At 39.3% G+C, this 252,488-nt stretch overlaps 6 protein-coding genes and 2 long non-coding RNA genes across 10 annotated transcripts; 3 read left to right on the forward strand and 5 right to left on the reverse strand.

Annotated features, from left to right (window-relative positions):
* Nucleotides 1–21,575: 21,575 nt before the first annotated feature.
* On the reverse strand, nt 21,576–24,262 carry LOC119144942. Its single transcript, XR_005103255.1, has 2 exons — nt 24,148–24,262; nt 21,576–22,733 (listed from the first exon to the last, which is right to left on the reverse strand). It is a non-coding gene; the product is annotated as an uncharacterized LOC119144942 (long non-coding RNA).
* Nucleotides 24,258–61,900, forward strand: B4GALT6 (beta-1,4-galactosyltransferase 6). Its single transcript, XM_037380906.1, has 9 exons — nt 24,258–24,372; nt 43,461–43,577; nt 43,943–44,056; nt 50,565–50,689; nt 51,207–51,323; nt 52,931–53,118; nt 55,424–55,546; nt 56,420–56,521; nt 57,699–61,900. The coding sequence occupies exons 1-9, from the start codon at nt 24,258–24,260 to the stop codon at nt 57,844–57,846; spliced, it is 1,149 nt and encodes a 382-aa protein (XP_037236803.1). The 3' UTR covers nt 57,847–61,900.
* A 480-nt stretch (nt 61,901–62,380) lies between these two features.
* On the reverse strand, nt 62,381–69,188 carry LOC119144940 (transthyretin-like). The gene is made up of 4 exons (XM_037380908.1): nt 69,056–69,188; nt 67,186–67,316; nt 64,475–64,610; nt 62,381–62,697 (listed from the first exon to the last, which is right to left on the reverse strand). Exons 1-4 carry the CDS (start codon nt 69,122–69,124, stop codon nt 62,590–62,592), a joined length of 444 nt encoding a protein of 147 aa, XP_037236805.1. The 5' UTR covers nt 69,125–69,188; the 3' UTR covers nt 62,381–62,589.
* A 1,915-nt stretch (nt 69,189–71,103) lies between these two features.
* On the reverse strand, nt 71,104–79,513 carry LOC119144939 (transthyretin). Its single transcript, XM_037380907.1, has 4 exons — nt 79,339–79,513; nt 78,404–78,543; nt 73,281–73,416; nt 71,104–71,384 (listed from the first exon to the last, which is right to left on the reverse strand). Exons 1-4 carry the CDS (start codon nt 79,405–79,407, stop codon nt 71,277–71,279), a joined length of 453 nt encoding a protein of 150 aa, XP_037236804.1. The 5' UTR covers nt 79,408–79,513; the 3' UTR covers nt 71,104–71,276.
* Nucleotides 79,514–88,820: 9,307 nt separating this feature from the next.
* On the forward strand, nt 88,821–100,979 carry LOC119144333. The gene is made up of 3 exons (XM_037379565.1): nt 88,821–89,060; nt 89,146–89,253; nt 98,609–100,979. Exons 1-3 carry the CDS (start codon nt 89,049–89,051, stop codon nt 99,242–99,244), a joined length of 756 nt encoding a protein of 251 aa, XP_037235462.1. The 5' UTR covers nt 88,821–89,048; the 3' UTR covers nt 99,245–100,979.
* Nucleotides 100,847–124,885, reverse strand: LOC119144331 (desmoglein-2-like). 2 transcript variants are annotated; one of them, XM_037379562.1, is made up of 15 exons: nt 124,716–124,885; nt 118,466–118,501; nt 117,446–117,580; nt 116,066–116,224; nt 115,682–115,826; nt 114,296–114,456; nt 113,296–113,430; nt 112,964–113,149; nt 111,723–111,982; nt 110,711–110,853; nt 109,815–110,042; nt 108,306–108,536; nt 107,167–107,291; nt 105,741–106,073; nt 100,847–103,688 (listed from the first exon to the last, which is right to left on the reverse strand). In XM_037379562.1, exons 1-15 carry the CDS (start codon nt 124,758–124,760, stop codon nt 102,666–102,668), a joined length of 3,345 nt encoding a protein of 1,114 aa, XP_037235459.1. In that variant the 5' UTR covers nt 124,761–124,885; the 3' UTR covers nt 100,847–102,665. The 2 variants fall into 2 exon arrangements, with proteins under 2 accessions (XP_037235459.1, XP_037235460.1); XM_037379563.1 differs by lacking the exons at nt 118,466–118,501; nt 124,716–124,885 and adding an exon at nt 118,303–118,343.
* A 65-nt stretch (nt 124,886–124,950) lies between these two features.
* On the forward strand, nt 124,951–139,529 carry LOC119144334. 2 transcript variants are annotated; one of them, XR_005103065.1, is made up of 3 exons: nt 124,951–125,114; nt 134,750–134,800; nt 139,423–139,529. It is a non-coding gene; the product is annotated as an uncharacterized LOC119144334 (long non-coding RNA). The 2 variants fall into 2 exon arrangements; XR_005103064.1 differs by lacking the exons at nt 134,750–134,800; nt 139,423–139,529 and adding an exon at nt 126,677–127,080.
* Nucleotides 139,530–139,541: 12 nt separating this feature from the next.
* On the reverse strand, nt 139,542–160,947 carry LOC119144332 (desmoglein-1-like). The gene is made up of 16 exons (XM_037379564.1): nt 160,900–160,947; nt 154,114–154,149; nt 153,610–153,738; nt 152,767–152,922; nt 152,484–152,631; nt 151,412–151,575; nt 151,007–151,141; nt 150,258–150,443; nt 149,817–150,076; nt 148,749–148,891; nt 148,384–148,602; nt 147,540–148,091; nt 145,543–145,691; nt 144,992–145,052; nt 142,112–142,323; nt 139,542–140,631 (listed from the first exon to the last, which is right to left on the reverse strand). The coding sequence occupies exons 1-16, from the start codon at nt 160,945–160,947 to the stop codon at nt 139,660–139,662; spliced, it is 3,570 nt and encodes a 1,189-aa protein (XP_037235461.1). The 3' UTR covers nt 139,542–139,659.
* Between the last annotated feature and the right edge of the window lie 91,541 nt (nt 160,948–252,488).

Consider the following 252,488-nt stretch of genomic DNA (forward strand, 5'->3'; position numbering starts at 1 on the left):
CATAGTCAGTGCACACAAAACTTTTTTCACCCTTATTCATTTCCTAAGTGACAGCAATGAACACTGCAATGTATGAGAGACAAAGAATTTACAAATGAATAGCCAAGAACAGAGAAAATGAGATGTGAACTGGAAGCCTGGAAGGAATATATTGGGATTGTCTGTATTTCAGTGTTTGGTTTGATTCACTCTGTGTGGGCATTGCTTACAAGAGAACCAGTCACAGAAAAGGTCAGAAAATGTCAGTATCAAATAGTATGGGTCTGATCTGACAGGGTTTCAGGGGGGAAATGGTGTTCTGTGTTAAGGATGTGGGCAGAAAACCCTTTAAATATTCAGTAAAAAAACCCCTAGGGTAAGTGTCTGTTCTGCAGACCTAAAGCTGAACTTTGTTGGAGCAACTCTGGAAACTGTTTCCTACAGAATATTAAAAGCTGAATAAGAAAACAGGGAATCTTGAAGCTCTTTTTAATGCTTACTGCACACTGATTACCAAAGGTTTTGTTCTAAGAAGCCCAATTTGTCTACACAAATTCTAAAATGCATGTTCAGCTGGGTATTTACATGCACTGGCTGGCTTCTGTAGGGGTTTCATTTGGATAATAAAACACAAAGAAAAGATGTAGAGTGAGACTGTGAAAACAGGCAAAAATGACACCGTGCTGAAACTGAGGATGCCATTTTGCTCATTTACCTACCTAATTGCTGGATAGGCTGGTCCTTCAGCTCACTGCAGTCCTCAGCGTTGTACTGATAACCAATCTGACATTATATCACACTCTATTTTACAGTAAGAAATGTTTTAAATAAAAGTTAAATTTGGAAATACATGCAATTGGTATAATGTCTTTGGAGGAATTAATCTCTGGCTAATCACCATCTCTGGTAACTGCAGTGACAAAACACGTCCTATGTTGTTACCATTTCTGGAACAATTCCATGAGGTTTTATGGTTCCTTACCTAACCCTTTTCTGACATACAAGCAAGAGCATATGAAGAAACACTCACAAACACATAAAATTTACTTGAAGCCACCTGATACTTCCAGATTTCTTAACAAATTTTTCTCCCAAAGTGTAAGCCTCATCACGCTGCCTCATGTTGGTAAAACATGTTTTTTTACCCAATTTGAATCACGTGATAAGGTCATCAAAATGAGATGAAGGAACACCTGTGACACAGGTCACAGTAGGGAGCGTGCCAAGGCCCCTTTGAGTGCAAAGCTTTCCTGCAATACATTGGCTGCGTATATCCCTCACTAGCTACAGAGCAATGACCTCTCCCCTCTGAGAGGCAGGACTGTCCAGGGCGATTGCGGCTCTGCTGCACCTTGCTATGGGCTGCAACCCTGCACCATGCTGCGGCGCAAAGGGGTAAGGTGCAGGCGTGGCAGGGGCGTGTGGAAAAACGTAGGAATACAGGCAGACCAGCGAATCTCTCTTTAAGCTTGTGAAGCCTGACAAGTCTTTGGAAGCCAAAGAGAACTGACTCTTTATTTCAGTCGCAATCCTTTCTTTAGGAAAGAATGATGCAGTTAATACAATAAAAAAAGATTTTGATACTAGTTACAAGCACACATGGAAATGTGACTTCTATTAGAGGAAAGAGTCTCACAGACTATTTTCCTTAATTATTCTAAATTTACCAGTTTTGTTTTTATGTTTATTTGTTTGCTTGGTTTTCTCAGTCAGACACAAATCACTGAGTTACTGAGACCTGGGGAGAATAGCGTATATCCAGAAGGTTCATGTTGATAAATACTGAGTTGACAGTCTAGTGCTGTCATAATGGGTGGGTCTCTGCTCTCTGCAGTGCCCTGCTGAAATCAGCTAGACTCTGTATGGGTGTATAAAGTTAAAATTAGGGTGGGGGTGGGGGAGTGAGGGCTGACTGCCACAAAGAACAAATGAGTGAGTGGGTTTGTCCAAGTTACCCCACAGAGTTCATCATGCATATTAATTTCCTTTATCCAGAATCTGAGGTAAATCTGGTATCTTATTTGAAAACTTTCTGGCAGTTCAAGTCAAGCATTGTTTTATTGTATATTTTGATCTTGCATTGCATTTTTTTCTTTTAATATGCTGAAAGGAAATTAATGGCCTGAACCATTTTTATTCACTGACCATGGAAAATACCTATTGCAAGAACACTACATTAAAGTAAAAGATTGCTAATATCCTGGGCTTATCATATGTATTAAAGACATTTACATATTTTTCATCTTTTTAAAAGGAGAACAAGATCAATTCCATACCACTGCAGCACTGCAAAGCTATTCTGCTTGGCAGGCAGGCAAGCTGCCTAGCTGCAGTTGTCTTAAATCACGACTTTCCATTTTCTTAACTCAGGTGGGAACCATTTAAAAACTTTCACAGAACTCAGCAATAGCCAATCCTGTAATAAGCATCACACACTAAGCTGTAGAGGATGTTCAGCATTTTGAACAGTTTGAAGCAATTAATATGTGACTTTCTAATTCCCATGTCAGGTAAAAATACCATAATTGAATCTTCTCAGAAAAGATCTGTCTTTATTAAGTTCAGCCAGTACATGCAGATTTGCCAATTAGCTTTAGGTATACTCTAATCAGACCCTACACTGAGCTAGTCTCCAAGCTTCCTCTTGTTTTCGGCCTTTGAGCCATGCCAAAGCATGGTTTTGGGCGGGTTTTCTGTGACTGCAATTCAGGATTTCTCAGTGTATTTATGCGTGGGTGCACAACAAATGCATAAGAGGAAGTTTAATTTCTGTCCTCTTTTTTGTCCTTCGATCGGCCCAGGTATAATGCTGTGGCATTTCTTAACTGAAATATAGATGGAGAACATGTCACTCTCTGTGAATAACATTCATCTCTCCATATCGGATTTTTAAGTCTGATTTGTTTTATTGAAAAATAGCGGGGTCCAAAATGACTGGGAAGTGAACATGTTGTATTCCAGTGTAATGACTAAGAGCAATCTTTGTGCAAGATTGCAGCATTTAGATGTAATCAAGATCCGTGAGCCAGCTACTTGAAGACAATCATGGGAACTGGCAGCTTCCCTTAAATTTGATAATGGAATTAGCTCTTGTTCTGCCTTTGACTGATGATGGGGACCAAATGAGAAAAATTCAGCTGAGAAGTATTGATTGTTATGTACTATAGAAGTAACGGAGATAAAGCTAGGTCCCTCTGCTTTGTTAAGTGGGATGAACTGTTCTGAATGCGATGTTCCTGCTTTCCCTGGCAAAGAGGAGTGTACAATTACTAAAACAAGCGACACCTTGCACAGCTGTCTGTTTTTAATAGTTTCCTAATTCGTATTTAAACTGAGTAACATTATTGTTGGTATCTTATATCTACCTCACTAAGTCAGGCAGAATTAGATGTTTCCCTGCAGAGCATAAGCAGGAGCACAGCTGCTGCTCACTCTCTGCTCTAATGGAGAGGGAATGAAGGGAAGATGCACTCTTCTTTCATTTGAAATTGGGAGTAATTCCACAGAAATTAATGAAGCTCCCCAGCAGAAGATGAATGCGAAAGAAGAGCCTGGCCCAGAGGTTATAAATTAAGTGTAAGTGAAATTCAGAGAGAAAGATTTGTGCAGTAAGAAGCTATATAAAACCAAAATGTATTCTACTTGACTGGCTGAGAACAAAAATGAATAAAAATATTAATGAATACTGCAGACTAAGAAATAACTTCTGCTTCAGTACCTCTTTCTGTCTCTGCTTCTGCTAGTTTCACCTGGTTAAGGTTATTGACAAAGCCAATGATACGATCTCCTCCTTTATGCAAGTGATTGAGAGCCCCTTCAGACATAAATGAAGCTGGAAGGAAAGAATGTACTAAGTACTTATTTAAAATAAACTCTGAATTATGAATCTAACTCATTAAAAAGAAACCACAACATTCTAGTTAAAAGTGTGGGGGGTTTTGTTTTAGCAAAGTCTTAAGGTAATTTCAGATGATGCTGTAGCTGTATTGTTGAGGTGTACACCAGATATCGTAGTCCAATAATAACCAGCACTCATCTGAGTCTGATGGGAATAGGGACACATAAAAGACTGAATCAGTGCTTCTAAAAATAGCCCTGGCCACCCCCTTCTTCCTCAACAAAATAATATAACAGTTGAAAAGGATGAGGCTGATGAGGACAAAGAAGTAGCTGAGTGGAGAAAAGGGGCATCTGCAAAAATATGTCACTTTTTCTAGAAAGTGGTTCTTTCTTGCTTGCATTAAAAGAAGTGCCCTGTGCTGATTTAATTGCTGGAGTGTTGTTGAGATGGTAAAAGAAGTCATATAAACCTAGAAAGGTGCAGAAAAATACAGAAAATCAGAAAGCTGCTTTATCTGGAATTTATTTTTATTGAATTTTTTTTCTGCAGTGAACTGCTGCTATCCTTTAAAAGAAAAAAATGAGGAATGGCTCATGTTACAGTTGGGTGTTTGCAGCTGAAGTTCGTCTTTTGTCCTGTACACTACTATTGTGGGTTGCTTCCTTTAGGCTATACTGTATACATGTATACTGTTCCTGAGTGACTGTTCATATGAATGGTATACTCAGGAGATACTGAAGTTTTAAGTTCCCTGTAAACAGATGGACATATATAATTACCTTTAAGAGCTGTACTTTGCGACTGTCTTAAAATATCTGCTATACCCTTGGCCAGGCAAAAAAAGTTCATTATTCCCTGTTTTATTTCAAAGTTACAGCTGATTAGTCTTTGATGTGCATTAATTTTCTTCTTCATAATACATGAGCATATGCTTATTCATATAGCAGTCAACTTGTACAATACTTCCACTTTGCTGTGTCTGTGACTTAATTCGATCAAAGCCAGGTGCAGGATTGCACAAGCAGGGTAACAGAACCGAGTTCCCTTTCCAAAGTCAGCTGAAAGGGACTTTGCTGCAGAGGGTGCTTCACTTGGAGGGTGTTTTCATTACTTCTCTGTAGTTCCTCTTGCTGATTTACACTTGGAAATGAGAAAAGATTAGGAATATATCATTCTGAAGGACCTAATTTTATGCCTATTTCAGCAATTTTGAAAATATGCTTAAGCAAGCATACTAAACAGAACCTAATTTTCCTAATGTCCCAGTTGTGTAACCAATGTGGCAATCTTTTATTATGTGCAATACCTTCATGAAAATGTTTTGAAGTCATAGCTAACAAGGCCCTTTATAAGTAATGTTTAATCTTCTTAGCAGGCAGAATGATTTCTTGTTCTGCCTGAATCTACAGAAAGGGTAAGCAAATTAAACACGATTGAGGAATGGTATTGCTGGTCTTCTCAGAGTTTTATTGAATGGTTAGAGAAAAGTTATCTGATCCCTTTCATATTTGGGAAATGCTAGAAATGCTAGTGTTATATTTTCATCCAGAGTCAATCTAGTTAACTGATTTAACTGAGTGAGAAAGAGGTTTACAACCTCAATGATCTTCTGAACTATCCACAAATTTACCCATCCTCTTGTTTGGGGCAATACTGGGAAACCTGAGCCTGAAGGAGTTGACTGGATTGCTTTGGAAGACTGTTGGCTCCACACAAACTCTCCACCTTCAAAACAACCAACACACAAAACTATAAATCTGGGGAATCCAGGTAGTCTAAATCAGAAGTTTTGCAGTGGCCAGTAGCCAAGTTATGGACAACACAAAGCAACATCCCAGATTCACTTTCTAGAAAGATATTAGTACATTTGTCACTATGTCTTAAAATCAGAGAAGGATTTCCTTAATTACTATAATTGGTCTGTGCCACTGCAACATTAATTGCATCTAACCAGTGTTTCTGCTGTCATTAACCTGACCATCAATGTTTATGTGTCAATTTGCTGTCTTCTCTATTATATGCATTTGGTTATTTTATATACATAAAATATATATATTTGGTGTTTCATATATATCTATGTTCAGAAGTGCTGGAGCTTAGGTTAAGCATTGTGCCCTAACCACCTTCACCAACTTAATTTAACAACAGAAGTCCACAAAAAAATGCTGCAACTGCTTGAACCAGTGCTTTGCTCCATTAGTCCCAGTGCCACACTTAAAATATTTTCCTGGAATTCACCTGCCAACAACCATGTCCAGAGCTTTTCACCTTGCTTTCCACGTTTGACCACACAGCTTATTCTCTTCTAATTTAATAATTACCTGTGTCCTCTTTGCAGCTAAAATAAACTCATTCTTGTCAAACCCAAGCACGCAACAATTTTTCCAGAAAAAATGGTCTCGTCTTTCAGAGGAATATAATAAATATGTGGAAAGTAAGGGATTAATTTGTAATACTACTGATTCTACATTTAAATAACTCAGACACAACATGGAACAATCAAGTCCAGAAATAAATTAACAGATAACAAAATTATCTGTATTTTGGGAATTTCCTCCAATTTATTTGGGGGGTTGGGGGTGGGTGGGGGATAGCAGAACCCATTTATTTGAGAAAAGGATTGTACATAAGCATTGAGAACAACCTACTTTGTCAGCAAATAGTACCTTTTTAAAACTTCAGAAAAGAAGAATGAACTTATGGTTGGTCTATTTTTTGAATATTTGTATATACTTTTTAGTTCTGCTTTGATTCTTCTACCTATAAAATAGGAATAATATTCCTTTGTCTAGTTTTCAGCTGTTGACAATTGTGTTTTCTTCATGACATGACTGATGAAAAAAAGTCGGCAGATTTTCCACCCCCCCTGAATGGTGCAGAAAGTTTTTAAAAAATCAAAGGATAGACATGAGTAAACACAGTACAGTATTTTATATTTTTTTTAAAGGGGAAAAGGGAAGTGTAGAATATCTAGGATTTAATTAACTTTTTTTTTTTTACATTTGAAGGCAACAATAAGGTACTTCTTATTAAACAAAAAATTCTTCAAGGTAAATTTTATTTTCTGCAGTGTGTATGAAAATTACTATTGGGATGGGATTTCAATTTCTGTTTGATAATGTAATAAATATGATAAGTGAGAAATCTGTCATTTAAATCTTTAATGCTCTGAAGTAGGAAAGAAACAGGCTTGTAGATTTGGGGCTAACTAATGAATTTAACCACTTCTCAGTGTAGACAGTATCTCCAGTTATTTACTTGATCTTTACAAAAAGCAAATATACATGTGGGTGGATGTATAAGCATATTTTAATGAAATGTTATCTAATTGACAAATAAACTAAGCATTCAAAAAGTCCCATAAAGATCCATGGAGTAGGACTGGCAACATGAAACACTAACAAATACTAATAAGAGACAATTTTTTTGATCAGCTTACAAGGCAACCTACATCATTGCTTTGTAATTCAATTCAGATGGCTTCCTTTCCTACTGTCTTAATATATTACAATATTTCAAAGGACTCTAATCTTTCAAACCATGTATGTGAGATTTTTAAAGAAAAAATCAGGCATATGTCTTATTAAAAAATAAATAATTTTCAAATCATGCAATTTTTATGATGATGTATCCATTATCTGTTAGTAATTTTCATTTTGTTTTGATGGAAAGATAAGTAGAATAAGACGAGAAAATAGAAGGATATTTGACATACCACTAAAGTAGGTGCTTCAAATTTTCAGGTCGGTTGTATGTTATTGGAGTTTATAGTTACTTTTTAGGCTTATTAGTAAGATCACCACCTTTCTGGTTCATTTTAAAGACTTGGCATTTCCGTTCTTGCAAATGTAATTAAAATAAGTTACCTAGGTTACAAGGGATCATTAATATGTGGAATCTCGGCAACATTTTGTGTTGGGTCATTAACAATTGGCACATGCTGCAAATAACTCCCATAAAGTGCTTTTAGAATGTCTTTTATGCTTTAGCCACCTTGTAGTCTATTAAAGAGTGTCTTGAGGTTATGAAGTGTGACCTGTGACGACAAATTCAATGTTCTTTCACAGGATCTCTGCAACACAAATTTGAAATGCAACAAAATAAACATGGCAAATAAAACACACTTTTAGAAATGGTACTGCAGTATGCTAATGAAAGGTGAGAAAGGCCAACTGAAAGCAATCAATGGAGATGATGGGATCAGAAGAAGACACTGTGCAAGAATGTAATTCTGTTGATAGGACTGGCCCTAGAATGAACTTCAGTCAACATACAGCCATTTACAACTATTACACGTACAATTTATTTTGGCCAATTTTAATTTTCTTTCATTCTTGCCTCAGTCTTTCCAAAGAGTCTGATGTTGCCTGGCCGTCTATTAGAAAAGTGTAAAAATGACATATATAAAAATCATAAACTCTGAAGACAAGATTAAACTGCAATGCTTAAATCAGTTGCCTAGGCCTTACAGTGAGTAGAAAAACAGAGAGAGAAAAAAACCACAAACATTTACTGAAGGCTATTTATCTCATTCTAAGTTAGACAATTAAAATATTTCAGAATTCTAAAGCCAGAAATGTGAAACTTCATTGCCCTGTTCAAGGAAGAGGCAAATAACATAGGTATGACTTTCATTTATGCAAGCTGAGTGAAAATTATCTTTTATTTAAATACTTGTCTCTGTCTTTCCTGTTGATCTACATGGCATAAGGTAATGGAGTCAGGCTGGTGGTGGTTTCAAATTGATTATTCACCACTAAATAATTTCTAGCTTTTAGCATCCTGGAGGAATGGGGTGCCTTTCTCTCCTTCAGCTCTCTTTTCAGCTCTCCAGTAACCAAGGGCTTTTTTTCTATATTTTTGCTGCTTATGTACTATTCATACAATATTTTAATCTAAGAACTCAGTCTGTTTCCATAGATTGAAGGATGGATATCATATCTATCCAGTTGCTTTGCAGGAAAAAATGTTCTATTTATCTCTGCTGGAAACTACAGCACTATATGCACAATAATGCTATTTAAGAATTCACCCTCCTTTTGCCATAGAACACCTTTGTTTTTCCCTTTTTTCTTCCTAATATGCGTACTGTCTCTATCACAGGGTTGGGTTTGTTGTTTTTTTTTCTTTCTCACTGGGAAGCATTCTGTAATAAAGATTATCAACTTTGCTCCTTCCCTCTTCTTATTTGTAAAGGCTATTCCCTTCTGTACAGACACTATGACATTTTACATTTATAAACTGAGGCAACTGCAAATATTGACCCTTGCTAAAAAGTGGATTTCTGTTCGTGTTCCATAATCTGCTGAACAGGCTGGTTGATCTTTGGCTTACTGGAACTGTGACGCTTACTGCTGTCACAGCAGCTGAGTCTCAAGTCTGATTTCTGGTTTCCTCTCTGAAAAGCTAGTGCTGTGTGTCTAGCAAATGTCCCAAAATGCAGTGTTTGCAGAAAACAATTCAACGCTTACTATATAATGTAGGAAATGACAGCTAAACATTACCAATAAAAGATTTAGAAGTATAAGCTGATACCATGCCTTTCCATTTGAAGATCTCCATGTGCATTATAGCAATGCCATGATGTCCATTTTGCAGGCCAGAAGTTGGTGGCCTGCAAAAGGAGCCAGTGAAGGCTGAACTATCTACCTTAAGACTAACAAATCACCCTATAATTAGTGTCTGAGGAACAGATTTAAATCTTTGTTGGATTATGAAGATGTGAGAGTTGTAACTCAGAGTTTGATGTGCCCTGCCACTGCATTTCACATTTGTTTATGATGATCAGAAGTCCAGATTTTGTTTTGCTTTTTGGGGGTGGGATGGTAGTGGGAAAACCCTTAAGCTCTTACTAGTTTTTCAAATTTTTATGAATAAGAATTTGGGAATAATTTAGAATTGCTAACCTTGCAAAGTTCACTGCCGCAGGTAAGACTGCATTCCTGGCAGGAACAAGTTGATTGGGTAGCAGGATTTAAAAAGAAAAAAAAATAATTGGAGATAAATTATTTTATTTCTTCCTCTCTCACATATGCCTTTTTAATGACTAGAATATAACCTTACCACAGAACAAAAAAAAAAAAAAAAAAAAAATCTGAGAGACTGTGATTGTTATAGACATTTCAACCACTATCTGAGGCCTGAAGTCTGCCCGCTATAAGGGCAATGGACTAAATGAACACTCACTGTCTCACAGCAACAAAGATTGTTTCCAGAAAAAAGACAATTGGGGAAACAAAGCACGTATAGGAGAATATATGCTCTCTTGCTAGCTTCTACCATCAAAACATCCAAAGCTATCTGTCCTTCTCTTGCCTGGACAGGCCGTCTGGAACAGAATAGATGAGACTTGAATCACCAGCAAGGCTGACGTGCTCAGCTCGTACCCTGATAAGAAAACTCAAGAAACTCAAGAGCTGACAGTTCCAAAACTGATAAAAAAGCCTTTGTTGTCAGTTTATTGCAGTGACAAACATCTCCGTTTTTCATTTGCCCATTAGCATAGTGCAAGTCTGTTTTTATAGATACATATATAGCAGTATATAGCAGTTTTTATAGCAACAGATACCTGAATAAAGGTTTGGAAGCATGTTCATGGCTAATGAACAAGCAGCAGGTGGAGAGAAGGGGTAAAGGGAAGGAAGGTGCTAATGTGCCAGTGGCCCTTTCTTGTCTGTGGCAATTGATGATCAGTTTGTTTGCTGTGCTGGTGTGGCATACCACCTTACAGCACGCTAACAAACAACAACATACTATCAAATGAGTCAGCAGATCCTCCTGAAATAAAAAGTAGGCATTTAAAAGATATTAATCTATATTGTGTAGCTAGCATTTCTGTATTCAGGTATGGGAAGTTCCTATGTTATTTTATGGAAGTTTGGAAAATGAATGGCAATTATGCCTGAAAAGTTATTGCGCTTCCTCAGCCTAAGCCAAAAGATGATTGCGACTTCAGCAGCTTAGCTAAGTAAGGGTGGAACAGAATGGATGCCTAGATGCTATGGATACTTGCATCCTATTTCTGGGTGTGGCCTTCAGCAAGGTGGTGGGGCACTCCAAGCCTAGAGGAAAGAGCCAGAGTGTGGACAAACTGCATTAAGTTAATGGAAGAGGCAGGTCTAATAATTTTTCATGAGGGACAAAAGGAGAAAATTGAAAGTGGAGAGGGACAGACTCTTTTGTGACAGGAACTTGGAAGGTTTTCTTCTTCTAATGCCCATTCTTTAGGAAAAAGAGATGCCACCTTTCTTTCTCCACTGCATCATCCTGACTTAGACATGCAGATTCACGAATACCAATAGACTTGGAAGAAGGAGGAGTCTTTAGACACAAAGGTGACTCAAGAGTAAATGGGAGATCATGAATCTGAGCTTTGGCACCCAAGATTATTTCTCAACAATAAAACACACTGACTGACCTTGCTGATTTTTCCTCAGCTGCACAGAACATAGAGCAGGACCAGACAACAGCAAACATATGCCTTGACACAGACTCTCTATGCAATCCCACTTAGCATTTTTCATTTGATGGGCTTAAGAATGCATATGTATTCAGTTACTGTAAGCCCTCCTAATGTCCAGCCAGTTACAAAATCATGTAGGTTCTAAGTGTGAGCCTTTGACATAGCTCCTCTTTCGAAGCTGTTCTTTTACAAGTAATCTCATCATTTGAAGTGATTACTTTTTGTATTGTCTCGTTGTGTGTGCCAAACATAATAGTTCGATCTGATCTGTAATCTTTAATCTCTATTCTATTCAATAAAGTTATAATAATTATAGCTTTGAGTAATACAGATTCTTAGCTGCTGATATGTTCAAATAAAATTATTTAAAAATGAACATGGGACTGATCTAATCACAGAAGTCACAGCATGGCTCATGGACTCCAAGAACATAAATAACGCTGGGTAATATATTTGCAATTTATTTCATCCTGCTTCAAAATGTAATGCTTCATCCTTACTGTCCCAGTCCAGGGGCAAGTTGTCTGACAACTTCCATTGAAACTTTGGCTTTCCATATTCTAGATCTGTGTGGTGCAACAGCTTTGTAACAAGGCTCCTGTATGTGTGAAAGAACTTGATTATGCCAAAAGCAGTAAAAAGTTCACCAATTTAGGTTCCAAACTAAAATGTTACTGTGTTCCATTAACAGAGTGTTTATTTTATTTTATTGATTAACCTGCTGTGATTGCAAGATGTTTAAATGTTCATAGAGGTTAGGATTCATTTAGCTCACCGTGCTGTCTGAGACAGAGAGGCTATGTCAAGAAAGAGGGTGGATCTGTTTGCTTCTCCATGACACAGAAACTCCTCAGCTTCTGTGGTCAGCAGGTTGGGGGTTACTGGAACCAGAAATTCAGAGCAAATCATTGAGTCCATCGGTAATTATTAAATGTATCTCCTGTGACTTTGACTAATTTTTCTCAAAACACATTAACTTTTGCCCCCTGTAACTTCCTGTGGCAGCAAGCTCTGCAGTTTAATTTTGCATTGTATGAAAATATACTTCTTCTTGTATGCTTTAAACTTGCAGCCTTACCATTTATTTGGAGGATTCCTGGTTTCTGTGTTTGAAGAAAGAAAAAAAAAAGAGTAATCACTTTGTTTTAGCTGTCAGATTCCAAACTGAAGCGTCCTGACCCATTTAGTTTCCTTTGTACAAAAGCCACCCACAGATCTGCCTTTTTCACTTCTCCTTGTACCCTTTTAAGTTATATATACTCTTTGGAGGTGGAATGGTCAGCACTGCAACCCTGAATTTATCCATTGAAAAAGAGAAGCTTTTTATATACCGCTTAAAAAAAATACATTTTCTATTTAATTTCTGATCCATCAATGAAATCTGGTAGACACAAACATCATAAAGTTCACTGCAGGACTGCAACAGCATATTTTCTGGATATTTTCATCTCCACCTTTCCGCAGATCCCCTATGTATCTGGGATAGTGAGAACAGCCCTGGAAATTTGATAGTTTAGTATTGCCTTTTAAAGCATTTGTGTCATTTAAACTCTTTCTAGATTTAGCTGAACATAAGTAGCTCTAAAATGATCAGCTAAGGATTTTGAACTAAGCCACACTGAACACAAAATAAATAAACGTGATTTTCAGGAAATGAAAACTAGAAATTATTTTCTGTTGATCCACAAACAATATAAATTACAGATTTTATTCTGTGTTACAGGACTATTTATTTTCAAATGCTTCTTTTGTTCACATGTTTATTCGCAAACTTCTGTATTTACTAAAAAAGATGGTACAGGAAAAAGAAATAGGAAACAAAGAAAGAAAAGATCATGGAAGAAAATAAGACAATTAAAAAACAATCAGTGAAAGCACAAATACTGCAGCATATATAAATAAATACTGAAAAACACCTAAGTAGCAAAACTAGAAGGAAAAAAAAATATAAGGAAATGAAATAATTAGAAACTCAAACTAACAGAGCACATAGATGCTGGGTAACTGTGTCAGTATTGGTTGGTTGCTCTGTGCGTAGTTTCTGTAGTGTAAAGCTTTTCCTGTGACTTTTTGTTTGCTTTCCACACAAGTCACTTTGTTTTTCCCTTAGGAGAATTGCATCGGAACCTTTTATTTAGGCAATCAGCTGGAAACTAAGGGGAGGGTACCCAGTGAGATGAAAAGGGTAGCTGTAGAAAACCTCATGACAAACAAAGCAAATTCTAACTCCAAAGTAAATAAAATGCCCAAGTTATCCTCAGAATAATAGAAAAAAAAGCAGAAAAGAAGGATGGTAGTCTTTCAATTTAGTACACAGTAACTTAGGTAATCTCATCCTCCTATGCTGTCAAGTCCTGCCATCACTAAAACTCAGAATTCTCTTCAGAGGTGTGTTAGCCATGGAAAACAGATGCTAAATAAGCTAGAGAGAATATTTACATTCGTATGTAGAAGGTATTATGAATTAAAAGACCTTCTCTCCCTATCACAAAACATATTTTCCAGACTGCCTGTATCTGACTTCATGTGCATTTGGTACCATGTCACTAATCTTCAATTTAAATATAATTTCATATCCATTCTTTGGTCTGTCTGATTGTCTCCAAAAGTGTTATGAAATACAGAAACTATTTCCCTTGTATCTTTTCATTGTCTATTCATTCCAGTTTGTATTTAAACACTTACACGATCATTCTATCAAAAGATCTTGGGGAAAAAAGTAGACGCATGGTCAGAAAATGTTCAGACTCAAGAATTTCTCAGAGATGCTGGTCTTGCTTTAGTGGTTTTTAAAAATCTTTATTCCTAAATAAATTTTAATATTTTTAAGACCTTCCTGGTTTTGGTTATATTTGAGAATACCAAAAATAATTTCACAACCACAGCTCACAAAAAATCAATATTTATTACTGCTTTTACTGCAGGGACTTGGAAAAATTAATTTAAAATTTTAAAGTTCTTTTTTCAGTTGTGAAAAACTCTCTGAGCAACAATACACAATTAGAGCCTCCAATCAGTTTTTGGCAGACTGATTTCCACAGCGGTTTTCAGTTGTTCTTAAAATGCATATGGATCTCCACAAACTTCATTTTTTTCATTGTGTTTCAGATCCAAATAAATCACCGTTTTTGAGAAGTAGCTGAAAAGACTTGTATTTTTGCAAGTCGTAGATGTGCGTGTGTATAAATACCTACAACAGAAGCACCAGATGCTGAATGTAGAACAGACATACAATCCTGAGGTATGGTGTATTTTCCTTTTTTTGTTAATACAGACCATAGAACAATTCTAGGGTTCTCTTCTGTGACTGCGACTTTTAGGCACCATCACAATACCAATAATAAATAATGGGAACAGATGGCTATTCTAAGACTGCCTTAGAGTTATGTAGGATACTTGTTCTTTACTGTCTGTGGGATAGGAAGCATACCACTAACAAAAAGCAAACACCTGTAGCGAGCCATGGAGGCTCTCAGCTAGTAGTACAGTCCTAGATCGGGTCTCATGTGGCTGTAGGTTATGCCAAAGGCTATTTTAGCCTTTTTTAGCTTTATTTCTTGTGATTGATGCTATGGCCTGGAGACAAAAGGTCTTGTGGCATGATGCAGCAGATCACCACTCATCTATAAGCAGGCAGACATACTTGGAAACGTACTGCATGGAAAGTTCCCACAGAAGTAAGTAGTTTAGCTAACTCTAAGGCAAGCTAGAATTGTGAACCAAAATCTATTTTAAATGTAGACCTAAATATGATTTTAAAAATACTCATCCAGTTTGGTATTCTTCATATTGTGGCTGGAACATTCACAGAATTCACTATTTCTAGAATTCCAAGGACTGGCTGTTTGTTACATGAGGTACAATACGTATAGTATCCTTTCCTCCCAGACTGCCTCACTTCCCCAAGGAGTAACTGCAATGCTGTTATAATCTATTCTTTTTGTCAAACATAATTTTATTGTCAGTTCTTCAAGCTCTGAGAGGTTGGCATATGCTCAGTGGGGGCAGAATCTTTAGAATTTCACTTGTTCTAAGAAATGAACTGCATTTTTTCAAATGCTTACTATTTGGCAACATTTAGGAAAATGTTCATGTCCATGACTGAGCAAACACATGGTGTAAAAGGCTACTCTTTCTCTTTCAAAATATAGATAATTTAAATTATGATGATGTATCTTGCTGTCTTTTGTTTTTCTCTTGGGTAGCAAGAAAGGTGAAGAATTCAGTGAATTTTTGCTTCCTGTTTTTTCTACAGAGATTTTCTTCCTAAGTTTGGGAAAAGTTCAACCTAGGAAAGACACTTTACGCAGGATTTTTTAAAATTAACAAATCGTCACTTAAATTATAATCAAATAAACAGAGATTTTGTAGTGGAAGGAAAAGCAACAATTATGGTCACAATCACCATCTCTACACAACTGCAGTACATGACCCTCAATGTAAATGAGATTGTTTTCATAAGAATACATTATGCATTTTTAGCGTTTCATTTTCAGATAGCATAATTAGAAAAGTAGCAAGATGACACTTTAGAAAAACTTTAGACTTTATTATTCAGGTGTGCAGTACACCAAGAGCTTTTTCTGAGGACAGTAGCATTGCTCTAGTTCTTAAGAAGATTCAAACTATTTAAATGCTGTCTCACACAGTAAAAAAAGCTGGTATTGAGAACGGAACAAAGTAGTGGAATTGCACTAACTGTAACCTTTGCTAAAGTTATCTGTGACTTGTGCAATTTCTAAATGAGACTGTGATAGAAAGTTTAATCAGAAAACATCTGTCTTCTGAGACATAAGACTCTACTCTCACTGAAGTCTGTTTAACACACTCTGATTGCTTTTTTCCTAATTGCAGTATAGAGTGGGACGAGATTGTTTCTATTTATATATGCAAAGAAATTGCGTCTCTGAGATAAGATTTTAGCCATGAAAAACAAAGCAAAGGAAAAGTCATCAAGCCTTCCGCAAAATCTTCTAGTAATTTATTTCATCACTGAAGCGATTACCAGCCAAACTGCATGATTTAGTTTTGTACTCTGATTCTTAAGGCTTGAATGACATCTTTAAAAGTGAGGTTAGGGAAGCAGTCCAAGAATGTAAGTTTCGCCTGCAGTCTGCTGTTAGAATTTCTTAGTCATATTCCTTTTTCAAAAATGTTTTAAGGAACAGCTATTACCTGAAATGTAGCAAATAGAGGTTTCACACTAATTCCAATGTCAGTAATTTGGGCCATTTAAATTCTGATTTCTGTAACAATAGTATTTGATGTTAGTTAGTGGTTATTATGTCTCCTTTTACATTTATTTTTCACCTGTACGTGTTACAGTGGAATAACTCCCATGATACCCAAATACTAAACCTACTATTTTTATCAAACTCTTTTCATACTACCCCTTAACAGCAAGAAAAATATTTTTTACTGGCACATCATCCTGGCTATGCAGATTTCAAACTATGCAGACAGCATTAAAAGGAATCTGTACATGCAAGATACTGTCTTTTCCACATAAGATGCTTACAATATTATGGCATAGCAAATATTTATACCCATGACACAGAAAAATTTATAAATCACCTAATCTCAAAACGATAATCATTATTAGATTCACTCTTTTTAAGATACATGACAACACTGGTTAAGACAATGAATGGTTTCCCACAACAATGATTGAATATTTGTGATTCTGGATATCTCATGTACCTCTGATAACATGGTGAATAATCAGCCACACAGCCTAGTTAACTGAGGCTCCTTATTGTAACAATAGAGCCTGTAAAATGTATATTAGGTGCTTCTTTCTCTCAGCTGATTATGTGAGAATTCCTCAGGTTATGTGATAGGATTATCTTCTCTATCTAATTGCACAGTCCTCTCTTTACTCTTATTAACTAATATCAATATAGGACTGCACAATGTTCTGTGGCTCTGATCTGTACTATGGGGGAAAAACGAGAGGCATACTCAGCCATAGAGTTTGCTGATGTGTACTGTTATGATAATGGTTTATTTGATCATATGATACCCTGAAATATCAATCCCCTGCTCCGACTGATTTTGGAAAAAAGACATCTGTAAATCCAAAGTTGACAATTAATTATTTACTGTGTCCCTTTATTTGCCCCTTTCGGTACTACAGAAGTTTGTTAGTAACAGCTCTGAACTAACTCTGAGAAACTGATCAAACACAAGTGCTCTATCATTGCAAAGATGAAAGTTAAGACTTCCTTATCATGATAGATTCCATCAAAGTATAAAAATGGCAAAAGTTACAGCGCACCAAACTCCAATCCTGCATAGGCAACGGTCTGTAAACATTCTTGTGTAGTAGAGTGGATACACATGCAGACAGACATAAGCCTCTTCCTGAAATTCTGCAATTGCCGAATTGCTGCCTAGTGTCCGTTTGATACTGACTTGAAATTAGGGATATAAGGATTGAAATCCTCTGAAATGGCATTCTGAATTTCAGATACATTTTCCAAGAAAAGTTTTACCTAAGCTGGTACGTTCCTCTATTTTGGGTTTGATGAACTAGCCTTCTGCTGGCAGAAAATTCTTGACAAATTCTTATAAAAAAGGAATATTTAACTTCATTTGTTGAGTTTAAAACTTAAAAATACCCTAACTACATGCTCTATTTTCTTTCATAAAACTTTAATATGACATGTCATAGTTTATTATATATTCCTGGCTCTTGACTTTATGAAAGTGTTACAGCTTCTGAGGAGTTTTGCATCTTTTATAGTTATTGGTAGATGGATATATAACAGTTAGTAAATTCATTTAATGGAAGTAGTTTCTAACATTTAACATTAAAATATCAAAAGCAACCTTTCCCTCCAAAAAAACCCTCCAGATTTTTTAACTGTTACTGAGAGAAATTACTTTACTTTGGGTTATCTGCAGTGTTAAAACAATATGAGATCCTAGGGTGAGTGTCTTCATGAAAACTAACAACTTGCCTCCCTCTTCAATATGTTGCATAGATTAGCTCTAGAACGGACACTGCTTGTGATCTATAGATTCATGAAGAGAGTTAAAAAAACTGCCTTTCTTTCCCTGGAGGTAATCTTCCCTAAAGTAGTAACCAAGGCTTTTTATAAGAAACGACATCTGGATCTACTTCAAACCAAAACCAGCAGTATCAGCTAGAGAAGTTAATTATGAGTGAAACGTGAATCTAGTTGTTACCTATTAACTTAATGAAAGACAAAAGGGCATGATTTTGCAAAATATCACAGCCTGGGAAACATGGGAGGAATGCTGGAAGCAAAGAATACAAGGCCTTGCCTAACGTTTCATTTTTTTCATTCTATCTGTGAATGAAAATAGATTCACAACCCTTCTTGTTGGATAATACTCTACTGTAGTAGCAACTACAACACACTTACAAACTTACTTCTGAATGTAGAACTCAAAGTTATTAAAAGTTATAAAGTTATTAAAAATAAGTTTTAAGTCCAAAGTTGTACTACCAGAAAAATCCAAAACATTCTTAATATACTTCCACTTTGACATCTGATTTAATTATAGGATTAGAACTGATGTAAAGAGGTTAGGTCTCATGACCTAAAACTTAAGTACATTACTCTAGTTCTCAGCACTTATTGGTGTGAGTTTTATGTGTTTGTGTGCCACACTGAGGGACACTAACTTTACTTGCTAAATTACAATCTAGATCACCCTGACACAACTTGATTTAAACTTTAATCATAATTAATCTTTAAAAAATTTAATCCTTAAAAATCTTACACAGACTGTGCATTTTCTTGGAATTGTCTGGCCTGTTCTTGTGCTTCTTGCTCTGTGCTTTTTAACTTAAATAATTTTAACTCCTTGTTGACCTTGCAAGAAGGATTACATATGAATTATTGTACGGGATCTTGAAATGCTACTGCCCTGTATAACAAAGCATTATCAATAAAAATCAAGCTGCTGGATCAAAGTAAATGAAAAACCAACAAAGTAACTGCTACGATTAGTAATGAAGTCACGTTATGCTCATTTATCCATTTTTATTTACTACTATTTAGGAAAACAGAAAAGGCAAGGAAGAAAACTAATGCACTGATGGGCAAAGATTTAGGAAAGCAAGCCACAGGGAAGATTTCATGGAATTCCCTGTAGTGAGGAAAAAGCTGACCATGTACTTTTGCCTGTGGCTCAGGGGGTTGCTTGGAACTAATGGAGGTTTGTGTCTTGGCTGCAGCTCACCAGCCTTGTTTGGGGTATAGGTGGTGTGAGTAGGAAAGAGTTCTTGCAAAAAGAGTGTGCAAGCATCATTCTGCTTGCTGGGCTATTAACTACAGCCTAAATAAGGCATTTGGGCTGGCTTAGCTGGAAGTGAAGACAAAGCAACAGCCAGCAACCAGAAAGCAAACAAACATGACTGTACTGGAATTTAAAGGCAGATAGATTGGAAGAAAGGCACAATGATACTGGTGTTAATGATTAAACTTGCTGAAACAAAGGAAACAATACAAAAGCTGCAAGATCTATGTGGTACTTTAGTACATCATTGTTGATAAAAAGTGTTTTAAAAAGATAAATGACATGAAAAGTTGTGATGGAATCACACAATCTTTCTGCCTGAACAATATCGAATATGGAGGCATCCAAGTAAAACCTGGCAATGTGTAGTAGAGGATTATTAATTGCAGAAAAGACACACTCAAGATAGATCGTTACATAGAAGAGAAAAACCAGCTAGTTAAACAATAGTTTACTATATCTGATTCAAAGACTGGGTATGAGCAATAAGAAATAACATAAACATGCAGCAGTAAATGACCTGGAGAACAAAATGTGAGATTTTAAATTAGTATTGCAGACTGTAAAACTGGACATTATATGGGCAGCACATTCATACGTGTATTGTTTTACCCCCAGGTCCAACAAATGATTTAAGCAGAACACCACTTTCTACTTCCTTAGATAGTGGAACCTGTGACACAGCTTCAGTGACGCTTTTGTCGGGCTCAGGTTCTACACTTGGTGATTACAGTAGTTTGAGATACTTTTGCTTTCCTCAAGGTCTTCTGGCATTCCTTCCTGCCCATTGTCTCACAGCACCCTATATCCACAATTATAAAGCCACAATGGTTTAGGGTATCACTCTCAAATGGATTCCAGAAGTGAAGCAGATGAAAAAGCATCAAACCTCTCTCTTTTCCTGTAACCAAAAAAGTGCTGTTACTTTTCTCCAACAGAGCAGTGCCCTGATTTTGTTAAGAGAACGTCGCCACGCACAACTGTGCCCATGCAACATGAGAAGCATGTTAGTTTAGTTTCATGCATGTACTTCCTATGGCAGCATTTGCTGGACTTGATGAAATGTACACCCTTTTGGAAGGACTGACAGATTGTGTTTATTATTGTAGCTTTGGAGACATTCATGAGTTTTGCAGTTGTTGCTCTGGTGAGATTTTGTCTGATTTTTTGCTTGTTGATCCATACAAAATTCACTTTTGGATGGTTAGAATGAAAACAGGAATGAGAAGGGAGCTTTTTTGAACTATGACCTTCTTCCAGAGTAAGCTACAAGTGTTTAAGAACTTCTCTGCATAAATTCCATTGCAGGATGAAATAGAGCAGAGCACAATGCATATTTGATGGAATTTCCTTTTCTGACAATATTAAGTACATTGCAATATTGTGACATTCAAAGAGTGATCCACTTATTGTGTGGTAACATTTTTACTGTAGAAAGTAATATTTAAAGAAGACGGAGGACATTTCAAGTATTCTTTTCAGAGCAGATACCTGGGCCTAGTCATCTACCACAACTGTGTGTGAGGCATGCTGCTGCTCCTGCAGTGTCTTGCTGCTGAAGATTTATTTAAACATGACACCTCTATCTTCTGAAATTCCATTTTTATATTCTTCCACAAATGTCTCTATATATTTAATTTATTATTCCACAGGTTTTCTCAGGCTCGTCACAGTAGCATTTAAAGTCTTACAAAAGTGCAGCTAACAGTCTAAGCAGTTAAAACAAAATTAATACTGTTGAGCTGAAGACATGGCACTTGCTTTTATTTATGCAGAGACAGTGATGTGTATGGCACCATTTAATGTTTCCCCCCAAAAAAAGTTAGGGCCCGTCTTAAGATTTCATGTACCATGGATCTCACTCTTGTCTCCAACATGGTTCTGCAAGTTGTCACTGCATTGGTCTTCTACTGCCCTTCTCTATGTTTGCAGCATAGAAACAAAACTTCCAAGACAACATCAAAAACACAAATAAAAATGGAATACCAGAGAAGCACATGTCAATTAACACTCAGTTTTTAGAGCAAATCAATAGCTTTAATACATAAAAATAAACTAGTAACAGCATTGCATCACACAAATTTTAATTTAACGTGAGATAGTAGCAAGACATAAAGATACAGTTTTTCTTCATATCCCAAGTTTATGTCTATAGGACCCTCTGTATTAGTCAGATGAAGCTTCAAATTTGAGCCATCTATGTATATAGTAATTCAATGTTGTATTTTTATAGCTAGTTTTACACTCTGCTCAATAAAATAAATGTCATATATCAAGTTACATAGCCGCTGCTGGCAATTCAGAAACAATTTTGTGACAAAATGCATTGCTCAGTCTATCTATCTTTTACCCATCGCAATAACATCCATCAAAATATTACTGACAAATCTGTGTTTCAGAGCTGAAGGAAGCAGAATTTCTCTCTCCCATGGAAACCCTTACTGGGAAATTCGTATGTCTATGCTCTGAAGCAGTGACAATAAGGAAATTCCGTGATGTGGCTATAGATTGTTACTGTGCGTACTGTATTCTACTGTACATAGAAATGTTCCTGTTCAACATCTCGTAAGACTGGAGGACAAAGTAACCTACCGCTTTTTGACTGTTTAAGTAAAAAGGTCTTTTAAGTAAACAGGCAGGTTTGTTATTATTATCACTTACTTGCATCACTACTTCACTGATTAACCTGTAATTCTGTATTTCTAGCTCCAACATTTACATGTCAACTGACTTTAGGCTTTTAAATTTATGTTAGAAAAATATTGATATGGAAACGTGCAGGGTGTTTGGAAGCTCTTTGCCTGTGACTGAAGTGAAAGAAGCGATCAGGTCATCCCCTCAGCCTAAAGGATAAACTCTACTTGCCCATAAGCTGTGCTGGGTGAACAAAACCAACTTGTCTCAGTCATTGCTGAAACAAAATGTAGTTGTCACTAATGCCCATTGCATAAAAATCATAGTGCACGTATAACGTCTGAGACGAAATTGTATTTTGGGGAAGAGGGGGGAAGCAATTCTGCATCTCTGTTCTCTTCATTCTCTGAATAAAGTCCAGGCACGTTAACAGCACAGCTCTGGATTCTTACACAACTGGACTCCGCTGCCATCTCAGGTGCACTCAAGCACATCCTGGCCCGCCGCCAAGCCCTTGGCACACCTCTTCCCGTCAGTGACAGCGTGCTGCAGAGGAATGGAGAGATTACCGACTCGACCCCATCGCCTAGCAACTTGTGGTAGCCACGGTTAGTTGCTAAAGCAAGAAATAGCTACTTGATGTGAAGCTTATGTTACCGACTTTTAAAACGCCTTTTTCGTGCAACGGGCTTGAGGGCAGACTGCTAACGCAGCGCGTAGGCTATCACATCCGAATACAGCACATGTGAACGCGCAAGTGTGGCCAAACCTTCAGGAAACGCTTTACTCATCTGCCCTGCGGCGACCCCCATCCCCAACTGCTCTGCACTAGACGCAGCTCAAGTGCCACGCGACCCGCCTGCGGCCGCACTCGGCCGAGGGGCAGCACCGGCCGCGAGGGGAAGCGGCGGGCAGGGCAGCACCGCCGCCGCGGGCCGAGGCCCCGAGGGGTCCGGCGGCCCTCCCCGCCGCGTCCCGCCAGAGGCCGAGGCGGCGGGGCGCGGGAATGGCACCCCCGCCGGGCGGCCGGGCACAACGGGGGCGCCTGGGGAGCGGGAAGGGGAGCAGGCACGGCGCGGCGCGGCGCGGGGCGCCCCCCTTCTGCCCAACGGCTCTTCCCGCCCGCACCGCCGGCCCGCGGGCACCCGCCGGACCCCCGCCACGCCGGGCCTGGCCGCCTCGCGCCCCTCCCCCCGCCCCGGTGATACAAACGCCCGTCCACGCGCCAGCCAATCGCGGGGGGCGGGCTCGCTTCTCCCCGGGCTCCCATTGGCCGGGGGCGCAGGGCAGCACGCGCGCCGCCGCCGCAGTGTAGCGGCGGCACCTCCGGCCCCCCCGGCCCCCTCCGCCGGAGCGCGGGACGGGCGCGCGCCCGCCGCAGTTCTGCAGTCCGCCGCCGCGCCGGGGCTCGCGCACGCTCCAACCGCCGCAGTAGCCGGGTCTGGGCGGGGCGGGGCCGGGCCGCGTCGCGCGGCTGCAGCGCGCTCCCCGCCGGTGCGGGAGGAGGTGGGAGCGGCGGGGCCGGGCCGGGCGCGGAGGTGACTGCCCGCCGGTGGCGGGGATGCTGCCGCCGCCGCCGCCGCTGGTGAGGGGGCAGCAGGTGGGAGAGCGGGCGGCCGCGGCGCCCGGCGGCATGAGCAGCGTCGGGAGCGGCCCCCGAGCCCCGCGGCGGCGCTAGGGGCCCCTCCCCGCTCCGGCCGCCACCTGCGAGCCGCGGCGGCGCTTCAGCCCGCCCGGAGGCGCAGCGCGAAGCAGGGCAGGCCCCCTCCGCTCGCCCGCCCGCCAGGGGGGCAGCCGGGCCGGCCGCAGCGCGCCGCCGCCCTCCCTCCTCCTCCAGCCGCGGCGCTGCCCCTGCCGGCCCCCGCCGGCCCGCCCGCTCCCGGGAAGGCGGCGGGAGGGAGGGAGGGAGGGAGGGAGGGAGGGAGGGAGGGGGGGGCGACGAGCGGAGACCCCTCGTCACCTTCTCGCTGCCCGATCCATGGGAGGAGCGGGCCGCGTCTTCCCGCTGGGAAGCGCCGCCGCGGCTCGCCGGGATTGAGCGGGGCGGCCGGCCGCCGGCGCGGAGGGAGGATGCCACTGCTCCGGAAGGTGTTGCGGGTCTCCAATCGCTCCATGCTCGCCTTCATCTTCTTCTTCTCCTTCTCCTCCTCCTGCCTCTACTTCATCTATGTGGCCCCCGGGATCGGTGAGTTGGGAGCCGCCCCCTCGGCGGCGGGGGGTGCGGGCGGGGGGGGTGCCGCGGGCGGGGGGCGGCGGGCGCTGCGGGGCGGCCTCTGGCGCCGGGCACGGCGGCGGGGGGGCGCGAGCGGCGGCGGGCGAGGGGCGGCTCGGGTGCCGAAACGCCGAGCCCCCCGCCGAGGGAGGGTCGGGGCGGCGGCGGTAGCCCGTGTTAATCTCGCATCTTTGTTCTGTTGATTTCAAATGCTCTAGAAGATTCAGCTGCCATCCCGAGGTAGGTAAATGGTGTTCTTGCCTCCCAGGCCGGAAAAGTGAGGCAAAAAAGCAGCTCACCGTTTCGTCGTGTTACAAATTCATGGTAGAGACCAGGGAAGGACTGCGGAACCGCCTGTTGGAGTTACTCGAATGCATTCGTCTTTTAAATCGTTAGTAACTGCGTTAATAATAAAGCACGTGTGAACAGAAATTGAGAAGTAATTTGAAATTTGTTGTTTACTTATGTCAGTGGGATCTATCTGAAGAAGTTTTATAGTTTGTTCACTTATGCTCCTGAAAGAACCACTTCAGAGGGCAGACAAACAGTTTCTTTAAGAAAAGCCACGTAAAATAACTGTGCAAGTATGTGTCGGACAGAAAAAAAAAACACCCCTGTTTTCCTTAGTTCGCTCTTCTGCTGTTTCTGGGAAGACCGTCAGGTTTTTTCTCACTGGATGATCCTTTCGGAGCTGGTTGCATATCCTGTAGGGTGTTTCACTGTGTTAGGTGTCTGTTGGCTAGGCAATGCTTTCCCTCTTTTCCAGGGAACATTGACACTTTCTCCTGCACTTATTGCTTATCAGGTGCTACCTAAATACCTGTAAAACTGTCTTGCTCTTTGTCCTCAGTGCTTGAAGCTCCTCTCTGCAGTCATCACTACAAAATGCCCACATTGATTTGACCACTGAATTTGCAGGAATTGTTTCCTGTTGACTGGTGTCTTTATGCTGTTTGGCTTCCTCTTGTTCACAATCTTCCATTTAGCTTGTAAAATCCTTTCAAGGTACAATTACTTCTCCCACACTTACAGCACGTCATACAATATTGGCATGCCTGTCAATTACTACTACAGTTCAAATAAATATAAAAAAAATATTAGGGTATATATCATGGATTTGGATTGGAGTTCTTGAGTTTCTTGTCTGTCAGTGTTTCCCCACTGAAAGGGATGTAATTTAGTCTTGTGAGAATGATGCTGCTAGGGTCCATTTAGACATATTCTACGAGACACGAGTGCAGTATCAAGAGCAGACTTTAATTGTAAGCAGTTGGTGTATGATTTAGAAAGCAAAGTGCAGTTTCCACATCTTTATAAGTGAAACTATTAACATCTTGCATAGTGTATGCAGCTGGAGTTTTACTTCATTATTTAAATGTTTCTTCTTCGATGGGTGTCTTTTCTTACTAAACAAGGCTTATGCAGTATCTTGTTCAGAACCAGAGCCTCCAGTGTTTTTTCTTTCCCGACCTCATCTTGCTGCTCAGGTCTTGGGGTTTACGTGTCTGTTCAGTTTCCTTTGTACCAGGAGTGAAACAAAATCAACAGTATACACCAAAAGTATTCTTGGAATGGGTTATTAGGTCTGATCAACCTTAAGGAAAAAAGCATACTGAAACTGATTTCTCTTGCCATCTCAGATGTCTACTGCAGTTAGCCCTTGCAAGCTGTGGTTTAGTGTCTTCAGTGGGTGAGATTACGGCTCTTTCTGGCCTACTGATCAGTAGTGTGCTGCCCTAATTCTGTATGCAGCTGTGTTGTGAACTCATCCAGTTTAAACAAACCAAAACCTTACGATATTGAAGTTACTTGTTGTCTGTGGCACTTCTTGGATCCAGTTTGACATGCTGCCATGCTATGCTGGTCTTACTGGGGGAGGGAATATAGAAAATGGTAAAGTACAGTAGGAGAGTTTTACACTGATAATCTCAGCCTGTCATCTTGCAGATGTGGTGAGTTCCCAGGAATTTGCTCCTGGAAACGTTGCTGTGTAGAATGGAGAGAACAAAGGTCAAATATTATTTTAAAACCAACAGGCATCCTGGCAGTATTCTTGAGGAAAATGTAAGTTATAAGAATAGAAGATTTTCAAAAAACTCAGTGACACCCTACCCCCCAAGTTTATAGGCAGATGATTCATCTAATAATACTATGCTGTATGCTCATGCCGTTTGCATGCTGTGCTTGCTCCTTTCCCCTGAGTGTGATGAAATAGTTGCATCTAAGTCAAAGCAGTGGAGAGAAGGAAGGCTTAAGGCTGCTTATGGAGGTTTAGCCACCTTACCTGTTCGTAGTTGGGATCTGTCATAATTTATGTGTATGGATACATTTTAGTGAAGATACTTTGGGTCATAAGAACACCTTCTTCCTAAAAAAGCTACAAGTCACAGTGGCAGAGAGGAGGAGAGTTCTAATTGTGTTGTAGGGAACTGGAGCTGCTTGCTGCCTGGTTTCTCTTCCTGATGGTCAGAGGAACTGAAAAGAGAAGGAGAAGTTGGATTCCCAAATGTTTTATGGAGCAGCAGTGTACTGAAAAGTGGAAGGGGAAAAATAAGTGTGTTATATAGCAGAATTGCTTCCTGAGATGACAAAGCTGAGTGAAAATTTGAATTCTTATGGGCTAATAGAGTGGGATTCCCTCCTAGCAAGCTTGGCTTATCAAAGGGAGGAGATGTCTGCACAAGTAAACCATGAGTACTGGGGAAATTCTCAAAGAGGTCATTATCACATTCCTTCTGTCCTTCACACTAATTAGAAAGTAGAATTACTGCAGTTTGTAGTGAAATTGCAGGTTTTATGACAAATGCAGTTCAGGTTGATTTGGAATACTGACAGTTTTGTTTAGAGGGAAGAATCTTAATTACTTATTTTAAGGTCTTTAATAATTTCTGTCAAATATTTAAATGTTTTTATTTGCACAATAATTACTTGTGCATCACTGATTTCTTTCCCCTTTTTTTTGAGGTCTCGCAGAATGTAAGTTCTTTGGGAAATAGAAACTTATGCCATGCCATGTATTTCAGAATACGAGGAGAGGAAAAGCATTTAAATTTCAGGTTTTCAGGCGCTGTTCTGTTTTGAGACTTACAATGTATAATCACATAATTTAAAAATATAGGGTTTATATATTTATATATATTATATTTATATAAGAATTCATACAACATGTTGGGGTGGTTCACGTGCCTGTTTTCCTCTCTTCTGTAAGAATAGAAGATGGGATGAGGTAGAGATGACTGCGACCCTGCCTCAGCACCCAGGTGGTCTTTTGATAGTCAGAGGAGCTCAAACATGGAAGCAGATTAGTTTCTAATTAGTGATTATAGAAGACAACTATTTTTCTGGTTTTCATTTTGCCCGGTTAATTTAGTGGATGTTTTGAAGCAAAGCCTAGAGGAATAGGATGGCAAAGTAAAATGATAGAAAACATTTCTCATGTGTTTAATGGAAGCAGATAACGGGGTGCTACTTCTCCAGAAAGGCCACTTTTCTGACAGTACTTTACCTGGTGTTCCTTCTCTGTTACATGAAATGAAAAGATACAAACTGAACTTGCTGGTTTTTAATTGGTCAGTGAAGATGGCTTGTAACTTCACTGGAAGTTACAAATACCCATATATATTGTAGTTAAGAGACTGAAGAAGCTAGCTGAGAGCAGGAATCTTTGGCAGCAATATGTTCTTTTTCTCGTGTGGTAGGTAACAGTACTAATAAACAGGACTCAAATAGTTGATGTCTGGTGCCGAGAACTATTCAGAACACATAATTAGGTTCAAGTTTATGTCATGGAAAGAATCCAAAGGTGAGGAAAATAAGACAAAGTAGTAAGGGAGTGGTGACTGGGAGAAGATTTGCTGGTCTTATTTCACTGTCAAGCTGATCTGAGTATTGCCAGAGATTTTTTTTTTTCTTTGCTTTTCCCATTTTCTATCAGCTTCACAACTGAAATCACATTAGACAGCATAACTGATCTCAGAAAGTGATCTCTTACTCATCTCTGGGTTATTTCTTTCTGTCTAATTCTAGCAGAGAACCTTTACCGGATTGGGTAGAAGAGCTCTAAATATTGTAGTAAATTGCAGCCTAACTAGGCCAGCTTGGACATGATGCCCTTTGTAGTTCTCATAAAAACTAGTTATGGAACAGTGCAGCCATCAGGGAAGATGCAGTCCGTCTTTGACATCAGTAACTAGAAATACTGAATGTTGGAGTGGTGTCGAAGAGTTAAAAACAGCTACTGTTTGTTTTCTCTCTTCTGGTCTTCTGCTTCTCTTATTAAAACTTTACTACTTTTCTGGCAGTTGTAATCAAAGGGCAGCTGCACAGGCTAGCTGGAATTTGGAAGTGTCTCCATTGGTTTTACTCACAATTTGATACCAACTTGTTTACTATTCTGTTATTAGGAAATAATTTTCCTAATAGGAAAGGGTGATATCACTCCTTTTTGAATGTGTGCAGAAATGGAGGAAAGAGCTGAAAATGCTGTCAGCAAGATAAATGGTTGCCAGTGCTTCCAGGTGCTGAGCCCATGGATACGGGCACAGCCTTTGTGCTAATATCCTTTGTTCCTGGCATCTGTGGAAGTTCTGGCATTTCTAAAGACTTACTATTTGATCACAGAATAATTTAGATTGGCAGGAACCTCTGGAAGTCATCTGATCCAACCTCCTGCTGAAAGCAGATCCTACTAGATCAGATTGCTCAGGGCCATGTCCAGTTGAGTTTTGGGTAACTTGGGGATGGAGATTCTGCAGTTTCTCTAGGAAACCTGTTCCAGTGTTTGACAACTGTGAGAAAATTGTAACATGTAATCATAATTTCCCATCTTGCACCTTGTGTTCATTGCCTTGTGTCTTTTCCCTGTGTACCTCCAAGCATTCAATTTCATCATCTCTATACACTTCTACATAGCTGAAGACAGCAAAAAAAAAAAAATCATCCCTCCCTTAGCCATTTCTACCTAAGACTGAAAAAACTTGTTTATTTCAGTTTCTACTCATATATCATATGCTCCATCTTGGAAGCTTTCATCTGGGCTTGCTGTGGTATGTTAATCTCTATTGCTTACTGGCATTCCCAAACTGGACACAGTACCCCAAATACGGTTTCACAAGTTGCTGAATAGAAAATAGTTGCTTCTGTTAATCTGCTGGTTATGCCGTTGCTAATACGGGGCAACATACGGTTGATTGTTTGCCACAATGATACACGGATGGTAATACTTTGTCTAAGGGTTTTGTGATAGAGCCTGTGTCTTCAAGGCAATAAGTTTAATGCAGCTCAAGGGCTGCACTGAAATAGAAATAATACAGCTAGCCTGTTTAAAACAAAACAAATCCTTTGTTACTCTCCTCCTCTAATGCTGTGTGGAAATATCTGATAAAAGGCTGATGGGTTTTGATGGGTTTTGCAGGATGTGGAAGATGTTCACGGGGCTTTTTTTGCTGCTAGCGCCACCTTTTACTCCTTTCTAGGGGATTGTTCTCATGGGTTTCTTGTGAGTTTCTTGAGTGAATGAAACTTGTCTGTCACTTTGTTTCATAATTCCTGCAGGGAATGTTTGTACTACAAACCTGGTTGGTGTTCGGGAGCTATTTTCAGCTATATTCCTTTATTAAGGTGCACCTGTTGTTAAAGGCTTAATTTGGAGTCAGGAGTACTTTCATAAGCTGCAGTGGTCTTTCTTGTTGGCATTGCAGTTTTTCCCTTCAGTTCCGTAAATTATAACCAAACCCTTTAACAGAGAGACTTTAGTAATAGGGTCTTCCCTTTTTTTTTCTTGTGTAAGTCTTATACCCCTCTGCACATTTTTCTGCTTGATCACTGATTTCCAGTGATCAAAAGTTCCTTGGCATTCTGACTAAAGGGTTCAGATCATTATGAACGTGGGCAGTTTCATGGGTAAGTTTTCTGACTTATTCTGCAAAGATTTTTCCATTATGTTGGCCCAGCACAGTCATTCCTAGCACCTGATGCTGAATAAGTTATTGCAGTTCAGTCATTCATTTTTACCAAGAGATAAGCTTTGACTAAACATGCATATTTCTTTCTGAATCAGTTGTTTTGCATGTGTATCTGATAGTTTTTCTAAAGCCCTTAGGTATACCTAGTTATTAGTCAAGGAACTTGCCTGCATAAGAATTCATGGAGTGTTCATCTTGTGGTGTTACTTTCAGTCAGAAAAGCGGAAAAAAAATAATGCAAGCACTTGTGGTGTGCAGCTGACTTCAGAAGGACAAATTATGAGACCTCATGGGAAATGAGTTTTCACTTAAGCCAGACAATTATTTGGATGTGTTCTTCTTGTCCATTGAGGAGGAGAAATTGTATGCCCTGGAAATATTTATTTGAGCTATTGTGCTTTACTGATACGGCCAAAGCTTTAACCATTTCTACATCTGTCTGTTGTAAAAGATAGCTTATCTACTGCCTTTGCATTAATAAGACTGTTTCTATAAGTAACTGTCTCTGCTTACTTTTGTACAGCTTAGTCTGTTTTGGGTAATCTTTTGTGTTCAAATTATGTAATGATATTATGGAGAGTATCATGCAATAATTGTGCATCTTGTGAGATCCAGTGCTAGATTCTTCTGAATACAGTGCAGAGGTTGGTTTTGGGACTTTCAAGTAAAAAATGTTTTTTTGCAAGGTATCCCCAATGGTGAGTTCACTTTCTTAAATTTGCAGTTGTCCTTCTTTACCTTCATTTCATTGTGCCTGTATTCTTTTTTAATTTAATTTATGATGATACTTGGAATATTCAGTTTACAGATACTAGTTTTCTACTTTTCTCAGTAACTGAACTCATTAAAACAAAGTTACGGAAGAATTGGCAAGGCTTAGGCTTAAAATATCACCATTTAAATGTTGATGTCCAAAGGTGACCTGCCTAGAACAGTCTTCATTGAAAAAATGTGTTATTTAAATTTAACTATGTGTTTTAAAATTGGAGTTGAAATTTTGCTATAGTAGAAATTAAAGGAAAAATATTTACCTGTTTGAATCTGACTCAAGCGAAGGAAAAACCCAAATATTTAAGTTGTAGTGTTGGTGGTTACAGCGATGCTGATTTTTAAATTTCTGTAGGATATGCTCTCAGAAATTATTTTTGCCTTGCTATATAATCAGCTAATAGCTTGAGATTGGAGGATAGAATAGTATCAAATCTGTTAGAAGTTATATTAAACTTCGTATCATTTATCATGCTTAAAAATACTGCTAGAGAAAGTGGTGTGGTTTAAACCCGAGCACCACACAGCTGCTTGCTTCCGCTCGCCCAGAGGGATGGGGAGGAGAATCAGAAAGGAATGTAAAACTCAAGGGTTGAGATAAGAACAATTTAATAGGTAAAGCAAAAGCTGTGCATGCAAGCAAAGCAAGGAATTAATTCACTGCATCCATTGGCAGGCAGGTGTTTAGCCGTCTCCAGGAAAGCCGGGCTCCAAGCAGAGCTCTAGCACATGCAACGGTTACTCAGGAAGACAAATGCCATAATGCCAGATGGTCCCCCTCTTCCTTCTTCTTCTTCCAGTTTATATGCTCACCATGATGTCCCATGGTATGGAATACGTCTTTGGCTAGCTTGAGTCACCTGTCCTGGCTGTGTCCCCTCCCAGTTTCCTCTGCCTCTCCAGCCCTCTCACTGGCAGGGCCCAAGAAATCAAGAAGTCCTTGATTTAGCATAAACATTACCCTGCAACAACTAAAACCATCAGTGTGTTATCAGCATTGTTCTCACACCAGTCCAAAACACATCACTGTACTAACTACTAAGAAGAAAATTTACTGTATCCCAGCTGAAACCAGGATAGAAAGAAATTTTGATTTAATTTTTTTTCTTCATCTATAAATGGAGACTGATCAATGAGATTTCCTCTTTTACTGGCTCCAATAAATAGTGAACTGACATGTATTCCATTTCTCAGACTTGCAGTCAGAGGACTCATCCATTTGACGTGTCCTTTGTGGCAGTGAGTATACAGAGATTATCTGGAGTATTGAAAAAACACCACCAATAAAAACAATTTTGAAGCCTGTCTGTTGTAGCTCTTAGAGATTCATACATCTGCATCATATGAATGATCCTTATTGGGCTCCGAAAACATGGGTAGTTGCTGTTATTTTCAGCAGATTGAAGTGATCTGTATCTTTCTAATATATTTTGCTTACAAGGAGGTATACCTGTACAGACTCAAATGCAGTCTCGCCATCCCTATGAAATAAGTTGGGGTTTATTGTTAAATTAAAAATAGTGAAAAACTGGTGTTAAATATTCAACAGCAAATCAAGTAAAAATGTTTGAAGGCATACAGGTTTTTTGCTGCTTTTTTCTCTGATTGTTCTGTGTGCTTTAAAACCACTTCTGGCTAACAGTAAATGTGTAAAAACCAAACAAACAAAACTGGAAGTTGAACACTTACTATAGGATTTGTTGATGTTTGCTATGTATTTCAGTCTGTGATTAGGATCCAGTTTACAGCAGTTTTACAGTACTTTGGGTATTGTTCTTCACTGCAAAATTGTTTAATGACTGTTTAACAAACTAAAGTCCCTATCCTGTAGTTGTGAAAAATATTCCTAGCTCCTAGAATCACAACTGTAATGTTTTGGAAGCAATCTTCAGTTGAGCTCTACTTATTGTATGTTCAGAGTAGTTTGTAGAATTTAATCTTTAACACTTTTGTGTTAATTTGCCACACATGAACTCTGCCAGTAGTGTATTTATAACTCTAGTATTGCTGAGAATAATATCATATAACCTTGAGACGAGAAGAGATCCACGTGGGACTTGTTCCAGAAACGTCCCCATGAGATGATTCCCCATTTACAATTACTAGTGGAGAATTTTGTTAACCTAGTTGAATCCATATCAATTTTTATGCATTGTGTTGAATGTGCTTTTCAAAAGTCCTGTGAAAACAGGTGTTAACTAGCAGATGAGTTTTGGGGGCACCTGTTTTCTGTAAAGATACATTTATTGGATTTGAATTTTGCAGCATCCCTGGATTCTCTGTGAAGTAACTCTTATCTGAGCTTTTCAGGTTGTTTTGGTGTTGGTTTTTTTTTTTTCCTTCTGGAAGATCAGTGTATAATGTTGCTATAGCTGCACTGATGATCATCTAATTTTTGAAAGGTGTGTAGTGGTAACTTTTTTCAGTAATTGCTTTGAAAGCATTCTTGAGATAAAGCTTCTTTCTTGTGTGTTTTAGGGTTTTGGGTTTTCTTTGTATGATAAAAGCTGCATTTTGAAATGAAACTTATGATCTCCAAGTCTGTTCATCTTTTCCTTGGCATTTAAGATATCATAGTTGGTAATTTAGTTAATGCTTTTCTGACTGTCTTGTTAAAATAATCACAGCTCTAACTTCCTACTGTTCTTCAGAATGTTAGTCATTGATCGGGTTTTAACTTCAGTTGTTCTGTTGTATGATTTACTACATTGATTGCTTCTAAATGCATGGTACATTGTTTTGGCTTTGCTTTAGTGTACCTATACAGCATGATAAATTACTAATTTTTTATATAAAACTGAGTGTTGTGCTATTTCTGTGAAGGTAAGGGCTGATAAACTATGCAGTGTTGTGAGAATTGCTTTAATTTTAAGTGTACTGCTTGGAAGGAGCTTGATTCCCTAATGGAGAGTGATCTGTGAAGAGACTTTTTTTCTTTAAAAAAGTTGTAAGTAGTCCTTGGGTGAATATTTAAATAACAGGAAGCTACCTGACATAAAAACATTGAGCTGTTTTAACAGATATTTTTATATTTTAAGAATTAATTCATCCCTCCCCCCAATGGTAATGTTTTCGGTCTAACACATAAAACTATTAATAACTAATGAGCTCTAAAATCTGGAGACAAAAAGATGATCCATCTGATATTTTTAACATCTCCTCTGAAATACAGGATGATCCCTTTAATGCCCTAACATGCTTTATCAGAATGAGTGTTAAATAATGCCCTAAACCCAGGACTTTTGATGACTGTTGTGTGGCTGTGTTCATGATTGATGATACAGATCTGGATCAATTACTAGTGAAAGTTTCATCTGAATTAGGTATGAGTTCATGCTCACGCTGCAGTTGCTTTAGGTGGAACATTGAGTATGGTATTTATTCCAATGTGTCCTATGTAGGTGCATTGTTTTATATCCTGCACTACACTTAACATTTGCTTACCTTGTAAACTGTGACAGTCTGGATTCGGTGTGTTTCTTGCATCAGAAGTGCTGTTTCTTACTTACCGTGGACGATGTGCAATGAAATAGGAAGAGTATGAATGAAACTAGTTCTAGGTGGTTACACTGTTAGAAGTTTTCTTTGGTTAAGTGTGGAATTTTGCCTTCCTGGCTTGTGCATTGTCTTGCACTGTGACAGGAGTGATGGTTGGTACAGATGCAGAAAGACTACAGTGGGAGCAGATCACAGAATCACAGAATAGTTGAGGCTGGACGAGGCTGCTGGAGGTCATCTGGTCCAACCCCCCTGCTCGGGCAGGACCACCTGGAGCTAGTTGTCTAGGACCATGTCCAGATGGCTTTAGAGCATCTGAGGATAGAGACTCCACAACCTCCGTGTGCAATGTGTGCCAGTGCTCGGTCACCCTCCCAGTAAATAAAAGTTTCCTGATGTTCAGGTGGAACCTCCCGTGTTTTAGTTTGTGCCCACTGCTGCTGCTCCCGTCGCTGAGCACCACTGAAAAGAGCCTGACTCTGTCCTCTGCACCTTCCCTTCATATGTATTATATACCTATGTCATGTAAAGAAGCAGGGGGGTTTCCTCAAACCCTTTATATTTGATCAGCCTGTCAGTTTCTGAAGGAAGATGAGACCCCTGTGTCTGACCAGCCTGTCCGCTACCTGTGTTTTGACAGCCCACTGTATTGGAGGGTGATTCGACCAATCTATTCAGGGATCTCCGCTGACAGCGTCACTGAGTCCAATCCCTTATCACAACTACTCAGATCTCTGGAGACTTATAAAAAATGAACTTCAGCTGAAGATCTTTATTTTACAAAATACAAGTTTGTGACAGTGTAAGGTTTGAAGATTGCTGGTGGTAATATGCTGACTGTAAAACAAGCTTAAAACTACACACTTAACAGCTAGCATGAGCTAGTTATAGAATAAAGTTCTTATCCAGCAGGCATCCCTATGGGGGAGAAGACAGGTTTGGCCCATCAGCTGATCCCAGAAGTTACGACGCAGTGTTTCCTAGTTTCTCCCCGCATTTGTCCACTTTTTATACTTCATAGTACATTGCATATTCATCACAGGATAGGTTAAAAGTTTCTTGCTTCTAATATAAATTAGTATGCATACTCAGGTAACACTGCTGAAGTTTTTCACTAACTATGTGTGCTCTCCAGTCAGGGATTTGCCCTCTTTTGGGGGGGCTGTTTGAGTTGGAGCTCACGATCTCCTGCTACCACATTACCTGTGTTCTACTGTCAACCAGATTTCTTTGATTGCAACACTTGTATCAACTTACCTCTTCCTGCAGCCAGAACTTCCTCACTTGGAGGTTTCCATGGGCATAACTTTTAACAGTGTTCTTTTCATCATCCATTCTTTGTTTCCCATTGTTCCCAAGGCTGACTGCCTTGGTTAGAAGTCCCCTCATTTGTGACAACTGTAAAAAAACACTGAACCAGTGTGTGGTAGTTTGGGAGTTTTGACAACAATTTCCTGACCCTCCTTTGGACTTACTCCAGTCCAGGACTAGTCCATTTTCTTTAAATTCAGGTGCAGCTTGAGTGACTCTAGTCATACTTTTTTTTTTTTTTTACCAATTGATATCATGTTCCCAGTAAGGAGTAGTAGTACCTTGGAGGCAGGTCACTTTTTGGTGGAGGTGTGTGTTAGTGTTACAATGAGATTATTTCATCCGAGAAGAGTAATTTTGCCACAGTGGTTGGCTCAGCAGTGGACATCTCGTATACTGTTCACGTGACAACTGCTGTGCAGCTTATCAGCTGTGTGGTGCCATCAAGTTTCCATTCCTGCAGGGAGCACAGCAGAGCCTGGCCGTGGGGTCTCCACTCTGTTCCACCTGCCGTTACTCCTATCAGCAGGTGTGTTGCTCAGGCAGCTGCAGTAAAGTAGATTCTGTGCATGCCAACCACCCTGAAAGTGATAGCTATATTTTACTCTAAAAAACTTTCTATAATCCTATGCTTCTGTTAGGTCCTAGTTTTCTCTAATTCCCCCCCCAAGTAATTTTCCCACAACCTATACACCTACCCTTTATATACATTAATATGATCCCTCTAAGCCCTCTCTTCTCCAGACTGAACAGTCCCAGCTCTCTCAGCCTTTCCTCATAGGAGACATGCTCAGATTCATTTGTCTTCTTCATGGCCCCTTTGTTGGACTTTTTCTAGTATGTCCATGTCTTTATTCTACAGTGGAGTGCAGAACTAGACACAGTACTCCAGGTGTGGCTTCACCAGTGCTGAGTGAGGGCTGGGAAGAATCACCTTGATCTGCTGGCAACATTCTTCCTAATGCAGTCCAGGGTGCCACTGAGCTTTGCAACAGTGGCACATTGCTGGCTCATGTTCAACTTGGTGTCCACCAGGTCCTTTTCTGCCAAGCTGCTTTCCAGCTGCATGCACCAGGTGCACGGGGTTGTTCTTCCTCAGGTGCAGAACTTTGCACACCATATTGAATTTCATAAGGTTCCTGTTGGCCCATTTCTTCAGCCTATTGAGGTCCCTCTAGAGGGCAGCATGGCTTATCACCTCGGTGTCATCAGCAAACTTTTTGAGTGTACACTCTGCCCCATCATCCAGATCACTAATGAAGATGTTAAGCAGGACTGGACCTGGTGTTGACCCTTGGGGTACATCATTAGTCACTGGCCTCCAACAACATGCTCCTGATCCTCACCTTTTGGGCCTGGTCAGTCAGTTTTTGATCCACCGCTGTTTGCTCATCCAGCCTGTACATCAACAGCTTGTCCATGAGGATCTTATGGGAGACAATGTCAGAGGTCTTACTGATGTCCAGGCAGACAATGTCTGCTGCTCTCTCCTCGCTTGAGGCCAGTCATTTCATCATAGAAGTATATCAGATTGGTCGAGCATGACTTCCCCTTGGTGGAGACATGCTGTATACTCTTGATGATTTTCCTACTGTTCATGTACCTGAGAAATGGTTTCCAGGTTTAGTTGCTCCATCACCTTTCCAGGGATTAAGTTGAAGCTTGTCAGCTTGTAGTTCCCTGAGTTCTCCTTCTTGCCTTTCTGGAAGATAGGAGTGAGATTTGTTTTCCTCCAGTCCTTGGGCACTTCTCTCAGTTGTCATGATCAATCAAAGATTGTTGAGAGTGGCCTTGCAATGACATCTGCCAGCTCCCTTGGTGCTCATGGGTTCATCCCATTGGGGCCCGTGGACTTATGTCCAGTTTGCTTAAGATTCCCTGACCTGCTCATCTTCCACCAAGACTACATCTTCCTTACTCCAGCCTTTCCCTCTGGTCTCTGGGACCTGGGATTCCTGAAGGCTGGTCTTGCTGGTAAAGACAGATGCGATGATGGCATTCAGTACTGCAGCCTTTTCCATGTCCTGTGCACCTAGGTCCTCTGTCTCATCGAGCAATGGGTCTGCATTTTCCCTAGTCTTCATTTTGTCACCTGTGCACTTATAGAAACCCTTCTGGTTGTTTTTGAAATCCCTGGTTAGATGCAATTCCATTTGGGCTTTAGATTTCCAAACTGCACTGCTGGATACCCAGACAGTGTTTTTCTATTCCTTCCACATTATTTGTACTTGTTTCCACTTTTGGTATGCTTTTTGTGTTTGATTTTTTTTTTCCAGAAGGTCCTTGTTCATCCATGCAGGCCTCTTGGCATTTTTGCCTGACTTCGTATTCATTGGGATGGAGTTCTCTTGAGCTTGGAGGAGTTGATCCTTGAATATTATCCACCTTTCTTGCCCCCCTCTTCCTTTGAGGGCTTTATCCCATAGGATTCTTCCAAGCAGATATTAGAAGAAGCCAAAGTCTGCTCTTATGAAGTCCAGCATTGTGAGCTTGCGTTTCCTTCTTCCTGCCCCTAGGATCCTGTACTCTACCATCTCATGGTCACTGCAGCCCAGGCTGCATTTGATCTTCGCATGCTCAATGAGCACCACCTTCTTGGTGAGTGTGAGGTCCAGCAGAGCACCTCCCCTTGGCTTCTCTGTCACTTGTGTCAGGAAGTTTACCACCAGTGCACTCCAGGAACCTACTGGACTGCTTTGATCTGGCTGTGTTGTCCCTTCAGCAGATACTGGCGTGGTTGAAGTCCCCTATAGAATTACAGAATCATTCTGGTTGGAAGAGACCTTTGAGATCAAGTCCAGCTGTTAATCCAGGACTGCCAAATCCATCACTAAACCATGTTGCTAAGCACCACATCTACGTGTTTTTCAAACACCTCCAGGGATGGTGACTCCACCACCTCCCTGGGCAGCCTGTTCCAATGCTTGAGCACCCTTACAGTGAAGAATTTTTTCCTAATATCCAATTTAAACCACCCATGGCATAACTTGAGGCCATTTCCTCTTGTTCTGTCACTAGTTATCTGGGAGAAGATATCAGCCCCCATCTGTGTAAAACCTCCTGAGAGCTGAGGAGAGCTGTAAGATCCCCCTTGAGTCTCATCTGCTCCAGACTAAACCATCCCAGTTCCCTTAGCTGTTCCTTGTAAGACTTGTTCTCTAAATCCTAGACCTATAGGAGTCATGGTCCTATGAGGACTTGGGCATGTGAATGTAAGGCAGTTTTCATATCTGTCTGTAGAGGGCACGATCCACTTGTTTTTCCTGGTCAGATGGACTGTAGCAGACACCCATTTATGGGTTAGGATTAAAGGTAATTTTAATTGTAATCCGTAAGTTCCCAGTCGGCTCCTCTTCTGTCCTGAGGCGGAGCTCCATGCACTGCAGCTGCTCTCTCACAGAAAGGGTGACTCCCCCTCCTTGTCTTACCCTTCTGTCGTCCCTGAACAGCCTGTACCTGTCCGTTGCAACGCTCCCGTCATGGGAACTATCTCACCATGTCTCTGTGATCCCAATAAGATTGTAGCTGTGGAACTGCACACAGATCTCTAAGTCATGATGTTTATTCCCTGTAGTGCATGCATTAGTGTACAGGCACTTGAGGGGGCACCCCAGCATGTTAAGGGTCATACTTATGATGGTATAGGTAAGGTTTGTGGAAACCTGTGACAAGCTCAGGAAGATGGCTGGTATTAAAGTACCAACGACAGCTGAAAAGAGGATTGTTGTGGAAGTCATCCTTGGTATTCTGCTGTCAGTCTTTTCCCTCACCATGCTAGCAGAAAAAGAGATGCTTCTCTGTTATGCTTCTGGCCTTCGTGGATTCTCTTGAACGCTAGTTGCTGTCACTGCTGGTTGATGTGACATGTGAACTGTGCTCTTTTCCACAGGTCTTTGCCAACAAACCTGTGACAGTAGATGAGACTTAATTTTAGGACTAAATTAGTATCTTTTATTTTTGCCTGATGCTTTTAGCTTCTGAAGTAATTAATTGGCTACTTGAGCATGTGCTGCTACCTAAGCAGCTGTAGAATGCCAGTGGAATAAACTGGTCAGGTCTATATTCCTTGTAACCATGATTGTGCTGGAGACCCAGGTAGCCGGGGCAAAGAGTGCACAGAAAGGAAGATGTTTCATTGTGTTTCTATATTAGTGTATAGCTGGATTGTGAGGTGACAAGGAGATCAGCCAGGAAGAGGAGGTGTTGGATTGGGGTAGACTGCAAGAACAGCTTGATGAAAAACATGGCAAGGCTAGATCTTCCTGTTAGCAAGAGGCAGCTCTTGAATACTTAGGCCAAGGTGGCAGCAGACTTTGCCTGGTTGTTTTTGTAATTCTGTCTTTTCATGATGCCTGCTTTTGAGAGAAATCTTTTCTAGCTTTGTTTCTCACAAAGGTGTGTGTTCTACTTTTTCTCCTCTTTGTCAGAAGCAAGTTGTCCTTCAACAAAGGGGAGGTGGATGCTTTTGTGGAAAATCTGTTTTATCAATGTTTATGTCTGCATTATCTGGACTGCAGTAAAGTTTCCCATAGGAACTTGGAACAGTTATGTGGCCCTCTTGACTTTCTTGTGGACTTGTTTGAAGGTCTTAGTCTCAGTTCTGTACTGTATCATGTTCATAAGACTGCAACAGTAATATGCTTGAGTAGATTTTTCTAATATTCCTTACAATGACTTCTGGAGCAGGTCTTTCATCTCAACCATGTCTGGAGAGTATACTTACTGTCTGCACAGTGTCCATAATTTCTGTCACTGTGTGTGTAGTGACATCTACCTCTCTTAACAACTGAAGTGTTTGCAATCAGTGTGATTTGGTAGCAGCCAGAAAAATTCACAAGGGTGGTGAACACCTAAGCAGAAGAAAGAGCTATGATCTGCTCATTAAGGAAGATGGTATTCTTAGCAAGTTTGTAGACAGGGACTTGTAGTGTTGATGAAAAAGGAACAAGAAGCAGCTAATGAAATGATTTATGGGCTATCAGAAAGAGGTCTCTGAAGACACATGCTTTGGACTTGTGACCAAAAAAAGTGTTGATAAACACAGTGTTTTAGCTGTTGCTTAACTGCATTTGCTTTTTATGTTTCCCACTTTGTCCCCCACAGCAAGTAGGCTGGGGGTGGGCAAGAGTTTGGGAGGGGACAAAGCTGGCACAGCTGATGTGTAGTGACCAAAGAGGTATTCCATACCAAGTACCGGCATCTCAGCAATAGAACTGGTGGGCTTTTTTCTCCTAAAGTTATCTGTTGCTTGGGGACTGGCCTCCTGGTTGTGAGTTCTGCAGTGTGAAAAACTCAAAATAAGTGGCTTTTGGTATTACGTTAAAAGGGAGAACATAGCACAATCTTCTGGACGTTATCTCTGAAGTCAGTATTTACTAACTGATTTGTACTGAAAAAGAACATTATTTTAGTGTTGGAAGAGGAAGATATTGAAGAGAAGATCTGTACAGTAATACATGGAGAAAAAAGAAGGGTGGATACCAATTGAAAATATGTTGAAAGTTTGAATAAAGTAATTCTTTGTTATATGGGAAATTTTTTTCCTATTTGAAAGGCAAAAATCGACTTAGTTTTACTTTCAGGGTAGTCTTGAATTTTGAAATGGAAGGTAAATGATTGTTTTGGGGGGAACAGATCAAATTGCTTTTATATTGATTCCTAAAGAAGGAGGTTTCTTGAGTAGGTAACTTGCTGTGAACTCAAGAATTGTACAGATTAATGGAAATGTTTAATACAGACAGATGTCATCATTTTAATCCTAAAAAATCAGAGTTTGAGTGGAAAACTACAAATATAGGAAAATTATTAGAACCCCAAAGTACTACTTTACAGTGAATTGGGTTGAAAATTCAAGAAGTTTTTGTGCAGGTTTTCTGTAAGGAAATATGAATGTTATCTGTTGTCTTGGATCCAGTTGCCTTAGATCCCAGTAGGAATCATTCTTGTTAGGTTTCCTTCCTGTGTTATCAGGCCAAGGTTTTTTTTTGGGTTTTTTTTTTTTCTGTTTTAGTGGCATGAGGATGTTGAGACAACTTCAGGATCCAAGTAGCTGAGTAACTTTTACACATGTGTAAACTCTTGTTAATCAAAGTAGCTAGTCATGCTGGCTAAGAGTTTGAGAACTACATACCACGCATAGCACCTGACATGTTCAGAGCCTGTCTTATTAGTGATAATATTCTTCATTCTAATAAGGAGTTCTTTGAAGGCCATGAGAGCCCCTCCATTCATTCTTTTAAAAACAAAAATATTATTGTAGAATTTGCAAATAATACTCCTTAAAAGATTTTGTTGGTATTTGTATCTCTGTGAGTGTCAGTAGTATTGTTTGCTAATGTGGTGGAATTAGTCCCTGTATTTTCCTCTGGAAATGCCCAGTCCTTTATAAACAGTTCTCCGTAGCTCTAGTCTCTTTGTGTTGGGCTGTAAGAAGATATTAACTGATCTGGAGTTAGTGTCATGCCACTGGTGCTGGGTCACCTGATGGAGTTCCTGAGATAATTTTGTAATTTTCTTTAATCTTTTCAGGCCAGATTAAGATTAATTTGTTGTTTTTCTTTTCTGTTTGGTTCTTTCCTCCAAAGTCTCACAGCCCTTTTTGGTTAGGGTGGTTACTAGTTACAGTGAGCCAAATATCTGCCAGACAAGTGGGTGCTTAGCACAGGTGAAGTGACAGATGATCCTTTTGATTCTTTTTGCTAATCAGCATAAAAACTGTTCTGCCAAGAATTTGCCCTTCCCTGTACATTATTTTTTGAGCTCTGTGAGTCCTGGATAGACGTTTGCTTACTCAGATATACATGCAGCTTCTTTTCTAACATACTCTGTTCAGGCAAAGGATTGTCTTGACATCAGAGTTGGGGCTTTGAGTGCAAGGCTGAGACAGGGAATTACTTCATGCAGTTGTTGTTAGTGAGTTGCTTAATTATTCAGAATGATGATTTACTCACCGTTGATGCCTGTAATAAATACTCCACATATAATTATCAAACATTAATACTTGGAGATTGGTAGTGATTTGTAGCAGTTGTATAATGAAACAGCTGTTGGGGGTGAATGAGTAGCAGTACATTTTGACTGAAAGTTGTGTCAACTAATGAGTAAAAAGAGGGACTGTTCTGTGGGACTGAAATACTTTCTAGACGCTTTTTGTCCTATATTCTATGATGTATATGAGAGATGTATCTACGTATGACAACCTTTTTATAGATAAATTTGATTGTTTCTTGGCACTGTCAGTTGCTTTTTGTAAGTTAAAGAGAAATGACAGTCATATAATGTGTATTGACATTTTGTAATTTTGGGTTTTCATATAGGCCTGTCGTTATGAACCCATTTTATTCTTTTGTTTTGTTGCTGTTAAGTTTTACTCTCTGTGGTTCCTCATCTTGAAGGATTAATGTTCACCAGTCATGGATTCAGACACAGCAACAAATATTGAACACGTTATAAATGGATGTTAAAATAATTTGGAAGTACCTTATTGTAATTCAAATTCAAAATTGTTTTTTGTTTTACCAGCAAACACGTATCTCTTCATGGTACAAGCTCGTGGTATAATGTTGAGAGAAAATGTAAAAACAATAGGACACATGATCAGATTGTACACTAACAAAAATACCACACTGAATGGCACAGGTAAGAATATTTATTTAATTTCATTTTTATAAGAGTTTTATTAGGGAAAAAAATAAAAATGGCCAAACCTTAATGACTCGTCTTGGTACTGAAAGCCTAGACCCAAGTGCTACTTCTCTGTAACTGGTGTGAAGGCCAGACAGTTACTGTTTATCAGTTCACTTTAGTAGGAAATATTTGTCATAGCTGTAACAAAGTTTTCTTAATTTAATTATTGTTCCTTTAGTGTGGTAATAGTAATATTTTTTTTTAACATGTGGCTAGGAATTTGTTACTTACAAAGTTAATGCTCTCACCTGCATGATGGTGTGTTACAAATTCAGTGTATAACATAGGTTTTTCAAAAATCAATTCCTCTTTTTAAGATTATCCTGAAGGAAACAATTCTAGTGACTGTGTTGCTCAAACAACAATGTATCTTCCAGAAAACTTCACTTACTCTCCTTACCAGGCTTGTCCAGAGAAGCTGCCTTACATGAGTAAGTTTTAAGCTGACCCCTTAATGTTTATCTCGTAAATTGGATTGTACTTAAAAGGAAATGCAATTATTTTACTGCAAAGTGTAACTGTAAGGAGTTGAAATATATAGCAGAAAATAATGAATAAAATACATCTAAGAATGGACAATAATACTTAGCGGAATTTTGCCTGCAGTTATTGTTACTAATCACCTAATGTGTTTTAAATTTTATTTACAAATAATTTTACTTTCTATAAATTACATACTAAATATTTTTATTAATATGTAGGAATACTCTAACTTTATATAAAATACGCATTCGGAGTTGCATATTTTGATAAATAGTTAAAAATTTGCTTTTTGGAAATGGTATTCCTAATACAAAGATTCATGAGTCAGAAACTAGTTCTCAAATCTTCATCAGCTAGTCACAGTTACCTCAATATATAGGAAACTGAATAAGATGGTGAAGTGAGAATTAATGGAGGTAAAAAGGAGCTAAAGCCCTGTCATAATGAGTACTTATATAGCAATTGAAAAGTTGTGATTATCAGGAAATTTTAAAAATAACCTGTGAAATCCAGATGTTTAAGATCCCAAGCTATTGAATAGAACTTGATTAGGTAACCTAACTTAATTCATCTTTAAGCCTAGAATCTAAACGTCTAATTATTTTGTTTGAAAGTGTTTAGTTGCAGAGGAATCATGCAGAAATAAGAAACTGAGTACTTGAGTAGCATTGCTGTTTGGGTTTGCTGGGTTTTTATAAAACTTGTAATATCACAGCTGTCCTGAGTAGCAGTATACCAGTGTATGTAGAAGGTGTTATAAGCAGGTATTGCACAACTAAAGCAGTTACACAAACTGCTTTACACAAAACTGGAAGAGTTCCTTGATGATGAAGAAATTCTTCACTGTGGTGGTGAGAGACTGGAACAAGTTTCCCAGAGAAGCTGTGGATGCCCCATCCCTGGAAGTGTTCAAGGCCAGGCTGGACGGGGCTTTGAGCAGCCTGGCCTAGTGGAAGGTGTCCCTGCCTGTGGCAGGGGGGCTGGAACTGTATGATCTTTAAGGTCCCTTCCAACCCAAACCACTCTATGATTGTATGTAATTCAGTGTCCTTAAGCTGACTGAATAATGTGGCCAAAAGGCTGTCGGCATGACTTTTTTATTTTCTTTGTGTAGACAAAGTAGAGCTTTATTTGGGAATATTCTTAAAAATTCTTGTTAAGAATTGTATATTTTCGTGTGAATTCCCCTTTCCCGCAGACTTGCCATTCTTCAGACTCAGACAAAATTCTGGGCGGTTTGCTCTCCTGGCTTGTAGAGAAACCTATCCTTAAAGATCAAGAAGTGTTAGGTAGGAGATCAGTTTTGAATATTAAAAAGAAAGAGGCAAATCACTGCTGGTGGTGACTGCTTTACCATTTGACCTTCACCACTGATTTTTGCTGTTAGAGATATTTCTTATATTTAACCTATATAAAATTGCAGTCCCTTGGCTAAAACAGAATTCCTTCTTAGAAACTGCTATTGAGTTTTCAGCTTTTTTTCTCTTAATGTTAGGAATTGTTGTTGTATTATCAGAGTTGTTGTAGGAAGCAAGGGATGATTAAGTATAAATGGTTTTTTTGTGCTTTACATTTGGAAGAAATCATAACTTGAGTCAGTAATCCACAGAATTTCTTCAGTTCTAGAAAATGTTTTGTAGAGAGACAATATTTTTGAGTGAAGAACCAATAGTGGCATAAGTATAGATCTCAAAACTAATCAGTTAAATTGGAAAGTCTCATTTGGTGTCAGAAGGTACCAATTAGAGAAGAATCAACAACTCTCTGTAAATAAGTGTAAATATGTTACTAGAAGTGACACATCATTAGTATCTGGCAGTATCTGTTATGCTAGCATGTTTATTTTACTTGCTGTATTTAAAATCAAACAAGTAAACTACTGATTTGTAAGAGGGAAAATTTGAAAGTTTCTGGAGATACTTGTGATGCCTTCCAGAATTCTAACCTCTTGTTTTTTGAACTAACATCTGACTTAAGCTGTGTGCTGTCACTCAGCAATGAGCAAGTAATTAAATATTTGTTATAGCAGTTGAGCTCCATATCATACCAGTGTTGCCAGCCAAACTAAATGGCTGATCTTTTTTTCTTCAAAGAAAACTAGTGGATTTTATTAGGCTAATCTAGGTTCTATTATAACTTCTTTTTTAATCCCAACAGAGAAGTTTCTCCAGTGAAGAGTACAGTAACAGTGCTTGTTATCTGTCTTTTCAGCACCTCCAGATTCTAAACTTTGTCTCTTACATCATAAATATACAGACATAGAGCCAAGAGCATAAATCAGTTGCTGTTGCTTATAAACTTAATCATGTAGAAAACTGTCTTAAGCCAAGTTACAGTTAGCCACAGTGTGATTACTTCCTTATTTCAGTCTCTTCCCCTCCAGAAACAGGGTTCGACTTTAAAAATCATGTGGATGTTCATTTCTATAATATTGCACATGTAAACAAATAAAACTAAATTATTCCAATAGTAAATATTTTAGCTACTTTGGGAGACAGATAAAAAGTTTGAAAAATGCCTACTCTGGATAACCAGAGAAACAAGAATGATGATTATGCTCGTTGAAAAATGCATATAATAGTATCTGGCAGTTGAATTCTGCCAGGTTAGTTAGTTCAAAGCTGTATGGACTTCTGCTGCCAGTTCCACTTGTGTATTAGTTTGCTGTCCCGGAGTGGAGGGATGAGACAAGTTAGAAGGTACTTAATAGGTCAGCCTTCTTATAGAATGTTATCTTAAATCATTGATGCAGATTTGTTTGCAGTGACAAGTATTTAAAATTGCTATAGTAGGAGTGCATTCTACTCTGCCATCTTTGCTATCAGCCTTATTGGCTATATGTAACTTTACTAGAATTTGTCTATAGGTTCCCTTATTACTGTTCTCTTTTTATGTTTTTTTTTTTTTTCCCCATCTCTTTGTACTTATTCTGTCCTGCTTAATTTGATAGAGAAATCATAATTTTAATAGGAAATATCTAACTGGATAACTGGATAAGTTACTATTTAGCAAAGAGAGGTATGCCTCACGGTTTGTTTTTCGTGTATACCTTTTTAATCATCATTTTATGTATTTAATTAAATCTATTTTATTAGATTATAGTTTCTGAAAATTATTTAATGCAGTGAAATGTTGTAGGTGGTCCTGAGATAGCCAGGGAAGAAAGCTTCTTGACTGACATCTATTTTGACCTGCTTAATAGTCCAAGGTTATTACAGAAGTCAACTACTCTTCTTTACATCAACTTTCCAGATTTGTATCGTGAAAGGAGTATGGTATAATCATGTCTTGTCCCAAGTACATGTGTTCTTACAATAGGACTAACCAGGGTATTTTGTGTGTGACTCAGTCTTTCAGGTTATAACCCACTGGTTGAGCACTGCTGTGCTAATTCATAAGCAAGACACCTCTAGTTCAAGACAGTAGTAGTACAAACGTGTCTTTGATTAGCATAATTTTAACACTGACTTGAGAGGTAGACGGAAAGCAGATCAGTTTTTTCAGTTATATGAAATAAACCCCTCATGTTAAGAATTTTTAAGCAGTCACTTCATGGTTTTCTTAAGAACTGGCTCTTAATGAGCTATAAGAAATACCCAGATCTTCCAGTGTGATCATCTCAGTACACTGTGATTGAATGTACCTAAACCATTTAAAATAGATGTTAGAAAAATCTATTCTGTATTAAACACACACAAAAAAAGTCATCAGTGGAGGAAGTTCTACTGTCCCCACAAGTAATATATTGTATTAGTCCTTCAAATGAATAGTTAAGCTTTTCCTAATACTCAACCTGCTTTCAGCCCACTGCAAGTTAGTTGGATTTCTGCTTGCCTGCCTTGATGCTTGGAAGAAAGTTGGTTACCATCTATGTACCAAATTATTATGTCTTCAAAAGACTTACTTTTTCGTCAGTCTCTTCCTTTGTAGCTGAACCAGTACTTTCAGCCTTTCTAGACTACATAGATTCTAAAGCTCTTGTTCTTGATTTTTGTACTGTAATTTGAAATCATTTTGAAGCATCATAACCAGCTAAAACCCTGGTTACAAACCAAACTAGTAATTACCTTCTCTGTCTTTCATATAACAGCCATTAATGTACTCAAGAAAGAAATTTGTGATTTCTATGCAATTACATTTCACTTTATTGTCCCATATTAATAAGAGATCCATTATAAACCATCAAAATATCTTTCTGTATACTGCAGTATAGCGTGGTATTTCCTGTTTAGTGCATGTATGCTTCATTTCTCCTTCAGTAACAATCCATACTTTTTTAAATTAATTTCACTCTGTTGATTTCAGTATGTATCTGATTTGTTGACATTACTGTGTTTTCTGATTCCGTTCTTCAAAATTCTTTCTGCTTCCTCAGCTTTCTTTTTTTGTGGATTGTATAAATGTTTTGTGCAGCATGCTAGCCAGTAATGGAAGTAGTGAATACTAAGGCCAGACATTTACTGAGATGCCTTCTGCCTCCCACCAGTGACAGGAGAATACTGCTGATTTCTGTTTATCCATCTCTTGTGTACTTTTGATAGTACCAGTATGTCATGGTTTACTGTAGCAACTTTTTAAACAGTCTGGATGGATTTTCATCATGTCCCATCAAGTTAGAAGTACCTGCCTTATATGAATGCTGTTTCACCATTCCTTTTTTTTTTTTTCCTTGGTTTCTGTGGGTTGGGGTTTTTTTTGTTGTTGTTTTTTTTTTTTTGTGGGTTTTTTTTCTAAACTCTCTAAAAGTCTGATCAAATCTAAACTTTTCTCTGGAGTCTAAGGCAGCGCAGTCCTTTGCACCATGTGTTGCTTGCTTTCTTTTCATACTAATTGACCTTTATTTATTTTCCTATTAGATTCTATAAATAAACAAAGTCTCTTGTTGCTTCTCTGTCTCTTGATAGTTGAAATTGATTTAATGGTTTATTTTTTTTAAATTTAATTTGTACATGTTTATACTCTATATACTGGTCCTTTGTTGATTGCTTTTGTTTCTGCTTTTTGTAAGATTTCATTTTCAGGTTATTGAAGAGTTTCAGATACAACCATAATGATAATCTAAGTTTTGTTGTTGGTTTTTTTTCTGTTTGTTTTTTTTTTTAATTGAAAGCTCTGTATAATTCCTTTTTCTTTTAAAATAATCAAAGTTGGTTTGTTTAAATCTGTTAAAAAATCTCTTTATTGTGCTGGTTTTGATCCTTTTTTTCCTATAATTTTCCTTTTTTTTAAAGTTACCTTCTACGTTTACAAGTAGTTTGACATTTAATCATCTCCAAAACTAAAATAGCTCTTGCAGTATCTTCTGCCTTCTGAAAGCAATACTTATTCCTAGTATGCTCCAAAAGTTTCAGTCTTTCCAAAAGATGTAGATAGCTAATCAGTACAATGTTACATCGTGAGGCAATCATTTGGACGCAAATCGGGTCTTGTGGGTATGGACACAGGGGAGAAAATGGGAGTGATTTCTTTCATCGACTTTAAAATTCCAACCCTTACCAAAAGACTTAACCTTTTAGACAATAATAAGTAGCATATTTTATGTTGTCTATCAGATAGTTATTGCAAGAGTTTTATTTGACGATCTAGCATTGTAATTGCTGAAGAACAACTTGAGCTTATGTTTATTAAGTATTACACTACTCTTCTCCCTAGATTTTCATGATTCCTTCTATTTCTGCTTTTGAGGGTATTTACTGTGAAACATTATTTCCAATTTTGAAATTATATACATGCATAAGCTAATGGCTGACAACTTTTAGCTATCAACTAAGTGTAAATATTTTCTCATAGTAAGTACTAACATGATTTTTTTGGTAACATATTGTGGTATTTATTCAATATCTTAGTGAATTCCACTCTCATCAGTGGTCATTTATGAATGCTTTTCCCGTTGGAGTAATTAGTTCTATCAGTGGTAATTCTCAAATCTAACCACTTACTATAAATTGGTTTGATGTGGACAGTGGTGAATTAGTGGATGAAGGCTGTATGTGAAATGTGCATTATTACCTAGAATTTAAATGGAGGAAGTTTGTTGCATGTAGTGATGCATTATTTTTTTTTTTTTGTGGAGGTGCAGGTAGGAAGAAACTCAGAATTTAAGTATCAGTTCAGTAGTGCAGATGATGTGAAATTGTTAAAAACGTACTTGAAACTAATTTTTGTTATGTGGCTAATTTTCTGGAATAGTTACAGAATTCAAATGACTTGGCTTGTTTTGTGTCCTCTGAAGTTATTATTTTGCTTATAGGATTTATTGAAGGATGTTTATATTGGGAAATACTGAAATTTGGTCTGTAAAAACTGAATATTAAGAGTGCAGTATAAGTTGTTTATTTTTTATCTGTAGGTAGTGTAACTACAATTTTCTGATGCTGTTTGTCTATGCTATACCTTGTAACATTAGATCTGATGTCCTAATTGAAATTAGTAACTAATTTTTTTTCCTCTCTGTAGGAGGCCTTATTGATGTCAATATGAGTGAAATTAGTTTTGATGAGATTCAGCAACTGTTTTCAAAAGATTTAGACATTAAACCAGGAGGACACTGGAAACCAAAAGACTGTAAGCCACGATGGAAGGTGAGATGCTACTTTTCTGTTGGGTTTTTTTTCCTGTTGGTGTGTAAGAATAGTTTACCATTGCAAGCACTCAGTCTTTTACTGCTATATATTTTATGTAATATGTAGTATGTTGTAAGATATGTATCTGTGCTCAAGAAGAGACTAAAGCTTGAAAAAAACTTGAAATGGATTGTTAAGAGAACTTACAGAGGTTCATTAACTGTTGTTACTAAACATCTTTATCATGTGGATGCCAACTTGTCCTATGTGTGTGTTGCTTGAAGTATAATTAGAAGCAAGTGAACAAAAAAGGAAAATATTACTTATATTTTACTCAGATTTTTTTTTTCTTTTTTTAATTGTTTGAGCAAAATTCTAATTCTTTCTTAGCTGGAACAAAAGTGTAAAACACAGAGCCAATTTAAATGTAAAAGTTGAAAAACCTGTGAAAGCCATGGGAAACTTGATCTGTATTGAAAGATTAGAAATTAAAATGCTAATATAGTAGCTTAAAATCTATTTGATTTTTTTGAAGGTGGCGATCCTTATTCCTTTTCGAAATCGCCATGAGCATCTTCCAATTTTTTTCCGTCATCTGATACCTATGTTGCAGAAGCAGCGGCTGGAATTTGCCTTCTATGTTGTTGAACAGGTAACAGCATTTACTTGAAAGGTGACTCTTTAAGATTCCTTACTAAAAAGAGATTTGATATTCTTACCAAGATTTGAATGAATTCAGAATTTAAAAATTTACTCCACTGTTCTAATACTTAAAATGAAAAAGGAAAGTTCAGCTCCATTCTCCAGTTTAGTGGCCGGATACATGGTTGCTTTGCTTCGAATACAGGCTGGTATTTCATATGTGATATCACAGTCTCTTTGAATCTGTTGTCTTTTTAAGTCTTCAAGGATAAAAACATGGGGCTACGTTTGGCTGGTAACCAGGCACCAGTGCTGTTCCTTAGGGCTCAATTCTAGGGCCAGTTCTGTTCAGTACATTTATCAAAAATCTGGATGCAGGAGTTGAGCGCATTGTTAGCAAATTTGCTGATGATACCAAACTGGGAGGTGCTATTAACTCTCACGAGGGACAGGATGCCTTCAAGAAGCATTTAGATAGAGGAGCATTGTGCTTTGATTAATGGGATGAAATTTAACAAGTCGAAATGCTGGATTCTGCACCTAGGAGAGTAAAGCCAGGCACAAGTACAAACTGGGAGAGGAGTGGCTGTAGAGGGGCCCTGTAGAAAGGCATCTGGGGGTGTTGGTTGGCAGCAAGCTCAGTGTGAGTCAGCAGAGTGCCCTGGCAGCCAAGAAGGCAAACCGCATCCTGGGGGGCATCAAACACAGCACAACCAGCTGGTCAAAAGAGGTGATTATCCTGCTGCGTTCAGTGTTGGTGTGGCCTCGCCTCGAGTACGGTGTGCAGTTCTGGGCCCACAACTCAAGAAAGGTGTATCCAGAGGAGGAGGGCAACAAAGCTGGTGAAAGGGCTGGAAGGCACGTCCTGTGGGGAGTGGTTGAGGACTCTGGGTTTGTTTAGTGTGGAGAAAAGGATGTTGAGGGGTGACCTCATTGCTCTCTAGAGCTTCCTGAGGAGAGGACGTGGGGAGGGAGGTGCTGAGCTCTTCTCCCTGGTACCCAGTGATAAGATGTGTGGGAATGGTCTAAAGCTGCATCAGGGAAGGTTTAGACTGGAAGTTAGGAAGTATTTCTTTACCAAGCAGGTGGTCAAACATTGGAACAGGCTTCCTAGAGCAGTGGTTGATGCCCCACTGTTTAAGAAGCATTTGGCCAAGGCCCTTAATAATACTACTTTTGGTCTGGCCCTGAATTGGTGAGGCAGCTGGACTAGATGGTCATTGTTGGTTCCTTCCAACTGAAATAGTCTATTCTATTCTAGTTGATTGTTTTAACAAGAAACAGAACAGAATGTTTCTTTCTTAGTTTATGTCAGTATTTTTTTAACTCATAATGTCAAGCTGTATTAATCCAAACCACCCATATCTCTATACTTCAGTGTTGCTAGTGCCGTTAAGTTTTGTGTAAGAGGGGAGAACATTTGGACTTCCTAAATCACAAAATACGGTTGATGTAGCTGATACTAACCAGAGCTACTGCTCTGCTTAGCCAGTGGAATAACAGTCATCTTTGTCAATGACTTTTTTTTTTGTTGTGGAGGATGTGTTTCTCATAGTATTGAAATTTTCTCTTTTTCTTCTTGATCCTTACAATGTCTTCTTTGTTTTTTGTTTGAAGACAGGTACACAACCTTTTAATCGAGCAATGCTCTTTAATGTTGGCTTCAAAGAGGCTATGAAAGATGCCGTCTGGGACTGCATAATATTTCATGATGTGGATCACTTACCTGAAAATGACCGAAATTATTATGGATGTGGAGAAATGCCACGCCATTTTGCAGCAAAGCTGGACAAATATATGTACATGTAAGTAATTAGCTTTATTCACATTGTTTCTTAAAGACCCAGAAACATTCTTTAAACTGTGTATGAATTTTTGTGACAGTATATGAAGTAGGTGAAACCAATAAAACAGCCTCCTACCATGTCTTTTACATAAATGAATATCTAGTTATTAAAAGGAATATTTAAGTTTAGTGTCTACATTTGATATATTGCTAGTGTGAAGATTTTGTTTATAATTTTCAGTGTTGAACTTGTTGCAGTGAGGTTGATCTTAAAAAAAAAAAAAAAAGTTACGTGTGTCAAGGGGGAAAAACAACTTGCTTGTTAGAAATATTCTTTTGCTACATAAGACTTTGCAGTGGCTGTTTACAAGGTTAAGCAGATAATCTGCACCAAATTACCACAAGAAAAATTTTTCTTTATTTCTGCTTTGTACTGATTTTTAAACAGAAGATTTTTCTTACTGCTAGACCATTTCGTGTCTTGTATTCAGTCACTATTGATATTTGATGGATGTAGTGAGTCCTGCAGTTTTGTCTTTTCCTTCTGCCATTTTACATTAATGATGTTTCACTTGCTTTTTAACACTCTGCTGTCTCATGACACTCTTCCAATGACTTCATGTAAACCTGTAGCTTATTGCATCCTACATGTGTGTATTTGCCATCCTGAAACCTTATTTGTGAAGTTGATCAGCTTGACAGCCTGGTCAGTTGTGACAGATCAAAAGCAATGCGTTGAAAACATGACTCTGTGTGGTCTTCAGGTTGTCAGCCAATCAGCAGTCAAACCTTTAAAGATTTTATATGTGTTTAAAAATATATAAATAAACACACCTGATTATATAAGAGGTTTCATCTGTTTATATATGTATTTATAAAATACTTTGTGTATTTATATGTACACCTAAAAATTTATAAAATGTCTAAATACAGATAAATATTTACATAATATGTATTTACAAAATAGATGTATATATAAGTACACATTTATAAAATATAATATTAAATATATATTTTTGTATATATACAAAAAAGTGCACATGTACCACACTTACATACGTATGAATAAACACCCCAAACAGTTCCATGAACTGTCATACCCCAGTTGTTTTTAATTTTGGTTGGTGGGTTCATTTTTGGGTTGTTGGTGAGTTTTGGTTGGTTGGTTGGGGGGACAGGGGCAGGGGTTGGAGTTCTTTTGGGTTTTTAGAACACCTGTTATTTCAGTTAAGTGTTGAAAGGGATATATGGTAACAACGTTCCCCAAAAGCTGTTAAGGTTTGGTTGAATCCTGTGTTTCCACAGAGATCAGAAATTACATGACTGTGTATTTCTTTTTCTTTCCCCTTGCATTCTGGAGTTATTTGTCCTTCAGTGTGGCAATTGTGTCCTAAGCAATGGTAAATCTTTTTGTAGATAGTCCTAACTCCTTGAAGGTCCCAGATTTGGAAGCATCTCCTGAGAAATATATTCGGTTACTTTTATTTGATGAAATTGTGTGCTGTTTCTGAAATAGGAACACGCTTCACTCCAGCAGCTTCTGGCTTAAGGGTACAAGTCAATATTGATGGAAATAAATGTAGATACTTAAATATTTTTTTTTATTATTATATTTAGATTGACAGAGTGTTTGGAGAACTGGAAATCACATTGCCTGGGCCTTAGTATGTTATGTGATATAGCTATAGTGGCTGTTCTTGTTGGCCAACTGCTTAGTACTTAATAATAAGTGTTAGTAATTACTGTATGCTTACTGACAAAAAAGCCTATAGATCCTTCTGATTCAAAAGTGTAACTTCTAAAAACTGGAAAACTGTTTCTTAAATAAGTGTGTGTTTCACTGTGGTTTAATATGTACTGTTAAACTGTTCCTCTCAACAGTTCTGTAGAATATAGTTATGAATTAAAATTACTGAATTGATGCATTACTGATTTGCAATATTTCAGTTGTTTAAAGAGCTGTTCTTTCAGCTGAACAGGGTCAAAATACAGTCGTTTGAGGGCTTCACTTAACACAACAGCTATGGGTCTAAATCAGCCATCTGAAATACGTGATAGACTTCTGTTTCATGCGGTGACACTAATGTGAGCTACAGTTTAAGAGTACCTTTTATGCAAATCAGACTACTGCAAACATTTTATTGAACTTCTACATATGTTACTTAATGCCAGTGATCTGTGAACCAGTCTCCCTTAGTGAATACATACAGCATCTGTTTGTGTCCTTAGTTTGGGGTTCTTGTTTTCTGGAAAGGTGTTGTTCAAAGGGAGGGCTACCTATCGTAAGTTCAGCTAATAATGCAGAATTTGTCTTTTGTTTTCAGTCTCCCATACAATGAGTTCTTCGGTGGTGTAAGTGGCCTGACAGTGGAACAATTCAAGAAGATCAATGGATTTCCAAATGCATTTTGGGGATGGGGTGGAGAAGATGATGATCTTTGGAACAGGTGCGTGTTCAGTGCCTATGTCTTTCTCCTTGATCTGTGGTGTATACCCTTTGAGAACAATCAGGTGTTTTTTCTGTCAGTTGTTAATTTGTTTTAAATGAACAAATCCTAAAATTTCTGAAGAGATCACTTTAGAAATATCAGAACATACCATTTGAAGGGATAAGCATTACGATTGTTTTTCTTGGCCTGGGGACAGTTAACAGGCTCTTAAGAGAGAGGTCTTGTAACAAATAATGGATATAACAACAGATAACAGTATTAAGCGTATTTAGTCTCATTCCTTCTAGTCTTCTATGTGTTGCTTTTTGATTTTAAGTTACATCTCTCTTGCTGCTAGCATAATGGAATAGCATCCCACAGACATGTAGAGTAAGAATGAGTTTAAGTACCTTTGCTGTCTAGGAGCAGTGTTTGAGAGAGGGGTTAGGTTGTGACTATATTGACAGTCACAAATTGGACAGTGGACAACAATGCTCACTATTACTAACTGCTCATAGTAAACGAGTGTAAAATGTTCCAGTTAAGCTGTTGAAACAGTGTCTGCATGAATTTATATATGAAGAGACATATTTTAAAGGAAGAGCTTGTATGCTTTTATTCTTTTTCCTTAGGATTTTCATATTTTTATGCTGTTATGCTTTAAGAACAAAGCAGGAAATACTAATTATGAAACTATTATTTCACATTTCACTGGTTTTGCCAGATCGTTTAGTTGTAGGGTTAGGAGTGTGGGACTTTTTAGGGGGAGAATGTCAGTGAATGGGAATACTTAACTTTGAAAGATTTGATGCATATTTTTAACTTTTGCTGTAACTTGTAAAAACATCTTTTTAATACTTTTCATACAAATATTTATGTATTATACTGCAGGGTTCACTATGCTGGATACAATGTAACGAGACCAGAGGGAGATTTAGGGAAGTACAAATCCATTCCTCATCATCACAGAGGTGAAGTCCAGTTTTTAGGACGGTAAGAAAAACAAAGAACTGTTCAAATATTAGACTTAAAGATGTAGAATTTTTTCTTACACACATACAAATCTTCTGCACACAAATAAGAAGTCAGTGCTTATCAGTGTTATTCCCTCTTTAGTGCTAAACTTTGTATTTTCTTAAACACATTATGCTTGCTGTTCAGATACTGTTTATTTAACCGTGAGAGAGACCAAGTTGGTGTGTCAGAAGATATTATTGTCATAATCTTTGATGCAGAATGTTGTTCCTTAATAGTTTGCGCATTAGTACTGGCAGGGCTCCATTAGCTAGTTAATTTGGATATTCTGCAAAAGGAAGTAGTACAGCTGGGGAAAATGACTCCTGCATGAAAACAGACTCTAAAACTCCTCAAGGATTGCTTTCTTCCATCATATTTTATTATTTTCTGAGATACAGGTCTTCTAATTTCCTGCTTACATTGACATGAACTTCTTTTGGGGTTCCTTTCTGTTGCTGCAAAGATGCAGAATACTTTAACTGGCCAGTAGGTTCTGGCTGCCCTAGATTGGAATAGCAACCAGAAAGCAGCTGATGAGCTAGACCTAAAAATTAGAATGTGAAATGTAAAATAAAGGGTTTATGATATGTGTTTTCACATAATTGGAAATACTGCTCAATTCTGTTATCAATGGTGGTCTCTTTCTGGGAACATCTTTATATTTTGCTTTATTCACAATTTTTAAATACATATGTACAATAGACGTGAGTAAATACATCATATGAAACTAAAATGTATGCATCAGTAATCTGGAGGAGAGGAAGGAACTTTTTTCTAATCACCTCAAATTGAAATGTTTGCAAGTGCAGGAGTCTCAAGAATTAAATGAAAAACAATTCAGGCATTTAAATGTACAATGAACATTGAAGGTTCTTAAATCTTCTCTAAGCTCCATAGTTGAGTTTTATAGCAAAATTAAAATTATTTAGTCTTAATGTTAACTTGTATATGTGAACAGAAATCTTAAGTGTATTAAAAACAGAAAGTGGCTTGCTTTTAAGGCTTAGTTAGGTAATTCGGTAATACCAGAGGGCTGAGAGGTTTCAGAATGTGAAGCATATTTCAAAATGAAATGACAGTGTCATGCCTAACATCAATTGAATTGCTTCTTGCAAATCTTTCTCATGTTTTCTTCTTCTAAATCCTTCTGCAGATATAAACTTCTGAGGTATTCCAGAGAACGTCAGTATATTGATGGGTTGAACAATTTAATATATACTCCTAAAATACTTGTCAGTAGATTGTATAAAAATATAACTGTTAATCTCATACCAGAACTTGCTCCTGTTAGAGACTATTGATGGAAGTGGAATGACAAGCTACCCTACCAGAATGAACTTTTAACACTGGAAGCTACTAATAGACACTGTAAAACAAAACAAAACCAACAAACAGCAGCTTACAAATAGAGATTTTTGACCATTTGATGATGCATATTTGGGATGAGAAGTGTTTGTCTGTACCATGCATTTTGTTTTGAAAGAAAAGCCAGCAGCCACCACTCAGATGTTTACAGCATGAGACTACTGTTGAAGCCTTCATTCTTCATATTCTCTATCTTAACCACTCAACTAGATAAAACTGCAGAAAACAGACTTGTAGCTTCTCTGGAAGTAGGGACAGAGGCCTCTTCTTCCAGGAATTTTTTTATACTGAACTGCACACACCCCCCCTATTTAAATGAATGCTTTTGTTTCTTTTTAAAATGTGTTTTGTAAATATGTGATGTAAATTAATGTGTGTACATTGCTTTTAAATTGCTCAATATTTTATGCTTCAGTATGTATTTGAGTGTGTTCTTGTTTGAATTCTATAGGAATGTTTTTATTAGCATGAAAGAACAAGTGTAAAATGTAAGTATGCTTAAAAAAAAGGTTATACCTTATGTGAAATGAAGGAAATATTAATTGTTGGCCAGCTATGACTGTAAACTGTTATACTAGTTTTGAGCTCTAGGCCTCCTGCATATCAGTATAGAAAAAAAAAATCAATTTCATATATGAACTTGCTAGAAAGAAAGCTTTTAATTTTATTTATTGCCAGCAAAATTGTATGATACCCTGCCTGCCATCTAAAACCTATTTATATGCATATTGCATGTGTATTACGAAAAATCTTGCGATTGTTGCGTATTATGATCTACAGGAACTCTTTAACTGTTTCCAAGTGTGCCACTTGTGTCAATGTCAGGGATTTTAATGCCTAAAACAATGTGTCTGGGTGCATACAGTATTTTGGTATTGTTCTTTTTTAAAAAAAATCCTAGTAGACAGCACTTTTATTCCTCCAAAATCAGAAGAGCCAAAAATGTGTCTTCATTGGAAGAATATTAAAGTTAGATTTTTAAGAAAATAATAAAACTTAGTTCTAATAGTTCTAATGCTTGCAGTGTGGGGTTTTCAGAACCACGGTGTTGGTCAAACTGTTCCGCTGATGATGATGATGATGACATAAGCGGACCTGAAAGCAGGCCAATCCCAAGTGCTTTTTAAAATTCCACTCATAATATATTAATCAGTATAGCTACTTAAGGGCCTATTCTGGTAGAGTGCTGAGTGCTTCTATGATGCACTAAGTATCCTCAAGTCGATGACTTTCAATGAGATTGAGGTTGCACAGTCCCACTAAGGATTGGTCCTGTCTGTTTCTCTATTTTTGTGGTGTTATATGTATGAGTAATTAGCCTCTTTCCTTGGCTTATAATGAAAAACATATCTTATTTTCTGTTTGCTTGTAATGCTATGCTACCTAAAAGTATCCCACTGCTAAGCATTATTATCTTTTCCTAATATTTTTTTACATCCCTTGTTAATACTGAGGAAAAGGACTGGACCATTTATTTTCTATGTTAATGCAAAGATATTGACCAAGATCTACTAAACTTTTGTTTGTCACAGTTACTTAACTCTTTAGGAACCAAAGACTGACTTCTGCTCCCATGAAGAATGGAAAGCGGCATATAATAAGGATTGTTTATCCATAAAGTGTTCTGTAAGAGTGTTGACAAAGAATACTAACTTTAACTCATTACTGTGTGTTGTTTTCCTGAACTGCTGCCACAGATGGTGTGGTGCTTTGTATATTTGAGTTTGTTTGCCATGAACACCATTTATTTCTTTGACATCCCAGCAGCAAATTTTTCCCTTAGCCGTTCTTCAGGAAAGTTATGAGCTTAGTTGTAGGCATCCCAGATATTTAGTAGAAATGTAATGATTTAATTTAAGTAGTTGAGAACAATTGTAAGGGTTATTTTAAACTGCATTGGAATTACCTTAAAATTTACCAGTTAATCTAATATGCTTTGGGAATGATGTAATGCAATGAAAATAACAAAAAGCACGCATAAAGTGAACAAAACATCCTTCAAAAGCATGCTTAAGTGGTTTGATCACCTCCTGATATATTTTTCTATAACTGAGTGTATAGGATATTCTGAACCATATGGATGAAGGGGAAATAGTACATTGTATGAACAATTATATCTTCAAAATAAAATTAGTCTTATTTCATAATAGGCTAATACAATTCTTTAAGAACTGTTGAATAAGTCTTTAAGTCCCTGATGTAATTTTGAAGTGATTCCTGGTTTTCAGTACAAGTTCACCTACAATTTAACACCTATGATTATGAAACATCCTTTCGTACTGTAGGTCTATACTGTTTTCTGAAGCATGCTTTTGTGCCCATTTGTTAGGCATTTTGTGCAATTAATGTGCAATTTTAAAAAATTCTAATGCATATATATGTATAGATACATACATATATACACACTATATAACATATGCTGTGGCTGAACTAATATAATTTTACAGCTCTAAGTGATTAATCATGTATGGTCTTAGAAAAATGTGATTTAAACCAATATGTGAATGGATTATGTCATATAGCTGAGTTCTTAAAAAGTTTACATTTTGGTGCCCCAAAGTGATGGATGTTAAATCACAAATTGCTAACCAAAACTTTTCTCTAAATACCTTTTATCACTTTGTTGGGAAGTTTTAAAAATTGCCATCTTAAATTATATCAAAATAGTGTTTGTATACCACCTGCTTGAACTCAGTACTATTCTGTAGTAAATTTTAACATAGACAGTGCCTTCAAACAAAATAAATGCGATGCAGAGCTTAAGAGTTGTGCACATTCCTTTTGATATTTTCATGATTCTTGTAAAACGCAGAGAGAAACCAATCACATTGGCTTTTGCATTGCTGACAAGGTAAATGAAGGACAACTCTTCAAGGAGTGAGCATGGAGGGAGAAGGAAGAGAGAGAGGTAGTATTTTACAAGATTCTGAAGGTCTTGCAAATTAACAAGTAAAAACATTACAGAAATATTAACAGTGGAATCTGATTGATATGCTAAGATACTTTTAAGCCCATTTGCTGTATTTCAAATTTAAGGAGTAGAATATAAAATATAATAAAATCCATTTTGCAATAGACAGTATATTGAAAAGCAAGTGCAAACTGTACTTTTTTCTTGGATCTTGCCAATCTATTTTTCTATCATTATGTTTACTAATGACTGCATTGTAGTGGGTTACTAACAAGCCAGTTATTTAAAAACATTAAAAGGATCCATTGCGTATCAACAAGAGGAAGTGTACTTAAGATTATTTTATTTGTAGAGGTATGTAAGAGAGGCTTAATGAAAAATGCACTGAAACAAATGCTGGGAATTTCCTGTGTACTATCATAGTTTCGGCTTTTTGTTGTTCATGAAAATGTTTGTACTTTTTTATCATTGTCTTTTATGAAATATAATGTTCTAAAGATGGTGTTGGTTTGTTTATTCCAAGGTTCTGTGGAGAACATACCTTCTTGTATTTTTTTTATAGACAAAGTGCTCAGTTCTTTAGTGCTGGGTTCCTCAAAGTAACAACAAAAGGAGGGGATACCTGGCCAGTAAATATGTCAAGTTAGGCTGAGATGGGATCAGGCCTTGGACTAAAAAATTTGTTTTCCCTTTATTGGTATTCATATGCTTTCAGGTTTTGTTTTTATTAGGCTAAATTACTCAATGTTTTTGCATGCTTTTCCAAGATAGGGTTGCTCTTCTGTTGAATCTCCTAATGGCTCTTCTATATACTTCTGTTTAGAAGTAATCTTCCTCATATATGGATTACAAGAATGGGAAATAGTATTCATCTATATTTCTCCTGGCATTAAATAGGGAGCTGGTTTTCCCAGGAATCATCAACTATCTGTCTTTTCTGTGTATTTTACAGCTATTACGAAAGCGTCCAATTGTGTTAGAGCTATGCAAGTAATTTTTGGGAGTGCTTCAACTGGGGACAAATGTATTTGCAGGATTTTATGAAAATATATGAATAAACTTCTTCAAGTATGTTTGCATATACTTTTCTGCAACGCTGAGTATGTACTCTCCTTGAAAGTGTCACCAGTTACAGTATCTTGGAATGCAGGAAAGAAGGCCTTTTAAGTACATCTAGCATCCTTAAGTGTCTTCTACCTTGCTGTCATTTTTAAGCTGCTTTTGCTTCTGTATCTTAAAAATCAGAACTGGGATGTGAGTTTACCTGATGATTGCATGGGGCCCTGGGTGGTAGTCCTACGTGATTTCATCTATTGTGGATGTCAGTAGTAAGGTACAGATGACAGTAGGTGGTGGATTGTATTTACTGTGTGCTTACTTTTCATAAGACACCTTTTAGGTATGTTTTGTTTGTTTCCTTTGCAAGTATAGGAATGCAGTTCATTAACTTCATGGAAGACTTTGGTTTATTCTCAGAATCCCAGTAGTGGAATTTCAGTGCATTTTTTAAAAGTGTAATGTGGCTTTTTGGAACCCTAAACTTTTATTCAGAAGAGCAATACTTACAGAATACTTTTATTCAGAAGAGTATTTGAAAAGAAAGCCAATACACGTTCTTCCTAAAGTTAATAAAGTGAATAAACAACTTGACTGTTATTTAGTGACTTACTATGAAATCCTAAGCTGTTTATACAGTCGGAAACTAAGTTCTTATCATTTATAGAAGTTTTAATTTACACATCTAAATTTTCATGCTTAATGTCAGCTTCTATTCCATTGGCTCACTGACTACTGCTGTAGTTGAGTAAGAAAAGGGACTGAGGACAAAAGCAATGGTGTAATGTCGATAACCAGCGTCATTAGCTGTAAACACCACCTGGAAAAAAGAAAGAACAAGAGAAATGAGAAGTGATCTCTAGATATGAGCCTAGATGGAAACATTGTGATCATTTTATCTAACTTCCCACAAAACTTTGGAAATAACTTCTCTTGTGGTGATTTGATCACTGTGATCTGTGACTGCCTGTCACACAGAGGTTTTCCGCTGGTTAAATGTCCTTTGTTAAATGCATTCATGTCACTTATTTAAAGTTTTATAAAATGGTATTTATTATCCATATTGGGGTTTCCTTGTTCATACCAGTAAATAGCAACATGGCAACAAGATGGGGTTTTTTTAATTGAAGATCTACACGGAACCCCATTGATTGTCTTTATTAGAAAAAAAAAAACCCAACATCTTTCAAGTATTGTATTTATTGCTGCTTTTATGAAATTCTGAACTTTGAGAAACAGAATAAAACATAGTGCTACAGTAACTATCATTAGGCCAATGTTTCTTTAACCTTACTTTTACATATCTAGTAGAGAATGACTGCATTAGTCCTTTTGGCTACAGTGTGGTAATAACCTTATGTATGAATGATTTACCGCAGCCCTTTTGCTACCTCTCCCATCGGTTCATCTCCTGTCCTTTGATTCCTCCCTCTACATAGTAGATTATTTTGTGTTGTGAGACGATGGATGTCAACTTTTACAACATACACAGTTTAATAACCTTCTGTGATGCATAGTTTGTGCTCATTTCAACATTAATAAAAAAGATGCCTATGAAGCAACCAGTGAACTGAGCAAAATGTCCCTCCTGAAGCTTATTTTTAAGAAAGGAGGCTCTTGCACTCTGGTTTAAATTAATTTCTAGTCTGGAATATAGAGTTAAACATTATCTTGATGTATAATCAATTTACTTGCATGCTGTAATCTTTCATCTTGCCTCTTTTATTTCAGTTACCATAGAAGGCAAGACTATTCAGTATTAACCTTCATTATTGTCTAGAATAAGAATGTCATCTCTCATCCATTTCGGGGAGGCAGAAAGAAAATTTAACCCAGGTGTTGGCCACCTTTTCTCCAAGGAGATGAGGAATGGCTATCGGAGCAGCAGTTGCAAACCGTACAGTTGGTGGTGCTCACTGATCTGTCATGACCCAGCAAACAGCTTGTACAGCACTGCTGCCACTACTGAAAGGCCATGTGAAAGGGCTGATTCTGTTGATGGGAAGGGGACAATCTTCCCTCTTTCCCTTGCTTCCCAAAAGCAAGGAGTTCCAAATGCTGCAGCTGGCCTCCGTTGGTACCTGGTTTGGACCACATTCATCTGACCAGTTTATCTGTCCCAAGGCCTGTTACACTTTTTTCTGTTGTAAATTGAGGATCCAAGCATCCAGAACACAGTTTATACTTCCATTATCTTTACAAATCTAAATTGTAAGTTTTGTCTGCAGCCATAGAAAAACTGGATCCAAAAGGCAAAAAAATCCTTTTCCCACAAGGCTTAACAGAGTACTCCACCTTTTGTTCTTCCTCAGGTGTCTAGATAGTCACAGAAGGAATCAGAGGCTTAAGTGGAGGTAGAAGGATGGAAAACCTCATTAGTTATGCTTCTAAGAGCTTATTGAAGAGTTATGGGGAAGCTAGTAACTAGGCTCTCTCATGAGCATATTGCTACAAAGCTTTGAGACTGGATTTAAAGTGTTAATGTGAAAATATTTTAAAGTAAAAAGAAAGTTCAACACATGTGATTAGTAATTGAAGCCTAGACATACAAAGTATCTTTATTTGCAACTAAAGTACAGGAGAAAATGGATACTCACATCAGCATGGTGGTGGAAGGGATTCAAGCCCAGTCTCTTCCAATAAGAGGCTGTGTCAAGCTCAATCTTGTATATTCCTGTTACAAATTGTTCTTTAGTTGTGAGCTCATGGAGTTCTCCGTTGTCATTGGTTTGTCTGTGTGACGGCAGAAAAATGTGTGTCTATAATTTCATTAAAAGCCTGAGAAAAATGCAGTTCTTGGCAACGAACTTCAGTGATGTTGTGTAGCCTGAGTAATGTGATGAATACTTCTATTGATCTGGAATGGCTTACGTCTATCTGTATTATGGATGCTTCAGAGCTTATCTTGGCATTTGCTACTTCCACGATCACCACAACAGATGGCTGCCTGCCCGTGTCACTACTCTGAATAGTTTGGGGGTGAGCCAAAAGCTGGCGTTATTGTTCAGACTCCTGGCAGAGTATTGTGGTTAATTAAATGAATCCACTCAGAGGTAAGACTTCACCACTACTGCAAGGAATGTGGAAACTCCATGATGCAATTACTGTGCAAGTACGTAGGGTCAATTCTCTTGATTTTTCCATAATCTTCTTATTTAAATGTATTGTTTCATAAGTATGAATATTTTTTACAGTTGGCTATTTGAAATTTGAGATCTGCTATTTGAAATGAGTGTAGGTCAACCAGCAGTGTCAGCCTTATGGAATTCCCTATTGTCTGTATTGATCAGTTGGTTTTCCAGTCTCAACAAACAGATGGTTTTGTTTGATTTGAAGATGGTATCAGTGCTATCCAAGGACATAGTACTGCCTTGAAACTATACACCTTTGAACACCAACCAGTTTAGGGCTCCAGAACCAATATTGAATGCTGTCTCTCAAACATGTCTCATGGTTGAAACCTGTTTCTGTGAAATAAGTTAGATAATACCATGGGTTTGATTGGGTGGGTTGTCTGCAAGTAACAGTGCCACTTAGTGCCTGATTTTAGTAGTCACAAACCAATGTTTTGTGTTCTAGCTGGCAAATCTGTACGTATTTTGTTCAAACTGCATGCAGAGAAAAATAATTGAATGTTTTTGTGTCATTATCCAATGCATTACTTAGGATTTGTCCTTTAATATAGCTTATAACTATGAAGTCATAGAGCACCATTTGTATCTTACAAGTTGCTCTGTAGTAAGTTACCAGATTTTTTTTCATGTATTCAAATTCTCTGTTCTTTGTCATAGATTGGTCATTGTTAGATAACTGTTCATTTCTCTAATAAGCTTTCTTGACTAAAACCAAATCGGTTTTTTTAACTGAGAACAGTTATTTCAGAATCTTGCTACAATTCAGTTACTTACAAATTAAGAAGCTGGAGAGGTTGCTTTAATATTAAAATGACTTTCGTGTACCTCATCTTAAGGTTACTTTGTTCCTTGTTTCAAACGTTAAGTATGTTTTTAAGGCTTCAGTCAACATCCAGCTGCTCAGCTAAGTATAATAAAGACTCTAAGCTCAGATTTGAAGATAAGTAAACTGAACACCCTCTTAATGGAAAATGTAATGTGTTTCCAGTGGCAGAATACGTGTAAAGCTATCTTACTTGATGGGTGGGAGGCAATTTAAGTAGGACAATATGGAAAGATTTTTTTTCCTCCACCTTGTACAAATATGTGCGGCCTTCACTGTAGCTCTGTTTTTCAAGGACACATATGAGAGCACTCTTGCTTCTGCCAGCCCACTGCTCTATGACACCAAAGAGCCACTTCCATATAGTTTCTCATGAACTTTGTAGAAATGCATCTGAGTCTGGGATCCTGCTATTGAAATTCCTACACAATGTCAGTTTTAGCTCTTATGAGCCTTCTCTCACATTTTTAGGTAGAACAGACTGTTAACACACCTGGATAGGTCTCAGGTGAGACTTTGCAACTGTGTTGAGGAGATAAGTGTGAAAGTAGAATGTTGAATAGGTAGTGTTCACTCTGTGTATCCTGTAAGAAGTTTTTTGATTTCCGATTAACTCAAAATTGCTTTTAAGTTTTTAAAGTGTTAATATATACTAAAATTGAGGGCAATTTCAAAAAGTCATCTACATTTGAAATTCTACAATTATTTTCTTTTTTTTAGAGTCATGACAATGTTTAAATATCTGGGAGATCCTTTTTCTATTTTAGGTGTAATTGCTTCTCTGTGGAGGAGGAGGTGAGAAAGCTTTATTCTCATTTTCTCCTTTTTACTGATTCCTTTTTCTTGAAGTAAAGAAGGCTATCAAATATGATGTGGTATATGTTCAAAACAGTTCTGTTTTCTTTTTAAAGCTGTGGTGGTGTACAAAATGAAAATCCCTTTAGAAAGAAGGAAAATAGCCAATAAAGGTAGGATTCTCAACCAGAACATTAAGTTTCAAACAAACTAAGAGTCTGCCTGATTCTTCTAGTAACAATGCTAAAAACTGAAAAGTGATACAATCCTTTGTAATGAAATTGAAGAGAAGCAATAGTTGAATTAAAAGATAGTTTAAAATACTTTCTTGTGCTCACAGTAATTACAAAGCATTATAAAACTATTTGGGTTGTTGAAAGTATAGCACAGTTAAAAGACAATTTGCAACAAATTCATTCCATCTTATGTTACTTGAGTAAAAAAGACATTACCTTAGTGAATGTGAAACTTTCACTAAGTGAAATGGGAATGTGAAATGAATGTGAATGGGAAATTGCCTTTCCCTTCTTTCACTCATTATTTCGGTATGACTTACTTTGAACTTAATAGTTCCTGAGATCCATCTGCAGCTTCTTTATATAACTTAACTGGAACATTTGGAGCTGGACTTCCTCGGACTGAATCCAGAATTTTTATAAAAAGAGGATGCTTGGAGTCAGCAGAGTCCTTCAGATAGGAAGAGAGAATTTTTATGTTTTAAGAAAGGTATCCGATGGTGCGTAATAAAGCAGTAAGAATTATTACTCTTTAGATCTACAGAACATACCATATTTTCTCAACAAGATCACTGTGTACTGCAGAAACGTAGCCTGAAGCTTTCTGTGGGCTGGGTACAGTGGAAGCAGGGAGGGAGATGGCAGGAGCACTGGGGAGGCCCTGCGGCTGTATGTGTGAGCACATTTCTGTTTCTCTTTGGCATGGCTTAGCTACACATCATCTCCAGCGTGAAGTTGTAACTAAGCTGTGACCTCATCAGGAAATAGTTAAATCATCAAAGGCAGTAGGAATGTTTAAAAACTGGCAACTCATTTTCTGTATTTTGGAGTGGCAATCTGAGCACAGCTTTCTGGATTTGAGAGCCTCTGATAGCTTTTTGCCATGGACTTAATTCTGCTGTAAACTTGATGAGCAGCGCATACAGACTGCCTCCTAGCAGCATGCTGGATCAGATTTGTCAGCCCCTGGCAGCTATGTGGGGATAGGAGAGGAAAACCTTTCTTCAAAGATGGGTCGGCTGTAGTTTCACTCCCAACATGTTCATCAAAAGCAGTGCTTATTCCCTGATGTTTTACCTAGTGCTGAGTTGAATCAGGGCTTTGACCTTCCATTACCTAATTTTGTAGCTGAAAAGTGAGGAAATAGAGCTTTGTGGAAGGTGCTAATCAGGGAGGATCTCAAAATAGCAAGCACTGGTCTCTATTTAATAATTTTAAAATGAATCATGATGTCGGTGATAAAATCTTAGAGGCCTCTGGGATGTACTGAGCTGTGATGTTGGGCAGGAATCCTGCCCTATATCGGACCGATGTATTGTTGTCACAGTTATCTGTACCGCCAGCGTGCCCCGACTCCCCGGGTTCCCTTTCTGGAATGCAGAGGCTCCTTGCTAGTGTTTCTTTTGAGGCACTGGCAAGGGGGCTGTAGTGCCACCACCTGTTTTCCTGGCTTTTACACTCTGGGAGCTCAATGACACTTTACTTCCTTGCAACGGTAGGTCAGGTATTCATTTTTGCAAAGATCAGAGCTTGAAAGGAAGAAGCAAGGGGGGAAGACAAGTCTTCCCTGTTCCCAAGTTCCCTCAACAGGCCCTGTTCTAGGAGAATTTTGGGCAGAAGCATGTCTGTAGCTTGCTTTGCTGTAATAAATGAGCCCTGTGGAAGTGGGATCCTGGCTTTGACTCTCTCCTTTGCTAGCAACAATGCGTGCTGAGATTCCTCCCTGCTTGCATGGGATAGAGCTGTAGTGGGTAGAAGAGTAAGGGAGAGGACTAGAGAAGGGCTTTCTCCAGCATGGATCTCAATGATAGCAGATGAAATCCCTCACACCAGGAGCTTGTTCATTGTGTTTTAAGGGCTGTTAGTTACTTCTCAACAGGCCCAAGGCTTTTGCGTAGTGAGTATATTTTTTTCCTTTCTTGTCTTACATTGTTTTTCACACAGTCACTGAGTCTAATGACAAGTGCTGCATCTGTAACCATAAAGCCCTCTCACTAATCACTAGGGAAGGAGAAAGAAGGACCAGAGATAGAGCAGTAGGAGAGAACTACAGTCAATACATACTGGAAAACTAAAATAATTGCAATAACATGAAATATTCTTTTTTTTTCACTTATACTAATTAAATATAAAAGAAAAAAAAAGCTGGGACTACATCAGTATGAAGGACCTCGATCCTGAGACACTTACCGGTGGTGCAGCTTCGGAGAAAAATGCCAGGCCAGCTAAGAAAACAAGAAATACAGAATGAAGCGCCATTTTGCCTACCACTAGGAAGCCTCAGTGTCAGTGAGTAGAAACTGATGAGATTTGTGATTTTTATATCAAGGCCTCTAAACTGAGGCTACTTACCAGAGAACCCATATGACTTTCAACATGCCAATTCATACTATTTACTTAGTAAACAATGAGAAAATAAGTAACCCATATAAACATGAACCTTGTCTGCAAAAATAAGTCTCTTCTATCACTGCCTGTGGAAATACTGTGAATGTTGCCTAGCTCAACTGCAGCGATCTATTTTCTTGGGAACAACATCTATTCTGTTTCCTTTTTCTCTTTTTGTTGAGGAATACTGTTGTATAGATCTCATATAGTTGAGAGAAATACAAATTTCTTGTCTACCTGTCAATTTCAGTGAGAATTTCTCTGTGGTTATGGCTTGTCTTAATTGACTCACCCATGTTTAGCTATTAAGAGATTTCTCTGGTTTTCTCCCCACCACTGGTAAAAGGTAGGTGGATAACGTGTGGGCTATCTAGTTATCTTACACGTTCCCCCCAGAGGAAAAATATGTTACTTTTTATTTCCAGCATGATAACCAGGTACCTACAAACCCATTTCTGAAACACAGTTAAACTGTTTTAAATTCTATCACTTTACTTGATCCTTAGATTCTGAACTTAGAAAGTTCAGAATGTTCCCTGTACAACTGCAAATCGGCTCCCACCAGAAGCATGTGCTTCATTTTAGGGAAATGTTACTTTTTGAAATTTAATTTGTCTTTCTGATCTTTGGTTAGACACTTGTACATAGACTTTCTTGCTAGTTTTATCCTGTCATCAGATGGATGACTGTGCAGAGTAGTTTGTTAGTTTTTAATGAGTACACCTGCATGAACATATTTATGTCCTATTTCGAGGGCTGGGCACAGCTCACTGCAAATCAAACCTACTGGTTTTGAAGTTCCATGAAATCTGTATGCTTTAGGAAGGGCACTGTTTTGAAATTATTTGCACTGCTTACAAGAGTTGTGTAACTATGATAGTGTCCAGAAATCAAGGAAAAAAGGAACCAAATAGTGAAATGTTAAAGGCAAGCTTTTGTAACTTGGAATTCACCTGGTATGCAGTCATCCCAGAAGGCTCTGGGTGTAGAGATAAGCTCCCAAGGTCAGTGGCAGATGAGTGCTGATGGTCTCTGAATGGCATGATTTCGGTGACTATCTCTGTAGTGTCTGTAATCCCATTAAAAAACAATTTCTCTGCTTCAAGATGTTTTAAATGCAATAGGCCATCAGTCTACAGAAATCACTGCTAAAGCCCTCCAGATTCTTTGGTCAGTTTATCAACAACGTCATTTGTATCGCAGCTTACCTTTTCCTGTTTCTAAAAATATGAAGAGAATATTAAGATGTTGCTTCTGTTTTAGGGCTGTTTTATTAATGATGGCTATAGGTTTGACTTACTACAGATTTAATTGGAATGCACTTGAATACAGTAGCCAGCTGGGTTAAAGATCAAAGTTGTTAAAAATGGTGCTAATTAAAATTGCTTCAGAACTTCCTAGATTGAGCAGAAAACTTGCCTCTTGAAATGACAGTGTTGAGCTTTGCCTGAAGTTAAGTAAAAGTACATAGATCTTAACTCTTTCAGTTCTCTGCTTATATATATTTCAACAGTCTTTCTGCTTTGTTTGTTCTGCTGCTAGGTATTCAGAATTTCTCCTATATACACTGTGACCTAGTCGATGGTGGGACTCTCTCTTCTGTGTGTAAAGTACAAGTAGCATGGATGACTTTTTTATTTTGAGTACATGTGTTTGGTCAAATTTTTTAAGGTAGCACAACTCTATTATTTTGATCTAATGCATTTGATGAGACTTTTTTAAGGTAGTGGAAGAAGATAACAAAACCAAAGCAAGTGCCATGCCACGCATGTTTTCCAGATGTCCATCGCACTTGAATGCAAATCATGACAGCTTAGAATACAATAAAACTTCACCAATAGAATCAAAACTGTTTTAAAGAAGTAACATTTTATTGACTTGTCTGAAGTTTGCCAGGTTACAAAATGGAAAAAAAACCCCTAATGTAGCAAAAAGTTACGCATTAGCAGTAGGAAAAACCTTTCTCCTAAAAGCCTACAATAGTTCTAGCAGAGGAAGGTGTTTGTGTAACGACAGTACATGTTTATTCCTGGGGATCACTGACAACAGCGGTGGTTGAATAAGAGAAAGGACTGAGGAGAGCAGCAATGGTATAGTGGCGGTGACCGGAATCATTAGCAGTGAACACCACCTGGAAAAGAGAAAACTTGTGATCACAATGAACAATGTATGTTTGAAACTACCATATTAAGAATTAGGATGCACACACTATTTCCTCTGCAGAATGCTCTAGCAGTTCTGTCCAGTCCGTAATTTTACTGTTCTGAAGCCAAATGCTCAGTGTTACTTTCTGATGTTTGCTGAAGACTGAGAAATCTGAAATTTGGACCAAGGTCCACAAAGAACCTCAGCTGCAGTGAAGCTAGGTGGAGATGCATATACCTGAGTCAGGCAAACTAGTCTGTGATGTGGAATGGGAGGATGACGGAAAGGTCTCTCAGACAACTAGTAAGAAAGATCGAGAGGTGAAATCTCATCTAGTGAACTTAAATACAACCTCTGTGTGAGGTGGCCAAGGGAAGTAGGGAGCTGAAGCCCAAAGCTGCTTTCTGTACTTCAGTGCCTCACTCCTGTTTTTAACACAGCTGGTGGTGGGTCAGTTCTTGCGTTAAGAACTGAGTAGCTAGACTTGCCAGAACAAGGAGCGACCCTTGTCTAAGACAATTCAAATTTGCTGCTTTCCAGATCGGTCCCTGGAACTTTGGACCTTCAGTTCCCTGGAAAGTGTCACCACCTGGGTTGAGCTCCCTCATTCTTTGGCTCTATTTTGCCCAATATTTAATGTATTTTCTGAACTATGACGTACTTTCTGCAAGAGGACTGGAGAGTTCCATCCTACTTCCTGGTCCTGCCAAAGTCTAAGCTGCTGGGATGTGAGAGCTACAGCCTTCAGTTACCTTGTGCACAGGCAGTCATTGAACCCTGCCCACTTCCCAGGATGATTTGTTGACCTGTGGGCTATTACGTCAAAGGAAATCTTCTCTAACAGCCTAGCTGGAACGGTCTCAATCAGGTGCTTTTAAGCACCTTTTGAGGTGAAGCCCCTTCTCTAGGCCCCAGCAACTTTCAGGCATCCAAATGGTTTGGGAATATTTTTGAGGCTTGTTTATTAGACATAAATGACCCAAGCTGCTCCTCAGACTTTTGTGGACCTGGGCCTCAGTCATTTGTTTTAGTCATCCACAGAGCTTCATAAAATTGCGATTTAAAATGTTCTACAACACAACCTGTAGCAATTCCAGACTACTTAATTTCGGGAAACTTAAATTTAATGGCAGATTGGGCCTGAAGAATTTAAACTTTTTTTGAAATGCTAAGTAAATGTAATAGAATAGAGCATACAATAAATAAATCAATGTACAGCTGAAATCAAAGGGAAGCACAAGACACAATTATATTGCTAGCCTGCTTATGAAATTTGACTATTGATGAAACAGACGGCTTTTTCTTAACTACTATAGTTATTTCTTTATATTTTTATGCCTTTTTTTTCTATTGCATATTTCAGTACTGAGCATCTTCTTGTTGTTAAAAGCCACATCAGAAAGAATTCGTTTTCCCTGTAATTACAGGTCATACTAGAATTCAGGGATTTTCAGGTGACCGATACAGGGAAATACCTCTGATTAAAGAATAGCTTATTTCCTATAAAATTAAGGTTTCCAAATCCTTCAACAACAACAGTATTCCCCCCCCCCCCTTTTTTTTTCCCTTGTTTTTTTAAACACCGTGTACTTTTGAATAATGTAACTCTTTCTGAACAAAGGTGTCTGATGGTCTGGATGGGTGAATGGGCACAGTTCCACTTTAGAAGAGCCACATCAGTATTTGCAGAGAAGTTGGCTACTTCCTTTGCCTTAGCTGGCTATATGCTGCCTTTATTTGCCCAATGTTAAGTGGCAGTGAACCATTTCACGGAACGATGCTGCTCCTTTTATTTGTACAATACTGAAGAACTGTATTTGTTCTTTCCAGCTCATGTCACTACACAGTATATAGATTATTAGGTATGTGTGCAAATACTTACATCAGCATATTCATGGAATGGAGAAAGCCCAAGTCCCTTCCAGTAAGAGCTGGTGTCAAACTCAACCCTGTATATTCCTTCTACAAACTGTTCTTCTGTTGTGAGCTCATGGATCTCCCCATACTCTGTGGTTTTCCTGTAATAGTAACGCGTCTACATCAATATTTTATATTGTCATTTAGATGCTAAACAGAAACGGCTCATGTAGAATATCAAATAGCAGAGGTGTTGCACAGCCACATTCTACACTGAATGGTTTCTAATCATCGGAAATAATTCCCTCCTCCTATGTAGTGTATGTTTCCGTATTGCAAAGTCTGTCCTTGCTACCAACTCATCCATATACATCGCAAATCAAAGCTGGCTGGCTGTTTTGGTCATTTCTGTTGCTATGGCAGGGATTATAGTTAAGGTCCTTCTTTTTAATATTGTGTTTAAGTGCCCTCTGGAACCAAATGTTAGTAGCTTAGTTGTCATGATGAAAGGCAAGATGCCAAATTGCAAATTATAATTAAAGAGAGAAGAGAGATTTTAGTGGAAAATTATTTTGTTCTCTAGTTATTAGCACTGAGGCTGTAGGTTTTACCCCTATACACTGATGCAGTTTTATGTAACCCTAAGTGTTAGTGTCTTGGAAAAGCAATTTAATCATCACAAGATTTTATTCATTTGAATTACAACGCCTTGGTCAAAAAGCAGGGGCCTCTGCCACTGGGTGCCATATAAATTAGCAATAGGAATTCCCAGCTCAAAGAGATTATGCACTCTGCTCATAACAAAAAAATGTGGGTGAATGAAATCCAGAAGACGGAAATACAGCTGGCATTACACCCTATCTGTTTGAAAAGGAGCAAGCTTTGTAGGACAGCTGTTGAAATATTTATATACTTAGCTCCTAAACCCCATTTATCTATTTTCCCACCTTTTATTTTATTTCTGGTCTTTTTACCAGGTGTGGTTTTTTTCCTGCTGAAAATATTTATTTGATATTTATAGCACTTCATAACCACATGATATAGTTGAAGGGAAAATGAAGAAAGCTTGAAGAACTTGATGAATTAGTGGAAATTTTCCATCTTACAGCAAGGAGTAGCTGTCTGGGCAGAAAACAGAAAAATCTAAGGAGGAAGAGAGGGAGGGGAGAAAGCAGTGACATGCTGCTTATCAGAGACAGAATCAGGTGTGCTATTGCAGCTTTTCTTTTGCAGCTGCTGCCTCCTCCTTCATCTTATTTGTCATCTTTATTTTGGTTTGAAACATGGTTCAAAGGCAATTTGTGAAGTGTACACATCTGTTTTCTTTTGGTTTAATTAGCACTTCCTGGCTTAAACTATATTGCCTTAATAAAAGGCAATAGGTAAAAGGAAGAATTAAATTGTGAGTGTCCTTGAACCCATGAAACAGAATTGCTGAGATCCTGCAAAAGTGTTCAGTTAACAATAATTAACAATATAAGTTAACAATTCATGCATCTCTTACAAGTTCGATAGTCTAGACAAAAAACCAATTAAAAGAAAAAATGGTGTCTGCCTCAAAATCTTTTTTCAGGTAAACAAGTTTTAGTTTGAGAAAACTGTGGATGCAGCTTGAATGGTTTCCCTGATGGGTGCTGACCCAGAGTTGCAGATGTTAAAGATCCAGAACAGTTGGGAAACTGGAAGCAAGAGTTCACTTGGAGACTCTTGCCCACTACCAGGAGTTAATGGCACTTTCCTCCAATAACTTTTAGTTATTGAGTAGTAGCCATGCAGTGCGAGCTGTCTCACAAGCAAACCCTTCAGCATTACTGCTGCATTGACAGCCAACAGGACAGTGTGCAATTCAGAGTTTGGATGGGGCTAGCACAAGGCAGAGGTGGCCCTGCATTCGGCCGTGGTAGCAAAGTGCTACAAGTGATTCCTTCTGAATAGCATTTGTATTTCTGTCTGAGTGGGGGAATAATTATAGTGTGGTTTTTTTATTCTTAATAGGACGTGAACTACCGGCATCTGCTGTAAGATGGACAATTAGCTTGAAAAAGCTGTGCTTTCCCAGCAAAAAATTTGCAAACCACTGGTTAAGTTGCTATGGCTCCAGCCTTACCTGCAGTCCTGATCCTCTTTTTCACTGTCTGGACCTTAGTTTTATATTGTATCAAGGTTAAATCTATACCACACGTGCCACGACATTTATGAACTCTTGGGGGACATATTGCACTGAGCTAAGCTCTGCCTTTAAATGCAGACTGCTGAAGAAATATCTCAGGATCATGAGTTATTATTTTGGAGTTTAAAAAAAAAAGGGGTGGGGGGAGAACCACTTCACATAGACAGATTTTTTTCTTCTTTTTTTCTTTTTTTCTTTTTTCTTTTTTCTTTTTTCTTTTTTTTTTCTTTTTTCTTTTTTCTTTTTTCTTTTTCTTTTTTCTTTTTTCTTTTTTCTTTTTTCTTTTTTCTTTTTTTTTTCTTTTTTCTTTTTTCTTTTTCCTTTTTCTTCTTTTCCTTTTTTCTTTTTTCTTTTTTCTTTTTTTCTTTTTTTCTTTTTTATTTTTTATTTTTTCTTTTTTCTTTTTTCTTTTTTATTTTTTCTTTTTTATTTTTTCTTTTTTATTTTTTATTTCTTCTTTTTTCTTTTTCTTCTTTTTTCTTTTTCTTCTTTTTTTTCTTTTTCTTCTTTTTTCTTTTTCTTTTTTCTTCTTCTTTTTTCTTTTTCTTCTTCTTTTTTCTTTTTCTTCTTTTTTCTTTTTCTTCTTTTTTTCTTTTTCTTCTTTTTTCTTCTTTTTTCTTTTTTCTTTTTTCTTTTTTTCTTTTTTTCTTTTTTTCTTTTTTTCTTTTTTTCTTTTTTTCTTTTTTTCTTTTTTTCTTTTTTTCTTTTTTTCTTTTTTTCTTTTTTATGACCTACAAGCGTTTGGTGAATACAACTCTTGAACTACATGGTAAGACCTAGACTTCCAAAAATGTGAAGTAGTAAGAAGGTCAAAACTAGTCATAGGAGGAGCTCATATAGAACCCAGATCACATGCTTCCCAGGTCTCTGTGCCCTAAAGCCTTCCTCAGAGTGTGTTGCAGCTCGAGTTACCTCTTACAAATTTTTGGCTCTTTAATATTGATAATATTGAAATAAGCCTCTTAATAAAGTCAGCGGTTGCTATGCTGACTTCCTCCCTGCCTTTTAAATACTATTACTCCAAATTCACCAGTTGCTAGGTGCACTTGTTTAATTCCCTAAAGTGCATTAGTAAAGTAAAAACAAACAAACAAAAAGGTAAAAAAATAACATTTGTAGAAAAGGCAGCTTTTCCATATGCATCTGCTAGGTACCGTAACTTCAATATATTATTAACTTGACAGGAGTAGTTAGAGATTGTGTTCCTTAATTGCAGTCAGATTTTTATCTGGTTTAACACAGAGAAACTCTGGTTTTCCAAAAAGAAAAAAACGTCAATCACATGCGAAAACCCAGTTCAAACAAGTGTCATCAGCTAAAGTCAGGGGTATCGCTGAAGCAGCCTTGGTTAAAATGCAAGTCAAAGGAAAGGTCAAAATCTTTACCTGCAATAAAATTAGTAATTTAATGTTCCTCCGCTATCTTCCCCCAGAAAAATGGTCCTCACTTGCCTAAGGTGAATCTTCTCAATTTATATTTAAGAAGTGATTTGATTTTCTCCGGGGTGTGTACTGACATGAAGTGTCAACAAAGGTTGGCTAAGAATAACTGCAGGGTTTGTCTCCTTGGGCTTCTTGAGAGCAGCATTGTAAACACAACAAGAAAACAGGCCCAAAAAGTGAGGGCATTTAACACCGGTGTTGCATTTATCTTATTCCTCTGTAAATTGTATTTTGTTACATGTTCAAGAACACTTGATGAAACATTTGAAATAATCTGAGTTTCCTAATAATGGCAAATACTTGCTAAGGACAAGACACTGTCCTTGTCTCTGCTTTCCTTGAAAACAATGTGTCATTTTTTCATGGGGTTTCTCTTTTTATTAAAGTACATAAATACATTCTGAGAATCCTTTGTTCCTAGGTTAACACTCAGCATTTGTAAGTGGAGGTGTTTTATTTCTCCTTCAATCTAACCTTTCTTGTTCCTTTTCAATGGGGAAAAGTTTTATAAAAATCAACCCTTCAGATGGAGAAAAAGTCCTTTGTAGAGAAAGTCCTTCTTGTAGTCTTCTCCTCTCTTATGGTTTTGTTTGTTTCTTGGTTTTTTTTTCCCCCTGCAGCTTTTATGTAAATCATGCTATAAAAATCCTAGTAAGACAGTTGGATGCTCTGGTGGCTGCTGTCCATGTTTCTGCTTGGCATTCTGTGCTTGACTATTCTGCTGTTACTGGAGGTTTCTCTTGACTTCTTTAAAAAGGTGATTCAATGAGTTATCACAATGAAACTTAAATGCCTCACCTATTTGAATGTTAGTGAGCTGTATTCCTTTGTTACCCTTACTTTTCCCACAGACTGAAGATAATGCTATTATTGCCTGCCCCTCAGTGGTGTTCTGATGATGCTTTGCAAGCATTAAGCTGTCATTCTAGCAAAAGCCATGCAAAGCTATGGAAATGACCACAAACAAATGCTGAGATTGTGTTTTTATATTGTATTACGATGGGATTCTTTAAAACTCTCTGGTCAAGGAGTTTCTTCCAACCAGCTTGTTTGTTATGCAGGAGAAGATGACGAATGTGCTCATTATTTGTATGTGCTCGCAGAGAGGATTTTGTTTGTGACTGCTGCAAATAAAGCTCTATATCCATTGCGTATGAAGACAGTAGGTTAGTCCAGATTGCCTACAAAATTCTGGTAAATAGGGGTTTTTTTGTTTGTTTGGGTTTTTTTGGGTTTGTTGGGTTTTTTTGTAGAAAAGAAATATAGTACTGAAGCTAGGAGAAAAATAATGACTAAACCTACTCCCTTACAAAGATAAGATGAGCATCTCAACATATTTTTGTGATTAGCATGTATTTCAGTTGTGAGTAATTTCTTCTTGAATTGAATCTGATGGATTTTAGACCAGCATTCACGTGCTGTTAACAGTGATAGTGTGAAATGTGCTCAAAAACATACTGCTTTTTTAATCAGAGCTCCATTCAATTGCTTGCCTGAGGCACTTTGGAAATGGCTCCATAAGACCGTATAACTTACCCAGTAGCAAAGTCCTGCCAGCTTCCATCTCCAGCCTTTTTAAAGACTTTAACAGCTACGTTAGCTGCAGGACTTCCTCTGACTGCATCCAGCACTTTCACCATGAGAGGGCATTTGGAATCAACAGAGCCATGGGAGACCTTGGGGAAAGCAGGAGAGGTTGTATAGGAGCTGTTCACCAGCCCTGCAAAAACCTTCTTCCAAAGATGAGTTCTTATTGCAGAATTAACGTTGACTTAAAAGCAAGCTCTTTGCCAAATGGTATTCAAAGTTAGTTCACAAACATCTGTTTCTTATAGTGGAGTGTCTTAGAGCTTGATGCTAATAACTTTACTACATGCACACACACATGCATACACAAACAGATTGCTTGATAAATATTTAGAGCTGCGTATGGCCCTGGGAAAATGTTGTAAAGTATACCTTTTTAATGAGGTCACAAATTAAACAGTAGTTAGTTATTATAACTGCAGGCAGAGTGTGTTAGCCTAGGAAACTAAACGAGAAATACCTATGAGATCCATAGGGCTGAAAGAATATTTGTTTCTTAAGCTTCATTATACTTTAAGAAATCCTTAGTCATTCTTCAAAAAATATTTTTTTAGTGCTTTAAAGAAGCATTTTTTTGGTGAAGAAGGTAAAGTTACATCTATATTGAAGTTATGGGATGTGAGTCACAAAATGACAGAAACAGACAGAAATAAAAGGTCACACCTCCTAGACCCCTGACCCTTTCATAATAACCTAAAATAGATGGGTAAATGGCAAAATAAAGTTTTAAGAATTCTGAAGAAGCCACTTAAAAATGGTAGTAAAATAACACTCCAGCAAAGCCTAATGGTTACAGAATTTCATGGATGAGGAGGATGCTAGTCATCTAGAAACTCTAGATTATCATTCTTGTAATGATTGAGTTTGAATAAAAGAAGACTCACCAGTGGTGCAGCTTCGGAGAAAAATACCAGTCCAGCTAAGAAAACAAGGAGCACAGAGTGGAAGGTCATTCTGTCTGCTGTTAGTGAGCCTTGGTGCCAGCAGCTAGGAGCTGAGGGGATTTGGGATTTTATAGCCAATCTGACAACAAAACAGGCTGCTTATTGGGTGCCCATATGACTCCAAATCTGCTGATTCTGATTATTTTCTTAGTAAACAGTCCAATCCTAGAGTCAGTCCATGAATAGCACTGCCATTGCAGTCAATGGAAAGACTACAGGATCACCAAAGCAAAGAGAATAAGTAACGGACACAAACATGACCCTTGCCTGGAGAGATTAGACTCATAGAAAGCCCTCCAGAAAATAATGCAAATGACCTTTGTTAGCTCAGAATCCAACCAGTTCTAGGAGATTTTCTTTACCTTGCCCTCAGGTTGTGCACAATAATGCCCCAATGCTTTCTCTGTGCCTGCTCCGTGTTTCTTCTCAATGTTCAGTGCTTTCTGGAGACCAGTTCCCACATATAGATGCAGACTCAGTATATGGGTAATGGAGGTTTGTTCATTGTCTGGCTCAAGCAGTGCTAATGGTCCATACTGGGAGACAGATTCCCAGGCAGTTCCCCTGCTTGTTGAAAAGGAGCAATGTTTCTTTTTGAAACCTAGTTTAGATAGAATCTGACAATATCTGCCTCTCAACAGAAGCTCCTAAGGATTCATCTTGCCTAATCTTCAGGTAGACGTAAAGACTTTCTCTTAGTCACTGGGAAGACAACTGGAGAGATCTGTTCCCTTGGGAAAGATAAAAGTCTCAGAAAAATAAAATGAGTCCTCTCTTGCTCCATGTACCCCAGAAGAAGCAGCAACTAGCATAGATGGGTAGCTTACATTAACATCTAGCTAACATTCTATTTGCCAAACTCTTATTATGCTGGAAATGTTATTGTTATGCTCTGAAATGTACATTTAGGTAAAAGGTTTTTCAGGGGTGAGCTCAGCCCCAACCTAAGTTGGGAAGAGATGTCAGCTGGGAGAGCAGGCATGGTGTAGCTGCGTTTCTCCAGCTGCATCACAAAAAATTTGTCCATAGTGTACCTGGTGCTAGTTGAGAGACAAAGAAACAGCCCTGATTGGCATTTCCTTCTCCCCATGTCCTAAACGTCCTAAACAACCCTGAGCCTACACTTCTGTTCTCAGGATACAGCACATTCAGATTTTGCTGATTTCACAGTATTCTAATAAAAAGGAATTTTGCCTCTTAACTTGAATAGGATTATGATAAAGGTCTTAGAGAGAAGTCATGGACGGTATTCTCCAGTGGCTTGCATGCCTTCAGGCTGCTTTATACAGTTGTTCTCTTTAGGCAAAGTTGGTTTTTGAAAAAAAATCTATATTACAGTCATCTCCTAAACTGGGATCAAAGTGCGCTTTGCACTTACAGCAAAGCAGGCTGATAGGTAGTAGGTAGCAATCTACACTCACTTTGCATGCACATAAAAGTCAATGCAAGTGCCCAGCATTACAAATCACACTGCAATCTCGTGTTTGTGGCTTGTATTCAGGTCTTGGAAAGGTAAATACTGCTCTTAGATTTGTGCATCAACACTTGACTTCATTGTTTTGCTCTCTGTGTTTGTAAATATTTCTCTGAAGCTGCAAAGCTTTGTATGTCAGGAAGAGAATTATCTGTATTGAAGTGCAAGTAGGCTGTCCTGTCACTTGCTGTCAGCTGTTTTTCAAGGAAACAATACCAAGGAGGTGATGATATTGGCACCTGCCTGCATGTGAAGTTGCTCTCCTGTGGCAGAATGACTTAAAAAAAAAATTATTTTTCATAGGTTTTCCTGCAAGGTAACGGTTTCTGAAAAATCAGGTCTACAGGGATAGTACCTTTCAGCTGTCCATATTATCTGTTTTACTTTCCTCTTTTATAACATTTGACAGCTGTTTTTTAAAGTGAATAAGGCGCATGGAAAATTCTAACCCCAAACATGATTTTTTTCCCCGTCCTGCATTTGCTGCTTTTTTTCAACTCTCACCCATCCCATACATAGCCTAGATAGGGATCGTTTGACTATCGGCAGCAGCACCCTTCTAAAGGGAAATTAGACTTTGTGTGTTCGTGAATCCCCATTCACACATTTTGCAGATAACTAGATTATTTCTGTAAGTTCTAAGGTACAAGTGGATTCAGAAACAAGGTAAAAAAAAAATAGTAGTCTTTGTTATATCTCTGATCTAGAAGGCCATGGAGTATCTAGAATTTACACAAATTCCGTCCCATGTGAACCTAATTTAAAATTACTATAGCCTAGTCAAACAAATGCTGGCTAGATCTTTCTCCTTCTGGTATCAGCCTCAACCTGTTAGCACAATATGCTAGTGTTTTCCATAAAATGTACAGGAGGGCTCAGGAATTTGAAACAGCTGCCTAAGAAGAATGATTTCCCCCTTGGTGGAGAATCAAAACATGCGACTGTGAGACGGAAAAGGAGAAAGGTGATGGGTAACTGCTGAGCAACCAGTAAGTGCTGACTGACTGTTGTCTGTCTATTGTTGTTAAACTATTTTTGTGCAATGGGAGTCTGAAGCTTACCAACTGAGTAACTTATCCCAGATTAAAAAAATATGGAAACGTGAGGTGACAAGGAGCTGAGCACTGAGGAGTAAGTGTGGCTGGGAAAACCCTAGAACTTCTGTAGGAGTAGGGAGCCTGCCATGAAGAGCAGGAAACAGGGAAGCTCCCAGAGACTCCTGGCAGGATGCCTGCCACAAGGAAGGCAATGCAACACAGAGCCTTAGCACAGAGCAATAGCATAAAAGCCTGACTGTAAGAAAAGAGTAAACAGAGTCACTGAAAACTCCTCAGAAAGAGATATTTAGGAATCCTGGTGTGGAAGAAACAGAAGGGTTACATAGCTAATGCAGTGATAACATAAAGCTGTTTAGGGGCTAGGGGACACAAAACCGAGAAGAGAGGGTGATCGCCCAGCGTTACAGGGTGGTTAGGGGGTGGGAGAAGAGGATGGCAAAGTCCCTGGTGTGCAAAGTCGTCTCAGCCTTATGGAAGCCAAGAAGTATGAGACCCCCAGTTATGGAAAAAATTAGATAATCCTCAAATATGAAAATTCTTTAAGGCTTATCTGAATTCCAAATCAGTTGAAGTTCATCTCCAAGGAATTAGAATTAATGCCTATTTTTAATGAAAGCATGTTCCCTGCTTGGAAGCATTACAGTGTTCAGGTCAAGAACAAACATGTCCTGCTAATACTCTTGTTTGTGTCAAGGATTTTTCCAACTGCACTACAGTATTTTTCCCTCTCTTCCACGTAGTCTCACACACTTACACTTGTTTTACATAGATAAGCTCCTTATTCTCTGCTCTATTTCCCTCTATTTGATTTTGTTTAGAAAGCCAACTGCTTCTACATGACAAAATGCTCAGACAAGCTGGAATATCTGACTTTGACCATAAAAACCTGTAAGCTTCTTCTGTGACGCTGGAGTGAAAGGGGCTGATAGATGAGTAAAGTGTTCAGTAATCTGAATAGATTTCCCTAGTACTTTCCAAAGAATTAATGAATTCCTGAGCTCTGAAAAAAATCCTTTCTGTAGTACAGAGACCTGAATGTGACACCCTCTCTCACTTTTCTGGAGTAACATTCCATAGGGATTTACAGAAAAAGACCTGAGATTTACCTCTTGAAGAAGTTTGCTTGAATTTTCTGAACTGGAGTCAAGAACTCTCTGAGTTTTACTCCCGGTGCCTGCCAGCTGAGTTGCTGTGGCAGAGCTCTGGCACATCAACGAGTGCTCAGGGAAGTACTGCTGAAGCCAGGGAGAGATTTTCTGTTGATTTCACTATTTGCTAATTATGTAACATTTTCCCTCTCTGCAGAACCAGGGATAATACTTTTCTAATTAAAAAATGTGCTCAGCGAGGTTCATGTTTGAGCTTGAATTTCAATTTGTAAAGAATTGCATTTAGGAATAGCGTCATTTCAGGTGTGCGGTATGCATGTGTTTGTCAGCCTGCTGCCCCTTTTGATTTTCAATGACGAGTATGTCTGTGTTTAGTTTTAATAGTCATTCTCAAATTTCTTTGTTCATAGGACTAACACTGGCTATTTTAATGGGCAGTAACACCACTGATATTAAACAGAAAAATAAGAAAATCATCCTTATCTTGTAATCTGTATCAAATCCTGTTAATCTGAAAATTAGGAAGTGTGCACTGTTAACAAAAAATTTAGAAGACAGATGGAATGGGTTGGCCTTCAGGTGTAAAATCTCAGAGTTTGGCCATTTCAAGGTTATGTCCAGAAGCATTCTGGGACATAGCCCAAAAAGAAGAAACATCTAAATAGGTGATTGTTGCTTTGGGGCATTTGTAATGTATGAATTCACCTGGCACCTGCTCATCGCAGCAGGCTTTTGGTCTGAAGTGCTTAAACTCCAAGGTCACTGGGCACTGATCACTACGAGGTACTACTTAAGTAGCTGCCCCCATAGTCCCTGTAATCCCTGTAAAACAAACTTCTGTTCTTCATCTTTAATACATATTCATGCCTACATACTAATCCATCAGTCTAGACAAGTGACCCCAAATCAATCTATACACAAAGCTAACTGAATAACCTTGTGCCAGCCCTGATGTCTTAACCTTTCCTATTGCTGAAAGATGCTTGGAACTTGCCATAAGATCAATGTCTTTAAAGGTCAATTTCTTTGTTAACAAAACAATTAGATAGTTTGGGTTTTAAATTTATTTCTCATCCCCTTCTTACAGTAAAAGGTACACAGTAAATCTACATGATGCAAATGTTTCTGATAGCAAAAAGCATTTAACAGAGGCTGCGATTTTCTTAGGGTCTTGACTCGGGTCTTTTGGCAGTGTATGATGTTTTATAAGGGAATATCCATAAATTCTCAGTTTATTCTCAGTGGACTGCAGATGTCAAATGAATAATTATAGTAGACATGACAATGAAAATCTTCCCCTAGCTTTTGTGACCATTAAAAAGATTCTGTAGGGTTAAATTATAATCTTGTCTTAGGTTATATATGTATTTGCTAAAGTTATTGCAGCTGTGTACTTTGCTCAGCATCTTGCTGTTCAAGATTGTAAAATGCTGAGTGTAAGGCACTTCATTCTGGTACCTGAATGCAAATAGGTGTGTGGAAATGCCTGTTTTTCCATCATGCAGGGCCAGCTGAGTAGTCTCTTCAAAAGCTTCTTCAAATTTGCACAAGGCCAAATTAGCCATTGGTTAATGGCTAACTACCTTATAATGTCATTTAAATTACTCAATTCTTTCTTTAGTGGAGATCAGTATATGTAGATCACCATATGGACTCATCTGGATGCAGCCTGTATGTGAACTGTCATTAGAGTGCCCGTGTGTGAGTGCCTTTACACGCTGTCATGTTCCCTGGGCTCCCAGTCCCTCTGTCCCTCCTGCCCGTCTGCCCCACCTCGGGATGAGATCCCCATCTGCCCTGGAATAAAATCCACAGGGCACGCTGTTGAGCGGGAGGTTCGCCAGCTGCAGTGACAGTCACACATCTATGCCTTTCTTTTTATGAACTGAACCGGCGCCTGCTTCCTGCCAAAAGCTCTGAGGAAATGCTGCACTAATCATTTTATCTCATAAACAGCGTTCCTGTATCTACCGAGGGCTTCACCGAACTTTTGCATCAGCTTCCAAGCACATTTACCAGTGTCACTGGTCTGGCAAAAACAAACGTGTAAGGCATGAAAATGGATCTGGAAGGAAACAGCCTTGTATCTTTTGAGGGATAGAAAGAAAAAGGTGTCTGGAAAGGGCAGGGCCAGGGCAGATTATGATTTTTATGTACAGTAACATCCAGATTTCCTTTTTTTTTAGTCTTTTTGCTCTTCCTCAACTTTTAAGAACACGAATGAAGCCCACTACAACATTTCAAGGACAAAAACTGATGAAGAAGGGCTGGACACTTCTATGTTGCGGAAGCAGCAGCGTGATGCATAAGCAGAAGAAAAGAGATAACAGCTATTGTAGACCAGCCATTGCTCTTAGACTGGTGTAGCTGAGCCAAAAGCTGCTGCTGATTATACCCGTAGTAGATGTGAAGCTAACTCCATGGGCAAGGTGGGAAATAGATGGTGGAGACATGCTATATAACGTATGAGTAGTTCTGAGATTCCTAGTGCTTCTCACCAGATTGCCAGTAAATTGAGCTAGTTTTCTACTTCATGGGATGAAAATAACTTGTACACTTTGAAATGCTGTGGGCTACATGAGTCAACAGGGGATTAACTAGCAGTCATGTCCTGATATATTGTAAGGGAAAATCTAGCTTGTGTATGTTTTCACATATGTAAATACACAAACTCTCCAGTATGCATTCTGTATGAAGTGCTGTCTGCCTTACATTAATTGCAAACGCAAATTGCTGCTTTAGATGGATGAACAAAGGCAACATGTATACTTTTCCCTGATTAAGCCTTTGTGGTTATAACCCCCTTTACCTACTGCTAGCCAAGCTGAGAGACTAAATTCTGATCATTTCACAGGAACATGCTCAGGTTTATAGAGTGCAGGCTTGTGAATATTTAGTGCAACATTTGCTGTGGATAAAAATAGCAGTTTCTTTGCTCACTGTCTCTGAACATAGGATCAGAGCAACTCTTGTAGCACAAAAATAGAATATATATCAGCTGAGACTTCAACTTAACTGTATGTATGGCCGTTGTGCCGCTGCTCTGTATCTACAGTCACAGCTATTATGAAATCTGCTTTTTGCAGTTGGGGTGTGTGTTCTATTCCTGCCCTGTGTCTGTGTATGTTCTTCCTGGGGAACATACAGTTTCTCTTTTTCGGTCTGCATAGTATACAGACCCAACATACCATTGCTGAGAAACTGTTCAGTCATAGGACTGTTCAGGACTTGCTCTGCATTCAAGGATGCTTTTTTAATAACAATAACAAAGCAGAGGCCTGCTGTGTGTTTAGGATGAGATCAAGCAGAAAAACAGCCACCCTATCCAGCAGATCCTCTATGTGTTCATGCAGTATGTAGTGTCCAGGGGGTGAAACAGTAGCTGGCTTACAGCAGCCAGTCAGATCTCTGCTATAGATAGGAGAAAAGATGTATACCTGTATGCATGTCAGAGAGGTAGGAAGTTTTGAGTTCCTCAGTCCAACAGCTTGTTTATAAACCTAGAGTCCACACAGTGATTTTAAATATTGTGCAAAAAAACAGTGTGCAAAGTGGAGTGATCCACAGTGCTGGATGAGCATGGAGGTCTTGCGGGATTATTCCCACTGCCCGCTGTCATGGGCTATGGAGGTCTCAAGCAACTTTCTATGATGGCTCATTTTCCTTGCTCGCAGCAATTCAAGCTAATAGCAGAACTGTCCAGAGGATCCCTTGATGCTAGATGTTTGTCCACTGAATGCTATACACCAATGACCTAACTTCAGTATAAGCCCACAGGTCCTTCATATTCAGGCAATTAATCTAAACTCTTCTCCTTGCTTGGCTCTAAAATCTATAAATTCTATAATGCAGGTTATGCTGTAGAATGTAGCAGTAAAACATGTCTAGGTTGTGTTTTAATTTTTGGGACATTTTTTTTCCTCCTGAGGCTGTTCGGGTTTTTCAAATCTCTGAGGAATTCAGTGTTACTTGACTAAAGTAATCCAAGAAAATCTGGAATCCTTATGGTATGAACTGTGATTGTTGCACCGACCCTTCTAACAGCAGTTCTCAGACCAGAGCTCATGGACCGCTCCTGCTCCTCATCACCCCAGCATTCATGCAGAGCTAATCTGGGTGGCTGCATGAGGTCTCCTGCCCAAAGGCATCTGCCTGGTAGTGCCTTCCCTGTTTATAGGGCAGCACTACAGTCCCTTCAGTACTACATGATGCAACGCACAGCATCCCACATCCTCCTGAAACTGCACCACAGCCCATAATACTGGAGCCACTGGAAACCAGCTTAGGGAAATATGTACTGGTAGACTAAATTAATTTAATCCTCTTCAACTTTGTGATTTTCCCATCAAAGCATGTTTCAAAGGAATTTTAATCCCCTTTCATATAGGTTAGAGAAGGCGTTGAGGGTAGCAGCTTGTCCCATACCTAGCAGAATAGTTACCACTCTGTATGTTCACATACTACCGTTAACTCTCAAGTGTGGCCAAATAAAGAAGTCCTTAGGATCAGTTGGATACCTCAAATTGCTTTGGAATGTCAGATCAAAATCCTTATCCACTCTTGCTAATTAGCATTCTCCCCCAGCAGAGCACAAAAGGCTTGTGTGCTCTGGATGATTTTCTTTGTTCTGCTTTCCTTCATGCAATTTAGAAGGTTTCCTCTGTCCTCAGTATTAGACTTCTCTACACTATTGGGTTCTACTTTGTACTGATGATTTCCCACAAGCTTGACATCGTTTGCTGTTGAGCTCCTGGTGACAGGGAAAATGTAAATTTTAGCTTTTCCTTTAAAGATGTTACTCAGCAAGTAGGAGCTTTAGTCTTTGAGAAATGATGAAAGAAGCATAGCCTGAGATGGGCAAAACCAGCAAATAACTTCAGCCCATGACTGTTATCTGGGGAATATTTGACTATAGACAAGATTGTAGCTGTGTTATTAGTATCAGCTTGATGAGTCTATTGAAGTTCCTCTGCAAATATGAAAAGTCACATAAAAAGAGGGACACATACTAATTTTGGTCCTTCTTTGTACTGTTACATGAAGAGGGCTGTAACTAGCAGGCAAAGTGTGTACTTGCTAGTCACACTCCGTCAGGCAGTTTTGGTTTTTTTTAAATACAGGGCTGGCATGCAGGAGAAACTCAGTGCGTGAAAACACTGAGCTATACGTGACTTATGAGACTTTCCCCCCCGGCTTTGCCTGAAGTGGGATGCACAACTGCATGCTGCATACACACACCTGGCTTGTGGATGGTGGGTTTACCTTCCACAGAGGTCCATAAGTACTCTAGTAGCATCTACCAACACAGGTGTAATTGCTTTGAGAAACCACCCCCTGGACTCTTTTGAAAGCCAGAACTCCTCTGGCTGTTCCTTTCACTCAACCACCCAAAAAAGTACAGGAGAGGTAGCAGAATGCCCTGTTCTGTATTTCCCCTTCGCCTGCCTATCAGCTCCTTCCCGAGGGGACCTTGTCCTGTGGCCCATGGCAGGGCACCCAGTGGTGGTGGAGCTCTGCAGCCCCCTTGGCCAGAGCCATGCCACCACAGTTGGTTTGGCCTAGGAATGAATGGCTCCAGCAACTTGGAGCAGAGTCATGTCGTGGTACAAAGTGACTCTGTTAAACGGGGTTCATGGGTCTGGCATAGACAGGTCTTAACTGCTCAGTGTCAGAGCAAAACCTTACTGTAAAAATCAGAAAACCCCGTGTCCTTGGCTGAAGATAACCAAACACAGCAAAGCAAGGTTAATCCTTTTAAAATGTAAATATTAAATTAAACACTGGTTTTAACAGCACCCTTGGGTCTGTTGCCCTTTGGCTGGAATTCCTCCCCTCTCTCCCCTGCAGCTGGGCAGCACTGCTGGGATGGGAGTCCATTCCTTCCACAGCCTAGGGAACAAATTGCTTAAGGTGGGAGGAAGCTGTTGCTGCTGGAGTCTTGTCTCTGAAGATCGTGACACCTGCAAATAAAAAGGCATCCAAGCTGGACTGTGGGGGAGAATCTGCTGCATGGCAAGAAGGGTGTGCAGTCCTACCACCGAGATGTGGCTGAGCCTAGCTGTCAAGCAACATATAGCATGTCTTTTAACTGCCTCTCTGCCCCCAGATTCATAGCAACATTACAAAAGATGATGGTTTGGCTGCTCCAGACGCTTTAGTTAAAAAGCACAGGAAAAGGAAAAAAGGGAAGAAGAAGAAGAAGAAAGAAAAAAAGGTAAGAAGGAGATGGAAAAAAGAGGCTGAGATGTAAAGAGCATGGTGGTAGGCATCTAAATCTGACACTTTCTGTGATCATGAAAATAGCTGAACCTAGGACAGGGCTGAGGTAGGCTGGCACTCTGTCAGGTGCAGTGTCCCTCAGAGACAGGATGGTGAAGGCCAGTGGCTCTGGGCTGGGATCATTGCAGTAGGGTAACACCCTCCTGCACTATTCTCTGAGCATCTCTGTGGCACTATGGATGCCCAAAATGGTGTAATGACTGTTGTTCTTACCCACCAGTTAAGAGTAATTTCCAGTGCAGCAGTTTTGGCCCACTGGTCCCTTCTTCCACATTCCTCCTGCTTATGGCATATGATCTTAATGCAGTCCGTGGACCTATTTGTTTGGATTAATCCTGTGTTTCTGTGAGTAAAGTTTGCTAATGCTTCTAAACAATTTTATTTGCCCAGCTGAGCTGGACTTTGGGCCATTCACTTGAAATTCAGACTTCTGCATAATAGTGCTGAACGACACAATCGAGCCAGTACCTGGAAAAACTGTTGTGCCTGCCCAGAGAGGGACCTTTTCTTCTCTCTGCTTAGCAAAGAGAGGAATTTTAAGTCACCCTGGCTTCCCATCCTGGGTTTGTAATTCTGTTGCTAAGTGGCAACAAAAGAAGATTATCGGATCACAGATTAACAGAAACCTCTATTCAGTGTGCTTGTGTAATTACACATTTCAGTTACTTATTTAAGAGCTGATTTTTAGCTGCCGTGCTCCTACCCCACCCTCACCCCTCCACAGATCTGTTGCCCTCAGGGTCCTGAAGAACTAGCCTTTCCTTTCCATGCTCAGCCTCTGCACCCGGGGTGGCTCTGCCAACTAGGGTACCCCGGGGGTCTCCGCTCTTAGGGGGATCTCAGAAATTCAAGTCCCTACCCTAGTCCTTCTGAATGGTTTACTTTGGGACAAAGCAGGAAAGAGTGTATAAAGCGGTTTAGATAGTTCAGGTGTTTCAGAGGTCACCCATTTGCCTCCTTCATTGAGAAATTCCCTGTTGCTTTTTCACTTTTCCCAGCCAGCACAGTTCCAGTCTCTCAAGCAAAAGTAGTCAAGCAGCTTTAGAAAGTAGAAGAAGAAAAAAATGTGAGTGTTCAAGATAATTATTAAATGATAAGGGTGAACCTCTGGCAGAAATTGCTTAGAGTGAGGTTTGAGAGGGAACCAGTGAAAAAGGCAAGGAAAAATCAGGAAACATCCTAGCTGGCCAGTGTCAGGGATGCAGACAGAAAGGGAGTCTGGGAAGGAGATGTAGTCTGTCAGCTGGGAGGAGGGGATGTGCAGCATGTGCATTCACAGAAGCACGAGGAGCAAAGACCTCTTCATGTGGGAAACCAGTTCACATTATTTTAAGCAGAAAAGCTGCACCAAGTTGAACCATGCAAGGAAGAGGAGGCAGAAAGAAGGGCAGAGCTGTGCCGGGACACATCCCTGGGGCCAAGGGGGAGGAAGGAATGTGAGCTGAGAATTTAATAAGGGTAGGGAAGGGGAGGAGAAGAATTCCCTGGCTAAAAAGGAAGTAAAAGTTAGGATTGGCATGGAGGGATGGTAAGAAACTGGAGCTGCAAAAAGAACAGAAGGGAAGAATGTGTGGAGAGAGGTAAACAAAAGGATACACTTTCAGGAGGTGACAGACACAGACTGTCATGCAAATACAATACAGAAACAGAAAGCAGTAATATATAGAGAAGCAATTCTGTGGGCAGTTCAATATACCTGCTTTTTCAGGGGACTGGTATTTTCTATGTCTTTTATGCTTGAGTCTCCCAGGGAAGCAGTAACTCAAGAAAAAACAGGGCTGAAATAATATTTTCTGGGGCAGTCTCTGTGTTTTAAACTGTAGCTGACACTAAACGTGCTGCCCATGTGCTTGCTCAAGGCCCTGTGTTTGATGAACATCGTGCTTTACAGAGCCCCTTGAGAAGAAGACACTGGGTTTGGGGGTTTTTTTGTTTCAAATTTTAGAAGGAATGAATACTCATTGTCCTTTTTTCTGAAGAGCTTGTGTTATTCCCCTGTCACCCCACTCTGCCTTAGCCTTGCATGTAAGTTCTCTTTGGAGGTAATGGTGCAATTTTCAGATGGAACACTGTTTGCTAAGATCGGTTTTAGTTCAGTGGCCACAGCAGTGTAGCCGGTGCCTAGAGCAGTGAGTCCAAAAATGGAACTCCTCTTGCTGGGATGTGTTAATTCAGCTGATCAAACACAAGGCAAACATTCACTTTGCAATTCCTACCCCAGAAGAGATTTTTGCCTTGTATGTTATGGGTCTCTTTCAGACTCAAACAATCAGTTTTGATTTCTCTTCATCCTTAGCAGCAAGCTGCTGGAGGTGTTTTCTGCTCTTGTGGCTCTTGTGTTTTGGCACAGCAACCTGGATGACGACAGGAGGTCACTCCCTTTCTTTCCTTCCCATCTGAGTCCATTTGGATCTTCAGCTCGGAGACACAGGTTTTTTGGATTTCAATCTGAACAGGTGGCACTGACTTCATGACGGCAGTGCCCAGGGACTCCTCCAGAAGTAAGGGCCTGGGAGAGCTCACCATGTGGAGATGGTGGAAAGCAGGGGACCGGCATGTACTTCTGAGTGGTGATACGCCCAGCCTCTGCTTTTGAATGTTGCCCCCATGAGCAGTCTGCTTTTTTGGGGAAAAAAAGGTTTTGCCTAAGATCAGGTAGGACACTTTACCTGAAATCATTTTGTAAGGAAGAAAAATACCCTTCAAAAATAGAGAGCATTCTCTTTTCACTCTTACAGACATCCTACTGTTTTTGTGACTAGTCATCTGTGATCTAAACTCCATCTTTGACCAGAGTTACCAAACCTGAATTCTTTGCACCCATGAAAACTAAACTGCTAGGACTATGGCAGCCTTGCTATTTGTCAGAATATCCAGTTATGACACAGTGACTAATTTGTCTCTGACCTCGTGATTACATACATTTCCCTATATGACTGCTGTGATTAACATAGCAATTCCCATTAGAATTACACTTGCCTCTCATCCCAGGCTGAGCTCTGCTCAGAAGAAAAAGGAATTCCTGGACCCTCTGGTGGTGCCTTTGCCTAGATGCTGAGGAAACTACCAAGTGGAACCTGATGAAGCAAACATAATAGCGCCTTCATGGCAAATAGGCTCTAGTCTTGACCCTAGGTCGTCTAGTCTCCTCTTATGACTCTTCCAGCATAGTGGGATGGAAAGGGTGGACCACAAAAGAAAGAAGCACTGATAGAAGAAAAACAGCTTTCTGCAGAAAACCTACAAAGCAAGGAGAGAGAAAAGGGGTGGAAAATATACTGTGTTGCATAGCACATAACAAGACCGTTAGCTTTCTGAGGGAGGGGACATCTTCTGCTGTTCTGTGTAATTTTTTTTTTTCTGGATCCCTTCTTAATTTTTGCTGTTAAAACTGTTATATCCATACCGGGTCTCTTTTCTAAAGGTGTCACTGCTCAGTTGTTCCTTTTGACTTAGGGTGACCATCATACAGAAACCACCGCACAGTGAACTGGGATGCTGGGACATCTTTTCCTCTCTGCCCCTGTAGCTTGAGTCACCGCCTGTAGAAGCCCAGCACGCCGGCGGAGTTCCCTGAGGTTAAACTCCTGCCAAGTTGAGAGGAGGAAGAGTGAAGGCAAGGGGGGCGGGGGGGTCGCTCCCTGCTGGAGGCTCTGCTCTGGCATTACTGGGTGATAAGACCAGTAAGGGAAGGCAGTGCTCCCCCGGGATGACTCTCGGTGGCTGCAGAGCTGTAACCAGGCTGAGCAGCGTATTCCTTTTCATTGCAAAGTGTGTCAAAGCTTCTGACAGAAAAATGCCGTCAAGTGTTGGCATGTTGCCAGAGAGCATCTTCTTTAAGAGATCGGTGACAAAGCTAGAAAAATCATTATTCCTTGGATTTGTTACCTACACGAAAGGAAACATAAGAGAGAGGCTGTTTTGGAGCCCAGGATCTGGCTCTTTCTTCCCACGGGCCTCATGGAGCACAGCCGCTGACACTAACGCCCGAGAGGGCGCCTCGCTAACCGGACCGAAAACCTGACAGATGCAACGGCGCCGGGGCGGCCTGCCGGCGGCGCGGCACTGCGGGGGTGCGTGCGGCCGCCTGCTGCCTGCCCGCTGCCCGCTGCCCGCCCATTGCCCGCTGCCCGCTGCCCGCTGCCCGCTGCCCGCTGCCCGCCCATTGCCCACTGCCCGCTGCCCGCTGCCCGCTGCCCGCTGCCCGCCCATTGCCCGCTGCCCGCTGCCCGCCCATTGCCCACTGCCCACTGCCCGCTGCCCGCTGCCCGCTGCCCGCCCATTGCCCGCTGCCCGCTGCCCACTGCCCGCTGCCCGCCCATTGCCCGCTGCCCGCTGCCCGCCCATTGCCCACTGCCCGCTGCCCGCTGCCCGCCCATTGCCCGCTGCCCGCTGCCCGCTGCCCGCTGCCCGCGCCGTTGGGGTGCGGCGGCACCGCCCCAGCCCGCAGCCCCGGCCCGGCCGAGCCTCCCGCGGCGCCCCCGGTGTCCCCGGGCGGGAGCGCGCGGCGCGATCGCGGGCTGCCACCTGGCGGCCTCCGCTACCCGCCGCGGGGCCGGCCACCGGCGCCGGGAAAATCCCTCTTTTCCCAGGGAGGGGCGGGCGGGGGAGCGGCCGCCCCGCTTTGCTCTGCGGAGGGGAAGGTTTAGTTTGGTGGTTCGGCGTCCAGAGAGGTGCCACCGCCCTGGTGCCCCCGGGGAGGCGGCTGGGCAGCGGCCGGCGATGGAGGTGATAAACCAGTTCCCAGTGGCACCAGGGCAAACGCCTGTCCATTCCCCGGCGCTGTGGTTCAGAGCCTTATCTGTTCTGGCAGGCGGAGCCAGCCGTAAAGAACTAAAAGTAATTCTGTCACTAAAACAAACGAATTAAAAAAAAAAAAAAAAAGCAAAAAAAAAAAAAGCAAAAAAAAAAAGCTTAAGGCAAATTTCCCTTCCCTTTGGAAGCCTGGATTTCTTTCCTAATGCTCCACAAACGCAATGCACCCGGATGGGTCAGATCCTGTCAGACTCCAGCTCCCCTAAACAGCAAAAGCGCCAGGTCTGCCGGATGAGTAGGCGGCACAGGGGAGTATTTCGATCCCTGTTGATCCTTTAATCTGGCTACAGAGCGCAGCAGGAAAAGGTGGATGTGGGAGAGAAACAAAGCGGGGTTATCTGAGGGGCAGGGCTTTTCAAAGGAGGCTCTCCCTGAAAAGAATCCTGGGGGTACTAACTGCTAATTTATTTGTGGTACAAATTCCATCCATTGCAGCAAACACTCCTCACAGATTATTTCTCTCTAACACACAGCAGATAACTTGGTAAGCTCGGGCAGAGAGGTATGTTCAGCACATTCTCTTCCAGAAGCAGTTTTTAAAATAACAGCTTCTTTCCTTCTTCCATGCCATCACGTATTGTGTCACACTGTCCTTTTCTGCTAATCCCAAACTTCAGTTGATCCAATATATCAGCTTTCAGGAGCCTGAGATCGTTTCTGCAGCAGAACTTCAGTGCTCTGGAGCTTTCTACCTCAAATTATTTTCTTGCTCCTCACACCAAATCACATCAGGAATGTTCCTGTTCCATCCATCTGTGGCAAAAGCAGTATTCTTCTTGTTTTGTCATAGGACAGAATACTATACTCATCAGTGAAAAACCTGAATAGTATATCTGAAAAGTAAATACAGACACTTTGGGACAGCACCGCGTTCTGCCCTTCCTCTTGGATTTCCCACCGTGGCTGTAGAATTCCAGCTGTCCCCCCTCCCAGCGCCTTGCCTAGCCCCAGCCTGCTCGCTGGCAGGGCAACGTGCGAAGCAGACAAGGCCTTAATGCTTGTGCAAGCACTGTTCAGCAATAACTGACACGTCCCTGTGTTATCAACACTGGTTTGGTCACAAAGCCAAAATGGAGCACCTTAGGAGCTACTATGAAGAAAATTAACTCTATCCCAGCCAAAACCACTAGTGGGATGCCAGACTGCACTACAGGTTACCAGTGGGATTTGTAGGGAGGGGAACACAATAAAATGGCGAGATCTTTCGTAAATAATACACTGAAATCTCTCTTATAAGTGGGTTAATGGGGGCCTTGAACATTCAGGATTTTTTAGCAGAAAGCTTCATTAAATATCTCCTTTAACAGACTCCCTTAATCCTTGAATAGCTAACTATACTTCTCTACTGAACTGGATTAATTTAGGAGTCCAATTTTACTGTGGGTGTTTTCCTAGATCCTAATATTGTGTTATGCTCAGCAGGTGCAAAGTGTTTATGTCTTCTTTTAATTTTAAACCAGTTTGCAGGAGTTTTCTTGGATATGAAAGGAGGAGAACAACAACAGGAAGGGTTGAGGATTTAAAGGTAGCTGAGATTATTTTTTTTCTAGCTGTATGTTTCAAAAAAATGTGATTCAGAATGTCTCACAAGTATTTTGAGCTAATCTTATGAAGTAACATCAGCAGAATGAGGCACAGTTTGTAATGGTGGTTGCCTCTTTTCAAGTTGTAAGGGAAATTTTCATTAAGACCTGCATTCAGCTCTATCTCATCTTCCCTTTCTTTGAGAAGAGCATCCAAACTAGCAGCTTCAAGGGTGCTGTAAGGTCACTCTGCTTGGACTTGTTTCACATGGTATTAAATATTTAAATACTCATCAATTTGAAGAATAGGGATGTGAGAATGATCCTCCACCCCTTCTTCAGGACACATCCTTGAGATCCGCTCCAGCTGTTTACCTGCTGTTGTCTTCTGGGCTGCAGCTGCCCCAGTTGACAGCCATTTGTCCAAAGTGCAGTAAGATCAGCTACTAACTAATTCCACTAGCACCACCCATTAAGGTGGTATTTAACCTGGAAAAGGGTGTTTGGGGCATTTAGGGAGCCAGCAGACTTTTCGTCATTTTATACTAAGTCTAATTTGCTTGTTTGCTTTAAGAGATGCCTGAAAATCCTCCCACAGAACTCTGGATACGGTTTGGTTTGCTTGTGTTAGGGAAAAATACTTTATTCTAGTGAGGCAGAGTGTAGGGAGGAAGAATAGCCCATCTACAAGTTACCAGGACTGTGGAAATTTTTATGGATCTGTATTTCAGTTCTCCCAGATCTTGCTTGCAGGAACAAAACAAAGGTAGGATGGATGATAAGGAAGCTTTTCTTAAACAGGCTTATTATTTTGACAGTACCTCGCTGGGTTCCCAATTCAAAAGGAGTGTGAGAGGCTTTCCTTCTTCCCTGCTGTTGCAGAAGTCAGGCTTGCTGGCTACAGGACAAAAGTGTTAAGTCTACCACAGGATGATAAATCGCAAAACACGAGGGCCCTTGCACACAGAGCACATCTCCCGCTGCCAGCACTAGCTGTGTTCTCAGATGGGAGTTACAGCAGGTGTAATGCATCAGCCGGGAGACGTGATTTGGCTCCATCTAAGAGCTGATGCATAAATACATAATTCCTTCTACTTGGAAGCTCTGCTTTTAGTTTTCTTTTCTAGAAAGGATGAAAGGAGTAACTGGTAATGCTTGCAGACTAAAAATAAAAGAGAAAAAATATCTGCCTTACATCAGAGAGGCGATGCTGGGAGTTTTTCACAAGAGGAAGAAATCAAAGGAAGAAAGGAGGCCACCAGCTTGACCAGCGTGGGCGGCAAGAGGTGAGGAAGGCAACCAGCCAGGCTGGAGGTCACCCAGGGAGGCTATCACAGCCCAGCCCAGGGCCCTGCTGAAGCCTGTGCCCTCCTTCTGCCGAGTGCCATGTCACTACCACCAAGCTGCTCCCAGCAGCTCAGTGTCTATCACCATCCTGTGTCCCATACCTGCTCCCAGATACCCCATCCCCAGCAGGAGAAGGGTAGTTGGCTGCTTTGGGAGGCTGGTTTCAAGGCCTGAGGGAGACCTGTCAGTTGGTACCAGCCCTGTCCTCTCAAATCCTGCACTCCCCCAGGGTTTAAACTTTAGCCACGCTGCAAAGATCTTGGATAATCATTAGCCAGTGAATCAATGCAGTTTGTTGCTTAATCATTGGGAGGTAATACATCATCTCTGAGTTTTATTTGCTAGAGATAACAGATCTAAGAGAAATATTATGATGAAACATTTGAATCTTAGGTCAGAAACCAGCTTGAGGCTGAGGCGGGAGGGCTATAAACCCTCCCACCCCCAGCGCCCCGCAGAACAAACTGTTTGCCGTGAGGTTTTCCCCCCAGTGCATCCACAGCACCTTCTGGAGGCATTCTCACCATCCAACTGAAGACACTTTCTGTTCTATATTTCAAAGAAATGAGTTTCAGGGCAATTTTAAAACCAGTGCTAACACTTTGTACACGTATCTCAGTAACTGTAAGAAAATAATGAAGTAACTAGAAAGAACATCTGCACAGTGTGAATCTTCCTCTCTCCGGACTTCCCCAGCTAATACAGGGTAATGACAGAAGTTTCCCTCAACATATGACACATAAAAAAAATTACTTAGTATTAAATAAAAATGCAATTTTTAGCTGTGGCCCCCTACCCTTGTGCCCTTTTCATTACAGCCTCAGTGGCTCCATGAATGGGGAGCTGTAAAAATGAGGATAACCTCCCCATATACCACGCCCATGCAACAGGGGAACAGGTACCCGGTCCTGCTCTGCCTCAAAATTACGTCTGCAACTTTGTCTACTTTGGTGTTTTTTTCCAGCTGTTGAAATAAAGACGTGGTGCAGTGAGAGAATGACATAGCCACTGGTGCCAGTTCTTGGTACACCTTATTTTGTCCGTATCCTCTGGGACTGCAAAACCCAAGATGCTCCAGCAGTTGGTACTGCCCAGAGTTAGCTGTCTTTGTGGCAGGCAGGCTGCCGAGAGCTGCGGACATGGTGATGCTCTGTGCGGCAGCCCCTGAAGTTAGATAAAAAAGCCCATTTTGGGAGCAGCTTTCAGGATCTATTCTGCATAACTTGCATTGCCCTCTATCCCCCTCTTGGGGTGGTGGTCCTGAGTTTGATTTTCAGCTGCCAGGGTGCTGAGCAATAGGATGTGCTGGGGAGACCTGATCACCTGCAATGCTGTATCCTGAGGCGAGGCCACCCAGAGAAACTGGGAGCTGGTGACTGCAAGGGCTTTGTGTGGTTCAAGGGTCACAACGGCTACGTTTGTGCAGTTGTTTCTTGGCAGAGACTCTCACTAGAGGGTTGGGGCACTGGACATGGCTTATCTGGCAGTCAGGGCCCTATCCTGCATCCGTTTTTTATTCAGGGATTGCTCTCTCTGCAAAGAAAGCAAAACACCCTGTCTCTCCTCCTCCAGTTATCTCCCTAATCTACTGTCCCTTTGCCTCAGGTGACTGCTGTGCTGCTCTCTCTTGACATCGAGCCTCTCCTGGATCATGCCAAGAGTTCTTCTTGTTCTGTATCCCGCCATCATCATAAGGGGATGCCTATGGAAGAAGGCCTTCACACCAGGAGTCTCAGCTATCAGCTTTTCCCAGAGTGGGGACCCCCCCGATGGCTTGCTTTTCTGTGCACTTGTGCCCTGAATCCATGCGAACTCTTTTTGTCATTTGCAGCAGCTTTTGTAACGGAGCGTGTGCTTCAGCTACAGGTGTGCACAGCAGGGCAGCAGACGTTGCCTGTTCTCACATGGAGCATCCCAGTCTGGGAGAGCAGTGGGTTCAAATCCCTCAAGGAAAGGCCAAAAACTCCTGGGCCCTCGGCCACGCTCTGCCCACACCCTCCCCAGCTACGACAGGGCAGAGTGCCGCCCCCACCAGTGGGCTGCAGCCCAGGCTGGCATCCGCAGGGCTGGGCTGTGTGCCAGCTGCGGTCCCTCAGCTCCCTCCATGCACAGCCCCTGGGCCAAAGCCTACATAGGCTCCGGTGGGCAGGGGCCACTTTGCCCGTCCCACCAAGAACAGGTCCCACAGGGGCCCTGCCCTGCAGCTTGGACTTTGCCAGCAAATTTTGCATGACGCGCTGAGCCCCTGCAGGACCTCAGGCACATAGGGGCTGGGCTTCCTAGCTTGTGTCCTACAAGACAGGCTCAAAAACTACTCCCAGCTGGCACTCTGACCCCTCGGGGACCCTGTTCAGCCCAGCCTTGTGTCCTCAGATGCAAAAGCCGTTTGATACCCCCAGCTCACCTCCTGATTTTCACCCAAGTTGGTTCAGCTGGAGGAATGCGTTTGAAAGCCTCCACTGGTACCAGGCAGAGGCCAACTTTCCTGCCCACGAGGTGGGAAGGGCAGATGGTTGTCACTGTTTCGAGCTCATGGGGAGCTCAAAGGCCACCAGGGGAGAAGGGGCCAGTAAGGGAGACAGCCAGAGCCACTTGCTCTGCTACTGCAGCTCAAGAGGGAGTGATGCATTTTTGGAACACCTCAAGGCCATAAACGCTTATCATCGTTCTCCTGGGGAGAGCAGCTGATTTATTTAACTATTACAACCCTGATTTACAGCTGATAACCCTGACAAGCTTTAAGCCTTTGATGGTGGTTGATGGTCACATTCCCAGGAAAGAACAGAGCTTGGAAAAGACTGTCCTGTCTTGCAAAGCCTAACTTGGCTCCAAGCACACACCGAGGTCTGACAAAGGAAATCCTTTCTCGTGGGTGCTTGGGACAGGGACTCCCCTCACCCTCCTACTGGGGATGACTGCGCTGTCTTGCAGCAGCCTGGCTCATACTCGTGGAGTCTGCTGTACCTGGTGAGGATTCAGAGGAAACATAAATCATGGAAAAGCAGCATGGATACAGTCCCTGTCATGCTGGTATTTCAGCATAACTGCACTCTGTTATTTTTAGATAAGAAAATTACAGACTTCATTTTTACTTCTGAAAAGTCAGAATGAGGCATCTCTTGAAAAGATAAGTTTCTAGGGCTAGTCCTGGTCTCAGGGTTATCTGGTGGTCAGATGCTAACCAGGCATTTCCATTAGTTTGGGTTTGTACATTCCTTCCACCAGCCACCATCATTTACAAAACACAGTTCCATTAGAAGTGACTTTGTTAATCTGATTGATGTTCTGCCAGCATTAGCACATGCTGATAGCATCTGAAGTCTTGGTATAAGACCAAGCCAAATAATGGGGATTCACTCTTAATGGATCTATTCAAATAGACTCTTTACAGCACTAGCCAATCTGTGATAAAAGTTTTTATATAAACAATACGCAGGGAAGTCAGGATTTCTGTGACACGGTCCTGACTCTTACATAATCTTCTGGATGTTTTAACAACTATAAAACTGAGACAGTATTTTAAGCCATGTTGTTTTGATGTATAAACTCATTAGAAGACTGGACTCAAAGCCCAGTAAATCTGTGGACGGGATGCTGTTTTGCATCCATTCTTACAGAATTTAGTGTGCTACACCAGCAGGCAGAATTTACATTTTTTTCGGAATCTGTAAGTTAGCAGGACACTAACTTTTATTACATCTGCATCTTTCAGGTATTCCTTCAGGCTCTTTGGGAAATCCCAATCCTCATTCTATGTTTAAATTTATTTGCAGTAGGAAAGTTGGTGTTTTCACCGGGGTGGCCATGTTAAAACCGAATGAAGTACATATTAAAAAAAAAAAATACAGTAAGAGTTCTTTATTTCAAGATTGCATAAAACCACAGAAATACTCCATTAAAAAGTTAGAAATAAGTTCACTCCCTCTAAACTGCACGAAAAAGTGGTAACCACTTAAAACTGTGTGCTTGCTTAAAAGTAAATACATGTACTTAAATAACCAACAGGTCCAAGCAAGGGGGTAATTTGATTTGCTTGGAAGTACTCCACTTAATGTAACAGCCTGTCTGTCAAGTTGCCTCCTGTTAAGCATAGCCACGGTTCCTACTTTTTATATTTATATTTTTGAATCAACTTTTACATCCTTATCAGTAAAATCAAATACACTGAAAGCATTTCTAGCCAAAGGCAAAACATACTACTGGAAAACATAACTGCAGCTGCATGCAGGAAAACTCCAGGAGAGATGGAGACAACCAGAAAGTTCCACGGGTACACTGGTTTTGCAGCACCGTATGACCAGCTTGCTGATTTTACTGGTATGAGAGAAACGTGGCACCAATACCTAATCTAAAATACTGCTTCCTACTCTGAGAAAACATGAGGAGTGTATGACAGTTTTTCCTTTATAAAATTAACTTTAAAGTGTTTCAAACTGCATACAAATATTTACATATGCATATGTACATAGTGCCAAACAGTGCAGTACTGGCTTCTGCTTTTACCACATAAAAATGGTCTTATTTGTTGGAGAATTAAAGGCAGCTTTCTCTTGTCTTGTCAGAGCCAAGAGACATTGCTGTTATACGGCACTACACAGGCCTACACAGCTCTGGTACTGGAGCCAGCAGAACCTCACACACAAGCACACGTATCAGGCTGCATTTCTGTGCTTGTACCTGTGACAATTCATAGACAAAATTAAAATCACTTAGTTAACTGCACTTGTAAATCATATCCTACAGATGTCTAAGGGCCATAAACTTTGCTAGCAAAGTTACTGATTGAATCTCTAGCTTTAAAGCTAAGGTTAAGTCCTGGCTGTTTCTCATATATTATTAAAGGACCAGTTAGGAGCCAATGAAAAAATCTATACGATGCAAATGCTTACTTGTCCATGTCAGCCTAGACCCATGGCAAGTAATGGAATTTTTACACTGAAGTACCAAAAAAATTGCAGTTCTCAGCTTTTTTGCTACTTACTCTCTTTAACCCCTGTGCTAATGCTAATATGCAAGTATTGATTGCTTAAGGTACAAATGCTGATAACCCGAAGTTGTGACATCCCTCCAGAAGATCAACACACCACTGCCCTGAGGATGTACTGGCTTTGGTGGCCTTGGCTTCTCAGGAAGGGGAGATTTCTCAGACATCCACCAAGGTGCAGAGATCTGCAGCTGCAGTTTAGGAGGAGCTACCCTGGCCCACAAGGTAATAGATGGCAAACAGGCAATGAGAAACTGATGCCCCTGAAGGGGGACGTCAGCAGACACACTAAACAGCAGTTCAGAAACCTAACCAGCTTTGCACACCACTATCCATCACTAGATTTTAGACTTCTTTTTTCTGCTTTCCCATAATTATGCAGCTGTGGTTATGTGGTATTATTACACTAACTGAATAATAACAGAAATTACAAAAACAGTAAAGAAGAAATTACGTTTTTCCCACACACTTCCACTTCAAAAGGATCGCTGCCAATGTTATGTAAGAGCAGATTTCTTTGCTAGCTTCCTGGTCATAATCCTTATTTATACAAACTACTGCAAGCAAGTCCATGTCATTCTGAGAGCTCCAGCAAATTCAGGTCTTAAGAAAAAGCCCAAGGCAAGACACACGTGGACACCAGAGTGCTGGACACCACCACCCCTGCAAGGGGCCAGGCTACGAGCGAGTGTACTGCACTGTGCTGTATTTGGTGACCCTGGAAGACTTGCTCAGCGTGGCACTAGCAGGAGGTGGCCCTTCTAAGTTGGAGCCCGCCTGGTTAAGCAGAGAGTCTGTGATCAACACATGCCCTTGCCTTCCCAGGCTGGCACCTGCTGCCTGTTCGGCTCTGCTTTGCATCCCCGAGGCTGTTGCCACCCTTTCATTTACCACCACACTGCACCCCTCTGCCAAAGTGGGGAAGCTGAGTGAGCCCTGCTCTGCAGTGGGCACAAGCACCCTCTCCCGCTCCCTCACCACGACGTACTGGGAGTCAGGGAGATCCTGAACCGTCAGGGCTCCCGGTCCGGCACTCTCCGACTTCACCATCCTCTCTGTAACCACCATGTTATTTCCGTGTGGCAAACTGGGGATTTCCACCAGACCCTGCAAGCTTGATGCAGGTGCCAGCACTCTCTCTGTCACCACTATGTTCTCCTTAAACTGGGGGTCTAGACAGACACTGGCAGAGTAGGCAGGAGCCCCCGCAGAATAGCATGTTTCCACCGTGGTGAAATTGGTCTCCGTGTGGGCTGTGGGAAGGGGCCGGGTATTATGCTGCCCAGAGCAGGATGCAAAGGTTGTTTCCGTGACCACCTTCTTGGACATGGTGTCTTGTCCTGCACCACTGCCCACGTGCACTGGTGGGGTGGGCTGGAAGCAGCTGCCTGGGGCAAAGGCTTGTTTGGAGCTGGAAGCATTCTGTGGATCTAAGAACTGCGACTTTGCATCATTAAGACCAAAACCCGATTCATTCCTGGAGCTACCATCTTTCATGTTGATGTGTCTGCCTATGCATATTTCTGCTAGAGTCTTAAATTTGTCTCCTAAATCATCAAGGAAATGGTCATCAAGATCACCATCAATAAAGCTGCAGCAGCCGATGGAACCGTGGGGGGAGCCTGACTCTCCCTGGGAATAAACCAGGAGACAGTCATTTGCAGCTTGGGCTTCATCTTCATCCGCAAAAGAGACAGCTTTCTACAGACAAAAAACAAAAGCAAGCAAAAATTCATTGATGTCAGCTCTAGACATAATCAATCTGAAAATAAGGAATGCTTGGTCAGAAAGGTTGAAGTAAGAAAATTTAACTGAACCCACAGAAATCATCAACCAAAAAAGGGTAGTACATAAAAGTGTTTTGGTTTTTTGAAGTTAGTCTGAACTTGACAGTACACTTGATGAGAAGAAAAATCTGAGGTTAAACTGAAAATCTTGGGTACTATAACCACCTGCTGCTACTCCTACCAGGAACTGTACCACTTGTGATAACGCTCCATCTTCACAAAACGCTTGCTTTTATTTTGGTTCACTGAATGAACTTCACCTCCAACTAGGTGTTTGTGGGACAGTGCCAACACCATGCCTGAGAGTACCCTAATATTTAAACACACATTTAATGAGTACATGCTGACATGTTATCACCTGCCATGGCTCTTTTCACTACCACAAGCCTGCTGTATCACACCCAAGGAGCCCAACAGCAAACAAATCATGAAGTTAAATGGCTTGATGAGTATGGGAACACAGTCCAGCACATAAAGTTTTAGGCTCTATGCAGGCTGCTTTGCAACAAGGCATGCTCACGGGTTCTCATTATAGTGCTTCCAGGGCCAGCTCTGTCTGAAAACAGCATCTGCAATGGAGCTGCTGCCAGTGCTAGCACGAATATCTGTGTACGTGCTTGCACCAGCTCCAGTTCCAGGAGTGAAGACAGCCAAATCCTCTGGGCCTGCTGAACCAGCTTTACTTAATATGGTTGCTGGCCTGTGCTCAGAACCACTTTTCTGCCACATTTGACATTCCAGGGCGTATATTAGGCTTAGGCATCTGTATAATGTGGTATATATCCAGACCCAAATTGAGTGGATGATTATTTGTGTTTGATCCTGGAAGTAGGCACACTACCCGAGATGCTTTGACAAAAATCAGCACACATCTGAAACTATTCAATGTGGTCATTTGTCTGGTTTGGCGTTTTTTCCCCCCTATAATCCAAGAAATTTTAGCCTCCCAGAAGCTGTAGAGTACTGTAGCGTGACCTTTACTAAGCCCTCCTGCAGGACTTCAGCAAGCAGCTCTGTTTAAACTATGTCTTAATATTAGGAAGCGTAAAAAGCGGAAGGAAAGTAGAGGTGCTACTGTTGCATCTGTTCACCCAGAAGATCAATAGCTACAGCACTCAGGAGACATGCAAGTATCTTAAGCTCAAATCCTTCCCTAGCCTGGGGTGTTGATTCAAATCCGCGCTGCTGCTCCCCTGCAAAACCCCATCATCAGCCAGCTGCAGGGTCTGAAGATGTTTTGTTCGTATAGGTGATGAACAATCCACACACTCCCTGGCATATGGAAGTGAAACTTTCAGCGTAAGGAGCTCAGCAGCCTAAGAACTAATGATGTGCAAAGAGGAATAGCCACAGTGAGTATGAACAGCTTATTGGTCCATGGTTAGGTCACCAATAAAATAGTCAGAAAGGGGATTGCAACATGTGCCTCATATGCTTCTGAAGAATGGCCCTTTCAGGCTGCTGGGCAAAGAGACAAGTCCAGCACCACCTACTTCATCAGCTACTTTGAAAATGCAGACCCACCCTCTACCGTATAACATCTATTGCTTATCTTTCAAAAACCTGCTCCACAGTAAAGTTTGTAGCAGTGACTCACAATGAGTCATAGGTGCCTCCCTACAGGCCAGTTTAATGTGCCTAAGTCCCTGAGATTTAGATCGCAGTCTTTCTCACGGCTTCTTCCTGGGCAAGGGGCTCCTTGGTCACTGCTGAATATTCTGGATCCCATTCCCAAGTACCTCCCTCAGAAGAAGGGTCTCATCATGGGAGACTTTGTAAGCACCCAGTGCTACAAGACTGAGCATTGCCATGCTCTAAGTCCCACATGTGAGTCTAACCCAAAAATCCTTAATGCCCCCAACTCCACAGGCACACAACATTGACCACTGTATCAGGACCGTTTGTATATACACTCAACACTAAGTGTAAATATCAAACTACTGTTATTTTCAGGTCATATGCTTACGTCATTGAAGTAGTCTCTTAAAAATTCTTCATTCGTGGCTCCTGCTGCTCCCACTGCGACTCCTCCTCCAGCCACCACTGTCTTGCCTTCTAGACCTGCCATGCCTTCAGCCCTTCCAGCTGCCATGGCTCCATACTCCCCACCAGAAAGGAGATGTCTTTGCTCTTCCCATCTGTCCTTAGTAATAGTGGTGTGATGCTCTCTTATGTGAGAGGCAGAGCTGCTTCCTCCTGCTGCAGTTTCCTCTCCACTCATTCCTGCTGCTGCTGTCACTTCACTGGTTGCTCCTTTCGAGTTCCCTGATGCAGTGGGTGGGATGAAGCTTTGCACTGGCTACATAAACAACACAAATTAGGATGTGACATGAAAGCTGTGCTGTCTAGCACACGGAACTCACCAAACCAGCAGTGGGGCTGGGTGGGACCTGGGAGGGTGCTGTCTTACAACTTGCTTGAATTCGCACCTATACATGTTGCTGCAAAAAGGCCTCCTGAAAGAGGGTGCAGCTTCCACAACTGCATTCCCAAGAAGGATCATGGAAATGTTTCCATAGATCACTGCTTTCTTTAAACTCAAAGGCTTGGGAGCGAAAGCTGGGAAAAAAAAAACAAACCAAAAACCCACACCAAAAAAGGGCTTGCAAAACTCCAGGGAGCTCAGCTGTTCCAAGAAAGACTCTGCCCAGCTTTTCTCAGACACAAAGCAAGGGAGTGTGCACTGCCTCTATGGTGCTGCCTGGCTCTTTCTTCTTTTCTAGAAGTTTGGCTTCCCTGTTAATTGTCTTTTAACAAGAATTTGGTGTGATCATTAGCCCTAAATCAGTCTTTTACCTTACTTCTGTTTCTTTGTTATTGTGCAGAAGCATGTCAGTGTCATGCCCTTATTTTTCAAAAATGGGTTTTTCTGCAGTTTTGCACTTTCTGCCCTTTTTTTTTTTTCTTTTCAGTTAACAATTTCCTCTGTTTAAGAAGGCAAATACACAGGGAAGTAATATAAAATGCAGCCTGAAACTCTGAACTAATGAAGAGAAGCTAAGCTGTATAACCCATGCCTTCCCTGCTTCACCATACTCCCAAAGGGGTGCAGAACATTCCAGGCTTGCAAATGCAAATGCTTCAGTCTTTACAGTAAGGATGCTTTCCCCACATTCCTATCTTCTGCTCAGATACCATCAATATTTGCTTGATTGCCTTCCCTTTACTTTGGGATTTAAACATTATGGTTGTTTTTTCTAGAGCTGCTGATGGAATTCATTGTCCATGCATCCTTCGCTGAGCCTCACAGGGTTAATTTTAATTAATATTCATGTGCGGTTAAAATCTGCTGTACAAGTTTGAAACATCAGCCTGTAATGTGGAAGAGGTGCCAAGTGCCAAACCGAACACTTGGATAGAAATCAAAGCGAAATGCTCTTAGGGATACATGCCTTCTCCTCGGGAGCTGCTCCTTCACTGTTCCACTGATGCAATGTTGCTTCACTGTAGTCCGGTATTGCAGCAAATCCCTTTGCTCCTGATCCGCAGGGACACAGCAGCAGTAACAGTGGGACAACTACAAGGAAACAGAAGTTTACTATTAACTATGTGATTATTAGGGTCAAAGCACGCTAATAGCCAATACCAAAGTTTGGCCAGTGCCCACACCAAAATTTATCTTTAATGAGCTAATGATCAGTATGAGAGCTAATAAAGACTGAAGACAGGCTCCCAAATATTCAAGGTATTTCTTAAAAACATATGCCAGGTTGGTTTCCTAGAGAGTAAACTGACAATTAACCCATCAGAGCCTCAGCCCTGCAGATGATCATGCATGTAATGTAGCTATACTTCTACCGAAGATCTCATATACCAAACCCAAGCCCTAAATTTCACTGTACAACCTCAGCATTTCTAACTCCTCCTGCTAATGACATGGTGTCATGTAAATTTCACCTCACTACTCCTATGACATGCCTAGGGCACTGCCTGGGGAACTTAAAAACATCCAGTTTCAGGAGCACAGCATATTTATGGGGCATGAACTTTGTTTTGCCACAACTAGATTGCTACCAGTACAAGCAATAAACTACTGCAGTTCTAAATGCGCTGCTGGTGCATGACTGTACCCTAACTCCAAGCATTCTTCTCTTCTTTTCGAACTTCTGTTCTGTCTCACTAAAGAGCAATGTCATACATTGCTCAGAGCAAGGCACCAGACCTGGGTCTGCAGTGAGGGAGAAAGAAGTGGAGAAAATGCCGTGGTTTGAGTGGGAAGAGTTAGGTTCACATGACAAGATGTGAGAACACAGAAAGGGTTCCTCACTGCTTCCCCACGTGTTATTTAGAGCACCATAAACAAATATTAAAGTTGTACATATTGACTTTAAAATGCACTGCTTGAAATCCTTTGAGGGTGAAGCGCTGATGTGACTAAAATTAGTTGGGGATTTGCCGTGACTTCACACAGACTAGGAGTTTACACAGAATATATCAAGATGATAAAACCTGAAAGCCAGACTGTTTCATTCCTGATGCCTTACAGATCATATTTACAGTGCTTCCAAGATAATATGAAACAATTACTTACGCAGTAGAAGTAAAAAAGCCAAGATGATTAGCGCAACTGCTCCTGGTCCCAGACCCACCGACTTATTGCCAATATATTTCTCTTTGCATACACCATCATCTGCACACTTGCAAACTGTCAGTTGCAGAGACTGTGCCTGAGCACAGCTGAACCCTTGGAAATCCTTTATTAAGATGCGAACTTCAGTTCTTCCCAGCTTCAGGTTTTGTGGTACCAACTGTATGCTGGTGCCTGAGGCAGAGGAGGCGGTTAAAGAAAAACAAAAGACAAGAAATGAGTGGAGAGAAAGTTGACTCCTGTAAACTAAGGGAAATAAAACCACAGCCTCCCAAGACCCCTCCAGTTAAATGCAGCCAGTGCAATGGAGTGAAGTTTAATCAGCTGCTGCTACAGTGTACGTGCTCTTATTTTTATCATGTAATTCATGCTGGTAACAAAGCAGCTGTGCTCACTTGCGGTCTCAGATAATTGTGAAGAGTTTCACATCACCAGAGACATCATGGAAGACAGCCCAACCGCCTATGTAGTGTTAACCTACACATCATCCAGGTAGGTAAAGGCTGAATCCACAATAAAACAGCTTCAGTCCTTAGGAGATTAATCTGTCGTAGGCCACAGGCAGAGACTGGGGAGCCAGCGTATCACCTGCTCCTGTGGCCGTGTCACATCAAGGACACAACTAGGCAAGAGATGCCCAGATGATGTTCCCAGCTGGGGAACACCACCCTGTTTGGAAGAGTTGTGACTTCTACAATTGCTACTAGTCCGGCTGCAAATGGGGTGAGGAAAGCTAAGAAGATTCCTTCTTGGTCCTAAACCTGGCCATTATGATGACTGCCGATCGCTTTGCAGTGTTTGCTGTAGTATTACGGAGGACAGAATAATGAGTCTGAAGTGCTTTCTGGTACCTTCGGTCTACCTGAAGCATTTCCTTCAAGCATTTCCCAGGCTTACAGGAACAGAAATGTAAGAAGAAAATGCTGATCTCATTTTGAAATACTCATTAAAATTATTTATGATTTCTGAATTATTTCTGTTCCTACTGTGCTGGACAGTCTTGGAAAGTTTACACTGTTTCCCCTTTTCAAGGCCCACTGTGCAGACAGATTTATTTATTTATAAGTTGGTTATGTTACTGGCTACAGTTACTCTAAATCTGCAAGCTCAGTTTTAACAAAAACATCCTCCATCACTGCATTCTTTTTCTGGAAAGATGGGAATGGCTTGATCACAGCATTACCCATGAAATCATCATCACCACATACGCATCATCAAACTGCACAAATATGGTCCAACTGAGCGAAGGCAACAAGGCCCAGAAGACACGACTGTGCTTTTATAGCATTAGAGAGAAGAGAGCAGAACACAAGTGATGTGTCTTCATGCCTAACTCCATATATACAGGTTGTTTTGGTCTGTATCAGCCAAACGGTCAGTTTGACTGGAATTAACAAATCACAACACTAGGACTCCGAAGAACTGAAAGTAATTAAAAATACATTTTCTTACCATTTCTGGATGCAATAACCCAATTTTTTGCCGTCCCTTCTGGCTCATCAATGACAGCAAAGCTGAAGGGATCACTGTTTGGGTAACTGTCCAAATCATTAGCTGTAACATCAACTAATTTTGCATCTGAACACACAGTCTGCACAGGGTTCACAAGAACTGGGCAGTTATCATTCTCATCTTTAACTTGAATAATGACTGTGCCGGTGACCGTTTTCTTCGGAACATCTAAGATTTTAAATATGAAAAGTTAAATTTATTTGTGCAAAACAATCATCTTAAAATAAAGAATTGAATATTTTCCAATCCACAAACATTGCTGAAATAAGTTGAAAGAGCTCTCTCTGGAGCTTGTGGGAGCACTATTTAATTCCTAATGTTGATAAACATATTGAAAAAGTTCTTCTGAAGGTAAGCTGTTTTACTATTTTACTTTTTTTTTCTTTAAAAAAAAAAGTATTTCCTATGTGTGGTTACACAGTAACGTGCAGATTATAAAAGAAGAATTCTAATTAGTTACACAAAAAGTTCAGGGAGTCTTTCCGGGTTATCATTCAAGAAAACTCAGTACTCTGAAGGCTGCCAATTAGCATGCTGAGATACTGGCAATTTCTATCTTGACAAGGGATGTTCTTATCAGACTTGGTCTTCGCAAAACTTTTATAGAAGTTCACTTCCATCTAGTCAAAGAAACGAAACAGGCACCTTGGGAACTCTTTCCAAGGTTCATCCTATTTCAGTGTAAGCCTGGGTCTCTCCTCTAAATACAGAGCCTATGGGAAACTGCACTAGGTAACTAACTTTTAGGCAGTTAAAGATAGGGAGGTTAAACCTAGAAAGGCAGCGTAAACCCTACATAAACCAATTAGCGTGAAAACAAAACCCTTGCAACTTACCAGTAGTTATACCCAACATGGTGATAGTGTAGGTACCATTTACTACATAAGACGATTCATAATCAAGTTTATTGGCAAGTTGGATTTCCCCCGTGACTGAGTTGATTGTGATCCAGTTTGCTGTATCTCTTCCTTTCATGTATCTGATTAAAATCACATACAAAGATGTACACATTTATAATGAAGAAAGCAATCATCAGCGGAAAAAGCAGCTTCACAGTTTACTCTTCGTTTAATAGAACAGACAAAATCCCTAGATCTGAGGTCTGACACTCCTGCCACTGGAATTGGTTTCAGCTATAAACCTAAGATTATAAACCTACCCTGAACGCTGAAACCTGACTTTCCCTCTAGAGCCAGGATTTATGTGCGGAGGCATTATAAAAAGTCGACTCGGAGTGAGACTGGAGCAGGAAAGGGAGCTGTGCTCTTGGTCATCGTCCTCTTCCTCTCCATCCCTGTTCACCGCAAAAGCTCAGCAGCAGCCACCCAGGAGAGACTGTATTACAGGTGTGGGGGAGAGGGGTCCACCAGTGGGTACACACCTCAGCTGGTCTGCACCATTTGCAAAAGCTACAGTGGTGGTTCGACGCCATTTTATCTGAAGAGCTACGATTTGAAAGCTAAACACACACACACAGATTTATGTGCTTCACAACCTTTCTGTCCGATCACTACATGTTTCTGAATATTTCTTCCTAAAGTTTCTGCAGATGATGAAATCAGATGAGTAAATTACTGTCAAAATTAAACATGCATGACACAAGCATGGACAACTTCAGCCCAAACACTCATGTCTCACCACATACAACAAAACAAGTAGGATTTTCACCTCAGCTATTTTCTGCATAATAGAATATTGAAGATGATGATCATTATGTTGTTTTAGGTGTAAAATATGCACAGTAGAAAATTACTGCCTTTGAAATTATTTCAGTTCAATATACACACTTTTACAATAAGATGTGATTTCTGACATACTCAGTTATGATGGTTATAATAAGATTCTTACGTAATGTTCTGTGCTATTTTTCCAGTGTCTTCATCATAGGCTTGGTACTGTCCAATAACCTGGTTTATCTGCAGTTTCTCACTTGCTTCAATAATTTTTGTGCCACCAGGGAACACAGGGCCTTCCCGCACATTAACCACATTAACTCTGACTGGAATTGTTTGTACTTTGTAACTGTGTTTAATTGACTTGTGGAACTCTGCTTTGTTTGTAACAACAATGCCCAAGTCCAGGCTTTGCATTTTTTCATAATCCAGCTCCTGCAGCAATAAAAAAACCCAACAAAAACACTCAGAATTTGACAGAATCTGATATCTACACAATATTCATGCATTTAATATTTAAATAATCCTATTTAAATAATACTGTAGCATCCCTATTTAAATATTTAGGATGCCACAGTGCAAAGAACTGTCAGTTAACATGTTACCAGAGTATATAATACTTGAAACTCTTTAGAAGTACATAAGGAAGACTTCTCATTTTTAATGGATGGCACCATAGGGATGTCTTTATAATACTGAATTTAAACTAATTTAAGGTAGGTACAATGAGTCCTACCCATCTATTCTGTCCCTACCTTCAGTGAACTGGTGCTCAATATTACTTGCCTCTTCCATTTGTATGGTTTTTTTAAAACCAATTAATTTACTTAATAACGCTTATCAATCTTTTACAGTTATCAGTTTTCTGATACCAAAACCAGAGGGGAAAAAAAAGAAAAAAAATACTCAGGACACTCCGCATTTTCAGTTCTTGTGGACCGAAGGGGAGTGAAATTCATAAAATAAAGAATTCCATTTATGGAAAATATTTTCATAATTTCAATTTATGGAAATTAATAAAAGTCTGTTGCCCATGGCTCACGGAGTAGGTGTTGTCTGCAATGTTATCTGTGGCCATGGCAAATAAATTTAAACTGAGATCAGTAAGGAGAGCAAAAATATGGGAAACTTTACAGCATTTTATTAGCACTGTTGCTCAAACAACAGGGAAACTCGGGGCTTCTGCCCCACTAGATATATTTGAGATCACACAGAAAGTAAATGGTAAAGCTGGAAAAAAATAATGATTTTGCACAGAATTACTGAATACACCAACAAAGAGTATGCCAAAGGAGGAGCGTCCACCATGTAAATTTATAGTTTACATACTGACTGAATATAAATAGCTTGTATGGCAGCTTAAAGGGAATAAATTACTCTAATATTTAAAGATGAGTCTCTAAAGGATATACTAACCTTCACAAGAGTCAAAATTCCTTCATTTGTTTGGGTATCCGTTACTATACGAAAAAAGCCACCTTCATTGCCAGAAACAAATGAAAAGTTTGCCAGCCAGTTATCAGAAAACTCTTCATCTTTGTCAAATACTTTTATTCGCAGAATTTCCACGTTTGCTCTGTTTTCTTCAATGCTTCCTTCAAACTGCAATCAAAAAACATTCTTCTTCATAAAGATGTAATGATTTACTTCATTCCACCCGTGCAAGAAAGTTTGCAGAACCTCGTTATTAAGCAATGGGATACCAACAGGTGTAATAACATGCCAAATACTGTGATAAATGTACTTACTGCACGATTTTCAACAACAGGCAGATTGTCATTGACATCCAAAATCTTGATTTCTAAAGAACATGTTGCAGCATTCCCACCTAATCCACCACCACGGTCTTTTGCTTCCACCACCAAAGAATAGCTACTTTGTGTCTGCCATGATAAGAAAACAAACGTGTTTAAACCAGCCTAGTTTTTCTTCACTGTGTTATCTTTACTACATTTCGCTGATCCCTCTCATGGTCAATTTTAACTCCTCTCTGGCTAGAAGCAGTTCTCACACACAACTACCTTGACAGGCTCTGCTGGAGTAGAGCCAAGGCTTTGAAAAGGATTTGAGACTTTCACAAAGAAGTTAACCTGTACTTACATGGCAAATGAAAAAATTTCAGTGTCCATAAACGGGGACAGGACCAGTGCTACCTGCGTGTCAGGACAGGGCTAAAGGCAGAAGACGTTCCCCACAGCTAACATCCAGATCACCATCTGCTGGCCAGTGAAAATTCAAAGCAAGCACAGGCAAAGCTGCTGGCAATATGTGGCTTTCAACGCTGTTTCACAGTGGCACCCATCCTAACTCTTTGCACCTCGATTTGCATAGCAGGCCACAGAAATCTAGATGCAATCAGCAGCTTTGCAGACGGTGATCTGCGTTGTCTTTGCCATATGCTCTCCAGCAAAAAGAAATAACCCCTCGCTTCACGCAACTGCTGCCCTGGCTGCATGGAAGGGACTGAAAGCAACGACATCAGGCTGGCGCTGTGCTAGGGGCTGGCTGGTGCTGTACTAGGCTGCTGTTGTGACAGGGGGAATACAACCCTGATCCCATCACATTCTCCCTCCTCGGCCCTCCCCTCCAACTCCTGAAAAACATGCATCAGCCAGACAAGGTTTTAAACCCAAGGGAGGCGAAGGAAACAGAGGGCCAGCTCTTCACTCTGGCAGGTAAGGCTGAAGGTGACACAACAGGCATCAGAAGACCACTGTTAACAGATTAGAAGTGGCAGGGTGTTTTTACCTCTCTGTCAAGGTTTATTTTTGCTACTTGAACCTCGCCAGTATCCTTATTCACACTGAATGCAGCGCTAGGGCTTTGGGAAATGATCTTGAAAGCAATTTTGGAATTTAGGTTATTTGGTTCATCTGCATCTGTTGCATTTATCCTCATTACAATTGTACCTGCAAAAAGCAAAAAAACCCACCAGTATTTGTTTACACTGCCATCCTCTGGTAAGTGTTTTTACTGTAACGTCAAAGGTAAGGGCATGTTGTCAGATGCACTGCACAGTTTTCTGACGCTCTTGCCTTTATTTATTTAATTAATAAACTTGAAGAAGCATTCCTGGAATCCAAACAGTACGTGTAAAAACCAATTGTATCCACATATCTGTAACTCAGAATTCAATGCACCAGAATTAAAAAACAGGTTGAATTCTTTCAAAAATTCTGACAGAAAACTGTAGACATCATTCAGAGAAGAAAGAAAAAGTTTTTGAACAAGCTGCATTTCCCTCACACATTATTATTCTAAAGAGAGCACTACTAACTCTTCCACCTGAACAGTATTAAAACAACTGCTTTGTATTGACGCCCTCTAACAGCTTCACTCAAAATACACAGCGGACTCCAATGTGCAATCCTGTCATAATTCATGGCACAGGTTTTGTTCTTTGGGAAATGGTCTAGCTCAGTGCCCAGTGCTAGAGTTAGAATATTAGGTGGAATTCAGGCAAAGCGCAATGACCATACGGTGGCCACTGACCTGAAAGAGAGCTGAGGGAACTCAATACCTCACCCAAGTGCACGGTCAAGAATTTGTTTCCTCAGTTTATTGTGATATGGAAACGGACACAATGTCAGGTATTTATAAGATTGTTTTATTACAGCTTTTACCTTCTGGAAAACAATCTGTTGCTCTTTTGTCTATTGACATCAATAGGAAAACGGCCACTAACTTGTCGAGGGTTAGGTCATGGCCATATGTGCTTGACAGTGAAGTACCTCTCCGGCCCATACATAAAGCAGGGCTTTTCATGAGCATGGCAGAGTGGAGTCCCTCCCAGACAGCTGGGATTGCTAGCCCAGAAGGTAGACTGCATTTCCCATGCAATTCCTGCTGAAGGGCTCTGGTTCCTGGATTTGTGGTCGCTTTGACAGCAAACCAAAGGTGCCATAAGAGGAAGTGTTGTCCCCTGCTGCATTTATGTAGATGCTTTCCCTTAATGACACCGCACGGCTTAAGCCTGAATAAGAACATACATTCACATGTGGATAACCTGACCTATGCAAACAAGAGATCACATCCTTGTTAATGCAGATATGCTGCTGGAAAGATTATATTCACTTGTGCCCTTGCATGTGTGGGAAAAACTAAATAAAAAAACCAATTTAAAAGCAGCATTACCTGTTTCACTTAATTCTTCAACTGAACCAACAAAAACTTCCTGTGCAAACACCGGAGCATTGTCATTTATATCCACAATTTTAATTGGGAGGTCTATTGGCTCTTCCAGTTTTGCTCCAGTCTTATCTAGTGCATGACCTCTGAGCTGAAATAATACAGACAGAAACAATAAGCAAATCCAATGAGTGACTGTAATATATATAAATACATATGCAAAATAGAAATATATAGAAACATGTATGTAACAAACACTAAGCATATATAATATGCTTACAAATACAAGCATGCATACACACACAAATATCCAGAAGCATTATTTGAACAAAATAAATAAAAAATGGATAGAAGAGCACCTATAAGGAAAAAAGTTACTATTCAACTCACAAACAGCATTGGAGTCTTTTCTCTGTCAACCCTTCCCGTGATGTTCAAGTCTCCAGTCTTTCCATTGATAACAAATAATCCGTAAGGGGGTTCTGTTACTCCTTGACCAGATATAGTATAAGTTACCACTATCCCTTTATCTTCAAGATCAGAATGTATCTAGCAGAAATATAACAGATAAAATAGCATTTGGTAAATAAAACCACATTTTAAAATGCAACACAAATATTTTTGCAATTTTTGTAATAAACAAAGAAAAAATAAATAGTAAGCACATTTCCCTGCACTCTTTTGAGTGTGGTGATGTTGAGATGAATGCGGAATGAGCTGCATGTTCTGTTTGAGGATCTATTGCAGGGAGACAAGGAACATGATGGACAGCACAACAGTTGGGAACCATGGAGTGGAGAGATCTGTGGCAGAAGAAAATTGGGACTCCTTGGACAAAGAGAGTGGGATAGGGCACAAGTATGAGGAAAGGTTGGACGACCACTGTGATAAGGTGAAAAGCTCGAGTGAGGGAAGCAGGAGGAAAATGATGGGGGCAAACAAAATGTGGAGAAAGATCAAGAGAGAAAAATAATCTGAAACAATAAATTGAGCAGGGGAGACTGAAGTTACTTGAGCAAAGCCTAGAAATAAAGTATGACAAATTTTTAAGGGAGATTAGCCCTAAGCTAGCGAACGTGACCAGGACTGAGGAAGTGATAGGGTGGAGGAAAAAAGGTCAGACCTGGAGAGGAACAGATAGAAGAGGCTACATAGACTACAGACTATACTCTTCCTCTGCTGTCAGCAAATACCTGAAGCATCTGGAAAAGCACATGTGCGTTGTGCCAGTATCACCACCAAGGGCCAGCCCAGGCAGAGGGTAACAGCCTGCTCCATCTGCAGTTACTTTATATGCTGACGTGACAGGTGTGGTGAATTCTGGTTTCAGCACTGGTTCTGAACTAAATGAGTATTGTTCTTGCACAAAGGGTGATACCTTGGTTATTTTTAGCTGTTTCCTAAGAAGTGAGGCATATGTAAATGTGCTCCATGTACACCCTTCTGCCCAGTCACCACCAGCAGTTCTGGTACCCACTTCCTAAGTTCAACCACAGCCAAGTAGGGGTGGTGGAGTGAGAAAAGTATCTTTGTATTGCATTTCCAAAAGTTTTATGAAAACTGGTGGCTGGGAAACGATGAGACACTGAGCCAAATCAGGCTGCAGGAGTAACCCATCTGCTGAAGGAAGGAAACAGAAGGAAATGTGTCAATCTTCAACTGACATTCAATAGTCCTTTAAAATTAAAGAAATATCTGTGCGTGTGTTTAGGGCAGCCATAACCTCATTCTACATTTTCATCTTTATTTTTATCTCTTTTCTGGGCTTACTCTAGCGATTGGATTCATATAGGAATTGTCCTCCTCTTCCCGTATGAAAGCTGGAGGGACTGTCCATTCTCGCTTCTGTCTGATTAGGCTGTTGGGATGAGACAATATGCCACTCATGCCATTTTGATTATAAACCTGTGAAAAAACAAAGTTGCATGTCAGCGTTACATTTAGCCATTTCAGATGAATGCTTTAGTGCTGCTGTAGCCCAGATGTCTGAATAGCTTTTGCTCTTTCAATAGCCAGTAGCTTCAAAATCATGGAGCAGCATTAGCCTTCCGAGCCACAATCTAAGAACTATATGCTCCTCAAGCTGATTGAGGAGGAAAACTACACTAGTCTTTTCATTGAGACAGAATTAGGTAAGACAGGCTTCAAATACCTGAGCAAGTTCCCATGACCGGGGTGGGTGAAATTACACCTGTTCTGGAAGATTTGAGTGCTTGTCATCAGATGCGGGAAGAAGTTTTGCACTAAGGCTGTTTTGAACCACCATCACTGCCTGTTTACCAACCCACCAATACTGCCTTGTACTCAATCTTCTCTCTCAAACACAATACATGAAACAGCCGGCCTCCATTCAACACATCCACTGCCTCTGCTACCCTTGCTCAATTAGCTCTCATTATCACTGGGCGTGACAGCCTTCACTTTTCTGTCCAGCTTCGTCCCTAATGTGTCTGTTGATTTCCAGATTCACATTTGGAAATGTTTTCGATTAACATATTCCATAAAACAGTAGTCGATTTCATTTATAGAGTTAAAAAAAAGAGATATCTGCAAACTTAATATTTTAGAGGAAGTTTCTCAAGTTGAATGCCACTCAGTTTGATGGATGTAAGAATCTATTCACTTACATTTCAGCTTTTAGTTCATTATTCATTACACATCTTCAATGCTTCAGAAAATGGTAAAACTCAAGATATTTATCAACTGAAGTATGCCACGCCTTTGACACTTTGCTCAGAGAACCCTTCTTCAGGCACTGATAAAGACAAGCAGTTTTTCATTATTTCCTACCTTCACATAGAATCCATTTCCATAATTCAAACAGATCTGCAATGGAAGTTATATAAACATTATTAATTCTATGCCACTTCAGCAGTACTAAAACTTAACTGACATGACCTCCCTCATAAAAACAGCAAACCCATCAGGAAGAGGGCATCTGAACGTCTATCATTTAATATTTACTATTTACCCGTAATAACTTCTGAAAAATTCATCCATAGCCATCCACATTAAAAACATACACTACAATTATAAAATTACTAAGTTTTGCACTCTCCTGGCAGGAAAAGGATAATAAGCAATTGACACCTCCCTCCCCCAATAATTGCAGGCTTTATAGTAATTTTTAATCAACCATTTTTCAGTGCTGAATAATGCTTCACTATTCCAAAACAATGGGAATTTGCCATCAATTGAAGTAAGTGCTGGTTGCCAGCAGCGCTCTGAAGAATCCCCTTCTTCTGGGCAAATCACAGATTATACAGGCTGTGGTGGGTTACCGACCGCATCAGCAAACAAAACAAGTTAAATAACGTTTAAAAGCAAGAACTAATCAAAACATCTGCTGAAGTTTACATGACAGAAGCAGCGTTCTACTTGGCACCTTGCTGGGAGGACAAATGGCACACATACATCCCTTACTTAAGGCAGAGGCCCATGCATGCTAGCAGGCAGCTCATGCTTGCTCTGACAAAACCTTACACGCCAGCATTCAGTATTGGGACTGCACATCTCTCCATGCACCAGGACAGCCCAGGACAGCTCTGCATGCCTTTAGACACCTCAGTTAGGTGCCTCATCCTAGCTGGAAGGAACTGGAACCTCTGCCAAACCACCAGAGACCCTGTGTTTACACCCACTCTTCAGGCACCACAGACTCTGCAAGCGACACCCCACCCCCCCCCAACAATGCAAAAATGTAGGCACTGGGATGCAACAACAACATGTAGGTTATTACATATGAAACCAACAAATAGAGCTTTTGAGCTTTGTACAGGTAGAGAATACTGTTATGTTCTCGAAACTATTACATCTACCTACATTTCGCAACTTAGGGAATTCTAATTTTTTTTTAATACTAATGCCTAAGGCAAAGCAGGCTCATAAAAGGTAATTTCCTACTGAATTACATCAGGGAGTATTTCTTTATGTTCTCTCTGACTGATTTCTAGACTATTGACTGGCCTCTCCCTAATTCATCCCTCTGACTCAGCCTTGATTGCTGCATTGATGACAGCTTTTTTTTTTTTTTTAAAAAAAGATGTTTATCTTTTCCCCATACAATGCAGTGGAAGGTGTTGGAAGAATGTAGCAGAAATTGAGCAATGTAGCAGACGGCTGCTGAAACTTGCCCAACAAAACTGTTCTTCAAATGGGAATTTTCCCCATGTAAATATTCTGAAGGCAAAAATCAGCAAGCACTGAGTTCCCTAATGGTTATGTGCTGTGAGGGATACAATCTTATTACTTGTACGGATTTTTAAAATTTATTTTTATGATTAATGACATTGTACCAGCAAGAGTGACAGGAAAATTTTGGTTTACAGTCAAGGTTTTACAACAGAACCTGCAACTCTTGCAAGGTGAATAGTTGTCCTGATGTCTTCATGAACATCCTTATTTGTTCTTACTGGTAAACTGAAGGGAAAAGTGTTTCTGTCTCAATACTGAACAAGGACAAGAGGCACAAGGTGAGAAGTTTCTTTGTATTGGAAATAGGAGAACCACAGTATAAACAGAAGTGCCTAAAATTCAAGAATAAGGAGGTCTTCCACTGAGTGAAAGTGGAGAAAATCCTATTAGTCATTGTAAACAGAAAGTCTTTCATTAAGACAGTTAAAAGTAAGTATTGCTCTGTTTGCTTAGCAGCAAAGCAGCCTTAAAACTCTTACTGCTAAAACAGTAAAAATACTTTTGCTCTTACACTTTTTAATCTATAGTCCACAGGTAATCTCATAAGGGATTTCTAAGACATCTACAAACAGCGCCTAAAAATGGTGAGTTTATTTACAAGGTGCATACATGTGTAACAAATACATAAAAGGATCCTGCATTTTTACAGACAATTTGTAAAGGTTCCAAAAATGTGGAAAAGCACTTTTCAATGACATTTTCTTCAAGGAAAAGTCACATATCCAACAGCTGTTGCATTCTGAATCCACCTCCTCCCCCTCCCCCCCCCCCCCCCTTTTTTTTAATTTCCTAGAGCTGCCTTCTGTTAAATGGCTTGGTAAGAGTAGGAAAGCCCTGTTCATCATTTCATGTGGATCATAGCCTTGGCACAAAAAATACATCTGTTGATAACACAGAGCTGAGAAAGCATTGTCAGAAGAAAACTGGATGGTTACAGAAAATGAGGTAGAAAACCTGAGGCCTGAAGTAATAAAAATGGAATGAAATACTACAGGAAAGCAGCAGGAATAGGCAAGAGGGCAAGGGAAAGCAAGGAGTGACTACAAGGCTGCTCTTGCCCAAATCCATGTTCATGTGTAGTCAGGAAGTGACTAAGGAAGAGATTTTGAACACCCATCTTAGCTTTGTACTGTGAAGATGAAGACTGAGTAAGCAAGAAGGTATGTGTCTGTATTTGCTACACAACAAAACAGTAAGTCCTAGTAACCTTGTCTTTCACATATGCTGTGTGTCAGGAGATTTGGATCCTGCACCTCATGTGAGTCAGTTTGGTGTTGACGACAGTGGGCAAGCGAAGATCTTCCACACTTAAGAGAAGCAGGCTGAAGGGACCATCCAAGATCATCTACTAGTCCATCTCCCCAGGGCCAGGGCAAACTACATCTTCCTGATGACCTGTTCTTAAAAACAAGGGATGGAAGTTCCACAGCCTCACTAGCTAACTTGAGGCAGTGCCTAGACAGTGTTACAGATGGGAAGTCTTTGTTAATTTTTATCCTAATTTTATTATGCTAATTTTTAGCTCTTTGCAAGTTGATCATATTGCTGTTTGGATGAGATTCAGTTTCAGATGAAGGCACACAAAATCACTTATCTAAATGAACGCTAAAAGCTTAAACTTCCATGATAATCAACAGAAATACAGACAATACCAACAAAGAAATTGTAGAGCAGTTCAACTTGCCCCAGAGCCAGCCCACATCTATTTCTCTCTGAGCCCCTGACTGTAGCCATGTCTAGTTTGTAAGCCCAACATGAGAGGATTTGTAGAGCAAAGCAGTTGCTGCTGAGAGCCCAACACTACACAACCTGTGTTTTGTGGCTTTTGCTTCAGACTAGAATTAGCCTGGTCCCACAGACCAAATACCCACGAGCAGATGGATGCATCTCCCAGGGCAGTTTCACCCAGGAGGGATCAGATCCAGACACTGCAGATTTGCTTCGAAAGCACAATGTGATCCAACCAGACAGGTGCACTCTGCATCCACTGCATCCCCACTTACCAAAACAGAAACTCAAACACCTTTATTGAGATGTCTTAACCTTTCCCTCTTTGCCATATTGATAACGCTCTTACTGAACAGTGTTAATTCAGGTTTTGTCACAATTAACCCTTTATGTATCTGAAAACTCATCATGGGTCTTTCTCACTCGCGCCCCCGCCCTGCTTCTCAGTTCTTTAATCTCACTTCAAGAATCAGAAAACAGGATTTCCTGAATTTAGACTGTATTTTTGGCTTTCCTCTAGACTCTCCTGGGCAGAACAACTTTTTCTAAAGTCCAGTGTCCAAACTAATACAACACTTTAGTTCAATAGGATGGATAAAATACTAGATCTCACGTATCTCCCACCATATCTCACTGTAGCACAGTCCCTGTCCTGTCATCCCCCACTCCCCCACCCCCCTTTTTTTGGAACAATATTAATTTGTTGAATCAATGTACAGATACTTGTAAATATTTTTACCATGTTTCAACATGTTACTGGTGATAGAAGCTAGGCTGCTTTGAATTATCTCACCTTTGCTCTTTATAAAATTAAACATGTTTTTGTGGTTTGGTTTTTTTTTTTTTTTAATTTAGCATGTTTCTGTTAATTTTGAAAAGTAATTGCTACTGCCTCTGACATTACAATAGTGATCCAATGTATTGTGGACTGAATTTCATCATACCTAGCCAAAGTCTAACATCCCAAACATCAAGGAAATACAATCTGAGAATATGTTCAGAGAATAAAATCAGTTTTGCTACTTGGGTAGTAAGATTCATACATCTCTGTCAACTCCTCTTTCACTCAAATGTAAGAAGCATTCTAGGATTTCACCTCTTGAAGACGTGATGTCCACCCCCTTCAGAAATGACGGAGAAACCTCCCAGTCTAATAATCCTCGATAGCTGTGCCTGCCCGGCAGGCCCATGGCTCTGGGTGTGTGCCCTGAACACATGCCAAGTCAAGCCCGAGCCCAGCCCTGCAGGAGCACTGCCATCCGGCACACCCGGACATCCCTGGAAAAGGGTCAGAGGCAGGGACCTGGGGAAAGCTGCCACAACCTCTGCGAGGTACCTGGGGACAACAATACAGGGATGCAGGCTGAAGGCAGGGAGGGAGCACAGATGATGAAGACACACTTCCAGGAAAAACAAGGAAAGGAAGAAAAAGTTCTCGATGCTTCTAAGGTAGAAGATGTTTGGGAAGACACTACTTCTAGACTGATTTTGTTTTTCAAGAGTTTCTTAAGGTTTTGACTTTATCAGTACCATCCTTGCATGTCATAAAATAGAAATGACCCCAATCTGATGCTCTCAAACAAGCAACTAGATTTTCTGTCACATGAATGGCTTTGTCCAGATCAGGGAGATGAAAAACCAAACCAACCAAACAAAAAAGGCAAAACCCAGCACTGCCTCTCCTGACATCACTCAGCTAATATTCTGTGTGACAATGAGGCATTCAGGCACCAAACTGAGCTCACTCTTAGTATACTGTACCCTGCCACAGCTTTAGCTGAGACTGAGGATGATCAGGTTTGAGAAAAATAATTTTCCTCTTTTCTTCAGGCAAAACCAACAGCACCCTGTGCCCGTGCAAGCCCACCAAAATGGATGATGTTGTGGCTTCAGGTATTACAGAAAAAATCAGTGAAAACTTTTGTACAAGTAGCATTCCGCATGTTCCCCATGGCTCTTTTGGGCAAAACCTTTCCAACCAAACTCTAACGCCCAGCTTGCTGCAAAGAAGCGGGTGGCCTGTCGCTGGCCGACCCGCGGCCAACCAGAAGTCTACATCAAAGTTATCAGGCAACAGGTCTCCAGCTGACAAATCTGATGTAGCTGGATTCCGAGCCCAGGGAGCAAGTTTCCAACCTACAGCACCCGGCCGCTTGACCACGCAAGCGAGCCGCCGGCCGCCCGGCTCCCCGGCGGCTCCCCGGCGGCTCCCCGGCGGCTCCCCGGCGGCTCCCCGGCGGCTCCCCGGCGGCTCCCCGGCGGCTCCCCGGCGGCTCCCCGGCGGCTCCCCGGCGGCTCCCCGGCGGCTCCCCGGCGGCCTGGCCTCCAGCCCTGCCTTTGGCTGCGCCGCAGCCGCCCGGCTCCTGCAGGCGTTCCGCCAGCGTGGAACGGGGAAGGGCTAACGAACAGTGCGGCGGGTATGAAGGTAAAACGCCTAGAAACAGCCTGGAAACACCCTCCCGGATCAAATAAACCGGGCGCTGCGGTTGTGAAACTCTCCTTGCTTTTAGCCTGAGAAGGCGTTTCAGAGGATGGAAGGTCTAAAGGCTGTGGGCTAAAAAACGAGTGAGGGCAGGGAAGGAGAAAGCCTGAAGCGTCTTGGATTGTTAAGAATTTGGTATCATTTCTCTAAGGCGATAAAAACTTCCATTAAATCATACTTCATGATCCATTCTCCCTCCTGGCACTACTCCTTCAAAAAGGCAACGCGATTTCTTAACACAGATAACACGCTGAACACGAAGACGGCAGCAGCCCGAACGCTTCACCGCGTTCCTGTTCCCCCTGGCGTCTCCCGAAGCCCCACCCATCCCGGGTACCGCTCCAGCCGCCTCTTCCTCCCTTCACCCGCCCTCGGACAGCGAGCGGCGATGGCTTCGATGGCTTTCGCCCGCTCGCAAAGCGAGGGAGAAACCCCGTCCCCAGCACCGGCGGCGGAGGGCAGCCAAGGCCCGACGGGACGGGCCCCCCCGCGCTCGCACTCCAGCCCCCCGCGGCGCCGGGGCCGGGCGGTGCCGCCGCTCCCTCCCGCACCGTTCGCGCCGCACGGCGGCGCTTCCCCCCGCCCGCTCGGGGGGACCCCCGCGGCCAGGCGCGCCCCGTCCGGGCCCCGACTCACCAGCAGCACCAGCAGCCGCCCCGCCGCGGCGGCGCCCCGCGACATGGCCACCGCCTTCTCCGCGCCTTGCCCGGCACGGGGTCCCCTGCTCGGGCCGCCCACGAGGGGAAATGGCGGCGGCACGTCGAGGGGCGCACAAGTAGCCGCGGGTGGGTGGAGTGTGCCGGGCGGAGGCAGGTGGCGCTCGGCCCGCCCCGGCCCCGGCCCTGGCCCCGGCCCCGGCCCCGGCCCCGCCCGGCCCGGCCCGGCCCGGCCCGCCGCCCTGCGCCTGGGAGCCCGCAGAGGCAGCCCGGGGCCGCCGGTCGCAGTTTCCCCGGGGGTGGCAAGGTTCGATCTCCCCCTCGCCAGGAACAGCGAGCTGGAGCTGCAGGAGGCATGCAAAGCGGCTGCGACAACAAAGTAATCAATTAAGGAGGAATTGGGGGGGGGGGGGGGGAGGGAATGGAGTCTCGTGGGAAAATAAAACCGTGAGTTTTTTTATCATAACCTTCCCCGTAATCTTCTTTTTAACACTCCCTGGGCCATGTTCTTCCTGCCTTTATCTGGCAGAGATCTTTCCTGGATACACCTAATTAATTGATGCTTAGGAAGGCTTACCTGATTCTTTGTGATGGCGAAACAATTAAATACACTTCCCGTACATCCTATCTTCTTTGGGGCAGGCACGTAATTAATCTTTCTAAGGTTACGCTCAATTGTAAGTAATTCCTGAGGTGGCTGGTTATGATACTACATGTCATACTGTTAGGACTTGGCGAACCAGCCTTATGGGGGGGGTCTTTTCAAATACATTATGTCCCCTTACTACATGTTGTAACAGTGTACGATAAATAATTTCACATTGCATGTGATAGCAGTTGCAACGGTTATAGTTTACATGGGGATTACAAGGGAAACAGCTTTACCTCACAATTTATTCTGAAGTTATGTACGTCTATTTGTATTATTTGATTAGAATATCACAGTTTACGGAGTATGCTGATACCCCTGCATAAATATCATTTCCTTAGTTTAAAGACAACAAAGGGCAGAATCAAAGAAACCAATATACACAAAATGCACAGTGTTAAAGGTTTCCATGTTCTTTCTTGGTTCCGTCACTGAGTTGCTGCGTTGGACTGATCACTTTGGAACCCAACAGAAATGTATACGTTTGTGCAAGAATACACCCTGAGATCCTCTGAGGATCTTCTTCAGGGCAGAGGTGTAGTTTGGTACAGGTTTAAGAGCCAGTGTAGCTAGTGCAACTAATGTTAGTAGAAGTACTGTGTAATTCTCTTTTAGAAATTCCTGTTTGAGGCAAATGGGGCAAAGCACGTCTCAGAGAGTCCTCATATTACACTGCTTTTAATTCAGTGATTTAGAAGTAGATTTTCGTTCTAGCTGTGTATTACATTTTCTAGCCCGATGGTTAAGTGTAACTTGAAAGTATTTCTTTGCATGAAAATGCTGTAACAGAAGATCCTTGATTTGTGACTTTCATCTTAATCTGTGAGTTGCTCTGAGTTCTGAAACAGTTTTTGTTTGCCTGTCCAACACACTGTTAATGAGGTGTTAGTAAATACGTATATTTACAGCTTTTGCCAATTTTTTAATGCTGAGATGATGAAGTAAATATCTAATTTAATTTCCTTTCAAAAATCCTTAGCACTGATTTCCTTTTGAAGTTACCGATGTGTTTATGGGAGGAGTGAGTAGAGTAACTCCTTCACAGAGCTCAATAGCCACAGAGAGACAGAAGCTCTTCTGTAAATTATTCTGTTTTATGTTGCTTGTAACTTTAAACGTGGGTCAGCTACATGTCCTGTGCATCTTACAAGACCCTCAGTCACCATGAAAAAGTTTGGGGCTTTTTTTTTACCTAGTTCTCTTGTATGAAAAATGTCTATTACTCATACTTTACAGAAATAATTTGCCTGACACTATGAAATAAATGTCAAACAGTATCATTTTTTTTCTAGCACAGCTAGCTAACTGTGTCACCGACCACTGAAGTCAAATTTCTTTGTGCCTTTCCTGGACTTTAACCTGGCAGCTGCTAAACAGTCCTCCCCCCACAACCAAGCCGCAGCTCTGCCCATACAATCAGTTCGCACGGGAGGATCCGTGGAACTTTAGATTTCTGTTTTCCCTCTGGAGACATCAGCAGTTCAGAGTTCACCAACACTGCAGAACCAAGAGGAAGTTCATCTTTGCTTTTCAAGCCATAAAAGCAGATGAGCCCTTCTTCACGCCTGGCGAGGATAGGGGCTTTCCAAGGTGTGGGGCATGCACCAGGTTGATCCTTTCTCAAAGCACAAACATCTGTCTAAATTCTCTTGATAAGCTTTTAACAGCAAATAAATTGTCATCTAAAACAACCTAACTATTCTCGTGAGGGAGAGTGTTTGCTTTCAGGGATAACTGTTGTCAGCACAAGTATTCTAGCAAGTGTCCTCGGAGCAAGGGACAGTGGCTGGCCCTTGGTGGCTCCCCTGAAACCTTGCCTTGTCCTTAGCTCTGCCTGTCACTTCCTCCTTATGCTGCGTAATGCTTCAAAGCAGTGCCAGTCAGCTACCGGCTTCCCTGGGGTGGAGGTGATACTGAAAAATCGGAGACAAAACTCTCTAATACCTGGCTTGGAGTATTAGAAAGCAGGCGTTCTTTATTTTCGGTGCTGGATGCGCAGGGAATAAGTCCCGCCCAACATGCATGCCGACTTTTTTCTCTGTTCATCTTTATATGGCCTTTCTATACATATTGATGACATTTCTGAGAAACTGTTAGCATGTGCATTACAGTTCCATGAACTACTTACCATATCTACACTCCTACGACGCATGTGGCCTAATGGTCAGGGCTCCTCTGGTGGTCATTTGGGACATCTTCATCCTTTCCTCATCCTCTTCCTTGTCGTCTTCCTCATCTTCTTCTCATCTTTTTCATCACCTTCTCTTCCTCTGGCCCTGTTTCAGCACTCTCAGCTCATGTCTTGGTTTTGGACTGGTTCTTATCTACTTAGCAGCTAAACTATACAATGCAGCTTTCTACTAGTAGCTAAACTACATAATACGACGGCATTGTGCAGCTCGGCCATGCCATGGGTACATAGTTGCAACATTTACAGTTAAGCACACTGGTAAAATTCCTCCAAGTATCAGAAGACAAGGATGTGCTTTACATCAGACCAGCAGAGTCCAGCTCTGCTTCCTACAAAAGCAAAGGTGACTTTACTGCAGCTGTGGATTTTTGTTGGGGTTTTTTGTTTGGTTTTTTTTCCTAGAAAAGTACAGTTTCTTTTAGACAAATGATTCAATCAAGAGAGACAAATGCAGTATCTAGCAAACGGTGTTAACTGGAAAACCCAGAGTGAGTCCTTAGGAATGAAATGTTGAAATTAATTTATTATTCATATGAACCTATCAAGCAAACATCTCACATTGTTTGAAATTATGTCATTAATCTTTTCTGCATTGTTTAAAGATTCTTTACTGCACCATGGCCCCAGCTGCCACTCAGTTTTTGGGAAAAGATCCCAGTAGAAAGCAGTGTATCAAGTCTGTGCATGAATATATCAAAATTGCATTTAGTTATTCAAAATATGTAATGAATAATGCATATTCTGTGAAAAAATATGCACATCACAGAGAGCGTTCCTAACCCGCAGACAGCTATTGGGACCGCAGTGGTTGCACTGCGTGCAGTTACCGGCTTCAAAGTGTTTTGCAGGACCAGGGCCCTTGAGGGGGAAAAATGAGTGGACTGAGGAGAGAAGTATATTAGCAACAGGGTTTGATACTTTAAGTAAACACTTGACACTCTCAGAACAGAGTAATTGTTTTTCCCCTGTGCATTAACTGTGTTTTTGATTCTCCATGCCTCCTGTCACTCTCCTTAAACAAATACAAGCTGTTTATTTCCTTATAACCACAGGAATAATTCCCCTGCTTTCTTTTGCTTTACCTGCTCTCTCTTACTCGGCTGCTTTCTCCTTATCTTTCTCTCTTCAGCTCTTTCCCCTATATCCACTCTGCTGTTTGCTGCCTGCCTGGTTTTTCTTTGCCGGTGTGGCCGGGTTGTTTGACTTTCCAGGTGCCAGCTGCAGCTGTAGGCATGAATAAGGCTGCCAAACGGCGAGCTGCGGGATTGGCGGGGCTGTAAAAAAGCCAGACCAGATCCTTGCCCTGAACACAGGTGTTTTGTTACTGTCTGACAGCATGAAATACTGTCTTTTATGCGTACAAAACAAGGAGTGGCAGAGCAACTCTTTTGTTGTTTTCCTCTGCATAGCAACTGAGGCCACTCACTCAGAAATTGTCTCCAGTCTGTATTTTCAGAGTAGTGTGATTTTCTGGGAAAACTTACATGACAGAGAGCATATAGGTAAATAGAAACGGTTGCTTTGCTGTGCAGCTACTTCAATGGAACAGAACAGAACGGAACAGACCAGACTTTCAGTTGGAAGGCACGTACAATGATCATCCAGTGCAACTGCCTGACCATTTCAGGGCCGACAAAAAGGTAAAGGATGTTATTAAGGGTATTGTCCAAATGCCTCTTAAACACTGGCAGGCTTGAGCCATCAACCACCGCTCTAGGAAGCCTGTTCCAATGTTTGACCACCTGCTTGGTAAAGAAATACTTCCTAACGTCCAGTCTAAACCTTCCCTGATGCAGCTTTGGACCATTCCCACACATCTTATCCCTGGGTACCAGGGAGAAGAGCTCAGCACCTCCCTCCCCACGTCCTCTCCTCAGGAAGCTGTAGAGAGCAATGAGGTCACCCCTCAACATCCTTTTCTCCACACTAAACAAACCCAGAGTCCTCAGCTGCTCCCCACAGGACGTGCCTTCCAGCCCTTTCACCAGCTTTGTTGCCCTCCTCCTCTGGACACTTTCAAGGACCTTTACATCTTTCTTGAGTTGTGGGCCCAGAACTGCACACCGTACTCGAGGCGAGGCCACACCAACACTGAACGCAGCAGGATAATCACCTCTTTTGACCAGCTGGTTGTGCTGTGTTTGATGCCCCCCACGATGCAGTTTGCCCTCTCGGCTGCAGGGCACACTGCTGACTTTTACTTGTGTTTGGCATAAGCAGAAATATTAGCCTTTTTTTGGTCCATGAATCTTCATCAATGCTGGACAACTGAACTGTATTGAACAGGAAGATTATTTTGAAAAGTTGCAGCTTGGGCTATGGAAGCAACTTCTGCAGTTCTCACTGTAATTTGTCAAGTCCAGTATCAGCTGCCATGGTGCAGTGCAGTGAAAGTTTTCAGGGACTGTAGATACAGCAATGTGGCATTCCCTCATTCGCTGTCTCAGGATAAAAAGAATATTATTCCATGATTTCTTCTGTCACAATTGAAGTACATGGGCTAATATACTCCAAATTCTTGTGTATGCCTCTACGCTAAGTTAGCAGGTAACCTTAATAGGGGTTGACTCAGCTGAAAAAAAAAAAAAAAAAAAAAAGAGAAGAGTTCTTCATTTTAAAAGTGAAAGAACAACACCAGCACAAAACCAGGTATCAACTGGTCTGAATTTTAGGCTGGAGATTAGAACAGCGAACTCTCAGATTGGTGGGATTTTGAGTGACTTTCAGTTGGAAATGCAGGGACAAGAACTGATTTCAGTCAGTTTATAAAAGAGATTCTGTAATGTGGTTGCCAGTTATCAGTGGACTGGATGTGTTAACAGGGAAAGTTCCTTCAAATTTTCATAGAATCATAACATCACAGAATCATGGAATGGTTTGAGTTGGAAGAGACTCTGCAAGTCACCTAGTTTACCTCCCTTGTAATGAGCAGGGACACTTTCAACTAGATCAGGTTGCTGTAAGTCTCGTCCAGCCTGACCCTGAACATTTCCAGTGATGGGGCATCTACCACCTCTCTGGGCAACCTGTTTCAGTGTTTCACCACCCTCACTGTAAAAAAATTTCTTCCTTATATCTAGACTGAATCTACCTTAGTTTAATTTGAAACCATTACCCCTTGTCCTATTGCTACAGGCCCTATTAAAAGGGGCTTTACTTCTTAAAAAAACAATTTGAAAGTTACATTGGTGTGTGACATATACATCTGAATGCTAACTAAAACCTCACCCTTGGTTGTTTCACCACAGAGTACCTCATCGAAAACCATGCTGTTTCCAAGTGTTGGCTAGCTTGTTGGAGGGTACACGTCTGTCATATCAATAAACAGAGGAGCTGGCTGATGTGTTAGGGTATGTTTTCACTACATTTAGCTCATGTTCTTAGTTGAGAGTCACCACAATACCATCCGTGTGCCAAACCCTCTCATTAAATTATGTTAATGATGGCATAGTGGAAAGGATACTTTGACCTCTGGTTCTGCTTCTAATTGTCCTGGTAATTTGCCTGCACTGCAGTGAGGTTACAGACTAAACCGTTGGAGGCGATACTCTTCTAACGCCTACCCTGAATTCATTATATGAGTCCACAAGTCAACTCACAGCCCCCCAGGAAGAAACAGTCCTAAAATAACTCAGCTTATGCCAGCTGCAAAGACCCACCTAAGACCACCTGAAAAGCCTTGGGGCAAAAATAACTGTTCTCATCTTACACATGGACATAACCTCACACATATCTGTGGTGGTGTTCATCATAAAAAAGTAAAATATTTATGAGAGAGAAATCTATTAAAGTGATGCAAAATACCCAAGGCTGAAAAAATGTATGGAATATAAATTTATTCTATCATTATTTATAAGGTTTCCTAACAGGTTGTTGTAGAACTTTGTGAATAGGCTTTTATATTAATCATTCTTACAGAATTAGCTGGGTTGTTCTTTTCACTGAGGTACTTTGCATAGCTGAACTATCAAAAAACATGTTTGATTTTGGAATACAGTGGCATTAGTTGTATTTACACTAAAAAATTACTAGTGTTCTTTAAAAGTTTTATGCAGGTTAAATGAGAATGCATATTAGGCCAAGCAAATATTGTAACAGTTAATAAAACAATTAATATATAATAATAATAAAAATAATTCCAAGTTAACTGAAAAAGCAAAAAACCTCAGGACACAGTCTATATGCATATTCTTAAATTTTCTAAGTTTTTGATTTATAAAGTGAGAAGGGCACTCAGAAGGAGTCACATAATTCAGACTAATAGAGACAAACCGGTCAATATAAAGATAAAAGGAAATCTTGGTTCCCATGTCCTCACAGAGTCCGAGAAAATCCAGTAAGGCAGGATGAATCACAAGCCCAGGGGGTTGGACTAGATAAACTTTGAAGGGCCCTTCCAACCCAAACCGTTCTATGATTCCATGATATTTAAAAGGACATGAAAAAGGGCTTGCATGCTCTCTGCATTTACAGAGAATGAGAAACTGCAAAAAGGAATATGTAAGTAAGCTACCAGCTGAACTTTCCAGTAGTAATTAAAGGACTTGTTCCACCTGGGAGGCTGAGTTGAATCCTCATTACTCCAAGATCTCCAAGTTAGGATGGCCATTTGTCAGGAAAGATATCAGTAGAGTTGGTCCTGTGTAAAGTCCCTTCTGTTCCCATTTCGTTAACAGAAAGCAATTTGACTGAATAAAACACAAGTTAGATAGGACTGCGAGGTCCCGTCCCTTAAACTGCTGGGCTCTCCTGTTCAGTGTCTCCTGCTGATCTGAGGGGGGCTACTGACGTAGTCAGGTGCTGTTCATTTGTGATCGGGGATGTAGAATCTGACCCTATAACTTTGTGTGCACTTAATTTGTCTTGTAATAACTTGAATGGATGATGCTGAGGTCTAAAGCATTTCCCAGGTTTAGACTTTTCTTTTTTTTCCTCTCTTTTCCCCTCTCATGCCCTCATGCCAAACCCCCCTGCTGCCCTCCAAGGAAAAAATCTAGATGCTCCTTCACCTTCTCTTTTTCTTTTCACCTACAAATCAAAACAAGAATATATGTTGTCAAGAATTTGCCACATTGCCTAGTTTTACATGAACTTTGCACGTCAGCCCCTGTTCTCTTGAATATTGCTTGTGGAATTTACTGTAAATCCTAAATTCACTCTTCACTTCTTTATGTTCATGCTGTAAGGGCTTCATGTGGCCGATCCTCTTTACAAGTACTTACTGATGACAAAAGAGGAAAGAAGTAGTGCCGTGAAGACTCATGCCTGTCATCATATATTAGTGTCAAAGGCCTGTCACAAGTGAAAATACTTTAATCTTAGCTAAATTTAATCAAGGGAATTATTTTGAGGATAAAGGAGGAAGTGACAAGATACAGTTTCAGGAGATTAAAATATCAAGTGAGTCAACCTAGTCACAGCTGAGTCTCTCAACAGAGAACTCAATTCCATGTAAAGTCAAAAAAATCAGCAGTGGTTTGCTTTGTGAGTGAGAAAGACCTGCTTTTGACATAGCTCTTAATTCGTGGTGTGTGTAATGGAACCAGTGGAACTTTCGAGATAAAAGTTTTGCTGACGATTTTGTCTGCAACATGGTGCATGGCATGGCGCAGCTTGTGATACATTACACTGAAAGGGACACATATGAAGTTCTCTAAAGTGTGGCAAGTCTGTCACACATTGGACCTGTTGGTTTTATTCCTCAGTTGGCTTATGCAATATTAAAAATGCAGGCATTCTACATAGGCTTTTCTTAGAGAAATGAAATGTTAAGGGTGATGCCAAAGTAGTTTTCACAACTTACCCTAATAATATTTTCTTTTTGAAGTATAAAATTATATTGATAAAAGCAATTACAGAGTTACTCTGTGAATCGCAAATGGTGATAGAACATAATAAGAGTTGGCTCTGGTGAAGCTTTCATCAGGGTGGGTTGTGGACATGCATATTTCTGTGTGGGATGGTTGCAGGATGTGTATTGCACCACCTTGACTGATATTCTGTTGAATCAAAATATTTTCTGTTTTTGATGGCAAAAGGCAAAAAATCCCAAAAGACCCAAGGGCTGCATTTATTTTTTTCCTAATGATTGCACAGCTATGATGGTGAGAAAGTGCAAACTATATTTGTTAACATCAGTGTTAAGGCTGACAGCTTTCCATTAAGACTTGCCTATTTCGGATGCTTTGAGATGAATCCTCTATAAAAAGTGCAAATCCCAGGCAATCCCCTAGAACTGAGACTAGGCAACTTTTCAAAGGTGATAAAGCTATTTTCAATCACTGGTAATACTTCTGCTGAATTTTCAGATTAGATTCTGAACTTGGGTGTAACAAAACTGACAGCACCCCCTGCATGACTGATAAGACAAGAAAGATGGGTGTATTTCTTTTCATTCTGTCTCTGACAACTGCAATGGGAGATGCCATTTAGAAAGCATGTTCAGGCCTGGCCATTGTTTGTAGCCCATCCCCTGGTACTCACCCAGATGAGGCTATTTAGTTTGTATTTATAGACCTGTTACACATGAATTTCCCTAGTCCCTTTCTAAGCCTGTTGATGGTGCCTCTACAGCCTACCATGGTCATTTTTATTCAGTAATATATTAACTAAGGAAATCAAGGAGATAGAAGTCAGACTTACATACCCAGAAACACAAGAAAAGCATTACTTTTCTGCTATTAATAAATTTTGCATGTCCAATAGCTGTTATTTTGCTGTTTATATACAAATAATTGATCTAGAATAGATTTTACATTTAAATGACATTAATTTTAATAGACATTCAGCATCAGAGGCTCAAAAAGTGCCCTCTGTGTGTGTGCTTCAGACACATTGCTGGCAATATATTTGTAGGTGTTACCAAAACACCTTAACACCTGAGCATATTACAAGTGTTGATGAATTTATAATCATATTCCTAAAGGGAGGAGATTAAGTTTTCGTTCCCCTTTCCACAGAAAATTTGGTGAACGTTCAGAGAAATTAAGCAACTTACCGATCTGGAGAGATCTTTGTCATTTGAGTACTGATCTGGTGTCACAAGATGATTCACCTTTGTGGCAGCCTGAGCCCACACTGACTGGCTCATGGACAGACCCTTGCCCAGCCTTTGGTCCCGGATCACTGTAAGATGAAAGCCTGCAGCTACAAAATTACAATCTGTTTTACCTAGATTTTGACTGGCTTGAATGGAATCCTTAATGAATGAGTTGGAAAAAAGCCTGTAGGTAATATATATTTTTTATATATATTATTTTATATAAGTATATATTTTATTGTTTAGAACTTTCCTAAAAAATAGGAAAAATAAAAGGGCTAAACAGCTAGCTAACTAAATTTGCAGGTAGGCCCAACAGTGTATGATGAATATCAAAGGTCAGGGTACGTGATGGGTGTCAGTTAGAACAGCTTCTGTTTCCTAAATTGACTTTTCATGACTGTTCCCTTTCATACCTTGTTCTGCTGGATCCTGAATTACAAGACACTGTTAAACTATTAGTCACAAAAAGAAAATATGACAGATCTGTTATTATACAAAAGTGCATCCAAAACTGTCACCAACTGTAATTTTCTCATTGCTCCCCCTTTTGTAAAATTTCCGTGCGCTTGGAATATGGAACCATAAATATATAACTAAATCATTTTTTGAATTATACATGCACTTTTATAGATTTCAATTAAAGTTGCTTGAGCATAACAAATGGTTTTGTTTAACAGAATTTTGCTTTATTTCCACTTAAGCAGGTTCTAAATATACAGAAGATAAATGATAAATTATCTTTGTTGCACTGGAACTAGCAGTGTCATCAGACTGATAGCAATGTCATTGCTATAAATTGGAAGATGGACAATTTTTTTTATAACTGATCTTCCTGAAAATATATTTAAATAATTATCTGAAGTACATGTGAGTGCCCAAAATAATTCTGTATGAAATACTGAGAAAAAAGATGTCAAAATGTTAAAGCAAAGTGAAATGATACATCAGACTTAGAAGTAAAGACACAATTCTCTTTTTAAAACAAATATTGTACTGAGTTCACATAAACCTTTTTGAAAAATCTCTGTACAAAAAATAATTATTATCATGAATACTGGCTTGGAACATTAGGCAGAAATTTGATTCAGAAAAGTCAAAATGTTTAGGTTTTCCTTTTAGAACCAAGGAGTTTTTGCTTGGTTTAACTCATCTTGACCTGTATGCTCTGAATGTACCTGCAATGCCTGTGCTGCCCAAAAGTGATTCCAGTGCCTTTTGCTCTCTTTCTTCTCTGTGGCTTATGTCCAGCCTTAATCTATAGCTCCTCTGAAGCACTGTTTAAGAGTTGCAGGACAGAAGGGTATCACAGAAAAGGCCATCTAAAGAGAAAGAACAATGCAGAGAATGATGGCTTGAGGAAATTGTACTATAATTCTTGTGAGACCTGGCACATTTCTGCCTGACAATCTAAAACCTAAAGTATCTCAGTGAATCTGATACATGAAACAGTTTAACCCTGGGATGCCCTGTCTTTCTAAACCAGCACTTTTTCTTTTTTTTTTTTTTTCCTGAAAGAAAATTAAAGCTAGAATTTTCCTGTAAAAACGAGCAGTTTTAAGGAAACTACATTTCCCACTGATAAACGGAGTAAAAAAAATACCCTGAGCCACTCTACTTACAACATGATGTTCCAAATGATCATTTATTGGGGTTTTTTGGTGCCATTAAGAAATTACAAACAAATCTCTAATACTTATATTTATGAAAACACATTAACACTGTAATATTAACTAAATTTTAAATAGAATGAAAATGATGCATTTGGTCACTCAATAGTGAGGAGAATTTGAATTATACAGTTATGTTAATTCAAACAAAACACTAGACTTCTTTTAATTTTGCTTCAATTGTGTAGTCTTTTCATACTGCACATAGTAGGCGCTGCTCACAACAGTTTAAATGTGTTATTTATTACCACAAAATCAGGACAGAGTAAAAAGTATCGAAACCTGCAGTTCAAATTCAGACAGTGTTCCCAAGACAGAAATCTAATGAGACCCTCAGCTTGTGGCTCCATTTTCTTCCATGGCAGTATACTTTTCATGATACCAAGATCTCAATGAGCCTATGTAAAACTGTAGGATCCTGCTCCCTAAAACCCAAGTAAAAAAAAGAAAGCCATAGACATGGTGATGCACACTGCTGACACTTTTTAATAAGAGTTTTTTGCTTGAATGGTTTAGAGAAGGATTGATACCACTACTCAAATTTGTCTGTTGCTCCTGAAAACCATTCATTCTTCATTATTAAACAATACGATTAAAGGTAGACAGCAAGCGGGCTTCTAAATTACAACTGAAGGAAAAGAAACAAACTAATGTCTCCTAGTCAGGATTAAACTATATACTATTTTTCATAAAGCTAGAAAAAGAATTTGCACAGATTTTTTTAATAAACCATGTATTTGTTCACATCTTCAGATAAATTTTTCTTCCACAATTTGTAGTAATCTAAAAATATCCACATCTCACTAAGAAAACAATTTTAAGAAAGTTTGTGAAAATTACACAGCAATATAAATTAATATTAAAAAATGCACTGACAGATAATCTGATTGCTGTTTGATGTGAGACACCAATATAAAAAAATGCTAGATACCTTTCAAAATTGGTATTAAATAATAAGCTTTTGATCTTTAAAAGTTAAAAGTTTAGAAAGTTTAAAAAGGTAGTAGACAACTACTGCATAACCAAAATCTGTCCTTTGAAACATTATTTTTTCTCCATTAATTCTTCCCCTTTCTATTTTTAGACATGCAAAGAAGCCACAGTTAGTTCAGACACTCATACTTCACATAGCATTCCTGTTCAAGAGGGCCACAAAGAATTCAGCATGTGCTCCCAAAGACTAGTTATATTACTTTGAAGCACAATTAGGAAAAATATTTCTGATTTGCATAAGATGATTATGGAAATATTTACACAAGACTTCATTTTCTTTACATTAAGAAATACCTCTAGTGAGCTTTAGCTGTACTGCATAGGCTTTCTAAATGCCCAGAGAGTCATAGATATTTCAAATATTTGCTTTTTTTAAATGTAAATAGTTAGCAAAATGCAAGGGAGCATGTCAGAGATTTAGTGAATTTCAGCACGCATTCTCCAGATATAAAAGGATAGAGCTTTATATATTAATACCTATTTTCCTTCTTTAAAGAATGGTTCCAGAAACCATACTTACAGTTGAACACCCATAATGTATAGGAGAGATCATTCCACTGAAGTCAATGCAATTTTAGTGATACATAAGTTAATCAAGGTTAAAGGATGAAGTAAAAATAACAGTACTTCAGATATTATGGGGAGAGCACCTAGCATGCTCAGTTGCTTCAGAAAAGGACTCGAATCCATAGAAGGGACGCTTTCTTGAGGTAGCTTTGGTTTTGGTCATGACTCCTGAGGATTTCGGGTGTTTTCAGCAGTGGCATTGACTCAGAGGGCACTGTAGGTTGACTTTGACAGCAGATCTAGTTGCATTTCCAAAAGTACGTTTTAAAAAAACTTTTCCTGATGCCAAACTCAGAAACTTGTTATCTACTTCTGAGATAAGATAATTTGGATATGCAACTGGAAGTTTCTTTTCTATTTTAGAGAGTGGGAGGTTCACAGGCAACTCTTAAACTACTCACTAACCTATCCATCAAAGCTGAAGAAGCAAAATTTGAGGGAAAACTACTGATTTGGTGGTCTAGCAAAAAAGCTAGTCTCTCTGTATAACTATTGTATTTACACTGAAGCAATGTTGTGTATGCTATTTTTACTATACATATGATACAGAAGTAAAATGAGATAAACACTATATTTCAGTATTTTGCTCCTTCAGGTCATATTCTGAGCCACGTTAAGGTATTATTGGAATAACAGAGTCCAGTAGAGCTGTATTTGTGGGAAAATAAAAGCCAGATTTAATTAAGATTATAGAATCATAAAGCCTTTTTCAATTAACACTTTGAAAATATCAATGCAAAATACATTGACATATGAAATAACAATTCTCCACATTGCTTAGCAAATTGATATTGCTCCAAGTGTTTTTTTCTTTTCATGAAGGACTTCAATTACCAGCGTCAGTGATACAATACTTGCTGTCGCGTCCCCACATCACAAAGCTTCTAAGACTTTATTTTCTTGTCAGTGTTAGAAAAGAGAACTGGCATGGTACATTATAGCCCTCTTAATATAACTTGACACTGGAAATTTAAATGGTAGTCATGGTTTGGCACAAAAATCTGACTAAGAGCTCCTGGTTGTCACTGAAGTCCTTTTAGATTTAAGGAAAGCTGTAACGGTAATGGAGAAAAGATGAAGCCAACATCTTCCTGGGTGACAGCGTCAACGTGGCAGCGCTGTGTGCAGCAAATTGCTGGTCATGCTCCTTGCCATGAGAGCATGGCAGGCCGTGACAAAGTATGTATTTTACTGAGAACTTCAGAAAGCAATGAAACTATATTGTGTTTATATGATTATTATTTATAACTATTGTTGGTGATGGGAGAGATAATTGAAAGTGCCACTTTGTAACACTTCCTGTATCACATGCAAACTAAAATTAATCATTTAAAAGTGCTTATTTAGTCTTGAGTTGACTAATTATTAATTACATTCTTTTCCTGTCTTGTCAGTGAGGGGCTATTAAGCCAAATCTGCTTATTGTCAGAGATCACCCAGCAGCATAGTATTTTAACACTCTTTTATAAGACATTAATTCATGCTGATACTGTATGCACACAAAGATCCCTTCTCACTGCTCCATTCGGTAATCAGATCTCTCTCCAAAAATATTAGTATCTGTTTGTACACTTGTAGTGCTAGGTGGAGAGGAAGAAACAAATTTAAAGCTACCTTCAACTTCCCCTTCACTGACAAAGTCCTGCGTTTGACCTTGAAATGGGGCACCCTTCAGAGATCCTCACATAAGTAGGAAACCCTGAAATTTTAGCACTATTTCCTAGTTATAAATAATAACAATATTCTTGATGGGTGGCAGCTAATGAGTGTCAGTGCAAATGGTGATTTCAACAGGAAGGGGCGCTGGCAGAGGCCTTACTGACTGGAGTACTGCACGGTGCTGTACTTTGTCACTCTTCTCCGGGAGGTGCTGGGGGATGCCATGCCCATTGCCTGGCCAACGTGACAGTCAGCACTGAGCATCTGACCAGCACTGCTCAGGCCACCCAGATTCCCCCCAGCCAGGCTTGTCCCCCCCAGGCTGCTCATCCCAGACCCTGACACTACCCTCTCGGTGACTACCACATTGTGGGCGTTCGATAACTCCGAGGGAATATTTATTAAGCTGCCTGGCATGCCAGAGGCAGGCCTGAACACCCTTTCTGTCACCACCACATTTGACCCATCTACCAAATCAGGAATGCTCAGAGAGGCTGGGAGCCGGGAGTTAGGTGCAATTACTCTTTCCGTGACGATAACGTTGGACCCATCTGTGAGGTCGGGGATATCTAGCATGCCACGCAAATCAGAGGCAGATGCAGGACCAACAACCCTTTCTGTTACAACAACGTTGGATGCACGGAGTGGGTCAACGCAAAGAGAGGGGGAGCCAGAGGTGTAGGTCTCGGTCACTGTCATGTTGCCATGGAGCAAAGGATCTGGCATTGGCCTTGGGGGCTGTATGGTTGACCCAGATGTGTAGGTGTTTTCAGTAACAACCGTTGTAGTGCTGACGGGAGGAGGCATAGGTGCACATCCATTGACAACAATGGTGGTTCCAGGTGGTGGGAGGTTTAGATCACTTTCAGGGTTGGGAAAGGTGACATTAACGCATGGCCAGGGCGGGTTGACATCAGGGAAAGGTTCGATCTCTTTACCCAGACAGATCTCGGCCAGGGTCTTAAATTTTGGTCCTAATGTGTCCAAATACGTTTCATCTGTATCTTCTCCAATAAAGCTGCAGCAACCCACAGAGCCGACAGGAGTACCGACTCCTTCATGATCATATATTAATAGGCAGTCATTTGCTGGCCGACCTTCATCTTCATCTGCATACACAAATGCTTTCTGTAGTTTGCAAAACAAGAAAAAATAAAAGAAGAAAAGAAGAACAGAGTGACTTTTCATCAGGTTTTTGAGTATGAAGACTCAAACCACAGTAAGGTTTTTCTGAACATGGTAAGGCCCAGTTGACTTGAAAAACAGGACATCAACAGGACAAATTAAATCAACATTTTTGTAACCTTGAAATAAGTTTTACCCAAACAGTACTGATTTTGTATTCTTGTTTCTGCCAACACTTAGCATCTCAAATTTAGTCTGTCATCAGTGGATCTGACTGTGAGGTGAAGGGAGAGACCAAAAGGGGTAGGGGAACAAATGTACTCTTTGGGCAGCAATATCCAAACAAAGCAGTAGGAAGAGGAGCAAAGCAGGATGGCGAGGGGAGCAGTGGAGAGACCAGGACAGAGGGTATGGGACAGAGGTTTGGTTGGACACAGCAGGGAAGGCTTGGTGAGCCCCGGGGGGAATCTATTTTGAGCAGGGTAAAAATCACTGATTTGGGATGGTGTTGGGGATGATGGGGTGGTCAGTGCAGAGACATCAGGCAGGAAAGAGGAGAATTTAAAGTGAGTATGGGATGAGGTTGGAGGAAGCATGGAAGGACAGAAGGGGAGGCCTGGGAGGGAGAGGCAGAGTAGGAGGAGTAATCTGTGGAGGCCCGTGGCTTGCAAACAATGACTATATACTGCTCCCAGCCTAAGCAGGGAGATTCCTGTCTTGGTGAAGTCCATGCTCAGGACCTCTGTCATGAAGACAGAGCTCAGGACTGCTCTGTTGTCTCCTCCACTGATTCTTGTTTAGATTTTGAAATGCAGCAATCCTGATATATTAATTGATATTTCGGAGACACATGCAATTATAATATTTATGCCTTACGGTTCATGCTAATTATGAAAATATATCCCATTAATTCATTAATCATGTAAATTCATAGCATTTTTTAGTCCTATATGTAAAGGCTAATTAATATGCTGCCAATTACAAAACTGCATATTTGTGTCACTTGCAGTTCATAAGTCTTTTAGGGAATAGAAATGGCAATAAAAATAAGGAGGAAAGAGAACTGGTGTTCACAGTTCTTTAAGGGTAAAAGTCACTTCATTAAACAAGCTGTAGAGGAAGTACCTGTGAACAATTTCACAAAGTTAATATCTATTTATACACTGAAAAAGGTGGCAAATATATAAACTTGGTGGCCACATGAAGCTGCAATAATTAAACTGCTTGCTACCCATACCTGCAGCGTGTCCATCAGTTTACAAAAAGGCTATTGAGCAATCAAATCTATGGTGGCAGCAGCTTAAAGTCAGTGCTACTAGTGCCATAGTTTTTCCCACTAGTGTAGTCAGCTTTGCTCACACCAGTTTTACATGATGGAAGTTTCAATTTAAGTGGAGTTATTTTGGATTTCCACCACATAACCTGGGGAGGAGAATCTAACAGTAGGCTTACAGATATAAAGCAAAGATCATCAGATAATTACCTCAGAGAAGTAGTTGTCTAAGAAGGCCATGTTAACCCCTCCTTCTCGATATTCTTTTATTGTTCCTCCAGCTGACCCTTTTGCTTCCCCTGTTCCAGAAATTCCTCCAGCTGTTCCGTAACCAGTACCAGTGCCATAGCCAACCCCTGTAGTTTCTTCAACACCAGAAGCTACTACTCCTCCTCCTCCTCCATACGTGTTTGTATATATGTCTGAAAACAGAAGAAAAGGTATCCTTCCTGTGCTTTGCGAAAACTTATGCAGATTTTTCCAGTTGTTTTTACAAATAGTACAATGACACTACTGAGTTTCTAAAGGTATTTTAGACTAAGTTCAGTCACCGATCCATGCACAGGTGCCAATATTGAAACTGCAGTAAAAATTAAGCATACATTAGCAGACATCTAAGACCTTGATTTTATTCCTGAGGCTAGGGAGCACATGCATATGTGCTTTACAAAATCAATGATTTACTTGTGTAACTGACTGGAGAGATTCATCTCTGATGTACATACATACTGTCATGGGATTTGCATTAGAAAATCAGGTAATGCTTATGGATAATTATGCAAATACATAAAGGATTATTTATGATCACATCGGGGTTAAAATTGTTTTGCCTTAATTTCTCTTCTAAATGAAATAGCTTTGTAACTCCTTTCACATTTTCTAGCCATTAGATTGTTAAGGGGGATTTGGGACAGTAACAATGGATCATAGTAACCACCAGTGTTCATAATGCAGAATGAAAATGTTATTTACAATAAAATATAAAGTCATAGTTACAGAATTTTGTCTTCTCCAGATTTCTTCATATGTGATAACAAGGCATGAATGGTCTTAAATATCAGCATGTAATATAATAAACCAATTGCTTACAGTAGTCTTGACTATGATTACATTAAGAAACATAGTCTAAATAATTTTGTTGTTTTCATTTAATCTCTTTTATAGAATTTGAACCAGGGACTTTCACCATAATGGTACTGAACAGTAGAAATAAAGTAAATCACAAAGGGGCAGAGTTCAGCTGGAGGCCTGTAGCCAGAGGTGTTCCCCAGGGGTCAGTACTGGGTCTGGTCTTGTTCAACTTATTCATCAATGACCCGGATGAAGGAACGGAGTATACCCTGAGCAAGGTTGCTGATGATATAAAACTGGGAGGAGTGGCTGATACCCCAGGAGGCTGCGCTGCCATTCAGCGAGGCCTGGACAGGCTGGAGAGTTGGGCAGAGAGGAGCCCAATGAAGCTCAATAAAGGCAAGTGTGAGGTCCTGCACCTGGGGAGGAACAACCCCATGCACCAGTACAGGCTGGGGGTGACCTGCTGGGAGGCAGCTCTGTGGAGAAGGACCTGGGAGTCCTGGTGGACAGCAAGCTGGCCATGAGCCATCAGTGTGCCCTGGTGGCCAAGAAGGTCAATGGTATCCTGGAGTGCATCAGGAGGAGAGTGGCCAGCAGGTGGAGGGAGGCTGTCCTCCCCCTCTGCTCTGCCCTGGTGAGGCCCCATCTGCAGTGCTGTGTCCAGTTCTGGGCTCCCCAGTTCAAGAGACAGGGAACTACTGGAGAGGGCCCAGCAGAGGGTTACAAAGATGATTAGGGAGATTAGGAAGCTGGAGTATCTCTCTGATGAGGAAAGGCTGAGAGAGCTGGGCCTGTTCAGACTCGAGAAGGCTGAGAGGGGGTCTTATCGATGCATATAAATATCTTGTGTGAATGTCAAGAGGATGGGGCCAGGCTCTTTTCAGTGGCACTCAGTGACAGGACAAGGGGCAATGGCCACAAACTGAAACACAAGATGTTCCACCTGAATGTGAGGAAGAACTTCTTTGCTTTGAGGGTGTCAGAGCAGTGGCACAGGCTGCCCAGAGAGGCTGTGGAGTCTCCTTCTCTGGAGACATTCAAAACACCTGGATGTGACTCTGTGCAACCTGCTTTAGGAGAACCTGCTTTAGCAGGGGGGTTGGACTAGATGATCTCCAGGGGTCCCTTCCAACCCTGGCCATTCTGTGATTCTAAACATGTGTAAGCCTGAAACTTTTCGTTTGTAATGGCAGCAGAACTTCCCTGAGAACAAAGACTCTTAATTCATGTTTACGCCTCAAAATGTTCTCTTTTATATTTTATCTTAAGAATGAGAAAATTTTTGAATAACCAACAGTCATCAGAGAAGTTGTTTTGTGAAGTGACAATTCTTCCTGTCAGAAGCTAGTGAAAATGGATCTGTACCAGCATCCTTCCTTCCTGTTGTGGAGTAAGGAAAAGGGGAAAAGAGAAAGTGGCACTGCACAGCATTACTTATTCTCTATGGCCATTAAGTTCCTGGGGAAAACTTATCTCAGAAGCATAAATTCATTGTACTATGTAGCAACTTTCTGACTAGTCTAGTTGCAGAAATGGTCAGTAATTAACTGGCTATTTGATAGGTCCTATTCTCCCTTGTAGGAAGCAGAGCCTGGAAAGTGGAAAGAACCGAACCTTTCATCACTGAGTTATGAAAGAAAATTTCCTTATTCTGTCCTTAAGATTGATTTCTACTAAAATTGGTGTCTTTATGTTGTCTTTACATTTACAAATGTTCCTCCATTTACTAGCTGGAATGATAAGAGAAGAAAAGAAAGAACTACCTGAGATTTGAAAGCCTTGGCAGATATTTCAAAATAAATTTAGTTTGCAGAAATGAATCTGCTCAAAGGCTCAAATGTCAGATCCTTTCCTGTGTTAATACTGGAATTCCTACTAGCAGCAGCTTGATGTCTGCAGATATAAGGTTGGAAGGGTTGGGTTATAGCTGCAAAACCACAGTGCTCCGTGCATCAGAAGACATAAAATTCTGCAAGATAGCTTTATAGCACATAGAAAATTTTAGGATCTGCTTACCAGAGGGTTCACCAAAATCACCTCCTGCAGCTGTTGTTGGGGCAAGAATGTGTGAGACATCCTGAAAGACAACATTTTGACCCCTTGAGTGATGAGTTTGAAATCCCCATATGAAGGCCAGGACTTTGTGAATCATGTTAAGAAATTAGCAGTCTAAATTGTTAATAATAGGTATTAATTACCATCCCCATTAAAAAAAAAAAAAAAAGATGACTCCAAGGTTTTTTCATTGTCAATGTAAAAGGTGATCAGTGCAGATGGTTTGTGTTACCTTGTCCTACTTCGCACTGAAAAAAAACTTGCTAGTTTTTGTTTCAGCTGAGGGAATAGTAACACCAAACTGTTGGACCAAGCTAACTGAATACAAGTTAAACCACACAAATTTCATCTACAAATGTTAATTAAGAATCACCTTTCATATCTTCCTAGCAATGGTTGACAATGCCAGGCTTCTTTTAGAAGATGACACAGTGCTACAATGCTTCTAGTCAAATACAGTCTTTTCTGTAAGTATGAGGTAGTACAGGTTTTAGAAACACAATATTACTGACCCGGTCTTCAGGCTGTGCACCTTCTATTCCCCATGGATGAATTGCTCCTTCTGTGCATTCAGGTACAGGTTCAAATCCAGTTCCAACTCCACCCACAGCACCGGGTCCACACCCACAACAGTCACTCATTGACATCAAAATTGGAATTACTGAACAGGAAAGAAACAGGAAAGAGGGATTTAGGACATCTCTTCCTCACAGGAATAGCTGCTTTTCCCAGGGGACAGGTGCTCAAGAACTTTTGAAAATATGTCTTTTAAAATGCTTCAAACCAAGCAGCCTGCATGTCTAGCTTTCAGAATAATTTTGGAAATTTATGTATTATGAAATTCAGAATAATTTGCACCTTCAGTTGCAGCAGAGCAATGCGGGGGTGGAGTAGGGCTGTTACTCCAAATTTATGCCTATACACCTGGGAACAGACTTTGATCTATCTCAGCTGAATGAATCTAAGTTGCATACATATGAAAATTGAACAAACAGAACCAGTTTTGCTATGTATAGCATTCAGTGATATTCATTCTTGATATATAAACATACATTTGTCTCTTCATATATTGTAATTGAAAAGAAATACACATTAGTAATAATAGAGATATGAGAATCAGTGGAGGGATATTCATCTGACTACAGTGATCTTTGGCTGAGGCTCCAGTTGCATTTTTCACATCACATATACATAATGCTTGATTTGCAAAACAATAGAGGCAAACCCCAGTTTTAACAAATGATTACATAGAGTGACTCAGGTTTCCCAGTGTGCTTAGTATTATGCTTAGTTGTTTCAAGAACTCAGTGTTGGAAATCGCTGAATGTTTTAAACGCCAACATTGAAAACATTGCTCATTTTGGAAAGGCACTGCAATATTAATTCTGGCTGTCTTTAGGTCCTTGACCTAGATGGCTAAGTTAGTAACCTTGGATCACTGCAGAGGGAGTGGAGAGAGACAGTTGCCTTCACCAGACGAAGTAGATCATCTAAAACTCTCAGTTTAACATCAAAGTAAACTAAAAAGGGGAAAGGGTTATACAGTGTACAAAGCACTGCCTTACACTGCATGACTGAGGACATATTTACTCCAGATTACCAACTAGAAGAGATTTCAAAAGGCAGAAACATTAACCACCTAGGAACTACAAATAAAACAGCCTTTTGCAGCTTCAAAATTTTGTGTTTGTTGATTCCTGCTAATCAAAGATCACACACATGCACATTCTCCGCCCCCCCTTCCCCCCCCCCCCCCCCCCCCCCCCCCCCCGCAAAACTCAGGAGAAAAATAATTTTCCTCTGGTTTTGTAGTCAGTAATTCTGCACTGGGAAATTTTAGATGTTGATTGCTTGAAGCCCAGGACATGAAATAAAGACAATCACATCTGATTGTGGTGGTCTGAGAAGAAATTTTTTGCACAAAGTTGTCCTTATCCCTGAAACTCATATTTCTTCAAAAGTAATAGGACATGAATAAATGATCTGTTTTGATCTTGTTATCTCAAATGCTACTTATTTTGAATAGATGTAATTTTTTGGCAGCAATAGCCAAAAGGTTCAAAATTTAAGATTATTGTATTTATTGTTCTACTACTGAAATCTGCCTTTGAGTTTAAAGGAAGCTTGTTCTTTACATCTTTTCATACCCAGCTTGGAGCTGATACTTGTCCATTTCTTCTGCTAATGTAACAGAAGTACAAATTGCAAAGTGCAAGTTGTAAGTGACAGGGACAGCTCTTGCTTACTAAATATTTTTATCTTGTCTGATGGTTTGAGAACTGGATAACACCTTAGGAAAAAAATCTTAGGAAGCCAATAGTTATTATGAATGAAATATGTATAGAAATATGTAGAAATTCTTATAATTTAGACTTTTTTTTCTCTGTCAAATGCCCCATGGGAGCCAACAGGTTAACAACCAACCAGAAAAGTCACCTTACTTTAGAAGAATTAAAAAAATAAACTTATTAGAAAATTAATAAAATTCTTTTCTTAGTTTTATACTTACAAACAAATATTAATCCACCAAGAAACATCAAGCCGATGGCAGCACCACTAAGTGTGGTAGTAGATGGCAAAGCTCTGCCATAATTTCCACCTTCGTTATAACCATAATCAGTGGCTGCAGTAACTCCTTCATCAACATCACCGTATCCATCAGTGTAAACCTGCCAGTCTGTGTGGTCTTCAAATTCTTTTCCTCCAGGTCCAGACGGACCCATACCACCACTTTCTTGTCCTGTTCCTCCTCCACCTATTTGGCTTCCTGTTCCACCAGCAGCACCACCGCCACCAGCAGCACCGCCACCACCGCCAGCAGCACCGCCGCCACCGCCAGCACCACCACCACCTCCAGCAGCACCACCGCCACTGGCACCACCACCAATGATAATTATTTTTGTGGCCCCACTGGTGCAGTAATTACGACTATCACACTGACAAGCTTGCACGGGAATTATATGTGGTTTAGGGCAGCGTCGGCCTTGGTTATCTCTTACGCTGACATAGATCCTATAAACGTAGAAGTCAATGTTCTGACCCACTAGTTCTGCAGAGGAAGCTTTGGGAAGAAAAAAAAATTAGATTAAGGTATAGACTACAAATCCTGTACAAATCTAGAATTTTTTAAAGTAATATTCATCAAACAGAATGAAGAGTAAGCATCCCCATCCTGAGATCTTCAGTTACTTTATGCCTCTACAGTACTTATTCTAAGCTGAAACTTACAATGCTCATCTGTGCTAGTTTTTTCTTTTGGAAAACCTAAGCCAGGTCAGTCTAGTCATCACTTTTTAACCTGAGGAATATAAAAGGGGCAAATGCACTTTTTAAGAAAATGTAGGTTAATTTACCATTTATTGATCTGATAATCCATGTGGTTTGAGGTTCACCGTGTATGCTGAATGTAAAGGGGGCACCATATGCAGCACCGTCCATACCCTTTGCTGTGATAACCACTGATGGGGAATGCATACATATTTTTCTTAATTCAGTATTAATAGTTGGGCAATTGTTATTGGTGTCTTGTATTGAAAGCACAATGGTGCCAGTAGCAGTATATCGAGGAACACCTGTAAAAAGAAGATATTTTTCATCAGGAGGGAATATTCATAGTATAAATAATGCAGTTCAGGTGGGAAAACTGGAAAGAGGAAAAAACATTGAGAGAAATCTGGAACAAAGATACTGTTTCAGAAAACTTAATCTCTTTTCTTACCTCTGGTGATAGCCAGAACCTCTGCTTTGTACTGCCCATTGATTACATAGATTGATTCCCGGTTAATTACTTTGTTCAGTGTGATTTCACCAGTGTTTTGATTGATTCTGAACCAGGCACCTGGATCACGTCCTATACTATATCTGTGTTTGGTGAAGAAAAAATACTCAGCATTATGTTATGAATATGTGTATTAAATATTCATTTTGCAAATAATATTTGCCTCTGGAATATTTTTCTTTAGGCTGTGCTAGGTTCTATTGAATTTCACCCTCTTCAAGCAAAATTCCTCTATACTTCAAAAGATGTAGACCAGAAAAATAATTAGGAAGAAAGTAAATGTGCAGAAGTCCATTATATTTGAAAGTGGTATTACAGGCTAAAAGTAAAAACTTTCTGGACCCTGTAAACCTTTACTAGAATCCCTGTTGAACTTTGTCAGCAGTTAAATCTACAGCTTTCCCTACACATTTTTCTGATTGTATTTGCTAACATATTCCTCTGTTTTAAGAAAAATTGTCAAACCTTTGTAAATTGCATGTCTTTATTTCTACATACATTAAAAAGCAAATTATAGTTCCATTAATTATCACTAATTTGAGGAGAAATAAATGTCTATTTTTGTAATTTTTTTTTTACTATTGAATGAGCTGGTAGTGACCTTCTGTTCTGATTGTATAATATTGACTATTATTGGGGTTTTCTTCTTGCTTTTTTGAGATGCCAAAAAATTCCCTATTTGTAGCGAACTTTTCAGGAAAAAAATATTCTTAGGTTGGGTTAGAAAAAAAATCTGTTCTGATTTATTTAAGTTACAGCCTGTTAGAAAAATGGTATTTTCTTTGTCTTTTGCACAAGGCTAAGGAAAGTAGGTCACAAAACAAAAGCAATCATAGCATAAAAATGGGTTGAAGAATATACTATTCTTTTGCTATTTTATTCTATTGCTAAACTATTAAATTTTTAAAGTCTTTTTTTTTAAAGCACCCTTTAAAATACCTACTCCTCTTTCCACTGAAATCTCAAAATAATTATTTCATCCAGGGAGTTAAGCAGAGCAGAGCTTACACAACATTTGACGCAATAGCTCCGGTGTCCTCATCAAGGGCTGTGTATGTTCCCACAACATAATTCACTCTTGTGCTTTCTGATACAGGAAACACAATTGAAGACGGATGAAATCTTGGTGGTTCAATCATATTTTTTACTTCTATTGTAAGGGGTGTTCCAGTGATTTGGTATTCATGTGCAACGGAGTGGTGGAAGGCAGCTACGTTCCTGACACCAATAATCAGTGAGTGAGTTTGGAGTTGTTCATAATTCAGTTCCTAAAAGATAAACCACAGACAACTAGATAATAAAAGTCCCTTTAATTTTATTTAAATATTTTCTATTTTAAATGGTTGAGTGACAGTGTTTTTACTGCTCATTTAATTTTGTTAAAAATTTATTAAAACTATTTAAAGATTTTTATTATTTCAACAGTCGAATCACAATATTTATCCATACCTTAATTACTCTAAGGATTCCTTGATTTGTAGCTCGATCTGTAACAATTTCAAAACAGTTATCTTCATTACCAGATATGAAGAAAAACTCTGCTAACCAATTGTCTGTAAACTCTTCATCAGCATCCAGAGCTTGTATTCGTAGTAGTTCTGAACTGAGTGAATTTTCTGAAATACTTGCTGAAAACTGGAACGACAGATAAACCTATTAGCAAACACTAAAACATGGAATGTGAGGAAAATGGAGCTGACTGCAGAGATTCTTTTGAAGGATGTCCTGCCCAAGTTGAAGTCAATTTAATAAAAATAATGTGTTCTGGGTAAATTGTGATTCATTCTCAGTGCAGACCCAAAGAGTTGTATCACCCTCAAGTGTTTGCAGAGGCATCTTAGAGGAGATGGATTTGTGCTTTCGATAAGAAAAGATCATACAAAGACTGGATTAACCTACGTAATGTAGCTCTATTGCATGGGTCTGGATACCTGAGTGACTGTATTTCTCTGAATACCGAGAAGTCAGCATTAGGAATGACTTCACGGAATACAAAAAGAATTGATGTGTATGTTAATCAGAACTGGTGTGCAAGCAACGGCTTGGATTTTGAGCACACTTCAAGGAAGCACGACTGTTAATCCAGTGGAGCATTCAAATGTGAAAGTGCTCTACAGGTTAGTAAGGGCTCTGTTATCATCTGGGTTTTTGAACAAGGTTTTAAAACAGTGGTGTTGGTTTTGGTACTAAAAACTTACAGAGCTTTGAGCAAGAGTTGGGAAGTTGTCATTGACATCAATAACTTTAACATTACAGCTACATAGGGATGATATTCCATCTGCAGCTCCATCCCGGTCTGACGCCTTCACAACAAGAGTGTAGCTACTATGTTGCTGTCACAGAAACAGAAGTGAGTGTGTTAGAAGGACCACCTGTACATCTCAAATTATTATAAATACTCATGCCTTGCTACTGTTTCCTAATGCAGGAATTTGCCTTAGACATTCTAGTGTAACACGCAGAAAAAATGAATCCCTCCTTTAATTTTTGTAAACCCCATGAAATTTCTCCCCACCCCCCCCTCCGCTCCACCCACCCTCACCCCCCATAACACATATACACCACAACATCATGTTATTTAACTTTAGGAAGGGAAATGTTACCTCTCTGTCCAGATAATTTGCAAGATGGAGTTCTCCAGTATATTTATTCATAATGAACATGGGTGGACCTGAAGGTTCCTGACTCTCTATCTTAAAGGCAATTTTAGAATTCAAGTGATTAGGTTCATCTGCATCTGTTGCAATTATTTTCATCACAAGTGTATCTAAGAATAAAAATTAATGATTATTAATAAAAAAACAAATCAGAAAATCTGCTTTGTTCCTGCAAACAACTCATCCAGACAATGCTAAAACTTGGTATATAAAAATGATAGAATGCTATCTATGCACTGACATTTACAAGGAGAAAACAAAAGTTTAATTTTGTAGTACTGATTCTGGCTGAATGATAATGATTCTAAAATGCATTACAAATTAAGATCAGATGGAGTAATGCAGATTTTCACTGAACTTCTTTAAGGAACCATAGGGACTACGTAAAAACAGTACATACTGAGCTTGTAGACATTAATTTAAGAATTCTCCAAAGTTTTAAGTGAGAATTTCTAGAAAGTAGATGAGGGTTAGGCAGTATTGCTTCAGTGCTATTTGCATGTCCAATATTGGCTGCTGTACTTTTGGTAAGAAGAACTATTTTAGTGGTTTAAGTAAGGGTTTATTTAGTAATATTCTACTGCAGATGCAATACTCAGGCTACAAATACAAATATTTGAAATAGAAAAAACAGGAAACCCCCTATATTTTATATACCCGTAAAGGAAGTAAGTGTAGGTGTAATGTTATTTTTTTTTAATGAGGAGAAATTAACTGCATTATTTTAAATTTTCACATTGGAAAGAATTTGCATGACGGTATGTTTAGAAACTGGAACATTCAACGTTCATGTGTGGGAGGGAAGGGAGAAGGAAGCATTGCTGCTTGATTTTAGGCAATGAGCTTGGGCCCTGGCTCGAATAGCACTTCAAGAGGCATCTGCCCCCTTCTCTGGAGTATCTCTGGCCAATATATGTAACTGCCTAAGAAAAAGCAGAATGAGCACCCCAGGTTTATAATAACTGTATTCTGGGAGCTTCACTAACTATACGATAATAGGCATAACAAAGTTACTTACTGTCCATACTGCTTTCCTCAATAGATCCTGTAAATACAGTTTGTGCAAATATAGGAGGGTTATCATTTATATCCAGAACTCTGACTCGAAGTTCAAGAGGTGGTTCCAAATCTACACCCGTCACTGAGTGTTTAGCAAAGCAACGTATCTAGACAAAGAGATTTACTGTTTTAAAACCAAAGGTGAAGTAAGGAAAGTAACAATCTGAAATGAATTTGCCACCTCCTGCTCTCCCTGCCCCACCCTGGATCCATCATTATAAAGGTAAAATGGGAGTACTTACAACAAATACTGGGGTTACTTCCCTATCCACTACTGATGTTATATTAATTTCTCCAGTTCTTGGGTTAACAACAAATATTCCATAGGGGGCACGATCAATTCCAGCTCCAGAGATGCTGTATGTGATTGGATGGTTTTCTTCACAATCTGATCGGATCTACAACAATAGACAACAGTATGCCAGATTACTGAGGACACCTTCAGGACTTTTTCCCCTATTATTAGTTCCTGTAAAAAAATCTATATAATTTCAGATTCTAAACCACCTATCACAAGGTTCAGCTGACAGAACCAGTGGAAGGATGTTCTACAAAACAGTCAGCCTGGAGATTCATCTCCCCTTAAGTGCTGGATGGGCTTTCTATTTCTCTTAAATATTCTGGCAGGGAAGTGGAGAGTGAAACTTCCAAGAATACCAGAGTGTGTCTGGACCTCAGTAAGGGTACGGTCATGACAAGGGGACATCTTTGCTCTGTTGCCCACAGAAATCATACACTATCCTTGAACTTCTGCTCAGGGGTTTCTCAGGGTGAGAAAGGAAAGGAAAAATATTGTGATCTAGTATATAGATGATGCACATGAAGAAACTATGTTGGAGCTGTCCAGGAAGTAGACTGATGGCAATGTTCTAGGAAGCCTTTGGTCACTCCTCAGCAGCCATGTGGGTTCACCTTATGACACTGTCTCAGCAGAGCTGGAAATATTGCATCATCTTTCTTTTATTCTACATACCTTGCTTTGACTACTCTTAAGCAAATATACTTTTAAATTTCTCTCCTTTTATCAGCCTGTCTGTAGAAAAATTTCCTTGCCAGTGAACACTTTTGGTTTTCTTTGTACTTACTCTGGCAATTGGATTCCTTTTAGAATTATCTTCTCCTTCTCTACAAGCTGCAGCAAATTTGATCCATTCACGTTTTTGTCTTCTGAAGGTTTTCCATCTTGCCATTCCATTTTCATCCCATTCTTTCACCTTTGACAGAGAGTTCCAGCATCGTATGACAGGTAACCTCAATCCATTTTAAATTAACACAGACATTTAGATTTTTCAACAATACAGAGAAAAGGGATTTTTATAAATCATGGGCTTTTTTATGTCAGTGAGTGCCAAAACTCGAAGACTGTAGGTGTTAACTTTAAAATTATTCCTGTGTAGGAAACACTCATTTATATTCAAGAGAGTATCTCTTGAGAGGGTGAGCAGGTTATTACCTGCAACTTTTTAATATTTAAAAACATTTTCAATCTTCAAGTTCAGAAATGTCTTAGTTCAGTACTTTCCATTTCATTTTGGCATTGTTACATTCAATTTAATCGGAAAATCAGTTTCTAAAGAAATATATATTACCTCTACATGAAATCCTGTGCTGAAATCCAAGAGTACCTACAAAAAAACAATGAGAAGATTGGCATACAAAAATTCAGGGCAAAATGCAGTAAGTAAAAGCCAACTGTCTTACATTGCTATACTGCAGGACTGGAGCAGTTCTTTTTCTCAAGTTTATTGCAATAGCCTATCTAGACAATAGCTACAGGATTTTCACAGATGACTTTGTGCAATTCATTCTTTTCTATATCCATCATCTGAATTCCTTGACAGTTAACACCTTGAAAATTAATACTGTCTTTCAAGGCAGAACTGAGTTTGAATGATGTGCTATAGCAAATTTCAAGTTATACCTACCTCAGAATACAGCTTTCACACAGATTTTTAGGTTGTAACACCTCAGCTGAAGAGAGAAGTTGTTGCAAAGGTTGTTCTTAAAAAGTAAGTCTAGGAAACTAGAAAAGGAGTATTTATTTATTCTAAAGAAGTTATTCTTTTTTTTTTTTTCTCCTCATTTCAAAGGTCCACAGGACACCTGAAGTACTTAACTATGTAGTTTAACAAAAAGGAATGAAATTATTTTCTTGAAACTTCCCACTGAGCTTGAAGAGATTCAATGTAATATGGAAAGCCAATTGCAGTCATCAGGCAGATTTCCCTGGAGTGCAGTGGGCTTTGATTTCAGATATAACTATGCAACCAAAGTCTTTAGTAAATAAAGGTGGCAAGATCAGATGCAATATTCAATTACTTTAAAATTAAAATTAATTAATAGAGAATCCTCGACTTCTTGATTAGCACAGTTTAAAAGAAGGCACAGTTGAATTAACCTTGTTCCGAAATAAGGTGTGAAAATGAAGTTCAGTTGGTGAATGTACCTCTTCAGAGCATCTCTTTTGGGTTTAGGACCTGCCTCTGCTCTCTCCAGATGGTAAAGGGTGAAAAGTATGGGATTTTCAGGACTGGATGCTTGTTTCACTCATCATTGGGAAAACCAAAATATCCAGGTGACTCAAAAAGCATTGCAAAGTTTCTCTTTTCTCACCAAATGTGGTTAACAGCTGTAGTTACCATTTTCCCACTTCCCTTATAATTTCCCAGTACTGCTCAATAGCAATTTTTTTGTTTTATCTGGTGGGTTTTGTGTCAGTTACACTTGGATAAAATTTCTCACAATCTTTTTCATTATAATAGCTTTACCTCATGGGACTTTCCTCACTTCAAATTTATTGCATTGCTCTGTCAAGGCTAGAAGATGGGCGTAGACTTTTTTCCACTTAATGTTAAAACAACTGCTTACATGCAACAGATGAGTGAACAGCAGCTTCACCTGCCTTTTCCCATTTCCCCACTGTGGTGGTACCTCTTGCTCCCATCCCCTGGGCCATGCTGTGATCTCAGGATTCCCCGTTAGGCTGTAATGACTTAACCTAAGCCACTCGTTTGTGGCACCAATTTACCTGTATGCTGTCAGAGGTCCACCATCTGTCATTTACAAAGCAATGTCTCCAATGATCTCATCTTGCCTAGAACATTCCCTGAGACCTTGGCACACAATGGCTGCCCCAGTCTGCTTCTGAAGGAGGGAGTTTAGACTGTGGATTTGTCCACTTGGTGTAAATATACCTGGAAATTTATGAGACTATTCATGGAGTAAGAATTTTTTTTCTTGTTTCTTTGAGTAAGCTGTTGATATAAATGTTTAAGAAAAGTATGCTCCAGGAAAATCATTAAAGTATGTTCATATTGTGCTAAAAGCATCAATACACATTTTAATCTGAGTTTATGTCTTGGTAACTATTTAAAACCTCAGCTGCAGAATGGGGTACAAATATATGTGCAGCCATTACCTCAGAGAAGGAACAACATCCTACTCCACTTAAGCTGCAGATTTCCCCCCCAGTGGGAGCTCAGGCCTGTCCTTTTATGATCCCCCTTGGAGCTTGGGAAAACATGGGAGAATAGAAGGGGCAGATTCCGCCCTCACCAGAGAGCCTGACTGATAAACCCACCAGAAATAGCACAGATTCAACATCTCTTATCAGTTGATCCCAAGAGCAGAACAGAGCCTTCTGTGGCAAGTGTGGTGAAATCCTCTCCACCCTTAGGCCGGATCCCTTCTGGCATGTAAGCAATTGTCTTGACCCAGAAAAGCGTGGGTACACACCTCCCAGTGCAGTGTTAGTGAATCTTGTCTACTGCCTGCATCCCGTGGCCTGTCCTGTTATTTAACAGTGAGGCCAGTACCTCACACCCAGCCCCATCGCGCTCACACTCAGCAGGCCTGACCGAAAAACTGTATTGAGTATCTCTGAAATAAGAATTATTTCTTATAATTCTTACAAGAATTCTGTTCTTTAAGAACATGAATATTCATAAACCACTTGATTTCAGCCTATAAGGAGTTCTGTTTTCAAGCAGTGAATAATACACATTCTACACTGGAATTTCACCCTCTGTTTCTGAGCACCAATAATGGGAATGTCAGGAATTTGTTCATCCGTAGTGCTGGGGATTGTAAATTTAGGACCCATATTTCCACATTTGTCCCGCACTGACTAAGGAAAACCCATTTTGTTCCGTGTTGCTAGTGGGAGATCTGGAAAGAAGTCTCGATGGTTTTGAATCCGAGTCCTTAGTACAGTTTGTGTTATCATTTGAAAAGGTTGTTCTGATGAACTTGATGTCAACACTTGGTATGTTTTTCTTAGTTAATGATGCCAAAGTTGTCTAGTTCACCAGCTAAACCTCAACAATTCTGGATTGACAACTATCCAGGGAAGAAAGTTCCTCTGCCTCCCCACCTAATGTTTTCTGGTTCTCCACTATCACCAGCAGTTAGAAAGAAGGTTTCCCCCACTCCAATTGTCTATTTCTAATGTGTCTCTCTGCAATGCAAACAAGGCAAACTTTTTTTTTAGTGCTATTTCCAGCAAAGAAGTAGTCTCCTAGCAGCTAACTCCAGCATACCTCTAGGCAGTGAACAAATTTCCCTTCTAAACTAGTAACAGGGTACAGTACCTCGCACAGATTCAGTGGCTAATGATAATGAAAGTAATAGGAGCCACTGGAATATGTGGGATGCATCCTGAGGACCTTGGGGTAAGCAAGCTGATCAGGATGATGTCAAGATTTGCTGTTCTGTTTTCTCTGAGAGACTGTGAAAAAACAGAAACTCTGCAGAGAAGCTAGAGGCTCATTGCACAAGCTGTTTCTGGTTGGGGCTGGGAGAGGTGCAGGCAGGAAACATGTTTATGGTAACTGTCATTTGCAGAGTGGCCTGTCTGAGACCTTGTCTTGTTGTGATGATACAAAGCCTGAACCTTGTGTCCAAAATGACTCCTTAGAGTCACACTGGCGTTATTCTGGATTTATTCTGATGCAACTGGGAACAGAATTAGGCCCATAGGATGTGAATGGTTCTTTGCACCTTCAAAGCCATTTACAAACAAGAATTAACTAATCATTAATTGACTGCCAAGCAATATTATACGCAATTATGGAATCCTCCCTCCTCCACCTACTCAAATCTAAATGACTGAACACGCCTTTTAACATCTTCCCAGCATTATTCATATTGGATCTTCTTCTCTCTCTTTGAAGTCAACAGCGGTATTGTTATTGGCCTGGATGGGAGGAGTGCTGAGAACTCACACATATTGTATTAGTCATCAAGCCGCCATGATAGCTCTGGTTGTGTCAGCGTTTTGGGACTTTTACACCTTTCTTACTCAGCCAAAGCTCTGACTAGTAAAGAGTTGAAATAACGAGCCTTTCCCTTTATTCATTCTGCATCTCTTTAAAAAATGATAAATGAAATGATGAGAAGCAGAGTTGAAACATAAGACAAACCCTCACATTTTAAAAAGAAGCCATTTGATCACTTTAAAATTGAAACATGAATGTGTTTTTGTCTATACTTTCCATTTTTATAGGTCACTAATGAATGTGCTTCTTCCAATTTAAAGGAGAAGTTTTCAGGATGATTTTTCTGGCATTTTGTTTTCTGATTCTAAGGTATTTCTACTGCTTTTTCTGTTAGCAACTGACACCAATATTTTGTATTGCACCCAGGATGGAGAATCCATTGCTATTTCAGCAGAAGTATGACAATGTTCATGTCAGTCGGAAGAGTATATTCCAAAATTTTACTTATTTTAAAATGTGTTTATTCAGAGAACTGACCACTTTGGGAAAGTTTCCACTGAGATTGTTTCATTTCTGCATAGTCATACAGATATAGTGAATTTCCATACAGTAACTGAGCTTAACCATTAGAAAAATATACAGAAAAGCAATTTCATACAGGGTGTATGCCATTACCATTCAAATTTGAGTTTTTCAAATTAGTCATGCTAAGTCTCCTTAATAAATCTCCTCAGTAAAACTCGATTTCTAGTATGGCTTAGAGTACTCTAGCTGCAAATGCATGTTTGCTTAGGGATCATTTTCACTTAGAACTGCAGACTTAACCTAATCTTAAGTGATAATTCCTGGATGTGGAATTGCTTTAGTCTCTATTTCTACAACAAAATTCTTTGGCTGAAGAGCCTATAGGTTCTGACTACATCCTGGCAGATGCTTTACATGCATATGCAAGGAGAGGATTTGGCCCCTTAATATTTTATGTGCAACCAAGTTATGAGTAGGAGGTGTAACCATAGCCTAACAACTGGGGGGAGGGGGGCGGGGGGGAGGCGGGAAACGGCATAGATAACACATGGGAAAATGTAGCCAGACAAAAGTGCATATAAGTGATGTGGTGAATTTAAAATTATTTGCTGTCACATGATAGCTGGCAGGAGAAGAGTCATACCTGATCAAACAGGTTATTTCCATAAAACGTGTCTGTGCAAGTATCACAAACAGAACTCCCTTACTCATGAGAATAATGCCTTTGAAGTCACGTGATCAAGGGTTGCAGAATCAGTGCCACCGATGGTGAAATGCATATAGAAAATTATTTGTTTCAGGGCTCTAAGTGGTGTTTTTTGAAAGTGTAATAGTGTACTAAAATGGGTATAACTCCACAGCAATTTTTTTTGGTACAACTTATTAACAACATACTAACCAGACACACCATTCAGACAGGTGATCTTCATGAAAGATTGAGCTGAAAACCAAGACTTTTTTTCAGGATACACTAACATTGGATACATAATTTATAATTTGTTTAATCTCTACTGTTTGTCAGCTTTCTTCAAAGTGCTGAAAGATGCTACTAAGCTGTACAGGCCACCATGAACACTGCTGTGCAGAAGAACGCATAATAAGAACAACATTTGTTTCCTCTGGGTAATAAAAGTTCAAATATTTGATAGTCATCAAAACATAATGGCAGTTTTCACAGTTGCTCCTATTTTCTGAGAACAAATATCCTTCATCAGTCACAAGTGTAAGGATAATATACTGAAAGAATGAAAATGGCTCCAGAGTTGCCGAGACAAGTAAAGCAGTAAAATCTCTTTTGAATAGGCAGATCTTAGATACAGTACAGTCAAATTTTTTTTGAACTTCGACACATCAGGAGTATGCATCACCAGGTAATTGAGTAAAATTAGTCACTAATGCTAGATGAAAATCCAGAAGCGTTAGAGTGATGTACAACAGGCCAATCTCAGAAACCTCTGCACTGAGGTCTCTAAACAAGCAGAAACTCATCCAAATTGTAACTTGCTTTTGCCAAGTTTTATTGTTTGCTTGGCAGCTGCCCTGTGCTGTTTAGTTCTACTTTACCGACTGCAGAGCTGTCACCTAAAATTAATGGATTATCTTTTCAAAGTAAGTCTTAGGATTTCATGTTGTGTAACAACAAACACTTTTTCCCTAACTATAACATTCCTAGAGGGGTCAGTAATGGGAAGTTAACAAACATTTACGCTTACTAATACATTGTGTAAAACAAAAGCCACAGAAGTACATAACTGTAGTAGAAATCTTACTCTTTTCAATCTTCAGGGCCTTAAACTTCTACCTAATTTCAGAAGAGCAGCACAGACAAGTACAAATAATCCACACAAAAATCATACTGCAGGAGTAGAAGGGCCTTCATTATTTAAGTCCTTTTTGAGTATTCATGTGCTTTGATGAACACACTATACAGCTATGCAGCTTGACCATAGCCACAACTTTCTTTTTACAGTGAGAAAAACAAACCTGAAGAGCGACACTTTCATCTGCGTTCACCTGACCAGCACATGGCAGCTCAGGCACTAATGCATTACAAGGCAGGAATTCTTTGTAAATGTGAAATAACAGGCAAAGTCTTGACTTTTACTCAGCTAAGGTCTTCATTAGATTTCACGCTTTTCTTTTGAATATAGCTATAGGATTTAGTCAGCTCCGAAGTGCTCTTTCTAGTCAGTTTAAAAAAAGACATAGGCTTTTCATATTCCCTCAACTGATAAAAAAAATAAAGACATAGAACCAAATGATATACAGTCAAGTTATTAGGATTTTTATAAATATAATACTTTTATTAATAATAGTGACTCCTTTAATAGTAGCCACAGACAACATTCACCTGAAGACTCATGGATTAAACATCAAAAGTCCCATATTGAACATCAACAGACTGCAGAAAATCAAAATCAAAAGAAACATTTCTCAGCATGTAATGAAAATTAAATTATTTGCATAGAATCTTCAGAAGTGTAGTTTAAAATAAGCACAGCTTTGCTTTTTATGCTAAATTTCACAAGAGTTTTTTGGACGGTAGTTTACACCGTAAAACGTATAGGTTTGCTGAGGAAGACTCAACTGGCATAATCATAGAGTTTACAAAAATTGTTTTAAAATCTGACTTACCAATACAAGGAACAGAAAAGCAGCCGTTTGGTGAGGGAGCCAATCCATGGCATCTGAGTTCTTGGATACAAGTCCAACTGTGTTATGGTTACAAGCCTGTTCCTTTTCCCCTCCCCCCCCCCAACTCTGGTGTCTATTTTAAAAGACACTCGGTAGATGTCCTTATACTCAGCCCTTCAAGGTGTCTCTGCCTCCCTCTGAGGGAAGCACTGAAGATGCTGTATAACAGAGTGTCTTTCCCCACCCCAAAATCCTGGGCTGGTCTCATCTGAAATGCTTGACAACATCATTATTGCTTGCAGGTAAAAACTGAGACACACCTTAATTCTTACTGCACTGAAACCCTTTGTTGGATACGAAAGGGTACGTTTTAAATACAGAAGGCAAGCTTCGCTGAGAAGATACCGAGTGATTTATAAATTACTCACAACATAAGGAACCATTAAAATGGTAACTTATCATTGCTTTGAATGCAATTACCAGTTTTCTCCTTGGACTAAGTATAATAGACGAGCTAAATGAATATTACCGTAAAGAATATGGATTTTAAGAAATGATTACTTTGAATTCAAATGTAAGTCTATTTGTTTACTTCCAGGCGTGAAGAGGTCAGTTCCATGCACATTGTTCACAGAAGTGCAGCTCTCAGAGCAGAATGGGATTGTCATTAAAGAGGTAACATATTAATTTGTTGCAAAAAATAGTGTTTTATTCATTAGGCTACAAGAATATCTGATGCATAGGAAGGAGAGTTTCTGCTTTGACCAACTGCAAAGCTTCCTTATGCCATACCTTTCCCTTCCTATGGGTTGTGCTCTTGCTGACACGGTGAAGAGGCACATGTACACATGTGTTGTGCCAGAGAAACTGGAGAACTGCTTAAAATAACAGATAGTGGAGGCAAGGGAGGATGTGCTGCACAGCTCACTTCTGGCCTCATTTTGGATGGCATGGGCACAAATATATGAGGGACAGAGAAATCAAAGAGGATTCCCCACTTTGCTCAGCAATAGGTCCCTCTGTTCTGCAGCACAGCATTGCAAGTCCCTTCTTGCGTCCTTAGGACACCTGAACTGCCCCGGTATGGGCAAGAAAAAGATATAGTGAGCTTCTGTCCTGCCATTGAACCTGGGAAGAGGGTGCATGCTTCACCCCCAGAGGTGCAATATGGCTGGTTGCTCCTGAGCCTGCCAAACCTGCCATGGTGCCGGGCATCTCCCAGGACTGAATTCAAGTTGGGAAAAGAGGGCTCAGCACCTCTGGTGTTACTCAGCACCTCCTGGGAAAAGGCCCCATGCTCCTGCTGGGTAAGCAGCTTTGCAGCATGCTGTGCCCACATGCTGTTTAGGATGGGTGCTTTGTTGCCTTGCAGCTGGCTGGGGCTGCCAAAGCGTTGTGCTTGTCCCTGCTGTCACTCAGCTTTTGGTACCAAGCTTAACATTCTCAGCAGTCAGTCATTGAGGCAAACTGTGACAGGCAAGTTTAAACAGATCACATAGAGATTTTGACTTTTCTGGAAAATTTTCAATAATCTGAAATTTGCTTTTGGATTAAGTAAAAATAAAAAAAAAATTATTTGCTGTGCATATAAAATATGCATATTCTTTTATGAACCAAAGTATCTTTTTACAGAACTTTGGCTTAATTACATATTCCAAGATGCCGCTTTTAAAACATTTTGCCTTCTACATTTTTCAAATGTTTGGTTTGGAGGTTTGGTGGTTGGGTTTTTTTTTTCAGAATTTTTAATGTTATTTTCATATGTTTGTTAATGTTTCATACCATACTGATATTATAATTATTGCAGGAAAATGTAAAATATCCATATTACTAATGCAATAATCAGTCGTTGAAGTGGGCCAGTATTCTGGCATTTCAGAGGTAGTTCTATACTTTCTGTGTAGGGGAAATACATGGAATAAGGGTAAACATGGCTTCAGAATGAGTAGTTCTCAAACTTCTCTACAGACCTTCAGACATGGTGTCAGTAGACTATTTTTGACTACTTTTGGAGTATCTGTGAAAGAAGATTGATAAAAACTTATTTTATTTAGATTATTGAGAAATCACTGCATGTGAAAGCTATATAGGAGCCTTGATAAGAAACCAAGAAAGGCTGGAAGTGGGTGTCACTCAAAACTGGTCCTGGCAGTACTGAATTTCTGACTACTGAACAGAAGAAGGTTATTTCTTGAAAATGTAAAATATGCATGTTCTCCTACAGGCCAAATTATTTCAGTTTTGTTGTGTCATACTTTTTAGTATAACAGAAGATAATTTGATCTACAAAAGATGATAAAATGCCTCAAACAACAATAATAGTCCCAGAAAAAGTGAAAACAAAAGCCCCAGCTGTTACACAATATCTCTCTGTGCCATACCTCATTATGAAGAAAAGTGCACATGGACTCATCGGGAAAGATAAATAAGAACAATTGTTCAATAGGAAAACTTATAATGTAATTCCAAATGGGATTTCAAAACAAATGTTCAAACTTTCAAAAATATAATTTTAAAATTAATATTTTTTTTAAAATAGTTTAAACAAGAATGATGGAAAAGGTACAGTAGTTTGACCTGGCTTCAAGAAGAAATCCTAAACCACTGACCATTACCCTTTGGGAATACTGGAATTAATAAAACAGAATTATTAGCAACTGCCTAACAGTGATTTTGTGCTCTTGGAGCTTTTCTCTCCTTTACATTTTGTATGAAGGTTTTTCTGTTTTTTCTTTTATCCCTCTTAGCATCTTACCGAGCAGCAGAGGAAAGGGCCTTGGATCATTGTGTAAATAGAGCTGGATAATTCAAAATATAACTGGCATATAATGCAATTAATTAAAATTTCACTTTTCAGCCTAAAAATTCAGCCTGTCGCCTACTGATATTGCAAAGCCAGCTAAGAGTCCAGTTCCTAATGACTTCCATTTAGGCGAGGTAATTAACACTTTTGAGTGCTTCAGAAAGCACCCTTTTCCTATTGCAGTGGTCTCACTACTTTTAAAACACTGTTCTTGAGTAATTTTTTAAAATAGGGCATAAGCTTTTAAGCCTCCAAAAGTGCATCATCAGCCCAAGCCCACAGCTGATTTCAAACCTGCTTCATCCATATTTGGTGCACGCGCTTCAGTCAAATTTCTGAGCATCTCACAGGGAAAAGTTTGGTAGTTTGGTTCTACACCCTCTCCTGGCACAGTCCCCAATGTGAGTTATGCCTGCCCCTGTTGTGGGGTTCAGAGGGGGGGCTTTTGCCCCTGGTCAGCCATGAGCAAGTTCCTTAGTCAAGAGCCAGTTGCTCTCCTCACTGGGTCATCATCTGGTCAGTGCCCTTCTGAATTTCAAAACAAATAAATCTGCTCCACACTCAGAAAGGCTGCTTTACTTCCTGCCTATATTATTTTCATACTCACAGACACAGGAGACACATCTTTTTCTAATAATTCCCATGGTACACAATATGCAGGCGGAAAAAAGAGGTTCATGGGACCTAGAAAAAAAAAGACCAGGAAATAGAGAATGACATGATGAAGTAATAATAAATACCTTCGTTACAGAAAAGCTATGGATATTTGTGTCTTCTGATAAAATTTTGGTATTTTTCATATTTTGATATTCTGAGAACAATTTAGGTAATGTGCTAGGGTAGCCCTTCTATAAAGTGGCCAGGCCTCAGGGACACAAAGGTTGATTTTTTCTCAGAATCTGTAAGATGTCAAGTGAGAGGGGGACATGCAGAAAAGTTAGTGGTGTAAGATACATCTAAAAGCAGTAACAACAATAATACAATGTTGCTCTGTGCATTTAATACCAACAGCAACTATCTCAATGTTTAGATGGCTAAGTACAACTTTTGTGTCTCATCTAGATGATAACTTTTTTCACTTGACAAAATTTCTGGCAATACTCTGTGATTGTTAATTGCATCTCTAAATTAGTGCTCTTCATTGAACAAAACTGACCAACGTACTATATATCATTTGCAAAATGCATGAAAATGAAATCAATATGATCTGAAGTTAGCCATAAACTTGTTCTCACTACAGATGTGTTGAAGAATCAGTATCAACCTACAGTGCGATATGATTACCAAAGGAAAGGCTATGTGATTTCTTTGGCTGATTTGTGCCACAGGTGAAGGAGGATGTAGTTACCGATGGTGAGGAGATAACTGAGTTGTGGATAAGAAATTCCTACTGACATAAATCCGTCTCCAGCATTTGCTTCAGTGTGGGGGCTGTTGAAAAATTTGCTCAAGGAGAGCTAATCCCTGAGAGCTAAACCAGCTCCCAAGGCCCCTTCCCTTCAGGATGAGTGATAAGGTTACCAGGTGTGAATGCTAAAGGACTCAGGGGAATGTGGAGTCAGACTGGGTATCTCAGATGTATGTTGCAGGTATTTTCATACATGGCTAACATGAATGTTCCTGTAGGCTAAAGCTCACAACCTCAAGAGTTGTACTATAAGGGGAAACACATGAAAGAAAATAAATCTGCCTTTGAAAGTAAGCATAGTACTGTCTGGGATGACAAACCCAGAACTGACTTATTCATAAATTCATCATGATTCTATTAGACTGTTACAGAGCAGGCTAATACGGATGTCTTAATGGAATTTTTAAATTAAAAGATTTATCACTTTTAATATATTCTCCTTAGTTCTTCATTGTTACAATACTGATCGCATCTTGTAAAGTATTGGGTTTTAGTAACATTTATTTTTCAGTTTAACTATTTTTTGCTTTATTTTGCTTCAGTCTGTTTTTTTATGGGGAGTTTCATTCTGATTTTTTGTTTGTTTGTTTTTGTTTCTTTTTTTTCTAGAAGTTTATGTTAAATATTTTTGCAGTTTTTATTTCTTACCTAAGCATTCATATTTATACAATTTTATATTACCCACAACCGTAAAGAACTGCGTATACTCAGTTTTGTGAGAGGCTGCATATAATTTTCAGATTTCCTAAATGGCTTAAACCCTGCATTTTTTAAAGATGCTAAACATCTAAAGGCAGTGATGGCAGGGAGGAGCAGCTGAGGGTGCTAAGCCAGGGGCAGAGGGTGGGTAGGACAGCCCCTTTGGGCTGTAGCAAGGGCTTGGATCTACATAACAATGAACACACCCCCTAATACTGCAGTCTCAGACTTAGCCTTGAGTAAGTCTTCTGTGTGGGAAGTGAAACCCCCCAACTTCTTAAATAATTAAACTTTTCTGCTCTAGCCTGACCTTGATTAAAGGAAGCATGTTTCCCCAGCAGTTACCTGGAGGCTCTGTCATTCCTAAATTAATACAGACCTCCATTCTGCAAGAGGAGGCCAGCCTAAGACTTTCCTAAATTACCTGTTTTCTGGCAAGCACCCAGGAAGGTAGATTTAAAGTATTTTATCAATGCTATATTCAGACCTACATGGAAGGCTAAGAAAGAGATTTTCTGTAATAGCAAGAGAAGGCAAAAAGGAAATGCCATTAGCTCTATCAAAGCAATATATGATGAAGTTGGCATCATTCACCCTGTTTTAATATGAGGAACCCAAGGCACAGCAAGATGCCCCAGCAAAGCAGGGACAGGACTCTGTCTCATGTGCTGTGCTTTAAGATATCTTACAAGTGGCATATGACAATTAACTCACCTCTGATATATCTTATTTTACATTTATGGAACTGGATCTCCTGGGAATTACTTGACAGGTAAGGCACACAGACACACTTTGCAATGTTTATGATATACAGGTCTGTTTTGCCATATACTTTATGTTTTGATACGTTTTGGGAATATCACTTGCATATCAACAGGATCACTGTTGTTGCTGATAAAACTTTTATGGAGTAGGGGTTTCTCCTGTAAAGATTATTTCAGACTGCTAAACATGTATTTCAGTCCCAAATAATTTCTCTCTAACAAAAAGAATTGCTAGGATGGGCAGTATTTCTTGTTATTGGCCTGATTAACACCACCATACATTATAATATCAACCCATCTGTCTGGATATTAAATTGAATATTAAAATTTGATTTAGGCAGCATCATGACAAAGGCAATTTTTCACTTTCCTCAGAACAGATGATTTTTGCAGCTTATTCATTTCAGCTTACTGCTATTGTTAGTAAATGTTGATAATAATAATTGTGATGATGACATTGTCATTTCTGAGTTGCTGAAGATGTGTAGGGCAAACCAAGAAACATAACCAGAAAGATAGCCTTGCAGCAAAATTAGAAAAATTAAATTTGATGTAAGGAGTAGAAGGTAAGGATGAAAATTAAAGAGTGTGGAAATGAGCATGATTAGAGCAATGCGATTATGACGTTGCTCACTTTGAGAGGGTGTCTGCCTTCTCTGTCAAATCTTTGAAGTCAACAGCAACAGAAAAATGTTCAGATTCATAAGTTCCCTTGGTAACAGTCACCTGCTACTTTTTCAAGCAGTTAGCATCTCCTGACTGTCTTTTTATTCTCCCAGTCTGGGGTACAATTTTCCTTTTATTTATAATGAACTAGTGAGTTTTATCTTCCAGTGAAGCCAAATTCATTGACTGTGGGGTTTGCAGTAGGGTCGAGGCTTATATGCAGGTTAACGTTGCCTGCATGACTCCCTCTGAATGATGAATCCCACCACTGAAAGTCAGTATTAATGCTCTTGCCATCTCTCTACTACGACAAACATAGGAGCACTTCCCAGTTTCTGCAAGATCCAAGGGTGCTGTGCTTGGCCTTGTTCTTGTAGCAACCTGGGCTTCCAAAGCAGTAGCTGCAGTTGTGTGTAAAAGGTTTCTGGTATTTGTCCAGACTAGATTTTGCTTTTGTTTCTGGTGAAAGAGTATCAGTTTGTGGGCAATGGACTACGTCTTTCTCCTACCTCACTTTCACCAGAGAGGGTGACAGAAAGGCCTAGGATCATAGCTCTGAGCACGAGGCAGGAGTGCTGGAGGAAGGTGAAGGCAATGGCCTCCTGGTACAAAGAGAAATGCTACATGCATCCATCATGAACAAAGCTTAGCCTAACTTTTACTTCAAAGTCAAACAAAAGAAAGGACACACTGTACCTTCTGCACAGTTTTTACCCAGGTATCACAGAAAATAATAATGCTGGAGACTTACAGTTCATATTAATGAAAGATAAACATCTTGTATTCCTTGTGGGGTTAGCAAAGTCATTATGAATCCATATCTTCATTAGTTTTAGCCTGTGATGGTAATTTTGAAGCTGCTGTTTCAAGATGTTAAGGTATGAAGACAAGTAGCCTTGGAGCAGGGAAATGAAACCAGAGGAGTGGTGTACCTGTTGCTGAGCCAAGGGTGAAAATGTTCTTAGTACAAGAAGGTTAGACAGGTCAGCAGCATGGCCTGTGTGCTGCTTCATTGCAGGTTATTAATATCTGGGATGCTGCATGGAAATAACAAATCTGCCTGGATAGTGGTCTGCTTTCTGCTAGTTTTCTAAATAAAGAAATAAATTATAAAAATTCTGATATAATAGGAGAAAGAAAACCTGTTTAATTCAGACAGTAAGCAAAGGTTATGTGAGTGCAAAATAAATTATTTATATTAGTGTTTTTTTAATAGTCACAACAGTTAAAACATCATTTGAAATGTATAATTAAATTCCTTCTTGTTAATCTAATACATTGGCTTAACTGTTTTTTCTAAAGAACAGTCAATTTATAAATCTATCTCAGCTGATAATTTGCCTGACTTGCTTTGGGTATAGGTGAAGTTGATGTACTTTCTTGTGCTGTACCAATGTCTTGTCAGCATTTTGAATCTTCTGGACATAATCCATCGCAAATTTCTATTCCGATGTAGGGTTGGAGATAAAGAACTAAACTCGTGATACAGATACAGAGATTCAGGAGTAAGGGGACACTTTTTTGACTTCAGAAGCACGGGAGAGCAATCTGTCTGTCACCTCAAAATGCATGAAAAAGTAAAAAGCAGATCTGTAAAAAAATATGTGAACTAAACCCCAGTATGCTTTGGAATTATTTCATAAAACATCTTACTTCATTAAAAGCTATTGGAAAATTGGCCTTTGCAGTACCTATGAGATACATATAGGCAGCTAGATAAATAATGAAAGGTTATCAGAAATAAAGAGACTGTAATATTAATCGACGAATTCCACAAAATGTGTGCTTTATTAAAGAACAATGCTGTATTTGGTATTATTTTGAGCATCAAAATCAAACTGAAGACACATTGTAACTCCTATGATTGAACCTGTGTGTTGCAATAGTGCACAGAGGCTGCCCAGAGGTTGCCCTCATCATCTGGCCCCATTGTGTTTGTTGCTAAATAACGGACATGGTCTCCCTTCTGAGGAGCTTGCAGTGCAGAAAAAAGATTCACAGTTTTAAAAAAGTTTTCAATGTCAAGTTGATATTTTAAACCAGTCAGAACTTGACTTCTTTACTTGTAATCCTGCTTTCCTTTCTGTCCTCTGAACTGAGGATGCACTTTATTTTTATAGGCCACGATAATACCACATTTTCTGAATAAGTGATATAGCCAGTATATGGATGCTGTAAACCAAATCTATTATTGTTCAGGTGATATTATGTCCCATGTATCCATGTATGTACATGGGTAAGTACATGGTGTGTACAAAGAAGAGCAGAGAAAGAATGGTGTCTCAAGATCATTCATCTACTTCCCTCAGAGAGTGTGTAGTATTTTCCAAAGGCTTTTGCCTTATCTCTAAAATAAAATATCTATGCACATTTGATTCCAGACATTGTGCAGCCATTATAGCACATTAAACAAAAATAAAAATATGACTATTTATATTAAACTGCAAATATTTAAAAATTATTGTCTCTTCAATTATTTATTTCAGATTTTTGAATCATCAGTGTTATATGAAAGATAATTAGTGGTATCTGTTTACAACCCTGGAATTTAAATAGTGCCAAAGGCTTATATTATATCTACAGAAGCCAAAAAAAAAAAAAAAAAAAAAAAAAGGAAGTGCATGCAAGAGCAGTTAAAGGTAGGTTTTGAGAATAGAAGGGTGGCTACTAAACCAATGTGGATAAATAAAACTCAGTCCTAGTGTTTGAAATGTGTTCTGTATTTTTTACTGTTTAGATCAGCCTTTTCAGTGGCTAAAGAGTAAGGCACTAATGTTCATTTGGAAAATTTGCTTTTACTGTATATTTTGTTTAACTGAAAAAGCATTAGAAATCTCATGAGCTATCCTGATTACAGATAAAGAAGAGAATCTTCATGCTGGGACAAAATACAATTATAATCCTAGATTTAAGGAGAAAAAAGCTAAAGAAGCAAGAAAAGAAAGAATATCTAGGAGCTATAGGAGCAGTCTGGAGCTACCCAGGACCAATTCTGTGACAAGTGGGGTTTAACTTCAAGCAACTTTTCTAAAAGCTCTTACCAAGTAACAGGCTTGTAAAGTCATACCCAAGCATCTAATTGGCATGACTTTCAAACACACTAAGCATCACCAGATTAGTGCTGCTAAAATCAGACCTGCTAATTAGAAAACCAAGTTCAGTAACAACATCACAGCATTGCTTCAAACAAAGATGATTTTAAGAGTCTAACTTCAGAAGCCCGTGGAAAAAAAAAATAAAAAAAAATCTTGGCTTGGTAATCTAAAGTATGAACCCCTATGCTTACATGAGTTAAAGGTGAATTTGATTTAGGTGATGCAAAGTTAGTATCACCTTCAACAGGTTTGACTTCAGATAAGCAAGTGGAAGAAGCAGAAGCATGTCTAGGCATAAAGGACAAGGTTATAAAATGTGTCTGGAGCCCTTCTCTCTTCCAGTGTGCCTCCCTCAACTGACTTGATAACCTTTTGCACATCGTAAGGAGAATGTTTTCTAGGCTTTAGGAATGATTTCATGGACTTTCAGTGTTGTTAAAATGTTTGGTACTCAGTTAAATTCTGCAGTTTGTTCTCTCAACTAAAAAGAAAAATCTATGCTGACATTTCACAATTCTACAATGTGGATGTTAGTGAGACCCAAAGGTATGTGCATTTGGCCTTCTGATATCTGATGCAGCCAAAATTTCCCATTTTACCTTGAAATAAGCTCTTTTATGAATGGTGGTGCTACTTCACACGGGCTGCAGAACTTCTGTCTTCACAGGTGGAGGGCATGCAAGGGCACATGCCACTTAACTGTAGAAGTAAACAGCAAGGATAAGGTCTGTGTATAAGCTTGAAAAGCTTAACATTCATGACAGGAAAAATCGGGGGTTTTAGATAAATATTAATATACAGATATATTTATATATATTTAGTTCAAGTCTATAATCAGTCCCAAATGTGCCAGGACTGTATGTCTAAACTCATACAAGCAACCTCACCATCTCTATTTAAATATATTGTGCTAAAATATCCATGGAGTGAAAACCCTGAGCAATGTTATATTGTTATATAGTCTTAGTGCTTTCAGTAGCCAAAGGCAAGTAAATGCCTGAAGCATAATGCTCTCATACTAGTTTTACTTTCAATTTTTTTCCACTCTTGCCAAGAGAATGTGATTGAAAGTCACATTCCCATGTTGGCTCAAACAAAGCCCTTGTTGTCTGGCTAACTGTGTTATCTTAGACACCCTGCACAAGCTCTGCACCTGGGTCCTTCCCCCTGAAAGCTGCTGAGCAGGATGGACAGATGGGAGGGCGCTGAAGGCAAGAACTGGTGAAGACTGTTCTGAGCCGGGCTGTGTTTTAGGAGTGCCACTAGAGCTAGGCACCTGCCATGGCACCGGCATGCTTTGCCTAACTCTGGAGGACTGAGGACAACTTAAGTTTTTTCACCTGTGGGTTTTAAAAGGCAGGGCATTTTAATGAGCTTTTCCTATCCTAATCTCCACTAGCTAGCACAAGCATATCTCAGAACAGACTGCTTGTCAATCTTAGCACTTCTCACACACACACTCTCACTTGTTTCTGGTCTTAATTAGCAATGAAATAACTGATTAGTCTATCTGGTATGGTGCCCTGTCAAATCCCTACTTCTAGTATAATTTGAGAATATCTGTTTCTCTTAGCTCTGGCCATCTGTTTCCACCTGCAAGTCCTGTGAGAGACAGACAGACCAGCTTGCTCTCCCTCCAGCTCGCATGGCAGTGGAGGTAAAGGACAGGCAGCAGGAGAGGTAGAGGTTTTGCTGTGCAGATGCTCCCCACAATACCTTCATAGGTGGTGGGAGGCTCCTTCTTCCTGGGAAGAAAGGAAGGTGGGAAAAGAGAAAAGAAACCAAGGCCTTTCCTTCTAGCCCTTAAATAGAGCCTGTGTTCTATTAATGGAGGATACCTGCAGGTGATTACAGAAATCCTAACACATGCTTTAGATAACAAGGACCAGGTTATTTGTACACGCTGCTGCAGGGCATGGTCACCAGTCTTCATCTGCCTCCTTTGCTGAGGCTCAGAGAGCATTTACACTTCTATAGCACTAACAAACCAGCTGTCATGAGACTACCTGGAGCATGATCACTTCTTTTCAACTGACTGTATAGAGCAGGTATGTAAGCCACAAACAAAGCATGCAGTTTCTTGTCTAATCTGACTGTTTAGGCAGTGATTGCTGAGTGAATTGCATGACTAATAGCATAGAGACGTTCCAAATCCAGCCTTATTCAAGTACTAACTGGGTCCCTGAAGAAGTAGCAGTTTGCTTGGATGTTTTTGCTGTCTTTGTCATGGCTACGTGGATAATGACTTCAGGTGTTGCCTTGTCTTTCCAAATTATTTTGGTTCATGGGTACTCAAGTCTTTTTTTTTTTTCAGACCAGATCTTTGTGGTGTAGCCTGCATCTGAATATTGAGGCAATGGGAAAGTGGGAGTCATGGGTTCAGCAATCATCATTAAAATATCACCATTGGCAACAGTAACTAAAGTCAAACCTGTCTCTCTAATACAGTGCTTTTTAAAAACTTGGCAATTAGACAAGGAAATCACTGAGTAAAATTAAGATTATTTTCTTTTTCCTTTGAAGAGGGAGAATGGTAGTATTACAGTACTCTGTGACCAATAGAAAATACTGAAATCCTAAGTAGTAATCCCCATTCTTTCAATTTCAACAACTGGTTTTTGTGAAATGATCACAAATTTCCCCATCACCCACAAAAAATATTAAGATGTCAGATTTTTTCCTTATTTTCTCGGGGAAAAAGGCAATGGCCAGGCTTGAGCCTGAAATATGTATTTTAGTGTTTTCCATAATATAATACTTCTGTTTTAAATCTTATTTACATATTACACATAGTCTTTAATGCAATGGCATTGTTATTTTCTGGTTTTATGTAGGAGACTGAACTGAGTTTATGTTTATAGACAAAGCCTATAAAGCATTATATCTGGCTGAGGATCTGTGCATATTCTATTCTTGTATACTGAATTTGTGAGAAGATGTCTTAATAAAAATATTAACTGGAGATAACGCCATAAGAATATATCACATCATTAGCCATAGACATCAGACCAAAGTTCCCTCTAACCTAACACCTTGCATCTGAGAGTGGCCAACAACAGCTGCCAAGTTCAGAAAGAAACTCACAGAAAAGGGTCATTGGTGGTCAGGAACTTTTTGAGCTGGAAATTGCATTCATACAGCTATGTCTAACAGTATTTGATGCACCTTTCTTCCACTAATTTGTTTTAAAGCTTTTATACCACCAAAACATCCTCTGGCAATAAGTTCCTCAAATTTAGTTATGTGCAATGTGAAAAGTCCTTCTGTTGTTTTAAATATGAGGACTGATTATTTCACTGAATGCACTCTGTTAAGAGAACCAGCAAGTAATTGCTCATTAGTCACCTTCTCCAGGTCATTCACTGGCATCCTACTGAACAATGGGGACTTACACAACAAAAAAAAGTGCACACCTTCTAAGAATGACTACTAAACTTTTAATCAAGAGTCAGCCTTCCCTGTAAATAACAGACATTACACACCATTAAGGGTGAACATGGCAAATTGCTGGAAGTAAAGATCAGTTTGGTTTATCTGTCCAGTTGTCTGGATTCTTTCATCTCTGGGAAGTGACTGACCCAGAGATTTCTGAATTCACGGAAAAGGATGTCTTTGAGCTTGCTGAACTTTGGAACAGGTACCATGAGAGAAAATCTGCTTCTGTAGGTGAAATGGGTTTCCCTAATTTATGTTACCAAGGAAAGCAAGATGTAAGTCTACAGGAGGCCTGAATACAGATACATGAAGTGAGAGTCCTAAATTATGTGAATCATGCTTTTAATTTATTCTCCTGACACAGGCGCATTTGAACACTGTACTGGAAGACCTGAAACAACCATCCTTGCTAGGCCTTGCAAATGCTTTGCTGAAGAATAGATGATGGAGATTTCTCAGATCCCTAAATCCAAGAAATAAATCCCCACATGGCCTAAAGTGGATCACCAGAAGCTGAACAGCATTTAGTAAGTTGTGTTAGTGTGATGCAGCTTGCTTCCCCTAGCCTATCATGCCTGTGCTGTGGACCAGCTTTCCTTTTTATCCCTCCAAAGCTTAGATTCATATAACCTGCCTAAGGTAAACATCACAAATACATGTATAGTCAATAAAGTGTCACCTGCTTGAGACAACTCAATGATGAGCTTCCAGAGATGGCTCACTCTGACTATTCAGAAAGTTGAAGTGACTGTGCTTCTAATGTTACGCTTCTTACTCTCATGCCTTTGTTGGGTGGGTGCTTAGTCAGACGGGTGGGATTTCTCCATGCCCGAGTTCCAAGTGGTGTGTGAACTGAAGATCTGGCCAACCCTTGCACTGGTCACTTAGTGACGGACAGGCTCACTCACTGTGTGTTGCTCCATTGTTCCTGTGTCAGCTTCTGTCGCAATCTGGCCCATGGACATCTCAGACAAGTTGCTGAAGAACATCTAGACTGGGTTGGGTACTGATTACAAGTCTAATTAGAAGGAAGCAATTACTGGGATTACATGTACAACTGAGATTCTGTGCAAGCAAGTATCCACTTCGGCATTTATTGAAGTTTCTCTTTTAAAATATTTCTTACAAAAATGCTTGTCTATTACTGTCCATTAATTGTGTACACAATGCAGAGATTTAGGTTTGTTACAAAGTTCTGTGTATCCAGATCTTTCTCACAAAATCAACCTGGTTTTGTTTCCTCTTGAATCTCAAGAGACAAATTTTCTAGTCTGGTCACCATAACATGGAGGAAAGGCATTGCCCTCTGCAAAGTTTTGGTTCCTATTGCTGTCCAGTTTAACTAACACATTTTTTACTACACCTCTTAAAACTCCCTGCTCTATGTGGTCTACTCTTAGTTTTCCCAGATACTGCCTGTGACAGCAGCTGCAGCTCCCAGTGCTCCCAGTGATGACAGGGCTACCTCTGAGCACAGCAGGAGCCAACAGGACTGCAAAAATGGATGCCAGGTGCTCACTTGCCTGTGTATGTTATTACATTTTTAAAGTCATGCTTACTTTTAGTCACTTGAACAATCATTCTATGTATACCAGAAAATCTAGAGAAATATATATACTCCATGTTGACTATTTCCTTTTTTTTGTTTTGTTATTTTCTCCCTTCTGGTGGTTTATGTGGGAAAATTGCCTCTAGAAAACCCTTTTAAACCAGCATATATGTATTTTTCTAATTTTGTTTGTCTGGTATTTTGCCAAAAATGGTTCAGAGCTGAGCTATACACTTTTAGAGCCATCTAAAAGTGACCATTTTCATTAGTGCCTGCCATGTATTCCCAGTGGCAGTATGTATTGCAGGGACTAGTGCTGAGCCCCATGGCATCTTGGGGGGTGTCTCAGGGGTCTCCCTCAGGAGGGCAGACCTTGTCACCATGGTAGGTCCTTCCCTGGCACATGCAGTAGAGGAACTTCATCCTCCAGACCTTTACATCCTGCCCCCCACCAGCTTCCTTTTCTGGTGTCTTCCCTGAGGAAAGTTCTTGCACCACTATGGAAGATACTGAAGTTATTCCAGCTGCTATTTCTGATCATTTGGTATATCTAGTGCATGCATGAAATACGACAGTGTACTTGAACACACATTCACAAATTAATATAATGGGAATGTATACATACCTTGCATCTGCCAAAAGATAATGAGATACCTGTGTAACTTCAGAAATATTAAATTGTCATTTCACTGAATTCAGTCATCCCTTCCTCACCTTCCCCCTGCATGCACTCCTCAGCTAGGGTTGTACTGAACTTTGACCTTGAGAGAAAGCTGCCTCTTGTGAAAAATTATATAATAAACTCAACATGTCACTGACACAGAGATTGACATCTTTGAGCTTCTAAGATACTTTAAAACCATTTGGATTTCTTCACACACAAAGACAAAGGGTGAGAAAGTGAAGCCAACAAGAGAAAAGCTGGTATTAAGAACAAGGATAACTCTTCAAATACTGGATTTCACACTAGTGTTTTGTTCTGAAAAAAGTAAATCATTACCAGCAGTTTATACCTTTATGACTGTGATGGCTAATGGATGTTGTCAGAAGAAGCAAAGATTAAATACTAAAAAAAGTCTTAGTTGTCATTAGATATAAAACCAATGCGTCAACAACAACAAACAGAAAAAAAAAACCAAAGAAAGAGTTGTCATGATATCAGCAAGTTACCTGCTTGGTTTCTCAAGAGTATGACAGGGCACATGTAATTAGACAGGGAATGAGAGTGGTGAAAATGCAGAGGTGTGGCTATATCGTGCGCTGAGTACAGGCACACACCTAAGAAAACAGCCAGTCCCTCGGGAAACTGACAAATAGTTTCTGTACTGCACGTCAAAGGTGATAAGCCAAACTCTGAAGCAGAATGCTTCATCCACTGTTTCAGCGGTATGCCTGGGCAGTGCAGGTCCGCCAAACTAGCTTCAGAAAGGTGCGTGAACCCTGAGTGTACTTCAGCAAAGCACTGACTTCAGGTCGACTGGGAGGCAAAGTTCCAGGAAGCAATGCACAGGATGCTGCATATTGTGCAAGGATATACCATGCTGCTCACTATACAGATTATAAATATACACACACATATATGTATATATATATTCTTTTTACCCTCCCACCTTTGGCATATGATTTGACTGTAACTGTGTCTGTCTTCTTGGCTAATTAATGGTAAGCCTCTTTGGGAAAGAGAATTTTGTTTTAGTCAGGTTTACAAAAATTACAGTGCTCTATATTAGTAGCAATGGTATTAATAATGGTAGTAAAAATGGAGAAAGAAGAAAACATTTGTGTTGTATGCAAGAGAATCTTTCTTGAAAAGAAATACTTGATTTTTCCTCTCTAAGCAATTGCTCAGATATTTCAGACTTGAAAGGAACAGTAGACAAAAGCAGAAATGTAAAGAATATATAATAAAAAATAAAACAAGAAAAAAAAAGTTAAAGAAATGCTGAATATTTTGGATAAAAGGACTGCGTGCCTATAAAAAGCTTATTGCAGAACTTTGTATATTATGAATGCTACTGGCTCTCTCTGTGTAAAACACATGATCTTCTGAAATAACCTAATAGTCTTTCTCTTAACAGCTGTCAAAAAAAGCTAAAGTAAGAGTAGTAAATCCACCTCACTCTGCTGGTACAACTAGATTTAGGAAACTGCTGAGAAAGACAGTGATAGAGCCAGTAGTTTGGTTTGGAAATTGCCAAGAAAGCAAAAAGCAGGCTGTCATTTTCTTCACTGAACATAGCTCTTTCAGTTTACACCAAATCCATAGATTAGGGCAGAAACAATGTATCTAAGAATCCTGTTAAAATTCAATCATGCTTTATCATGAACAAAAAGCCAGTCCTTCAAAATAAACCCTACCAAACCCAGCCTCCACTATAGACACTATTTCTGCTTTTCTTTGCTGTTGATCACTAGAAATAGCTGGAAAATATTATCTGCTGTATTTATACCTGCCAGCACTATCTTGTAGTTTCTCACTTTCTGGGGAAAAAATTAACATTTTAAAGTTTGATTTTACCAAAAAGTTGAAATGATTTGAGGAAAGGTCATCAAAAACTTCACATTTTTCTAAATCACTTTAGATTCGATTCTTTACTGGAGAAAGCTATACAATGCAGGTTTAGTCAGTTTTTGAATAGGAGGAGGCCATCTGGAAACGTTTGAGGAATCTGCAAATAAATAACTTGTGGTGGCTGTGGTGAGCTGAGTTTGCACTAGATATTTTTTCCTGAAAGAGAAAGGTACCACCTTCAAGAATAGTGGTACTTGGCTAGTGTCTCTGCACAGATACAGCAAGCAAAACAAAAGGGTTGGACCACCAGCACCAATGGAAGAACATTCCTGAATCCTGGGTTTCACCCTCAGTTGTGATTTCCCAGATGCTTCACCTGGTCCTCCTGCCCTGCTGGTAGGAATGGTACTTGTACAGAGAGCAGTACAGATGAATCCTCTCTTTGTGTTGGTCACTGTTGCCTTTCATTAACCTCCTGCACCAATTTCCTCTCAAGTACCTTTCCTTTGGGGTGTGGTTTTAAGAACAGCAGCAGTGGCTGGTGTAATAAATTCCTTCTCCCCTTGGCCTGCTGCGTTAGGTTGCTGTACCAGAGGAAGCAGTTCATATGTTTTAAGGCTAGAGGGGACCATTACAGTAATTTTACTTGCCATGCATCAGAAACAGAGTACGTAATGCAGAAATATATCTGGTTTTGACTTAAAGCTTTGTGTGCTGTCATCACTTCCCCTGGTTATTTGTTTAATATTTATTTATTTTTAATATATAATTTGTTATTTAAATATATAATTATATTATTTAAAATATAATTTATTATTAAACTTATGTTTAATCTTTATTATACTTCTACCTGAAAAATTTGTGCTGCATTTACAGCTTGTGATTCTCTAGCATAAAAATTCTCTTGCTATGGCTTGATTTACTGAAGTTAAAGACAAAAAATCTTCCACTTATATACATAATAATGGCACACTGAAATATCTAGGGACCTCTCTGTTCACAGTCACAAGTGGTAACACCAGCAAGAATCATGACTTGCTTTTGCCCCTAGAAGAACACATTGTGAGCTGCAAGGCATTTTCCTCAGCCTTTCCTTACAAAAGCAGTCTCCATCTTTTAATCAAGAGCTCCCTGTTTTCCTTCTCTTTGCATCTGAACTATGCAATTAGATTTAAATACATAGGTGACCGATTACACACTACCAATATCAGACTTTGAGAAGAGAGAAGTGAGAGAGCTGGGCATCAGCCACTCAAAAACTCCTAGGAACCGGTTGCCATTGTAAGAGTGATTGATAAGGGGATGTTAGACTCCGTATCGAAATGCTCCTGTGCCATTTTCTTTCTGCCCACCATAATTCCCCTGCATACCAAGCCACAGTCTGCTTTGCTTTCCCTTCTTCTTTCCTCCTCATGCAATCATTCACTGGAAAAGTGATGCCTCAGAGAGCTGAATTCTCCCAGAAGGAAGTACCCAGAAAGGCAACAAGCATACCTGAGAAGAAGGAGGAGGAGTTTTTCTTGTTGCCTTCTGCAGCCTAAACTGGGTCCATCAGTAAGGCTGGAAACTCCAGTTGTAGGAGCATGAGATTTATGGCTAAAGAGGAAAGTAGCTGAGTGGTCCCAAACCATTCCCAAAATCTTTGGGAAGTCTTAGTGCAGTTGAGGATGATAAGAAAAAACCCAACCTTATTATTTCTGTGAGAAAAGGATATAATGCTCATCTATATATGCCTTTCTCATATGCAGAAGGGAACACTCATATTTTAAATACAAATTCTGTGTAACTTGCTTTCCAGGACAAAAAGGGGAACAAAGAGGGAAGAACACACAGGAATTCCCCTGGGTAGTCTGGAGAAATCTTTAGTTCATTTAACTTTATGCACCTAACTTGGGTAAATCAAATAGGAGCACAGTCTCCCTGCACAGTCAGCGGGGAGGAAGACACCTGTGGAAGATGAATCAGAACATCCAAGATCTCAAATTACTTGCTGGACATGCTTATCTCCTCCCAGTGACTACAGAAGGGGCACAGGATGACAACATTTAGCAAGTCAGAGCATCAGCTAGAGGCCTACAGTGAGTTGACTTTCCAACCATCTGAAGAAATCTATCTGAGGAAATCCAGATATTTCTCTGCTTGTAAAGGTTATTCTGCACGGTGTGACTACAGAAACAATGTTGTATGACTTAAGTGAGCTGCATAGTAGGTCCAACCCTGAACTTTGTCTTTTGGATGTTTAAATGAATTCTTCAGCAGCTTTTACAGTGACCTTGCAGCACCACATTGCCATTTTGGCTAAATTCAGAGCAAATATATAAAAGAATAAACTGCTTTTAACTCCTAAATAGTTTACAATACAGGCTGTTCACATACAGTCTTAGCTGCAAATTGGTGACACAGTCATCTGCAGATCTTTGTGGATGCTTAGACAAAGGTAAAGCTGACTCCTAAAAAAAGAGAAGGATGATTCTCTGGTTAGGGTGTACATGTGGCTTGTTCCCTCTCCTGTCACCCTTCCTCTGTGACACAGGGTCAGGCATCTACTCACATTTTGGCTTCCATTAAGTGAAAAACACTGTCCTTTTGTAGAGTGGCTGTTATAAATCATACTGGAGTTGAGCACTGTCAGGGTGCCAAAGCAATCTGGCCAGGTACAAGATCAATTGTTCATCCCTAATGGTATTTTCAATGAAGGACCAAAGTTTTCTTTGGTGAGCTCAAGCTTTCAAGCAGCTTGTGTGACTGCAGAGGCTCTAACTTCTTTGCAGCTTCTTTTATCTTTTACTTCGTCACTTTATAGCTCTAAGTCATCAAGCAGGACATGTAAACTTCCAGAGATAAATGAATACCTCACATTCCACCAGGCTTATGCTCCTCAGTCCTTTCAGTGCCTTAAACATGTGATAGTTTCAAAGCTTTGACAGCTGGCTGGAAAAGAACCCTCAAGGCTTATGCTCTGTTTAGATATGTTACCAGCCCACTTCTGCATAGCTTGCAAAACAAGCTCCAGTGTCTATGCTGCAGCTGAATTTACAATTCCACAGAGGTCTGAGAAAGAAAAAGAAAACCCATCCTATCATTTGCAGATCACAAATTCAGCCAACAAGGAGGCATTCATGCCTCTTAAATTTCAAAATTAGCCATATGAGCCACAGCAATGGCAGCTGAATTTTTTTTGGCCTAGAAACCATATATGAGTTGAAATATGCTGATTTTGAGCATGCTTGGAGATATGGGCACGAGAAGGATGAACCACCTGTGAGAGCTGGCATAATTCAAACCACCCTAGCCAGTGTCAGCAGTAGTCACTGTGCCTGAGGGGCAGCTGAGCTCCTCGGTGAGGGCATGGGAGTCTGCACAGCAATTTTGCAGCAGTATGTAAGGCAAAGGAAATTTGAGAGAGTTCTGCTTGCAATTCCTGCATATCTGGTTGCCACAGCTACATCTTTCATAAGGTTATAGACACCCTAAAGATATACAGGTGATTGAGGGCACTGCATTGCACTGGAGGCCTCTGTTAGGAAGGTTATCTTCTCTGGGGATGGTAGACACCTGCATAGCAGACTTCCTCTGGGTTGCGTTGTGGTTTAATATAGTGAGAGTTTCCCTCCACAAAACGCAATCCTGATTTTCCTCCTCTTATGAGGAGTCCCACAGAGCCAGAGGAACAAGCTGGGCTTGTAGGTTACATGTATATCAGCCTTTGAACTAAACTCTACCTTCAGTTACACCTCTATGAATTGGAGTAAGTTTTACACTTTGCTGAAACTAGCTGGGATGTTTCATTGCTGTTACAGAGGAAAGATGACAGCTCTAGACCTTTTCACCCACTTCAGAGTTCCAAGAGCAATTTCCTAGTACAACAGCAAAGGGCCAAGTGAAACAAATGATTATCACTGTAATAATTTGGTCATTTGTGCTTTCTGTTCAGAAAAATAAGTGTTTCTGACCAGGCTTCTATAATAAGGCATTCATTGATCAGAACTGAGCTACAGGTGTAATGAAATGTTCTGTTCAGAAGTCTAAGGAAGCTTACAAAACATTTATCTGATTTACTGACTTGTGAAAGCATGTTTTATTTCAAATTAAGGAAAAAAAAAAGTGGCAGAACTTTTCTGCAGCAGAGAGGTATAGTTTTTCTTCCATATGGGAGAAATACAAAATGACAAGGACAAGAAGACAGGACCATGAGACAAAGGAGTCTTGCTTCTTTTCCATAAAGCAAAAGTTTAATGTAGTTTCTGAAATAAACATTTGTAAAAACATATTTCACAGAGAAAGATACATTAGCAGTAAATTTGGCTGAGAAGAGCAGAGGAAACCTGTGAAGTGAGAAACAACAGTTCATGCAGAAACTCAGTTTTAATAAGATCAAGTTTTGCCCTGCCATGTTTTGAAACTATCTGGAAGAGCCTGTTGCCTTCCACAAAGAACAAACACAGCTAAAATTACTAACGCAATGACTCTACTTAACAAACAACTTAATACCTGCAGACTTTCTAACTGGGTGTGGAGGTGTAATTTGCTCTTTTGGATCTTTCTGCTTGGACAGAAGCCAATGTAAACTCCCAAGCCAAGTCATTCTGATTTAAAAACCATTTTCTGAATGTCTTGGTTCCCATGAAAGACTGATATCTGTTTAATAACCGGCGATTCAGATACAATTGAAACACTGCATTTGGAGGCTTTCTCTAAGTCCGTAAAAGCAGAAGTGTAAATGTGCTTTAGAACACAAAAATACCTGTGCAGCACAACTTGCTGTTGTTTTTTTATTAACTTCTAGGTTAATAAAATGAAATATTTACAGATTGAAAGTATCTGTTTATATGTATTAGATCGTCAAACAAAAGAATGTGCATTAGAAAGATTTTTTTATATAAGGGCTGCATTGTACTTCTAATATCTTTGCACATCAAACATTGTTTATAATTTTAACTGGAGAAAATCTCTGTGATGAATTCCAGTCACTTTTGCATTGCCAGAAAAATATTGTGAATATTTTTTGGAGGTGCAGCAACCAGATATAATAGTAAAACTTTCTGCTTGCGACTAAGAGATCATGTATGCTTCTGTTTGCCTTTTTATAAAGCACCCTTGGACATCTTTAACCTGTGAATGTTGGAAAGGCTTCAAGGCTTTTATTGTGTAATTTCATTGACTTTTTTTCCCCCCAAATCCAGATTAATTTCCACTCATCAAAATATGTGATATACTTCCATCTGTCATATAAAACAGGCAAAACTTTAAATTAATTTTAAAATACAAGGATCTGAATCCTTATAACTGAAAAAGCTTTTAAGCAGCAGCCAGTTAGATGACCCTTCTTGTAATTCAGCTAGATTTGAATGGTCTGTAAAGTACTTATGGCTTATCTAGTGATAGCCTGGGTGAAAACTCAAGGTAGAAATTGGGAAAACAGATTTCTGAAAGTATTGCTCTTTACACAAAAATTAGTGAAAGGAGGCATAGAGAGCTGGGATTCCTGCCTTCTTGATACAACAGTTCCCAGAGATGAGTGGGTACAGTGGCCTGGCACAGACAAACTGTCATTGCAAGAAGGGTGCACAGGAAGCTCTGCACTCTAGCCATTGACCCTGCCGTGTCTGGGCACAGCCCAGTTTATATACCCTGTTACACTCAGGGCTCTTCTACAAGTGTGAGTTTATTTCAGACAGAGAAGGAAGCCACAGGCCTCATTTCCACTTAGTTTAATTTTTGCCCTTTGTTAGATATTTTTTTTTCTTTGTAATAATTATTTTTTATCCTGTTGATTATTCAGAATGGCAAGTCACTAACACTTGCCATTAACTAAAGTAATACTGCTCAGCTATTCCAGTTTTCTCTGCGATACACTCTGACATGTCTTCACATCTCAGTCCACAAGCAGGTCTGGAGAGCAACGTGGCCCAGGTGAAAACAAAACCACAGCTATAATACTGACGATCCTGCAACCGCACCAGAGATGAACTAATTCTGCCTTGGCAGAGCTGGCCAGAGGCAATGCAGTGTATCTCTGACAGCTGTGTTTTTGCCAGAGAGAACTGATAAAAGTTTTTTGGAATGAAATTCTAAAGAAGCTGCATCAGGAACTCCCCAACACAAATAACAGGCTGTCAGCACCGCTGTCATTTCATCGGTGTTAATACCGCAGATGTTATAGGAGCACAGACTATTCCGTAGTAACTATCCTGACTTAACTGAGGTTATATACATATTTTTTACAGAGCTAAAGTCTTCCTGGCTTATCTGTGAAGGCAGGGAATGCTTGCTGTAGGAACTAAAATTAATGAGGCTAAATTGCAATACTAAAATTAGGTGGAAAAAAAGCCTTCTGAAGTATTGCCCTGTGGGATTAGCTTAGACGAGTTTCGTCAGGTTTGGGAAGCATTAGAAGATAGAGGATCTGAAAATGCAGAGAATCTTGTTTCTGACATGAGAGAAAAGGCATTTTACCCCTCTCATCACTGACAGATGTAAGACTGAGAAAGACAGAGGCAAACTCTCCAAAGGATTTCGATGTGGAAAAAACCAAGCAGGTAAGCTAGGTATTATTCATACTATTTCAGCATTTTTAAGGCATGTGTCCTCCTAAATGCTTTTTCTACTTAAATAGTATGTGCTTTATGGAGCTGGCTGGTTCCTGGGTGCCTCTGAGAGAGCAGCATGCAGGGAGAGGTGCAGGGAAGCCAAGCCACTCTCGCCAGCTGAACGAGACCTAAATGCAAAATGTTGGTCTGTAGGTTCCTGCTCGAGGAACCTGAAAATGAGAGGCCTGTGCTACAGTGGGGGGAGAGTCCTGTTGGACTGGAAAATGTGCTCTGCATACCAGAAAATGGCTAGGAAGAGCTAAGGGCTAGTTTGCAACATTCAGGTGTAGCCATTATTAAGGAATGATGCAAATTCTTTCTTCCAGGAGGAAGCACCAGGGAATGTACTCACATATTGCTTGATCTTCCCATAGCTGTGCCACCCTGCATGGGGTGGTTTGCCCTGCTTACCCAAGTGTGAAAGGCTGGACTCACTCTCTGAAAAGCCTGTTTTTTCTGAGGAGATGGGGATGGAATAAAGCTTGCATTCCTCTGGGGGCAGAGTGACATTCCCTCTGGCTGTCCCAGGGACATTGCAAGAGTGACCTGTACCTCTTCTCTGCTTTTTTTCTGATTTGAGTCTAAGTAAATAAAAGGTTTAATCCATAATCTTTAATCTTAATGGAACTTTACCCCCCTGATTTCAGTATGATGTCAAGTGATCGCTACCAAAGGCAGTTTTAAAAAAGATCTGCTTATGTAAACCTGGGTGATTCATGCCTCTGTATACACAGGGTCATGGGTGGGTGAAACCCTTATCCCCTCCTTTTTCTGTAACAAGCCAGCCTACACAGACATAGATAGTAACTATGAAGAAACAAGTGAAAAAAATCCCACTTGTAGAGAAATAGGGACTCCTTACAGTGTTCATTTCACATGATGAAGAGGGCTTCAAAGCGGACAGAGAAGACAATACAATTATGATGTGACTCCTTTTACAGTGCCCGTGTTATGCAAAATGACCTTTGTGAAGCAAAGAATCAGCCCAAAAATGTTCAAAACTCACCATTTCTGGTATGAAATGCTTGTAATAATTCGTGAATACCAGTAGTGTGGAATGCTAAAAGACTTCTACGGGAAAGAATGCTCCTTTTAAATTTTATAGCTCAAGAGAAAAACATAGGAAATCCTCAGCACAGAACTTACTCTGTTATACATATTAAAAAGTCATACATAGCACTACTGTTAAATTAACACTTATTGCATGGTCATGTTCTGGGTTTTTGCATGTGTAAAAGGCTGTGTATAGATTTGGTCATGATGCTGCCACCTTCAGGAATTAAGTTTTATGTAAATTTCAGGTAACTAGTTGTGAGATGAAACAACTCTGCTGGTAATCTAAATTTATCTAATTTACCAGGCATGTAAACTACCTTAGATCCACATTAGATTCTCTGTTCATCTGATAGGCCATCTCTGAATTTAGCCTTCATAGGCTAAGGCTAAGAAATTCTAAGGCAATCTAAGGTGGCTGATTCAATTAGTGTGCCAAAGGAATGGGTAAAGGTGTGCCATGTTAAGCAGATAGTAAAAAACTATATGAATGTGTAAATTAAAGTAAATCAGCTCCCCTTTGAAATTATTCCTGCTCTGTGTATATATTCCACCAGATGGATCAAAACGGTTAGATGTTCAAATATGCCTTGGAGGCACAGACTACAACAAAAAAAAGTTGTGGAACTGAAATGAGCAAAAGATATTTTTTCCATTCCTTTGACCTATTAGAAATTTTCAAATGAATCCTGTAAGACACTGGAATGAAAAGGGGATCTTCCAAACTTTTAAATGCCATTCACATCAGAACAGTAACTATGGTACCCCTGTAATTAGTAGACTGTGATAGGATGTAAAATGTACTGATTTCAGGTCTTGCTTTGAATAATTTAGACCAAAGATTTGTCCCAAGGTCATTGCTAGGCCAAGAAAATAATCTAATCTGTTGCTATTTTAAACTATGCCATGCTCAGGTTCTTTTATCAGATTTGTTTAACATATGAGTGAATCTTAGAAAAACTGTGTTCACAGTATCATAAGGGCCAATATTAATTTATCTAAATTTTTGGTGTCTGCAGTGTAAATGTCTACATCTGAGCTAGTCACACAGGTAAACTAGGGTCACGTAGTCACCATCTGTAGTCAGTGGAAGTAGGGTAAATATGATCAGTGCTACATAGGGCAATATTAATCTGACCATATTTAAGCATCTAGTTTAGGACGAGACATATCCGTCAACTATTGGTCAGAACTCTGCTGACTACAAAAAAGCTTAAGCTCAGAAGTTTGTGTCAGTGTAATAAATATTCATTTAGTCAGATAAGTCTCACGCAATTCTCTACAACATCTAAATTTCAGGGATTGGTTACGATACGTTGGGTGTTTGGGAACAAGGGTTAAATGTTTCCTTTACTAATTTTCTCACATCCTCCTAACCTATCAGACCTGGTCCACATTGTAAAAACAATTAAATATTTTTTGGTCAACAAGCTTCATTCTTTGGGTGATCTGATTTTTGTAGGATATAGCTTCAACTTGTGTTTGTAAGCAAGGATTGTTCCAGTTCTTTCTCTGTTCTTTAAAAAATTCCATAGATACATTTTAATACTTAATTTTCCTATGAATTTTCTCAGAAATTGAAACTTCCCTGCCTAAAACACAGTGTATGCCATAAGAAAAGACTTGCAGCTTATCAAAGGTATTTTTTCTCATATAAGAAATAGAATTCATCCTTCCTTACTTTTGCTTTTTAAAAAATTCATGTAATGCAGTATTATGGCATCCATGTATCATAACTTTAAAGTTATAATAGGGGAAAAAATGTAAATATAATGAAAACTATTATTATTATATTGTTAGTCCTTATCTTATGCTGTCCATTTTCCAGATGATATAGTAAACAGAAAGTTAGTTATCTTATAGGAATAAAAAAACCCAAACAACAGCTCTGTAATATCCTTGTGTATCCTACAGATTTTATCTGCTTCTAACTTCTGATGATCTCAGTCTTACAATTATATATAGGTACCTAAAATAAGACTTTGCTTTGAACTGCTTGAAATGCAACATAAAAGAACTACACGCTCCAAATGCAGTATTAACTTAGGTTGCTATAATATTGGAAGGTAGTGTGCAGATAAATTAATTATGTGACAGAGAGTTTGTGACTTGCCCAAGGCTATACCACAAACCCAAGAAAGCTCGATTTAACTTCTTGCTCAAGCCACAAGGATTCTTTCTGGTGACTTCAATAGGAATTGGCCTGGATCCAGAAAAGAAAGAGAGGATGCTATCAGGCATCAACTCCTTTGTCTTGATAGGAATCTTAGACAGATAATGTTTTTGGAGGGTTGCTTTCAAAAGCAAGGGAAAAGCCCTGATGATATAAATAAATGGGTGCAGCCTCACTGTCAAATAATTCCCCTTCTGAATCTGAAACAAATAGGTTGTAGTGTAAGTTTTCAAATATTGCCCTTTCCTTTATCATTTGATCGCAACTTCTGTTGTGGCAGCATTACACCTCAGGTGTAACAGCGTTGTTTTTTCTTTTTGATGTGTGAATCTAAGAAAAAGAGTGTGAATGAAGGTGGAAATGGCAGAGGAATCCAATCTACTGTAAACCCCATGGAATAACAGCAATTTTCATTTTAGCATCTTTTGGTATATTTTGGCTGATTGCATTTTTCTAAGTCACTATATTTTACAGAAGAATTAATGGAAAAAATAAATACAAAGACAGATGGCAAGGCATTCAAAACCCCTTCAAAACTAGAAGTAATGTGCATTTTTATAAATACATTTTTTTTTCTGTTAAGAATCTGAAAGTTGTGCTAAAAAGCTTGGATGTGAGTTAGTTAGCTCATGAAATATGGCCCTTTGGTTTCACAATTATATGCAATAATGATCATAATTTTATTATGGGAAGGGCTATGTTCAATAGAAAATAATAGATCCCTGCAAGGTACATGCCAGTATAGTGGATTATCTAAACAACATGATTTCATCATCCCAATATCATTACCGTATGTAATAACTAATGTATCAAAGGTTTGTTGAATATACCATCATATTCAGGATATAAATATTTCTTTTCTTTTAGATCTTTATTTCTCCCTTTTTAAGAAAAGGACTAATCACTTTCACTGTAAATAAAAGTATTAGAATGAAGAATAAAGAATTTTGTCAGGGGAGATTTAATTTTGTAAAAGTTTCAAGTACAGATAGCTGTAGTCATAATTGAAATGTGTGTTTTATTCAAAGTGTAGAGTAATATTAATTCTTGCACCCACTAAACACATAAACAAACACAACCGCCCCCCAGCTGTGTTTCTTACATTTTTGTTTTCTGGCCACAATACGTGTTTCAGGAAGCTAACAAAATGCATTCAGACTCCTTGCAAGTCAAAAGTGTGCCTGGTTAATTAAAACAATCCAAAATTTACAAAATGATATCACAGGTAAGAGAACTAGTACTTTAAGTTTATGGACCTCAGAAAGCATGTGGATGAGCTGCAGTTTTACAAGCATCTGATAACAGAAGAATGCGAGGCCTGGCTTTGAGCCTTTCAAAAAATGAGTTATGAGTTCACAGAATAACAAATGAATCTGTTTTTCAGTAGGGAGAAAATAATTTACTACGAACAGGCAATCTAAACATAGCTGGAAATGAGACAAACAGTTACCACTGAAATCAGCCAGTCCAAATATATGGGCTTTTAAAATAAGTCTCTTTTTTTATATGCATTTCTGATCAGTTTTCAGATATATAATGGTATGGACTGAGTGTAAGTATACCAAATAATAAAATGCTTCCTTTGTCTAAAGAGATTAATTCACTGCAATGAATTTAAAGGCTGAAGTGCAAGGCCCAGGAGTTCCTGTCTTGTGTTCTCTCCCCTGACATTGATTGCTTCTGCAATTGAAGAAGTGTAGCAAGATATGCCACTTCCCAGGATCTGTTTTTCCCTCTGAAAATCCAAACAAGCCAGATAGCAGTATTTAAAAAGCCCTTGTGAGGGCTTAAGTAGTTAATGTTTCTGCAATGCTTTAGGCTTCCCCAAAACCACACTTGCAAGTTGCGATATCCTATAAGTAATACAGCACTTCACAGAATTACAGAATCACAGAATGGTCAGGGTTGGAAGGGATCTCTGGAGATCATCTAGTGCAAACCCCTGCTAGAGCAGGTTCTCCTAAAGCAGGTAGACCAGGATCAGTCCAGGTGTGTTTTGAATGTGTCAAGAGAAGGAGACTCCATAGCTTCTATGGCAGCCTGTGCCAGTGCTCTGACACCCTCAAAGACAAGACGTTTTTCCTCATATTCGGAAGGAACCTCTTGTGTTTCAGTTTGTGCTCATTGCCCCTTGTCCTGTCACTGGGCACCACTGAAAAGAGCCTGGCCCCATCCTCTTGACACTTACCCTTAAAATATTTATATGCATTGCTAAGTTTCCCTCTCAATTTTCTCCAGGCTGAACAGGCCCAGCTCCCTCAGCCTTTCCTCACAAGGGAGATGCTCCAGCTCCCTCACCATCTTTGTAGCCCTCTGCTGGGCCCTCTCCAGTAGTTCTCTGTCTCTCCTGAACTGGGGAGCCCAGAACTGGACACAGCACTCCAGATAGGGCCTCACCATGGCAGAGCAGAGGGGGAGGACAACCTCCCTCCACCTGCTGGCCACCCTTCTTCTGATGCACCCCAGGATCCCATTCTTGGCCACCAGGGCACACTGATGGCTCATGGCCAGCGTGCTGTCCACCAGGACTCCCAGGTCCCTCTCCACAGAGCTGCCTCCCAGTTGGTCACCCCCAGCCTGTACTGGTGCATGGGGTTGTTCCTCCCCAGGTGCAGGACCTCACACTTGCCTCTGCTGAACTTCATGAGGATCCTCTCCACCCAGCTCTCCAGCCTGTCCAGGCCTTGCTGAATGGCAGCGCAGCCTCCTGGGGTATCAGCCACTCCTCCCAGTTGTGTATCATCAGCAACCTTGCTGAGGGCACACTGTCCCTTCATCCAGGTCACTGATGAATAAGCTGAACAAGACTGGACCCAGTACTGACCCCTGGGGAACACTGCTAGCTACCGGCCTCCAGCTGAACTCTGCACCATCTATCACAAGGGGGAGGTGGGAATGGCTAAGTGAGGCACAAGAGAAGGGAAAGGGACTAGCAGTAGGAGGGTGTTCCTGTTTCAGGGGTGGCCGGTGTTGCTCTCAGAGATCTCTACCTGTCTGGGAGTTAGGGAGGGATGGGAAAGATGGTCCAGGAGGGTGAAGGTAAGGAAAGAAAGCTAGGCAGGTGCACTTCCTACGTTGTGGGGTTGGTTGATGCTCATAAATGGCATGGAAAGGGGTCTTCCCCTGTCTTGTTTCAGATCACCTTACCTCTGTATAGAGATCCTCCCACAGTTTCACTTATCTTGTAACTACCTCCCCTCCTCTTCTACTTTCTTCTTCCTGAAGCAGCCTTGAACAAGTTATGATGCCTCCTCTGGGTCTCCTCTTTGGACTAAGCAACACAAGTTCTTTCAAACTGTTATCATTGGCCAAGTTTCTCAGGCCTTTGATTAACCTTGTAGCTGTCTTGTAGGCATATTACAAACGACCCACATGAAACAAGCCTTATCAGAGATTAGGAGGTCAGAAAGTTGGATTGTATGACTTACAAACAGTACTTATGTTTATATATCAGTGTTATCAGGATAATAATTTTGTTGTTCCTATAGGTTGTTTTTCTGCAGTCGTTGAAAACTTGGATCCAATTCAGCTTGTGATCCTCAAGAACTTAGAGCCTCTTTTGCATAGTTGTTGCTTAGTTAGCCATTCTCCATCTCTTACTTGTGAAACTAAGTGTTTTTATGCAGAAGTAGTATATTTTTGACAAAACTCACACAAGTGGAATTACTTCCTCCTTTAAAATTTAAAACCTAAATGTATTGCTGGATCATGTTAAAGCCAAACTTACTGTTGTTACACTCAGTAGAATTTGTTTCCATAGATACAAGTTTCTAGTAGTGAAAATGAATGTGTATTTTGTGTTTGAATATGTTGATGTGGGTTGAATGGAGTATTTGAGTATGTGGAAATCATGTTAATAAATCACTGCTAGCATTTGTACATCAACATGCATGTTGCAGCTTGGTTTTCATAGCATTCCACTAACACAGATCAGAGCATTCCTTTCTCTTTTCAGTACCTATTAGCCTTGTTTAGGACTATAACACATCTCCATATCTCTCAAAAAATGAGGAAAAGAAAGTCTAAACTGGTATGAAAGATTTTATTCTTATAGTTTTCTGAAGGTGTAATACATTTGCTGTTTAATGTTCATTTCCAGAGTATTGTTTTCATCTGGCTTTCTGCAAAAAGAGAGATAAGTAAGGGTGGGCAAAACTGGCTAGAGGTAGATTTGGTTTGTTAAATCATTCCTCCTAGATTTCATTTAACTGCATAAAGGGCAACTGAATGTTTCAGATCTGAGTCAAATTTTATATGATCTTTGAGGGAATGGTTATCGTGAAAGTGATAAACACACCAGGAAAAAATAAACAGTGAAGAGGACAAGTTCTCTTCAGGTTTGATGTGGTTTGATATGGTGTAAATATGGTAAATTGTGAAGTAATGCATCAGTGAGCACTTGAGAACTACAGAGATTGTGCAGAACCTTTTGGCACACAGATGGTAAATAGAGAACAGGATACAGCCTGTTGCTTAGCTTTGACTGAATAACACTGTCCAAGAAAACACCAGAAAAAAAGTCTTGACAAGTTACTCTCTACTTAATTGGCATGGAATCCAATGTGTTTCATCATGCATATTAATATTTTTGAAGAACGTTGAGTAGGCTTGATTCTCAGTTCACTTAGTTACTCTCAGTGCTATCAAGAGTTGTTTCAAAAAAACCCAACAGTATTATGCAGATGTAAAAAGGATTAGGAAATGGTCCTCTGTGCTTACAGTTGTCACAGAACATGCCATTAAGTAGTTATTCTCTACTCCATTACTCTCTACTACATCTTTCCTTGTACAGTCATTTACAAAGTGAGAAGTAGCAATTATATATTTCATATTACAAGTGTTTATAACTGTAATTATTTTCTACACACTTTCCAGGGTAAAAATGACTACCTAAGCTAGAGTGATTGATTCTGAAGGTCATTTTGACTGAGTAAATGACTGTAGTATTTAAGTGTCAATCAAAATATTTTGGAGGACTGCAAAGGGAGTTAAATTGTTCTGGAGACATCTTCCTTTTTATTCTTCAAAGCATTTCCTGTCTGAAAGACTACTATGTCCAATGACATACAACACAATCATACTTATAAAGTAGGTGTGAATGTGCTTCTGGTTGGCTCAAAATTGTTCATTAGGCATTATGCTGACTAATGATATTAAAAGTAAGAACAAATAGCTAATATTTCCCTTATAAAATGTGTTACTGAGATCTTAGATATAATTAACTCTTTCCTAAGTGTAATTTCTTGGATAGAAATAAACTAACTCTGTTGACCAAAATTAAATGAAATATTGTGTATGATATAACACGAACTGTTAATTATCTCCTAAGACAATGTTCAAAGGCTGCGCCACTGAGGTTTAGACTGGACATTTTGAAGCATTTCTTTACCAAGAGGGCGGTCAAACACTGGAACAGGCTTCCTAGAGAGGTGGTCAATGCCTGAAGCCTGTCAGTGTTTAAGAGGCATTTGAGCAATGCCCTTAATAACATCCTTTAATTTTTGGTCAGCCCTGAAGTGGTCAGGCAGACTAGGTGATTGTTTTAGGTAGCTTCCAACTGAAATTTATTCTATTCTATTCTATTCTATTCTATTCTATTCTATTCTATTCTATTCTATTCTATTCTATTCTATTCTATTCTATTCTATTCTATTCTATTCTATTCTATTCTATTCTATTCTATTCTATTCTATTCTATTCTATTCTATTCTATTCTATTCTATTCTATTCTATTCTATTCTATTCTATTCTATTCTATTCTATTCTATTCTATTCTATTCTTTAGATCAGTCATATCTTGAAAGGCTTCTTTAATTATGTTTCTGCCATTAGCCATTTTTGGCTTCAGTTCATAGAGAATGTGCTGTCATACTTGGAAATAAATATTTTGTTTATTAATATGACTGGAACTAAAAGAGAGAGCACCTTGAGCCTCAGAACTGTCCCAGGAGACTCAGCTGAGAAACAACTGCACTTAAAGGCTGAGAAGGAGTAATCAAACAACAGATAAGGACTGAAATACTGTTGGTTGGTAAACAGACAAACACCAAAATCAATTTTTGACAAACTTGTTTATCTTTTCAATACCTGGAAGAAAGCAATTATTAAACCTGAAAGAAAGTGAACAGATTTCCTGCAGTAAATGCAGGCTTAATTAATTATTTTCAAGTTTTCGTATTAAAATATTGACCAGTAATGTACCATTAACAAAATTGTTTTAAATGGTTCTATAGATCAAAGAAAAACTAGCTACTCTAAATGATCAAATATTGATATTAACAGTGTATGAAGCAGTGAAAAGGCTACACGAAAGACAGCAACTGTGAGCTTGTTTTAACATTCATTACCTATTTAGCAACAAAATGAGAAAAAAATAATTTCCTCCAGTGTTTTTGTTATTGACAGTAAATTTAAGTCATTCCATTTGCTGTGGAGGAAGAAAAGTAGAGAGAATCTGATGGGCTTACACATCAGATATATCTAGAAAAAACCCCACACTTGTGAACTATATGCACAATCCAAAATATCATAAAACAGTTACAGTATTATAATTTTTGCATTTGTAGGAACACTGAAAAGTCTTTCATTTGCTGGCTGAAGGGATATGATAATTTTGCTATCTGTATTACTCATTTTTTCAAAAACAACAACACACTTTGCTTATTATTTCTGTGAACTTTGATTTTACTGACACTGGTTTCATACTGAGGAGAGAAGCACCCTGCCACCTTGGTGTGTTTTGCCAAGTGTGCTGTTTTTTTCCCAGCTCTCACTTCAGAATATCTAGCCTTCTGCACATTCAGTGTAGAGCTGTAGTCCTCCTAGGCCTAAGCAACACCTCAGGTGAAGAGCAGCTAAGGTGTCCTGAGCCCTGCTTTGGCAACTCAGGTGGGCTAGGAGAAGCCCAGCATTGCCAGCCATTGCCATGGATCCATGTCCTTCCCTAGCAAAAACACAGAGATTGAGAGTGGGAGGGGTGTTAGTACATACTCCACTGACATTATCTGTCCTAAATAGCCCAATAAAACAGTATTAACAACAAAGACCTTTTGTTTGCCTGTCTACATAGAGATACTTCCAGAAGAAACGATTCCTGCTTATGAAACAAACTGCTTAGAAATACTTCTGGAATAAATCATTCTTGCTCACTAAACAAAGCAGATTTTTTTTAAATGGCCATGTGATAACCAATGCAGGAAACCTTTTACTTCTAATAATATTTGTGATTTTTATATTTACTCATGTGTCTATTGCATGTATGTGGTACGTAGGCATGCAAAATCCATTTGTAAAAGACACACTTCCAATTAAAAAAAAATATTTCTTATTTTAACTAACTTCGGTGACCAGCGTGCTGTATTTACTGTCTGAAGGTGATAACCACATAAGGAAATAAAACATAACACGATCCTGAAATATTTTACCACGCAAGCTTGAATTGCTTTTAACACCACGGAGGTGAAAAGTGAGCCTATGCATGCTAAGAAGCCTGCACCTGCAACCATCAGCGGAGCCTGGACATCAGCTCTACCTGCTTCTATAAAGGGGTGATCACAGCATTAAGTGAAAACGGAATATGGAAGGAAGAGCCATGGAGCGTGACCTAGCTAACCACAGTGAGTTAGGTGCAATCTTGCCTTTCTAAAAGGAATCATTTCAGACTGCAACAGACAAACCAGCTGGGACAAAGTAACAGCTTAACTTGTCTAACAAGTTCTGTTTTATTTAGATTAAAAGGTAAAGTTTACACTGAAGCCTGAAAGCTTAATCTTCTTTTCCTGTATCTTCTTGGTCCTATTATGCTCTCTAGTTTTTTGCCAGTTCTAGAATTACAAGCACCTCATACTAAAATAAAAGCCGAGACATTTTAAAAGGATAGCACTGGGGATGTCTGCCCCACCTTTCTGCTTGTGGCTGCCTCCCCACAGCCAGGTCACAGAAGTGGACATGAACCAGTTCCTTAAGCACAGCAGTTCATAGCCTGGCATGTTAACGTCAGCCAAAGTGGATATTAGTTAATGCACCCGACCATGAATTACAGCAGCCAAATGTTGGCCTGATCTTGCTGACTCTGTGAGAAATCTGAGGGGGATGAGAAATTCTTACACCTTCTGTTATCTCATTCCTTATAGATTATAGAGGTTTCTCATCTTTTCCGACTAGGATTTTTTTGTTGATGGGCACCATCATTCTCAAACCTGTAACTAAGTGGGAATTGTGTTTCGTCCAGGGTTCATGCTGGTCACAGCTTTTAAAAACCATACTTGAGAAATAGAAAAGCACACTGCACCCACAGCAGGAACAGAAGACTACAGCAAGAGCTGTGCAGCGTGATTGGGAAGAAAGTTAATGAGGCGACTGGGTAGCACACTACCTTGGATAAATATAACAGAAAACCTGCTTGGTCCTCCGGTTCTGTTGCCACCGACCCTTTAAGTAAAAGTTTTAGAGTGCTTGAATATATGAATTCTGAACTAAAATGCTAACTGAAGTGGACTTTAGCCCTGTAACAGCTTACCAAAAGCATTTTGTGTGGGTCTTTAAAAGAAACCACACACTGAACGTGTTACTTGGTATCCCAGCATGAGAAAGAACATGTAGCCAAGCAAAACCACATTCCCCTACTTTTTAAGTATCTTAAAACTTTTATTGCCCGTTAAGTATTTGTTCTCGCAGCCTGAAGTTGAAACCACAGCACTGTAAACATTATTAATAAATGCTCTTTGAGGTTTTGACTGAAGCCTCACTCAGATGTGAGATCCATTGGACTTTCTAAGAGAACCAGCCATAAGTCTGAGCACACAAACAAGCTTGGGTGATGACAGAGTGCAAGTATTGCGCTGCTGGAGCTGAAAAGCCATGCAGGCTTCTCCCTTGTGGAGGGAGAGGGGGAATGCTCCCACCCAGGGTGTTCCCCTGGCTCCACTTCTCCTGGGCAAGTCCCACACCTGGAACTCTGCGTGGTGGAGCCATCATTGAGCAGAGGATGCAAGAAAAAAAGGATTCACAGCTTTTTTTTTTCAGTTAGAAAATAGGGAAAGTCTTCTATTCAGAGCCTCCTGGCATCCATGGGATCATAAAATCAGTTTATTTTGTCCTTAGAAATGTGCTTTAGTTTTTGGGTTTTTTTAAGATCCAAATGGACAAAACAATTGAATTAATTAGAAAATGACCTACAAAGGTGAAAGTTAATGTGTTAAAACAACACTGTTATTTAGTTTCTTTTAGACATTTAGCCCAAGCCTAGTATGGAACTCTTTAGAACTGACGTTAGAGCATAAACCATGCAGTGTTTCTGATACACTGCACAAAAGCTTAAGTGAAGAGAAATGCATGCATATTCATGTGTTATATCTGGAAATAGGAGTATATGCCACTTCATTTTTGTCTGTAAGGAAAAATATTAGTGTATTTTCATCAGATGCATTACAGTATGGTTATTACAAAATACTCAGAAAGTGTTGCTAAAAAGCTCTTGCTACCTGCCTGTAAAGCACTTATTTCACTAAAACTCCTTTATAATATAGAAAAGAAGGAACATTTATTACTCTAAATTAATGTACCTCATAAACATTTTATTTTTAAAGTAGTTTAATTTCAAAAAAAGTCAAAATGTGTAAAAAATGTTACTCTTTGAATATGTTGATATTGAAAGCAAAATGAAATTAAAAGTGCCCTCATCTTGAATTTATCTTTGGGTGTGCAAGTTAGCCTGACATCTTCAATACTCTAAAAGATATGAAAGAATTACAATTCATGGACACTTGCCTGATGATTTATCTACTAGTCAGATGGTTACTTCTTAGTGGCACCAGCTGCATCAGTTCAGTAAATCTGAATATTCGTGTAAGGAGTGCCACTGAAGCAAGTTCAGCGTCTCAGCCATACAGATACATGTCGATGTTATTGAAGAAGTATAAACAGCAAAAAGTTAGCACTCACAATAATGTGTTGGGCATATTTTATTAACTGAATATACTATGGTCTGGTGAACTTCTCAGTTCAGTGGGTAAGACCAACTTTCTAATAATTTATATGAGAATATTTTTTCTAATTGTCTTAGGGCTTTAATATGTAGTTGGCATACAATTATTTTTCTTTTTTTTTTTTTTTTAATTCAGAAGCAATTATACCTAAACAGGGTGAAAGAAGAAAAGTCTTTTATTCTTGACAATTTTCATAACAACGTGGGTATTTCCCATGTGTATTTGCAGAGCTTAATGATAGAACTACAATGTTAAGTATGAGGGTAGAAACTGTGTTTGAATTTTTCTAAATTACATAGTCACAAATTCATTCACTTGGGATAAACAAGAGAAGAATGTAGCTAACAATCATCAAAATGGCAAACAAATAACCAATTAATTCTATATTATTATAATTCTTATTGCGCATATAAGATAGACAGAGAAGCTGAGGGATTTGCCGAAGGCCACAGGTAGAGCTGGAAATGCATCAGGGATTAAAATGGAGGACAAAGTGATTATCATTCAGTTCACACTTCTTGTAGTAAAGACCAGTGAAGACCATATGCAGCTAGATCAGATACATGAGACTATTTGACCCTTTCTATCATTTAATAAAACTTGTGTAAAAAATGTGTAAAACCTCCCCCCCCCCCCCAAACATACACATTTTCAACTAGTAATTTATTTCATTTTATGGTCATTGACTAGTATACCTACTAAATAGGTCAGGTAAAGATTCTGCTCTGTCAGCACACTGATTGTTGTACGTATTGTTCTGATGCCATCAAGAAAGTACTTGTCATTGAGTTTAACCTTTTATGTGAAAGAAAAAATAACAAATCCTCAAAGTGATTAAACCACACCAGAACAAACAATGGAGAAACATAAGTGAATGGTGAACCCTAACATCCATTTTTACCATATATATGTATAAATGTGAGAGACATACACATGTATACATAGACACACATATATATTTGTTGCAGTATTTATGCAAGAGTAAAGATTTTATCGCCTGCAACATCAGGATAATGCATAAACTCTATAACTCGTTTCTAGCTGTATAAAGACAGATCAAAGATTCAGTCTAGGTGTGGCTCTGGAGTTTCATTGCTCAAGGCTAATTATTCACAAAAAGTCCCCACCCTAGAGAGTTGTCTAGCAGGTTTATCTTTTGGCTGGTAGACATTTTAGAGAAGACACTACCTAAGCTCAGCTATTTTGTATGACACACTACAGCATCCAAAACATTTTCACAGATTTTATGAGATATTTGACCAAGTGCAGATTACATATTAATATAGTTTTCTCTCCCAGGAAGAGACAGGAGTTTCCAAGACTTTAAGCTCACGCTGAGCTCTAAGTGAAACCAATTTCAGTGAATCGGCAAAAGCACAGTACCATAAAGACTGCTGAAACTTTTCGCTTCCTAAAGAGCAAACCTGCGAAAAACGTATTCTGAACATGACCAAAATACATGAAGCATCATGCTACATACAACAAAGTAACTCATTTAAGAATGCAGCATCATCATAGTTTAAAAAATTACTATTAAAGAAATTTTTTAAAAACAGCCTCGACCTTTATTTCCTTACAAGTCATCAATAGTGATGAAGACTGCTGCAGTCTCTCTCAAAACCCTCCCCCCCTAAAGATTTATTGTAGTCATCTGTCCTTGTCATAGCTACAAGGAGGATTAGCAAGCAAACCCAATATTTTTATGAATTTGTATTTATAAACTTTTATAAAGCCAATAATGCTTTCTGGGCAGCATGTTACAACTAAAGAAGCAGAGACAATCCTGTTTCTTGTTGCAGTGCTGTGAATCTGTTCAATGTTTTTTTCTGGATTTCTTTGTATGGTACAGCTGGACCATTCAGAAGCCTCACTCAATTATTTGAGCAAGAAGTCTATAGAAAACATTAACCTTATTTCTCAGTAGTAGCAGCCCATATATTACAATGGTTACCAATATTTTATTTAAACAATCTATTTTTTCCTAGCAGTCAAGACTGTGGGGATACTGGTTCTGTCTCTGCTCTCATTTGAAATATGCTTTGTTTCTCCTCTCTGCCCTGGTATTTCTGTATCTACCTGTTAGAAATGTTTTGATAGTACTGAAAAAAACAAGCATCTGTCACATCTAGAATTTTCAAGAGTCAATTTGCATGAATATTTGAATGTAACAATAGAAGCTGAGATTCTTACTTAGTAAAAATTCTCCTGGAAGACATTACAATCTCCATCTGACTCAGGAATAAGTAATGATTTCACACAAGAGGACATCTGGAGAACTTTTAATCTTCCAATAATATCACAAACACCAACAAATCAAGAAAATACATTTGTAAGGAAGGTGTCATTATGCATGTTTTGGGATGCAGATACTTTATTACAGGAAAGAGAAATAGATCTGAGTGATTATGTGAGCTCTTACTAGAATCAGAAAGGCTGGGTTTTTAATGCTGTGTTTAGTCCACTATACTACACCTGCCATAAAATATTGCATGCACTTATTAAGGGCTATGCTTGCATAAAGTGAGGCTGACTGTGTCACTGGACATGATGCTCTGGTATGGCCACAGGCCACCAAAGACTGTCTTCCTCTTTAAGGCAGGTAGGCAAGTATCCTCTTTCCCTCTGTAAAAACAATATTTTAGTCAATTAACTTTATTAGGTGGTTATAACTCCCATGAATAGGTAAACAGAAACGGTTTCTGTGTTTTGTGGCTTCACAGGACTCAGCCTTTCAGGAAGATGGAATCTGTGTTGAAATGCCAATGCTTTTAATACTTTTGACACCAATGAGAAAGCTTTGTATGACTTTTTTAGCAGAGTTTATTAAAATAAAGTTTTAATAAATTAAACAAATTAAAATTATTTTTTCACTTAATTTTGATTCCAGGTGTGATTCTCCCCTTAAGTTTTTGCATGTCCTTGGCTACTTGTATCAGATTAGAGGATCAAAAAGATCTCTTCCTTCCTTTATATCAATAAATTACTTTCTTCCTCAGTTCCCATCTATAAGCTGTGAAATTGGAAAAATAATGTGTTAGTATACTTTGGATGGTACTTTCTGAGCAGACTAATGTATCTTCAAGTTCTTTTTTTTCATTTCAATAATATGATACAGAGGTATTCAAATATTAATAGTGTTAAGTAGCTTAATCTTCCTGCTATTTTTACATATGTGTTTATGTACATGCTCTCCTCACTATGTTACACCTGGGCTTTTGGCAAGACTAAAGATTTCTTCAAGTTCTATGGAAAACATTAAGTTCAAAAAGATTCCTCAGGATGTCAACAACTTTTGTAAGTGACAGCAGCTTGGAGGAGGAAGTAGAGTTAACTGGGATCTTAGGAATGGGTGTGTGAGACTGGCTTGATCCATCAGATCAGGGGTTCATCCTAACAAACACAGTCTCAGATGGAGAAATAATGCTACCTGAAATAAACAAGAACTTTCAATACTTTAAACACTTGATTGTGATATCATTTACTTGATTTTGAGTCTTGTGTGTGATAACGAGACTTGCGAGCGATGTGATGCTTGAGATGGTTTCAATCAGAGCAATCAGGTCTCCTAGCTATAATGTAGGGTCTTAATTTGGATTTTGATGACCACCTGCAAACCTCAATGGTTAAAATACAAAGTCTTTTAAAGAAAGCATATAGGTGGTGTTCTGAAATTTGATCACAGATTATTAGTTATTCTATATTAATTTTTACTACTTCTCTGTTCAGTAAAATGATAACACTGAAAAACGTGTATAGAAGCAGTCTGTCACTTGGTGTCATACCATTAGCAAACCCTTTTTGCAATTATCTAATAGCAAAAGGTTGGTCTAATTTGTGGCACATGCTCTGTAAGGAAGTTATAATCTACCTGACCTTGGGCTCAAATACTTGTGGACTATCATAGTTTAAATGCCCAGTAACTCTGCTCCTATGGGTGGGGATTAAGTAAACACTAAATAAATAGCGTTTATAATAGTTTATATTTTATTTAATGTAAATAACTCTAAATAAACAGCATATAAAACAGCACAACTGGATGACACAATTTGCTAGTGGTAGTATCCACAGCACATGTATGTATCAGTTCTTCCTCTGGGAAAAGGGAAAGGAAGGAGAGGAAGAGGCAGCAGAGATCTCTCTCGGGGACACAGTGCCTCCTGAGGGTACCTGAAGGTGAGCTAGAGCTCACTGGCCATGCCTGGCTCAGAGATCTGACCTGAAATGTTTGTCACACTAGTATGGAAATAGCAGCAAGGAGCTGGTGTCATGCATAAACATGTGAACATGCGCAGTTCACCTGTGCACACATGGAGTCAGAGACAGAAAATCAGAATGTGAGGAATTCTGGACACAGAATATCAGAATGTCAGGGATCTTGTAGACTAAATGTGACCGGAGATTCCTAGTTTTCTTTTAAAGTTGTGTATTTTGGAAGGGAGAGGAGGGAAAAGAAGCACTGCGGAAAGAAAAGGTTATATGAATACACAGTGTTTTCAGGAACTTTACAAGCATTTAAGAAGCTAAAGCTGCTAAATAAGAATGAGAACGCTAATTTTTTTCATAAGCTTCTGCAGATGACACACCTTATTTTAACTGATTATTATACAAATCATGAACTATGAAGATAATTGCTTCCCTGGCCAAATGACAAAGGAATTCTTATTTTCAGTATGTGCCCTGTTGAATGCCAAAGGCATTGTACATGCTAAGGCTAATGCTTTGCTATATAATAGACACCTACTGATTAGTAGTTCTCAAGCTTAATTTGGTTATGGTATGACAAATTAGGGAGTGTCTTTCAAAGTAGAACTGACATAATGTTTTTTTTCTACTGGAACTAAAATAAATCTGTGCTTCCAATACAGCACCTCCAGAAAAGTTAATCAGATTAAAATTAAAGCATTTTTTGCATTTCATGTATTTGACAATTTTAAAAAGTGATCCTATTCTTCTCATGTTTGAGTGTTGTGCCTGTCTAATTGTTTTCCAAAGTTACATTTAGCAACATGACTGCCAGGCTCATGTGTGGCTCCTTGTCTGTATTTCTCCTCAGGGGAAATTGTGTTTGTCTTTTTCCTTTCCATTCTACTGATGTTTTTATTTGTAAGAAGCCAAAGAAGACTGATTTTAATGATTTGACTTCTGTGTGGGATACACACATTTCTCTAGTTTGAACCCTCACAAAGGGGAGGAAACTAAATGCATTTATCTGCGGGAGGTTTCTGAGAAGACTGGTGCTGGAGTGTCAGTGTAAAGGGAATAGATGAGGATTATATTGATGATGAGAGAGAGCATAATGTCTGCTGCTGGAATAACAGTGAGCTTTGTGGTTTGGTAAAAGTTTGTAACAGAGAGTGTTAAGGGAAGTGTTTTTATATCCCTTAAACCTAAGTGACTACTCAGCCATCATCTAAGGCAGGAAAGCACATGCAGGCGGCTGTTGTTTTGTCTGGATATCTAGTTCTTTCTCATGCTTGATAGAGATTGATGAGGTTTTGAACCCTTGCCAAATATACCTGTGCGACTCAAGTTTGTCCTTGGAATGATAAGCCATACAGCTCGTGAGCCTTTGAGATTGAGGCTGTAAGAAAGAACAAGAATTCCAGAGTTGGGTCCACCTTAATCTGGCAGGCTTGGCCAGTCCCCTATCCACAAGTTTGCAGCAGGCAGGAGTCTGTGCTGTGCCCGCAACCATGGTAAGGCCCTGAGGTCAGCTCAGCCAAGCAGATGCTGAGGAGCCCATTAGACCCCTTAGGACCATGCATAGCAACTTGGTATAAAATGGTTTGAGCTTAGTGGCTTTACACCTGTTTACCTGCCCTAAATAAGCTCTGAATATCTTTGCTAAAGCATAAGGGCAAGGAGCCAAACTGCTATCTGAAAATATGCAAAATGCATGCCAGAGCAAATGCATGAAACATGCAAAAAATATTTGTGCAGGCAAATAAGGGGCTTTACAGGCATCAAAACAGTAGGAGAGAGAAACTTTGCACCATCCTCCATGATACATTTGCACTGTGCTGTACGTGTGGGAGTGGTTGCCAAAGATCAAAGGTCATATTTCAACAGAGGAAAAAAAATACGTATTCACACAGAGTCTTATTATTCCCGTTTAGCTAGGAGATAAACATAACTGTCATTTATGTGTTTTATGCATTCTGTCTTTATATTTGTGGGTCACACAATGAAACCCTACAGACATTACACTGCAGACTCCACCTTAAATTTAGTGTCCTTTAAGGACAATAAGGCTCATATGATGAGGAGAAGGTGACCTTGGTGTTCCTGCCATTACTAGCTTAATACTATAAGAATATCAAAACAAAATTGAGTCAGTACTTAAATCAATGATATTCTTGTTAATGGAGGTTGTAAATCATGCCATATAACTAGCACATATGTCTATACATATTTTAGCTTGGCTTCTCTGAAGACAAGCATTATGCCAGGGAAGATATATTAGTTATTAATAAGCAAGTTATGAAAAGTGTGAGTGATAAAGAAGAGGGAAGGAGAGAGAAAAATGTCCAAATGATAAATACATGAAAAGCAGAATCCTTTTCTAATTAAAGAAGCACAGAATGGTTGAGATGGGAAAGGAACTCTGGAGATTGCCTCGTCCAAGAATGCTCAAGCAGCTTCACCTACAGCACATTGCCCACAACCTAGTCTTATGTTAGCTACTTTGATTTATCAAGAAAACATTCCCTACTATTGGATCTATTATCTATGCAACTTTCCATAAGATTGGAAGTTATAGATGAATGTTAGGAAGGATGCATCATCTACCCTCTCCAAGTTCACAGCAAATACCATCTGTCATCTTTCTAGATAAAAGTTTTTAGTATGAAAGTACCATTACAAATGCTTAGAAAACTATCTGAATTTACCCATTAGGCAGTAAGACACAGATTCTGCTGATGACTTCTGAATATTGCCATGTGGCTGAAGACCACAGGACACGCATAATGAAGCCTGAGTAGCTGAGAGGCAGAACAAGTCAGAATGTGATACTACATCCCAGATGCCCACTGTCCCATTTTGGGCACAGCTGGCATGGGTGTGCAGCTGAGCTGCCAAGTGACCCAGAAGTCTCTGCTGACTTGCTTCCATCCAAATCGTCATGCTGATGTATGTCCTTTCCTTCATCCTTCACTTTGGGGCCCGAAGTTAATGGAAATGTCATGGTTTAACCCCAGCCAGTAACTGAGTACCACGCAGCCACTTGCTCACTGCCCCTCAGCCAGAGGGATGGAAAGGAGAATCAAAAAGGAATGTAAAACTCACGGGTTAAGATCCAAACAATTTAATAATTGAAATAAAACAAAATAATAATAATGATAATGATAACACACCAGTTATAATGAAAAAGAGGGAGAAAGGGAGAGGAATGAAATCCAAAGGGAAGGGAGAAAACAAGTGATGCACAATACAACTGCTCACCACCCACTGATCCATGCCCAGGCAGTCCCCGAGCAGTGATCAGCAGCCCCTGGATGACTCCCCCACTTTATATACGCAGCATGACATCCCATGGTATGGAATATCACTTTGGCTAGTCCAGGTCAGCCGTTCTGGCTGTGTCCCCTCCCAATTTCCCGTGCCCCTCCAGCCCTCTCGCTGCCAGGGCCTGAGAAACTGAAAAGTCCTTGACTCAGTATAAACATTACCCAGCAGCAACAAAAAAACATCAGTGTGTTATCAGCATTGTTTTCACACCAAATCCCAAACACAGCACTGCACCAGCTACTAAGAAGAAAATTAACTCTCCCAGCTTAAACCAGGACAGAAAGCCATTAAAGATTTGCAGTGATTCAAATATTTATTAGTGGTTGAAGAAGGAATGGATAGATTGGGAAAGGCTGCAATGAAGAGGAAGAGCAGGGACAATTTAACGTTTCAAACAAACAAAAAGTCTGTATCAAAAACAGAGATACAAAACTGCAGCTCTATAGCGCCTTGAAACCAAAGCTCCCCTAGTTGGAGGGACCTGAGCTGGATAATCTCAGTTGAATGCATTTATCATCCTTGACAAATAAAGAAAGGAAACAGAAATCATAAGTATCACATTTGACATTCAGACAAGCATGTCAAAAATTATCTGCTATCTTGTCATCAGTACTGCTTTATGAATAAGTTACAAATAATTGCACAGGTTTTCCAAAAGGCCAAAATCTCGCTTCTCAGCATTCTCCTTACATGGTGAAAATAGGACACCTGAAATGTCCATCATAAATAATTACTGATGTTATTAGTATGAAGTATTCTGTACCTAGGCTACAGGATAATTAATCAATCCCAATAGAAGTCAATGCTGTTTTGTATCAGAATGTTTCACAGAGACTGTTTGGCACAAGGACACTATTGTTTAAAATGTTAAAAACAAATCTACCCTAGGAGAACATTTATATGATGTCACACAGTGTGTGTATTGATACTTGAGCTAACACATGTGTTCATAGGCACATCATAGTACCATGAAGAAAGGTAAGGTTTTGTACCTAAGTACCTAAATACTGTAACATGCATATTATAGGGAAGTCTATGCAATAAAGTGGAAATCCCTGGACTAGTACTGGGCTAGCCTTATCTGAGCAAGGTGGCTTGCAGACACCAAGTTTTAGGAATGGGATCATAACCTCTGAAAACTAATATTTTGTACCCCTTCCTTCCTCTTTCATTGAAGGATGGGCTGGGAGGTGGAAGTAATAAGAGAAAAAAAAAAATCTGTTACCATTCGTGGTTTGAGCGTGGGCAGGCTCAGCATGCTCTCTTGTGCCTTGAAGGGGAGCCTTGGATGTCAAACTGTCTTGCCAGAGGTGATGCCAAGGCTCAGCAGGAACTCAAGCTCTGGTAGCCAGTTTTCCTGGCCATGCAAACTTTACAAAACCTGCAGTACTTTGAACACACATGTGAGAAAGGTGAAGGATCAGGATGCTCTAACTAGCTCCTGATGGAGAGCACAGCGGTTTCCTACAAGCCACCTTGCCCCATCATTGGACAAGGCAGGACCCCATGTGCAGCTGGGCCCAAGGGGGAGCTGCCCCAGCAGCAACATCTCTTTTGCTTTCTCCCTTTACCAGGGCTTTACACAGCAACTTCCTCAGCAACACCACTTTGCTGTCAGTCTTTTGGTAGAGCAACACTGGCAACCAAACTGCAATACAACCACAAAAGGGACATGCCTGAACATCCCAAGAGGAGCGATAATGTTTCCTGAAGTGACAGCACTGCATATTGGGGGCAGAGAAGTAAGCCACAAAAGTGATGCTGACTATAAACCCATACCACTATTTCCTTAATGCTGTTTTTTTAAATGCTTTCCTCAGTAACTCAGCCACTGCTCCAGCTCCCCAGCAAACTACAGTGGGGCTTCTCTCTGTGGCACTCTCCAAAAACAGGTTTTAATGTTAACTGCAATATGAAACAGAGTCAAATAATTTGGTTTGAGTTAATCTTGATCCGATATCTTAAGAAAGACAAATCAACCAAGAGTTGAAGGTTGTACTATGACCCAGCTGATTGGAATCTTTTTCTGGGCTCTTCCAGCAGAGTCCACATCCTTGGAGAAGCCACTCCGCAGCTCTATACCTTGGTTCCCCTCCCTGTAGAACTGGCTACAGACATTCCTGCCCTGTGAGATGTTTCAAGGAAGTTTCAGGAGGAGGATGCTATTTATGAACAAACAGCCACAAACCAGCAAGTAACCTTGTATTGAGTTTAATGGCTGTCCATCAATTGCGATTACAATTATGAGCGTGATTATGCACAGAAGATACAGTAATGTCTGTCTTTAGGACTGCTTTCACTCTCCTTTCATGAACAATGCATTAACCTGGCATTTTTAACTATTCTTGCTTTGTTCAAAACAGTCACCCTCTTTATTTTGGCTGCTTGGGTATAAAAATGAAACAAACCAACCTGATCTAGTGAGAATTCATTTTGGGTCCTGGAACACACAAGTGAGAAAACATGCAGTATTTCTTGATGTTTACCACCACTGGGTCCTCTGCTTCTTTTCCAATAAAACCCGCTGTGGTGTGCATGCATCCCACTGTTCCTGCACACTGCTTCATTTGCTTGTACTATTCTATGCCTATCTATCCCTCCTACGTATACATTTACTATATAAATAGCTATGACTTAGTGACTTTTCTGTGATCTGCCCATGAGATTTAACAGTAAGCTGTTCACGTTCAAAAGTAACTTACTGATATTAGAAACAACAACGAAACTCTCCCAAAATAAGAAACACAAACATTTACTGAGTGCTTGACCTAGATGTGGTGGAAAACCTTGTGTGATCTCATGGTCTTGCAGCTACACCAATAGCAGTGTTGGTGCAAGCATGACACTGTGATCACCCAGGCTGGACAGATAGTGTCCAGAACAAGGGATGTGGCACTGGCCTTTCAGTTTGCCTATAAAACACCAGGAAACTCAAATAAGCCATGGAAAGGTAAGAAATAACAATGACATCCCATAAGGATGCATTACTTTGACCATGCAAAAGCACTGACTGTTTTCATGTTTATGTGTATTCGAACAGGAGATAGAAGACTGTCCCATATGCTTCAAAGCCTTGTAAAAGATACAGTGGCTGGAAAAAGTTTGCAATCTTAGCCTGTTAAACAACTGTGGAGAGACTGCAAAGCATTAAATGGGAAGAGATACTTTAGGGAGCGTGCTGCTGTACTATCAGTAGTTATTAACCATAAAGACACTAGCAAAATCCTTTAAAATATGCTCACCCCAGAGAAACAGATGAAGTATTGCACCAATGAACATACAGCAATCTTCCAAAATGATCTTGCGTTGAGAGCAGCAGCAGTGAATGGAAATTCACACACAAAAAAAGTGTGAAAATCAGCTATGTGTGATGAAAATTTTCAAGGTACAACTCATGGCAAAGAAATGAGATTAATTGCTATTGCTCCATTTAAAGATAATATTGGGGGACACACATTGTTTTCTCATAAATACATTCACAGGCATATGTGGTTTTGACTGTCAAGTAGACTGGCCCAAAGGGACCTAATTGCAAATTGGACTATTATCTGTACCTCAGTGAGACAATTTTTTTGACACATTGACCTCAACTATTAATTTAAATTTAATTTATTTTAATATTTTATTTTATTTTAAAAATAAGTTTAGTGAGTTCTCACTTCAGATTTTTTAAATGTTATTTTAATCCATCCTATTGTAAAAAAGACTACCACCTTTACATGTGAGACAAATGCAAATTCATTCTCTATTAAAAGAACCCTTATTTAACTTACGCCTTGATACTAATATAAAAATTGCTTGATTTTTACACTTTTTTTGATTACAGTGTGAATTTTTTCAAGGTCATCATCACATTTTCCTCACTTCAAACAAACAATAGTCTTCTGGAAATCATTTCATTCACATCTGAGGAAATGCTGAAATCAACCTTCACCTAATTTTATAACATATGTCCTTCAAAATATTTATACATGTACATACATTAAGAAATATTTATTGTCCATAGAAGAGGTGAGAAAAAAAGACAAATGTTCTTTTATTTAAAATTAAATAGCTCAGTAATTCTAGAATAATTATTTCTTTCCCAAAACCAAAGTAGTATCAATAAAAACTTCTTTTTAAATGACCACAGTATTGTTTATTCTATAGCAACATATGTTATTTCTTTAGAGATATATTTATTTAGGGCACAAAAAGAAAAGTGTATGTAGAACAGATGTATTTAACACCATATATTTAGAACACAAGAAAACCTTTTTTTTTCATTATATGTAGAATATCATAAGTAAAAAATGCATGATGAAGTTTATAGTATATAAGATAAACCATTTGGAGTAAGTATGTAGAGTCTCACTTTTGTACTGTTAAGATCTGTGAGAAATTGAAAACAAAGATTATTTCTGGCAGCGTGTTCTTTGCTCCACAAACATGAGACATTGGTTGCTTTCCAGCTTTCCTCCTCCAAGACCTCTTTTTGTGAAGGACAAATTTTATTCAACACTGGTAATAATCAAAAGCCCTTTGATCTTAATACTACCCTCAGTCTTCTCTCCATGTGGCAACGAGCTTGAAATCCACCAAAATCATTTATCTGGTCTGTTTTTCGTTGTCTCAGTTGCATGCTCAAGGCACTGTTTGTTGTCTCATATATCAACAAACATTTTCCTCTGCTCCATCTTCTCTACCAAGTCATGGTGGACATTACCAGACTTTTCATCTCCTGTTTGTCTAACAGTACCAAAAGGATTCTAAAGGAAAAAAGATCCTACCACACAGTGAAAGCACTTTCCTACAATATTCTTCACCTGCTGAGTTAGTTGTAGAGTTTCTTCAGCAGTTCTTGTTACTGCTTCTTTACCGGCCTTTTGCTCATTACCGATACCCTCCATAATTGCCACGCAATCTTCTAAATGGTTCTTAATTGATATTAATATTTCCCTATAGAGACTGAATTTTTCAATGTTTCTGATCTATCCATGACAAATATATTTTGTTGGCATCTTTATGTCTCTTTCTTACTCACAGAAAATCTGGAACAGGATCTTGGAATTCAGGAGCTAAAGCTTAATGGCTCCTGGGAAAAAAAGACAGGGAATTGCTCTTCTTTTGAGCTATCATCAGGTCAACTGCAGCAGCAATAAGAGATGCTTCAAGCAAAAGGCAGGGATCGGCCACTCCAGCCATACCAACTGGTGTAAAAGTTGATGCTCTTCCCCTGGCACCCACGCAAAGCTGCTGCTGCCTGCAGTAATGCCTCTGCCAGCCCTCTGATTACTCGGCAGCCTACTGACCTAGGCAGTTTCCTGTTTTGCCTAAGCCTAAAGCCATCCCTGGATCCACGTTCCCAGTTTGGCAAACGACAACGGGAGGCACAGGTATGACAATGTTCAGTGGCATTACAGGCAGTCCTCACATCAGACTTGTAGGTGCCGATAGGTCTTTACTGGTGGTAATGTAATGATGGAGGAATGCAGCTACTGCCAGTGGAGACAGCAAGTGATGGAGGCCTTGGAGAGCCTGTGCGTATACCTGCAGTATCAATTATTTCTCTACATCTGTTTCTGGCTGTAGCTGTAAGTAACTTGCAGTGTAGGATGCAACTTTCTTTATCTAAAAGCAGTAATACTGAGCATACTGATTCCAGATTTATCTGAATGAAAGCCATAAAAACATATCAAATAGTACTAAATATTTGTACAATATTTGAAATTTATTGATAAATAATTGATCAACAGACAGAAAGAGGAGAGGACAGAAAATAAATTCTTCCTAAGGAATCCCATATTTCATAGGACCAGAAAAAAGAAGTTTTATTAACACTTCTGATCAATTCCCAAACACAGACTTGCTATATGTATCCATATTAATAGAAGCCATTAGTTTGTTCTCCTCCCTCTCTCTCTAATAACCATTCTGTCTGAGCTTAGAAGCACTAATGAATTTTAGTGTCTGTTATCCTTGTCCATCTGTATCCTGCAGGAATCAAAGAAATCAAGGACACCCCTAAAACAGGGAATCCATCCTCAGCAATCCATCACTTTCTTTCCCAGACTTTTTCACTCCTTTCTCTTCTACACATACACCCACTTCCCACTTCTGTTTCTATTTTCCATGAGGAACAAAGTTGGGAAGAGGAGATGAGACTTCTTTGTAGATCTGATAGAGACAGTGAAAGGCAGTTCATGTGGCTTGGCCCAAGTAGAACCTGCCCTTCAGGATCAATTCCAAGTTCCAATGTAGACAAATCCATCCTTCTCATGGCATTCATTACGTTGTGCACTGGAGGGCAAAAGGTTAAAAAGGCATACATTTCCATATGTCCTGTTTATATGAATTACTAAGGCCAGACCTGATTTCTCCTGGAGGTATAGGGAGACACAATGGAAGAAACTGCTTTGCAAAGGAAGCTCCCTAGGGTTTAGACAGTAATTTCAGAAGTCCTGGACAGTGTCTCAGCTGACACATGGGCTGTAATCGGTGCAGGCTTTTCCTCCAGGGACAGGTCTACATGTCCATAAAGACATGACAGGACAGAAAACAAAAGAAGATTCAGAGATTTCAAATCTTTTTAGAAGTACGGGGTCATGCTGAGCTGTGATCCAGCGACAGCTGCGATAGCCAGCAGAACAGCAATAGGAACACATTTTTATTGCTGTCATCATCCTTCCTTTTCTCTTCTCTTGTTCACTGCCTTCCACCAGGCCTGATGCGCTAACTTGAACAGCAGAAACAGCATGGCTGTGCTAATGCTTGCTTTCCCCAAAAGTTTTTAGCTGCACCAAGGTTCAGATTACACCAAAAGCACTCCTGCTGAGGTCTGTGCTTATCCAGCAGTTTGTGTAGCAGCAGTAACAGCACACGAGCCTCGATAGCCACAGGACGCTGGAAATCGCTTAGTAAAAATAAATGATCATGTATAGGTCAATATTTTTAAAGTAGTCAGTCTACAGTGTTTCAGATCTAATAATATATGTGATGAAAAGTTGTTTACACCACTATCATTGTTGGGTTTGAGGAAAGTTAGCCTGAATATGGAAAGGAAAGTTACCAGCACAATATCCAGCTCTGAGAAACACTGAGTCAGCGTTGTGAGGTCCTATTTGAGTCCCTGTAAGAGATTTCTTGGCACACAACCCACAGATTTGGAGGAGGAGTGGGTAGTCTCCATTTACCAGTAAACATTAAATATGTTATATTGTGTTCTTTGGAATGGGGATACAAAGCTGAGCCTCTCAACTCCCAGCCTAGTGGGAAAACCAGCAGGCTCCTGGAGTCTTCTCTCTGCAGACAGGTAATAACCTCGGGCACTCCCACAAGTAGTGCAGAAAGGAGGTAGAAGATTAATTTAAATGCATATGCCTCATAAGTAGAGTAAGTACTACAACCCGCACTACAGACAGCTGGATTAAACTCTGTCTTCCCACGTATTATGAGAAAGGACCGATTTAGGTATCTAACTTGAACAGCAGATTCAAATAGCAAATAGATGGCTTCTTAATCCTCTTTACAGCCATGGATTAACCGCTGTTTCCTTCCTGAAAACTGCTGAGTAGTCAGTTTAGGTTGCTCCCTGGTTCTTCAGGATGCTCACATAAGATCTTAAGCTTTGTCCCTACATGCTACAGGACGATTTGGCACTGAATTTAAGGACTGTGTGGTCTTTTCATGGTGAAGTGGCATAAAGTGAACATTAGCACCTTCTACACCACTTGTGTTACATGACTATACTTCTGGTCATTAGGAACTGTTCCTAACTGCTGAAGTCAGCAGCCAAACCCACACTGACTGCAGTGCTGCAAAGTCAAGTCCCAGCATCATGCTGGCCAGGGTTCTCCATTAATGGAGCATGTCCTGAGGTGGGAGGAAGTTCCTTGGAGATTATGGATAAGAGTGGAACAGAGAGCTCAGGGCCCATGGAGTTTTGAGATTTTAGTCAATACATATCACTAAGTAAAGAAAGAGAAAATGAACTTCACTCATCAAGTGCTCTTTTCTAGTAAGGAGTACAGTTGAGTCTCATTTGGCTAAAAGCTCTATTACAAATCGTGCACTAGCTATATCAACCAGAGGCAGGAAAGGCTTTTGTTAAGTTTCATATAAAGAGCTGTGTTTGCTGACCATAGGAATCTTTGCTGTTATCTAAAATGATCCCTTCTTGAGGAAGTAACAGCAGAGTAAGACAGGTTATCATCCATCGATCACTATAGTGTAATAGAGGAAAACAAAAAAGAGCACAGTAAAGTTAAATATTTTATGGAACAACATTTTAATTTTATAATTAAAAGGCATCATTAAATCATTAACTCTTGATAAAAAAGTCAGTTTCCCACAGGCCAGCTTCACACGGTAGAACAGTTCAGAAGCCTGATTAGCTCTGGTTTACTTCCAGCAGACACCACAGTGCTATCACCTCAGCTGTGACAGAGAACAGGGATCCCTAAATGTGGGGGTTAACTGCAAGCTACAGACCTTTGAAGATTTATTGCCCCGTTGCAGCTCATCTCTTACATTCTTCTCTCATGGTGTTGGCACCACTCCTATTCCCACTACTGGAATATGCTGGACTGTGTGAAACAGAACTTTGGCATTGGGCCCTATGTGCAATATCAGTATATCACATAATTATTGTTGTGTTTTTGTGCTACAGATTTAATTGTAAATATCCTCATGGCCCTCATACTATATACAGCTGGATAACTTCAAGAGATGATGTCTAGTCACTCACTAGATAAAACTGGACTGTGGTTAGCCCTTTCCTGGGCCAGACTGCAGCAAAGTGATTGCAAGGAAAAGATGCATGATTTCAGCATGGTACCTCCCATACATTTATTAGCACTTGTTCATTCCTTAACAAGGAAGTCACAGTTTCAAAGGATTCAACTACAGCCTATCCAGGCCTGTCAAGTCACATGTGCTGAGTAAAGGCTCACTCACCCTTTTGGCCCTCTCTAGGCTTGTCCCCCTGCAGTGACGTCTCTGGTTTTATAGTACGTAGGGACAGCCTCTCTCTTTGTTGACCCCATGCATCACATGCAGCTGGCAAGTATTAGGTCTTTCCTGGGAACAACCCTCTGCATAGGTCCTGTCTTATCACAAGCTTTTCCAGCACGATTCCCCTATCTTGCAAAATCTTCTTGCAACATATTCAGCAGCTCCTCTTACTGCAGTGTTATTTACATTCATTTAAACAGATGCAACTTGGATGTGAGCTGGGAAGTAAATGTAATCCTGACTCCATTTAGTCAAATTTATGTCTATTTTGGAAGGCCAGACGTGCCAGAAAGGAGTGTAATGTGACTACTGAACTCTGTACAACACTAACTCCATCCTCAAAATGCACGGGAAAAATTCAGTACATTTTTGCTGATTCAGTGCAGAGTATTTTCCACTGTTTCCTCCCAAAGCAGACTGGACTTGTATGACATACAGTTACTAATTCATTCCTAGCTTATATTTTTCAACAATTCTTTTCATTGCTAATCTTTCATATATGCATGGGTGGAGTACTCATGGCAACTCAAACCTGTTTGGCAAGAAAAAAACCTACTGCATAGAAGATGTATAAATCTCCATTATACATTTAAATATTGTAAATGACAACATCTTCTGGAGTTTCAGAGTGAATTCAAAAGTTTTTGGGTAATTTTTCATTAAACTTTTATTCAGAGAAAACTTGTTAGTTAGTTGGTATTAGCTATTTTTGAAGAAATGTGCCAAGTTAGTAACATTTTCTTAAACACAGGATATGGTCTTTTATACTGAGATTGTTGTGTGTGGTTGATTCATGTGTCTGAAATAAGGAAATCAAAGCTCTTGTTATATTGTTTAATTAATTATTTTCTTGCTGAATGCAAAGATTGGGAGAAATGTTTTGGTGGTCCCAGCAGTGTGATAAGAAACAAATACTCCAAATTATTGCTATGTTAGGAAATGTGAACCTCTAGCATCTTTACACTGTGTTATTTAAATGTTCAGTCATAACGTTGAACTGGCAACATTTTTTCTCATTGGTTTAATTTTCTAAGTAATGCATAGAAATAAATGAATGCTCATTAAAATATGTATTTACCTTGGACTCCCTGCATGAATCTTTAAGCTTGTTATGGAAATTCAATTGATGTATAATTAAAGGAAAATAGTAAAAAATACTTGCCATAGCTTGAATTTTGCAAAACGGTCCAGTAAGAAATCTAAGTAACCTAATAATGCTTAAAGTAAAAACCACCTTGTAAAATATAAGCAGAAATCAGTTTTATTCAAGAAAGGTCTGCCCATCTGTTGAAACTTCTCCATGCTGCTGAGTAGGATGTGTGATATTATGACCAGGAATGAACAGGCTAAATTGATGAAAGTACCATGTTTAGAATAACTTGATGAAATATTTAATTTTAAAACAATATCATTACTTACAGAAGAAATCTCTGTTCCCTAAATAAAAATCTGAAATAGAATTTTAATTATAGCAAAAAAAAAAAAAAAAAGGTAAACTGTGCCTGTAAGTTAGAATTCTAACCGCATTATAGCAAGTTCAATAAAAAAATGGAGTCAAATTCTCCCATTGCTTAAATACAGAAAGAGCTGATTCAGGTCAGTTTATCCCTTGTCTACATTCATAAAGGGTCTGTCAGATGTCTGGGATGAATTTCTAATAAATAATTTTTTGAATAATTACACCAGAATATGGGAAAAGGTCAGAGCTCGTGTCCTTTTCAGGGTGTGCTCTTCTCCCTTGTTCTTTTATACCATTTGACAAGTGGTCCCAGCTGGGCTATCACCGGGGCATGGACACCTGTAGAAAGACACACCTCACTTGCATTGCTTGTTAGGACATTGGACTGCTCTGGTCTCTTAACATCTATGACTCATGTGTCTATGCCCTTGTTTAACATATTTTATAATAAATTCTTTAGTGAGCTGGAGCTGAACTGTTCTAGACAGCCTCTATTAGCATGACTCATTATTATCTAAACATTCAAAGGTAGAACTGGATCTATGTTGTCTGGTTTCAGCATAGTCAAACTTAGCTTACAAACATGTGTTAGCCTGGAGCTGTATCACTTAAAAACAAACCTGAATTTGCTATGCCAAAAGCAGTATTTATTAGTCAATCTTGAATTTCAAATCCTGACTTGTAATAGGAAATTGAGAGAATTCAATGTTTTGATAAATGTAAACACTAAAATTATTTGAGAAATATTTCTTCTGATTATCAGGATGCTGCTTTGTCCCTACATTATGAATGTTCTGGGCAGTCCTGTTTCTCCCACCTCAAAGAAAGGATGTGGAAGAGCTGTAGCAGGTTCAGGGTAGAGCAATAAAGATGATCAAAGGTATGACTGACTTCCATGGGAAGAACAATTACACAGGCCAGGAAACTTCAGGCTGGAAAACAGACAGTTGAGGGGATAGATGATAAAGTCATAAAAAATGGGGAGTGGCATGGGAAGGGTGAATAGGCATCACTTGTTCATTGTGTCTCTCAATAGCTGAAGTAGTGACATCAGATGAATCTATAGGTGGCTGGTTTGAACCAAAGAAAATTAGGTGTTTTTTTCATGCAGCACGTATTAAGGCTAAGCAGTACTTCAGGGTTTTGTGAAAGTTAAGGTTTGCACAGGGTGAAGGACAAACCGGAGTTCATGGAAGAAAAATCTGTAGGGTCACTGAATACACAGTGCTCATGAACTCCTTAAGCTGCAAATAATCAGTCTATTGCAAGGCTGGGGAGAAGTGTCACTATTCGCTTGCTCTGTTTGTATAATTTTTCACTTGGTATCCTTTTTATCCATCATCTTGGTCTTGTCCAGCAGTTATTCTTATGTTGTTTGTTTATTAACTGACCATCATGAATATTTATATAGTGCATCTCTACTTTTTGGGTACATACCCAATAACTAAGACTAAGCTTGTCTCTCAAGATTAGTTACCAAAGAACATCGCAGCAAATTTGTCACAATACAAATAAAATATGAATTACTATAGTGTGATCTGCATTTAAAAATGAGGGAATACATAAAATACTAATCCAAACATTTGTATCCTAAATATATATTTGCATTTTTACCAAGTCTTTCACTATGGTATAAAACATTTAAGAGATTTTAGCATTGCTATGAAAATACATTACAGGATTATCTTTCACCATCAATGAAATTAAGCTCTAAAGTATATTTTTAAAAGTCATTATTTGCTTATAACCATGCACCTATCTATTTAAAACTGAAAGGAAATGCACAAAGTATGTAATAAGGGCTGGGAAGGCCGGCAATTATAGGCTGAAGATTCTGACCTGTAATGCAGGTAGTATTGTTAATTTTTATGTGGACCTCTTTTACATTATTAGCCTGCTTGAAAATCTAATTAAATATATTCTGTAATTAAGCAGGGTCTGAATCATGAAATATGACAGTTAAGTATGTGTTTTACTCGATAATTTTATCACTAAAAATTCAAAATTTGGTTATGCCATTGACAAACCTCATGAGACACTATATGGGGAAGCATTTCTTTGGTTCTGGTGGATCTGATTTACTTATTTGGTAGGTGAAAAAACTCTTCCATTGTAAGTGGACAACTGGAGTGTTTGGACAGACTGCAAACTGATAATCGTTTTAAACTGATGGTTAACTTCATCTCTCTGTTCTGATGATTTCATATTTTTTCAGAAGATTTGGGATGGAAAAGTGGAAAGACTATGTGGACATTTTCTAAATAATATAAGTGGGTTATGGTGTGTTTGTAAAGGAAATGTGAATCCAGCCAGCAAAACACACAGATGTCAATGGGAAAGACATGACACTTCTGCATAAGTGAAAGCAAAGAGCTTATGCTTCCTTTGCTTCTCACTTTCTTTGAGGAAGAGGGAAGTATTTGTCTCAGTAACAGTGACTAAAAATCAACAGTAACAAACAGACAAGGATATCTGTTCAATAGTAGTGGAATATGTGAAACTAGATGTCAGCTGGGCTTTCCAACACTTTCTTTGCTACGCAATTAGCAGCAGTTCCTTTCCTGGTCATTGGGTCACATAGCATGGGTCCCCAAATGACCCAGTAGGAAGTATCAAAGAAATCTGACTGGATTAATCAGAGACTCCTGACTGCTCCAGGGGGCAATAAGTGGGATAAGACTGTACATCAGCCTCTCGGGGAGGTGCTGGTGGGGAAGGGCTCTTCACTGCCTGAAGAAACCGCACTTCAGTACAGACCCACTTTTCTAACCTGCTTTTTCCTCCCTAGTAGTTTGCTCATACAATCCAACTATAAAGAAAGCATAAGTTAAGAACCAGCCTGTTTACAGTAGAATAGCATAAATTAACAACAAAGAAAATAAAAAAGTAACAACAAACTTCTGAGTATCTTTATTTTGAAGGTTGTAACCTACTTAGCTTGCATGCAGATTTGTACACCAGCAACTCTCATTACAGCATAAAACACAAGAATTCATCAAAGTATCTCTGAGATACAGGTGGTTTGCTTTGCTATTAGTACATGTATCCAGCAATAGTTTTACTTTCTGATTTTAATCCTAGATTGAGTGTCCTGTGCAGCTCAGAAAATAACCTTTGTTTTAGCCTCACCAATAATATTTGATGACTGACAGTGACGGATTAATGCACAGTTCTACCTGATGGGGATATTCCGCTCTCTGCAAAAAAGAAAGGTGTAAACATAAAAAATTTAATTAACAACATTTTCTAACAAAATTATCTTTTCTCTATTACCTCACCATTTTCTGTGGTCTTTCATCATGTCAAAATTGGAGGAAATGAAACAACAAACTAGCTGTAATACAGCACACTGCCTCAAACTCTCAAGCAGAAAAAAACCGCTGCTATCAAAATAAACCCCAGCGACACAGGGATCTCTTATTTTGTGTTAAGTATATTGCCCATAAAAAAAAATCACCTCCCAAAAGTTACAACATCAAAGCCTCTTTTTTAATCAAGAAGTGTTTCATTACACTAAAAAAGTCACAAGGCAGTGACCAGTGAAAGCACTAGTTATAAGAAATTAGTGACTTTTGGGATGGGGGCAAGGAGAACGTGAAAGAATCACCTGAAGGCAGAGATGGGCCTTTCCCTCTGCAGGGTTAAGTTTGGTGGAAAAGAGTAAGAGATCTTTCCAGTAACAGGTGGCATGAGGAGATGAAGTAATCAATTAGGAGACAGGTGATTAAGTGAAAGAGAGGGAAGTGTGTGGAATGGGGGTCAAGGGAACAAGGCCTGCAAATGACTGATAAATCATGTTAGCACTGAAGGAGCCTGAGTTTAATTAACATACTTTGGAAAAGAGAAAGGGAATTATAGAAAGACGTTGAGAGGAAGGAAAACAGCAGGAATGATTCAGGAAGAGGACTTCAAAAAGTAGGGAAATAGGTGACCAACCCTGCCTAAAAATCTGAAATAAGGAATAAATGTGACTGATTGCCTAAAAAGCTAATACTGAGATGGAAACTTTCTGTCCCTCTCAGATTCAGCTAAGACCAAGGAGAAAAGGAAGAGGGAAATTCAAAACAAAATTACAGTAACTGGAAGACAAGCCAGATCACTGAATTTCTATTTCAGAAGGATCCCTGAAATTACTCCAAACCATGGAAGCCAGAAGTGAGAAATCTTTGCCTCTGTCCCCTTCTGGTCACTTTGATGCACCTCATAGCTGTCAGGCTTTATGTCATCTCCATCACATAGGTGAAGTGTGCAAGTCTGCTACTCCAGGCCAGTCAAGTCCTCAGGATATAACATACTTACCAAGCAAGCCTCACTGAAATCTGAAACAACATTTCTTTCCTTAGGAACTTCCAATTTCTTAAATTTAAATTTCTATTTACCCTCACAGTCAGAAACCACATTTTTTTGAGGAAAATCAAATAGACAAACAAAAATCATGTATATACTGTAAATCTTGTTTTTCCTTAATGTTAGTCCAAGAGGACTGAAGTTCTTCAAGGGCTGTCATGCCTCTGTGTGACAGATATCCTCTGAAGCAACACCTTCCTCTCACCTGGAAAGACAGTTCACCCTTTCTAGGTGACTATTTTATATCTGGTGTCAAGGACATTTTTCTGGCTTTGTCTTGTAAAAACCTTCAGTGATTTGTGAAGAAATGATTTAATATTAAGAATAAAAAGTCATTATTTTTTCATCTTGTTCGCATTTCTTTACAAAGCTGTATTACAATGAATCAGTGCCTTATTACAAAAATATTCTAATTGCTGAGCATATACCTTTCCCACAAATTATAGCAGAAATCCTATGGCCTTGTAATGCACACTTTAACTACATCTCTTTACAGTAAGTAATAGGAGACGTTTATTACAGTAACTGAAGGAGAGGAACCTGTGCATGTTCCACCCAAAGGTGTACTACTTTTCCATGAATTAAAGCAATGTAAACAAAGAAGGGATCAGTTTTCTGCAGTGTCACTGAGATTATAATTAAAGGACAGTGAACAACACATTTAATTACTAGGAGATGGGAACTTGATAACTTTGGGGAAAGGACATCTCTGACGTTTTGCTTACAACAACAAGGAGCTGGACTCAGTGAACCTGTAAAGGTTTTTTACAGCCTTATGTTATGAAAGTCAACTCTGGGCCTATCATTTTATCGCCATTTAGTCAGGCTGGAGACAATGAGGACAAAGATTTGCTGCAATGTGTCAGCCTTTTGAATATCAAGTAGATTCTAAGTGCTTATTAAACCCTTGGCATTATTTGGCTCTTACAAAAAGAATTCAATAGTTTTATCAGGTTATTTAATCACTAGAAATATATCACTGTTATCCTGTATTACCTTAAATTCATTGTGGTCTGCTTCCCCCCCATTATTGTTCAATTCCAGGCCTACTAATACATTTTCAAAACAGAAGTTAGTAGTTTATATGATCTTCAACCCACATTTATCATACACGGAAGGAGTATAACTGGTGTTCTTTTGGACCAGACCAATCGTTAATGCAGCCTTCTATGATTAATTTAAAAATCCTGCTATGCTGAAGAAGGCAGGTAAAGCATTTATGCTGAGTGTCACCCCAGGCCCAGTACCAGTCACTTCAGAGTCGCCCACCAACAGATGCTAGCTGAAGAACTTCCATTTGATGGGGTGCATTTGCCTTCTGTAGTTTATTGGTGAACAGAATCAATTTGGTGAATAGAGAGAATTCAGCTCCCAGACTTTATTGTCAACAAAGAAAAAACTATAGGACCATGGTTTTGCTTTAACCATCATGAACTTCAATGCTGAGGAGCCTGGTATGCAGGGAGCCCACCTCACCATAGCAGGTTTATATATACTTTTTCATTTTTGTTTCTGTCTACATCAGTTAATATGTGTGAATCGACACCAAATGTTATTAGCTGCTATTAGCTCTCTGTTCCTATGAATTCTGTGCATTGTTTTAAAATGGCAAATAAAATTTTAGGCAGGATATGTAAAATGAAAATCCTATTTATATAAAAGATAAATAATTACCCCCAGGAGCCAAAGAGGTAGTTTAAGGCTCAATGGTATGGATCTTTTCCACAGTTTGATTAGAAATAACAACACAACCTTTGGAGAGAAAAAAAAAAAGCCTATGAAAGTAATACAATTTTATTTATTGGTTGGAATAGCTACTGGAATACGTCTGCTGACATTTGATTCTCATTAACTTTGGTTTTTTGTATTACAGAAGCACCAATACAGCAGAAAATGCTGTAACACCATAAAAAACCTAACATCTCTACTGAAAAGTTCTTGGAGTATGTTGCTAAACGACACAAAGGTAGTGAGATGGTCAGAGGCAAATCTGTAGTGAGTTTGTTCAGTATTATTTGTTTGCTTTGAAAAATATGGATACTATGTCTAACTTAAGTAAGAGGGCATGAATGACAGTGACAGGGAACATGTGAAAAGGGTAGGTCTCAGAGAGTTTCTGGCTTTTACTTCTTGTTGCTTTGAAAAGGGAAAATGCAAATTAATCAAGTTTCATCTTGTACAGAAGATAAGGCCCTTGAAGTGATTGCAAAGAGTAGGAGGTGTTGACTAGTGATATCTACACAACTGCCACTGGGAGAACTTGTATTGCTATTTGATTTGGACAGTGATAGGGAAATAAAATTTTCTTCATTATTATTCAGACTAATTCAGAATATTAGTACAGACCAAAAGTAATTATTGCAATTGTTTAAAATAATCAAGCTCTGTTTTCTGATTATTCAAACATTTTTGTGTTTATTACATGAGGAAGTCAAGAAGGCAACCCCTTATGTTGCAACACCTCAGACTAACATGTAAATACATAAGCCAAATATCAGACACAATATGTGTAAATGACAAACATCTGATTTGTATTCACAGTTATCACAATTGTTTGCACAAACTGAATAACGTTACATACATATGTATAATTAGATACATTCAATAATCAATTTGATTCCAGATTGGAGTGTGCATTTTCCGTGTGCAACACCACATCTGAACAGTTTTTTATTTTCCATATATTTTGATGGTTTTGACCTCCAAGATAAACATTTTTCTCCCCCCAAAAACACAGAGGTACATTTCAAAAGACAAATATCTGTTGATTTTATTCTGTCTTTATGTCACCTAGAGGAAAGGCATCCTTGTGGTATCTTCTGTGTTCTCTCTTAGTATAAAATATATATAATTAATAAACCTAAACCACTGTAAATCTTCATTCTTGCGCTCTACAGTCATTGAATTCTAGACACATATAGTTTTCCTCTTACAATGGAAAAAAACTTGTAATTAGGCTATGCCTAGAGCAAGTATTTTAAAGAATTTAAACTGATGACAGGAATTATTTTTTTTCTGAAACTATTGTATGTGGTAGAGTATGCCAAAGTACGGCAGTAATAGTGAGGATGTGAAAGAAACCACAGCAAACAAAGAGGCACTGGGTGAAGTTGCAGCCACTTGTTGGATGAAAGTCATGGTCCTATCTCACAGCAGTGCTTTTGCCTCTGGCTGCAGTCCAGGGAAAAGGGCTGAAGGGAGTGAGTGCTCCAGCTGAGGCCATGCCAGCTCCACAGCGAGTCATGGCGTCTCTCTCCAAGCAGGCGTGACACCTCCTACAAAATCAGACTTGGCCTCACCCTGCCTGAAAGCAACTCTCTGCCCAAGCTAGGAGTATCCAAGTTAACTTCTAAACTCAATACCAAGCCCATTTTTAATTGGCAAGTTAATCGTGTGAAAATGCTGACAACGTCACTCTAAGTACTAGCCTTTTAGTTAAGCACATTTGTAGGTGGGGCATATATAAGCATAAGAAGGCCTCAGGACAAGTTGGAAATTGAGCTCTGGCAGCCACATTGTCCCCAGATTACAGCTCATAGCAGATGTTCACCAAAGCTACATAAACTTTGCCAAGCTCTGTACCTTCTGGTAAATCCCATGAAATATGAGATCTGTGCCTTTTAAGAGCACTGGAGAAACTTGGCTTTCCTTTGGTATTTGCGTGTTGAATTCACCTTTCTGTTTTTCACCATATTTTGCACATCTTTATAGGCCTGTAATTAGGTTGCACTGAAATCTGAATTAGAAGTAAGAATAAAATGCTAAATTCTGGGTAATTTCAAGCTAAAATCTCAAATGAAGTCAATAAACCAAGTTCCTCTTATCTTCACATTTAGATCACAGAGAGGTCTTTGAAGTCAATTGTGTAACAATCCTCTAAAACAAAATAATTTGGCCCAGTTTTAATTTAATATCCCATTTTATGACATTCCATTAATTTCCATGAAGTTTGCTTCTCATTTGCGAAATGAGTGAGATTAGAATCAAATCCAATAAGGTTTGTTGCAGAAGGTCAGATAAGACTGAAAGAGTATCTCCAGGCTTTTGTCAATGGAAACAAGCCTTCTAAATTGTGTTAGTTCTTGCAAAAGTGTCAGGAATGATTATTAAACAACAGTTATTTTGCCTTAATTTTACTTGTTTGGTCTGGATCTTACAGGATAAGCTTCAGTCCCCCACAGACATCTAAGGCTGTAAAAGCAACTGTACCAAATCAAACCAAGATGGCCAAGTTCCCTCTGTCTGATTGTGGTCTATACTGGATCCATGCAAATGTATATGAACAAGGCAGGTATATAGTGGCACGTTCCTAGCTAGTTTATACAGCCTACAGTAACCTTTGGTGCTGTGATTTCCTGAGGAAAAACGTGACATGCTTGTTTCTCACAGCGGAGTGCAAATCAAGAGTAATTGCATTGAAATTTTGTGGAGTTATAAGGGTATGCAACCAACAACAGTAGGTGCATATTTTTTTTTCTGTAGGCCCAGGAAAAACACTTGATTAAAATATCTTCCTGTCCTTGTGAAGTTCAAATTACATTTAAAAATATGACATTTTTATGAAAATACCTCCTTACTTTATGGTAGTAGTAACACAATTAGAAAAATAAATGCTTTTGAAAGGTAAATGGTAATTCTAGTGAGGTCTGCAGTTATTAAATTTGCATTCCACTTTTTACTGAGAAAAGAAATAACATTTAAATATCTTTAGTATCAGTAATGTTTATGTTCCAGTTGTAAGTTTTACTGTAATCTTTAAAACCTGGCCCTTTTTTTTCAAGTAAGTACACTGAAAAAGAGTTTTAGACACATCTGTTATTTGCTAAGAAGCTCCATGATCATTTACTGTCCATATAGTGCCCCAGGTGTGGAGTGTGTGGATGGTACTTTACAAATACAAATTTAGACAAGGTTCCCGCCCTGAGAAATTTGGAACCTATTTTGAACAACTGCAACACTATCAATTTAAGGATTAGGCACAGGAATAGATGCAAAGAGACAGAGGAGGTCAAAAAGGTTATCTGAAGGAGGTGGGATTTGACAGGAAATTCAAAGCTCACTTGTTACGAGAAGAAATACTTTCACGCAGAACTCCTTCAAAATCTTATTCTGAAAGAACTTTGAATTCAGAAGGTTTAGGAGATTTGGGGAGGCCACTGACTCTCACAAAATACAGCAGATGAGGATTGATGTGCATATGAGCAGTTCGTATTTAAAAGTGAAGATTTCCTGGGACCTGAATTTATTTCCTTTTTGCTCACAACTGGACTGGCAAATTAGTTCCTGAGTTTATAGCTATTGCCTTGCTACAAAGTAGTAAGGATTGCATGATTATAGTTTTAATTTGCAGTAATCTAACTATTTCTATTTATAACCTACAGGCCAAATTGGGGTAATTGCAGAGAAACCACATTTTTCCAGAAATGAAAGACTAAAATTACAGGGCAGTCCCAAACCAGCTCTTTCCTCACCAAAGTGCAATGGGGCTTGCACACTCCCTAGCCCTTGTTTTAGCTGTCTTTACTCTCTGGATTCATTCCCTGTCCCTACTTAGAAGGGGTAGGCTCTGTCTGGTGGCCAGTACAACATACTAGAGAGTGTACAGAACATACCCTCTTCCCAAGGGCCATCTGATACTTCAGATGTCATTTGGGTTTTGTCACAAAAGATCTGCTGAGCAGCTGGGACACAAGATTCTGCAAACCTGCATATGCTCCCAAGGCCAGCCAGATGTGACATGCACAGCCATGCATTGTCTGCTGTGGCAGCTAGAATTTTTTACTAAATATTTAAAGCACTGCTAGCTTATGCAGCACATAAATCACTTTTTCACCTCAAAATATAATGATGACCACAATTCTTGGTATCTGTGTCTGACATAACTTTATTTACCGTAGTGTTTCAGAGCTTTGTTTTATAACCCTGTATAATAAATGCATTTTTAAAAAAATTCAGAAACTAGATTTGTGATTTTTTTTTTGGTGGTTACAGTCTTCTACCTTCTCAGCATTGGCAATTGGTTTTGATTTTTTTTTTAGATCATCTGCAAGATACTTACAGTAGCAGCAACAAACATGTCATGTCAGGTGAGTCAGTGCCAAAAGTGTTGTGTAACATCAGAAAGAAAATGTATAGCTTGCTAGTTTGCCAGTATCATTTAACTTTTTAATTTTTTTATTAGCAAACTAATATTACATGATTAATAAAATCACTTAAGTTAATTTTAAAGGTGTACAGAGATATTAAGAAAGGAAATCCCCCAGTAAAGAGAAATACTGAAGTATAATAATCAGTCTCCCAAAATGTATTTTGTTGGAAACACATAAGAAATGGAACAAATACATGGAGAAGCACATACCTATCGTGTTAATGAGTTACAAGTTGGGTGAACGGTATGCAGTGCTGTATTGTGTACTGGATTACAAGATACACTTGCAATCTTTGCTTTTGACTTGCAGTATGTGATTGCTTTCTTTAGATACTTTGAAAGAAATATGCTATGAAACAACATAACTGTAAATCATAACTGGACATTAATATACAGCTTAACACTTACAAAAAGCTGTCATAACTGAGATGCAGTTAGCATCATGAGCAAGTAGGAACCTGTTAAATTACACATTTTAACACAGCTGTCTTCAAAAGGACACAGATGAAAAGGATACAAAAAATAATCCATGAAAATAGAAGAAGTAAAAACTACAAAGACACTTTATAAATTGGGTTTCTCTGATGCCACTCAGACCACAGTTGGAAAGCTGATATAATAATTATAGAGACTTATTCTTTGTTATAGTTTGGTATTCATGTGAAAAACAAACTAACAAAGAAACAATTTAGAATGACCAATAGCACATCACTCAGCCTCTATACTTCAGAGGATACACAAAGACACACATGAAATGTGTTTACTTCACACTGCAGCCAATGAAAGGAAGGGAATATAACCTAGTAAAACATTTGCATTTCCCACAGTATACTGTGTCTGTAGTAAAAAATTAATTGTGCAGTGGAAATTATTTTTTTTTCTTCAGATTTTCAAAGGAGCTGTGTTGGTATTTCAAATCACATCATAAAAAAATGAAAAGAGGATGAAGAGTGAAGAAGAAATGCTGAAAAAAATACAGGATTCAATTAATAGCTCTGGAAATGAAGACAAACAATACCCACATTGCCAAATGACAAGTACAGTCTCTTCCCCTGAGCAAAATTAAACAAGCCAAGACAGCCCCAGAGCATAATCCTACAGAGCTATAGACCTGGCAGAGATGGAGCTTCAGACACAGGGCTAAGGAGGAGCAAGCGCAGATGCAGCATACGCCCCAGTTTTGACAAATGGCCTTAAACATCCTTACTGCACTCTGACCCAGCCTGGGTCTCTCCCTTAACTGAAGCCATTTCTGCAAGTCTGTAGTAAAAAAGCAACAGCAAATGGACTAATAAATCACTCTCTCATTGACAAAATAGCCATAAAAGCAGATAATCAAGCATTATGTGTATTTAGTTTAACCACACAAACTGTTTTAAAAACAGAGTTAAATGAGCTCAAACCTATTTCCCATTTATGCAATTAATAAAAATAAAAACCACCAATGGAAGCGTCATCTTCTACACTGAGCTCAGCTCCCGTGCCAAGAAACACAACGCTTGCCTGCACATTCAGTTTCTCCCAGTCACCTTCTAACCCAGCTTGAACTCTGATTTTATACTTCTCTATAAATAATATGCTTCATGTGACCCTGCAAAGACTCTCTCTTACTTACCCAAGGCTGGAAGAGGGCTGTTTTTTTGACAATGGAAACACACTGAGTCTCCATAGTTGGGGTCCATCCCCACATACCTGAATAAGCCCTGCACCACTGGGCTCCCTCTGGTAAAGCAAATTGCTGGGCATGCTGAGACCCCGTGTTTCCAGGACTTTCCCATGCACCCATGTTGCTCTCTTTTGTTTTTCCAACACTGAGCCCTTCTTTTAAACACACCCAATAAGCAGGGAGAGAGATGCACAATTTCCATAGCAGTGACCCAGGGAACAGGGATAATTGCTATAGGAGAAAGCCAGGAGATGGCATCACTTTCTATCACCTCTTTACTGGTTCACTAGAGGGGAGTCTGATTCCAGTCAAAATGAGGATCTCAGGGTGGATTTCCAGGAGAGTTGGGGGCAGGGGGCATGGAGGGCTCAGGCAACAAGCAAACACAAAATCCTGCAAAATGGGAGGAAGATGAGGGACAGAGAGATGTTGGCATTGTTACACTAAAAAACTTCGAGATTCCTGTTACCATTTTTTTCTCTGTGCAATTTTGTGACAACATGGGAAAGCTGGGTTTAGTCTGGGGAGGGGCGGGGCGGGATGTGTGTGTGTGTCTGTGAATGCAAAATTTGAAAAGCAACCTATGCCTGGAATATTATGACAATAACATAACATGTATCAGAAGCCTTTTTAAAGAAAGTTGTATTACTATGCCTTCTTAAGGGTACCTATGAAATATATTTCATTTGTATCTCTGTCTCAACTTAACTGTGAGGCTTCTTCACAAAGCCAAAGCGATAAAGGCACACCTTCATGCCTGACAGACATGGAATTAAGATTGTAAACTCTGATGTTGAAAGCAGTAAGAGAATGGGAGATAGAAGCTAGCAAACATCTTAAAAATAATATTTTAATATTTATAAAATACTCCCTCACCTTCCCTTGAAAATGGCTAGAACTATATGAATTAGAAGAAAACTCATTGTACTTCAATGTGCTTTAAGAGTCCTGCTTTAGTAAAAACACGTATAGTCAAGGTTTTCAAAAAGGATTTCTATCTTAAAGAACCTGTGTTGCCAGAAAGTATGTTTTCTTGCAAAGAAGTTGTTTACACAGACTGTTTACCTGGTTGTTTATTTCTACCAATTAGTGAGTAGAGACTTCATGATTAGCAGCTGGGAAATAAGATTGCTATTTAAATAGGAATTTCATGACAGCTTTTCCAAAGTATGTGTCTTTCTTGATCTCATGCATATATTGTGAAAAGTTTGCAGCTGGTCCAAAGTTGTAGGTCATAATTAACAGGTAAACATATTGGTATTTCTATGTAAGTAGGTCTAAGAAGACCCTAATAATGTATGAGAGGTAAATAAAGTAATGCAGGAGTCACTGATTTTGCTTTGTCTGTTGTTCTTTTACCAAAGATACGTGACGACTTTGCAGATCTAATATTTGAAACCATATAGGAGTTTAGTAATTATTTTTCTGAACCTTGATATGCAAAAAAAAGATCAAAAGCTTTAAAGTATTAAACACAATTAGAAAACACTAGAACAGATGAAATTTCCTCACGAATCTGAAGTATCTGATAAAATATTTCTGGCATGTACATACTACTATTACCATTTCAAAATCTGGTATTGCAGAAGTGAGAGGCAAGGCAAGCTTCTGTACGGTGGCTACACCTACAATGAATAATCCAATTGCAAGAGCACGTGAGTCATGTTAAGATTTCACCTGACTGCCTGTTCCCTGGGATGGAGGCTTCAGGAGATGCACTGCTACCCAGGGGAAGGTGTGGCTGCTGCCTTCATTTTTTACAAAATAAAAGTATTGATGTGGTCTGATTTGATTAATGAGCTCGGTTATAACTAGATCATACCTGTGGTACAAAATTCCTTTGGGGGAATGGTACAGAACTGTATTCTGAGATATCACAAAAGCATTCCCTAACAGCTTACTGGAGCTATAATTAGTCTCACTGAAATATGCGGCATGATTACTCTGAGCTGGTACACAGCTGTAGTCCTGCACTAGGGAAGGTAGCTGGGGACAGAACGGCTGCAGAAGTGGCATTCCAATTTCCCAGTGAAGGGAAAAAGCACATCTGCTCTCACACGGAAGGAACACTCAAATACTCCATCTCCTGACAAAGATGGCCAAACTCTACCTGACTTCAAAGAGAACGCCAATAAACTTTAACAAAGAGGGGACTGGCTCCCTGCAAGCCTCTGAGATCCCCCCAAAGCATCTCCTGGACAAAGCACAAGTCTGCTGACAGACTCTGCACCATGAAAAGCAATTTCCTCCCACCAATTTAGTGGCACAAAATGTTTGCTAGAGGAGTTTAGCCTTTAAAATGTCTTAGCCTTGTATCTGCTTTCCACTGGTGTCAGTTGAATTTATTAAAAAAGAGAATGGCTAGAAGTCTGCTGCTTGCAGACTTACACCTCCAAGGGTACTGAGCATACCAGAGCTCATACGAAGAAGTAAGAAATGTAACAAAATCAGAACAGAAGCAGGGAATGAGAGAAGTGAGGGAAAGGAGGCAGGGAATTGCATGGTTTCAAGCAGATGAGATGATGTGTTTTTTAATCTAAAACTTTAATAGCTGCTTTTAGTATAATTGAAAGAATGGACTACGCTTTCTGATTTTATGTCACAATCCTATTTACTTTGAAAAATTCCATTTCCAGATGAGATAGAAGATTTGCACACTTAACTACAGCTAAATGTATGACTAAATGTAAGACTGGGAGAACCTATATGGAAACCAACCACTAACCACAAAGCCAAGAAAAAAGACAAATCCAGAAAGTTTACTTTTATCTCTTTCTTAGGCAAAATTCTTACTGAAATCTATCAGACTTGGCCTGTAGAACAAAAGTAAAAAAACATCTGTAGTTATCCTTAAGATTCAAAATTCAAAAGATAATTTTTCTGGCAATCTGAGGTAATTAGCACCCAAAACTTATTTAAAACCATTGTGCACTTCTTATAAGGATCTGTAACATTTTGGATAAAACAGACATTTAGAAATCCTGGTAGATTTGCCACAAACTACACTTGTGTTTTGAAAAGTCCCAATATGCATGTTGATGTATGATGTAACAAGCATACCTACATACACCAATTTCTAACTACTCTTTTGCACATGTGCAGGTAAGTCCAGTGTGCATGGGTGTGTTGATGTGCCTATGTGAGTGTTAACATAAATGGACTAGTATAGCCTACTGTTACAATACTTTTTACTAGCCAAAATAAAGACCCGTAGTGGGAATACAAAGTAAAACCATTTATTTTCATGAGGGTCACAGGTGGAGATTTCTATTGTCTTGAAGGTTGTCTTTTTCAGGCACAGGACACCCTTCCCAAAGGTGTTCTTTTTAATCACACCCAACTGCTGTACACCTGCTGAGATGGACAATAATCTGATCTTGAAATGCAGCTACCAAATATGATGACATAACATTTAAATGTTTAATATGTAACTTTGATTAATAAGAAACAAGAAATAACTTCTTCAACATTGTTTCAAAGACTGAGTGTAATTGACATTTTCCCAGGGGACAAGGTAGATATTCCTATGTGTCTCTATCTCATGCCTGGGATCACCATCTCCCAAAACTGTTATCCCCAAAACTTTCAACATACTATGTATAGTCCCCTGATTTCAATACTGGACACATATATTTCTTCCCTCGAGGAACCCAAAGGCCATTTTTACTTCCTATCATGCAGAGATCAGGGAGCGCATGAAACTGCTTTTGTATAACAATACATGTCCTTTTTGGAAAATGGTACAAATTTAAGTATATTAATAACGGCTTACTTACAACCAAGTATACAAGCAGATAAATGCCATAAAGATCAAGAATATAACTGTAATATGACTTTAGTTTCTGAACTCCAGTGCTTCAACTAAATACAATGCAAGTGTGGGTTAGTATGTTAGAAAGGGATAATTTCCCCATTAAAAATATTTCCATTTATCCTTAGATAAAAGGAAGTTCTAAGTTTTGCATTGTAAATAACATCTCCAATGACCTGACTTACATTAACAGTACAACTCTTTGCTTAATTTAGAACACTCAGATGATGTGACACTAGCTTTCTAAAAAAAAAAAAAAAAAAAAGCTCTTGCCTATCCAATAAAGCAGCTAGATTATTGATCAAATACTCCTCCCAGTATTACACTGAAAGTGTAACCACTTGCATATTTTTTGATTGAAAATCTATTAACACAATGTCTTGCCTGTAATCTCTAATCTACAAGTGACTATAGCATGGCAGATGCTTATAAAGTTCTTCACATATTCACATTTCTCTAATGGCAAGAAGAGAAATACAAAGAAAGAGACAGAGCCTAGAGTTTTACGTGCCTAATTTCACAGTATTTCTCCTTCCTTAACTTTTGTTACCACCAGTCATACAAATGCAAAATAAAATTATTTTTTAAATTCCTCAGTCCCTATGTGACTTTCAGGTATTCTGGTTGTGTGCTCCAGACAAACATTTATTTTTTCATCACTATGCAATATTTGACTCAGGTGATGATGAGAAAGGCAGATATTTCAGCACAGATTCTCTCTAGATTGTCACTAGGTACACATGTTCTGCTAATACCTTATGCAGTTTTGTATGTTGTGCAATATATGAACATTTGTTAAGCATATGTAAATAATCTTTTTGAATTTCCTAACCAAAAAATTGTCCTAATCTTGAAAACATTTAGGGATGTGCATAACAACTGCTAGTAATCTCAATGATTTACAGTTCAGCATGTGAAGAAATGTATTCAAATCATAGAATTTTTTAAGGTGGCGAAGACCTTTAAGGTCTTGGCTAAAAATATCTTGCAATGATAGATTTACTACCTAAACCAGCTGCTATGCACATTTCTTTCAGAAAAGGAATATATTGAAAATGGGACTTTTGTTGACTACAGGAAAAGAATTCTAAGACCCCTTCACAATTTGGTTGATTTATATTGCAATTTAACACCACCCCAGATAGGAAGAAAGCAGCAATTGATCTTTGATTGCAGACCCACTTAAATGAAGTACAGTCCCAGTAAATGGGTTGTTAGATTGAAACATGAAATTTTACACTACATTTTCATCTTGTTTATAATAAAGAGTTTTAGGTTTTTATGAGTATGACTCTTATTCAAAGGCATCAACCTATCATAGATTTTAAGGTCAGAAGGGACCATAATCTCACCAGGGTCAAGCTCTGTAATCTACATCAAGCCCATAACTACTATTTGAAGTATGTTAGTCTCAAGTAATCTGTAAATTAAAAGCACAGAAGGTGCTGGCTATGAGGACTAGGGTTCTCTGAGAGCTTTAACCTCTAAGCTCCTTCTTGATTCCTTACACTGCCCATTTCTGCGCAAGTAGGGCCCCAGCCTCAATAGGAAAGGTGGCTCCACCCCAATTAACCTGATATTTGGGGCAGTTGTAGAGGAAATAAAAAAAAAAAAAAAAGTGACCTTAATCCTGGAAAGGTTGGGTAAGGCATTGATTTAGGATCTCCTACTACTATTTTAGTTAAGTACATGCTTGTTTGCATTGAACTTCTGCTGTGGGTGCTGTGTGGTCAGCCTGGCTCAGGTCTTTCACAGAGCAGTTAATGTGCCTGCTCCCAAGTTCAGCTTGGCACAGTGGGCTTGGGCACCTCTGAGAAGGAACAAGCTCAATGTTCATCTACCAAATTCAGACCAGCAAAAATTGATATTTCTTAAGTTCTTTGTTGCTACATATGTTATAGGTCAACATTAATGGTTCAAACACTCCATGGTAGATTCTTTTATTTTTGATGCAAGATTGAAAAACATTATCCTGTAAAAACTGAAGTTGCATATCACCTTTGAAAACTAGAGTGTGACTTTAGAAGATGTATACTACTTGAAATTTATTGCATAGTCAGCAACTTTAGCTGTGGCTTAGTATGAATGTTTTGAACTGGTGACTGTGTGTCCAATAATAATAATTAAACATTTGTTTTCAGAAAATACTGAGTATAAGAAACGCTATTCTTTTTATTGTTTGTTATTTATTTCATTCTATATAAATAGAAAGCTCTCCTAAGGGCATGCAAAAGTAATAATTTAGTATTTATATAAATTATTTTCAAGACACTAACGTTTTGAGAATATTAAAGGTAAGTCAATATACAGACATAAGCAAAAGTTATATGGAGAAAGCTGATACTGAATTACCTACTAATGCAATAAAAAATAAAATAGAAGTTTGTATTATGTGCTGAATTAATATAGAGAAATCAATGTACTTTTTCTCATCACCCCCTTAATGATGAAATATTACAGCACACAGATTTCTGTGCAGGTATCGTCCTTAATAACATAATTACAACATAAACAATTTAAAAATTACATAGATGCCATAATAGAAAATAGCAAGAATAATAATAGTGACTTTTCTTTTTTTGGAAAAAAACTTCTTGAAGTATTTAACCTACTTTTCTGCTTTATTACTCTTATCAACAGTGTAAATATGCTCTTTTAATGCTGAACACTTCCAAATTACTATATTCTTCTTAAAAATAGTTATACTTGTGTAGTTATCTTTTGAGGAAAGTAAGGTTTTTATATTTTGTCAGTTAGGAGGACTTTTCTTGAAACTTTCATGGCCATGGAAAGCTATTCAGTGATGAAGAGACTGTGGTTAAAAAGCAAGTGGTTGTGGTGTATCTGATGTGAATATGCAATCAGTATATTTGATGCCACATTTTAATTTCCCTTTCTATACATATGCTAGCATTGATATGTTATTTTTCCTTTCACTGAAAAGTAGTTTATAATTTCATACAAGAAGAAACTATCTATATTTAAGCCAAAGTGTCACAGGATGCATGAATACTATACCAATACCTAATGGAACATACATACACACACACATAGGAGACTTCATCCAAAAACCTGTACTGGGAAGTCTAGCTTTTGCACTGAAGCACATTACTGCCAAGTAATACTGCATAACAGCGACGCTTGAAAATAATGGCACTGGTGGAAAAAAGAAATAAATACTGAAATAAAAACTGAGTTGCTTTCAAATGAGGCTTTTGTTATAATTCTGATCTTTAAGCATTTCCATGTACCTTCTTCCTGCAACTAAAGCTATGGAAATAGTCTATGACCTTTAAGTGATGTTTGAGGTTTTTATGTATAACTAGAGCCTACCAGTTACAATTTTATCTTGTTTTTGATAATACTGTGATAGTTGATATTGCTCATATTAGTAAGGCATTGAAATGTACTACACTGAGCAGTTCCACATTTCATAGGAATCCCATTTACTTGAAGTCTTAATGAATATTTTTATTATAAATATAGAGTTAATTTTCAGACAGATACGTCTGAATACTAGTTCTTAACAAAGAAAACAAGAAAGAAAAGATGATGACCCAGAGATGTGAAAGATGACCCAAAGAAGTGACAGTCAGGAGAGTTTTGTAAATGAAATACGCATTTTTTAATGTATATATGAAGCATGCAGGGCTTTTTTATCCTACATACTCTTCAGAGCTATGGACGTCAAAATCATAACTACTTTGCCCTTATTTTTCTTATTATCATTACTTGGTTACTTTGTTGATGTTGACCTCTAAGCATTTCTCTTATGTACCTACATAACTGCTCTGGCAGAGAGCCAAGTATATTGCATGTGTTTGGGAATTTCCCACAAATATTCTAGCTGCACCTTGAAGGAAGGACTTAAGTGGTCATGGTAGGTAATCTCTCAATTGAAATCATTAATCACTTGAAATGTGGCTGCCCTCAAAGGTCTGCTTTTGTCACATCACTCTGCATTTGCAGGAAGTCTCTTCTAAATATTATTTCTAAGTGCCATGAACACCAGCACTGGAAGTTTCATCTTTTTTGAGGAGGACTATTTTTCCACCGGACCACATCATAGTCAGCCTTCAAAACAGGGAAACTTGGCAGCTCTGCCTTCTTACTGCTTTTGTAGAAGGCTAGCTCTTAAAACTGTTAGTGGTGCAAACTGTGTTTACATGCCAGCAGGATCTCTTGAAAGCAGTCAGTGCTGTTCTTGCACCACAGTTGAGTTTGCCTCCACCGCCGCAAGCTGTGCTGGCCCTCGGCTATCTCCCCAGGCAGGGCCAGACGGGGGCGGGGGGCATGAAGTGGGAGAGCAACCCCCATCCCCTCCTGTACACCTGTGCAAAGACTGTGCATGTTCCACATTCACAGAAATTACTCATTCCAGGGAATAAAACCCAACACTTCAACCACAACATTTAAGCTAACTTCACGTAGATTGTTTTTCACTCCTACCAAGTATTTTGCTGTTTTAGCTATATTCATTGCCCACATTCAAACATAATTGCTTATGATGCTTTGAGGTTCCAGTGCAAAATCTCACAGCTGGGTGAGGTTCAGCTTTCTCACCAAACTGGCATGACTGAGCTTGCCTTGCTGAACTCATCAGAAATGATATCACTTGCTGCAACTGTCTTGAATTGGTTCAAAACACCTCTTCACCAACTGAATGTATTTATACACAATATATCCTGGAGTTTTAAAATTATATATTTTAGTATTCATTTGAATAAATGATACTGCACACTTGTAAAATTTTGTCGAGGTGTTCTGCTGTTAAAGGCTGGAATATTCTGATGTGGTATAGCACATTCAAACAGAAGGTAAGCTCATGGGGACTACAAACATATATTTGCCCAGTTCTAGTAAGTGTGAGATGATAGTTTCACTTGCATCCATACGCCTGAGGTACACAGGGAGTTTGTCACTGCCATATGACTAAACACGTTCACATGAAGATTGAGCAAAAACTATGAGAAAACCCATCTAGTATGATGTCATCATCTTTTTTTTGTGTGTATGTGGGTTTTTTGTTTTGTTTTTTACCTAGTCAAATTTGTAAGAAAATCTGTACATACCAGATCAACATACAGACCCTTGAATTTTCTTTCTATAGACAAGACACCAAGCCTAACCTGACCTTTCTTTTCCTCAGGGTCTACTTACTTGCTTACAGACTGGAAACTACTTAAATCTAAATCAGCTGGATTGCTGAATAATACACAACCACTGTGTTGGCCTAATTCTGTGGTGCCCTGTTAGCCAACAGAGAACTTCAATTCACTTGTAATTTCCAACAAGGTAACAAAGCTGTCACTGCCATGAGGCCAGTAGTTTTATACCGGCTGAAAAGAGCACAGAAGAAAGCTGAAAACTGGGCCTCTCCATTCCAGTTATGACAAAGCTCCAGGAGCCTATATTAAATGCACACAGTAGAGAAGTGGTTGAGAGCTTTTTGAGCTGTACCACCAACACTAAGTCATTTTTGGTTTGGTTTTTTTTTTTTCTTGTATGGAAGGGGAAAAGGATGTGAGTTTTGGCGTGGACTTGTCCACTCCTTCTCCTTGCTGGACACATACTGGGATTCTCCTGGGGTCTCTTTCCAGCCTGTGCATACCACTCCCAAAGTGGGGAGAGATGCTGGCTACTGGGTGAGCTGAGGCACTCCTGTCTACCCTGGGGCTGAGACTCCATTAGCCAAACACTCCCTGCTCAGGAGTGACTGCTCATAAGTAAAGGAAAGGAGCAGAGAACAAACATTAAAAAGGTCTAAGCTACTCCTCCTCTACCTCCTATTTTACCTTTTTTTTTTTTTTGCATACCCTTTGCAACTTTCCTCATTGTTTTCATATCTGTTTTTGTGAATCACGCCCAAGCTTACGCTGTGACATTTCTTGAAGCAGTATTTATTTCTTCTCCAGCACTGAAAAGAAAACAATTGTTTTTAAAGCTGGCTTTTCAATGTAGCTTTATGTTTCTTTAGTTCATTTTTCCTGCTTCCTAATTATTTTCATATTTTTATATTCTTCACTATATTAATTTTTTTATTTCATTATTTTCTTTTACTTCTTGCCCAATCTTGTTACCTTATTTCTTCTGCTAATTCATTCCTTTTCTTTCCTTTCTGAATTTCTTTCCCATCTATCCATTCAATTCTTCCCTCACTTTCCTCTTTTACTCCTGTTATTCCTCCTCTAATACTCTGTAGTTATTTCTTTTTCTTCTTAATTTTCAGGCAGCGTCCTGTATGGCTTGCTCAGCCTTTCAAGCTCTGGGGATGGGAAGGGAGAGGACTGGGAGGAGAGAAAATGAGGAAGGAGGCTGACTTGAACACACTGTTGTCCTACAGGAAAAAAAATGCTATCTTTGCAAAGTCCATAAACACAGTTTGACTGACTCACTGTACACCATACTGAGTAGTAACCTCCTTTCCTGGGATAATGAGAGCCTCGGAGGGATGGTGGTTCCCTGAAGAATGAAAACATGAAAGAGGACTTCCCCAAAGCCATTGGGTGGAGCACAAAGGATGTGGAAAGACTGGAGGGCTGGAGAGTAAAGATGATGATAGATAAAGGCAAGGAATTCAAGCACCATGAATATCAACAATTGAATAAGTTGACATTATAAATGTTTTGGCCTCTATTGACCACCAGCTGGTGAGGCTGGTGGAGTCCACTGTTTTGTCACTGTGAGTCTGAATAAGTCCAATGCTATGAACTCTACAATGAATACCAGTTTCAAGGTATTTAATGACATTTTAAATTATTCATGAATGAATTTAACTGAGAGGTTAGAATGAATTTTTACTCTTTTTAAAGGTACTGACAATGAATTTTCAATTGCAGTGTCAGTACAGGTGCCTCAGTAGATTTTATTGAGGCTATTTTCATACAGAACACCTAAATCAGTGTACAATAGCCAATCAAAATGTGTATACCAGAAACAGTTCATGTAAGTTTAACTGGAAAAAGGACTTTTTTATTCTTAAATGTCTGAGATATAAAATTATTTACTGCAGATACAGGCTTAGTTTTTACAGGTGGGTAAAAGATGAAATGTGTTTTCTATATACCATATAAAATACCTTAGTAATGCTGGTATGTCACTTCTGGGATCTCTACTTGTATGTTTGAACACCACCATCCATGCCAATAACGTCTGACTTCTTTATTTGCCATTTTTCTTTCTTTTTCCCTTTTCTAACACCAGTTTTTTGGGGTGGTTTAATAAATCCAACTGGATTATTATTGATTGCTCACCCATACTTTCTCTCCTTTCTTCCTCCATGAATTCTGATTAGCATATTTTCATTGCAGCTCCCTGCAGTGAAAAATGTGTCCCCCTGTAAGTTGTTTTCTCATTTTATTATGAGAAAGAAACATGTGTGACAGGATTGTACTCTTCTGCAACTGTCCTCATCTTTGTGTTTTTATTTAGTCTTCTAAAAAGTGAGGACAAAGTCAGAAAACAAGATCAAAGTCTAATTTACATTTACTTTGCACAGATTTAAATTTCTATAAAAAGCTTGAGGAAGCAGAGTCAGGTCCATAAGCAGGACTGTCATGACCATATTTCTTGTTCTGGGGTGCACCAAAAATGGTGCTTTATGACATAGCTTGAAATCTGAAGGACCAGCTCTTTGTTCTAATGCATTGTTTAATTCTTCACACAAGAACTCAAGAACAAATTTCAAGACGCAGGCAAACCCAGGAAGGTTTGTCCTCTTGTGGACAGCTCATGCTGTCTATATGGTTGTGCACCCTCATAACGCAGGTCTGTCTCCTGGATCTGTGTATGTCAATGAGAGATACGTATGCTGGTAATGTTACAGATAGTGCATGATACTCTGACATAATGCAAACTCAGGTCTGCTTAATCTTCACATAATTAGCCAAAGATCTGTTTTATTCTGTGGTAGTCAACAATAAAATAATGTCCTAAAGATAAAAGCTTCCTAATACCATTTGTTCATAGCAACACAATGAAGAAGGAAATTAAAACTGTTTCATTTTTTAAATAAGATGTTTATTCTTTTGAATATCAGACAAATGTAGAAATCAAATGAAAGAAAGAAAAGATACATAAACCAAACTGATTACAAGAAAGGGTATAAATTAATTAGAATGGAAAGTACTTTGATTTCACAGCCATCTTCCTTTATAATCTCAAAAGACATCTAAACTAATAAATGTTAAACGTGTGCCGAAACTAATGTGCGTGTGTCAACTTGTCTATGCTTACAAATGGAATAATTTAAGCAGAACATGGCAAGGGAATTAGAAAAATAAAGAAACAACCACACCTATCCTTGTAAAGCATGTAAAACTGAATTACATGAAAGAGCATGAGTGAGTGAAAGAAAATTGTATGTGCGTGTATATAAGCTACTTAAGTTGATATTAAATTAATGTATCACTAATGCAGGGTGGGTGAGGTGGACCTGGTCAGCTTCCTCTTCCCATGACACAATAAGATCTGATCAACACAATAATTAAACAAGCGTTTCATCTATTAATTGCTCTGTTATTGTCAGAGTTTTAAAATCTTTTGTGAATGCAAGCCATAATGCTGAGATTTTACAGGAAAAATCCTTATAGCATTAAACTGCTAAAATTTCAAGATTTTAATGCAGAGTGCAGTCAGGATGAAGATATTCTACATGAATACCTCTGGGATTACAATCTTACCCAAAATGTACCTTACACAGTGTAGAAATCACAATGGGTCTTCTTTTGTGGTTTCTGTAGCCACCAAACCAGTATCATCATGACAAAATTCTTTGGAACTTGAAATTGATCTCAGCAGGAACAGTGTGTCTTCACCAATGTAAAAACATAAACTAGGGATTGAGATACCTAATTCCAAATCCAGTTTTTCTCTAGTAATGCAAAGCAATTCTTTTTTTTTTTTTTTCCCTCAAGGTAGGCACATATTTGCAGAAATATTTTTTTGAGCATTGTAAAGAAAAGGGGTGAAAAAATGACCAAATGTAAGCAATGTGGAAGCAATACACAAAATGAGATAATGTGAGATTATTTTTAATATCCTTCTAATCTCTATGATTAATACTTATTTTGTGATCTGAAAACAGCTTTCGGTAGTGTAACAATTCTATGTATATTCTAGCACATCTAATGAGACTTGGGAGTGTTCCAACATCAAGCAGAGAACCTCAGCCACGTCATGACAGAAATCAAAATCATCCCACCTTCCCACCATCTCTTCTCCTCTGTGTCCAGATTTCCACTGGATGGGAACTCGTGCGTGCGGACAGTCCTTTGTACGTCAACAAGCTGCTACAGAGCTCTCTGTTCAGGCAAGCACAGTGCCAAGGCCGCAGGAAGCACTGCGGGCACCCCAGCTCGCCAGTTTAAATGCAGCCACAAGTGTTATCAACTCCTGCAGAATTGCATCAGGGATTTTATTCAATAACACACAGAATGTGCTATTGCATATTACTAAAATTATGCCAAGCATAAAAATGTTTCTTCTTCCTGCAATTGCCATTAAAAGTTTCAGTTGGGATCAGTTTCTTCTGTGCCATATAATATACAGAAAGTAACAGTCAATCTCCATTCGATATTCCGAGAACTGAAACAGAAAGAAATGTTACACTATCTCATATTTTGACCTTTTTTGACATTATCATTACGTCGTTTACTCTTCTACCAGTAGGCCCAGTAATCTGTGCCTGACTAATACTTAAACATCCTTTTGGTCTCAAGAAGTAATTATTCTGAAAAGTCTCTGGTCTTGGTTTAAGATCTTCAGAAGCATGAATCTTCAACTCCCCCACCCCTTTTTTTTAACATGCTGAGCTTTTTAAAATTTCTCATGGTGTAGAGTATCTACCAATTTTCAAATAATAACTGCTGCTTTTTATCTGTTGCCTTTAAATTCTTTACCATAAGAATCAGGTACTTTTCCAATACTGTTCTCACCAGTATTGGATATAGATGTAAATCTTCTGTTATTTCCCCCAATCTCTCTATATTTGAGGGTCATATTAAATCTGCTTTGTTGAATTCTTGCATTGGAAACTTGTGTTCACTTGCTGCTTCTGGTATAATTCCTCCACTATGACATGAATAAGGACAAGATGCCCAACACCTTCCTTGCCATTGTCTTTATCGGCAAGACCTGTCTTCAGCAATCCAACATCTCTGTGACCAGAGGGAAAGTCTGGACCCAGGAAGGCTTACCCTCAGTGCAGGAGGATCAGGCAGGTCAGGGGACATTAAACCACACTGAATGTACACAGACCCATGGGACCGAGGGCTGAGGGAGCTAGCTGATGACATTGCAAAGCCATTCTTATTATCTTTGAAAAGTTGTGGCTATTGCAGAAGGTTCCTGAAGCTTGGAAGAAAGCAAACATCACTCTTGTCTTCAAGAAGGCCAAGAAGGAGGATCCTGGGGACTACGGGCTGGTTAGATTCACCTCAATCCCAGGGAAGACGATTGACCATGTAATCCAGGAAGCCTTTTCCAAATATATTAAGAATAAGAAGGTGACTGGGAGTAGTCAGCATGGATTTATGAGACACATCCTGTCTGACCAACCTGATGAAGTGACTAGCTTGCTGGACAAGATAAAAAAAAAAAAAAAAAAAGGATGGTTTTTGCTTTGACTTTAGCAAGGCTTTTGACAGTTTCCTGTAATAACCTCAGACAAAATATTGAAGGATGGGCTAGATAAGAGGACAGTGAGGCAGACTGAAAACTGGCTCACCTGTTGGGCTCAAAGGGTTGCAGCCAGATGCACAAAGTCCAGCTGGAGGCCAGGCACTGCTAGAGTACCTCAGGGTCAACGCTGAGTCTGATACTGCCTCGCTACTAACCTGGATGGTGGGGCAGAGCATGGACCCTCAGAAAGTTTGCAGATGACACAAAACTGGGAGGGATTGCTGATACACAAGAGGGTTGCGCTGTCATCCAGAGTGACCTTGACAGAGTGGAGAAATAGGTCAAGGAGCAGAGTCCAGCCACAGGCCACAAAGATAATTAATGGCTGGGAGCATCTGACATGCAATCAGAGAGGAAGAGAGCTGTGACTTTCGAGTCTGAAGAAGTCTCAGGTGGGATCTTGTCAATGTGTATAAATACCTGACAGCAGGAAGAAAGAAAGTGGAGCCAGACCATTCCCAGCAATATGACAAGGGCCGATGAGAAACTGAATCACAGGAAATTTAACTTAAATGAAAGAAAAAACTTTTTTACTATGAGAGTAGTCAAGCACTGGCACAGAGAGTCTGTGGAGTCTCCATCCCTACAGGTATTAAAAATCCAGCTGGATGCAGTCCTGAACAACCTGCTCCAGCTAACCCTGCTCTGAATAGAGGGGTTGGATAAAATGAACTCCAGAGGCACCTTCCAACCTCCGTCATTCTGTGCTTTTGTGGTTCTGTAAATCATCACTTGACAGGATATAGCATTACCTTGTTAGCTGCAGCTTAGGCATGTTCTTTCAACAAATAGACACCTTTTATTTTAATTTATTTTCTTATCATGAAGATATGGTACAAGTTTAAGAAAACTTTAAAAGTCTCCAGGGGTGATTTACCTAGCCTTTCTTAATTGTCAATTCTCTTCAGATATCATAACTAATTTTATAATAGCATTCCATCCCTGGAAGAATTTATTACAGAAATGCACAGAACACTGTGCACAAAGATCATATTAGGGCCAGAACAAATAACAGGACAGAAGTAGAAGTCTGAAAGAGCTTTGAAGCTGTGTATGAGATACTTCCACGTAAAGTGACAAGGAAAGCAAAAGTGATGTTACTAAAAAGCAAAACAAGAATTCAAAATATCATTTCATGTACTGTTGTGTCCATCCATGTATCATCCCACCCCCCGTCTCCCTCCCTAAAATAAGCAACAACAGAATTGCCTGGTTTTCTACCATCTAATATAGGACAATAAGCTGAGACCCCTAGGCCAGGCCAGTGGTGACTGAGAGCAGAGAGGAGCATCTCCCAAAGGCGAATCCGCTCATCACCAAACTTTTTTGCCTGGAGCCCATCTCACCCTACGAAGTAGTAAGGGAACTTGGTAAACTGTGTTCATGACTTAATGTGATTTCAGTATCTAAAGTACAGAAGAAAGACTCTTGGCCAGTCTTTCAAATCAACGTGCACCAGTTAAAAGCTTCTGGTAACTTCAGGTGACTGGGAACAAAATGAATGATTCAATAGTTCTACAAATGCTGTTTTGAGGCAATGATTTATCTGAATTATGGTAGGACAGAGGCTGGTCACTAACATGTTTCAAGGCATGTACTTCTCAAAACTTATCTCAGAACTGGCTGGAGGCACCTCAGCAATGCAGGCAAAACTAGGTGGTGGCAAAGGGCATTTCACATGTGCGTGGGTTAGGATAGGGGAAACTGGGAGTCTGGTTGGACACTGAAGATCTGGTGGAGTGGGAAGGCTCAGAGGGCTTCAAGAAACACCTGTGTGTGATGAGGTAGGGTTGAGACATGAGACACATGGGTTACTCAGGGAGCTGCGTTGGAGGGAACAGGAAAGAACAGGAAAACCCCGTGTGGATTCTGGGGGCTTGAAAAGCTCAGCAACTTTCCGGGCTATGAAGCTGGGCAGAGGACTGGGACAGGACATGGAGCTTTCAGGAGGCTGTACAAAGTGTCAGAGAGGTCCAGAAACAATTTTTTCTCTTCCCACTTTTGTACTTGAAAAACCCCTCATTTACCAGCTGATTGGTTTTAAATGTCTGGAACACCTTCGTCACAGACAGCAGCCAACTCAACCTCCCTTATAGAATTATATGGGAGGGTTATATATGTTATCCTTCCATACTGGGTGCTGCGGTGTCTGCAGGACAGGGCTGCTCCGGCCATGGGAAAGAGGAAAGGGTGTGACTGGGCTGGGGGAGTCAGAGGAAGAACTGGGCTGCTGACTTTTGAGCAAAGTCTGACAGATGAGTGGAGCAAGATACAAATGTTTTTACAAGAAGGAACCAAAACCAGCTGCCAACTTCTAATTGAACTGGTTCTTTGGAGGCAGCTGTGCAGCCGTCAAGCTCAGTGTGGGTACACAGGGCTGTACAGTCATTCATTTCTCCTGCCTCTTACAAAGGCTGTTTTACACTCTCCCAGAAGTTTGCCACCCTATGTATCCGCTTATTTTGCTCATTCCTAAAGCCAGATGTGCAATAAGAATTTGTAAAACTTAAGAATAGATGCAATTCAAAAAGAAAATCAGTTGAATAAGAAATAGCCTACATCTATTCCTGTGTGTAGCAAAATTTGGTAGGGGATCAATGTGCCTAAACACCAGTGAAGTCACCCATACAATTGCATTTATGGTGGTTAGGATATTATATGGCCTTCAGTGTAAGCTACACAACATAATACATCTTTACATACACCTTTAAGAATGTATGCAGTTTTCAGTGTTTGACTGACTCTGAATACCTATGCCAGCATTGGCTTAGCTTCTGAATTATTTTTACATTTCCTTAAATAATGTTTCAGAGATATGCATGAGAATAAAGTATTTCTAATTTCTATAAAACTCAACTAAGTAGCTTTCATTTGCTCTATCTTCCTGTAGGATGGTTCTTAAACAGTTTTGATCAAGGTCCAAGCTGGCTTTGCAGACTGGATTGTATACAGAAGGAGTTCGTCTTAGATTTTCAGACTGCACCCCTTTTTGGACTAATATTGATCACGTATATATGATTAATAACAATTCAGGCAAACCCTACTTTGTAGTGCTGAAGCCAAGTAAAGAGTCAGGTAAACATATAGAGAAATAATCTTAAAGACTTTACTGGTTCTAAAAGTACAGATTTTACTAGTTATACCCAACATCAAACCATTCGAGTCAAGATTAAGAACCTCAAGAGGGTATATTATCTGCCTGCTTTCCTTAAATCAACAATACAAACACTTGCTTTCTTTTGAAATGAAATAATCCTTCTTAATATTTTAATTTCTTTTATGCTTTACTGGCCACAGAAAATTGAGAAGAATTCAAATGTAAACAATCTAAGTAGGAAGCTTTCATTTAAAACCATCAGCTGATCAGGTATACAATTTCTGCATATGTTGTGGATAGTGTACTAGCCCTAGTGAGACCACAGAGAATAGACATTCTTTTAAAATGTTAATTTCAGAGCACAGAACAAAACTTTATATAGCACAGATTAAAGAAAGTATATTTTAAATTTCAGGGAATTAAATCTAGAAGGTATAAAAACTTTCTGAAACACTTTCCTCTAAAACTTGTCATACTGATACATAAGAGTTTGGTTGATCACAGATGTATACTTCTGAATGGAGATAAGTGAGTGCTCATCTCAGTCACCATCTAATCAATACTCTAAGAAAGCCCTAATCATTTAATCCCATACTACTGAAACAGCAGCTCTTTTGCAAACTTTTCCCCTATGTTTTTGGTAGCAATTCTAGATGCATACAGGATAGTAACAGTAAGACAGCCAAAGTACTGGCAATATTTCAAGCTGTCACTTGCATAGGTACCATTGTGTCATTTAATTGTACTCACAGAAGGTGCAGTTGCCATTTGATTAAAAAATTGGCTATTGGCATTTCACCTGCATTCCTATTCATGCTAACCGAATTGGCCTAATGATAACAACACTGACACATTTATGGAAGTTCATAGGATCTAAACAAAAAAATGGTTAGAAAGCAGGAACATTTTGTAATATGTCAAATTTAATCTGTGAAACTAGAGTTGTATCTACAACTTTCAGATTTCAGTAGCACAACATTGGAATTTGGGTTTCAAAATTTTCTGTTCCCTCCTTTTTCTTCTCCTTGAGCTCAATAGTTACCTGTTTCCTCACTCACAAGAAATACTACTGCCCTTTCACAATTCCCAATCCCCTGCACAGTGACCTTTCCAGATGCACTTCTCAGAAATCCTTCTTATCTGCATATTTCACTACTCTTTTTTTTTTTTTTTTTTGGGGGGGGGGGAAGTAGTAAACTCTTGGGGTTTATGTTGTTCCCAATAGCAGGGCATTTTCAAGAACAGTTGGAGACATGTCCTAGGAAATTGTTTTAAATGCAAATATTTATGTGAGAAGAAAATTAAGAAATACGTTAGAATTGTACAGATTTCCAAGTACCTTTGAAAAGCTGGGGACTTACTGCTTTTCTTCTAACACAAGACAAAAAGCTGTAAAACAACTCACTATCAACATCTCCATTTGCTACCTTCACCTATACATGAGAAAGCAAGACTCAACAATGAATGAAATAAATAGAATGAAAATAGAACGAAAATGTCTATGCACAGCTGCCAAAGGAAAGGCCTTTTTTGGTTACCAATGCAAATGACTATTTTTATATTCCCAAAGCTAGTTTAATGCATGTCATTCATTAGCTGAAGCATTACAGTTCTGTAAAACATCTTCCATTTTCTTTATACTATTTGCATACCTCTCTCTAACACACTTATAGATACCCTTCCCTAGGATATTTGTATCCAGCAGAGTAAGGAAACAGACTAGATGTAGCAGTGCCAGATGTAGCAATGCAAGATGCAGCATACAGAATTACAAAACAGTATAGCCACAAAACTAGTAACAGATGCAGCAGTATTTTCAAAACCTGTTCAGTCATTCTACTTTCTTTGTGTCTAATACTGTTTTATTTTTCTGACATCCCACAGTATATAAATGCTGACAAATGACTATTTTCTGTACAGTATGTAAATGCCATCAAATGACTGTTTTCTCTACAGCATCAAATAGTTTTACTTCTTGATTATAAGAAAATTCAGGTTGGAAGACATACTTGCATTTGTTAAATTCATACTTGGGTTTGTTAAATTAAATCTGTGATTTTGTTTAAATAATCAGATGACCTAAATATTTACACATATCTTTTCATACTTAAAATTTACATTATTATATGAATTTATATAATTATATAAATATATAAATCATATAAACTTATATAAATAGTATAAGTATATAGACTTATACAGAAAAAGAAAGGAGAGAAAAACTTCCTTGGGCTATACTGCATTTGCACATCTTATCCCAAATGGTTGTGTGGTATTTTCATTCTGGCTTTCGTTCTCATTGGCAGTTGCCGAGTTTTCCACAGTATTACTGACTTGTATAAAAATAATGAAATTTCTCTTAGAGAGTTCCCCTTCCAGGGAAGTTCCCCTTCCATAAAGTTTTCATCTGATGCTGGAAACTGAACAGGGGGACATGTCTACAGCTGGATGATGTGCACATAGATTATAGCTCTGTCTTCAACAGAAACCAGTCTGAATGATACCTTAATGTGTTAGGAACTCAGCCAAATCTTTTACCAGAAAAACAGTAACTTGCAACTTAGAACTAGAGTCCCTCATTTGCCTGAACAAATTGTGTTTGATTCATTAATTGCAGCTAGACTATAGTTGTTCTGGCAAGCTTTCAGTGTCAGGCTGCCATTCGCCTTTGCTGTGTTCCAGCAAGGCTCTTTCATAACTTTTGTAATAATTGCCTCACATATTCTGATTTGAACTCTGTATCATTAAAATAGATGTTTAGATTTATGCCCTTGATATTAAATCCTCTTACCCTTTGTTCTACCCTGTCCATGTCACAATATTGCTATTCTAGTATCCTTTACCACTCCTGCACTGGTTACCACATTGCTACATAGAATATAATCATAGCAAAAGCATTATTAAAAAATTTTGTTAGTAATCAATATTTTCTGTTAAAAATGATGCCCTAATATGCACTGTCATGGTTCAATTGGAAATTATTATATGGTAATATGTATTCTAAAAGCATTCTTTAATAACACATTGTTAATTATATTTTCTATGTCTAAATACTTGCCCAATATTTGCTAAGCTTAAAGGGAAATTCTAATGTTCATACGCAGGTGTGCATATAGACTAACTCCTGAAAAGTATTCTCAACTTTATTTTTGCAGAGCAGAGAACTACAAAAAGCTTATGTCAGATTCCTTTCTTACATTTCCTGAGTTTTCATCAGCGCAAAAATTAGGTTTAGGAAATGACACCAGGCTAAATGACAGAAGAATTCAGTCCTTATTTTTTATGCTGGGGAATTTAATGAAGTTTTAAGCAAAGTCCAGAATACATACAGTGTCATGAATGCCACACAAATAACAAATCATAGCTTATTAGTGAGTTGAGAGGATACATGGCCTGATGAGGCATCATCAGAAAATCAGCTAGAGTATGAAGGCAAAAGGGAAGGAAAGGGAATCAGAGGGAAAGAAAGAACAGAAGGCAGGAGTCAGACTTAGTCAGTATAGAATACTGTTAAGGACGATCAGCAGTATTATTTCACAGCATAGCATAGCAACACTTCCATCACAGCAGTAGTATTACATTCACAATGTTCCAGTCCCCTGTTTCAGGTGTGTTCTAAACCTGTCCTGTTAGAGCTTGACTTTCTGTGGCTTTGGGAGGTACGGAAACTCTCAGTTGCTCCATCATATCCCTGTGTTTTACCAAATGAATGCTACGGTTAAAGTCCAGGAGTGGGATCTTGGGATTTTTGCCAATGACTTCAGCAGGGACATGTTTTCAACCTTGCCCGAGACCTGCACAGCTGGACTTGAAAGTGCAGAGAGCTTAGGGAACCATCCCTTTGCCTTCTGTCACTGGGTACCACTGAAAAGAGCCTGGCTCCATCCTCTTTGCACTTTCCCTTTAGGGGTATTTATACATTGATAAGGTCCTTCCCTGAGCCTTCTCTTCTCCAGGCTGAGAAGTTCCGGCTCTCTCAGCCTTTTCTTGCGTGTGAGGTGCTCCAGTCCCTTCCTCATCCTTGTAGGCCCTTTACTGAACTCTTTCCAATATGTCCATGTTGCTCTTGTACTGAGGAGCCCAGAAATGGACACAGTGCTCCAGGTGTGGCCTCACCACTGCTGAGTAGAAGGGAAGGATCACCTCTCTCAGCCTGCTGGCAACGTGTCTTCTAATACAGCCCAGGATACCATTCATCTTCTTTGCAGCAAGGGCACATTGCTGGCCAATGTTCAACCTGGTGTCCACCAGGACGCCCAGGTGCTTTTCTGCCAAGCTGTTTTCCAGCTGGGTTGCCCACAGCATGTACTGTTGCATGGGGTTGTTCTTCCCCAGGTGGAGGACTTGCACTTCCCCTGGTTGAACTTCCTAAGGTTCCTGTTGACGCATTTCTCCTGCCTGTCAAGATCCTGCTGGATGGCAGCATGACCCTCTGGCATATCAGCCACTCCTCCATATGGATGACGACAGTTCCAAGACCCTGAAACTTCAACAATAAATAGAAACAGGTACCTACACAATAAAGTGGAAAAATATCAATATCAGATGTTATATGGATAAAATATTGTTACGATTATCTGACAAGCATAATACATACTTGGTCAACTCAATATGAAAGTAATCAAAATTATGCAAAATCTATCTTTGGTGTCCAAAGCAAAGCTGTATATTCTTCAAAGCTGTTCTGTTCTCTGTGTGCAACCCTTCAGACATTATTCACTTGCTTCTTTATGACTGAGAGAAGCAGCTGGTGTCACTGAAGTCCTTTATTTTACTAGCAAGGGGGCTTTCCTTGCTATCACCGTTCTCACATGCTCAAAAATCTCAGTAACAGAAACCAGCAAGGTCAACATTTGCTGTTTGCTGTTTTTTTCTCTGTCCAGATGTGTTGGCTTCTTTCTGGCTTGGCTTTATTTGAAAGTTGCAGCACATTTGTTTTGATCTTTGTTCGGTTACCAAATCTGGCATTTTTTTCATTATGAATGAAAATGTGACTACATGTTTTTATACACTGCCAAAAATTGCTTAGCAAGTGTCTGGGCATCCCAAATTAATTCCACTAAAGTTAACAGGACTTTTGAAAACAGCATTCATGGGGAGGTTGCAGTATAGCATTGCAGAGACTCATTTGTGTTGTAAGCTCTAGCTAGCTCTCTGGCATCAGAGTGGAGAATGGTATTACCATCTATAATCACTGTTCATTCCGGAAGAATCCATTACAAACTGTAGTTTGTCTACCCTTCCTTGCACATCCACTGAAGGACATCACAAAGACTTCCCGACATCTATTATAAAAAGTTTAGGTTTTTACTAGTAAGCTATGTCTCAGGGCTTGTTCTCTCTACCTGGAGAGAAGAAATGTTGCTTTGGCCTCTGATACAAAAAAGATTCAGAGCATGAAATATTCTTAAATCATCCAATCCAAAGAAATACAGCATCAGACATTTTAGAAAAAGATGCAAAAATAAGGAAGAAATTCCAAAACAAGGGCTTATGATACTGGGATCTGAGGGGAAATTACTTTCTGATCCTAAGTCTAATGATTGATATCTTATTCCTGACTGCTGCCAGTCTTTGATACCTTCTAAACATCGAAGTAAGGGAATAAAAATTCCCCTGGAGTCTAAGCTGTGCATTAAAACTTGTAAAAATTCCTTCCTGTCTCATGTACAAATTAAGTGGATCCATGATCCATGGGATAAACTGTATTCAATAAAAGACACTGCAACAAATATTGCCAGCATATTAAAAGCAAGTTATGAGTCTGTAAAACACTTCACAAACTGCATGAGCATCATATTTAAACAACGAAGGTTTCTGGCCTATTTTACTGCATTTGAAAAGCACCTACAGAGTTTAATTCTTTTAATAGCTACATACCTTATACATCCAATGCCTATTGTAAGCTTATAACGCCTAAAAATCTCTCCAGCTCTGATGATTATTCAGATCAATTTTAAAGAACAATCATATCTCTTCTAAAGCTTCCACTTTGATAGCTAAAATAGACTTTTAAACTTTCTAAAATACCTTCTGCTATAATTATATTACCCTTTCTCCAGCCCTGTTCAAATTTATTTTATAAGCATGGATGTTAAAAACTTGAAGTGATATTTTAAAGAACGTCTTGCTAATACTATGCACTGTACTGCTAAAATCCCTCAGCATTTACTGAAAATTGTTTTTGTGATCTTAAAATGATTCCCTGTAAATCTGGACAGGATAGCTCACCTGTGACCTGCCAATAAATCAAGTTCCATCTCTTGAAGGGGCAACTCCAGTCAATAAGCCTTCAATTTTGAGTAAAAATTAAGGATTTAGTTCCTATGTGCATTTCTTTCTACTATGCTTTTTTATCCCACTTCTGTAATTCCAGTTCACAATGTGTGACCCAACTGCTCCTATCAACAGTGGCAGGATTTTTGAAGTGTTGCATCATCCATTCCATGGATTATTAATGTAAACATCAATCTAAATTTTTTAAAGCAGTATCATGATTAACAATATTAAGCAGAAGTTGTTCCAAGACTGGTTCTTGGAAAATATCATTTCTAGCCTCTATCCATCTGGACAACTCTCATTTCAATGTATTTCATTGTAGTTTTCCTTTCAGCTATCATGTTAATCATTGCATAGTCCTTGTTTTAATTCCCACTTTCATTTAATTTAATTTCACCTCCTTTGATATTAATTTTAATTTGAATCAATGCTTTACTTAAATTTAGATTTTTGACTGCGCTAATCCCATCTAAAGGATATCAAAAAAAGATAATACTATAACATGACACAATCTACTTTTGCCAAAATCATATTGAATTTATCTTATTAAAAATAAACATTCTTGGTTACTCTTGCTTTAAAAATCTGTCATAGCATATTGTATTAAGGATAAATGAAGAATTCTTTTGGATATTCCACTTTAGCTTTTCAGATATAACCATCACACTTACTATTCTCTAACAGGAATAAATAAAGTATCACTCCCAAAATTGGAGGTTCTTTTAAAATCACTGTCACTGGCTGTCATCCAGGCTGTTCCTGTTTCCTACAGTACATGCTCATTTTTCTATCCATCATGGGTGCGATCATTGAACCTACTGGGCAGTCTTGAATCTTACTATGCTCACTCATTCCAAGATTAATTTCTC

The sequence above is a fragment of the Falco rusticolus genome, chromosome 3 (assembly GCF_015220075.1).
Source record: "Falco rusticolus isolate bFalRus1 chromosome 3, bFalRus1.pri, whole genome shotgun sequence".
NCBI lineage: Eukaryota > Metazoa > Chordata > Aves > Falconiformes > Falconidae > Falco > Falco rusticolus.

Excerpts from the sequence above, each read along its gene's own strand:
- LOC119144332 (XM_037379564.1), bottom strand. The coding sequence starts at position 160,947 with ATGGATTGGCTCCCTCACCAAACGGCTGCTTTTCTGTTCCTTGTATTG. Across the intron at positions 145,692-147,539 it reads TGGTGGATTAATATTTGTTT|TAATTCCAATTTTGATGTCA; the intron begins GTAAGTATAAAA and ends TTTCCTGTTCAG. Across the intron at positions 140,632-142,111 it reads TAGACAACTACTTCTCTGAG|AAAGCATTTGTGTATGCAGA; the intron begins GTAATTATCTGA and ends TGCAAACTACAG.
- LOC119144940 (XM_037380908.1), bottom strand. The coding sequence starts at position 69,124 with ATGGCGCTTCATTCTGTATTTCTTGTTTTCTTAGCTGGCCTGGCATTT. Across the intron at positions 64,611-67,185 it reads CAGGAACTATTAAGTTCAAA|ACAAACCAATGACAACGGAG; the intron begins GTAAGTCATACC and ends GCCGTCACACAG. Across the intron at positions 62,698-64,474 it reads CCTTCCACCACCATGCTGAT|GTGGTGTTTACAGCTAATGA; the intron begins GTGAGTATCCAT and ends TCTTTTTTCCAG.
- LOC119144331 (XM_037379562.1), bottom strand. The coding sequence starts at position 124,760 with ATGTCGCGGGGCGCCGCCGCGGCGGGGCGGCTGCTGGTGCTGCTG. Across the intron at positions 116,225-117,445 it reads ATATGAATCCAATCGCTAGA|ATACATTCTGATCTTGAAGA; the intron begins GTAAGCCCAGAA and ends TATTTCTGCTAG. Across the intron at positions 113,150-113,295 it reads CTGTTGTTGAAAATCGTGCA|TTTGAAGGAAGCATTGAAGA; the intron begins GTAAGTACATTT and ends TTTTGATTGCAG.
- LOC119144333 (XM_037379565.1), top strand. Across the intron at positions 89,254-98,608 it reads AGAAGAAGAAAGAAAAAAAG|GTGACTGCTGTGCTGCTCTC; the intron begins GTAAGAAGGAGA and ends CCTTTGCCTCAG.
- B4GALT6 (XM_037380906.1), top strand. The coding sequence starts at position 24,258 with ATGCCACTGCTCCGGAAGGTGTTGCGGGTCTCCAATCGCTCCATGCTC. Across the intron at positions 53,119-55,423 it reads CTGGACAAATATATGTACAT|TCTCCCATACAATGAGTTCT; the intron begins GTAAGTAATTAG and ends TTTTGTTTTCAG. Across the intron at positions 56,522-57,698 it reads GAAGTCCAGTTTTTAGGACG|ATATAAACTTCTGAGGTATT; the intron begins GTAAGAAAAACA and ends ATCCTTCTGCAG.
- LOC119144939 (XM_037380907.1), bottom strand. The coding sequence starts at position 79,407 with ATGACCTTCCACTCTGTGCTCCTTGTTTTCTTAGCTGGACTGGTATTT. Across the intron at positions 78,544-79,338 it reads TCTCCGAAGCTGCACCACTG|GTCTCCCATGGCTCTGTTGA; the intron begins GTGAGTCTTCTT and ends GCTTTCCCCAAG. Across the intron at positions 73,417-78,403 it reads TGGCAGGACTTTGCTACTGG|GAAAACCACAGAGTATGGGG; the intron begins GTAAGTTATACG and ends TTACTATTACAG.